At 40.0% G+C, this 288,358-nt stretch overlaps 4 protein-coding genes across 8 annotated transcripts; 2 read left to right on the top strand and 2 right to left on the bottom strand.

The window, feature by feature from the left end:
* Nucleotides 1-88,047: 88,047 nt before the first annotated feature.
* U2af38 (U2 small nuclear riboprotein auxiliary factor 38) lies at nt 88,048-175,428 on the bottom strand. Its single transcript, XM_067153484.2, has 8 exons — nt 175,246-175,428; nt 150,070-150,157; nt 146,200-146,266; nt 146,010-146,092; nt 145,857-145,928; nt 121,533-121,666; nt 96,497-96,595; nt 88,048-88,455 (listed from the first exon to the last, which is right to left on the bottom strand). The coding sequence occupies exons 1-8, from the start codon at nt 175,287-175,289 to the stop codon at nt 88,275-88,277; spliced, it is 768 nt and encodes a 255-aa protein (XP_067009585.1). The 5' UTR covers nt 175,290-175,428; the 3' UTR covers nt 88,048-88,274.
* Nucleotides 175,429-175,716: 288 nt separating this feature from the next.
* LOC136881186 (COMM domain-containing protein 8) lies at nt 175,717-215,149 on the top strand. The gene is made up of 4 exons (XM_067153869.2): nt 175,717-175,895; nt 189,182-189,343; nt 192,029-192,181; nt 211,971-215,149. Exons 1-4 carry the CDS (start codon nt 175,839-175,841, stop codon nt 212,160-212,162), a joined length of 564 nt encoding a protein of 187 aa, XP_067009970.2. The 5' UTR covers nt 175,717-175,838; the 3' UTR covers nt 212,163-215,149.
* A 1,237-nt stretch (nt 215,150-216,386) lies between these two features.
* On the bottom strand, nt 216,387-248,411 carry LOC136880808 (protein YIPF6). The gene is made up of 7 exons (XM_067153344.2): nt 248,293-248,411; nt 247,897-248,016; nt 243,031-243,109; nt 237,566-237,608; nt 233,772-233,897; nt 233,519-233,676; nt 216,387-226,183 (listed from the first exon to the last, which is right to left on the bottom strand). The coding sequence occupies exons 1-7, from the start codon at nt 248,338-248,340 to the stop codon at nt 226,065-226,067; spliced, it is 693 nt and encodes a 230-aa protein (XP_067009445.1). The 5' UTR covers nt 248,341-248,411; the 3' UTR covers nt 216,387-226,064.
* A 298-nt stretch (nt 248,412-248,709) lies between these two features.
* On the top strand, nt 248,710-284,462 carry LOC136881280 (coiled-coil domain-containing protein 134). Of its 5 annotated transcripts, none has more exons than XM_067154063.2 (5): nt 248,710-248,976; nt 263,571-263,692; nt 263,786-263,873; nt 263,953-264,131; nt 283,110-284,462. In XM_067154063.2, exons 1-5 carry the CDS (start codon nt 248,847-248,849, stop codon nt 283,275-283,277), a joined length of 687 nt encoding a protein of 228 aa, XP_067010164.2. In that variant the 5' UTR covers nt 248,710-248,846; the 3' UTR covers nt 283,278-284,462. The 5 variants fall into 5 exon arrangements, with proteins under 5 accessions (XP_067010164.2, XP_067010165.2, XP_067010168.2 ...); XM_067154064.2 differs by having other exon boundaries at nt 248,774-248,976; nt 263,576-263,692; XM_067154067.2 differs by having other exon boundaries at nt 248,844-248,990; nt 263,576-263,692.
* Nucleotides 284,463-288,358: the final 3,896 nt, after the last annotated feature.

The raw sequence follows: 288,358 nt of genomic DNA, 5'->3' as shown, positions 1-288,358 counted from the left end.
GTGGGTAGATTTGTCAGTAGGAGGAATTAGGATAAGAACTGTGTCCGTGTATTCACCATGTGAGGGTGCAGATGAGGATGAAGTTGACAAGTTTTATGAAGCATTGAGTGACATCGTGGTCAGGGTCAACAGCAAGGATAGAATAGTGCTAATGGGCGATTTCAATGCGAGAGTTGGGAATAGAACTGAAGGATACGAAAGGGTGATTGGTAAATGTGGGGAAGATATGGAAGCTAATGGGAATGGGAAGCGTTTGCTGGACTTCTGTGCTAGTATGGGTTTAGCTGTTACGAATACATTCTTCAAGCATAAGGCTATTCACCGCTACACATGGGAGGCTAGGGGTACCAGATCCATAATAGACTATATCTTAACAGACTTTGAATTCAGGAAATGTGTTAGGAATGTACGAGTTTTTCGCGGATTTTTCGATGATACAGACCACTATCTGATCTGTAGTGAACTAAGTATCTCTAGGTCTAGGGTAGAGAAAGTGAAATCTGTCTGCAAACGAATAAGGGTAGAAAGTCTCCAGGACGAGGAAATTAGACAGAAGTACATGGATATGATTAGTGAGAAGTTTCAAACAGTAGACAGTAAGCAGGTTCAGGATATAGAAAGTGAATGGGTGGCATACAGGGATGCTGTAATAGAAACAGCAAGGGAATGCCTAGGAACAACTGCGTGTAAAGATAGGAAAAGGCGAACATCTTGGTGGAATGATGAAGTGAGAGCAGCTTGTAAACGTAAAAAGAAGGCTTATCAGAAATGGCTCCAAACCAGGGCCAAGGCAGACAGGGATTGGTACGTAGATGAAAGAAACAGAGCGAAACAAATAGTTGTTGAATCCAAAAAGAAGTCATGGGAAGATTTTGGTAATAACCTGGAAAGGCAAGGTCAAGCAGCAGGGAAACCTTTCTGGACAGTAATAAAGAATCTTAGGAATGGAGGGAAAAAGGAAATGAACAGTGTTTTGAGTAATTCAGGTGAACTCATAATAGATCCCAGGGAATCACTGGAGAGGTGGAGGGAATATTTTGAACATCTTCTCAATGTAAAAGGAAATCATCATGGTGGTGTGGCGAACAGCCAAGCTCATGGGGAGGAGGAAAAGGATGTTGGTGAAATTATGCTTGAGGAAGTGGAAAGGATAGTAAATAAACTCCATTGTCATAAGGCAGCAGGAATAGATGAAATTAGACCTGAAATGGTGAAGTATAATGGCAAGGCAGGGATGAAATGGCTTCATAGAGTAGTAAAATTAGCGTGGAGTGTTGGTAAGGTACCTTCAGATTGGACAAAAGCAGTAATTGCACCTATCTATAAGCAAGGGAACAGGAAGGATTGCAACAACTATCGAGGTATCTCATTGATTAGTATACCAGGCAAAGTATTCACTGGCATCCTGGAAAGGAGGGTGCGATTAGTCGTTGAGAGGAAGTTGGATGAAAACCAGTGTGGTTTCAGACCACAGAGAGGCTGTCAGGATCAGATTTTCAGTATGCGCCAGGTAATTTAAAAATGCTACGAGAAGAATAGGTAGTTGTGTTTATGTTTCGTAGATCTAGAGAAAGCATATGACAGGGTACCGAGGGAAAAGATTTTCGCCATACTGGGGGACTATGGAATTAAAGGTAGATTATTAGAATCAATCAAAGGCATTTATGTTGACAATTGGGCTTCAGTGAGAATTGATGGTAGAATGAGTTCTTGGTTCAGGGTACTTACAGGAGTTAGACAAGGCTGTAATCTTTCACCTTTGCTGTTCGTAGTTTACATGGATCATCTGCTGAAAGGTATAAAATGGCAGGGAGGGATTCAGTTAGGTGGAAATGTAGTAAGCAGTTTGGCCTATGCTGACGACTTGGTCTTAATGGCAGACTGTGCCGAAAGTCTGCAGTCTAATATCTTGGAACTTGAAAATAGGTGCAATGAGTATGGTATGAAAATTAGCCTCTCGAAGACTAAATTGATGTCAGTAGGTAAGAAATTCAACAGAATTGAATGTCAGATTGGTGATACAATGCTAGAACAGGTCGATAATTTCAAGTATTTAGGTTGTGTGTTCTCCCAGGATGGTAATAAAGTAAGTGAGATTGAATCAAGGTGTAGTAAAGCTAATCCAGTGAGCTCGCAGTTGCGATCAAGCAGTATTCTGTAAGAATGAAGTCAGCTCCCAGACGAAACTATCTTTACATCGGTCTGTTTTCAGACCAACTTTGCTTTACGGGAGCGAAAGCTGGGTGGACTCAGGATATCTTATTCATAAGTTAGAAGTAACAGACATGAAAGTGGCGAGAATGATTGCTGGTACAAACAGGTGGGAACAATGGCAGTAGGGTACTCGGAATTAGGAGATAAAGGCTAATTTAGGAATGAACTCGATGGATGAAGCTGTACGCATAAACCGGCTTCGGTGGTGGGTCATGTGAGGCGAATGGAGGAGGATAGGTTACCTAGGAGAATAATGGACTCTGTTATGGAGGGTAAGAGAAGTAGAGGGAGACCAAGACGACGTTGGTTAGACTCGTTTTCTAACGATTTAAAGATAAGAGGTATAGAACTAAATGAGGCCAAAACACTAGTTGCAAATCGAGGATTGTGGCGACGTTTAGTACCTTCTCAGAGGCTTGCAGACTGAACGCTGAAAGGCATAACAGTCTATAATGATAATGTATGTATGTTACCAAATCCTCGCGAGCGAAGCCGTGGGTAACAGCTAGTAGTAGATACATCTGTAGGGAAATGTCCAAACTTCTTGTATTAGTTGTTGCGACTTTTGGATGGTAGATAGTGTTCTCCAAGGCGCTTCATTTAAATGAACGGGGCGGGAATACCATCCGGTATTAGTATTATTATTATTATTATTATTATTATTATTATTATTATTATTATTATTATTATTATTATTATTATTATCATATATAAAATTCGCTGGGGCCATCAAGGACCACGTTGTCTTGTTGCATTTGACACTGAACTTGGCCTTCTTTAGAGCCCAAATTTCCCTCATTCTTTGTGAGTGGGCCTGCTTACGCTCCTCTGTCCAAGGGGCACCGTGTCTTCTCTTCGGTTGCTCGTCTCGGTTTAGCCCGTTCGTCAATATTTTCTTGCGGAAGAGATCTCTGTTAAGGGCGTCTTCAGCTGAGATATGTAGCATTTGCAGGTCTTCTTTGGTATTTCTAAACCAGGAAATTGTGGTTTTGGGGTTAGAATCAAAAAAGTGAAAGATTTCTTTAGTTAACTTTCTTCCGTCCATTCTTTTCAGATGACCGTAAAATCGTGCCCGTCTTTTTCTGATTGTGTCGGTAATTTTCTCTATTTTGCTGTAGACTTCCTTGTTGGATCTCTTATGATGGATTCCTTTTTTGTACTTTGATCCCAAGATCCCTCTCACAATTTTGCGTTATCTATTCTCCAGTTCTTCAAGGAGTCCTTTGTTGGCATTTAGAGACAGGGTTTCGGCTGCATATAGAACTACTGGCTTCATAACTGTTTCATAGTGACGTATCTTGGTGTTTTGGGAAAGGCATTTTTTGTTGTAGATTGTGCGGGATGTTTGGTAGGCTATTTCCAGTTTGCGTACTCGCTCCTGAAGTGCTTCTTTGTCCAGTCCATTTTTCATGATGATCTCACCCAGGTATTTGAATTTGTCTACTCGGGTTATGTCTCCGTATTTTGTATGGAGTTTTGGTGGAGCCTCTTTGATGTTAGTCATTACTTCTGTTTTATCAAACGATATCTGCAAACCAGTTTGTTCGGCAATTTCCTTTAAAATTTCAACTTGAGCTCTAGCGGTTTCTATGTCGTTTGAGAGAACAGCAATATCATCGGCAAATGCGAAGCAGTTTGTTGCAATCCCCTTGGATTTGGTTCCTATTCTCAATGGACTGTAGTTGGTTTCCTGTAATCTCACCCGCCAGGTTCTGATGATCTTTTCAAGAACACAGTTGAAGAGTATCGGGGATAGCCCATCACCTTGTCGGATTCCTGTTTTGATGTCAAAGGAATGCGAGAGACATCCGTGGAACTTCACCTTGGATTTTGTATCGGTCAGGGTGGCTCTAATTAATGCCAGCAGTTTCAAATCAACTCCAAATTCATTTAAGATGTTTAACAGGACTTCCCGGTCAATGGAGTCGTACGCTTTCATAAAGTCCACAAAGACAGACACATACTGCTTGGACCTTAGTGTACAATATCTGATGATCGTTTTGAGATTTTGGATCTGTTCAGCTGTTGAGCGACCTTTTCTGAACCCTCCTTGGTATTCACCTATTTGATGTTCGACTTGTGCTTCCAAACGCTCCAGGATGGCAAGCGATAGAATTTTGTAAGTCACGGGTAGCAAAGATATTCCTCTGTAGTTGTTGATGTTCTTCATAGTGCCTTTTTTGTGTAGTGGATGGATCAAAGCTATTTGCCAATCTTCGGGTAGGGTCTCCTTGTTCCAAATTTCTTCTATTTGCTTTTGCAAGATATCAAGTGATTCCTCCGGGGCATATTTCCATAGTTCTGCTACTACTGAGTCTTCAATCGGCGCTTTGTTATTTTTGAGACGGGCAATGTGGCGCTTGATTTCATCTCTGTCGGGTGGTCTGGAATCTGGGTACCTGAGTAAGGGTTCCTTGGTCTCAATGGCGCTTTGCGGTTTAGAGCAATTAAGTAAATTCTTGAAGTAATCTGCCAGAATGCTGCAATTTTCTTCATTTGACGTCGCCAGTGTGCCGTCCTTTCGCTCAAAGCATAGAGATGGTGGTTTATAGCCAGTGAGTTTGCGTTTGAAGGCTCTGTAGTACTCTCTGCTTTCATTCTTCCTAAAGTTTTGTTCTATCTTTTCAATGAGAGATTTTTCGTATTTACGTTTCTCAGTTCTGAACACCCTAGCTGCTTGGGCACGTTGGGTTTTGTAGGTTTCCCAATCATTTTCTGATTTCGTAGAGTAATACTGTTTCCATGCATTGAGTCTTCCTTGTAGGACTGATTCGCAGGTACCATTCCACCAGGCATGCTTTTTGCTTCTCTTGATTTCTGCAACGTCTTTGGCGGCCTCAACAAGGAGACTTTTGGCGTTGTTAAAGTCACAGTCATTTGGTCTAGCCTTCTCCTGGAACTCCTCGACCCTTTGCCGAAGTTTATCATTGTCGAAGCGTGTGATCTGTTCGGTTGTCTTCCTTGTGTTTGCGGGAATTGGTTTGAATTTGATAAGAGACATATAATGATCTGAGGCCACATTGATGCCTGTCTTTACCTTCACATTCATAATCTCAGGGCTGTTTCTCCTGGAGATTGCAACGTGATCAATTTGGAACTCTCCGAGAGCTTGGACGGGAGAACCCCAAGTCATTTGCTTTCTGGGTAGATGGCGAAAGTGGGTCGACATGACCTGCAGGTTGTGATTTTCGCAAATGGACACCAGTCTTTTGCCGTTGGGATTGGTTCTTTTGTGAGCAGGGTAATTTCTTATAACTTTCTTGTACTTCTGTTCACGACCTAGTTGGGCATTGTAGTCACCCAAAAGAAGCTTGACGTGGTGTTTGGGGATTTTGTTTAATTTTTCATCTAGTAGGTCCCAGAAATTATCAACTTCGTCTGGACCAGACTTGTTCTTATCGTTTGTAGGAGCATGTGCGTTAACTAGGGCGTAGGTTTTGTTCGCGCATTTAATTGTGAGTATAGACAATCTGTCATTCACAGGTTCGAAATTTGCAACCGATTTAAGGATCTTGGTTCTAACAGCAAACGCGGTTCCAAGCATCACAGCTCCATTGAGGATTCATCTTTGCGCTTTGCTCTTGAAAATTCGGTAGCCTTCGGATTCAAAAATCTCTTCATCTGGGTACCTTGTTTCTTGTAGGACCATTATGGATATCTGATTTTCGTGAAGAGCTTTGGTGAGGGTTTTCAGCTTGCCAGTTTGTGTAAGTGAATTTATGTTGAAAGTTGCTAGAAAGGTTTTAGATTTTGGCCTGAGTTTTTGACTCTTCGGGGTACACCGAGACGCTCCGACTCGTCTCTTGCATGATGTCGAGTCTCCCCCAGAATCCGAATGAGACTCGTGCGCCGTGGCATTCACAACGAGGGATTTATCCGAAGATTTACCCCCTGGGGTATGTTTCTTGAAATGTTGTGCCATCATGCATTTTGACTTGACTTTGCTTTGGACGGGTACCCATCCTTTTACAACTAGGGTTGTTAGCCCTAGAGGTTGCCTCAAGATGTTTTCTGGCTTCTGGTCATTTACCAGTCTTCGCCGTAACCCTGGCAAGGGACCAGTTTTTTTTTCAAGGTGGTATTTTATTTCCCTACTACCCTCTGACTCTGCTGGCGGCAGAGCCAGCGAGCTTCCCCAGTTCCAATGGGACGCGCCCGATGGAGGTAACCAGTATATCCCCACACGGGTATTATTATTATTATTATTATTATTATTATTATTATTATTATTATTATTATTTTATTATTATTATTATTATTATTATTATTATTATTATTATTATTATTATTATTAATCCAAATTCCCCTTCTCTTTATACCATACTTTTCTTTTTTAGTCGATTTACCGTTCACGGTTGGTTTTCCCTCGGATTCAGTGAGGGACCCCACCTCTACCGCTTCACGGGCAGTGTCCTGGAGCGTGAGACTTTGAGGAGAAGTTGTAAACCATAGAAAACCACTTCGAGGATGGCCGAGGTGGGAATGAAACTCCAATCTACTCAGTTGATCTCTCGAGACTCAGTGGACCCGTTCCAGCCCTCGTACCACTTTTCAAATTTCATAGTAGAGCTGGGAATCGAACCCGAGCCTCCAGGGTGGCAGCTAATCACACTAACCACTACATCACAGAGGACTATACCATACTTCATACTTCCCGATAAATTAGGACTATCTTGTACATAACTAACAGGACAAGCTTTCGGATTAAGCGTAGACCCTGTAGCTAACAATCTATTGTTATTGCAGCTGATGTTAGTTCATATAAGAGGATCGAGGACCATTAGCCTCGTGTACTTGTGGATATAAATGACCACATTAATTCAGTGCCTTGAGGTAGATCTGACTGGTAGGAAGCCATGCTCTTGGGCGTTGAGTTCTTAAAGAGAATTTCCTATGGACTGTATGCATTGCATAACACAAAGGAAAAATAAGATATATACATGCATAGGCTGAAGGGAAACTTTATTCGTCCAATCAACCAGACATCACATCAGTTACATCAATTTTTTGTCCTCTTAGTGGGTTAATGTCACGAAGTTATGCTTCAGGTGAAATTATATGAGAGGGAAAGGAATTGTTTTGTTTCCGCTGATTGCCAGTGGCATCAGCTTTTTTTTATTTATTTTCTTTTATCGGAAAACCGTAAACCCAGAATCAATCCCATTGGGGTGAGGGGGTAGACATCTACAAAGACAAGAACTGCGCATGTATGTCCCTTCTCCCTCCTTCTTTCATACTGGGATTTGCTGTGTCAATCGTCATCATTCTTTTAAGATACTCACGTTGTTGCTGTTGTTATTGTTGTTGTTCCGACCATCAGTCCCTAGATTGGTTTGATGCAGCGCTCCATGCCTCCCTACCCTGTGCTAAACTTTTTCATTTTTACATAACTACTATATCCTACATCTACTCTAATCTTCTCGTCATAGTCATACGTTTGTCTATCCTCAAAAATCAACTGAACAAGTCCTGGGTGTCTTAATATGGGTCCTATCATTCTGTCTCTTCTTGCGGTCAAATTTCACGAAATCTTCTCCTGTTACCCATTAGATTCAGTACCTCTTCATTCGTGCTTCGATCTATCCATCCCACCTTCGGTATTCTTTTGTAAAACCACATTTCAAAATTTTCTATTCTCTTCCGTTCTGAACTTGTTAATGTCCATGTATCACTTTCATACAATGCTACAATCCAGACGAAAACCTTCAAATATGTATTTCTAATTCCTGTATCAATGTTCGAAGTGGGCAAATTCCATGAAAGACCTTCCTTGATTGTCCTAGTTAGCATTGTATGTCCTCCATACTAAACTTCTGCCATAAATACGTCGCACCGACACAGATAGGTCTTATGGCGACAATGAGATAGGAAAGGGCTACGAGTGGGAAGGAAGCGGCCGTGGTCTTAATTAAGGTACAGCCCCAGCATTTGCATCGTTTGAAAATGGAAAGTCACGGAAAACTATCTTCAGGACATCCGACAACGTAAGCTTACAACTGCGCGCCCCTAACCGCATGGCCAACTCGCTCGGTTATTAGTTATTCTACTAACCAAGTAACAATATTCATCTACTTCCTTTAAGACTTCATTTCATAATCTAATGTTTCCTTCACCTTTCTGTTTTCCTGCACGGTTTTGAGACCTGGACTGTGAAGGTTAGTGACAAGAACCGAATAGATGCCTTTGAGATATGGTGTTGGCGGAGAATGCTCCGTGTACCATGGACAGAAAGAAGAATAAATGCCTCCATTATAGAAGAACTGAGCATCAGAAAACGTTTATCTTCCCGCGTTAGTGAAGGTTACTTCCAGTTCCTGGGACACACTTTGAGGAGAGAAGGAGACAATTTAGAAACGACCATTCTGCAAGGTAAAATTGAAGGCACCAGGCCAAAAGGCAGAACAACAACTAGATGGTTAGAACAAGCAAAGAAGATCACCGGACTACCTCTTCACAATATCTTAAGAATTGCTGAAGACCGCTCAGGATGGAAAAATCTCGTTAAGGATGCAGTTACTAATGAAGTGTCCAGCACCATGGCTAAATGGTTAGCGTGCTTGCCTTTGGTCACAGGGGTCCCGGGTTCGATTCCCAGCAGGGTCTGGAATTGTAACCATAATTGGTTGATTTCGCTGGCACGGGAAATAGGTGTATGTGCCGTCTTCATAAATCATTTCATCCTCATCACGACACGCAGGTCGCCTACGGGAGTCAAATTGAAAGTCCTGCATCTGGCGAGCCGAACTTGTCCTCGGACACTCCCGGCATTAAAATCCATACGCCATTTCATTTCATTTCACTAGTGACGTGAAGAAATAAGGTCACGGCGCTCAGCAATGAGTAAACCGACTGATGATGATGATTTCCTGCATCACCTGAGTTCGTTGGACTCCCCTCCATTACTACTGTTTTGGATTTATATACACTGACTGACAGGGCAAATGCAACACCAAGAAGGAGTGGTTCGAAAGGGATGAAAGTTGGGGAAAAAACAGAGACGGCACGGACGAATAATTGATGTTTATTTCAAACCGATATGCAGGTTACACAATGCGCACGGCATCGACTCAGTAGGATGTAGGACCACCGCGAGCGGCGATGCACGCAGAAACACGTCGAGGTACAGAGTCAATAAGAGTGCGGATGGTGTCCTGAGGGATGGTTCTCCATTCTCTGTCAACCATTTGCCACAGTTGGTCGTCCGTACGAGGCTGGGGCAGAGTTTGCAAACGGCGTCCAATGAGATCCCGCACGTGTTCGATTGGTGAGAGATCCGGAGAGTACGCTGGCCACGGAAGCATCTGTACACCTCGTAGAGCCTGTTGGGAGATGCGAGCAGTGTGTGGGCGGGCATTATCCTGCTGAAACAGAGCATTGGGCAGCCCCTGAAGGTACGGGAGTGCCACCGGCCGCAGCACATGCTGCACGTAGCGGTGGGCATTTAACGTGCCTTGAATACGCACTAGAGGTGACGTGGAATCATACGCAATAGCACCCCAAACCATGATGCCGCGTTGTCTAGCGGTAGGGCACTCCACAGTTACTGTCGGATTTGACCTTTCTCCACGCCGACGCCACACTCGTCTGCGGTGACTATCACTGACAGGACAGAAGCGTGACTCATCGGAGAACACGACGTTCCGCCATTCCCTCATCCAAGTCGCTCTAGCCCGGCACCATGCCAGGCGTGCACGTCTATGCTGTGGAGTCAATGGTAGTCTTGTGAGCGGACGCCGGGAGTGCAGGCCTCCTTCAACCAATCGACGGGAAATTGTTCTGGTCGATATTGGAACAGCCAGGGTGTCTTGCACATGCTGAAGAATGGCGGTTGACGTGGCGTGCGGGGCTGCCACCGCTTGGCGGCGGATGCGCCGATCCTCGCGTGCTGACGTCACTCGGGCTGCGCCTGGACCCCTCGCACGTGCCACATGTCCCTGCGCCAACCATCTTCGCCACAGGCGCTGCACCGTGGACACATCCCTATGGGTATCGGCTGCGATTTGACGAAGCGACCAACCTGCCCTTCTCAGCCCGATCACCATACCCCTCGTAAAGTCGTCTGTCTGCTGGAAATGCCTCCGTTGACGGTGGCCTGGCATTCTTAGCTATACACGTGTCCTGTGGCACACGACAACACGTTCTGCAATGACTGTCGGCTGAGAAATCACGGTACGAAGTGGGCCATTCGCCAACGCCGTGTCCCATTTATCGTTCGCTACGTGCGCAGCACAGCGGCGCATTTCACATCATGAGCATACCTCAGTGACGTCAGTCTACCCTGCAATTGGCATAAAGTTCTGACCACTCCTTCTTGGTGTTGCATTTGCTCTGTCAGTCAGTGTATTTTCATCTTGTACTCCTTGTCCAACACTGTGTCCATACCTGTTATGTCTAATAATTTTGATGACTGGGGAGACGAAGATTGATGATTTTGTTGCTCCGAGTGCATATGAAGCACAGCTCTTATTGTTAATGTTAAAAGCATTTCTTAGCAGGCAACGTAGGGTTCCCATACTAAGAAAAACGTAAATTTACGCAATTTCCTCAATTGTGCCGAAAGTTGAAGCGCTAAAGGGCCCTGAAATGTTTCAATTATTGTGAATCTTGGATAGCTCTAACAAACTTTTTAAAAAAATTAAAAATCACTCCCGGCCTAAATGTAGTTCCGTAGAAACAGCCTAAAATCGCTTGTTTCTTTACTCGGTTTCTTTTTTTATTCAAATCCCAGCCAAATTAACTTATTTACATAATTCTTTCCGTAATGCGTTCCGTTCAATGCCCTCAGGCGTTTTAAAAAATGTTCACACCGAATGTAGTTATAAGAGCTTAAGTGAAACTCTGCATTGTCTCACATTAGCGCCCAGAGTGGTGCTTAAGTGAAACAATGCATTGACTCCTATTAGCGCTCGTAGTGGTGCTTAAGTGAAACTCTGCATTGACTCACATTAGCGCTCGTAGTGGTAGAAAAAGGCAAACTGTTAATCTAATCACGGCCGACTGGATCCCTCGCTTCGCTCCTAGCTAGAGCTAGCTAGAGCGACGCATCAAGTCGGCCGTGATCTAATCGACCGGATAACGATGATTAAGAAAAGGATTGTAACTTTAGGAATAAATAAGGAATATTTTCTCATACTTTATTACATTTTCATTACATAAAATTCGTAGTGCATATTCCTAGAATGTTTTCAACATCGAACTGTGGACTTTCTTTTGCGTCGCACCAACACAGATAGGTCGTATGCCGACGATGGGATAGGAAAGGGAAGGAAACGACCGTGGCCTTAAGTAAGGTACAGCCCCAGCATCTGCCTGGTGTTGAAATGGGAAACGACGGAAAACCATTTTCAGAGCTGCCGACGGTGGGGCTCGAACCCACTATCTCCCGAATGTAAACTAACAGCTACGTGCCCCAAACGCAGCAACCACTCGCTCAGTTTTTTTTTTCTCATACTAAGACCTCAATCACGACAGTTTTCAGTTTTCATAGCCGAGAAAGGGGGAGAAACCAACACAAATTGAATATTTTTTCACTCCTCCATAAGACTACACGACCCGTATGGAAATGATTTTATTTTTCTAGCGATTTAACGTAGAACTAACAGTAATTGCATGCCGTGAGTGGAACCTCCTTCCCGGAAGTATCAGAGGGTTAAGCGCTATTCGCACTTTCAAAGAAACACTTTGGAGACATTTTATACACCAGTAAGGATCATCTGTAAACTTAATGCTGCTACTTAGAACCATTCTATTGTCATAAATGCCCTGGTAGATTAGTTTAAAATTCTTAACCGGTTTTTTTAATGGTATTCAATTTTATGTACTACATCTTTTTTTTACGTGTAGGATATTAGTTTTAAGAATGTTCCATTTCATTATATATAATGTATTTCAGCTTAATTTAATCGCATCACTTATCATTCTTGCATTATTATTATTATTATTAATCTAATTTGTATTTAATCTAATTAGTGCAAAGTAATGCAATGTAATACAAAGGGCATTAGGAAAGTTTTGCAATACTCAAAAACGGTTGGCTGGACACCCCTGTTAGGGTGAGGGATAAAAAGAGGCGTGAAAACCGGTCTAGAAGACAGCAAGGCGCGACCTTCACACCAGTTGTTACCAAGTAGTGGGATTGAAAGCAATTTAAGATGTCAGTGTGGTCTAAAGATGAATATCGCGCAATTATCCGCTACAATTTTGCTCGTGGATTAACTGTTGAACATTGTCTGGAGGAAATGACTCCTGTGCTGGGGAAAGACTGTCCACATCGGACAACAATTTTCCCCAGGTACAAAGAGTTCCAGAGAGGAAATTTTGGGGTTGAAGACGATCCTCGTTCTGGGTGACCGTCTGAATCAGTGACTGAGGAAAACATTGAAGCTGTGAGGAAAATGTTGCAGGAAGAGAGGCGGTTGACATATCGGAAGGTAGAAGAGACTCTCCACATCCCTGCACCAGCTAGTCATTCATTTCTACACGACCATCTCCATGTTAGAAAAGTTTGCTCCCTTTGGGTGCCCCGTTCACTTTCAGAGGAACAAAGGGCACATCGAGTGAAATGGTGCCGAAAAATGCTAAAACAGTTTGAAAATGGGACTTCGCGTAACGTCAATAGCATCGTTACAGCTGATAAAACTTGGCTTTATTATTACGATGTCCCAACAAATTCCCAGAGTAAGGTGTGGCTGTTTGCAGATGTGGGTACTCCTGTGACTGTGCGAAAGTCAAGGTCAGTGAAGAAAAGGATGATTGCAATATTCTTCACTAAACGGGGCATCCTGACTCGGGTTGTGCTAGAAACACAAAGGACAGTTATTGCGAAGTAAGACTTGTCTGCCTCAGGTCATCCAGGCTCTCAAGCAGCTCCGTCCAAGATCACGGCTCAACACTTGGCTCTTGCATCACGACAATGCTCCAGCATATCGTGCTAATGTAACAATAAATTTTCTTGCCAGATCAGGGTTGACTGTGCTTGACCACCCTCCATGCAGTCCTGATCTTGCCCCATGTGACTTCGCAGTCTTCCCAGAAGTGAAGATGAAGCTGAAAGGGCGGCGTTTTGCATCCGACGAGGAGCTTCTGGCAGCATGGGATCAAGAGTGTGAAAATGTAACCGAAGAAAAATGGCAGATTTGGTTCAGTGACTGGTTTCGATGTATGGAGAATTGTATTGAGTGTGGTGGAAATTATTTTGAAAAAGTCTAAAGCGTTCACTCAAATTGCAAAACTTTCCTAGTGCCCTTTGTATATTTCAGTGCCTGGTTAGATGGAAGTGAACGCCTGAAGGCCTTAATCTTATCAGGTGAAATAAAACATTTCTAAACATTACTGAACTAAACTTAGGTAAGTTTTCGGTGGTCCGCCTCTGTGGTGTAGTGGTTAGTGTGGTTAGCTGCCACCTCCAGAGGCCCGGGTTCGATTTCCGGCTCTGCCACTAAATTTGAAAAGTGGTACGAGGGCTGGAACGGGGTCCACTCAGCCTCGGGAGGTCAACTGAGTAGAGGTGGGTTCGATTCCCATCTCAGCCATCCTGTAAGGGTTTTTCTTGGTTTCCCACTTCTCCTCCAAGCAAATGTCGGGATGGTGCCTAACTTAAGGCCACGGCCGCTTCCTTCCCATCTTCCTTGTCCATCCCTTCCCATCTTCCCATCCCCTCCAGGCCCCTGTTCAGCATAGCAGGTGAGGCCGCCTGGGCGAGGTACTGGCCATCCTCCCAGTTTTATCCCCCGACCCAAAGTCTGAAGCTCCAGGACATTGCCCTTGAGGCGGTAGAGGTAGGATCCCGCACAGAGTCCGAGAGAAAAGCCGACCCTGAAGGATAAACAGATAAAGCAGGAGAAGGAGAGATGTTTTCGGTGATGGTGGAACTGTGAAGGAAGCGGCCATGGCCTTTGTTAAGGTATAGTCCCAGCATTTTCCTGTTGTAGAACGGGAAACCGCGTAAAACCAGCTTCAGCCCGGGATGGTGGGCTTTGAACCTACCACCTACCAAATGCAAAATCTATCTACACGGTCTTAAATCCAAATGTATGGATGAACGGAGATGAATTCTTCAATTTTGTAAGTATATGTATCTATTACGAGGTGTACCCATTCTGAATACCAGTCTCAATAATTTTATTTGATTTACGTTCCACTATTACGATTTTTGGGGACACCGAGGTGCCAGAATTTAGTCCCGCAATAGTTCTTTTACGTGCCAGTAAAACTATTGACACAAGGCTGACGTATTGGAGCACATTCAAATACCGCCGGACTGAGCCAGGATCGAAACTGCCAAGTTGGTATCAGGAGGCCAGCGCCTCAAACCTCTGAGCCACTCAGCCCGGTAATACCAGTTTCATCAATGAACACCACAACATTGTAGCTGAACACCCATTTGGCCTAGGTTCGAATCCTGGTTGTGCAGACGCTTATAATAATGGTATTGGTTTATGTCCCACTAACCACATTGTACGGTTTTCGATGAAACGAATGTTTTTTTGTTTTGTTTTGTTTTTTGTTTTTTTTGCTAGTTGCTTTACGTCGCACCGACACAGAGAGCTCTTATGGCGACGATGGGACAGGGAAAGGCTAGGAGTGGGAAGGAAGCGGCCGTGGCCTTAATTAAGGTACAGCCCCAGCATTTGCCTGGTGTGAAAATGGGAAACTACGGAAAACCATTTTCAGGGCTGCCGATAGTGGGGTTCGAACCTACTATCTCCCGAATACTGGATACTGGCCGCACTTAAGCGACTGCAGCTATCGAGCTCGGTAGGAAAAGAATGTGCCGTAAATTTTGTCACAGAGGAGTTCTTGTACGTGTCGGTATGAATAAATCCGCAGCCTGGAATGAATGAAGCCCCCATCTAGCGGCGAGGATAGAAATTGTGCCGACTGACGAAGCCTGTCACACTCCTTTGGGGCAATCATTAGTAACTCACAAATGAAATGAAATGAAATGAAATGGTATTGGAGAGCGTTGCTGGAATGAAAGACGACAGGGAAAATCGGAGAAGTCGGAGAAAAGCCTGTCCCGCCTCCGCTTTGTCCAGCTCAAATCTCACATGGAGTGATCGGGATTTGAACCATGGGATCCAGTGATGAGAGGCCTGCATACTGCCACCTGAACCACGGAGGCACACGTGCTGGTATAACTATCGAAATGATGTTGGCTATTTGAGCACCTTGAAATACCACTGGACTAAGCTGGGATCGAACCAGACATATTGAGCTCAGCTCTACCGTTTGAGTCACTCGGACAAGTAGTATTAAATGGAGCCTTTTACGTTCACTCTTTTCATAGACTTCCCCTTTTTTACTAAGTTAAAAGATTACGTTAAATTTTCAAGTGATGAGCCTCTTCTTCTTACTTCTATGGTTCTTGTTAAGAGGGGTGAATATTTTGTGCGCTCCCCCTTAAAACAACAATCTCCGCCATCACCGCAACGTTTGAACAATGGCCGAATCTTCGCGTCGGGATGGATATTGATGCCGTTGGATGTGGCTGGGAAGTTCACTGCATTCACGGTCATCTTACCACTGACCACTAGTTGTATATCATCTGAGTCATTCAGCCTGGACTAGTTATGGTCTAAAACTTGATTGATTAATTAATTAATTAACTGGCTACGGTGGTGGAATCAAGTGAGTGAATGGGAGAGAAGAACAAACAGAAGAAGGAAAAAGAAGAAGAAGAACATTAAGTGGGTTCAGGCGTGTGTAGCCGATTGTGGCCGTCGTTTCCAACATGTTTTATAAGTGCACGCCGTCCCCGCGGTCTAGAGGTAGAATGGTTGACTTTCACCCAGACCCCCGACTTCGATTCACGACCAGGTCAGGAATTGTTACCTGGATTTGATGGCTGATCCGCCATCTACTCAGCTTACGCGATTACATTTAAGGAGCTATCACAGGATGAGATAGCGGCCACAGTTTAGAAAGCCAAGAATAACAGCCGAGGTGATTCGTCACATTGACCACGCGTTACCTCGTAATCTGCAGGCCTTCGAACTGAGCAGCGGTCGCTTGGTAGGCCAAGGTCCATTAGTTTAGTTTAGTTTAGTTTAGTTTAGTTTAGTTTAGTTTAGTTTAGTTTAGTTTAGTTTAGTTTAGTTTAGTTTAGTTTAGTTTAGTTTAGTTTAGTTTAGTTTAGTTTTGTTTTGTTTTGTTTTGTTTTGTTTTGTTTTGTTTTGTTTTGTTTTGTTTTGTTTTGTTTTGTTTTGTTTTGTTTTGTTTTGTTTTGTTTTGTTTTGTTTTGTTTTGTTTTGTTTTGTTTTGTTTTGTTTTGTTTTGTTTTGTTTTGTTTTGTTTTGTTTTGTTTTGTTTTGTTTTGTTTTGTTTTGTTTTGTTTTGTTTTGTTTTGTTTTGTTTTGTTTTGTTTTGTTTTGTTTTGTTTTGTTTTGTTTTGTTTTGTTTTGTTTTGTTTTGTTTTGTTTTGTTTTGTTCTGTTCTGTTCTGTTCTGTTCTGTTCTGTTCTGTTCTGTTCTGTTCTGTTCTGTTCTGTTCTTTACGAACACACAGTGGCTATTCGATCATAAACCAGTTTCTGATGTAACAGCCATACGGGTTAACGCGCACTAAGAACAGAGGCCTTGCATGAAACAATAACAACGTCAACCACAACAAACCGCTCGCCTCACAAGGAAGATTCCTTCCCTTCATAAACTCGACCAGTCAAGCAACGTCGGCCCCTGCATATTTCCCGTCGAATCGAGTTTGTCAAGACTACTAAGGAGGATATCAAGATGAAGAGAAGGGAGTAACAAGAGGAAAAGAGATACAATAAGGATCGTGGGGAGATAACAACGTGGGGGAAGGGAAAGCTCTCAAGCGGTCCTGTGCCTCTCAAAGACGAAGGGAACATGCTTAATGAAAAGTCTTCATGTCGGGGTTCTACAACCTACAATACTGAGAGATAAAAGGACAGATGCTACCAGTCGAATTATTAATGCATCTTGTATTGAAAGATTAATGTTGTGTGTTTAACATCTCTTCAATTACCACGGTCTTCAAGAGATGCCCAAGTGTTTAAATATTTCCATGACAAGAAGTTCTTTTCAACTTGTCAGTAGGCCTAATGAAATGCAAACGCCAAAATTGTCTTCATAAATTGAATTATAATTGTATCAGTAGTCCTAAAATGTTTACCTCATACGTCGTATCTATCTAGAATGAGATATACAAAAAATTGGAAGTAGGTTCAGTTCAATCGGGAAAGTGGCGAAACAGACACCAAACCTAAATCATTCAGATGAGCGTTGTTACAAGGGCTAGGATTTCTAGGTACATACATCTTTGTATTTTTTTCATTACCTACAATTAAAATTTGGTCATATCTTTACGAATTAAGATATCTGGAGTGATTTAAACCTTTTTATTTTCCGTATTTGTTCATATATCCAGCTTTAGTACAAATTTATTTATTTATTTATTTATTTATTTTTTATTTATTTATTTATTTATTTATTTATTTATTTATTTATTTATTTATTTATTTATTTATTTATTTATTTATTTATTTATTTATTTATTTGCGATCAACAGTATTCTGTAAGAAGGAAGTCAGCTCCCAGACGAAACTATCTTTACATCGGTCTGTTTTCAGACCAACTTTGCTTTACGGGAGCGAAAGCTGGGTGGACTCAGGATATCTTATTCATAAATTAGAAGTAACAGACATGAAGGTAGCAAGAATGATTGCTGGTACAAACAGGTGGGAACAATGGCAGGAGGGTACTCGGAATGAGGAGATAAAGGCTAATTTAGGAATGAACTCGATGGATGAAGCTGTACGCATAAACCGGCTTCAGTGGTGGGGTCATGTGAGGCGAATGGAGGAGGATAGGTTACCTAGGAGAATAATGGACTCTGCTATGGAGGGTAAGAGAAGTAGAGGTAGACCAAGACGACGATGGTTAGACTCGGTTTCTAACGATTTAAAGATAAGAGGTATAGAACTAAATGAGGCCACAACACTAGTTGCAAATCGAGGATTGTGGCGACATTTAGTAAATTCACAGAGGCTTGCAGACTGAACGCTGAAAGGCATAACAGTCTATAATGATAATGTATTTATTTATTTATTTATTTATTTATTTATTTATTTATTTATTTATTTATTTATTTATTTATTTATTTATTTATTTATTTATTTATTTGCGAAACCAAAACAACAAGACGTTGAATTACAGTTACGCAGTGAAAAATATATTTACAATAGAATATAGCACAATACAAACTTTAAAAAATAAATGAGAGCAACGTGGAAAAATCAACTAATGACAAAAGTAGCGGAAGAAACTTGAAAACTAACAATATAACTGTAGGGAAACAACAATTAACAATATAAATAATGGCAAATGAAAAGTACGAGGAAAATTAAAAGTAAAAAGAAGAGAAGAATTTATAGCCAGGCACAGTAAGATAAATAAAGATATGACACATAAGTAATGGTATAGTACAGTAAAAAAATAAATATTACATTGCAGTGGTGGGTAAAAAGTATAGCCCGCCTGATGGCCATGATCGTTAAGGCGTTGAAGTCTAAACGGTCTGACACCGTGGTTAGCCGGTTCGAGTCCCGTTGGTTGAAAAAATATTCACCATGAGAATGTTCGCCGGCACGGTAGGAGAGGTGGTGGTATACAATTTCAAATCACTAGATTGCGTGCCAAAAGCCTGGATTAAATTCCAAACCTCTCCGCAGTGCTCATATGGAGTGAGGGCATATAAAGCTGTTGATGGTGATTCGTCCGTCGGATGGGGACGTAAAACCTTGAGCCGACCCCTTGGTGGTATTCGACAGGAGTAGGCTATGTGCCGGCACCGAGTTTCACCCGCCCCCTTCCTACTATAATATATCACGTCATTCATTTCATCTCATTAACTCCTCTAATGAGGTTGATTCAGGAAGAGCATCCGGTCATAAAAACCCACCACGACAGATTCATCTCACCTCATACCCGACCCCGTAGAGAAACGGGACAGGGGTTGGGCAAACAAACAAACAAACAAACAAAGAGACAGTGGTGGAAATTAGCATAAAGGCACGTGGTTTTGTGTGTGTGGTGGGGGAAGTTTACTTACTTATTTAGTATTGCACGCATCTCCCCCTCCCCCCCCCCCCCCCGGTACAGTTTGCAATCAAAGATTACAAAATACATAATGCTGAAGGGATACCTCAGCGCAACCTCAAAGCGACGGCGGGTTCCTGCATGTATCAATGCTAACGAAGGGCAGTTTGAACATTTCATTTGGCATGTTGGTACGTTCTGTTCCTTTGTGTATCCCATGTACTATGTAGAGTTGTAGAAGATTAGTTCTGACGTGCAATTAAAGTATTTCCCGACCCATGTCCACCTATATACTGTACATAAAAAGCTAACGTGTATGTTTCACAAAACTCAAGCTCTTAAACCTGAGGGAGTTAAAAGGTGTGGTTTGTACCAAAATCTTCCAAATCGCCTCAATAGTACAGAAAAAGGCTTGCATTTCTTGAAAATTCAACGTAGATATAATTATTGTAAGTAATTCATTTAATTACAAAGTCGCACCAAGATTTGGATCGACCTTCATGGATGGATTGTCGCTAGGCGACAGTGACTTACTCTGTATCATGATGGTCCGGTAAGAAATGCTGTATATAGGAGGGTGGGAACACGCCGCCATGTTTTATGAAGTATACCTTTCTTGCTAGGAGGTTCACGTAACTAGGCAAATCATTGCCTGTTATTTGGAAATAGCAATCCAACATGCCGTGTTCGAGATGTACTTTCATGTAACTACGTAACTCATTGCCGGGAATCTGTTCATTTTCACACCAAATGGAAAAACAAAGAATGCCATACATACACTCGCGTTGCAATGACAATCATTCATCGGTTCGAACCCCACTGTCGGCAGCCCTGAATATGGTTTTCCGTGGTTTCCCATTTTCACACCAGGCAAATGCTGGTGTTGTACCTTAATTAAGGCCACGTCCGCTTCCTTCCAATTCCTAGGCCTTTTCTATCCTATCGTCACCATAAGACCTATCCGTGTCGGTGCGACGTAAAGCCACTAACAAAAAAATCATTCTTCATGCAAATAAATCGCCATTTATGTAAGCAAATAGAAATAGTTTGATCAAATTAATAGACACAGGAATCTAAAAAATAGAACGTATTTACAGTAATTATTTCTTTGTTTTGTAAGTGAAATTACAAGAAAATGTAATAAGAAAAATAACAAAACAACCTAAAATAATTAAGAAATATATTAATAAACAAATTGCATAAAGTAGAAATAATTAAAGTCACATTTTATTTATTGAAGCGTAGCAACACTCAAGAGTATCAACTAATATAACATATGTTTTTCTTCTACATGTCAGGAATGTTTCCTGCGCCTTATTGTTACACTCTGTATAATCAGCCTAGCTATTGTAAAACCGTTCGATGATTTGGAAAAATAGCTATTATCTATACAGGTGAGTCCGGGGTAAATGTGGGAGTCAGCGGTTCAGTTCAACTCCCGTATTGTCTCGCCATGCAGTAGTAGAAATCCGGCAACGGCACGCGCTACTTGCTCCGTACTGGAATTTAAGATAGAGATATCCTATGCGACAGCAATATACAGAGTGATCAGAAACAACGTGAACCGGGTATATGAGCGTTAGAGGGTAGAATATACCGATAAATAATTTGAAAAAAATAATTCGATACCTGGCACCGTTGTCATTTCATCAGCTGTTGAAGTTAGCCAATCAGATCGCTTCGCGGGCGAATTCCAGTGAGCTTTGTGAGGCGGCGTTGTTAAATCTGCACGTGACTGAAGACCGGCTTGAGAGCACCAGTCGCTGAAACGAAACCTTTGCCGCGAGAAGAATTTGAACACGGAGCTCCGAGCTGACAGGACACCGGCTGAAACCCACGGTTTGTCCACGATGCTGACTTCTTGGCATAGCTTTCAAGCTGATCTTAAGCCACGTGCAGATATAGCAGCACCATCTGGCAAAGCCCATTTGAAGCGACCTGACTGGCTAACTTCAGCAGCTGATGAAATGACAACAGCGCGTGATAACGAATCATATTTTTCAAATTATTCATCAGTACGACCAAGCCTCTAACGCTCGTATACTAGGATCAAGTTGTTTCCGACCATCCTGTGCATAAAGATTAACGATTTTATTTACACATAGATGGACTAGCAGTTCCCGCGGTTCCATCCGCAATGAAATGAAGTTGAGGTCTGTTGGTAGCAATAATCAACAGTTCCGATAATATCGAATACCTGATCAATCTCTGCGTCACTTTTTTCTCTCTCCTCGGCCCCTAGAGTAATTAAAGTGCCCAAGGTCGTAGTAAGGGAACATCTACTTGAACCTGCACCTGTAGCAAGTTAAACAGTGTGTAATCTCTTTTAGGCTGGATGCTGAATGTGCAAAAATGCCAGATCAGCATTTATCCAGTTTCACAAAACTAGATTTCCACTGCCGAAAAAGATACATTTTCATTTACGAAACTTTTATCTTTTCTTTCTTTCTTTCTTTCTTTCTTTCTTTCTTTCTTTCTTTCTTTCTTTCTTTCCAGGGTTGGTTTTTCCCTCAGACTCAGCGAGGGATCCCTCCTCTACCGCCTCAAGGGCAGTGTCCTGGAGTACGAGAATTTTGGATCGGGGGATACAACTGCGAAGGAGGACCAGTACCTCATCCATGCCGCCTCGCATGCTGTGCTGAACAGGGGCCTTGTAGAGGGATGGGGGGAATATTGGAAGGGATAGATAAGGAAGAGGGAAGGAAGCGGCCGTGGCCTTAAATTAGGTACCACCCCGGCATTTGCCTCGAGGAGAAGTGGGAAACCATGGAAAATCACTTCGAGGATGGCTGAAGAGGGAATCAAACCCGGGCCTCCAGAGTGGCAGCTAATCACACTAATCACTACACCACAGGAGCTGATAACCTTTATTTTATAATTTAAATATACAGTTTGATAACTCTGCGTTACTCTCTTCTACCCTGACCACACAACTATCGGTAGGACTAAATGGCGCTGAGATGGATACCTAACCTAACCTAAGAATTGAACGTCGGTTTCAACATATCCCACTCTAAGACAAGGAGTTCACCGAGCGAGTTGGCCACGTGGTTAGGGTTGCGTAGCGGTGAGCTTGAATTCCGGAGATGGTGGCTTCAAAGCCCATCATCGGCAACCCGGGTTTCCCATTATCGTAACAGGCAAATACTGGCGCTGTATTTTAATTAAGACCACAGCTGCTATCTTCCCAGTCCTAGCCCATTCTCATTCCTTCCATGTGTTATTGCGACGTTAAACCACTAGTAAACAACAAAGAAAAATCAGGACAAGCACTGGAGAACAGTGTCCTACATTGTCAACTCTAAAGGTAAGCTACTGCATACGTTTTATTTATGGTACTGAATTGTCATGTTACGACGAAAAGATGAGTACTAAATATTGTAGGTATTAAAAAAAAAAAAAAAAAAAAAAAAAAAAAAAAAAAAAAAGATTTGCGGAAAGTCACGGCATTTTGTGTAAAAGCAATCTCTTTCAAGGATTTCAAATGTATATTTCCTTCGGCTTGCTCCGCATTTTCTTGCATGTCCTTCCTCGCCCCTTTTCACCCTTAAAAGCTTGTTCTCATAAAGTCAAAAAGTATATGGTATGACTTGCACCGACAACAATAGGTACTACTGTACCTCAAATATCCAGCTGTACCGCACTGGGGGCCGCATGCTGAAAATGCTCTTTCGACATGTAAAAGCTTAATTTCCTCGCAAACCACTTGAGATACGAAGAAAATGCATTTTAGCTTTTATAGTACACCAGGTGTAGAACCCGGCTCTGCTCGGGCACTTCCTTTGAATGTTTGATTTTAGCATTTGTATTAACTGTTTGAAGTGATTTGTTTGTAGATTTCTTTATTGTTACGTTGACTGATAGTTTACGAACAATTGTGTAAATTTAGAGTTATTGTTAGTCCGCCTCTGTGGTTAGTGTGATTAGCTGCCACCCCGAGAGGCCCGGGTTCGATTCCCGGCTCTGCCACGAAATTTGAAAAGTGGTACGAGGGCTGGAACGGGGTCCACTCAGCCTCGGGAGGTCAAATGAGTAGAGGTGGGTTCGATTCCCACCTCAGCTATCCTGGAGGTGGTTTTCTGTGGTTTCCCACTTTTCCTCCAGGCAAATGCCTTCCAGTAGAATGCCACGGCCGCTTCCTTCCCTCTTCCTTGTCTATCCCTTCCAATCTTCCCATCCCCCAAAAGGCCACTGTTCAGCATAGGAGGTGAGGCCGCCTGGGCGAGGTACTTGTCATTCTCCCCAGTTGTATCCCCGACCCAATGTCTCACGCTCCAGGACACTGCCCTTGAGGCTGTGGAGGTGGGATCCCTCGCTGAGTTCGAGACAAAAACCAACCCTGGAGGGTAAACAGATTAATTAACTAAGTAGAGTTTTTGTTGTGTGTTTAATTTTAAGTTTTAATTTGAGATTATAATTTCGCGGTAAACTATTTCCTTGTGCCAGCCCAGATTGTCAAGAAAGTAGCTAGTCCTTTCAAATAAATAATTAAATTAAATTATAATTGTATGTATTTATGCCTCGCGTAATATATATGATGTACACGATTCCGTCGCTGGGACTGTCACCAATCAGGCTAGGAACACCGAAAACCATGGACTAAGCACAAATATCGGTCATTCTAGACATATTTTTATTCTCCCCTTCTTAACCCCTAAACCGATTGGACTTATACTGCATCCAGTGTGTCACTGTTCATCTCAGCGACCCCGAAAACTATAGATTTGACAATGTTTTCAATTACTTTTATATGCCACACTCTTCCCACTCCCACGCCTAGGAGTGCTAGGGGTGGCATACCCCCACAGTGTTTGTCTCCAGACAGTAAGTCATAGGTGTACCAAGTTTGGTTCAAATTGCTCCAGTGGTTTAGGAAGAAGATGTGGAAAGGCACTTCATAAAACATGGCGGCGTGTTCCCATCCTCATATATACAGCATTTCTTACCGGGCCAGCATGATACGGAGTAAGTCGCCGTCACCTAGCAATACTCTGTCCATCAAGGTCAATCCAAATCCTGGTGTGGCTTCGTAATAACATTAATTACATAAGATTCTTACAAAAGAACTACCTATCCGATTTCGTTCAAATCACTTCCTAAACACTCTAAGGAGTATAAGAAGAAGAAATTGTGAAATTTTTAGTGAAATCGGTCTACTAGTTTTTTTGAGTCCATTCGAGACGCACAAATACTCACTTTATATATTAGACTTAGTTTCAAATTATGTGCGCATGCTCGTACTGTTTTTATGTGAAACCGACAGTTTACCCGTGATTTTGCGGCAAAATAAGTATCTTTTCCGAAATTCTCTTAAGCCCGGTCACAGAAAGGTCCATCAAATCAGTCCTTAATGGCAGATCAGCGGACTGCCAATCAACTTTAATTCCAGAGTGCGTTGCAGAAAACCTAAACCTAATCAACTTTCTCCAATTTCCTGATTGAAGATCCGAGAAGGAAATAAATCTGGCAACAGCACAATTAGTGACCACTGCCGTGTTGATTCGTTAAGGATGGTGTCTATTTTATCCTCTTTGGTGTCTAGCAAAGACATCAAAGTGGCAGTGAATCAGGGAACAGCTGATACTGATCGCGTTTGAGAAAGGTGAAATAAGAGCGGATTTTGAGGCTTTCGTTTGATTTAATTAATTCTCGACAATATGAGTGATATCCTCACTAAGAAAGTGAGAGGGGCAATTTTTTCATTGAATTAAGAGCCCTCTTACTTAATATAGTTGAGGGATACTTGCATATAATTGAAAATTAAAAACTGATGCTGTGCGGGCAAAATTACAAAAGAGTAAACAAACAACCATGCTGCAGATAGGTTGAAGTTTTGTGACGTAGGCTTATTAATTATAAAAAGTCTGGGTTTACATGGATGCCAGAGATAAGTATTTATTTCTAGATTTCAAGATTGAGGTTATATGTCAGAATAATGACTACGGAAAGCAAAATAATACGTCACTCAAATCACAATTTTTACATGAACTTGAATTTATTTATCACTGAAACTTTTAATCAGATGTATTTAATCAAAAAAAAGCACCCTTGAGTTTAAAGACTACAAGCACTGACTGGAGAATCACTGCTTGATCAGCATAAATTTGCTGGTCAAATCTGATGGGATATTGATCGTCGATCAAACACTGATTGCCATTTTTGTAACTCACATAGGATGATTACCAATCAAACCCACACTGATTGCCATTCAAACTCTAGTCAAACTTTGATTGGCTTTTCTGCAACCGGGCATTAGAGTCATAAAGAAAAATATATGAAAATACTGTAGTAAATTTACTCCATTTTGATAGAAATAACCGCTTGGGCACCGTATACATTTTTAAGGATGGCATACCCCTACGTCGACTATATTTTCCTCCGACTTGCTCGATATGTTCTTTCGCTCCATGCTCAATTTAAGAGACAGCGTGAACATTTGTAGCTGATAGCCGGTGGGAATAACCAAGCTATGCATAGAAAAGAAACTTGCATCACAATCGGTTCATTCATTCTCGAGTAACGAATGTGCAGATATAAGGACGGGCACACTATAGACGTTGTATTTGTATCATTTAGAAATGAGCTCTGCCGGTCTGGGTCCTTAGCTGAATGGTCAGCGTAGTGGTCTGCAGTTCAGAGGGCCCCGGTTTCGATTCCCTGCCAGGTCGTGGATTTTAATACCTCTAGCTTTGGGTATGACTTTCTGTGTTCGTCCCACACTCCCTGGCAAAAAAAATGAACCACCCAGAAGGTGAGGAGGAAACCAAATGAAACTTCCCGTGTTGAGAAGGTATTGATATTATTTCAATGATTACAAAATCGAGTGAAATTTACAAAGAACTTAGCAGTACGTTTTATCAGTATGACGCTGTACCCCCTCATGCCTGTATGCATAGACTGATTCTGTTGGGAATGGTGTTATAAAACCGTTGTATCCTCTCCTGAGGCAAGCTGACCCACAACTGTTGTAACTGGTCACTATATCCTGGATACTGGTAGAACGGAGTTTACGTCCGAGCTGGTCACACACATGTTCTATCGGGGACAGAACTGGGGATCTTGCTGGCCACGAGAATACATCAACATCATAGAGACACGTGCCGTGTGTGGACGAGCATTCTCCTGTTGAAAAATTGCGCCACGATACTGTCGCATATGGGGCAACACAAGAGCACACAGGATGTCCGAAACGTACTCTTGTGCCGTAAGAATTCCCTCAATTACTACCAGTCGTGACCTGATGTTACGTCCAATGGCTCCTCACACCGTGACGCCAGAAGTAACACCGCTGTGCCTCTCCGAAACATTGGAAGAATGGGACCTCTCCCCAGGTCACCGCCATACTCGCAGACGAAATCATCCGGAGTATCGCAAAAGCGCAATTCTTCGCTGAAGACAATACGATGCCATTCATCAGCATTCCATACTTCCCGCTCACGGCCCCACTCCAAACGCGGCTGTTTGTGTTGTGGTGTTAAGGGCATTGGGTGGTAATTCCCTAGTCCGGCTGCTACTAGTTTCCGACCAATGATACGTGACGTCACAGAATGTTGCAGGGAGTCCATTAGTTGTTCTCCGATGGCAGGCGTAGATGTGGTTGACCGGAACCTTGACGACGAGTATGCCCGCCCTCACATTCCCATGCAGTCCAACATCAGGCCACTGTCACATCCGAATGCCCCACAAATTTTCATAATGCACGACTCGACAAGCCACCCAAATGGAGACCCAAAATGAGGCCCCTTTCCAGTTCTGTCAGGTGCTGATAATGCTGCCTCATACGAGTTCGCGGCATCTCCGTGTCCTTCACAGTGATCACTCAACGTCTGACGCTGTTCAGGCCCCTTATATACCCTACCAGGCCTGATAACAACACTAATGCACACTGGTGGCCGTTCTACCTCTAACAAAGAATTGCAACTTTAATCATTTACATACCCACCGATGGGATGATATGTTTCCATGTACGAAGTTACATTGACATCCGACCATTTCTTCTGTGTGCTTAAATTTTTGTTTGTTTGTCAGACAGAGTATATATCTTCATTTACATAAACTGTTTCAGACTACAAGCCACCACATAACAGAGAATAGTGATTATTTATTATTATTATTATTATTATTATTATTATTATTATTATTATTATTATTATTATTATTATTATTATTATTATTATTATTATTATTATTATTATTATTAGCCGCATTGCACCACTGTCTTCTAAGATTTTTTCTTTTTTCTTTTATGTTCTTCCAGTATTTCTTCATTCTATCTGATCTTCGTTGCCGTCCTTCTTTTGAAAATACCCTTTTAGTTGTTTCTGTTTTATCAATTTTTGGTAGGAATCTAATTTTAATATTCTTCCATTTCTTTACTTTGTTTGATTTATTCTTTAAATCCTCCAGTGTTATGTCTAATTCTTTTATGTCTTCTTTTATTTCTTTTATCCAGACAGCAGGTTGTTTTTATATCCAAAGATGAATAATCGATAAGATTTGCAGTTTTCCTATAACCCCTAAACTTTGGTGGTGTTGTTAGAGGATCCAACCAGCCTCCGTGTTGAAGACTTAACAGGCAGATATATGTTTGCAGGGGAAGTGATAAAAGCAATGACTTTCTATTTAGCTGGGCGAGGTTCGAGGTTTATGAGGTGAAATTTTCACCTGAAGAATCACTTGATGCCAGGAAGGGCATCTGGTTTCTCCATTGGCCCCCAAAAATTATCGGAATAGACTGAAAAAAGATATGTATGGCTTTAGAGGGAAGTTTACCTGAAAACGGACATTTATAAACGAGAGGAGATCTTCAAGCACGGTTATTCTTTCAACGATTGAGAAGATAAAACTTTGTGGCGAATTGGACTCACTCCCATGTTGAAAAGGGCATTTTCGGTTTATAATCGCGATGGCGTTTACTTTTCGATTCAATCTTGTTCATGCAGAACGGGAATGTTCAACCAAACTAAGAACTGCGAATGCCATGGTACCATGGTCACCACTCGTGCTTGGCTGATCAGCTCTTGGCCTTCGGTCCTTGAGGTACCGGATTCGATTCCCGGTCGGATCGCGCGATTTTAACTCCTTTTCTGTGTCACTGATTGAATAATTTCCCACGTTTGTGACTAATAGGGCACAACATGACAGGTGGACGATATGAACTTCTCGAAATCATCATCGAGAGGAAAAATGAAGAGAAACGATCTGTGGGGAGACGGAGAAATTCCTGGCTTAAAGACCTGCGCCGCTGGTATTGACGAACTTCCATTGGAAACTTTCGAGTCGCTGTTTCGCGAGTTATCATTATCAATTGGATCGCCAACCTTCCTTGCGAGACAGCGTCCTAAGGAGTAAAAGAAGAAGTGACTAATTGCTTCTTTGACTGGAATATATTCTGTCAAGAAGTAGATGCGGTGGTGTAGTGTTTTCGTTCTTGTAACACGTACCTATTAAACCTATATAACTGTTACGTTCAGACTTCAACCCTCCTACTATATAATGGATTCCCCGCGCTTAATGTTGACAAATCTCCTAGTTTACTCGGGTATCACCTTTTTATTTCTGTGATTGTACAGATTGTAGGTAATCCTTCCTTATAGGCGTCTGGTACCGATCATCTTCTGAATATCAAATAGCACGGTCCTATCAACATTATCAAATGCCTTTTCTAGATCTACGAATCCCATTTAGGGCTATGTGGGCTTGACCTTCTTAATTCGATCCCCTACGATCAGACGTATGATTGATTCACATGTCACTACATTTCTTCTGACGCCAAATTGATCTTCTCTCAATTCAGCTTGTACGTGTTAAAAGTTTGCATGAGATGAAATGGTGCGATAGTTTTCATACTTGTCAGCACCTGCTTTCTTGGGATGGCACTTATCCTGCATCATACTCGCACACCTTACACACTGAAGAGAATAACCTCCTAAGGCAGTCGGAAGTTCTGAGGGTATGTCATCAATTTCTGGTACCATATTTCTATTTAGGACACCCAAAGTTCTGGGGGTCAGAATTCGGTCTACCCCATTTTATCAGCCTCAATAGCCGCTTCTTGCTCCAAAACTCTCTCAATAGACCATTGGATTTTAGGCAAACTAATTTGCTTATTAGGAACTGTCGTCTAGCCTGCTCTTCCGTAATGTAATCAGAGTAACACATATTCTAGGGGTTCTGATAGACCGTACCCCTAACGTTTATGCAAAACGCATAGCATATCCGTTGTGCAGGCTAGTCTCTTCAGTAAGTTTGCATTGTAATCTACTATTTGTCTAAAAAATACGAGTTCTGTTTATCACCTATTTCTTTCCTTTGACACATCTGTTGAAGTCCGCTTCTGGGGTGTAGTGATTAGTGTGATTAGCTTCCACCCGCAGAGGCCACGGTTTGATTCTCAGCTCTACCACGAAATTTGAAAAGTGGTACGAGGACTGGAAAGGGGTCCACTCAGCCTCAGCAGGTAAGCTGAGTAGAGGGGCATACATTCCCACCTCAGCCATCCTCGAAGTGGCTTTCCGTGGTTTCCCACTTATCCTCCAGGCAAATGCCGGGATGGTACCTAACTTATGGCACGGCCGATTCATTTCCACTTCCTTGTCCATACCTTCCAGTCTTTCCATACCCCCACCCAAGGCCCTTGTTCAGCATAGGAGGTGCGGACGCCTGGGCGATGTACTGGTCCTCCTGCCCTGTTATATCCCCGACAAAATGTCTCACGCGCAAGGACACTTCCCTTGAGGCGGTAGAGATGGGGATCCCTCGCTGAGTCCGGGAGAAAACTCAACCTTTGTGGGTAAATGGATTAAAAAATAAATAATAAAATAACAATTGTCCGACTCATTGGCTGAATGGTCAGCGTTGGGGCCTTCGGTTCAGAGGGTCCCGGGTTCGATTCCCGGTGGGATCGGGGATTTTAATCGCTTCCGATTAATTCTTCTGGACCGGGGACTGGGTGTGTGTGTTTGTCCCAACACTTTCCTCGTCATATTCAGACAACACACTACACTACCAACCACCGCAGAAACACGCAATAGTGATTACATCCCTCCATATAGGGTTGGCGTCAAGAAGGGCATCCGACCGTAAATCAGGGCCAAATCCACACGTGCGACACAGTTCGCACCCGCGATCCCACAGGTGTGGGAAAAGCGGTAGAAAAATAAGGAGAATGAAATAACAATTGCTGGATATGTTCCAGCCCTCCTCCTGCCTTGTCTGAGTTTCCATCTGAACTCTTAATATCCATACCCTTAGTTTTCCTTTCTCCAAATGTTTCCTTGATTTTCCTACACGCAGCATCTATCTTTCCTACAACTATACATCCTTCAACCTGTAAATTAACCTCTGGAAAACATTTGTGTCAGTATCGTCTTAACGCACGAGAATCAGCGGAATGTATCGAATTCATCTACATTCAGCTACGCTCTCATGTAGGCAATCCAAATTCGATAGATAAATCGATAAACTGGGGAACAAAAAGCGCACTCTTCAAAAAACGACTCTTGTCTGTGCATACAGAGATCATTAGTTATTAGTGACTGCTCAACCGTTTGACTACTTCATCGCTCATGTTCCAGGACATACAGAGAGTATATAATCGCAACAACCAATAATACAACTAAATAAATATGTGCATTCCCAGCCGTGTAACAACACGGAAGTTGGTTTCATGAACGACTGAGTACGGTATTATGAAATGGGCTGGTCAACAAATCAGTCTGTATACCAGAATGTTTGATAGCAGATGATGCATAGATGTAACGAAGTCTTCTTTACCAACCCGGACGTAATCATGTGAGCTTAAAAATATGACGGCACAAAATTATGTATAATAAAACAAACAGGACGGAAAACTTTGTGTTTAAAGAGTTGATATTATACAAACTAAAGAGGTGAAAACAGATTAAAACAACGCTTGAATTTAGGACTATTTTAAGAACATTGGAGCTTAAATCATTTCCGCTTCTTGTATCTTCTTTAACCTTTATACATTCAGACTTCAAACCTCGCATTATTAAGCGGGGTATAATGAATACCCCAGATGGTGGTGGTGGTGGTGGTGGTGGTGGTGGTGGTGGTGGTGGTGGTGGTGGTGGAGATTATTGTTTTAAGAGGAAGTAGAACTGGGCAACCATCCTCTATATAACATTAATCAGTGAGAAAAGATGGAAGGGATCCAAAAACTCGAAAACTGAAGATATCGACCAAAGAAAGACAAGGGCCACGAAGGGGTGAATGAAAAGCTCCTTAGGCCTCGATACCTAATACCATCGGGGTCGAAAAAGAACAAGAGTTGACCAAGGCAGATCAAGAAAAGATGAAAGTGAGGAGCGTGGCACAAGTAAGTGCAAGCAATGCCAGGCCTCAGATCAGGGCCCCGTGGTTGCCAACCCACGCTCCCAAGATAAGAGCCCTTGAGGCCCATTTTAGTCGCCTCCTTCGACAGGCAGGGGATACCATGGGTGTTATTCCACCGCCCACACCCACAGGGGTTATTAGGTACCGCAGGCTTAAGGTTAATAAATCCCCCAGTAGCCATCCCACTGTCAGTGAGGGTTGTAGAATAACACCCTCGGTATCCCCTGCCTATCATCAGAGGCACCCAAAAGAGGTTCAAAGAGCTCTTAATTTGGGAGCGTGGTTGGCGAAAATAGGGCCCTTAGATGCGTCCTGATGTTGCTTCCACTTACTTGTGCCAGGCTCCTCAATTTCATCTACCTTAAACGACCTGCTTTGATCAACTCTTGTTCTTTTCCGGCCCCTCCGCGATTAGAGCATTCGAGACCTAGGGAGTCGTTCATTTTTTCCACTTTTCGTGGCTCTTGTCTTTCTTTGGCCGATACTTTCATTTTTCGAAGTGTCGGATCCCTTCCATTTTTCTCTCTGATTAGTGTTAATAGAGGATGGCTGCCTAGTTGTCTTTCCTTTTAAAAAAATTATCATCAACACCACCACCAATACCACCACCACAGTAGGCAGATGCCACCTGGTCATTAACGTTATTTTTCCAACCACTGTTTTTATTATGAGTTGCTTTACGTCGCGCCGACGCAGACAGGTCTTATGGCTAGAAGTAGATTGGAAGCGGCCGAGGCCTTATTAAGGTACAGTCCCAGCATTTGACTGACGTGAAAATGGGAAACCACAGAAAACCATTTTTAGGGTTGACGACGGTAGGTCTCGAACCCCCGAATCTCCTGAATGCATGCTCACAGCTGCGCGACCCTAACCACACAGCCAACTTGCTCGGTCCACCGGTTAAACATTCAGAGAACGTAAAGACTCCAGTTTCTGTACTTGTGATTGTCTGACGGGAAGCACTTGCAACTGATCTATTACTACCGATTGGTCCAAGGGTTGAGAGTCTGCCTTTTACTGAGAGACCCGGGTTCAATTCTCAGCCTGGTCAGGGATTCTTATCTCAATCTGAGAGCTGATTCGACGTCTACACAGCCTACTTGAGAATGGAGCAGTTACCTGATAGAGAGATAGCGACGCCGGTCTAGAGAGACAAGAATAACGGCCGAAAGGATTCATCGCGCTGACCACGCATCACCTCGTAATATGCAGACATTCAGTCTGAGCAGCCATCGCTTGGTACACCTAGGTCCAACAGAGCTGTAGAGCTTTCAAGGGGTGTGGGTTTCCAAAGAGTTCGGATAACGGTTGTAGAAGGGTAAATAACAGCGCAGAATAAAAGACAAAGTTTTAAAAATAAGAATCGAATGTAACGGATTGCCTAAAATAAGAAAATAATGAGAAATATTGAAAAAAGCCCTAAAAGTTAAAAAATATGACGAAAAAAGACTTAACAAATACGCAATTTTATAACGGGTCTTGGGGGGGATAAGTTATCAATGTCCAGCACAGATCTCACATTGAGTGATCGGGATTTGAACCAACGCACCAGTTTAAAGATGAAACATCATCAAAATCCGCACCCTGTTGAAAACATTCATTGTCCCCAGCATATAGTCGTTCCCCAGCCTGACTTCTCTAATCAACCCGCACATTCACCGGAGCGTTCTCACCTCTGCTGTTCTCATTCGACCCATGCGTTCTTTCTGCAGCTGTACAATTTAAAGAGGATACATTACCACTGATCTTAATATCGTTCTGTAAACTTTGCCCTTAAGTTTAAGCAGTACTCTCCTATCGCATACGACTCCCGCCATACCTCTCCAGCATATCCATCCGGCTTGGATCCTGCAACGACTTCTCCCACTGTTGAACATGAATTCGGGTGAAAATGAAAATCTGTAAACTGTTGACCGGGTCATGAATCGAATGAATGAAGCCCCATCTAGCGGCTAGAATAAGAATTGTGCTGGCTGCCGAAGCCTGTCGCACTCCTATGAGGCAATGATTAATGACTGACAGATGAAATGATACCGGAGCGTGTTGCTGGAATGAAGTATGACAGGGAAATCCGGACTGCCCTGAGGAAAACCTGTCCCGCCTCCGCTTTGTCCAGCACAAATCTCACATGGATTGGCCGGGATTTGAACCACAGAATCCACCGGTGAGAGGCCAGCGCGCTGCCGCCTTAACCACGGAGGCTCGACATGACCTTCCTCAGGTATTAGAATCATTTCTACCTTCGTGATGGAATCTTCGTTTAGTTCCAGGTCCTTGTGGTCATCTGTCGCTATATCACAAAGAATATATTGTTACGAATAAACCTCCGTCCATTTTATTACTCTAATGTATTTTATGACCCAATAAATGCACACACACACAATTCGTATTAACCATGAATGACCACACTCACTGATTGTTGTCTATTTACAAATCTCTCTCTTCTTAACGGCACAGCAAGCGGTCCAGCCCGTTGCTATACCTACGGACGCTTAATCCTTACTTTCACTTCCCCAGGTACAGTCAACTCATACAGCAACTGTTTGTAGACCGCTGGATCTGAACACAGGGCTACAGGCCACCCGCCATGCTATGACTGTTAGTTGGTTCGACTTCACAGACAGCCCAGTAATTTACACAATCACATGCAGTGAACAACAAAACATCTCAATGGTATTCAACAGCAGGACGATACTCACAACAGCGAACATTAAGTCAGGTACATTTACCTTCACACTCGCTACGCCGAGCCTCAGAAATACACGAAAACACAGTACAGTCTTCCGTTCTGTCGTCTCCAGTCCACTCAATCAGTGGTCTCTCCGACACCAAACTAGATGAAGGGAACAATAGAGCAAGGGCCGTGGCATGTCCTCGGGCGGGCTGGGAAGTTCACCGAGCTGGCTTAGTCATCCCCTTTCAGGTAATACCGAAGGGGCTGCGACAATAATAATAATAATAATAATAATAATAATAATAATAATAATAATAATAATAATAATAATAATAATAATAATAATAATAATAAATATACAAATTCATAGAAACTTTACTGTGGCATTGTAGTTACTCCGCTTGGTAAACAAGAGGTATTGAAAAGCTTGGCAACGTGAATGTTAAGCAAAAATAAAGAAGAGTTATCTACAATCTGCGTAAAAACTAACCGCAGCAGTATAATAAGAGGGATTTCAAAGAGAAGTAACCACCCACAAGGAATTGAGGTAGGGTTGAAACTATCTCCCGTTCTTTTTAATGTGTAGTAAAGGAAATTAAAGAAAGATCTGGAAAAGGAATCGCAGTTCAAAGAGAGGAAATTCTAATCCTATGATTCAGTATTATATTCGAATTTGTATACAGTAAGTCTATGCAGATGTTTGTAATGATATGGATATTCTTTTGAAAGCAGAGTAGAGATGAATAAAAACCGTAAATGAAGGGCAATAGCAGAATGATGTCAAATAAGGTAAGAGAAATCATATTAAAATAAAATGCAGTTTTGAATGAAGTACATGTGTCCGGCTTGAATGTATAATAAAATAAAAATTAATATCTTGAGAAGTAATAGAGATAATCATTAGCGTTTGGTTCTACAAGTAGAGAAACTCAAAATGTTTCTTTAGATACCTAATACACCTCGATATGCGCATCATTAGAGGTGCGACAGACACCGAATCTGTATTGCATCCCCCAGCCCGTCGGCATGCTTGGTTGTTGTGGTCCGATATCGAAAGCGATCTGTCAGTTTCCCGAAAGCGTCTGTGCCATTCGTTTGCTGATTGATATGTACGTGGGGAACATCGTCACGTTTGACACTCCAGCCGTAAACGACGTTGTACAAGGTTAACCGTCTGAGCTGCCTAGCCTTCGAAGAAGAGAGGCAGATGCCCAGCTGTATGCTAGAATGCTTACTTAATTAACAATTCACACGTTAAATGCAGTTTTCATATTTAAATGCAGCATTCGAGTAGCTATTGCAAATGCTAAACATGCAATGCAACAAAACACATGGAATACAGTTTCGACGTCTGTCGCGCCATTAATGGGTCGCGTATCGACGTGTATTATATAAGTAAAAAAAAAAAACACACATTTTGAGTTTCTCTACTTGCAGAACCAAACCGCCAATGATTATCTCTATTACTTCTCAAGATATTAATTTTTATTTTACATATTATATATTCAAGCCGGACACCCTTTTTGTACTTGCTATTTGAGATATATAGGCCTACTGTATATTTGTTTTACGTCACTTCGACACAGACAGGTCTTATGGCGACGACGGGAGAGGAAAGGGCTAGAACTGGGAATGAAGCGATCGTGGACTTAATTAAAGTGCAGTGGTGTAGGGGTACCGCGCCTACCTCTTACCCAGAGGCCCCGGGTTCTATTCCCGGCCAGGACAGGGATTTTTACCTGGATCTGAGGGTTGGTTCGAGGTCCACTCAGCCTGTACGATTACAATTGAGGAGCTATCTGACGGTGAGACAGAGGCCCCGGTCTAGAGAGCCAAGAATAACGGCCGAGAGGACTCGCCGTGCTGACCACATGACACCTCATAATCTGCAGGCCTTCGGGCTGAGCAGGGCTCGCTTGTTAGGCCGTAGCCCTTCGGGGCTGTTGCGCCATGGGGTTTTCCCTGCATTTGCCTGGTGTGAAAATGGGAAACTACGGAAAACCATCAACAGCGCTGCCGACAGTGGGGTTCGAACTCACCATCTCCCGAATGCAAGCTTACACCTGCGCGCACCTACCCACACGGCCAACTCGCTCGGTGAACGAACAAGTGACAAATCAGCAACCATCAGAGAGACTTCATTGCATAGGAGTTTTAACATGACTACACGGAGAAGACAAACAATTTAATTTACGGCATATTTTCGGTCCGTGGATTATCTTAATTTCAGAAAAACATTTCAAGTTGTATGTAGATATGCCCATATACAGGGTGGTCGGAAACAACATGATCCAGGTATATGAGCTTTAAAGTGTTTGACATTCTGATAAATATTTAAAAAAAAACATAATACGATTTCTCGCACCATTGTAATTGTATCAGCTGTTGACGTTAGCCAATCAAATCGTTTCGCGCAACGGCGCAACGAATATGATTCGGGCCCGCCTGCATAAAAGTGGTACGAAGGCTGGAACGAGGTCCACTCAGCCACTGAGTAGAGTGGGTTCGATTCCCATCTCAGCCAACCACTAAGGGTTTTTCCGTGGTTTCCCACTTCTCCTCCAGGCAAATGTAGGTATGGTAGCTAACTTAAGGCCACAGCCGCTTCCTTCCTTCTACCGTGTCTATCCATCCCAATCTTCCCATCTCTCTACAAGACCCCTGTTCAGCATGGCAGGTGAGGCAGCCTGGGCAAGGTACTGGTCCTCCTACCCAAAGTCCCACTCTCCAGGACACTACCCTTGAGCCGGTAGAGGAGTGATCCCTAGCTAAGTCCGAGAGAAAAACCAACCTAGGAAGATAAACAGATTAAGAAAGAAAGAAAGTTAAATACACTGACTGACAGAGCAAATGCAACACCAAGAAGGAGTGGTTCGAAAGGGATGAAAGTTGGGGAAAAAACAGAGACGGCACGGACGAATAATTGATGTTTATTTCAAACCGATATGCAGGTTACACAATGCGCACGGCATCGACTCAGTAGGATGTAGGACCACCGCGAGCGGCGATGCACGCAGAAACACGTCGAGGTACAGAGTCAATAAGAAGTGCGGATGGTGTCCTGAGGGATGGTTCTCCATTCTCTGTCAACCATTTGCCACAGTTGGTCGTCCGTACGAGGCTGGGGCAGAGTTTGCAAACGGCGTCCAATGAGAACCCACACGTGTTCGATTGGTGAGAAATCCGGAGAGTACGCTGGCCACGGAAGCATCTGTACACCTCGTAGAGCCTGTTGGGAGATGCGAGCAGTGTGTGGGCGGGCATTATCCTGCTGAAACAGAGCATTGGGCAGCCCCTGAAGGTACGGGAGTGCCACCGGTCGCAGCACATGCTGCACGTAGCGGTGGGCATTTAACGTGCCTTGAATACGCACTAGAGGTGACGTGGAATCATACGCAATAGCGCCCCAAACCATGATGCCGCGTTGTCTAGCGGTAGGGCGCTCCACAGTTACTGCCGGATTTGACCTTTCTCCACGCCGACGCCACACTCCTCCGCGGTGACTATCACTGACAGAACAGAAGCGTGACTCATCGGAGAACACGACGTTCCGCCATTCCCTCATCCAAGTCGCTCTAGCCCGGCACCATGCCAGGCGTGCACGTCTATGCTGTTGAGTCAATGGTAGTCTTCTGAGCGGACGCCGGGAATGCAGGCCTCCTTCAACCAATCGACGGGAAATTGTTCTGGTCGATATGCTGAAGAACATGCTGAAGAATGGCGGTTGACGTGGCGTGCGGGGCTGCCACCGCTTGACGGCGGATGCGCCGATCCTCGCGTGCTGACGTCACTCGGGCTGCGCCTGGACCCCTCGCACGTGCCACATGTCCCTGCGCCAACCATCTTCACCACAGGCGCTGCACCGTGGACACATCCCTATGGGTATCGGCTGCGATTTGACGAAGCGACCAACCTGCCCTTCTCAGCCCGATCACCATACCCCTCGTAAAGTCGTCTGTCTCCTGGAAATGCCTCCGTTGACGGCGGCCTGGCATTCTTAGCTATACACGTGTCCTGTGGCACACGACAACACGTTCTACAATGACTGTCGGCTGAGAAATCACAGTACGAAGTGGGCCATTCGCCAACGCCGTGTCCCATTTATCGTTCGCTACGTGCGTAGCACAGCGGCGCATTTCACATCATGAGCATACCTCAGTGACGTCAGTCTACCCTGCAATTGGCATAAAGTTCTGACCACTCCTTCTTGGTGTTGCATTTGCTCTGTCAGTCAGTGTAATATGCGAAAATTAAAATACAACGTAAATAAATCTATGTTTATAACTTTTGTCTTTAATTTTTTTTTAATTTCACTGTTTTAACATTTGATTCTAAAGAATGCATCGAACTTTCTGGGATGCAAAGGCATTGATGATTTTAACGATATCCATGGATGACACATTCGATGCTGAGTTCACAGAGTCTGTCTTGGGTCATAACACTACGTAGAGAGTAGTCTATATTTACAAGTTTCAGTTTCTGAAATGATCGTTTTGGGGAAGAAACAGCAACAGGAATAATCAGGTCTAAAATTTGGCATTTTGGAATCAATTTTTGCTATTTCTTTAATAATAACTGTACCGGGCGGTACACCTCTACGCGACGCAAGTTCAAATCTTGCGCCAATTGAAACTTCTCTACTGGAGAAACCCGGAACTTTAACAACTGAACTAACTCTACTGGTTATCAGAAGATGTCACTGTGTGTTTTTGATTTGCTTTTGTTTCTCATTGATCAAGAACTGTGGACATTCTCTAACAGATGTCTCTACCAAAAACTATGATAACGAACTCTGGTGTAAAGGAATGAACCTTCTTGGAGAAATGTTGTATTCATAAGTTTGGTCTTTACTAAATTTTGTTCTGTGGTTTGTAGGTTGGCAATATTAATCCTTTCCTTCCGCCTGCTTTGAATTTAGTCAATCAGTAATTTCTGTAATTAATTTTCCTCCGATCATAGCTTTCTTCTTCGAATTTCTATGTGTAACTCCTTGTCAACCAATAAAAATTGAGTGGGTGTGTCTACTCATTCCTGAAAGGTCTCGAATTTTCCGCGAGGGTATAAAAACTGCTGATTTTCTTGTCTCCGGGCCACTTCAGTAACATCTAGCTTAGTGTGTGGATATGTAGCAGGGGGCGGGAAGCGCCTCTTTCTTCGGGCAACAGATCTCCAACAAGGTAATGGCCTTTTAACATCTTTATTTCTTGCTAGCTCAGCAGTTTAACTCTCGGGGAGGGTTCGAAACCTTTAATATGTAAACTATTAAACATATAAACCCTTTTCCTGATAAACTTCAGTTATTTTGAACTTTAATTCGGGGATAGAGAGTGCCTTAACCCTCTCGAGCTCCCGTTCATTTGAAATTGAGCTGACTACGTTTTCATAACCGTTTCTTCTCTTCCTTAATGTATTAAACTTTTCTCATACGAGTCGCCTCCCTAGCTTGGGATTAGCCCCTGTGTATCGGCCTAGCGCCACTTAGGTTTTAAAATGTAGATTTAGGGGTGACGTGAACGCTACTGATCCACGAAATATCACTGTAATATTTGTCACATATGAAAGGTAATCATTGATTTACTCAAATAAAGTCTAAAATCCCAGGTAGATTAAGAAATTATGGAAATATTTAATTTTACAGAATACATACTTTACTGCCTTACAGCTATATACAATTTTTTCTGCGTCGCAGGGCTTCCGTGTTTTGTTTATGTGTAACACAACACTTTCGTGTGTCATGTCTTTGCTCACAGTAATGCTTTGGTGTCGTGTCACTTCAACTGTCAATTGTCTAATAGTGCTGTTCCTTTAATAAAGTAATATATCTATTGGTCCAGGGATCATGCTATTTTCCGGTTGCTTCGGCACGAGATTTAGCTCTTGTAATTTCCTTATTACATGGTGATTTTCGTCGTCAAAAAAAAAAGCGATAACATTCTTAATGTTGTTCACCTCCATTTTGCTTTTTGAACTGTCCGCGCTAGACAAATGCACAAAGATAATAAGAATTCACAGACATGCCACTTCCATTCATCGGTGCCAGCCCTGGACCTCAAGAAACAAACAAAAGACGGCGCGAGCAGCGATATGCAACATGATGGACTCCTCTTTACAGCTCGTAAGTACGTATTCATATTTCTTGCTAGTAACGACGGTATTTCTTAATCTACCTGGGATTTGATACTTTATTTGAGTAAATCAATGATAACCTTTCACATTGTGACAAATATTACAGTGATATTTCGTGGATCAGTAGCGTTCACGTCACCGATTTAGGAGTGCAAATTCACGCCTCCATCCTTTTTGTTTTGGGCCATTTAAATTAACCTAGTTTTTGCACACTAAGGCCCAGTAGATTGGGTACGAGATACCCCTGTTTCTTTATTATGCCTTGATGGCAGTTTGTGTAAAAGTCTGTTATTGTCTTTATAGGCTTGAAAGATCGAGAGCGGGTCAGCTCATTATGGTGTTGTGGTAAAAGTGCCTTAGAGAGGCTTGAGATGTAAAGTTGGAAACTAATGCTCCATGTAATTAAGGGTTTTCTGCCCTTTGGTAATTTGTGGTTATGAGCTGAGAGCTCAGACGTTGGAGCTCGTAGCCCAGAATTTGTAAAATTACATTGTACCTGATATTCCTGTTATTTCACCTTGTGAAAATTGTTAAATTTTGTTGTCTGTTGAAAATATAACCTTAATTTACATTTTAAATTCATCTTTCGGACTTATACTTAGACCCATTCCAGCCCGCACCTTCTTTCACCTCTGCCTTCCACGGATAACTCCGTAACAATAACAATGGCGGAGATATTTGTGACAGAGCGTGCCCCTCGCGTTACGACAGACAGCTTACTGTAGACTCAAGACAATAACAGTAATTTACAATTTACTTTACGTCGCACCGACGCAGATAGGTCTTATAGCAACGAAGGGATAGGAAAGGGTTAGGAATTGGAAGGAAGCCGCCGTGGACTTAATTAAGGTACAGCCCAAGCATTTGCCTGGTGTGAAAATGGGAAACCACGGAAAACCATCTTCAGGGCTGCCGACAGTGGGGCTCGAACCCACTATCTCCCAGATACAAGCTCACAGCTGCGCGGCCCTAACCGCACGGTCAACTCACCCCGTCAAGCAGTAATGTGCAGGCAAATGTAAACATACGGCAATTACTCTAGAATGCACTGTACCGAGCTCGATAGCTGCAGTCGCTTAAGTGCGGCCAGTATCCAGTATTCGGGAGATGTCGGCAGTCCTGAAAATGGTTTTCCGAGGTTTCCCATTTTCAAACCAGGCAAATGCTGGGACTGTACCTTAATTAAGGCCATGGCCGCTTCCTTCCCACTCCAAGCCCTTCCCTGTCCCATCGTCGCCATAAGACCTATCTGTGTCGGTGCGACGTAAAGCAACTAGCCTTATCCTTAGAATGCACTGTAAAAACAAACTTTTTCGACCCATTCTACAAACACATCACGATGTCCTTTACCGCATAGAGTGGCATTCGGTTAAAGTTATTTATTCATTTATTTACATGTTTCTGCCCGCAACTTGAGAATTTTAGCCCGCCGGCCCATTGAGGCCTTGAGTGCTATTGCATGAAGAATTTAGCTAGTGACTGGATTGTTTTGACATTGTGTGGCCGGTTTTCGTAAGGTCATGAATGGTCAGAATGTGACCTGGTGCCTAACGGCGGTGAGGGCAGGTGTGCCTTACGGCGCAAGGGAGGGGGGATTCTTACGGCAGAGTAGGGGGTTGTGAGACTAAGACCTTAGGCTTCTTGTAACGGAGACCTTCGGTTCCATAGTTCCCTAATGAGGGGGTTCTGGATGTTATCGAGTTTGCTTCATAATGCGCTCGGTAATGGGAGCTTCGTTATTGTCTCTATGGAGATCTGGGTTCCGAGTGAACGAAGGCGCCCCTGAGATGAAGCGCAGCGCCCTATTTTCAATGCGCTGCAACCTCGCCAGGTGCGTCTTAGCTGCGCAACCCCAGATAGGACTGGCTTACCGTAGCATCGGACGTATTGTGGTCTTGTACAACAGGAGTCTGTTTTCTCCAGTGAACCCTTTCTCGGCTTTCATGAGCGGGAATAATTTGGAAAGTCGGCGGCCTGCTGTTGCCGCAGTGATATTGACATGTTGACGTTAGGTAAGTCCTCTGTCTAATGTAACCCCTAGGTACCTGGTAGCGTATGACCACCTGATGACCTCTCCAAAGAAGTTCAGGGGGCAGGGTCGCTTCTGGTTCTCTTGGAGAAGAGAGTGGCTGCGCTTTTCTTAAAGTTAATGTTAATTCTCCACTTCTCAAACCAAGGCTGGAGGGAGGAGAGCGCGTCCTGAAGGTTGGAGTGTACTCTAGCTGGCTGCCGTGAGACAGAGGAGATAGCCATATCGTCCGTGTAGAGATAGACTTTCGCGCGCGCCGGTTTAGGCATATCTGTCATGAAGAGATTGAACAGAGTGTGGGACAGTACTCCTCCACGTTGGGGTACTCCGACCGCGAGGGGGCGGGGATCAGAAAGGGCCCCGTTGACTTCGACTTAGAAGGCCCTATCTGACCGATAGCCGGTCAGGAGCTAATGATATAGTGTGGGAACCCAAGGAGGTGAAGTTTATATATCAGCCCCTAGACGCGCGATGTCTAGGAAACAGACTCCTGTGAGACGCCTATGGTTAAAGTTTTTTGGTTATTTCCTCAACCAACCTTAACAATTTCTGGGTCGTGGAATGGCCTTTTCTGAAACCGAACTGCTCGTCGATGATAAGATTATTTTCGTTTATTAATTGATATAGTCTGGAGTGGAGAAGGGACTCGAATAACTGAGAGATTATTGATAGAAGTTTGAGGATCATAATGACCTTGGCATTTTCCCATGAGGAGGGAAAATGTCCCAGTCGCACGATCACATTGAACAGTTTACTGAGACATGCGAGCGCCTTTATGGCGGGGTTTTTGAGGAAGGCCGCCGACACGCCGTCCAAGCCAGGGGTCTTCCTATTCTTAAGTTTCTTAATACCGGTGAGCAGTTCGGAGATATTAAAGAGCTGATGAACAGGGTCAACTGGCTGGTCAAGCTGGGCTTTGTTAGGTGGTTTGCTAAATCAGCACGTGGCTTAAGACCTGCTTGAGAACACAGTAGTATGAGCTATGGGGGTAATGAAACATGGCGTCAGCATTTTTTCTGCTGAGTCACCATCCGAAGTAATTGACTCCAGCCAAGGTCATTCACCCCATGACTTTTAAAAATCCACATGCTTTTGACAGCTGTCATCTTGACAGGTCCTAGGCACATGGGCGCGGAATTTTGAACAAGTAAACGTCGCTAACCTCACTGCTGCCATCTTAACAGCACCTAACCTCACTACTGCCACCTTAACCACGTAAGGGCGCGGAATTTAAAAAAAGTGGGCAAGGCTAACCTCACAGACGGGACAGCTGAGCCGCGCAAGAGTGCAAGGCTAAACTCAGAGAATTGTTATGCTTTATTGAATTCGGGGTAGAGGGTAGAGAGGTGGTCCTCTTTTCCCAGCTCCCCTTACCAAAAATAGGGGATGAGTGAATGAGAAATGCTCTCTCTCTCTCTCTCTCTCTCTCTCTCTCTCTCTCTCTCTCTCTCTCTCTCTCTCTCTCTCCCTCTCCCTAGAGGTCCACCGCCGTAGCGATGAGTCCTCTACAAAAAAAATTCTGTTTGATGCTTATTTCTCAGCATGACTCTCAAGCCAGTCTTACGTCACGTGCAGATTCAACAACATCGCTTCGCAAAGCCCGTTATAATTCGCCCGCGAAGCGATCTGATTGGTTAAGTTTGAAGCTGAAAAAATGACAAGGACGCGAGATATCGAATTAATTTTTTCATATTATTTATAGTATGACTAGCCTTCTAACGCTTATATACCCGGTTCACGTTGTTTCCTTCCACCCCGTAGAATTGCCAAATTATCGTAGTTTCCATTCTAATTATTTCCTCTCGATGCCGGCATTGTTTAGGCCTATAATATGATTATGTTACTGAAACCATTTCAAATGCTCCAAATAATGTGATAAGAGAGGTGTCAGAAACTTTCTCTCCCATTGCTCATTTGTAATTCGATCCGTCTGCTCACGCTTCACGAGGCACTCAGTCGACATAATACATCTCCCCTTTCTAACCGCAACACACCACACGGACAAATTATGATATGCATTACTTCTATGGCCTATCTCACGTTCTCCGTACATTATTATTATTATTATTATTATTATTATTATTATTATTATTATTATTATTATTATTATTATTATTATTATTATTATTATTATTATTATTATTCCACATGTTTGAGGTTGAGGGTGCGAACAGTGTCGCATAGGGTGTGGGTTGGCCCTGATTACATCCCGCCAACCCCAGTGTGGCGGAATGTAATCACTCTTCCGTGTTTCTGTGGTGTTCCAGAATAGCTCCTCAGTTGTAATAACGTAAGCCGAATGCACCTCGAACTAACCCTGAGATCCAGGTAAAAATCCCTCAGCTGGCCGGGAATCGAACCCTGGACCTCCGGGTGGAGGCAGGCACGCTACCCCTCGATCGCGGGGCTGGCACGTATATATATATGTGGCTGCTTTTAGTACTTAATTTTAGTATTTAATCAGATATTGAATGCCACAAATCAGAAAGCGGAGAAAGAAACCTTTCGTGATCTTAATTAAGACTCATCCCCATCATTTGCCAGGTATGAAAATGGAAAATCACTGAAAAACATCTTTAGAGCTGCTGATGGTGGGATTCGAACCCACCATCTCCCGAATGCAAGTTAACAACTTATGACCCGAACTGTGCAGTCAATTCGCTCGGTAACTAAAGGAGCTCATTGGTTTCTTTCTTTCTTTCTTTCTTTCTTTCTTTCTTTCTTTCTTTCTTTCTTTCTCCTTCTTCTTTCGTTCTTTCTTTCTCATATTCTCAAATTTCTTGGAATTCGCATTGCAACGGGATTCGGCCTAGTTTTACAGCTAGATAATCTTCCTGACGTCAACCTTACGCAGAGGGATGAATTTACTATTGTGTGTTTCTGTGGTTTAATCGGGATTGAACCAAGGATCCTCTGAACCGTAGCTAATACGCCGACCATTCAGCCAAAGAACCGAACGAAAGGAGAAGGTAAACAATGAATCTTATTGTTTTTACGTTCTACTAACTACGTTTATGTTTTTCAGAGGCGTCGAGAACACTGGTGTTTAGATTGATGCTTTCGCGGGCCGGACTGATTTGCTCAGACTGTCTTCTGACGCCAGCTTGGCAGGTTCGATCCTGGTTCAGTCCGGTGGTATTTGAAGCTGCTCGGATACGTCAGCCTCGTGTCGGTAGATTTATTGGCATGTAACGAACCGCTGCGGTACTAAATTCCGGCACCTCGACATCCAGCGAATAATGGACACGGTGTTCTTTTTGAGTTTATGGTATGCAGGAAACGTTATGTTTCGCGAAGACCTTCTTCCCCTTTCTCACACGTGAATCACGACTGTGGTGGGGCAAGTAAACCAACAGAGAAACATCAGTGCATCGAAAAGAGGTTTATTCTAGGTATTTCCAGCTATAAGTGACATAAATGTTCAGAATAATGATCTCTTAAATTTTGGGAAAGTATTTTTCTTTAAGCTATGCAAATGTCTAAATCTTGAGACATTTTCCACAACAGCAGTGTTAAGAAAACTATTGTATTTCTTTCTGATGTCGAAGGAAAACACAGAAGGTGTTATTCCGCTACTAAACGGGCGCCGGTTGAAGTTATGGCTACCATAAACAGGCTGTGCCTAAATAAAACGCCCTCCAAGTCATTTGCTGAGTCCCTCCTTGAGAAACACATCTGCCATCTGTGGGCGCAGATCTAAACTAATTCTCGCTGTGCGTTACGAACAACCTCCAAGACAGCGCTGCAGTCATTTAGTTTTTACACCTGCCGCTTGAAGTTCAAGCAGCACTAATCAGGCGAACGGACGACCGCTTTGAATCCACTCAATAAATGCACGCAGAATTGTGTTGTTTATAGTTAAATTTTTAGTGTTTAATTTTATTTTTAATTTTAATATTTAAACTGGCATTAAACAATCACTATATATTTCTAGAAAATAGAACTCAGACAATAATTAAGAGGGGAATTCCTCAAGGCAGTATTATTGGACCTTTATGTTTTCTTATATATATATCAATGATATGTGTAAAGAAGTGGAATCACAAATCAGGCTCTTTGCAGATGATGTTATTCTGTACAGAGTAATAAATAAGTTACAAGATTGTGAGCGGCTGCAGGGTGACCTCGATAGTGTTGTGAGATGGACGGTGGGCAATGGTATGATGATAAACGGGGTTAAAAGTCCGGTTGCGAGTTTCACAAATAGGAAAAGTCCTCTCAGTTACAATTACTGCGTTGATAGGGTGAAAGTTCCTTTTGGGGATCATTGTAAGTACCTAGGTGTTAATATAAGAAAAGACCTTCATTGGGGTAATCACATAAGTATGATTGTTAATAAAGGGTACAGATCACTGCACATGGTTGTGAGGGTATTTAGGGGTTGTAGTAAGGATGTAAAGGAGATGGCATATAAGTCTCTGGTACGACCCCAACCAGAGCATGGTTCCAGTGTATGGGACCCTCACCAGGATTACTTGATTCAAGAACTGGAAAAAATCCAAAGAAAAGCAGCTCGATTTGTTCTGGGTGATTTCCGACAAAAGATTAGCGTTTCAAAAATGTTGCAAAGTCTAGGCTGGGAAGAACTGGGATAAAGGAGACGAGCTGCTCGATTAAGTTGTATGTTCCGAGCTGTCAGTGGAATGATGGCGTGGGAGGACATCAGTAGACGAATAAGTTTGAGTGGTGTCTTTAAAAGTAGGAAAGATCACAATATGAAGATAAAGTTGGAATTCAAGAGGACAAATTGGGGCAAATATTCGTTTATAGGAAGGGAAGTTAGGGATTGGAATAACTTACCAAAAGAAATGTTCAATAATTTTCCAATTCCTTTGCGATCATTTAAGAAAAGGCTAGGAAAACAACAGATAGGGAATCAGCCACCTGGGCGACTGTCCTAAATGCAGATCAGTAGTGATTGATTGATACTTGATTGAATGATTGAATCAGATCAATAAACATGTTCCTCGTATTTAGATAATTCACCCTCATCGTTAACATCGCCTCATTTCATCCTACGAATAGAAATTTCCTCTTGATATCAGGAGCTACGACAATAATCCTATCGCCGTCTAACAAATGCTAATGGAACACATAAATCGACCGTTAAAATAAACATCGTCCACCTCTGAAGTGTAGTGGTTAGTGTGATTAATTAGTGATTAGCTGCCACTCCCGGAGGCGCGGCTCTGATTCCCGGCTCTGCCAAGAAATTTGAAAAGTAGTACGAGAACTGGAGCGGGGTCCATTCAGCTTTGAGAGGTTAAATGAGTAGAGGGGGTTCGATTCCCTTCTCAGCCTTGCTCGAAGTGGTTTTTCCGTGGTTTCGCAGTTCTTATCCAGTTAAATGCCGGGATGTTTGTCCGGGTCCATGGATAAATGGTTAGCATACGGGCCTTTGGTCACAGGGGTCCCGGGTTCGATTCCCGGCAGGGTCGGGAATTTTAACCATAATTGGTTAATTTCGCTGACACGGGGCTGGGTGTACGTGTCGTCTTCATAATCATTTCATCCTTATCACGACGCGCAGGTCGCCTACGGACGTCAGATCAAAAGACCTGCATCTGGCGAGCCGAACTTGTCCTCGGACACTCCCGGCATTAAAAAAGCCATACGCCATTTCATTTTTTTTTTAATCTAACTTACGGCCACGGCCACTTCCTTCCCTATCCCTTTCAACCTTCCCATCCCTCACAAGGTCCCTGTTCAGCATAGCAGGTGAGGCAGCCTGGACGAGGTTCTGGTCCTCCTCTCCAGTTTCACCCCCGACCAAACATCTCACGCTCCAGAACACTGCCCTTGAGGCGGCTGAGGTGGGATCCTTCGCTGAGTCCGAGGGAAAAACCAATCCTAGAGGGTAAACGGATTAATAATAATAATAATTATTATTATTATTATTATTATTATTATTATTATTATTATTATTATTATTATTATTATTATCCCGTGTGGGGATTTACCGGTTACCTCCATCGGGCGCGTCCCATTGGAATTGGGGAAGCTCGCTGGCTCTGCCGCCAGCAGAGTCAGAGGGTAGTAGGGAAATAAAATACCACCGTGAGAAAAAAAAACTGGCCCCTTGCCCGGGTTACGACGAAGACTGGTAAATGACCAGAAGCCAGAAAACATCTTGAGGCAACCTCTAGGGCTAACAACCCTAGTTGTAAAAGGATGGGTACCCGTCCAAAGCAAAGTCAAGTCAAAAAGCATGATGGCACAACATTTCAAGGAACATACCCCAGGGGGTAAATCTTCGGATAAATCCCTCGTCGTGAACGCCACGGCGCACGAGTCTCGTTCGGATTCTGGGGGAGACTCGACATCATGCAAGAGACGAGTCGGAGCGTCTCGGTGTACCCCGAAGAGTCAAAAACTCAGGCCAAAATCTAAAACCTTTCTAGCAACTTTCAACATAAATTCACTTACACAAACTGGCAAGCTGAAAACCCTCACCAAAGCTCTTCACGAAAATCAGATATCCATAATGGCCCTACAGGAAACAAGGTACCCAGATGAAGAGATTTTTTAATTCGAAGGCTACCGATTGTTCAAGAGCAAAGCGCAAAGAAGAATCCTCAATGGAGCTGTGATGCTTGGAACCGCGTTTGCTGTTAGAACCAAGATCCTTAAATCGGTTGCAAATTTCGAACCTGTGAATGACAGACTGTCTATACTCACAATTAAATGCCCGAACAAAACCTACGCCCTAGTCAACGCACATGCTCCTACAAACGATAAGAACAAGTCTGATCCAGACGAAGTTGATAATTTCTGGGACCTACTGGATGAAAAATTAAACAAAATCCCCAAACACCATGTCAAGCTTCTTTTGGGTGACTTCAATGCCCAACTAGGTCGTGAACAGAAGTACAAGAAAGTTATAGGAAATTACCCTGCTCACAAAAGAACCAATCCCAACGGCAAAAGACTGGTGTCCATTTGCGAAAATCACAACCTGCAGGTCATGTCGACCCACTTTCGCCATCTACCCAGAAAGCAAATGACTTGGGGTTCTCCCGTCCAAGCTCTCGGAGAGTTCCAAATTGATCATGTTGCAATCTCCAGGAGAAACAGCCCTGAGATTAGGAATGTCAAGGTAAAGAAAGGCATCAATGTGGCCTCAGATCATTATATGTCTCTTATCAAATTCAAACCAATTCCCGAAAACACAAGGAAGACAACCAAATAGATCACACGCTTCGACAATGATAAACTTCGGAAGGGTCGAGGAGTTCCAGAAGGCTAGACCAAATGACTGTGACTTTAACAACGCCATTGTCTCCTTGTTGAGGCCGCCAAAGACGTTGCAGAAATCAAGAGAAGCAAAAAGCATGCCTGGTGGAATAGTACCTGCGAATCAGTCCTCCAAGAAAGACTCAATGCGTGGAAACAGTACTACTCTACAAAATCAGAAAATGATTGGGAAACCTACAAAACCCAACGTGCCCAAGCAGCTAGGGTGTTCAGAAAAGAGAAACGTAAATACGAAAAATCTCTCATTGAAAATGTTACGGAGTTTTGGTGGATCAGCAGAGGCGAAAGAAGGTGCGGGCTGGAATGGGTCTAACTACAAGTTCGAAAAATGAATTAAAATTTCAACAAAGGTTATATTTTCAAAACTTAACAGTGGTGACATAGAATTTGAAAACTTAACAAGTCAACAACAAGCCAAAATCAGGTACAAAGAAATTACAAGAGTTAGGGGATAATTACACAATCTGGGCTTCGAGCCACACAATGACAATCCTTGAGCTATTAGCCCAACTTTACCAAGCTACAGAATTAAACAAAGGGGCAGGAAACCCCATCATGCCAAGGAGCACTTGCTCCTAACTACAATGTTAAGCCTGCTAGAGGCGCACAGGAATCAAATTTAGGAAAGAGCAGACCTGCTCTCAATAGTTCAAGCCTATCAGGAGGCCATAAGCAGACCTTACACTCAACTGACCTTAACGCAAACTTATAACTCAACAGGGAAAACTTGTACCCAATCTACTGGGCCTTAGTGTGCAAAACTGGGTTAATTTAAATGGCCCAAAACAAAAGGATGGAGGCGATTATTTGCACTCCTACACTAAAGTTTTTGTTTTAAAACCTATGTGGCGCTAGGCCGATAACAGGGGCTAATCCCAAGCTAGGGAGGTGACCCGTATGAAAACAACACATTGAGGAAGAGAAGAAACGGTTACGAAAACGTGGTCACCTTAATTTCAAAATGAAGGGGAGCTCGAGAGGGTAAGGCACTCTGTATCCCCGCTTTACAGTAAAAGATATGTGTAGTTTTTACATAGACAGAAAGGAATTGACCTTATAAAGGGATGGGTTACATATTAAAGGTTTCGAACCCTCCCCGAGAGTTAAACTGCTGAGCTAGCAAGAAATGAATATCTTAAAAGGCCATTACCTTGTTGAAGAGCTGCTGCTTGAAGAAAGAGGCGCTTCCCGCCCCCTGCTACATATCCACACATTGAGTTAGATGTTATACTAGTGGCCCCGAGACAAGAAAAAACAGCAGTTTTATACCCTCGTGGAAAACTCGAGACCTTTCAGGAATGAGTAGACACACCCTCTCGCTTTTATTGGATAGCTTAGAGCAACATATCTATGTCGAAGAAGACATACATGATTGGTTGGAAATAAATTAAAGAAATTTGGGATTGGCTAAATTCAAAACAGGCGGATAGAAAGGATTAATTTTGCCAACCCAAAGATAACAGAACAAAACATATAGTAAAATCAAAACTTATGAATACTAAATTTCTTCAGGAAAGTTCATTCCATTACACCAGAGTGTATTACCATAGTTTTTTGTAGAGACATCTGTTAGAGAATGTCCACACTTCTTGATCCAAGAAAAACAAAAGTAAATCACAAACACTCAGTGACATCTTCTGATAAACCGTTGAACTAGTTCAGTAGTAAAGTTCAGAGCTTCTCCTGTAGAGGAGTTTCAATTGGCGCAAGATTTGAACTTGCGTCGTGGATGTGTACCGCCCGGTACAGACCTCCCCGCCCCCCCCCCCCCAAAAGTCCTTCCCAGGGGTGACGCAGAAGAAAACAAAAAAATTCCAAGGCAAAGTCCAAGTTTTTTGTTGAATAGTAGAAGAATAATTTAGCAGAGAAAAACAATTTTTCAGTAGTCGGATGTTTCTTAATTGGTTTGATATGGATGGGTGTGATTTAGATTAAGTCCAGTTTTAGAATTTCTTGGTAGTTGTAGAATTGCGAAACCAAAAACATTAATTCATGGTAGTAAACTTTTTCTAAGTCCACCAAAGGTTGATTGAAGCAAAATTTATTAATAGCCGAATAGAGTGTCCATGTAGCAGAAGAAGTACATTAGTTGCCGATTACTTTTGACGGCAAGACCTGCCGTCGCTGCCTGTGTCCAGAGGAGGCCACTCGGACCCCTCAAGTACCCTGAGATACCTCTCTCCCGCTACTATGAGAGGGGTAGTCGTTGTGAAGCACGCCGCAGACGCGACAATTGTTTACAGTCCTTGAGCAGTTTGCGGGTGGTGCGCCGCACATCAGCCTTGGCCGGAAGGAGGGCTCCGGCTCGCCGTACAATGGTCGACCTCACTGGAGTGGAGTGGGCCCGCACCCCACCTCAGTGGCGGTACGGCGCCGCATGGCTGCGGGGCGCTGAAACAGTAAGATCTCGGCGGCAGAATTGTGTTGGACTTTTTGTTTTTAGGGTACAGTCTTGGAGTTGAGGCTGAGGGGCCAGCGGCGTGGAAACTTTTATTTATTTTTATTTTAATGCCACTGGTGTGGTTTAGCAGGAGACGGGAGCTTGGTAATGGCCATACGGAGAGGACAGCAGTGTAACCTCAGAGAAGGTTTCACAATGTTTATACAGAGCAGATAACAACAAAAAAAATGTAAAACTATAAGGGGCAGAAGGCCTAGGATGTAGAGAAAAATATAACCTTTTGGGGTTCTTACAAGATGTTAATAATCCAAGGAGCAAGTAATTTACACAGGTTTCACCTGGGAGAGGTGAACACTAAATATTCTCTCGGTGGCTGGATTGCTCACTAACAATGTCACCGGCGTAAGAAAACCTAAAATAATGCACGGCCCATGAAATCTGGGGGCAAGCTTGCCCGCGGGAACAAAGTTCTTGACCGTAACTTGGTCTCCTACTTTTAAATTGGTGGGCCTCCGTCCACGATCATATCTTTCCCTAACCTTTTCATGAGAAATTTTAAGATTGGCCTTAGCCTTCTTCCAAAGATCTCTAATATTATCTGGATCTATTGTCTCAGGTAGAATATCATTAAGAGACCAAAGGTTAGAGAGCGGCGTGTTGGGAACAAATTTGAACATCAAAGAAGCTGGAGTAAATTTATGGGATTCATGAACCGCCGAATTCAAAGCAAAAGCTAACCAATGCAGGGACGTTTCCCACCTAGAATGATCGTCGTGATGATAGGCAATAAGGGCCGACCTCAGATTACGATTGACCCGTTCAGCTAGAGATGGTTGAGGACAGTAAGCAGAAGTAGTCACATGAGAGATGGACAAATCAAAACAGAATTTACGAAAGAGATTGGATGTGAAAGCTTTAGCATTATCAGACACAATATATTGACACGGACCAAAAGAAGCGAAGATGGAATTTAAACAAGAAATGGTGGACTGAGCGGTAGCCAGCTTAGTCGGAAATAACCAAGCCATCTACACACACAAGGATGAACTTGTTGGCATTCCCCTTTGACTGGGGGAAGGGTCCTACGTAGTCGATGTAAAGACGTTCCATGGGGCGCGACGCTTGATGAGAAGACAAAAGCCCTTGCTTAGTGGACATGGCGGGTTTACTAAGCCAACAAGATTTACAAGCTTTTACTAATTCACGGATTTCTCCGTCCATACCCTTCCAAATGAACATTTCTCGGATCTTTTCACGGGTTTTGAAGATGATTAAATGCCCCCCTAGTGGGGTCTCATGGTAATACTTGAAGATCATAGGTACGAGAACAGCTGGAACCACAACTTTCATCTTCTTATCATGCCCCGACGGGCAACATAAAACACCATTCCTCAATACATAAGGGACTATATGTTCCCCCGAAGAAAGGGTTTCCATGAGAGGGGCCAGCGTCGGAACTTCACGTTGATATTCTTCAATATCCCTAAAGAGCATGGGAGCATCAGTTAGAATGGCATTAACCTCAGTAGGTATGGACTCTGGAGGTGTAGAACTATCAACCTGTTCAGGTGTCTCTATATCATTGGCAAACATACGGCTTAGACCACGACATTTTCCGTTCCTCTTATATGCCTGACATCAAATTGGAAGGCAGAAATTCTGATGGACCAGCGGGCTATGCGACCCGTACGACGCGGCCTAGCTAAGACCCAGCTTAAGGCTTGGTTATCAGTCTCCAAGTCGAACTTGACATGTTCCAGATAGAGGCGAAACTTTTCTAGAGCAAACAAGACAGCCAAACCCTTAAGTTCATAGATGGAATACTTGGATTCTTGGGCCGATAATGTCCTAGATGGATAGGCGATGGGTCGCCTCCCTAGTTCAGTCCCTTGAAGAAGGACTGCTGCCACCGCCGACGACGACGCGCCGGTTTGGACGATGAATTTCTTCGAGAAATCAGGCATGGCCAGAACAGGGGCATTACACAAAGCTAATTTGAGATCTTCAAAAGCGGCTTGTTGAGAAGGTCCCCACTCAAATTTGGCGCCTTTCCTAGGAAGTAAGTTCAAGAGCGCCGCTCTATTGGCGAAATTTGGAATAAATTTCCTGAAGAAATTCACCATACCAATGAACCTAGCAATCCCTTTAATGTCCTTGGGAGGTTTGAAATCACGGATGGCCTGTTCTAGAATGATCTACAGCGACACCATCGGGCGACACAATGTGCCCTAGAAATGACATAGAAGGCTTAGCAAAAGCAACTTTGGACAACTTAACTGTTAACCCTGCCTTACGAAGACGATTAAGGACCTCTTTCAGATGACAAGGTGTTCTTCAAAGGTCTCGGAAAATACGACGACATCATCAAGATAATGGTATAGATACTCAAATTTGATGTCGGAGAAGACCCTATCTAGCAGTCTTGTAAGCACAGCTGCTCCCGTGGGGAGCCCGAAAGGCACGCGGTTGTATTCGTACAAGTTCCAATCTGTGGCAAAAGCTGTCAGGTGTTTAGATTCCTCTGCTAACGGTATCTGATTATAAGCCTGATTAAGATCTAAGATGGTAAAGAACTTAGCCTTTCGAAACCATGAAAAACAAGAGTGAAGGTCTGGAAGGGGCACAGATTGTAACACCACCTTCCGATTGAGAGCCCTATAATCAATCACAGGCCTGAAACCACCTTGGGGTTTCGGGACTAGAAAAATAGGCGAAGAATACGCCCACTTAGAGGGTCGAATAATACCATCTTTCAACATCTGATCTATGATTTCCTTCAAAGCTTTCATTTTAGGTGGAGACAGCCTATAAGGCGGAAATCTAACAGGGATCGAATCCGTCACCTCAATCTTGTATTCGATAAGGTCAGTTACGCCAAGATTATCAGAAAAAACTTCTGGAAACGACTGACACAACCTGCGAATACTATCAGCCTGCTCCTCAGGAAGATGTCTAAGGTCTAACAACATCTCATCCTGGGTAGACGAAACCGTTGAACATGACACAGAGATACATTTCAATAAGGGAATTTTACAATAAGGAGCAAATTTGAACGTGCACGACTTGCTCAGAAGGTCGAGCACAAGACCAGTGTGAGACATGAAGTCCGCTCCCAATATAATGGGGCAGGACAAGTGCTTAGCCACCAATAGTTTTATTTTCCAAGTGAATTTTGAAATGCGGATTTTGGCATACAGAAAACCTAAAATTTCTAATGGAGAGGAGTTTGCCGAAACATATTGAACCGAAGACGAACAAAACTCAGGAAGTTTACAAACAGATTTCAATTTGGAATACCATTCAGCCGAAATAATGGAACAAACACTGCCTGAATCTAAAAGAGCAGTTACAGGCTCATTATTCAATTCAATTTTGAGAAATGGTACTGGTGCGGGGGTGTCCGCCGCAATCCTAAGACATTCTTTGGGACATTCAAATGGTAATGTAGAACAGTTCTGACTTTTCCCTGAATTTTTGTCGGATTTAACCTGGGCTGAGCCTTGAAAAGATGACTCTGCCGACTCAGCCGAAGCCACTAGTCACTTATGATTGTTGGTGGAAGTTGCACCCGAAGTTGAGCAGGACGGAATGCTATTCGAATTCGGGCAATTTTTGGCAATATGGGAGAAAGCGCCGCATTTAAAACAGCCTTGAGATGGCCCTGCTCCATTCCTTGTCCCGCTAGATTTAATTAATGGACATTTGTTCCGAAGATGGTCTGCTGAACCACAAGCATAATATTTGCGAGTGGTGAGGGTTCGGCGAGGCGGAGATCGAAAGTTACTTGAAGACGGAGGGGGCTCCCTCGCAACACGTAATGTGTCTGCATACCTAACCCCTTCGGCTGACACAGCCATAGCAAAATTATGACATTACAACTCGGTTATCAAATCTGAAGCAGTATACGCCTCGGAAACCTTCATCATTGGAGGCAAATCACTCATCAAAGACACACAGAAACAGGAGAGGAAAATATTGAGAAAAGTCTTTAGTTTAGTCTCCTCAGAGATAATCTGGATGAAACGGAATTCTTGGGAGCTTTATCAGCATTCTGAAAAGATCACCGACACCAACAGGAAAAGGTGATTAAAATTCTATGGCCACATTCTCAGAATGAACAATGACGGACTCACCAAAAGGAATCTCAACCTTGCTCACTCAGTGAAAAACAAGAACTGGCTTAGTGAAACAGAAAAAGACTTTCAGGAAATTGGCGTCCATCAGGAAACTATTCAAGATCGACTACAGTTCTAAAAAAAAAAGAAAGATCGGTAGATGCAGAGTGGGTCTCGGGCCATAAGTGGCCACGGCTGGTCCGTGGTCCAACAGTTCTGTACTCTGACCGGCCAACCGAGTAGAGGAGGGATGGCCACGGCTCTACCGTGGCTCTACGCCTCTGCGTTCGGGAGACGGGACAGGGCTGGACCACACGGCTGGCCCCAACCGTCGGCTGTCCTGAGAATGGTTTTCCGTGGTTTTCCATTCACCTGCACTAAGCCGAATGCCGGGACAGTTTCTAGCATAGGCTACGGCCGGCAAACCCCTCACCTTCTCCGAGCATCTCCTTCACCGTAAACAATCTCCCAGCCTGAGAGCAGTGGCGTCACCGTCTAAGAGGCCCGCCTCCCCCTTCAGGGGAGGAATGAAAACAGTAGTAGTCGTTCAAAAAAGCACTCAACAACCATCATTTTGCTGAGACATTTACTACCAGGACCAATAAATAATGGATTGAAGAACGGAAAAATATGTTCAGTGCCCAAATGAAGAGGTTTTGGGAGAAGAAGAAATCAACATCAACTAAATAAATTCTGCCACGCTCCACAGATAGGCATAACGCTATAAAATTAATAATAATAAATAAACATCCATACATCATCATTGCAGACTGTTATGTCTTTCAGCGTTCAGTCTGCATGCGTCTGAGAAATAACTGAACGCCTCGACAGTGGCCTCGTTTAGCTCCACGCCTCTTATCTTTAAATCATTAAAAACTCAGTATAACCATCGTCATCTTGCATCTTCCTCTACTCCCCTTACTCTCCATCACCGAATCCATTATTCTCCTAGTTAAATATCCTCCTCCATTTGTATCACATGACCTCACAACCGAAACCGGTTTATGCGTAGGCTACAGCTTCATCCACTAAGTTCATTCCTAACTTATCCTCTACCTCCTCATTCTGAGTATATTCTTGCCATTGTTCCCACCTGCTTGTATCAGCAATCAATCTCGCTATCTCCATGTCCATTACTTCTAACTTATGAATAAGATATCTTGATTCCACCCAGATTTCACTCACGTTCAACAAAGTCGGTCTGAAAATAGACTGATGTAAAGACAGTTCCATCCGAGACCTAACTTCCTTATCACAAAATACTGTTGGGCGCAATTGCAAACTCTGTACATTAGGTTTGATGCACCTTGGTTCAATGTCACTTAATATACTACCATCTTGAGAGAATACACATTCGAAGAACTTGAAATGATCCCTTCCACCCGAACTGATATTCGGTCGTCTTCGGTTTCTTCCCTACTGACATCAAATATTTTAAATGTAAATTTATATTTCATACTCACTGTATTTATTTGAAGTTCGAAGATATTAGACTCCAGGCTTTATAGTACTCGGCACGCAAGGCTTATACATATGCCAAACTGCTTACTACATTTCCACCCAGCTGGATCATTCCCTTCGTGTTATGCCTGTCAGTAAATGATTCACCTAAACTATGAACAACAAATGTGAAAAATTACAGCCTTGTCTAACCCCTGTAACTACATCGTACCAAGAACTCATTCTACCAACAATGCGCATTGCCGCGAAATTTTCAACATAAATTCCCTTCATTGCCAGTAATAACCTCTCCCTACCCCATAATCCCTCATTACGTTACCATCTCTTTCCTCGGTATTTTACCACATTCCTTCTCTAGATCTACAAAACATAAACATAACTTTCTATTCCTCCTGTAGCATTATTCAGTTATTTGGCGCATACTGAAACCACACTCAGTTTCATGGCTAAATGGTTAGCGTGCTGGTCTTTGGTCACAGGGGTCCCGGGTTCGATTCCAAGCAGGGTCGGGAATTTTAACCATAATTGGTTAATTTCTCTGGCATGGGGGCTGGATGTATGTGTCGTCTCCATCATCATTTCATCGTCATCACGACGCGCAGGTCGCCTACGGGGTCAAATCAAAAAGACCTGCATCTGGCGAGCCGAACTTGTCTTCGGACACTCCCGGCACTAAAAGCCATACGTCATTCCATTTTTTCATTCAACTTACTCTTCACTATTGATCACACATTCCTTTCCAAAATGCCTGCGAACACCTTGCCTGGTATGGTGGTGGTGGTGGTGGTGGTGGTGGTGGTGGTGGTGGTGGTGGTGGTTATTGTTTTAAGGGGAAGTACAATTGAGCAACCATCATCTATTAACACTAATCAGACGGAAAGAACGGAAGGGACCCAACGCTTCGAAAAATGATGGTATCGGCCACAGAAAGGCAAGGGCCACGAAGGGCGTGAAAATGAAAGATTCCCTAAGCCTCGAATGGTCTAATACCGTCGGGATCGGAAAAGAACAAGACTTAACTAAAGGAAGTCGGATAGGATAGATGAAAGTGAGGAGCCTGGCACAAGTAAGTGGAAGCAATGCCAGGACTCAGCTGAGGGCCCAGCGGTCTCCAACACACACTCCCAAGTTAAGAGCCCCTGAGGACCTTTATAGTTGCCTCTTAAGACAGGCAGGGAACACCTTAGGAGTTATTATATCGCCCCCACCCAAAGGGGGACCTGGTATACTGGTTAATGAAATACCTCGATAGCTGTTGCAATCCTTCCAGTTCGCTATCTCGTAAAAAAGTGCAATGTCTGCTTTCGTCCAATCAGAAGGTACTGGTATCTTACTAACATTCCATGATAATCCTTCATTCCTGCCTCCCCACTATATTTCACCATTTCAAGTGTAATTTCATCTATCCTTGCTGTTTTCATAACAATGTAATTTATTTACCATCCTTTCCACTTCCTCGAGCGTAATTTCTTTGCCATAATTGTTCTTCCCCATAAGGCTGTTAATTTTTCAACGGGTATTATGCTAGGGAATTCTAATGCTAGCGTGTGTATCCCAGATCATTTGTCTTAGATGTGATGGGCTATCACTCGCTGACGAGTATGATTGTCTTCTTCAAAACTCAGTGTTTGTGGTTTCTTAGATGGCTGTAGATGCCAATCTTGGAGCCACAGATTCTACCGCATTGTTGACATATATTTGGTCTGGTGAGGGATGGTTGTGTAGTGTTCTTTTTCTTCAGAAGTTCCTATTGTTTCCCAGCATTGAGCTCGCCAGTTTCTATTTCCGACGTTGTTACTCAAAGCGCTGAGTTCCTTCCAAGATATTACGGCGCCATACTGGACGATCTCGAACAGTAGCTTCCCAGTTGTCAATTTTAATTTGACATTTCTACATGTAGATCTTCAGTGTGTCTTTCAACCGCTTCTGCGGTCCTCCGTGTCGTCTTTGACCATCGCTTAGCTGGGAATACAGAATTCGTTTTGGTAGACGGAATTTAGGCGTGCGAACAATGTGGCCTGTCCAACGGAGTTGGTGCTTGATGATCATGGCTTCAATACTAAGTTTGTTTCTTCTCGAATACTAATGTTAGTGCGTTGATCTTTCCATTTCACTCTCAGGATCCTTCTCAGGCAACGCTGGTGATGTTTTGTTCAGGCATCGTGCGTGCCTTTTGTAGGTAGTCCATATTTCACACCCATATGTAAGAGATGGTATAACAATAGCATGGTACACATATAGTTTGGTCAACACTTATATGATGATTATCACACACCCTCACCCGAAGGCGCTTAAAAGCAACGCTAGCACATTTGGGGCGGTTTTGGATTTTGGCATCAATATTTGCATTTGCTGAGAGATGGCTACCAAGGTACGGAAAGTGTTCAACGTTCCGCAGAACTTCTCCTTGGACTGTGATTGTAGGACACATAGTAATGGAGTTGGGTGCAGGTTAGTGAAGGATCTGTCTTCTGGATATTAAGGCTTTACACCAATGCCTGTGTATGCTTCATCAAACGCGTTGAAGATTGTTTGCAAATCTGTTTCCGAGTTAGCAAGGACAACATTTGTCTTAGATAGTAGTGTCAGGAATATTGGCATCCAGTGGCGGCCGCTCTCCGTGAGCTAATGAGTTCTGTAGCTGACAATTGATTTAAATTAAACTCAATACCACTTTTCCGTTCGAATTATAGTCATATAAACGAAACGGGGCAAATAATTGTTGATTCTCTACAAAACTATCTGTCATGAGTTGAGTAGGTTTACGTATGTTATAAGAGCTGAAATGATGCAGTCTGATGGAGCCGTGTGGAGAAAATACTTGCTCGCATGCTTGATGAAACTGTGTCGTCATGAATGCAATTGGACATTGTAAGAGTTGAAATGCTCGCCGTTCTTTGGTAGGCGACTGAGTTATGAGGCAAGAGGTGTGAAGTTTATGTGCGTGTTTTAATTTCTCTTACGTTGTGCAAGCTACAACATTGTGAACACAGTGAGAAGTCTATTAACGAGACCTCTTTATGTTAGAACTCTGAAGGAAAAAGTGGAAATAAAACAGTTACGTAGGCCTACTCCAGAGTAAATATGTCTACCCCTTAGTTTCGTTTCATGATGCAGGGTCGGGGATGAAGTGAAATGGCATGTTTTACGACCGAATGCCCTTCGTGCCGCCAACCTCAGCTGAGGAGCTGGCTGAAATGAATGAAACTGGGTAAGGAATCGGCTGTGGCCTATGAATAGAAACTGTCCCGGCATTTACCTGGAAGTGAAAATGGGAAACCACAGAAAACCATTCACAGGGCAGCCGACGGTGGGGTTCAAACCCTCTCATTACCCGACTGCAGAATGCTTGGCTACATAGCTATGAAAATGAAATTGCGTATGGCTCCATAGCTATATCGCGTTAACACGCACAGCCATTGCAGAGTGAGAGTATTAGCCCTGTATAACATCTACAGTGGAACCCTGATATCTTGAATCACCTTGGGAGCTGAATTTTATTTCGAATTATGGAAATTTCGAGATATAGACAATATCGTTTTTGAGCAAGCGTAGCACATAATTGAATAATATGTATCTACGGGCTTAAACTGATTACATTATTTTCAACAGTACTTAAAAATATACAAAATATATATTTATTTTTTTTGCTAGGGGCTTTACGTCGCACCGACACAGATAGGTCTTATGGCGACGATGGAATTGGAAAGGCTTAGGAGTTGGAAGGAAGCGGCCGTGGCCTTAATTAAGGTACAGCCCCAGCATTTGCCTGGTGTGAAAATGGGAAACCACGGAAAACCATTTTCAGGGCTGCCGATAGTGGGACTCGAACCTACTATCTCCCGGATGCAAGCTCACAGCCGCGCGCCTCTACGCGCACGGCCAACTCGCCCGGTAAAATATATTTTACGGCATCACTTTAATTATAACACTTATAATTATTACAGTAAGTTTTTTAGAAGACAGTTCACAGTACATACCGTAGTGAAACAAGAAACATACCTCCGTTTACAACTTTGGTAAAAAAAATCCGTTAGTCTCTTCTGTTTCTTACAGTTAATCCTTCCTCCCTTCACGTTGAAACTTCTCGTCAATACCACGCAGCCGAGATTCGTAAATGGAACTTGTCATCCGCGACTTCATTGGTTACTTTTGTACGTGATCTTAATTAATTCACACCCGAGAAACAGCGAGGCTTCACCGATTTTCCAGCCGGCCCCGTGGTGTAGGGGTAGCGTGCCTGTCTCTCACCCGAAGGCCCCGGGTTCGATTCCCGGCCAGGTCAGCGGGTTCGATTCCCGGCCAGGACAGGGATTTTTACCTGGACCTGAGGGCTGGTTCGAGGTCCACTCAGCCTACGTGATTAGAATTGAGGAGCTATCTGACGGTGAGATAGCGGCCCCGGTCTAGAAAGCCAAGAATGACGACCGAGAGGATTCGTCGTGTTGACCACACGACACCTCGTAATCTGCAGGCCTTCGGGCTGAGTAGCGGTCGCTTGGTAGGCCAAGGCCCTTCAAGGGCTGTAGTGCCATGGGGTTTGGTTTGGGTTCACCGATTTTCCGATCACTAGATGTTTTTCATTTCCCGTCATATTATGTCCCAGCATCACTGTAACCCTTTCTTTATTTGTTAACTGTTCCTTACAAACCACATATACCGTATTGCACAGTTAATGTTGCACAAAATTCGAGTTACAGTTTTTTTTTTTTTTTTTTTTTTTTTTTTTTTTGTTTTTTCAAGGGAGCAGCTTCGAGAAATCAAGAAATTCGTGTAACCGAATTTCGAGTAATAGAGAATCGAATACACGTGAAAAATAGGACGAAAGGGCAGAAAATTTAAATTACTTCAAGATACTGACAATTCGAGTACTGGAGGTTTCAGATATCGAGATTCGCCTGTATATTATCTTCTATTTGCTTGCCTTTTACGTCCTAGATTATTTTAAAAATATAACAGCTCATACCAAGATTTTTTGCACGAGCTGCCACTGTATGAGATATGAACTTAAGAAAGACCCGGCTAGTTGTTTGCAACGAGGGTGGAGAAACCTCATTCAAAGTCAACGTTGAAATTTACAACGGCACCTGTTCCAATCAGCCAGTTATGGAAAGTAGTGGTCAGATATTATAATAATAATATTAATAATAATAATAATAATAATAATAATAATAATAATAATAGAGGGAAATTTGGGCTCTAAAGAAGGCCAAGTTCAGTGTCAAATGCAACAAGACTTAACGTGGTCCTTGATGGCCCCAGCGAATTATATAATAATAATAATAATAATAATAATAATAATAATAATAATAATAATAATAATAATAATAATAAAGTCCGGTGCCTTGGGGTCTACCTGAGACTTGTTCTTGCCCACAACTGTCGCTGCTGTATGATCAATGATACTGACGGTATGCTAAAGGATAGTTTCCTTGCAGTAGTAAGTCGGACCCCCTTTAGTGGCATATCAAGCGCATCAATGCGGAAAAATTGAGCATTGACTTCATTTTAGTTCGTGTTGCGTATTTTAATGTGTTACTTTAACTTCTAAGTTGAATTATATATACTGTATCTGTATTCCAGGCAATGCCTTATTCCTTTGTCACCTATATTTTCTATTATTTTATTAGCAATAAGGCATTGCGAATTAGATCCACTGATTGTTTTAATCTCATAACCATTTTCATCACCATTTTTTTAACTCCAGTCAGTGGCTACATTTTAAAATTTTAATTATCATATCATGTGTCGTCCATCTCGTTTCATTAGGGTCCGATGACCTTCGATGTTAGGCCCCTTTAAACAACAAGCATGATCATCATCGTCATCAATAATAATAATAATAATAATAATAATAATAATAATAATAATAATAATAATAATAATAATAATAATGAGAAACACCAGGAAGTTGGTACTTTGCCCTGCTTGTAGCATTTATACATCCTCGAATGCAATCGATCTCGGCCGCTATCTTTAGCATAAGGAAAGTAATGTTAACTTGAAATAACTGGAAAGTAAACTCAGTGTGATTAGGTGCGCCTCCCGGAGGCCCGGTTCGATACCCGGCCCTGCCACGAAATTTGAAAAGTGGTACGAGGGCTGGAACGGGGTCCGATCAGCTTCGGGGAGCCAACTGAGAAGAGGAAGGTTCGATTCCCACCTCAACCATCCTCGAAGTAGTTCTCCGTGGTTTCCCACTTCTCCTCCAGACAAATATCGGGGATGGTACCTAACTTAAGGCCACGGCCGCTTCCTTCCTTCTTCCTTCGCTATCCCTTCGGATCTTCCCATCCCATCCCATCCCATCCCATGTCCGGCCCCATGGCTAAATGGTTAGCATGCTGGCCTTTGGTCACATTGGTCCTGGGTTCGATTCCCGGCAGGGTCGGGAATTTTAACCATAATTAGTTAATTTCTCTGACATGGGGGCTGGGTGTATGTGTCGCCTTCATCCTCATCACGATGGGCGGGTCGCCTACGGGTGTCAAATCAAAAGACCTGCACCTGGCAAGCCGAACTTGTCTTCGGCCACTCCCGGCACTAAAAGCCATACGCCATTTCATTTTCCCATCACAAGGCCACTGTTCAGCATAGCAGGTGAGATCGCCTGGGCGAGGTATTGATCCTCCTTCCTAGTTGTATCCCCCGACCCAAAATGTCATGCTCCAGGATACTGCACTTGAGGTGGTCCGGGGGAAAGCCAACCCTGGAGGGTAAACAGATTAAAAAAGAAAGTAAACTCAAACAATCAATGTTTTTTCACGTTGCGATTTTCTTCTACCATCTCTATCGAATTTCATTCACTTGTGAAAGAACTGTATTATTTCGATAGTTCTTAGACATAGTTTTCTTGATGCTTCTTAGACACCGTTTTTCTGATAGTTCTTATAAGCTATACAGTATACCATCATTCCAATTTATTAAAACATAATGTTACTGCGTTGACAGTAATAGAATGTCCAGATGATCTAGAATACGACCCCCATCCGTAGATTAGAATACAACGATCATCTTACATTGGAACAAATCGCATGTTCGCACAAAAAAAATTTGCAGCTGTTGGTTGTCCAGTGAGGGTTCAGCTAGCACTTCAGAAGGACATACTGTAAGTGTGGTTCTCATCTGTCCAGCGAATGATAATACAACTTTTAAGGTATAACCGTCGCGGGCATCTACCTTTCAAGACTAGCATTGTAACGGCTGTTCCTTTATATTCAAAAGACAGCTGGTGCTGGAGAACCAGGTGCAACACACGCGGTTTAAATAGCTGCACAATGCATTCAGTAATACTGCGGCCACTGCCCACTACGCTACGTCAAATCGGAGACGACTTGTGAAGAAATCTTTCAACGTGAAGATTTCAAAACAGGATATTCACACACCTGCTGATAGCTTCCGTACGTTTACTGCTATAACAGATGCGTCATATCTTTCACATCGAGGCCGACGAGTCTCTCACGTCAGCCTCGTTTCACATTGCACCCACATTGTATTTTGTACGATATATTTTAGTATTAAACCGGGAGACGCTTCGCTAGACAGGGCGCATGTTTGGAATCATTTTGATTAATAGAAAAATAGCCGTCTCTGTGGATCAGTGGTAGAGTGTCGCCTCCGGATCCCAAGATAGCGGGTTCAAACCCGACAGAAGTATAGTCGGATTTTTTGAAGGGCGGGCAAGAAAAGTCAATTCGACTCTCCACGTCGTACGATGTCGGGATGTAAAAGACCTCTGGTGACACATTTGGTGTTTGCCCGACAAAATTTATTAAAACTCAGCCATAGACGCCCAAGGGAGATTCGGTTATTCTGCCATCTAGTACAGATCGTTGCACTTCCTGGTGTGATGAACTCAACTGCCTATCCATTTCCCGTAGCTGTGCAATTGACCAGATACGCGACCAGTTACCAGTCACCTTCTATAAGACGTTTGCCTCTTATGTATGCTTTTAGTCCATAGTTCCTAGCTTTTATTAATGAAATCGCAAGACTCTCTGTTCCATGACTGTCTCTTTATCCATATCTCTTCTTACCCTAATCCTTTCTCCTTTTAAGTTCTTCCCATTGAGGATAATTTTGTTCGCTTCCAGAGTGGAAATTAACTTAACATTAATAGGTCTTTTCCGTTTGACTCTCCCCAGCCTATAGATTTCATCAATATCTTCTTCTTTACAATTTATCTTTATATGATTATTTATAATATCCAACACTTTACTCGTTAGATCATTCAAGTCCTCCTTTTCGTTCTCCGGAATGCCGTATATGAAAATATTTTTCCTCTTTGCGTCCTGGATAGTCATTTTCTGTTGCCACTTTAATTTATCCATTTCTCCTTCATTTTCGACTTCAATAATTCTATTTCCCTAGAGTTTTCCATCACCTTTTCTGTCATAATTCTTATCTCTTCTTTTATACAGTCTTACATTTCTGTCATATAATTTCTCAACTCGCGAATTAGCTCCCCCGTTTGCTCAATCTGGCAAGCATCTCCGACTATTTCCCTAATCTTTTCTATGTCCTCCCAGCTCAATTATTATTATTATTATTATTATTATTATTATTATTATTATTATTATTATTATTATTATTATTATTATTATTATTATTGTTGTTGTTGTTGTACCGGGCAGTACACCTCTACACCGCACATTTAAATCTTGCGCCAATTAGAACTCCTCTACAGGAGAAACACAGAACTTGGAATTAGATCTACTTAAACGTTTACTCAGAAGATGTCACTACCATAATTTTGTGATTGTAAAGCCTCCAGGACTGTGTGAATTTCAACATGTTTTGGTTACCATTTATCAAGAAGTTTGGACTTTCTACAACAGATGTCACTAAAAAACTATGATCATGCACCCTGGTGCGAAGTGAAAGAACTTTATGAAGACATTTTTTATTCATAAGTTTGTTCTTTACTAAATTATGTTCACCGAGCTCGATAGCTGCAGTCGCTTAAGTGCGGCCAGTATCCAGTATTCGGAAGATAGTAGGTTCGAACCCCACTGTCGGCAGTCCTGAAGATGGTTTTCCGTGGTTTCCCATTTTCACACCAGGCAAATGCTGGGACTGTACCTTAAATAAGGCCACGGCCGCTTCCTTTCAATCCTAGCCATCTCCTATCCCATCGTCGCCGTAAGACCTATCTGTGTCGGTGCAACGTAAAGCAAATTGTAAAAAAAAAAAAAAAATTATGTTCATTCATTTTTGGGTTGGCAATATTGATCTTTTCTTTCCGACAGTTTTGAATTCAGCCAATCCCTAATTTCTATAATTAATTTCTAACCAATCACGGGTTTCTTCTTCGATTTTGTGTGTAACCTTGTATCCACCAATAAAAGTAAGAGGGTGTGGCTTGATTATTCATGAAAGGTCTCGAACTTTCCCCGAGGGTTTATAAACTGCGGATTTTCACGTCTCTTGGCCATCTTGATCAACATCTAACTAAGTGTATGTATGTGAAGTAGGAGGCGGGTGGTGCCTCTTTCATCAGGCAGCAGTTCTTCAGCAAGATAATGACCGTTTAAGATCTTTATTTCTTGCTAGCTCAGCAGTTTAACCCGCGGGAAAGGTCCGAAACTTTTACCATGTAACCTACTTTTCTAAAAATGTAATTTTCTGCCGGCTTATGTAAAAACTTCATAAAATCTGCAACTGTAATTCGGGGATAGAGAGTGATTTACCCTCTCGAGCTCCCCTTCATATTGGTTTGAGGTGACTACGTTTTGTAACTGGTTTTCTTCCTTCCTGTAATGTCTTAAATTATTATACGAGTCACCTCCATAGTTTGGGAATAGCCCCTGTTTCATCGGCCTAGTGCCTTTTAGGTGTTAAGAATGCATATTTAGGAGTGCAAGTACACGCCTCCATTCAACTTGGTGTTTCGGGCCATTTACTTAACCTGTTCTTTTTCTGCTAAAGCCCAGTAGGTTGGGTACGAGATACCCCCGTTTAATTTGTGTAAGTTGTGCCTTGATGGCAAGTAATTGTAAAGTCCGATATTGCCTTGAATAGGCTTGAAAAACTGAGAGCGTGTCAGCTCTTTTTTTAGTGTTGTAGTAATGCCTCTGGGAGGCTTGACATTGGAAAGTGGGAGCAAGTGCTCCATGTTATTAGGGGATTTCTGCCCCTGAACAAATTTGTGCGTTGAGCTAGGAGCTCGAAATTGTAAAACTAGGGGATTGTAGCCCAAGAGAGTTAGAATTCTTGGATCCTTCTAAGTTTCGTTTTTTGATTGCTATGTCTTTATAATTTCCCTAAAGTGAAAAGCTATCAAATTTCTATTGTTTTTCTGGAAAATATAACCTTTGTTAAAATGTTAAATTAACTTTGACTCTGTAGTTAGACCCATTCATCCCGGCACCTTCTTTCACCTCTGCTGTTCCACAGATATCCCGGAACAATTACTATTATTACTATTATTGTGTTCGACTCGTTGGCTGAACGGTCAGCGTACTGGCCTTCGGTTCAGAGGGTCCCGGGTTCGATTCCCGGCCGGGTCGGGGATTTTAACCTTAATTGGTTAATTCCAATGGCACGGGGGCTGGGTGTACGTGCTGTCTTCATCATCATTTCATCCTCATCACGACGCGCAGGTCACCTACGGGTGTCGAATAGAAAGACCTGCACCTGGCGAGCCGAACTTGTCTTCGGACACTCCCGGCACTAAAAGCCATACGCCATTTCATTTCATTTACTATTATTGTTATAGAAAAATAATGTCAGACCGCATGATCGTTAAGGCGCTTAAGTCTATACGGTCTGAAACCGTGGTTAGTCGGTTTGAGATCCGTTGGTCGAAACAAATTTTCACCATCAGAACGTTGGCCGGCAGAGTAAGGGAGGTGATGGTGTGCAATTTCTTATCACTAGATTGCGTGCCAAAAGCCTGGATTCAGTTCCAAACCTCTCCGCAGTGCTCATATGGAATGGGACCATTTGACGCTGTTGATGGTGATTCATCCATCGGATGGAGATATAAGGCCTTTGGTGCTATTTGACAGTAGTAGGTTATGTGCCGGCATCGGCACGGTGCGAATTTTGTTTATTCGTGTGTGATTCACTCCAACCTTGTTACCAATGATAAAGCCATCTAAAGCTGTCCATAGAAGGAAAATTCAATTCTGCAAGGACTTTTTTTCTGCAGATCGTCGTCCTTTCTGAGAAATATGCGAAGTGAAAGTGGCAGCAGATAAAATGTTTACCACTGAGCAGTATGTAGGCCGAAACAAACACGTGGTATCCAGAATGTCAGTGGATCGCGCAGTATCCTAATTATGACAACCAAATGCTTAGTTATTTCGCTTGCAAAAACTGCATTTTAAAAAAAGGACTTACATTTTAATCTCTCAGGTGTTTCTGTATTTATTATTATTATTACATCCAATGAATCCATCAGGGAGAGATTTTAAGTTACACCGATTCAAGAAAAAATGCACGAGAGTCGTCTATGATGATTTGGACACGTACTAAGGGCAGACGCCGACACTATCGCGAAGACGGGTTACATGTTAGAAGTCGCCGGTAGGAGACCAAAAGAGCGATGGGCCGATACCGTCAACAAAGATCTGAAGAGCATCAATCTCCACCCTGACACGGCCTAGGACAGAACTAAATAGAGACAACGAATCCGTGTAGCGGACCCCGACAACGGGAGTGACAAACGCTTAAGGTAAAGAAGATTATTGTGTGATGACTCTTGTTGAAGTAATGTGTACAGTCCACATATTTATTTTGGGTAAACATGTATTTTACTTCATATTTTTGGATCATTTTCTCCCGCATTGTAAGTCATGTTCCGAGCATTTTTAGGTCATTTTATGAGTCACATTTTGGCATTTATTAGCTCATCAAAATCCGGGCCTTGCTCATCACTTTATCTGCCTGGTGACATGTTGAGCACGGGGACAAGCCAATACTCCCTCAGAATCAATCCTTTCCAATCCTCCCTGATCTCGCTTATTAGACATAACAGCATGTCGAAGACGGTGTAGCTTGTGTTGACCACCACCTATGAGGTGGGCACAAAATCATCGCCACTGAACTGAGGACAATTGGAAAAAGGTCACCTGGTCCGATGAATCCAGATTCCTGGTTCATCACGTTGAAGAATGAGCGCGTGTACGCCGATTTCCATCAGACGCTATGGCATACGAGTGCACAGTCAGACGGAGATAGACTGGTGGAGGAGATGTAATGTTCTGGGCAATGTTTACATGGGATACACTGAGGCCCATTATTCCAGGCTTGTGAACCATGTGACCTTGACGTGGTGGGGAGGACTTGCGCGGCCCAAGACTGGTGGAAGAGATGTAATGCTCTGGGCAATGTTTTCATGGGATACACTGAGGCCCATTATTCCAGGCTTGTGAACCATGTGACCTTGACGTGGTGGGGGGACTTGCGCGGCCCAATGAAGCAGATAGCCGAACTGTAGATGCAACCATATTATAGGGGTATCTGTCGAGAGACCAGACTAACCAATGCCCACCTCAATAGTGTGCAGTCTATATGACTACCGGTACTAATTCAGCGGATGATGAAGCAATCTAAAGAATATATAAAGAGATAGAAGATTTAATACGATGTGTAAAAGGAGACGAGAATCTAATTGTGATGGGAAACTGGAATGCAGTAGTAGGCCAGGGAAGGCCGCAGGGAAGTTCTGATTGGGACGCAGGAATAAAAGAGGAAGTCGGCTGGTTGAATTCTGCACTAATCATAATTTCGTCCTTGCAAATACTTGGTTCAAATACCATAACCGACAGCTGTATATGTGGACAAGACATGGAGACACTGGAAGGTATCAAATAAACCATTATAATTAGGCAGAGATTCAGAAACCACGTGCTGAACTGCAAGATCTTCCCAGGAGCTTAAGTGGACTCTGACCACAACCTGGCATTCATGAAATGTCACTTCAAGTTGAAGAAAGGGAAAAATGCAAGCAGATAGGATCTACAGTAGTGTCCAAAAGTTAAGCATAATCACTAAACGAGGCCATACCGTTTGATAGGAATGTCAGACGGATTGCTGAACAAGCGGAAGCTGAATCACACACCATACGTCACACAACTTGTTCAAAAAAATTGTGTCAGAAATGTTCTGATAGCTAAGGTACACATTTGACAACTAACTAACAAAACTTGGCAATGTCTTCCACAAAAAAATATGCTGTTAATAGGGTGTATGGTTACCCCTAACGGCCACACATGCTTCGCAGCGACGTGGCATGCTCTCTATCAGATGGTCCAAGAGCTCTTGTGGCAGTTGATCCAATTGCTCCGAAAGGGCAATGCGATGGTCTTGGAGAGTCCTTGGTGGAGACTGACGGGATGCAATTCGCCTCCCCAATGCATCCCAGGCATGTTCTATAGGATTCAGATCCGCAGACCTCGCTGGCCAGTCCACGCGATGAATGTCGGCCCCAGCCAGAAATTCATCCACCAGATCAACACCGTGCGGTGCAGGATGTGACCGTTCACAACGTCAACTATGGTATGTCATGATATCCAGGAGATGAAATATGCCGTTTTCCGCGTCATTCTACGACAAAAACTGCCCAAGTTAGAATTTTTCCACCCGCTCCAGGACTCGATTTGCAGTATCCAGAGTCGCGCGACCTAGCTCTAGTTGCTGGTAATTAGCAGCAAGGCAGTGCAAGAGCGCTTGTACGTGAAGTTTTCTCACTCCAACCGCGAGCGAGATGAAAAGAGACGCGTTATCACGTGACGGAGAATCTAGGTCACTAGCTGAGCCCAGAAAGTATATCCAACGTGAAAACTAACATTATACCCTGTTTTCATCGCTCATTCACCACTGCCAACTTATCGAATTCAGCTGTTTTTTTTTTCTGTTAATTTTTATAAATCGCAAAATACTCAATGGATAATTAAGTGCAAACATTCATTTTAATCAGGGAATTTTACGCATAATTACGAGACCGAGAAGTGCTCTACTTGACTGACAGAGCGGTAACTACGCTGTAAACAAGGGCGCGTCTTAATGGTTAACAGATGTTGAGACCCAACCGTGCCAGCGAACACAAGGAATCCCCAGCGCTCGTCATCATTCACCGACAGAGACAAAAGGACGCTTTTGAGATTGCTTGAGAATCTACGAAGCTATTTCAAAAACATTCACTCAGTGAAAATGGAAATACAGGAGCTACATTTTGATGCCCTGTTCGTCACTCTACGTTACATATTACCGGAGCGGATTCTGGAAAAGGGTTGCGTTTTTCCCCCCCTCTCTCAGCATCCTGACAGCTCGCCTATATAGGAACGAGCTGAAGAACAGACCCCACCCAGTTCATTCTCAGTGCAACGCCAGTACGGTAGTATTTCGTCGTGGTTTGTGTGTGAGTCGTTTGTGAAGAAATAATCTTGTAATTTGAGCAGTGTAATGCAGTGATTTATTGAAGTCTGTGAATATATGTGGAAATAATCACAATCTGAGTGAGATGTTAGCGTGTACAGTGTGCCGCTAATTAATAAAATAGGAACGGTACGAAACCGCAATAACCGATGTCCGTGTGTAGAAGAGGCCGTACATCGAGCCTCCTATGTGTCTAAGCTAATACGGCTCAGTTAACATATATAGGGACGTACTTAGCGAAGTGTGTGGAGCGAGCGTGCTCGATATAAATGTGAATTACCAAGAAAATCAGTGAACGGCTCATTGTCGACCCAATTGAGGACAGTGCCACGTTAAAGTAATCCGTAGTGCAGTTGAGAGCTCGACTTACGGCTAAGTGCAATAGAACAGGCCTGAACTAGTATCATGAGATACGAGAATGCTAATACATTAGTGGCCTAACCACTGTCGTTTCTAGGGAAACTAGTGAAATTTCTGGGCCTATAATAGCTGCCTACAAGAAGAAAAGATAAATGAGAAGGGATTAATGTCGGGCTTCTGGGACATTACCGACATTGTGTTGGAATGCTCGTGCTAATGAGTATATCCAACCATATATTTAAATTGTGATGTGTAATAAACTAACGCGTTCACATGAGATAATCTTTCCCTCATTTACATAAAGTGTCTACAAGAGCGTCGGAGCGACGGGATATCTAGCTGCATGCCAGAATCTGCCTGTGTACCAGAGTGAACGAGTCATCTAGCTGTTTGCTGACATTTTGCCTGGGTAGCGGAGATCATCTAGAACGTCGAACGAGGTCAAGCCATGGTTTCGTGATTTACCAGGTGGTCACCAGAGAACTTCGTATCGCTGACTACATTATGGGTTTTGAGTAAACTCATGGTGTGCCCTCCTGGAAGGCTGTGAACGTGGTATCCAGAAGGCTGAGTACATTTCCAAGTATTTATATCTTTGAAGGCCGTGTCCCATTGCAAATATGTAGATTTTTCACATAGATGTAACGTACACTGCAAGCATGCCATTTCAGAGGGATAATAATAATTTCATTTTTATTTGGGTCTTTTATAGAATACTTTCATCATGGTTTTGGGACGCCCATATTTTACTTCCATCCTTGTATAAGGGTTCGATAATGCATGACATAAATTTAAGGACCTTAGATCAATTAAATGTGAAGTACTGTCAAGTGAAGAGGGCTTAATATTCTGTAAAAACGACTCCAGTTATCACCTTTCTATAGCAAATATGAGTCGTCAAAGGTATCTCAGTAATTGATTTTTATTTTTATTTTTGGTACTTCACAAGCTCTTAGGAAATCCTCCTTACTAGAAATTAAAACTGCTGGAACAGCGAATGGAGCATGAGATTGGGGTATATATCTCGCCGTATTATTAGCTCATGAATGCGTAAGGTAATTTGGACCCGTGTGGTAGGAGTTCATCATTATATATGCATCGTGGTCGATGTACCGAAAGGAGAAACGAGAGGATTGAACAGGCTGCAGCCATAATATATAGTGTGAAATGAAAATGTGAGGTTCCCTTGGAATCTGTCATTAAGATACGCGAGGTGCATATCGCGATGTGAATATGTTGATTACGGCCGGATATAGGGCCGAGATTTGTGGTGATGCCATTGTGGCCCGAGAGAAAAGAAGTGAGATAGATTATTTGCCGTGAAGCCATTGTCCGAGAAGGCTTAGTGGACCGCTCTTTGGTAGTGTGTCACGGGCAGCTAACAGCTGGAGTTTTATGAGCCCCTTTAAACGGGGGAGTGAAGGCGTTTTCTTCAGTGAAATAGAACAGATACAAGTAGCGAGTTTCTTTCCTTTCGGCACAGAGATTACGTGTGTTAATTTAAATAGAGCCAACGTCGCAGATTCCAAATGAGCATTAAAGGAAGGATCCCTCCAACTTCCTTTCTTAATTACTTATAGCGTGCAGGGAATTCCAGGTTAGATATACTCCGTCTCCGAAGACCCTGGGTTCATTCCAGGAGACAGTGAGAATTTACTGTCGCCAGCAGCAGATGACTTAAGCCATCTATAACTCGTTGTGTGTGAAGTGTATTTGTTCTTGCCCATTTCTTACAGGTAGTGCTATAATGCTCTGTTTATAATGTCTGGGTATTGAAGTCGCTAAGTGCTTGTCCATAGGTAGCAACGTTGTGTAAATACTGTCGTGTTATGTGTATTGATAAAAATCCTAATGAAATGAGCGTGTTTATTATATTGCCTATTCGGCAATGATTAACATAGGGAAGTGTTGTAACACGACTGTCAAAGGCTTGGGAGTGTACACACAAGTACCGTAACCTTCGTATATTTCAGTTCATAATTGTTCGTAGGCCTATATCACAACCTGATATAGTTTGAATATATTAATTCTCGGCAAACAAACAGAATTACAGTAGGGTATGCCTATACTGAATAGATTTGTGTAAAGTGAAATAATTAGAGAGCAAACGCCTCTCTAAGTCTGAGATAGTGTAAATAGTTCGAGAGGGAACGCCTCTTAAGTTTGAATAAATGAACGTATGATGAAGTGTAGAAAAGGTACTACCGAACATTAACGTCAAGATAACCTCCAATATTACATGCATAGAGTTGTATGGCATACCCACGTAAATAACGTGTTTCACTAGTATAGTAAAAAGTGTTATACAAGATTTTGTTTCTCTTCTCATTAGTAATGAAATAGTATTCCTCTCATAATTAACTGTTCCCCCTACTATAGAGACTATTACTAAAGAACTTACCGCCCCATCGGATGGTCTACAGACCAGAAAATGCGATACCGACTCAGCTAGCGAATTATTCTAGTAGGGGAGGGTGAGGCTTCGACAACCGGGCTGAGTTCGAGGCTCACCGATGGTGCTCCATTCTAACGTCGTATTTATGAACAATGGTAACTGGTTCATGTACGGATGCCTTGGAAAGGTACACTATCAGATGGTCCAAGAGCTCTTGTGGCAGTTGATTCAATTCCTCCGAAAGGGCAATGCGATGGTCTTGGAGAGTCCTTGGTGGAGACTGACGGGATGCAATTCGCCTCCCCAATGCATACCAGGCATGTTCTATGGGATTCAGATCCGCAGACCTCGCTGGCCAGTCCACGCGATGAATGTCGGCCCCAGCCAGAAATTCATCCACCATATCAGCACGGTGCGGTGCAGTCTGGCATTAACGTCCATTAAGAGGAAGTCTGGACCAACCGCACCTCTGAAGAATCGAACATGTGGTCTCAGTACCTCATCCCTGTATCTACGAGCGTTAACAGTGTTCCTCGGACCACCCATGAAGATGTACAGGTCCGTACGACCATTCAACATGACGCCACCACCATACAGGTCCCGTTCCACAATGTTCCTGTGGTTGTATCGGCTACCCAGTTCTCTCCAGATTAATGTGCGACGGGAATCATTCTGCAAACTGAAGCGGGATTCATCTGTGAAGATCACATGCCTCCATTCATTCATGGTCCAGTTGCGATGTTGACAGCTCCACAGTAAACGGGCCGTCTCTGTGCTGGAGTGAACGTGACGCACACCGCTGCACGTCGGGCAAACACTCCTGCTGTTCTGAGCCTCCGGTACACAGTTTGCCGGGAAACGGCAACCCCTGAGACGGCTGCAATCTCCGCCGACAATTGTCTTGCAGATGCACTCCGATTTCGTCGGGCAGTTAAGGCCTGATATCGGTCCTGCTGTGGGGTGGTTACCCTTGGTCGACCTGGTACTAGCCTACGATTAACACCTCCTGTGTCTCGAAATCGTCCCCAAAGCCTGGAAATGACACTCTGTGGCACATTCAAGGATACGGCGACTTCGGTCTGTGTATGGCCTGGCCTGCTTCCAGGCGGTTGAGAATTCTACCCTACAAAACGGGGTCCAAATGGCGTCGTCGTGCCATTATGTTGTCGCGTTCACCATGAGGCTACACTCCGCACACTATAACAGAGCAAACACGACTGAGGCAATGTGGGGCGCAGGCACTGGCTGTGTTTACCTTGCGGTTACGCTGCTAGTCAAAGCAGGAAAAACTCCTTTCCTATACAGAGTGAACACGTAAGGTTGGTAGGTGCATATGTCGTGCGATTTGCGGTCTATTTCCTGTTGCCCTGCTTACTCGTAACTTATGCTTAACTTTTGGACACTAGATACATTGAAAGGAAAGAGTGTGAAGGATTGTTTCATGGAAAAAATTGCACGAGGACTAAATGAAAAGGACAACAGCGTGCAGATCTACATGTCTATCAGTACTAGTTCAGTGGATAATGAAGCAATATAAAGAATGTATTAAGAGACTGAAGATTTAATACAATATGTAAAAGGAAACGAGAATCTAATTGTGATGGGAGACTGGAACGCAGTAGTAGGCCAGGAAAGAGAAGGTAAATTCAGACTGGGACGCAGGAATGAAAGAGGAAGTCAACTGGTTGAATTCTGCACCGATCATAATTTAGTCCTTGCAAATACTTGGTTGAAATACCACAAACGACGGCTGTATATGTGGACAGGACCTCGAGACACTGGAAGGAATCAAATAGACTTCAATGTGATTAGCCAGAGATTCAGAAACCATGTGCTGGATTGCAAGATTTTCCCAGGAGCTGACGTGGACTCTGACCACAACATGGTAGTCATGAAATGTCATTTGAAGTTGAAGAAAGAAAAACTGCAAGCATATGGTATCTAGACAAGTTGCAAGGAATAAGTGTGAGAGATTGTTTCAAGGAACAAGCTGCACAAGAACTAAAAGGCTGAAGGAAACATAATAGATGAAGAGTGGACAGTCGTGAAGAATGAGATCAGTAGGAATGCTGAAGAAAAATGAGGAAGAAAGGTAAGATCAAATAAAAATCAGTGGGTAACTCTGGAGATATTACACCTGATTGATGCAAGTTGCTTTACATCGCACCGACACAGATAGGTCTTGTGGCGACGATGGGAGAGGAATGGGCTAGGAGTGAGAAAGAAGTGGCCATGGCCTAAATTAAGGTACAGCCCCAGCATTTGCCTGGTCTGAAAATGGGAAACCATGGAAAATCATCTTCAGGGCTGCCGACAGTGGGGTTCGAACCAACTATCCCCCGAATAACGGATACTGGCCACACTTAAGCGACTGCAGCTATCGAGCTCGGTACCTGATTGATGAACAGTAAATGTACAAGAATGCAAAAAATGAAGAGGGCAAAAAAAGAACACAAGCAATTAAGGGATGAAGTAGAAAGTGTAGGTCCGCTAAGGAAGAATGGCTGAAAGTGAAATGCAAGGATGTTGAAGATTCTAGGAAGGGTAGATGCTGCACACAGCAAAATCAAGGAAACCTTTGGAGAAAGGAAAACTAGGTTTATGAATATTTCATTTGATCTTAAGGACCGAATTAAGAAAGACCTACATACATGGCATTTGTAGATCTACAAAAGGCATTTGATAGTGTTGAATATACTAAGCTATTTGAGATTCTGAAGTAGATCAGGATCAGATACTTAAAAAAAAGAATTACCTACAGTCTGTACAGAAATCAGTCTGCATTGATCGAAGGCTATGAAAAAGAAGCAATAATCCAGAAAGGAGTGAGACATGGCTGCAGTTTTACCTCTCATTTTCAATGTTTACATAGAACAGGCAGTAAATAAAACCAAAGAGGAAAAAGAATCAAAATCTAAGGAGAGAAAATCAAAACTCTGAGACTTGTTGTTGATATTATTTTATCCAAAGATCTGGAGAAATTGCTACCGTGTGCAGACATTTCAATTTGATGCCATCTGGCTGTCTGCTCGTCAATTTCAACGTTCTGTTTTACTGTAGGGTCACTAGATGGCAGACCGAGTAAAGTGAAACTCTCTTGGGCGTCTATGGCTGAGATTTAATTAAGTTTGTCGGGTAAACACCAAATGTATCACCAGAGATCTTTTACATGCCGACATCGTACGACATGGAGTGTCGAATGGACTTTTTTTCCGCCCTTCAAAAATTCGACTACCTCTGCCGGGTTTGAACCCGCTATCTTGGGATCAGTAGGCCGACACTCTGCCACTGATCCACAGAGGCAATTGCTGAATGGTATGGAGTACAAGATGAAAATAACTACATCAAAAACAAAAAATAAAGTGAAGTGCAGTCGAAGAAGTCAGATGATGCAGGGAATATTAGATTAGGAAATGAAGTCATAAAGGAAGTAGTTGAATATTGCTACATGAGTAGTAGAATAACTAATGATGGCAGAAGTTAGGACATAAAATGCAGACTAGCACACCAAGGAAGGCCTTTCTTAAGAAAATAAATTTGTCCACTTCATACATTGTTATAGGACTTAGAAATACTTTTCCAAAACTTTTATCTGGAGCGTGGCATTGTATGGAAGTGAAATATGGATAATAACTAGCTCAGAACCAAAGACAATAGAACTTTTGAAATGTGGTGTTACAGGATGATGCTGAAGGTGACATGGGTAGATCAAATCACGAATGAAGAGATCAAATTGGTGAGAGGAGAACGATTTGGCAAACTTTGACCAAAAGAGGAGATAGAATGATAGGACATATCTAAAGCCATCCAGGACTTGGTTAGTTAGTTTTTGAGGGAAGTGGAGGCAGGGATAGACCAAGTGTTGAATATGACAAACAGCTTAGAGTAGATGTAGTAGTCACAAAGATATGTAGAGGTAAGCACATGATAGGGTGACATGGAGCGCTGCACCAAACCAGTCTATGGACTAATGACCCAAACAACACCACCAGGCCAATGACCATAGATGTTGGGCCCCTCTAAACAACTAGCAACATCAAGCAAGCATCAACAACACTACCAAATCGTAACAGCTATCCTGCATCTAGATGTTATTTTAAAAACCTATTGATGATCTAATTTTAACACGGTTTTTAGATCATCAATAGGTTTTAAAAATATGTTTTATGTGATGTAGATAAACTTATGTGCTTGCCAATATTTCCTAAAATGTATATCAGCTGATGACGCAATAATAGGCGTTGAAACTAGTTCTGATAAAATATATGATGTAATTTCATCTTAACAACATTTTAATGTATTGAATAAGGTGGATACAAATTTTAATAAATTGTAATCTTGGTTCAATACGGACGAATAATGAAATTTATTAACTTATCAGAATGAGTATGTTCTAGTGTGCACTTACCATACTGGTTACTGTGTTTATTGAGCTAAGTGCACTTGGCTGTGGAAGTGAGGTGTGATTTTATGATTACAGTAACAATAATATAGGATCTCAGAAATGGAGAGAGGATACGGTTTGACAAAAAAAATCTACAATAAGAAGTGCTTATCCTGGAATTCGAAATTAAAACATTACTACACTGTGGTCAAAACAGAATGCCTGTATGCCAGTGAATGGCACTCCATGAACTACAAGCTGGAGAAGCTAGAGTTCCTGGAAAGAAGAATCTTCAGAAAAATTATCGGAGCTGTCCAAACTGAAAGTGGATGGAAACTTCGGAGCAACAAAGAAGTTTACCAGAAGTTGGAAAGAATCTCAGAGACCGTGAAGAAAAGGAGGCTGGTGTTTCTCGGACATCTGTACAGAATGAACGCAAGCAGAATTATCAAACAGATATTTGATTACTTCTGGAAAAAAAAAAAAAAAAAAAGACCACTACAGCATGGATTAAGGAAACGAAGAAGGATATAGAAAGGTTAAGGCTCTCAGAAGTCCAACTGTTAGAAAGGAATACGTTTAGGAACGCAGTGAAGAATTTGGAAGGTGTTCAAGCTACAGGAAGAACTAAGAAGACCGGAAGAGCCTGGACAGATGAACAACGGAAGCAAGCCAGAGAACGCATGAAGGAGTATTGGACACAGAGAAACTCCGAACGAAGAGAAAGAAATGAAGTTTTAGCGTGATCCTTAGCGGTCCATTCGCTTGTAAAAAATAAATAAATATATATACATATATAGGAAATTAGCTATTTTAGAGAAAATTTTAATTATATAATTGGTGTGAAATTTGACACTGCACCTAGTTGTCCAAAACCACCTCCACTTACCTGTGCCATCTTTCCTGTTCTCCTTTGGTCAATTTCTGTCCTTTCCCGACCGACAGTATGAAGTTTGAAAGGCCACGGAGTCTTTAATTTCCACTCCATATTGCCTTTCACTTTAAGATAATACCTTAATTCTTCAAGTGATGAATGTAGTCGTCTTTATTTTATGGGTAGTATCTAGTAGTATCTTGCTGCACTTCCACTTAAAATAATCACCACCACTACTACATTTGAGCAATGACCCATCTCTGCATGATACGAAGGTGTATGTTGTTGGATAAGACAGGGATGCTCACTGAATTCATGACCTACCTACGACAGACTAATATTTGATTATTTCACTAAATGTTATAGTTATGAGAATATACTGTCCTTAATGGGATAACCCTGATATAGGAGACGTCTCTTCAATTCATATCATCCAGGTTTGGTTTGCTAAACAGAAACACATTGAATTCTTCAATTGGCCAGTTCAAGATTCAGACTTAAATACTACAGAACATGGGGAGGGCAAGGTAAAGTGGCACATGGGGTCAAACTGGCATCACTCAGCTGCATAATCACTGGCCCATTTCTGGGGACCTCATATCTGATGTCGTATTATGTCTAGGATGATGAGCAAATTCTTCAGGACCTGGTGGCCTCCATGCTTTGATGCGTGATGGAAGCAATGCATGCTAATGAAGGTTGGAGAAGAAACAATGGAGCAGCTAGTATCTGGGTTGTTTAAGACGTGGATTACTGTAGAAGTAACAGGACTTGATGTTCCTTTCACATCTTCATTCCTTTATACAGCATTTATGGTCTAAAAATGTTTAAGAAATAATTGTTTTGAGACAGTGAAGAATTAATCATTGAAGTCTGAAGGTATGGCTCCAGATGCAGTAAATCAATTACCACGCTACCACTATTTGAGCGACAACTCCTGAAGTTAGCAAGCATATATACGAGGATTGGGGCAAAAGTCATGGCAACTATTTTCTCTTGTAGATATGTGAACGGATCACAAACGTATATGTGTTGTGTGGAAGTTCTGCAGGCATAGTGTGTATGCAGAACAACAGATGGCTCTGTGATAGCTCGTAGTAGCGCAGCGAGGACTGTGAAATCAGTCAGTTGGTGAGTGACGTACGAAATAGAAGTAACCCGTGTTGAGCAGCACGCTTACATCAAAATAGCTGTTCTCCGAGGGAGAAATGCGATGGAATGTCACAGTGAATTAGCCCTTGGGAATAATGCCCTACCATACCGTACAGTAGCACGGTGGGTAGGAAAGTTTCAGCAAGGACGTGCGTCAACCAGTGATGAGCAACGTTCGGGACAACCTGTCAGTGTACGAACCGACGTGGCACGTGCCGTCATCAAGCAGCTCCTAGACGAAGACAGACGATGGACGCTACTGGAGTTAGAGAGGGCAAGTAGCATCGAGAAACACACTGTCCACAGGATATTGTGTAATGAGCTGCAACTGCGCAAAATCGCATCACGGTGGGTACCGAATGCACTGACGGAAGTTCGAAGGTGGGTGCGCTATGCAATATGCTCCGACCACCTTGCACGCTGGCAACAGACGGCGATCAATTCTTGTCACGAATAATCACCATCGATGAATTTTGGGCCAGGGCATACGAACCAGAACTGAAATGTCAGTCCGCAGAGTGACGACATGCTGCATCAGCAAGGAGGCAGAAGGTCTGTCAGAATCCTTCCCCAGTCAAATTGATGGTGATCGTCGCATATGACGTCAGGGGTGTCATTGTTTGCCACTTTGTTCCACATGGCAGAACAGTGACCGCACAGTACTACAGGGACTTCCTGGTGCGACAGGTAAGACGTGGCGTTCCGGAGAAACGTCTGGATCTTGTGGACAGTGCAATAATCCTGCACGACAATGCAAAACCACATAAAGCACAGTGTGTAGGGCAGCTACTGCGTCATTGGGGATGGGAAGAATTGGAGCACCCACCGTACTCTCCCGACATTTCGCCCTGTGACTTTGATCTCATTCGAAAGATTAAGGAACCACTACGTGGTAAGCGGTTTGCAACACGAGAGGACATTGCTAGCGCTGTGCGCCATCAGGTGACCCGATTCACACATGGTGCAGCAAATGCTGAGGCAGATAGTATTCAGCGCCTCCCACATTGTTGGCAGTGTGTGGTGTCAGTAAGTAGCAGGGGACTACCTTGAGGGTCTTTAGGCCCAGGTTTGTCATGTCAACTTTATGTGTACTGTGTTGTCATTCTTTTGCCCCGCGACCTACCTACCTATCGTATTTCACCACATAATCATCTCACTTTTCATACCAAAATTTTCGATAATTTGTATGGTGCAACTATTATACAAAGAATTTTTAATACCAATATTTGTATTACTAAAAAATGTATAACTAGACTGTATTTGATACAAGTGTAAGGTGCACATAATATTCATGTTTGTACATAGAAATAATTAAAATAGTCCAAATCAAGCATATAAATAAATAATACAGTAGAACCTCGATAATTCGAAATCGATTACATAAAATCAGTTTCATGGTCCGTATCGCACTTCAATAGATTCACAATTAAGTATTTATTTATTTTCCACCTAGTCGATACAATGATTGCTTAAGGCAATTTTAAAGGTCAAAAGTGGTACATGTTTCGTATATTATCAACATCTTCAGCCACATAACACTGTTTAGATGAAAAATATATAAAATTGACAAAGTAATGCTTTAGAGGAAGTGTCCTTAAAATTAACATAAGATTGACAAGATTAAAATAAATAACTCAAGACAAAATATATAAATTATTTCTACAATAGAAAGCAGTCGTCAAGGAAACACTTGTACAATATTCCATAGAGAAATTGTCCTAATAAATATTCTTTTCTTAATAATTAATGAAAAAAGATCAATTTATAAATTAAAAATTATACAATTTATAAGTAATTATCGAAATGAAGAAATCCTGATGTCACAGTGCGGCTCTTATTATTAATGTAGATGAAAATATAACTAATTCCTAGTTGTCAAATCTTATTAAGCCTGCTTTCCTTTGGAACAGTAACTCCTGTCATTCTTTCACAGTTTTGCGCCGGGTGTAATATTGATGATGCGTTCTTCCTTGCTCTTGCACCTGAGGAGGTGGAGGAGCGGGGGATATAGGTGTGTCAAGAACTTCCTTGCTGTCACCTATAGCTTCAACTGAGGATCAGTACAAGATATTGTACAAGTGTTTCCTTGACGACTGCTTTCTATTGTAGAAATAATTTATATATTTTGTCTTGAGTTATTTATTTATTTTAATCTTGTCAATCTTATGTTAATTTTAAGGACACTTCCTCCAAAGCATTACTTTGTCAATTTTATATATTTTTCATCTAAACAGTGTTATGTGGCTGAAGATGTTGATAATATACGAAACATGTACCACTTTTGACCTTTAAAATTGCCTTAAGCAATCATTGTATCGACTAGGTGGAAAATAAATAAATACTTAATTGTGAATTCGAAATCGGTTAATTCAAAATCCCGCTTAATTCGAAGAAGCTCTCGTTCCCGGAACATGAGATACAGTTTTGCATGTTATTTCAATTGTTTAATTCGAAATACGGATAATTCGTAATTCGAAGTACAATGTCGGCCCCATTACCGAAATTCAGACTTTTAATTCGAAACTGCCTTTACATTTTAAAACAACAGTATGTTACAGAGTAATTTCAACTCTAAATTTATCCGCTCCGCGTTATAGAATGCGCATTCCGGAACGTAGAGGGGTAGCTTTCCGCACTTCCACTTCGGTGGGTCTACAGTGCGCTTCATGATTGCAAGTTGAATGAAATCGGAATTCTTTTGTGCTCAACCTTTTAAGGAACGCCGTAATATCACGTAACATGCAGTGTGCGGGAAAACAGAATCTGCGAACACTGGCGATGCCGACAGTTGACGAAAAAACGTGGCAAATGTAATAGATTCGTAGGCACCAAACAATATTGACATTGCTGGTGAAACTGCATTGCTTTATTTTAATGCGAGCCCAAACGGTCTTATGGTTTTGAAGGAGAAATTGCCAGCCGGGAAATCGTACAGTGTGAGGGATGGGGGTCATGGTAGTGCGTTGCAATGCACATGGAAGCGAGATACTTTATCCCCTCGTCATAGGAAACTTCGATAAGCCACAATGTTTTAAGAGCGTTGGGCACCTTCCATGCCAGTACAAAGCATCTGTAATAAAAATGCAAACAGTAAAGAAATTCAAAAAATAATGAATTTGCACAGGGGAACCGGCATAATTTATCCTCGTCTTTGAATTGTGCGATTTTTTTTCTAACGTTGCTTGAGGTTATGTTTGTCAGCGATTTATCCAAGTGAATTATTTGAACATTGTAAATGCACCTTGTTGGATACATTTCGGAAATAGTTTTTTTCCAAGGCATTTGAAAGGTTTAAAGTGTGAATCGAGATGATTGCATGTATTAATGGGTCTTAGAATACTTTGTGACGTGGCAACTGTTTACATTTCTGAAGTACGAGACAAGTGCCATGACGGGAAATCGTACAAAGATACGGTCACAGGAAAGTTCGATTTTAAGGGCATCGGGTACTTTCTGTGTAAATATAAGGCATCTAAAATGCATAAAGTATAGTAATCCAATTAATAAAGCACTTGCACATGGAAGCGAGCATAGATTTCTCCTCGTCTTTGAATCGTGCTTCTTTTCTTTCTTTCGTTGGGTGAGGTTATGTTTACCAGTGAGATATCCAAGTGCATTATTTGAATACTGTAAATGCACCTTCTTGGATACATTTTGGAAATAGTTCATTTTTCATGGCATTTGAAAGGTATAAACTGTGAATCAAGGTTAAATGCATGCAGTAACGGGCCTTAGAATATTTTGTAATGCGGCAAGGGTTGGTACTTCTGAATTGCGAATTGGCGGTTAATTTGAAATCACTTCGAAGTCCGAATTTTTAGTCCCAACGACTTCGAATTAACGAGTTTTTACTGTACTGGTATACATAAAACGCATAACAAAGTATGGTTCCAGTGCACGAGACCCTCACCAGGATTACTCTATTCGAGAACTGGAGAAAAGTCCAAAGAAAAGCACCAAGATTTGTAGTTTGGCAACGTGGACGTGAGACAATGTAGAATTTACTCACCACTGATACGAGTTCTCATTTGTAGTCCGGCCCCATGGCTAAATGGTTAACGCGTTTGCCTTTGGTCACAGGGGTCCCGGGTTCGATTCCCACCAAGGTCGGGAATTTTAACCACAATTGATTAATTCCGCTGGCGCGGGGCCTGGATGTACATGCCATCTTCATCATCATTTCACCCTCATCACACGCGCAGGTTACCTACAGGTGTCAAATCAAAAGACCTGCATCTGGTGAGCTGAACTTGTCCTCGGACACTCCCGGTACTAAAAGCCGTACACCATTTCCGTTTCATTTCTCATTTGTAATACATAAGACTATAAGTTACAATATCGCTCATCCACAACATCACCGGGATATACCGGCACCGCACACACTTCACACTTGTCTACTAGTACGGCTTTTAAAGCCCTGCAACCAGGGGTACACTGGTATCAGAACATGCACTGCATGCAGGGACCAATGTTAAACAATATAGAAAACTTGTACAGTGAAACCTTGTTTGTGCATTCCTCATTGACATGTTTTCCCGCTTTACACGTTGTAAATTCGAAGTCCTGATTCTCACTAAATTCAATCTACATAAAATTACTGCACTTATCGCATGACGAATTTTCGCTATTGCGCTTAGTACGAACACATTTTTTCCTAGATCTGAAAATATTACTGTATTTGTCATCCCTCCTGAAAGAAACGTAACTTCCAACTAGGGTAAGAGCCATCGCCACAGTTGCGCGATCATGAGAAAAGGCCTTCCTGAACTTCAAACATCATTTTCGGGGAGAAAGCCATTAGCCTCAGGAATGTTCAGTTTTGCTTGCCGGTTAGCAGCAAGATTGCTGAATAGCAGTGAGCCTGTTTGTGTTTGTATTTTGCATTCCATTCATAAGGTAGAAATGTATTTTGTGCTGAGTGGTACATTGAAATGTAGCTAATATTTGTTGCGTGTTACAGTAGGCTATATCTGGATTATAAACATAATTGTATGAAACTGACTAGCGTGGTACGTATTTATCTTCTGATAGCCTAGTTATGAACATGGAAAATGTGAAATTCCTTAATAACTTAATGAAGACTAATTAAAATCTGTCAGAAAGTGTACTGGCACAAATGAGCAGAAATCGCAAATGTTGAAACTCGCACCTTCGAGTTTCGACTCAATCACTCCAGTTGGTCGAAGTTTTGTTTGATTCAAAATGACGGCCAAAGTCATTTCTCGCAGTTGCACATAGTCGAATGTACCTCCAATTCACTGTCTAAGAGTGGCAAAAGAAAATAATGTTTAATAACCCACTGCTCCAAAATAAAAGACTTCTACTAACATTTGTTTTAGAAAGAGAGCGTGATACGCAATAATACTTTGATATTTTTGTTGGCCCCTGTGCTTAATTATGTTTTCATATTTGTTGTCAGGTGTTTTTCACATCTTTCAGTGTACCGGTATTTGTTATTTTATAATCCCCCGCCGAAAAGATTTTCATATTTGTTCTCTCGTGCCTTTCACATCTTTTAATACTTTTTCTCTCATCTTTAGAAATGGTAGATGGGTCTATACTTTTCAAAGTACCCGCGGATACATGACATAAATGCCCTAATGTTGGAAAAAATCATATCTAGTGTTTCCATATCCCTGTTAGTTTCTATTCGTATATTCATTAGTACGTTTTCTCACTTAACACGTTCTTTTTCCTTGTTCCCTGCAGAAACATCTTAATGAGGTTTCACTGTATATTCATAATCAAAAGGATAATCCTCCAATATACAATCTTAATGAACTTTCAGAAAAGCACAACATTTTGTATGATGATGCAATAATAATCAATTCCCAGCTCAATACAAATAGCTTGCTATCAGCATGCCGCAGACGCGATGTTCCCACTAATGTAACGCCCTCCCCCTCATCTTCACTACCTCCAAAGAAACTGTGTCAAAGCGATCACATGCGCGCGCACACACATACACACACAGGTGTAAAAAAAACACTTCAGTGTGTACCTATATGCGTCAAGGTAGGAGGATAAATCAGTGAACAGTTTTAATTTATTTATTCAACATGTTTTACTTAATATCCATTGTTTCCGTTCCTTATTCCTTTCTTTCCTTTCTTCTGCAGATTGTTTTTATAAATTTGTTTGGATTTCAAACAACAAATATCTCAACTGTTCCATACTGAAGAACCAGCAATAGTATTAAATAATGACTTACGTTTAGCCATACCAAAGGAACATTTTAGCTTCAATCCCTTCACCTGTGGTTTTACTGCCTTGATCACCATAAGCATCCATTTTTATCCTCATTTTCAATCCTCTTTTTTAGACACTATCCAGCAAGAAATTTTAAAGATGTTCTTAACTCGTCTGTGTGTTTAATTTTTTACTTAACTGTCCTTGTGTTTCGTTTATTTTGCTTTACAAATAACATAAAAGGAATTAGTTGATTTTTATCCTTCATTAATGTGAAACAATGATTTTATAACATGTTTTTAAACTTATCTGTGTTTTTTATTTCCTATGAAATATCTTTGTAATCTTTTAATTTTATCGTGTTGTTGACGATAGCTGAAGATAGTCAGTACAAGGACCGAACTAATTTGAGATTATATTGACTATTTTTATAACTAGTTGTACAGTACTGAACAAGTGGATGTTTACTTAAACAGAATTTCCTTGTGGAAATTCTTAGTCTTTAAAATTACAAAACTCAACGCCACTGTGCAGCTGAAAAATCTATAATAAAGTTTGCTTAATTATTGACTAATTTTTTTATATAACCTTGGTAAAATAAATATCAAATGGAAACACATGGAAACACAGACAATGAAGTTTAATGTTCATAAGAATAAAAGACAAACATTTGCATTTTGTCATTACGTGACGTGAATTACAAATTACTTTCACGAAACTTCCCAAGTACCTAAGTCACATTTAATTGAAAACACCTAAGACACTATGCTATTTGAGATTTTTGAAATGTTTACAAGGAAACATTGAACATTTACTGTATACATAAAACAGAAGACATTAATTGTCCACTTCAATAACGACCAGAACGGCCCTCCCTATCCTTCTCACTGCGACTTCGGTCGCTACCCTTACTTCTGCGTCTATCCCTATCCCTATCTCTTCCTCTGTCTCGAGGAGTTCGGGATCTTGAGCGTCGGTAACCAGCAATTCTATCTCCATCACGATCTCTGCTTCGACTTCTTGAACGAGTTCTGGAAAAATAATACAGAAAAATTCTATAGATTATGATGTTAAAAACACAAGGCATTAACTTTTTTTAATAGGGGTCGATGACCTTAGATGTAAGGCCCCTTTAAACAACAAGCATTATCATCAACATTTTTTTAAATGGAGGGGATTGTATTACAAAACACAGCATTTTCTTTGTTTTAGATCAAACTACACACATTTAGTCTAAAATATCATCACCACACATGAGAAAGAAGAATAGTGTGCTATACTCTCCAAACATTTACTATGAAGTACTGTCATCAGGAACGAGACGCAATAAAGAGGACTGGCAACCCTCATCAAAGAAAGAGGTAAAACAGGATTTACTCCAGTAATGAAACACAAGCAATATAATCATTAATTAACAGGGCGAATAAAATGCTTCATTATCAGTGGGCGGAAAAGAAAGGTGGTTAAAAATAACAAGAATGCGTTAAAAGCTGAGATTATTTCCATTTTTTATGCATCATAAAATAAATATTGTAAGCTTACGTAGGTCTAATAGCAATAACAATACTAATAATGGTAATAGGTGTACCTACAGTAAGAATTATAGAAAATTCATTTTACTCACTAACAATTCTGCTCAGAATTCAACTCTTTTAGCAAAGAGCATAGAGTATAACCCTGATTTTGCATAAACCCACACTTAACAAAAGAAATTTCAATTCTCGAAAATTATAACTGCAATGCAATTTTATATTTGATTTAACATAATTCACATTAGGGCAAAACATGGATTTAGTATCGAGAAATGTTAAAATTCTCAAATTTTTATTTCTATCCTTTATGGATATGGGACATTAAGAGCCTATGAAAAAAGACGTCATAAGCTTGCTAAGGATGATTCAAGGCAGAAGAGGAATTTAGAATGCGGGCTAAAGTGAGATGTCAGACTCAGATACACAGCTGACCGTGGCCACTGTAGTACAGTAGAAGAGAACCCAGTTGTAATGACAATATAATTATGCCCTTAGAAACTTTCCATATTAATCTGTGTAATATCCTTTGGTTACAATGAGAACCCCTTTACTAATTCATCTATTATTACAGCCAAATTCTGGCGCGTTAGTTTCTTCGTTATCAATATTCACACACACTACTCCAGCATTTATATTGAATGCAATCATTCACCTTCCACATTTATTCCTCGCTACATGCATGAGTGAGCTCTCCCCAACATTCAAAGGTGTTGTTGTCATCCAGTAATAATGCCCGACAACTCTGACTGATGTAAACAAACAATGGGAGAATATGTTTTCGCGAAAAATGCACTGAAAGCATTAGAAATAAAGGTTAAAGTAAAAGTAAAGTAAAAGATTGCTTAATTTCAATATTAGGTACTGACATAAAATAAGAACGTGATTCTTCTCTTTCTCAAGATACAGCAGTGTGCATAACTACAGTAATTTTAGATTTTAGGTTATTTTCGCGTCTTGTTATATTTCAGAAAGGCTGTTCCTATGTAAATTTATAGTGAAAAGGTTATCATTACTCTACAGAGAGCTTGAAATATGTTTTCATAATACGTGCATGGTAAACCTAGGTTAATATTTAAGGTTCTATTAGAATAAAATTTATTGTAACCACCTATTCAATACAATTCACCATTTGTGGTGATTAAATTCTAAGTGATTTGTATACACTACTAGGTTAGGCGACGCTGTTTGAAGTAAGAAAATGGAAACGTTTGCCACAAGCCTCCATTGTGAAGCTACTGCATTTATAAGAATGAAACTGAATATGCGTGTTCAGATTACTGGAATTAGAAAATAACGTGCTAACGAGTTAAGCCCCTGTTTGGTAAACACCCACAATTTATTTTATACAAACCAATTGCTGCTTCATATGGATTTTAATACATTTTTGTGTGAGTATAGTATCTTTTCCGACTTTTATGAAAAAACGTACAAAACCTTACAAGAACAGCCTTAAACTGAAGCAGTTTTGCATTCACCGTCAAAAATCTACTGTCAAAAGGAAGGGTTAACTATGGGCTCACCACTATCAGGAATAATAGCAAACATATTCCTAATTAACATTCAAAAGAATTTCTTAACCAAACAGAAGACTTAGAAGGCGACCAAGTTTTAAGAGGTGTGTAACTAAAAGAAGCTACAGAGCTGGTTACAAATAGAGGATTATGGAAGCACTTAGTTAATTCACAGGGGGCTTGCAGACTGAATGCTAAAAGGCGTAACAGTGTAGAATGAAGATGTACATATGTGATAATGATCCATCAGGTGCGGATCATCAACCATAGTCATCAGCAATTTTTCAGCTGGGTTCTGCAAAAAGCATAGATCTGTTAATCTGATGAAAGTGCAAAGGAACATATTTAAGCTGTACCCAAACATGCATGCATTAATTAGTTATTTATTTAATTACATTAATTATTTTTTTTCAAAGAACAATCTGAGCCAAAGCTAGTTATGGTGCAATACAGGTCTCTTGCTTAAATAGCAGGGGCAGTTTAACATGAGTAATTTTCAGCACACATTGTACAAAGGTAGTATAGTGTGTAGGGTAGATATCTCCGTGTTTTACTGCTGCCACTTTGTAAATAATGTGTAACAGTGCAATTTACGTTAATACAAAGATTTCTGGAAAAGGTGTGTTTTCTACTGAAACCTCTATTTCAGACCCTCATCATAATGTTATAAAAATCAGGTCCCTGTAAAAACGCAAAATAGGGGTACTGTATATATGCTTGTTGAGTCCTCAGCCCGAGATTGAATGGAACCTCCTCTCCAGCGTCAGTGACGATAAGGAATCTAGGAGTCACTGAAGAGGCATACTAGGGTAATGAGCGAGATAGTTTCCCATAGCTTCCCTTACCGAGCTAGAGGATGCTGCTGCCTACGAGACTGACAAACCCACTGAAATGCATACACTAACCGACCCTATGAACAACTCTTTGCCACCATTAATCACCGGGAATGAGTGCATGAGGAATGGCATATCCCAGCATTGCTCATACCAGTCACTTTCATACCATCAATGCCAAGCATGAGATTTAGAAAAATAAAAATTAATAAGCATGAACTAGCACATACCAGGGGACAGTACGCTGCACATTGTATCGCACCCGAGATGGGTCTAAGCATTTAGAAATATAAAAAATGCTTAAATACAATATGCAATAAGGGAAACTGTCCCCATCAAATTGTGAAGCTTAATAATAAAGATTCAAAACAATATAGCACAATGTTCTGAACATCATTAGATAGTATTAAATATAGAAATCATATACTAATTTACCCCCAAATATATTTATCCATACAAAAGTTAACAAACAAAAGCCCACTGCCACATTAGGGCGTAACACCAGTAACTTCATGACAGAAAAGGCCTCAAAAGCTCTACTATGTTAATATTAACAATCTGTGAAATTAAATTATGGTTCCCTTCTGGAAACTTAATTTTTGAACAAAATTACTGTTTAAAAATTTTAGATCAATCCTGAACACACAATATGGCTTCCCGACCGTTTAAATAATGCACATAAGGATGCTAGATACCATAGGAATCGATTTAAGTATCTTGAACTGCAAGATATTGATAATTGTTTGTTTGTCCAACCCTTGCCCCGTTTCTCTACGGGGTCGGGTATGAGGAGAGATGAATCTGTCATGGCGGGTTATGACCGGATGCCCTTCCTGACATCGACCTCATTAGAGGAGTAAGTAAGATGAAATGAATGACATGATATATGAGAGTAGGAAAGGGGAGGGTGAAACCCAGTGCTGACACATGGCCTGCTCCTGTCGAATAACACCAAGGGGTCTGCTCAAGGCTTAACACCCCCCATCCGATGGACAAATCACCAACAGCGTCACATGCCCTCACTCCATATGAGCACTGTGGAGAGATTTTGAATTTAATCCAGGCTTTTGGCAGGCAATCTGATGATTACCCTACCCTACCAGCCACCATTCTGATGGTGAAATTTTTTTCTATCAACGGGACTCGAACCGGCTAACCACAGTCTCAGACCGTTTAGACTTCAAGGCCTTAATGATCATGGTCACCAAGCGGGCTCAAGATATTGTTAATTGATACGTTGATATTAAAATACAGTGAAACCTCATTAGTGCATTCCTAATTAATACGCTTCCTCACTTAACAGGTTGTAAATTCAAAGTCCCCATCCTACCATATTAAATCTATATAAAAATACCTCACTTACCGGGTCATGAATGTTTGCTACTAATGTTCAGTACAATCACATTTTTTATACCCCCAAAAATTTTCTTTGTCATTCCTTGTGTAAGGAACACGATTTCCAACACAGATAAAAGCCCTCACCACAGGAGGCAGGTCAGGTGAAAATCAGCTTCCTAATAAGTAAACCACTGAATCAATTTATCTTTTATACAGAACCAGAATATAAAATAACAAAACTAAACCCCATGACAACAGCCCCGAAGGGCCTTGGTCTACCAAGCGACCGCTGCTCTGCCAGAAGGCCTGGAGATTACAAGGCATCATACAGTCGGCATAACAAGTCCTCTTAGTCGTTATTCTTGGCTTTCTAGACAGGGACTCCTATCACACTACCAGGTAGCTCCTCAAATGTAATCACATAGGCTGAGTGGACCTTGAACCAGCCCTCATATCCAGGTAAAAATCCCTTACCTGGCCGGATATCAAACCCTAGGCCTTCGGGTAAAAGGCAGGCACACTACCTCTAAACCATGCGGTCAGCACCAGAATTTTTAATATGAAAATGAAAACTAGAAGACGTAGAAGGTTTTGTCAATTTCTGCGAGGTAGTAATTCCTGATTTACGTTGTTCCTAAAATTACCAATTCAGTTATTCATTGCGTAATGTAATTTCTAACAAATTATTTAGTTTTCTTAGAAACACAATACATTTCTACATTTCAGCAACATCTGTAAGTGTGTAGAGGAAGTGCGAATGCTGAAACTCGCACCTTCGAGTTTAGACTCATTCCGGTTGAAGTTTTACCACATTCAAAATGGCACCCAAAGTCATAATGACCTTAAAACATGCAAGTTCAAAGTAAAGTTTAAAATAAGCTTAGTCCGTGGAAGATAATAATAGGACCACATGAAAAAGTGCTGCTGAATTTGAAATACACTTGAAGGAGAGGAAAACTGACATGTTCAAGGACTATAAGGCTGGTAAAAAACCAAGACAAGATATACCGTATTTACTCGCATATCAGATCCCTTTTTTTCTCCTTTTTACAGCCAAAAATATAAAAGGGAGGTCCAAACTCAAAATTTTGTGCAGCGAACACATGACTTCTAGGTTATAAAGAGCTATAAATTGTGCGTGTAAACATTCTATACGTACTATTATTTAACAAACTTTGAATGTATTTAAGCTATACCGGCTATTTTCGTCGGAAGGCAGTATTTCTAAACGTAAAAAGCCTATAAATGGTGAACACGACTTTTAGGCCTACAGTACATATAAAAGTCCGTTTTAGATACTCATATCACATCATTTGTTACATCTCATTAATTCCTCTGGTGAGGCTGATGTCAGGAAGGGCATACGGCCGTAAAAACTCGCTACGAAGATTCGTCTCGCTTCATACTCGATCCTGTAGAAGAAAGGGATAAGGGTATCGTGTTATCATATAATTAAATATTGATACAAAGGAATGGCCAGTCATTTGTCTCTGTCAGTTCAGCAGAGCAGCAGGCCTAGCACACAGTAAACATGATCACTGCTTTCATTTGAATTATCGCCTTGCGCCGCCAACTTCCCTGCCTTGCTACCGGCATGTCGGCATTCTAAGTGACGTCATCTTCACTGTTATCTCTCGCCAGTCGCGTCAGCCATGCTTCATTCTCTTTGAACCATGCACTGCAATCAAGATCATACAAGGTCCCGTCTTTTTGAACCTTTTAAAACTAATTTTCTTCCCGAATATAGAGTCTAAATAGTGTAAATCTATTCCCAGATGGTCTCTGATATTCTCAGTTGGTGTATATGTAGCAGAAGCCACTCCTCCTGAATAAAGCCATGCCAAACCATCAGCTGATAACTAGCGTATGTTATGAGTTGTACTTCCGAATGTAATACATAGTATATTACGAGTTGTACTTCTGAATGTAATACATAGTATATTACGAGTTGTACTTCCGAATGCAATACATAGTAACTGGAAACATTCTTTTGATAACTGCGGCTGTTGAAACACAGACCCTTATTTTTAAGCTCATTTCATGCTTGTTCTCTAAATTTATCACAACAGCTGTCCATGAGATAAGACAGACCACACTGTTTAGGTTAAATATTGATACAAAAGAATGGAAAGTCATTTGTCTCCGTCAGTTCAGCAGAGTAGGCCTAGCACACAGTAAACCTGATCACTGCTTTCATTTGAATTATCGTCTTGCGCCGCCAACTTCCCTGCCTTGCTATCGGCGTGTTGGCATTCTAAGTGACATCTTCACTTAGACTTTAGTGCCAAAAGTTCGACGAAAAAAATAAAAATAAATAACAGGAAAATATACCGCATTTATGGATATCTACAGGTGTGGCGGTAATGCGTTTCATTATTATAATATTTAATTTTGTACGTTCGTTGTCTCCGTTTTGATTACGGTAACGCATACCCTCGTACGTTTTTTGTGGCGTCTCCGAAAATCGTTTAAAGTACATGGGGACAGAAAATTATTATTATTTGTTAGGTACGTTGGCGAGTAAAACAATCGTTTTAATTGAATAGCTTTTATCATGTTTTAAACTTACTTCTCTCCAAATATATACCTATACTGGCCCAAGTTACGAGATATTAAACGACCACTTTGTTGAAGATCTCGCCTGCTGTATAAATAGCAACAACCGCGAATATTTCTCAACTAAAGTAAACTAGTTTCCTCATCCCGAGGTGGTACAGCTCTTTTTAGACACACCCGCAGTGGAAGAGTGTTTCATGTACCGCTTTTTTACCACATATCAACCTTCCTGCCATTCGTAAATCTCTGGCAGTACGGTACCGGGAATCGAAGTCAGACCCTCGAAAATAGCAACTAATTGTGCTAACCGTTACGCTGGCAGACATTCTTAACTACAAAACACAGACATATAGCATGACTGATGCATGCTTGCAATCGCGGGTTGGACACGAAGGTAGGCCTATTCATCTAGTTGTGTGACGTCATCAGAGCCGCAGCAGACCTACGCTACAGAGGCGGACATTTCTTAACTGTGAAACACGTATATACAGCATGGATTCAACGCGTTTTCATTGCATAGGTCGTATGGATGAAACTATTCACAAATTTGTGCGATGTCATCAGAGCTGATTTAAGACTTGTACCCGCTTCGAAGCGGAATCGTTATCGTTCTCTGACGAATTACGTTCGGGGGTCTTATAGGCGAGATTTATTTTTTATTTTCTTCGTCTCAAACAACCAGGGGGGGGGGGGGGGGTTAATACACGAGTAAATACAGTAATGTTCACTGCTGGGAAATAAATCACGTAAACCATGACAAGGAAGACTAAAATTGAATATAGAAACAGCAGAAACGGTAGTTTTAAAGATAACCAACAAATGGCACACTAAGCAAAGAAAAGGAACAAAAGCAAGTGACATACAGAAAGAAAGGAATGTGAAAAAGCAAACAATGTCACCATGGCCCCTTCAATGAAGCTGGGAAGCATGAATGAGCTTGTCGGAGGTTGAGAAAAGCTGGATGTAAAAGAGCTGGAATTGATGTGGAGAGAGCCTATCTATTCAAAGGTGGTGAAGTGTGAAGAATGCACTTTTATATTACAAAAGAAAGGAAATAAGGAATTTTCTCCGGAGGATGTAACCTACGTTAAATGTCAGAGAAACGATTCCTATTATAAAATGTATCAATTTTTTGCATCCTCTGTCTCATTTTTAAGACTTTACAAGTTGCTACCTACAGTATTTATATGGTAATTCTATTCAATCATTTCTTAGCAAAAATTGTAATATTTTAGAATATTCAGCTAATTCAAAATTAATTTGTTGGGTCATGGTAATAAATAATTAAAAAAATAAAATTACCTTCTTCCTCTCCTTCGTCGACTATATAAGTAGCGCCTCAGTTCTCGAGAAATTGGTTTCAAGTGCATGAAATTGCAGAATCCACTACGGGTACACTCTCTGAAAGGAAATATTTGCATTCAGTAACTATACAACACATACAATAAAGACAAACCGTTATGAAGCTGACTACATATTCAATCATGACCTTATACTGTCTCTATGCAGGGATATAATAAGATACTTTCATAATGGAATAAATAACACAGTAAATATACAGTATTTTATGTACATTTACAACACTTAACAATGCAAGACATACGGAAATTTAACAATAAATTAAAATACAATATCACAGAATAAATTGGACCACTGTTAAAAATCTGCTAACGGTGCATTAGTTAACACTTTGTTGAAATTTTGATATGGCGTAATGAAAATCACATTTCACAGAATGCTTTAATAAGCTTGTTAACTAACTTAATCCGTATTAAAATAACTTGAAATATTAAATTAAATACAGTAAAACCATGTTAATTTGAAGTTGCTGGGATGCAAAAATCTGACTTCGAATGACGTGATTTTGAATTAACCACCTACTCATAATTCAGAAATGCCAACCCCTGCGGCGTCGCAAAATATTCCAAAACTCATTAACTCTTCATGGACGAAAACATATATCTGGTTGACTTTTCTTATACTCCGGGGGGAAACATATATATATATATATGTTCTGTTCGAAAATCGCAAGTTTATTAGCCGAGGTGGTACCCGAAAATGCTCAGAGATGGCAGGAGCTGTTCCCTCAACTCTTCCAGTGAGGGAAATCCCCGCAGTACCTTGCCGAGTTTGTTCTGTTTGTGGGAGTTACGGAATACATACGTTGCGCGACACACTTTCCTCGTGTGCGTACTTCTTAGCATTTTCATAGTTGTCCGGTAAAATGGCATCGCAAAAACGGATCAGTGATACATAGTGTCAATATTGGATGATACAGTCGAAGAAGTGTCAGATTTTAGTGAATGTGAGACTGAGGACGAAAATTCTTTCTTCAGCTCGCCTGAGTGCAACGACGACACAAGTGACGCTGACACAGCGACAGAGCGGACGACTGAACAGACGTAATAGTGACCCTGGGCCAACAAATATTATTCCCGTTCGTAATATTAATCAAGAACCAATATTACCATTACACTTTGAAACTGCTATGCCCCCTGTAGAATATTTTCATCTATTTTTTTATGACAAAATATTTTATGATATTCTCACCGAAACTAAATTACATGGGAACAAAAGGAAAATACAGGCAACACCAACCAAAAAAAAAAGAGAGCAGAATGAGAAATTGGCATCACCCAACATTGTGTGACAAAGGCATTTATTGATGTCATCAACATGGGGCTTCACCCCTTGCAAGATGTCAAAGACTACTTTTCAATGGCCTGGGTTAACAAAATGCAATTTTTTAGTGTTTTCTCCCGGGATGAGTTTTTACTTGTTTTCTGGAATCTGCACTTTGCTCATGGGGAAGGAAATATTGCCTCTGAAAAAGGGTGAACACATACAGGGTGTTCTAAAGAAAATTAACCACTGTCACATCATAAAGTGGAGTGTGCCTTGTGCTGTTCTTCCAATGAAAAAATGATTTTACAATTTTTATTTTGCCTTCAAACCGCTTCAAATTTGGATTTCCACTCCTAAACAAGGTGTGTGGAATATTTAGGCATATTTTTACGGTTTTAGTAAATTTCCCAAAATTTTGCATGCAAACATTTATTCACAGTTTAAACCTTTCAAATGCCACGGGATAAACTATTTCTAAAATGTATGCAACCAGGTGCGTTTACACTATTCAAATAACATACTTGGATAACTCACTGGCAAACATAACCTGACTCAATGACAAGAAAAAATTCAAAGAGGACGAGAAATCTATACTGGCTCCCCTGTGCAAGTGCTTTATTCATTAGATTACTGTACTGTTTACATTTTAGATGCCTTGTACTGGCACGGAAGTACCCGATGCTCTTAAAATATTGTGGCTTATCAAACTTTCCTATGACGAGAGGAGAAAGTCTCTCGCTTCTGTCTGCATTACAACACAGTATACTGACTACCCCGCCATGGCACTTCTCTCTTAATTCATAAACGCCAGCACTTGCCACGCTGTAACTTGTCTAAGCATCTCAGCTCCACACTTGGGAGACGAATGTTATTTGCTGGGGACACTTGAATATAAATATAAAATATATGTGGCTTGCCCGCTAATCGCCACACAAATAGAATACAATGGAACCTCGATTATCCGTTCCCGGAAACGTTTTCCCGGAACACGTGTTCAAATTATGTGGTCCCGCGAGCATCGTAATTAAATCACGTTTTAAAAATTCTGCATTATCCGTTCCTCGAAGAAACGATTTCCCGGATCAGCCGTCCAGAAATTCCAGTCCCATCAACGCTAAATCCTCGATCAATTGTTTTTTAATAAACTGTATCTCGCGAAAGGACGGCTATGGCATACTTATGGATCTAGGCGTTAACGCCCCGTCATTGCGATAATTAGAGCAAGTACTGTACCGGTACTGGAAAAGTGATCAGCGGTGAACTTGCATAAGGGACCATCTTATCGCATTCGGGTGGTATTGTTTAGAGAATCTCGGAAAATCATACAGCAGTGTGTGGCCACAACAATTGTACGGAGACACAGCAAATTTTGACAGCTCTGCTTGAAGACGGAACGAATTTCGTCAAATGTTTGCACTTATAACACATCCACATTATGTCCAGGGTTAGATGTTTATATTTTTACATTTTTTCGATCGTCCTGCTGAACAGGTTTTCGGCACTTTCCTCAGGGCACTGTAGAGTAACTGGACTTTCAGGCAGGAATCGAAACTGAACCTTCTTAACCATTTGAATAACCTCTCCAATGGCAATTGCCCACTTCTTTCGGTCTACAACTCTTCTCCTCCAGCCTCGAATCGCTAACGCCTCTACATCTCCCGAAATGTTGTCCAACCATCTTGTCCTTGGTCTCTCCCGTCTTCGTTTGTTGGTCCAAGAATCTTCTCTGTTGCTCGGTCCCGTTTAATTTTAATATTATCGTACACGATTATGTTAGCGAGACCCAGAACAGACGTTGCACCTTACATTAAAATAGAAAGCCATGGGAGGTCTTGGGATTGCCTATTACTGTTTAGGTCCTAATGTAAGACTGGGAATTTTACTTTTTCGTATTAAAATTCAAACAAAAAAAAAAATACGCAGTCATTTTACTTGCACACGTTACATTTAAATGGTTTGTATCATTTCCATGTGCCTTTGCTGATGGGACCTAGTGTTTAGAGTGCAGTATGTCTTCTGGTATGGGCTAGAGGAATTTTGTTACTTTCATTGATCTGTCTCAGCTTTATCCTTGGCTTTGACAAAATGAAAGTGACTGAGGTATGAGTGATGCTAGTAATGCCATTCCTTCTGCAGCCAGTCCCTGCTATGAATGGTACGAAAATATTGCTCATAGGGTCGGTTGGTGCATGCATTTCAGTGGGCTTGGCAGACTGATACGTAACAGCAACTTCTGGCTCGGTGAGGAAAGCAACGGGAAACCACCTCACGCATCATTTCCCTAGTACGCCTCTTCAGTGATTCCTAGGCCATCTACGAAAGCTGATGGCGGAGCTGTTGAGGATCCAACCAGCCTTCGGGCTGAGGACTAAACATACATACATACATACATACATACATAATTTCCATTTCGTACTGACATGTGCAGCGAGCGCGCTTTCCAGATGACCTCAAGGTCAGGAATAATCGTAATTTCTGAAGTGTTGATGATATTTTGTTTATCTTTCCAATTTGATTGGATTAGAGACGGGCAGAATTGAATATAATGCACTTGAGAACTTTTGAGAATCGATACTTACATTCATAACCATGTTTTCGAGTTCAACATAACCTTTAAAAGGCCTAATTTACGCGGTACAAGATTTCCAGAAACTGCCTATGAACACTATACCGGAGAACAAATTACAATGAAAGATTAAGAAAAGAAGGGATTTTGCCATCATGTTGGGTGACTTTGTATCTAATGTGCTTTATTTTATTAGATGAGAGAATTAAAAACTACTTGTGGTCGATTGTCGTTTGGCTTGGCGTTATTAGATTTTTCGAAGAGTTTGGCTAATCAAAGTTGCTGAACTGAGAGAAGTTTTCACGGAAAACTGACGAAGATTCACTTGTCAAATTCAATATAAAGCATTGAGATTTTGAACTCGCGTACCGGTAATTAATGCGGTTTCACGGTCTAACATGCCTGCCTCTCATCCAGAGGGCCCAGGTTCGATTCCAACCAGGTCTGGCAGTTTTACCTGGATATAAATCTGGTTCCAGGTCCACTCATCCTACGTGATTATCTTTAATTGAGGAGCTATCTAATGGTGAGATGGCGACCCTGATCTAGAGAGCCAGGAATATCAGCCGAGAGGATTCGTCACAATGACCATGCGTCACCTCGAAATCTGCAGGCCTTCGGGCTGAGCAGCGGTCGCTTGGCAGGCAAAGTCCCATTGGGGCTGTAGTTTGGTTTGGTTTAGGAGTTTTTGTTAGATTATAATTATACGTATTTCAGTTTTGTTATGTTTAGCCATATTGTTGATGGTTTTCATTCATTCTCAGATTATCCGTTTTATTTTCACTGTTCTTCGAAAAACAGAGAATCGAGGTTCCACTGTACCAATTATCATAATCCATGGTTTCCTATTTCTCTAAGTTTTGACTGGGCACTGCTTTAGTTTTTAAAGAGACTGTACCGCAAAATTTATATTGAATGTCAGACAGACACACATAAATCACAGGGGTGGGATATAAAATAATTAACCATTAAGTATCCCTTTGAGAAGAAAAATTAAAACAATATAAAATCAAATTAATTTATTTTAAAAATGAGATGAATCGGAAAAGTTCCTTTAAGCTAGAAGAGAATTTAGAATTTAATGTTACTGTAATTTACTGTTGCTTGCATTATCTAATTTTGGCTCACCAATTGCAGCTTCCATTGAGGTCATCTGAATTCCATGGTTACTCGTTCCCCCTTTCTCCGTTGTAGATTGGCTCCATGGACATCCTCCCTTCGTTCTGCGATTCGGTTTGGGCTATCTGGCCTAACACTCCCTACCTGCCCCGTTTTTAAGATAGACATTAGCCCTATGCTTATGAAAATTGATCACAGTTGATCTTGGGTGGAGAAAATTCAGTTATGAATTTTTCCATTTTATCAGAAATCTCGAACCAACTAAGCTGTTCCCCTGATACAACATAGATTTGTACCGAGTACAACAGACTTGAACTAACATAGTTCTTCGTCCACGAATAATTTGGAATATCTCACAAGTCGTGTACTATTCCGTCTAACCTTGATCCGACAACATCACAGCATCTACGTACACTGTATATCGAAACGAAAACTCAAAGTACCAAAAAATATAAATATACATGAGACTTCCTCTCCCTTGGTAACTGCTCCATACCAATTCTCTTTACAGCGCAGCATCAGATTCGTTGATCCCATATCATATCTTTCCCTCCCTATTTCTTCAAGAGTAACCAGTGGGCGTGTCGATGTTGTCTGGGGTTCGCTTAGCATTGCGCGCAGGTCGCTGTATAATTATGTGCTCACGAGTTAAAACCAACGACTCATCCCAAATTCCCAGCTTCAAGAATAACTTTTCCGTATACACAAATATGAGACGAAATGACACAAACACAGTCTCAACATATTGACCAAAATACAATACAGAATAAATTCCTATCCTTTCATAATTTAAATAATAAATTATGTACTAATACTTCTAATTTGAATCCGATCTCATTCTAATTTACAACTGACTGCCGTTTAACAGTTCTCGATGAATAATTGCCAATAACGGATAATTTGATATCGAGTGATATCACATAATTGGACTACAGGATTACAATTAACATGGCTGGAAAAGTACAAAGTACTCGAAGACCCATTAATGCATTCAATCACCTTGATTCTCAGTTTAAACCTGTCAAATGCCATGGGAAAAATTATTTCCAAAATGTATCCAACAAGGTGTGTTTACACTATTCAAATAATGCACTTGGATAACTCCCTAGCAAACATAACCTGGCGCAATGAAAAAAAATTTCAAAGAGGAGGAGAAATCTATACTGGCTCCCCTGTGCAAGTGCTTTATTCATTGGATTACTGTAGTGTAGGCGTTTCAGATGCCTTGTACTTGAACAGAAAGTACCCGATGAACTTAAAACATCGTGGCTTATCAAACTTTTCTATGACAAGGGGGGAAAGTCTCTCGCTTCTGTCTGCATTACAACATAGTAATAGCGACTATCCTTGTACAATTTCCCACTATGGCACTTCTCTCGTAATTCAGAAATGCCAACCCTTGCCGCATTACGAAGAATTCTTCTAAGACCCGTTAATGCATTTAATCAATTTGATTCTCAGTTTAAAACTTTCAAATGCCATGGAAAACATGTATCCAACCAGGTGCATTTACATTACTCAAATAATGCACTTGGATAAAACCATGGCAAACATAACCTCACGCCACAAAAGGGGAAAAAAAACACGATTCAAAGAAGAGGACAAATTATGCTGGCTCTCCTGTGCTAATGCTTTATCTATTGGATTACTGTACTGTTTACGTTTTTACATGCTTTGTACTTGCACCATAGCTGCCAACTTTTAGAAATCAAAAATAGGAAGATTTTTTTAATTCTTGGATTTCAGCACAGATATTGTGCCACGGTCTAAGTGAAAAAAGGACAAGATAAAAGGCATGCATACCTACAGTTACAATGTGATTTGCTCATTAAATTTAAAATCTTTAACTAAAAAACATTAAAATGGTTACAAGAAAATGTACCTAATCACTCTAATTTATGATACATACATACGAATAATAATAATAATAATAATAATACAGTCGAACCTCGATATCTCAAAACTCTACTCGAATTTTCATTATCTCGAACTAACTTAGTTTTTCCGGCCGTTTGTCCTGTTCTTCACGTGTATTTATTTCTCTATTCTCGAAATTCGGTTATACAAATTCCTCGATTTCTCGAAGCAAACATTTCCTAACTTGAAGCAAAAAATACTATGCAACTCGAATTTTGTGCAACATTAACTGTGCATTACGGCATTTGTGGTTTGTGAGAAACAGTTAACAAGTAAAGAAAGGATTCCAGGGAAGCTGGGAACTAATATGATGCGAACCGAAAAACTCGAACTTCTAGCGATCGGCAAAGCCTCGGCGTTTCTTGGGTATAAATTACCAGTCACATACGAAAGCAAGCCCAGAAGTCGCGGATGACAAGCTCCATTTACGAAACTCGGCTGCGTGATATTGACGATAAGTTTTTACGTGAAGGGAGGAAAGGTTAACCACAACAAACTGAAGAGACTAACGGATTTTTTTTCTAAAGGTGTTAACGGACCTGTGATTCTTGTTTCACTACTGTATGTACTGTATCCTGTCTTCTAAAAAGTTATTATAATAAGTGTTATAATTCAAGTGCTGCCGTAAAATAGAGGTTTTTTGTGTATTTTAAGTACCGTTAAACATAATATATTCAGTAAAAGCCTGTAGATACATATGATTCAATTATTTGCTTTAAATGCTCAAAAAACGGTATTCTCTATATCTCGAAATTTCGATAACTCGAAATAAAATTTATCTCCCGAGGTGATTCGCATAATCGTTTCCTTTATTAGACTGTAAAATGAACGGTAATTTAATTTTATAAGTATCTCTGAACACTTGTAGTTAACGTTTGTTATGTCCTTTAGCCATAACGTGAAAAGAAAATATCAGAAACTGTCACCGACACAACTCCCTGAAATACATTCAACTCATTAAAATTATGAAGTAAGAATAAACAAAAACGCACTGAAATACGCGACACTACCACATACAAAACAGATCGGTATGTCTCATACATTATTAACATACGACTCTGACACAGGGAAAAGCACAGAACCGCTAGAAATAACAAGTGGCCTTCAACTCCAAAGAAATTACGCACAGAAACGATGTTACTAGCGCGGGAACCACACAATAAGAAACTCATTCTTTCGTGCCGATAACCGAGTCGCTAGCGCGCACTAGCTTCTCCTCTTGCTTGTAGGACGATTGCCGTCCCGAATCCCCAGCCGTAAAGCACACATGCTGCTGTAGCAAGAAAGAAACACGATACACGAAGGCGACGGACGATACACTCGCGAAATAAAAACGCCTGAAAATGAGGTGGAGTAAATTACACAACCACATAAGAATTTATCCTAGGGGAAGAGTATGGTAAAAAATAGGAAGAATTAAAAATAAATCGGAAAATCGGAAGACGAGTTAAAAAACGGAAAGTTTCCAGGTAAATCGGAAGGGTTGGCAGGTATGTTGCACAGAAAGTGCCCGACGCCTTAAAACATTGTGACTTTTCACAACTTTCCTATCACGAGGGAAGGAAGTGTCTTGTTTCCGTGTCCATACAGTACAGTGACCCCCACCCTTGCGCAATTTCTTGGCTGGCACTTCTTACCTCTACAACCATAAATCTGTTTGGGCTTGGCATTTAAACAAAAAAAAAAAAAGTTTCACTGGCACTGTCAATATTGTTAGATGCGTACGAATTGATTATATAAATCACGCTTTTTCGCTAACTGTCGGCATCGCCAATGTTCACGGATTCTGCTTCTCCACAGACTGCCTGCTACATGATAATGTGGCGTTCCTTAAAGCGTCAAATATAAATACAGTATTACCCCGCATTTATGTTTTTGCATCTTTTACAATATTTTTCGTTGGTCTCCTGAGATTTCCTATGCTCACAATGTATTAAAATCCCCAAATTTACGTTTGCGACATTTTATGCTTCCCGCCATTTACGCCACGACAAGCTGTTCGAGAGGAAAAATTCGAGGTAAAATGGCGTCGCAACTAACCTACAACGCTTTGAGTAACCATGGCATGATGACCAATGGTCTATAATAACTCTTAGAACTCTCAGTATTGAACTTCCGCTTAACCAATGCAGCACATTCTTTGACATCAGGCGTTTTCCACAACGTCCTAAACCTTATTTTCAAATCCGACAAAGAGTTGAATAAACAAAACCGCAAAGGAGAAGAAGAAGATCAGGTATCTGCTTTGTTGCTAAATACAGTATAAGCCACAAGAAGGAGACGTTATCAAGTGATTCACCATCTTACTAAAAAAAGCCCTTATACAGTTGTTTAACACTTGTATAGCTATACAGTGAATAAACCCTGTATAAGCGTTGTATATTTTTCTTACTAATAAACGTGGTATATGCATTGTATTAATATTATATAGCACGTATACACTCATTCCAAGTCGTAGGAATCTCTTCCTGCAGTTCACCGACGTATTTCGCACGTTCACCGCCTTTATGATCGCTTCCGCTGGTTATCTATGAGCAAAACTTTCCGGAAAGTCACGCATTAGCACAGCATATCGAAAAGGCAGTGGCAACACAAAGTGAGTCAGCTGGCAATTGGTTTATATTGACATCAACATTTCAATCAATCAATCAATCAATCAATCAATCAATCAATCAATCAATCAATCAATAAATTAATCAATACTGATATGCATTTAGGGCAGTTGCCCAGATGGCAGTTTCCCTATCTGTTGTTTTCCTAGCCTTTTCTTAAATGATCGCAAAGAAATTGGAAATTTATAGAACATCTCCCTTGGTAAGTTATTTCCAATCCCTAACTCCCCTACCTACATACGAATATTTGCCCCAATTTGTCCTCTTGAATTCCAGCTTGCTTGTGTAATGAACACCACAAAAGAAATGGAAATGGAAAAGCCTAAGAAAAGGTCAAGAGCTCCTAACTGGGATAGTACGGAAAACGTACGTAATTGTAATTGAATCGGTGAGTTGAAAAGGGTACATATTCCCAAATCCTTACTTTTCAGGAGAAAGGAAAAAATGTTTTGTAGCTAAAAGAAAGGTTTGATCAAAAACGTTTCTGATCAAAAACGTTTCTATCTGTGTATTCAACTACAAAGTATGGAAATCATATTACGCACAGTTTTCAAGTTATACCATTTTTATGTCAATGAATATGTTCTTTTTTAGACTCAAATCTGAGAAAGATCTTTGTAGAGGCAGATAATGTATAATAAACTCGCAATTTCAAAAAGTCTATTAAGCAGTAACACATTATTACACAAAAATACGCCCAACCATCATTTCTTTTATAGTTTTTCATTGTCATTCTGTCTCTTTAAAGTGTTTTACTTTACGAAGATGTCTAGCCTCCATAACCTCTAAATGGTATATGTCTATGTTTAAAATATTGTGAAGATCATCGTTATCGTCCATTCTTTCAATGTGTGTTCAATGTTAGATGGATGTCAAATATTTCACCACGATTATATTACTGCAGACAGTAAATACCATGAAATTAAACTGCTCACTCGTTTCTTTTTCCGCTACTCGCTGCTATACAATGCTTAAGGGTCCTGGTCTATATAAGCAATTCAATGAATAACTATAACAGATGTATACACAGGAGGCTTATACACGATTAGTAACTAATTTCACATAAACGGTGTATAAACCTTGGACAGGGACAATAATTTAAGAGTTCAGACTTCTGCTCGCATGCCGTGGGAATTCCCGAGCGAGCACCAGATGGCTTGTGTCAACACTGGCGAGATAAGACGTATTCACTGCCAGCGCGCAGCTGTTTAGCACTCTGTCCCTCAGTTCGCTAGAAATGATTGGACTTTTAAGGTGTGTTGTGAGGTTATTATCGCAATGGTTAAATACACGATAGAGCAAAGAATATTTTGGTCGAGTGTTATTTGCACAAGACGAAGAAACCAGTTAAAAGGTGCCTTCGAAAATTCCGAAGACAATTTACCGGTGCAACAGTACCATCAAAACATTACGTGCATCAGCTCGTTTACAAGTGGTGTAGTACTGGTTCCGTAAGCAATAAGAAAAAGAAGCGAAGGAGAACAGCTCTCACACGGGAGAGGTTAGATAATATACAGGCAAGACTCCAGGTCAATCCACATAAGTCGCTTTGGAAAGCAGCTCAGGAAAATGGTATTTCACCTTCTTCAGCACCTAATGTAACAAAATGGTTACATTTACAATCTTATCAGACTCAATCAGTCCATAAGATACTGCCTACAGATTTCAGTGCAAGAAAACGGTTTGCAATTGACTAATGAATAGTGTCCACGACGGTATTATGGATACAAACTTTCTTTTTATGAGTGACGAAGCCTGGTTTCATTTGAGTGGATATGTCAATTCACAGAACAGTAGAATCTGGGATACAAAAAACCCGCACATTTTACAGCCAAGATCTCTGCATGATGTGAAGGTGTGAGAGCTGTTCTCCTTCGCTTCTTTTTCTTACTGCTTACGGAACCAGTACTACACCACTTGTAAACGAGCTGATGCACATTTTACAGCCAAGACCTCTGCATGATGTGAAGGTGGGCGAGTGGTGCGCTATCAATGCCCGACGAATTATCGGTCCAATATTTTTTCAGGACACGATTACTTCTGACCGTTACATTCACAACATTCTGGAACCATTTTTTGCTGAACTGACTGAAGAAGAGGAAAGGTACGGCTATTTTCGGGAGGATAGTGCAACGGCCCATACAGCATGTAGCTCTATGCGACGGTTACGGGAAGTGCTCGATGATGATCAGATCATCAGTAAAGGCTTATGGCCCCCTTGTTCACCTGATTTAAGCACATGTGATTTTTATCTATGGGGAAAGGAAATGTTTACAGGAGTAATCCTCGAACTGCAGAAGAATTAAAAATTGAAATTAGAAACATTGTGCGTCTATCGGTGTCCATGAAACATAAAAGTGTGCTTCGAAATCTCATTACAAGATGTGAAGCTTGCATTGCAGCTGAAGGAGATCACTTTCAGAATCGTATGTAAATACTGGTGAGTTCAGTTTAATTTCCTAGTTGATTTATTTGTTTATTCATTTATTTATTTGTCCAGAGCATCTATGTAGCCGGTGAGTTCAGTTTCATTTAGTTTCTATAGGCGTAAACATGCCGCTTCTTTGAGCTGACTATACCCGTTTGTCATTGCGGACACTGCGCTCGCAGTCTCCGCTTCCCAGCGCACCTAATCCTCAGCACTACGCTCTGAACTTTTAAATTAATCACCCTGTATAAAAGTTATACACCGTTTATTAGTAAGATGGTCAGTGTTTGTATTGCCCGAGTTTGTTATTTCAGGGTTACTGTTTTACACTTGCGTTTGTTGTTGGAGTTCTTCAAGTTATTGTCGCTGATCCGTCACATTTATTTTTGTTATTTGTTACGTTTTTTGTTCTTGTTATGCGAGTCAAGCAGTCAAAGTGAATTGCCGCTATCTTCCTTTCTCGGCGTGTGTATTTGTTAATCCTTCTTTGTTATTGTTTTATTGTTTTGCTGCTAATAATGGAAAAAAAGAAGGAAAGAAAAACTTTCACAACGGATGAGAAAGTTTGAATATTAGACAAGGTTGATTCGTACCGCGGAACACGTGTTTGCGAAGTGCAGCTTCCTGTATCCACGCTGAATACAATTGTGAAAACCAGAGGAAGCATTACAACAAGTGCTTCAGAATACGGACCGAACTCCAAGAAAAGGAAGTATGCATCATATTGCAAATACATAAAAATGGAAAAAAAATTTGTAAAAAGTTAGTTTGAAACTTTGAAAATTCAAGAGCCACAGGCATTCCTATTGATGGTGTGCTCTTAAGGGAAAAAGGCGCTTAAAGTGGCCGCCCAAGACAAGATGGCGGCGTGTGCAGAAGTGACGCTGAGTGTTATGCGTAGTATTATTATATTTTTGGTGGTAAAGAGTGCAGTGCAATACTCCAAAAGTGCTACAATCGCTTCAGATAACCCTCCTGGATACCTGGAAAACATAATTCTATTGGAAAAACTATTGGTGAGTGAAAAATGTAGTCTTAACGGTTTGACGTGGTGCAGTGCTGAAAGTCTGGGGATGGCAGCCATAGGTCGGCCTCGGCGAAGGGACGGGAGCGGTGTTGTCAGACTGCCTGTAGATAATCAGCCACTGCTGTGCTTGGCACTTGCCCTAAGTGGGGACATCGAACTAAACCCGGGTCCACAACAGTGCACAATTTGCGGAAATAGTGGTAGGAGGAATCAATTATTTGTCCACTGTAACAATTGCTCGCTAAAAGGCCATAGAACCTGCGCAAAAGTCTCAGTGTCTGAATTCAGAAAAATAAAGAACGGTTCCCGTACATGGTTATGCTGGAAGTGTGAAATGCCGCTGCTTTCAGACTCGTTCTTTACAGTTACCAGTGATACGCCCAGTGACTTAGTGAATAATTCTAAATGTACATATGTAAATAAAAATATATCACTTTTTGCCTTCAATGCGCGCAGTATTATGCGACCTGGACGGTTACAAAATATCCACGCATCGCTTGAAAGCCTTGACCCGACCTTCGTGTGTGTCAATGAGACGTGGTTGTCCAGCAAAATTAATGACTCAGAAGTGTTCCCTGACTCGCTGATATTGTTCCGTAAGGACCGAACCCACCGCTCTGCAGGGGGAGTTCTAATTGCAGCCAAGCCAGAATGTAATCCAACTCGAGTTCATCACCTGGAGACAGCAGCCGAAGCACTGTGGGTGGAAGTGACGTGCAACAAACGCAAATTCCTTATTGGATCAATTTATCACGCCCCTAAGTCGTTGCCGGAAATGAACGATGAACTAATCCTCTCTCTCGAGCGTGTGCAACATGTACAACAAAATTACGATGCCATTTATATTGTCGGTGATTTCAACTTAGAAATTAAGTGGTCCAGAAATGCTGCACCTGTTCCAAATAACCCCCTCGCCAATAAATTCCTTTCCACTTTCTATGATTTATTCCTTCATCAATTAATGTTCGAAGCCACGCGTATTACGCAAACAACACGTTCAACCCTTGATCTTTTCCTAAGTAATATACCACAGTCCGTCCAATCTCTTAATACTATTCCTGGATTCTGTGACCATCAGGCAATCCTCGCAACACTGACCCATATAAAACCATACCCCAAACTCCATACCAGAACAGTTTATAATTTTTCCCGAACAAACTGGAACGATCTATCCACTTTACTATCCAACCGCCTCCCCGTTCTCACCTCAGATTCCAGCAGCAGTACTGACATAAACAAGATATGGAACGACTGGAAGAAAATTTTCTTTCAATGCGTAGAAGAAACCACACCAACAGTAAATATAACCAGCAGACGGAAATCTCCATGGATTACCAAGGAGATAGTGCGAGAAATTCGAAGAAGGGACCGCCTGTACCAGAAATGGAAAAGAAATCCAACCGATTATGAGTGGGAGAAATACAGGCTGGCTAGGAACAAGGCTAAACAATCTATCAGAGATTCCTACGATTCTTACATCCACAGTCTCAACACCAACTCCAAGGAACTCTGGGCTCTTCTCAGAAGTAAAGGTTGCAACAGAGCTCCATCTGTATTTAAACATAACGGTACGGCAGTCTCCACACCACAAGAAATTGCAGACACCTTCAACAGGAAATTTAAAAGTAACTTCTCCGTCCCTACTGAGGAAGAGAACATGCTATATTCAAGGACAACATCTACCCCTCTCTTCCCTCTAACCAACCTGTATTTCTGAACGAATGAAGTAAAGGAGAGCCTTCTGAAAACAAGACCTCATGCCGCGACCGGGCCGGACCGAGTGCCAGCAAGAATTCTCAAGAATTGTGCAGTCGCCTTGGCGCCCTCGCTTTGCGCTCTCTTCAACTATTCCATTAATACCGGGTCTGTACCTTTGGAGTGGAAAGAAGCCAACGTAGTGCCAGTTTTCAAAGATGGAGATAAGGAAAACGTAGATGATTACCGCCCAGTTCCTATAACATCAGGGGTCTGTAAATGTATGGAATGTCTAGTTGCTAAATGTATGTTGGATTTTCTCAAGGAGAGAAACCTGCTGAACTCAAACCAGCACGGCTTCATTCTGGGAAAATCCTGCACAACACTTCTAACAAAAGTCATTGATGACTGGCAGTTCTCTTTGGAGCAGACTGATGTCTCACAAATAGACTGTGTGACTCTGGACTGGAGCAAAGCTTTTGACCAGGTGTCACATCAAAGACTTCTGTTAAAACTTGGCAACTACGGCATTCAGGGTAAACTGCTGTCATGGTTGAGGTCATTTTTGGTGGGTCGAACGCAATGTGTTGTGTACGGAGGAGCCAAATCAGACCAAACCACAATTACTTCTGGAGTAATTCAGGGCAGTGTGATAGGGCCCCTCCTGTACAGGTTTATGCTCTCAACTTACCGGATTGTGTAAATTCGACCATGGCGCATTATGCCGATAACACAGTCATTTACAGAGCCATGAAAAACAGTGATGATATTGTACAATTCCAATCGGATCTGGATAGTATAGCTCTGTGGTGCGAGGTAAATAGATTGTATATAAATATTAAGAAGTGTAAATATATAAGACTAAGCAGAGCTAAACAACCACTCCAGAATCAACCTACTCTATGTGGAATCCAACTGCCGACTTCTAACTCCATCAGACTGCTCGGTATTCACATTACGGACAATCTGAAATGGAATAAACACGTGGAGGAAGTGAGGTGTAAGGCGCTAGGTTTCGTCCGTAGATGTCTCTCGGGAGGAAGAAGTAAAGCCCTACGAACGGCTTATATTTCCCTTGTGCGGCCCATACTATTATATGGCCTTCCTTCCTGGCATCCAACTACAACGGAAAATATGAGGAAACTAGAAGGTATCCAGCGACGAGCAGAACGTTTAATTAACAAACACATCCCCTTAAACACAGCCAGGTCATTGCCACCAGTGAACTCGTTATGTACACAAATAGATGTAGCCTTCCTTAGGAAATCCCTGACAGATAACACACACCTCTTCCCTTTCCACCGTCTGCAGCTCAATTACCGCTCTGTTAAAAGAGGCCAAGGAGTTACTCTTGTCCCTCCCTTCGCTAGAACAACCTCATATTTAAATGGGTTTTACTCAAGGGCTGCTTGTACGTGGAACCTTATACCATCTGAGGTAAAGCTACTTCCTCTTCCTCACTTCCTCCGCGAAGTAAAGAAAATGTATATGTAAATATAAACCTATATGTGATGTATATAACTTGTATAAATTAGAAATGCAAGAAGGATGGCTGCAAGTACAGGTGTATGTGGGCGAATGTGTATGCGTGCGCGTGTGTGAGTGGTTGTGAATGAGTGTGTATACAGGGGTCTGAGTGAGAGTATAAATGGCTGGGTGTTCTTACTCTAATATTTTCAGGATAAATCAAGATAATTATTATTCTAAGGGTACAGTGTTTGTAGTGTAAATATGTATATTTAAAATTGTCTACATAAGTTTGTATGTAAATATTCAGTAGAGTTTATGTACACATGTGGAGATGGAGGCACTTCCGTGTATGTGGGGCTTGCCCTTTCTCCATCTACCACCCCTAAATTGTACATGTACAATTTAAGGAAAATAAATAATAATAATAATAAAGATTCTTGCCATTAAAAATGTCAGCGCTTCCAATGGCTGGATCGACATATGTAGGAAAAGGTATAACCTAACCTATAAAACTGTTTGTGGGGAATCTGTGATGGAACTGTGGAAGAATGGATCGATAGAAGATTGCAGGAGCTGACCAAGGATTACGAACCCAGGAACATTTTTAACCTAGATGAAACTGGACTGTAAGTTGCCCAGTAAGACTTTGGCATTCACAGGAGATAAATGCCATGGTAGGAAACATAGCAAGATGAGGCTCACAGTGATGTTGGGAGCCAATGCTGATGGCTCTGGGAAGCTCCACCCCTATGTGATAGGGAAATCTAAAAAAGACTCGTTGCTTCAAGAATGTGCGATCATTACCTACTGCCTACGATTCCAACCATAAAGCTTGGATGATCTCAGATCTTTTCCGACAGCAGTTAATTGGCCTGAATTAAAAAATGGGTGCGCAAAATAGGAAGATCCTTCTTTTCACCGACCGTTGTTCTGCACATCCCGCGGATGTTAATTTGAGGAATGTGCAGTTAGAATTTCTGCCTGCTAACTGCACAAGCAAGCTAAAACCTATGGATTTAGGGGTTATTCACTCCTTTAAGTCACAGTATAGGAAGAACCTGGTGCAGCAAATTTTATTCCTTATGGATGCTGGAAAGGATCCATCATCATTTAAAGTTTCAATCCTGGATGCGCTTCACTTCGTTGCTAAGTCTTGGATAGCCGTGAAGCAGACTACCATCTCAAATTGTTTCTTAAAAGCAGGATTTTTCAAGAATCGTGCCTAATCTCAGCTGCCAGAAGAAGAAGGCCTGCTACCTGATGTATGGAGAATGTTGCAGTCAGACTGCACTACTGAAGATTTTCTTCAGGTAGATGATTCTGTGATCACTGCAGAGGAAAGAAAGAAGTGTGGAGGAGTTGGTTGCTGAGCAAACAGCAGCCGAGTCTCCCACCAGTGACAGTGGTGAAGCAGAGGAAGACAGTGAAGTGATGCCTACCAGTACTGATGCAAGTGCAGCAGTGGACGTTTTACGCAGGTATCTGTCATCTGCAAAGGGGGGTGAAAATAATTTTCATAACCTTTAGTAGCTTGAAAAACAAATAGAGGTCATAAAAAATAAGAAACGTAAACAGAGATCGATTCTGGACTATTTTGGTAGGAAGCAGTAATTGTGTAGTTTTCCATCTGGAATAAATTTGTGTTAACGTTGTAAATACAGGTACAATAGTAACAAATAAAATGTTTCATTCCGAGAAAATATTGCATCTTAGATAATTCTATAGCCATTCTAAGAAAGTAACTACTGTATATTAAAAGAATATATTAAAATTTTAACCACCTGCCAGTAACCTCCTCCTGGGCAAAGGATGAGCAGAATTACAAAGGCAGTGTAGTCAACAGTTAATACAGTACAGTAATGAACTTACATGGACCTTTATTTGAGGTAAGTACATTAAATCAATTGAGACTGAAATACTCTATAAATTAATAATATGCATTTGTGTAACATTTACCTCCTTTTCCAGAGCATTTTTATATATACCTGTACAAATTGTTTCCCACAATTTACACTCCCCCCCTCCTTTTACACCAGTCCCTTGAGAAGTGTAATTAAGATTTCACACTAACTTAGCAAATATCAAGCACACTGTAGACACACCGGAGTGAAAGTGCGGAAAGCTACCCCTGCACGTTCTGGAAGACTCGTTCTTTCATGACACGGAGAAATGTTGAATTTAAATTACTCTGTAAAATACTACTTTTTTTTTTTCAAACTGTAAAGGCAGTTTTGAATTAAAAGTCTGAATTTCAGTAACAGAACCGACATTGTTCTTCAAATTACGAAGTATCCGTATTTTGAATGAAAAAATTAAAATAAGATGCCTCATTTCCAGGAACGAAAGCTGCTTCGAATTGGGCAAGATTTTGATTTATCGCAGTTCTACTCTAGAAGTATTGTGCAATATGTTGTTCTTGATGTGACGGGAAATTACCAATGCTGTGTAAGATTTTCGTTCCTGCATAAAATGCCAACACAAACTTTCCCCAGCTACAGTTCTACCGTTAAAAGTAAAATTTTCTTACAAGTGGATGTACTTATTTCCCCTAGCGCATCGTTACTGCATTGTCCTACATAGGACGCCTGCAATGTGTATCAACGGTGCACTAGCCACCAGCGTCTTGGAAAGGTGTAGCAACCCAATTCGTGAGCCCACTGCTGCACTGGGGCAAAATGCTACTAATGATTGATGAGGCCCAAAGAGCTTGAATTTGAATTTACACTTTATCATTACTACAAAACAGTAAAAATGAAGACTTCACCTACTCAACAGTAGACCTAGTCAAGACAATCTGTGATTATATGGAACCAACCTAATACAATACAGAGACTTAAGCATTAATTGTACAGCCTTTTCCCAAATGCAAGGAGCCAGCTCCTGTTGAAGTACAAATCTTTTTCCATGCAATTATGGTTTTCAATTAGAAGTCATTTCTACCCGACTGCCATACTGACTTGGTAAGTACTGCTGTAGAATAGGCGAAACAACACTCGTAAAAAGGTAACCCAGACCTGATAATATATTCAAAGAGACTGCTAAGTCACAAGACTTCTGTTTTTTTGAAAAATTATTTATTTTGGCTCCAGTCAGTGGTGTTCAAATGTGATAATCCCAAGTTCCCGGCTTCTAAAGCATTAACAACTCCTCTGTAACTAAATTACATCCCAGCATATGTTTTCCATTTTTCTACTGAAATGATGCTTTAGAAAGTTATTGTACACAAACTTATAAATAATAAAACTTATAAATAATAATTAGAAAGTTATTGTCAGACCATATACAAGACTTGAGTCATTGCAGTTGATAAACCTGTCTGAAGAATACGTAAAGCTTACCCGATAACTTGCATGCCTATGGTGTTGGCACTTCTGAGAAGAAAGAAGTTGCAGTCAAAATGTACAGCATCATCCTAACACGTTGGAAGTGAAGATCTTTTGAAAGCCACATATAGAATGTCACAGATATGGATATTTAAAGATAATAAAATTCATGACCTCAGCCACTGAGTCACACACCTTCTGAAGGGGTGCATTCCAGGCAGTATGCCCACAAATTTCAACATTCTGATTAAGGTGCTATCTGGCAAAGAAAGGTGAATTCTACTGGAAATATTCAGTATAACTCCGATTTTCTGTGACCTCGATTTAGCATAAACCCGCGTTTAAAGGAAGAAATTTCAAGTCCCAAAAATTATTCCATTAAAAGCAATGATATCTTATATCCGATTTAACGTAATTCACAACATGACAAAAGCCGCATTTAGCGTTAAGGACATGTTAAAATGCTCAAATATTTATTTCTATTTGTTTTGGTTATGGGACATTGAGAACCTATGAAAAAGACTTCATAAGCCCGCCGAGGATGATTCAAGGCGGAAGAGGAATTTCGAGCGCGAGCACATAGGGCTAAAGTGAGATGTCGGACTCAGATACACATCTGACCGCGACTACTGTTGTGCAGTAGAAGAGAAGCCCAGTTTTAATGACAATGTTCTTATGCCCTTCGAAAATTCCTATATTAATCTGTGCAATATTCTTTGGTTACAAGGAGAACCCTTTTACTGATTCAACTATTATTACGGGAAAAATTGGGCGTGATAGTTTTTATCTGTTACCAATATTCATACGTTCTACTCCAGTATTTATATTGAATGCGATCGTAATTTTTTCGTATCGATTCCTCGCTACGCATGAGCGAGTTGATCTTGATCGAGCCAGAGCTCTCCTCACAACTCCGACTGGTGCAAACATCGGGAGAACCTGTTTCCGCAATAAGTGCAATGACAGCAGTTAAGTCCTTCGAAATAAAGACTGAAGCTAACGATTGCTTAATTTTAATACTATGTACTGAAATAAAATAAGAGCGTGATACTTCTTCTCAAGATACAGCAGTGTGCATAACTAATTTCAGAGGTTAGGTTATGTACTTTCGCATCTTGTTAAATTTCATAAAGGCTGTTCCCATGTAAATTTATAGTGAAAATGTTATCTTTATTCTATAGGGAGCATGAAATATTTTTTCATAATACATGCACGGTAAACCTAGGTTGGGTGACGCCGTTTGAAGTAAGAAAATGAATGTTTGCCACAAGTCTCTGGAGCGATGCTATTACAATTTTTTAAGAATGAAACTGAATATGCGCGTTCAGACTATTGGAATTAGAAAACACATGCTAATGGGTAAGCCGCTGCTTGGAAATATATCGCGAAAATGTTTAAACAGATTGCTGTTTCATATAGATTTTAATGTGGGGTTTTTTTTTTTTTTTTTTGTGACTTTTGTATCTTTCCCGACTTTTATGGAAGATCTCGTAAAACGTTATAAGGACAACCTTAAACCAAAGCGGTTTTACATTCACCGACAAAAATCGGTCAAAAGGAAGGGTTAGCTATGGGCTCACCATTATCAGGAATAATAGCGAACATATTCCTTAATAACATTTAAAACAATTTCTTAACCGACTAAGATATATAGAGGGAGACAAAGTTTTAAGAGGTGTGCAACGACACTGACTGGCAAAATTAATGGATCACTTGAATTTTCTAGAGAAAAAGCATGTTAAATTGTGAAACATTTGTTTTATTATTTACACTGATCATTTTCATGACAAAATTATGTAAGTAATAAAACGAATGTTTCACAATTTAATATGCCTTTCTTTTTTTTTTATTCAAGTGATCCATACATTTTGCCGGTCAGTGTAAAGGAAGCTACACAGCTGGTTTCAAATAGAGGATTATGGAAGCACTTAAGTTATTTTGCAGAGGCCTAACGATGCCTGCAGACTGAATGCTAAAAGGCATAAGAGTGTACAATGAAGATGCGTTGTAAGAGATAATGAACCATCATATAGCAACCACATTTTACTTGTGTATGTGCCTTCAGCAATTATTCAGTTGGGTTCAGTAAATAGCATAGGTCTGTTATCTGATGATAGTGCAAAGGAACAATATTGTTAGGGCGTAACCAAACAAGCATTTATTTTCAAAGAACAATCTGAGCCAAAGCTAGTTATAGTGCAGTAGCAGTACAGGTCTCTTGCTTAGATAGCAGGGGCAGTTTAACACAGGAGTAATCTTCAGCACAAACCGTACAAAGTTATAACTACAGTATAGTGTGTAGGATAGATATCTCCTCGTTTTATTGCTATCACCATAAATAATGTACAATAGTACAATTTATGTTTTTACAGGCAAAGAAAGATCTCTGAAAAAAGTGTGCTTTCAACTAAAACCTCGATTTAAGGTAAACAGCCATTTAAGGTTAAAAATATCAGATCCCTGTAGAAACGTTAAAGTGGGGTTCCACATTATCTACAATCTGTATAAAATTAGTCTGCAGTGATAAGAGTCGAGGGCTTTGAAAAAGAAGCAGCAATCCAGAAAAGAGTGAAACAAGGTTGCAGTTTGTCCCCCCCCCCACTTTTCAATGTTTAAACAGGCAGTAAAGAATATCAAAGAGGAATTTGGGAAGGGAATCACAAAGGAGATGAAATAAAACCCTGAGATTTGCTGATGATATTATTTTATCTGAGACTGCAGAAGATCTGGAGAACTTGCTGAATGGTATGGACAGTCTTGGGTAAGAAGTACAAGATGGAAATAAGTTAAGTCCAAAACAAAAGTAATGGAGTGCAGTCGGACGAAGTCAGGCGACACAGGAAACATTAAATTAGGAAATGAAGTCTTAAAGGAAGTAGAAGAATATTGTTACTTGGGTAGTAAAATAACTAACGATGGCAGAAGTAAGGAGGAGATAAAATGCAGACTAGCAAAGGCCTTTCTTAAGAAAAGAAATTTGTTCACTTCGAACATTGATATAGGGATTAGAAAGACAGTTTTGAAGACTTTTGTCTGGAGCGTGCCATTGTATGAAGTGAAACATGGACGATAACTAGCTCAGAAAGAAAGAGAATAGAAGCTTTCAAAATGTGGTGTTACGGAAGAATGCTGAAGGTGAGATGGATAGATTGAATCACGAATTAAGAGATACTGAATCGAATTAGTGAGAAGATTGATTTGGTTAAATTTGATGGGAAGAAGAAATAGAATGATAGGACACATTTTAAGACATCCAGAACTTGTGTAGTTTGTTTTTGAGGGAAGTGTAGGTGGTAAGAATGGTAGGGGTAGACCAAGGTTTGAATATGACAAGCAGATTAGAGCAGATGTAAGATGCAGCAGTTATGTAGAAATGAAAAGGTTAGCACAGGATAGGTTCTTATGGAAAGCTGCATCAAACCAGTCTCTGGACTGATGACTCAACAACAACAACAACAACAACAGGGGTTCTATTGTACTATGGCTGAATTAATTACTTTATCACGTGACAATGAGAGCTACCAATTGAGGAGCTAGATGCAATAACAGCGTAAGTCTTACGCTGTTATTGCATGAATACCGTTTTTGGATTTCCCGGTCCCTTCACTACAACCTAGTCCAGGTCTTAGTTCCCTAGGGTGTCGATAGAGGTCAGGAGCTCACTAAAACCAGTACCATGTGCTACGCTGTTATTGCATGAAGCATGCTTCACGAGCGGCACGTTCAGTTGCCGCCAGTTCTTTGGCTGGAGAAGATGTCAGCGAGCGGAAGAAAAGGTTTTGTGGCTGGTGCAGACAAAAGGGTTGATGTTCTTTCACTAATGAAATACTTAAAACCTGAAAATGTTGAGTGGTATGTGAAAGTCATGTCTGTGTGTAATTGATTCCCTAGAGTCTGCTAATGCAGCATGTGAAAGATGAATCATCCTGATTTTGGTCAATGATGTGGTATTTAAGTATTTTAAACAAGTAAGACATACAATGTCTAAATTCTGATTATATACTTTGCGATCTGCTTTTTGTTTCTTTTCGTTTTTTATGTTTAGAGAGTCACTTTGTAAATGAAAATAGGAATAAAAGTTGTTCAGAAAGAGCAATGTTTCTAATTTTATAACATTTCAAATATTTGTTGGGGAAGGTGGGGAATCACCGTAGCCTAATACCATAGTTCGGGAGAACACTATAACAAACCTCTCTCGGCCCTTTACGCAATAAAGAATGAAAAAGGTGAATATTATATAACGAATAAACATTTTTTTTACCTTTCTTATTGGACAATTATTTTAATGAATTTGTTCTTAATTTGAGTAAGTTTAGACATTTTTGAGAACAGGGGTGTGATAAACTGCCACTTTTGTTCCTCTATAGTGGGCGATCGTGCTTTCCTATCTCCCTGATCAATACTGGTGTATGACAAAATATAATATTCCTGCTCTTCATGCAATAACAGCGTACAAAAGGAAATTTTAAATAACTCTGTCTTTCTTATATGCTAACAGATCAACAAAATTCTTTGGGAAATACATTTCCTGGCTGTTTTAAATGTCTTTAAATGAAATTCAGGTTGATTCCTAATATTACTTTTAACTCAGAACATTTACAAACTTCAAGCTTCTGTTTCTCAAAATAACGTAAATCTACTTACGCTGTTATTGCATCCAACTCCTCAATTGTACCCAAGTGAGACAGACAGCAAGTTACAATGCAAAATAAATAAATAAATAAATAAATAAATATAAGTCTCGTTCTTCCACTTCTCCCCACCTGCGGGTTCGCACACGTGTATTTCGCCCCGTTTGACAGCTGGATACTCTTTCAGTGACCAATCTTATGAGGAGGGATGTATTCACTAGGCCTATGGATGTTTCTGTGCTGTTTAGTAGTATCGTAAGTTGTCCGACTATGAAGATGAGAGTGTTGGGACACACACAGTCCCCGAGCCAAAATAATTAATTCGGCCGGGAACCAAATCCGGGACCCTCTGAACCGAGGGCTCAACACCATTCAGCCAAGGAGTTGGACAAATAAATAAAAAAACAAATAATAAATAAACCAGGCGGGTTGGCTGTGCACTCGCATCCGGGAGATAGTGGGTTCGAATCCCACTGTCGGCAGCCCTGAAGATGGTTTTCTGTGGTTTCCGATTTTCACACCAGGCAAATGCTGGGGTTGTACCTTAATTAACTCCAGGGCAGCTTCCTTCCCATTCCTAGGCCGTACCCGTCCCATCGTCGCCATAAGACCTATCTCTGTCAGTGCGACGTAAAGCAAATGGCAAAAAATAATAATAATAATAAATAAATAAATAAATAAATAAACAGAAATTATGAAAATGATAAAATATAAACAAAGAAATTCAAAGCAGTGTACATCTGACTACATTCAAATTTTTTAAAAAACATTTAAATCATATTACAGAAAAAGGAACATTCAACACTTTTGCTGTACACAACAACCTGTTCATAGTGAATTTTTCAAATTTTTACTCTCCACTTATAGAATAACGGCAATAAAATGAGAACATCGTTTGCTTAACTTTCATACAATATAAGCTTACCCCATCTCATATTGTCGACAACAGGCTTCACGAAAATCTGTGACAGGACTCAGTTCAGCATAAATGGGGCGCCCTCCAAACCAGCGGTTGTTCAAATCTGACACTGCTTTCTCAGCATCTTCTTCACGACGAAACTAAAAGAAGCGTTGCAGAGAGATCAAATAAAACATATCATCAATGTCCTACTCCAGTCGCCCGGGTATGGTTAAAATAAAACATAGTGTAATACAATTAATTTCCACATATGTACAATTAAAATGTTCAGGGATGGAGCTGTTTAAATTATTTGTTACAGAGGCATTATTACAATAGAATTCCAACATTAAGTTATTGTGATTATCATATGGCTCCAGCCACTGTGTGCAAAGATTTTGTTTTGATACCATTTAAAGCGCCTGCATGTCAATTTGGACGTTACATTTACTCTACCAGATGGTAGAGCCAAAATTCTGTTGGGTGATCTACGGTCGTTTAATTTATTTTGTTGGGCGAACACTAAATGTGTCACTGGAAATCTTTCTCATGCCAACAATGTGCAACACTGAGGGTTGAATGGACTTTCTCTGCTCTTCAAACCTCCAACTAACACTGCTAGGCTTGAAGCCACTATCTTGGGATCTGGAAGTCAAAACACTAGTACAGATCCACAGACGGAGCTTCTGTTCAATGATAATTTTAAAAAAAACCCATGGCACTACAGCCCTTGAAAAGCCTTGGCCCACCAAGCGACCGCTGCTCAGCGTAAACGTCTGCAGATTACGAGGTGTCATGTGGCCAGCACGACGAATCCTCTCAGCTGTTACTCTTACAATTATGTTTCTAACACATATCCCCAAACAAGTAGTCCAATAGTCTGAGACATGGATTCTTTCAAAGGAATGTAATAATTAGTTGCAGCATTTATTGATATACAATACATACCTAGTTTACTTACATAATTAATATTCTGGTATAGTAGATAGATAGATAGATGAAGCCTTTATTTTCTGTGACAAAGTTAGGGCTCTTGGCCCTTTCTTACACTTAACCACACACATATTATTATTATTATTCCATACAATGACATTAACTTAAAACACTAAGAACTACAAATAACACTAATTTTTAAGACAAAAATATGAATATATACATGCAAAGAAGAATGATAGAAAAAGTAACTGCCTACATAATACAGGTTTGAGGAAAAAGAAAAAAAAAATCAATACACAACAAAAGAAATAAGAATGTAAAAATACTAATAAGCTTAATAAAAATACTAAATGCAAATTTAACTAATTGTATCCTTGCAAGACTAGATCTAAGTTAAATACTGTACTTACTACTAGCTATTTTTAGACTACTTCTACTTCGTAAATACAACGGGGATGTTTTTAATTTAATTTAAACTATTATATTAAACCAATATTTATTTTATTGTGCAATAATCTCATATCATTTTCACACACAATCACTCGTTCCACTCATACAGGTACTGTACCTTGCTGGAAGCACTTTACGAGGAACTGCTGGTAGGAGGTTTTAAATATACTTTTTGATGCAGCATCCTTGATGTCTTTGGGAACAGCATTCCACCATCCCGAAGCGGTGATAGTAAATGATCGATGGTATGTGGTTGTTCGGTGGACAGGTATTTCTAGGAGGGACACTGAGCGAGTATCATGGAGATGTAAAGAACCAAGGTGACGAAAATTGCTGGAGAGATAAGCAGGGATGTCTTCCGAAAGTACCTGGTACATAAGAGTATTTGCATGTAGTTTACGCCTGTCGTCTAGTCGTAACCAAGATAATTGTTTATAGTAGGGAGAAACTCGAGCGTCATACCGTAAATCCATAGCATATCTAAGACAAGCATTTTGAGTGCGTTGTAGTTTCAAGCTTAATTCTTTTGTTATATCCGTAAGAATTACATCACAGTAGTCAAAAATGGGAAATAATAATGACCGAACAAGTTGAATTTTTAGTGATCGAGGGAATACATTTCTGAAACGTTTTAAGGGGTGCAAGCCACAATAAACCTTTTTGCAGATATTCTTAACTTGCGTTGACCAGTTTAGAGTTTCCGTTATAATAACACCAAGGTTAGAAACTGATTCACAATAAGGTATAACAGTACTATTTAAAGTTACGGGAGGAATGCAATTTTGTTTTAAAATGTGAAGATTCTTTGATGTACCGATGATAATGGCTTGCGTTTTATGGGGATTTAATTTAAGGTTGTTTTTAATTGCATAGCTATCTATTTGCTCAAGGTCAGCGTTTACGTTACATATTGCTTGTTGTATATTATTAGTTCTAGTGTGGTAATAAATTTGCAGATCATCAGCATAAAGATGGTACTTGCAGTGCTTAATTGATCTGGTGATATCATTTATATATAAAGTGAATAGGAGAGGGCCTAGGACTGACCCTTGTGGAACACCAATATTTTTTGTTCGCCACGTTGATTTATTATTATTTGCAACCACACACTGCCGGCGGTTTGTGAGGTAAGAATAGAAAAATTCCAGCACTTTCTGGCTAAAGTTTAAGGACTGTAATTTGGAAAGAAGCAACCTAGGATCGACAGTATCAAATGCGCTACTGAAATCTAAAAGAGTAAGTATTGTCACTTGTTTGTTGTCCATTGCATATCTAATGTCATCTGTCACTTTCAGCAGAGCTGTCATGGTACTATGTTTTTTCTTAAAGCCTGATTGGTAAGAGTCGAGTAAAGCATATTTATGTAAGTACGTAAGGATTTGCTCATGTACCAGGCGTTCCAGCACTTTGGACAGGGGTGGTAGGATAGAAACTGGTCGGTAATCTGAAGGAATACTGGGTCCATCCTTTTTTGGGATTGGGATGACGAGGGCATCCTTCCACGCCGTAGGGAAAATTCCTTGGGTTAAACAGTAGTTAATAATGTGTGTTACGATCGGCAGGATGGCACCAATGATATATTTCTAGAAAGACAGAGGTATGCCATCGTGTCCAGCAGCATCTGATCTGAGAGAATACATAACTCGTTTTACGTCATTTATACCAACCTCTTTAAACACAAATGTATCTTGAATTGGCATAAAATGAATATTATTATTATTATTACTATTATTATTATTACTGTTATAAAAATTATTATTATTACTTGTACGGTTATGAAAATTATTATTATTATTATTATTATTATTATTATTTGCTCTTACAGTGGATTCGGCCGACGTGAAGTGTAAATTTAAGTCATCAAGAGATACATTCGGCGCCTGCTTTGATAACGTTCGACCTATACCCATCGTTCGTAATTGTTTCCATATTTCTGTCGAGTTCTTGCATTTCGATACTTGACATATGTGTTTATATTTACTGTTTCTGATTAACTGTTTAACCCTGTTGCGGAGAACGTGGTAATTTTCAAAGTCATTAGCATTACCCGTTCGTTTAAACCTTCTGTACCATGAGTCACGCTTTGCCATTTCTGATTTAATCTCACTAGTCAGCCACGGAGAAGGTGGTCGAGTCACCCGGATCTCTTTCTTGGGAGCAAATCTGTCATACAGTTCTAACACCAGATCAGATAGTTTATTTATTTTTACGTCAATATCATCCATGTGTAAAATATCGTTCCACGGCAGATAATATGCTTCGTGTCGTATTCTTTCCTTGTCCAGATTTTTTATATCCCTGCGTGTTATATATTTAGTTTCATATTTTGGCATCTTTAATGAATAGCAGACATATGTTAGATCATGGGTAGAAATACCTGGCACTGCAAGCTGTCCGTGATTTAAAACTTTCTGAGTATTGTTAGTTATGATCAAGTCAATCAAAGTATGAGTCGTCCGGTTTACTGTATGTAGATGGTTAGTAGCATTTAGATGTAGGATGTTCAGGTCTAAGCTAAAGAACATATTTTGTAAATGTAATGAGTCGTTTGTCGCAGTCAGCAGATTTGTATTAAAATCTCCAAGTATAATTATATTTTCGTACAGTGGAATTAACTTTGCTAAGCAAATTTCAAGGTCGGATATATGTCTTACGTCTGGGGGTTTGTAAACTACTCCGATCAGTACCTTTTGATTGTTAGCCAAAACTTCTATAAACATAAACTCAGGTCGATTGGGAATCGTCTGGTCTGAAGTAGCCACTATTTTACTTATGAGATCATTACGACAGTATATAGCACACCCTCCCCCTATACGTTTTCTTCGGTCTAGACGATGTAAAGTCATGTTATTTAATTCAACCAGGCCTGAGTTAAGTGAGGGTTGTAACCAAGTCTCAGTTACACATATGCAGTGCAAGGTATTACTATCATGAAAGAGGGATTGTATTTCGTCAATGTGAGCCATTAACGATTGCGCGTTAATGACAACACTGTAGGGCTCGCCGATATCTTGAAAGACTTTCCCTGAGAATGTTTCCCGCTGACGCTGCTGAAGGGTAGGGTGAGGGGGGCGACTGGGAAAGGGGTGGGAGCGGGTCACTGACATCAAGGTTACTACAATCGGTAGAAATAGCACTTGTATTGTGACTAGCCATTATCTAGAAAAGACTTCTGCTTACTCACCTTGTTTTCACCACAAGTACTTCCAGGGGCACAATCACATTCACTCACACACATACACGCACATTTACTTAAAACTACAACATTATCCATTAATGCCATCTCAGTAATGAGTTCGTATCAATGCTCACTCGTGTTTTACATTAAACTAACAAGTTGTACCATTGTTGTAATTAACATCTTTCGTCCATTGTCACATAGCACAACAATGCGACCGTCCTGGCTCCAGACACGATTTAGGCCAAAGTGATCTCGTGCACGATTTAAAATGTTTTTCCTGGTACCCGTGAGCGATTCCGTCAGGAGAAGGTGCGTGCCTTTTAGCCGACGTTTAGCCCTCCAAATGCGGTCACGATCCTGGTACCGCAGGAACTTAATAATCAGTGGGCGTTTACCCGTGGCAACCACATCAGCCGTTGTTCGCTTCGGAACACCTAGGCGATGGCAACGGTCAATGTCTGACATATAAAGCTCGATATCCAGTTTTTCTTTAATAGTTGATAATACTTTAGCGTACACGTTTTCACCTGGTGCTTCCGGGACGCCATGCAAAATTAGACAGTTTCGGCGGCTGTATTGTTCCGCTTCGTCCATCCGTTCTCTTTGCTCGTCCAGCTTTTCTTTTATTTTTAAAATATTGTTTTTTATGTCTTTCAGTTCACCAGACACTTTCTCTTGAAACGCACAGAACTCCTCCTCCAGCCGCTGTAGTTTCTCCTCCCGGTTGGCGCTGCTGGTCGCCTCCTTGAGTTGGGCGCGAAAATGCTGCATCGCATCTTCAATTGCCGATACCTTTTGAACTACATCCCGTAGCGTCATGATTTTTGTCAGTATTGGACGGTGATTATTAAAACTATGGAGATTAGGTCGCAAACGGCACTTAGTTGCTGTTTATCTTGCAGATTTACGAGTTAGCCTTGACACACACTTTACACTATGACTGAGCTCTCCGCCATCTTGATTTCTTATAAGGGACTTTGGTGTAAGAAGACAACAAGTAACATTTTTCACACAGTAAAACAACATACTATGTACACCCATTTCCTAGTGCATCTTGCATTACTTGCAAAATGACAGGATTTAAATGGTAGTATTTATGATAATGGTGAGGAAATAGAGCCTCCATGGCTCAGGCAGCAACACGCCGGCCTCTCAACGCTGGGTTCCATGGTTCAAATTCCAGTAACTCCAAGAGCTGGATAAAGCAGAGGCGGGATATTTTTTTCTTCGGGTACTCTGGTTTTCCCTGTCAACTTTCATTAAAGCAACAAACTCAAATATCATTTCATTTGTCAGTCATTAATCATTGCCCCAGGAGCGTGGCAAGCTTCGGCAGCCAGCACAATTCCTATCTTCACCACTAGAAAAGGGCTTCATTCATTCCTTCCTTCCATTCCTCACCTGGTTGAAACTGGAAACAGGCTGTGGATTTTCAATGGTGTGGAAATGAAGAAACTCCTAATCTCAACTACGATCTTCCTAAAATGAGTTCATGGTGGTTATGAACTAATCACAAGCTGTATAACCTGCAGAAATTCCTAATAACCAGGTAAACTGAGTCAGGGATGCCCTGCACTCGGGTGATTTCTGCAAGGTACAAGAGAGACATGATTTCAATCAAATGGTATTTCCATCCATTTTCTCAGCTGCTTATTCTGAATCATTTCCCTTATAGGTGAAGCAGAAAGTGATTAAATGGGTCTTTATATCATTAACCTATTCCACCCCCACACTCGAGTTACTCAGAACTCGACATATTTTCCACCATCCCAACCACCAATTAACTCAGATTTCTAATGTCACATTCTTCCACAACACAGTTTGAACTGATGCTGCAGTTCCGTTACAAGATTTAAATGGTATTACTAATGATATGAGGGGCGTTTGAAAAGTTCGTGCAAAAATAAAAACTACTTACGTGTTTGAGGGGTAAAACTTCTTTATTTTTCGACAGTCTCCTTTTAGGCTTATACACTTCATCCAACGATGTTCTAGTTTGTTGATCCCTTCCGAATAATAGGATTTGTCCAAGTCTGCAAAATATCCATTAGTGTTTGCAATCACCTCCTCGTTTGAATAAAATCTTTGTCCTGCCAGCCATTTCTTCAAATTGGGAGACAAATAGTAGTCCGAGGGAGCCAAGTCTGGAGAATAGGGGGGATGTGAAACGAGTTGGAATCCTATATCCATTAATTTTGCGACCACAACTGCTGAGGTGTGTGCTGGAACATTGTCGTGATCGAAAAGGACTTTCTTGTGGGCCAATCGCGGGAGCATTTTTTTTTTTTTGCAGCTCGGTTTTCAAACAGTCCAATAACGATGAATAATATGCACCTGTAATAGTTTTACCCCTTTCCAGTGTGTTGATGAGGATTATCCCTTGCGAATCCCAAAAGACAGTCGCCATAAACTTTCCGACCGAAAGAATGGTCTTGCCTTTCTTGGTGCAGATTCCCCCTTGGTGACCCATTGTTTAGATTGATGTCTGGTCTCAGGAGTATAGTAATGTATCCATGATTCATCCACAGTGACGAAACGACGCTTTAAGTGCTCCGGATTCTTCTGGAACAGCTGCAAACCATTCTTGCAACACTTCACAAGATTCCGTTTTTGGTCAAGCGTGAGCAATCGTGGCACCCATCTTGCGGATAGCTTTCTCATATCCAAATGTTTATGCAAAATATTATATACCCATTCAGTCGAGATGCCCACAGCACTAGCAATCTCACGCACCTTAACTCTTCTATCATCCATCACCATATCATTGATTTGATCAATGATTTCTGGATTCGTAACCTCCACAGGCCGTCCAGAACGTTCAGCGTCACTTGTGCCCATATGGCCTGTCCGAAAATTTTGCAACCACTTATAAACTGTACTCATCGAAGGTGCAGAGTCACCATAATGTTTATCAAGCTTCTTTTTAGTCTCCTGAGGCATTTTGCCTTTCATAAAGAAATGTTTAATCACCACACGAAATCCTTTTTCGCCCATTTCTTGAAAATCTCTCGACTTCCTTGATTCACATGAATGCCAAGCACAAAGAAATATACCAATATGGCTGAAACTTGGTGTGTGTGTTCATTCAAGAGATGCTACTAACTAAACATGACCTCAATACACGCCAGTGGTGCCATCTCTCGGACTTTGCACGGACTTTTCAAACCACCTTCGTAATGATGAGGAAATAGTTGGTTCATGGTGTGGGTTACTGTAGCCAAGTCCTAGTTCGTGAACCATGGGCAACAGATGAGTGGCCCAGTAAGTGGTCCTGAGAGTTGGGATACCAGCTGCTACGGAATGAGAGTGGACATCTTGGACATATTCTGAGTCATGCCCCTCCTTGTGCTCACGTGGCTAGGACTATACAAACCACCGTGGTCCCTAACCTGTTAGAGGAGAGATCCTCACTTGGACTATGTGTAAGTCGGGTAGCATCCTGCTTCAAGAATTTACCAATAACTGACTATTATATTGGTATTATAAATTTACTCAATCAGGACAAATATTTTAAATTTCCTATGGGAATTAACATCTGTATTATCTGATGGCCAGGCAGGCATCAATTTTTGGAAATGAGACATAGCTCTCATCGTGCATTGGCACTGCTGGTGGCTTCAAGTAGCCTATGCAGTGGCCTCCACGGTATGCACTAGCCTTGCGTCTTGGGTGGTGTGCTAAGTCCCAACTGATGAGCCTAACTTAGCACACGAGGGCGAAATGCAGGCAACCAGGAATGAGTTGGCTGGAAAATTTATAATGTCCAATAACGGACTATTATATTGGTATTATAAGTTTAGCCAAATCGATCTCCTCTCGGCAATTCGATTCAGTATCTCTTCATTTGTGATTCTATCAATCCATCTCACCATCAGCATTCTTCTGTAACACCACATTTTGAAAGCTTCTATTCTCTTTCGTTCTGAGCTAGTTATCTCCATGTTTCACTTCCATACAATGCCACGCTCCACACGAAAGTCAAAAACATCTTTCTAATCCCTATATCAAAGTTTGAAGTGAGCAAATTTATTTTCTTAAGAAAGCTCTTCCTTGCTTGTGCTAATCTGCATTTTATGTCCTCCTTACTTCTGCCATCGTTAGTTACTTCACTACCCAAAAACAATATTCATCTACTTCCTTTAAGACTTCATTTCCTAATTTAATATTTCTTGCATCACCTGCCTTCGTTCGACTGCATTCCATTACTTTTGTTTTGGACTTATTTATTTTCATCTTGTACTCCTTACCCAAGACTTCGTCCATACTATTCAGCAGCTTCTCGAGATCTTCTGCAGTCTCAGATAAAACAACAATATCATCGCAAATCTCAAGGTTTTGATTTCCTCTCCTTGGATTGTGATTCCCTTTCCGAAGTCCTCTTTGATTTCCTTTACTGCCTGTTCTATGTAAACGTTGAAAAGGAGGGGGGACAAGCTGCACCCTTGCCTCACTCCTTTCTGGATTCCTGCTTCTTTTTCAAAGCCCTTGATTCTTATCACTGCAGACTGATTTTTATACAGATTGTAGATAATTCTTCGTTCTAGGTATCTGATCCCAATCACCTTCAGAATCTTAAGTAACTTGGTCCAATCAACCTTATCGAATGCCTTTTCTAGATCTACGAATGCCATGTATGTGGGCTTGTCCTTCTTGATTCAATCCTCTAAGATCAGATGTAAAGACAGGATTGCTTCATGTGTTCCTACATTTCTTCTGAAGCCAAATTGATCTTCTCCCAACTCAGCTTCAACTTATTTTTCCATTCTTCTGTAAGTAATACGTGTTAAAATTTTGCAGGCACGAGATAGTAAACTAATGGTGCGATAGTTTTCACACCTGTCAACACCGGCTTTCTTGGGAATACGTATAACAACATTCTGCCAAAAATCGGATGGGACTTCTCCTGTCTCTTACATCTTATATACTAAATGGAATAACCTTGCCATGCTGGTTTCTTCTAAGGCAGTCAGTAATTCAGAGGGAATGTCATCAATTCCAGGTGCCTTGTTCCTATTTAGGTCGCTCACAGCTCTGTCAAACTCTGACCTCAAAATTGGGTCTCCCATTTCATCAGCATCAACAGCCTCTTCTTGTTCCAGAACCAAATTATCTACATCTTCACCTTGATACAACTGTCGGATATGTTCCTGCCATCTTTCTGCTTTGTCTTCTTTCCCTAGAAGTGGCTTTCCATCTGAGCTCATAATATTCATACACCTAGATTTCCTTTCTCCAAAGATTTCCTTGATTTTCCTGTATGCAGCATCTACCTTTTCTAGGACCATACAACCTTCGACATCCTTGCACTTCTTCAGCCAGTCTTCCTTAGTTTTCTACCCACTTCATTGTTTAATCGCCTGTATTCTTTTCTGCCCTCTTCATTTCTAGCATTCTTGTATTTTCATCGTTTTTCAATCAGGTCTAGTATCTCCTGAGTTATCCACTGATTATTAGGTGATCTTTTCTTCCTTCCTAACATTTCTTCACCAGCCCTGCTGACTTCATTTTTCATGACTATCTACTCTTCCTCTATTGTGTTTCCTTCAGCCTTTTCATTTAGTCCTTTTGCAACATGTTCCTTGAAACAATCCCCCACGCTCTTTTCTTTCAACTTGTCTAGATCCCATCTTTTTGCATTCTTTCCTTTCCTCAATTTCTTCAGCTTCAGATGGCATTTCATGGCTAACAAGTTGTGGTCAGAGTCCATGTCTGCTCCTGGGAAAGTTTTGCAATCCAACACCTGCTTTCTGAATCTCCGCCTAATCACGATGAAGTCCATTTGATACCTTCCAGTGTCCCCAGGTTTCATCCACGTATAAAGCCGTCGTTTGTGGTGTTTGAACCAAGTATTGGCAAGGACCAAATTATGATCAGTGCAGAATTCAACCAGCCGACTTCATCTTTCGTTCCTTTGTCCCAATCCGAATTCTCCTACTGTATTACCTTCTCTTCCTTGGCCTACCACTGCATTCCAGTCTCCCATCACAATTAGATTCTCGTCACCTTTTACATATTGTATTAAATCTTCTATCTCTTCATATATTCTTTCGATTTCCTCATCATCTGCTGAGCTAGTAGGCATATAGACCTGCACTATTGTGGTGAGCATTGGTTTGGTGTCTATCTTGACGACAATAATTCTTTCACTATGCTGGTCGTAGTAGCTTACCCGCTGTCCTATTTTCTTATTCATTATTAAACCAACTCCTGAATTTCCTCTGATTTTGTATTGATAATTCGGTAGTCGCCTGACCAAAAATCCTGTTCTTCTTGTACTTCACTTATACCAACTACATGTAACTTTAGTCTATCCATCTCCCTTTTCAGATTCTCTAATCTACCACAACGATTCAAACTTCTAACATTCCACGCTCCGACTCGCAGAAAGTCAGTATCCATCTTCCTGATGATCACCCCCTCTCGAGTAGTCCCCACCCGGAGATCCGAATGGGGGACTAGTTTACCTCCGAAATATTTTACCCGGGAGGAAGCCATCATCAGTACATCATTCATACAGAGAGAGAGCTGCATGTCCTCGGGAGTTAGTTACGGATGTAGTTTCCCGTTGCTTTCAGCCGTGTAGCAGTATCAACACAGCTAAGCCATGTTGAGTATTATTACAAGGCCATATCAGTCAATCATCTAGAATGCTGCCCTTGCAACATCCGAAAGGCTGCTACCCCCCTTTTGATGAACTATTCCTTAGTCTGATCTCTCAACAGATGCCTATCCGATATGGTTGCACCTGCGGCTCGGCTATCTGCTTCATTGGGACACGCAAGCCTCCCCACTGCGGCAAGGTCACATGGCCAATATAAATGGTCCGTTACTGGACATTATAAATTTTCCAGCTAACTCATTCCTGGTTGCCAGCGTTTCACCCCCATGTGCGAGGCTGGGCTCATCAGTTGGTACATAACACACCTACCAAGACACTGGCTACTGCATGCCGTGGAGGCCACTGTGTAGGCTAATTTTTTTTTTTTTTTTTTTTTTTTGCTAGGGGCTTTACGTTGCACCGACACAGATAGGTCTTATGGCGACGATGGGATAGGAAAGGCCTAGGAGTTGGAAGGAAGCGGCCATGGCCTTAACTAAGGTACATCCCCAGCATTTGCCTGGTGTGAAAATGGGAAACCACGGAAAACCATCTTCAGGGCTGCCGATAGTGGGATTCGAACCTACTATCTCCCGGATGCAAGCTCACAGCCGCCCGCCTCTACGCGCACGGCCAACTCGCGCGTAGGCTAATTGTAGCCACCGGCAGTGCTAATGCACTATGAGAGACTTCATCTCATTACCCAAAAATTGATGCCTGGTTGGCCATCAGATCCCATCCTTTTGGGGATCAACATCTATATCAAGGTCACATGGTTCGCAGGGGAGGCCTCATCACATACTCTGCATATAAATTGAAGAAATAAGGTGACAATATGCAGCCTTGATGTACACATTTCTCAATCTTGACCCATTCAGTTGTTCCATATAGGGTTCTCACCGTAGCTTCCTGATCACAGTAGAGATTTCTCATAAGGCAAATAAGATGATCTGGTACACCCACAGTCCTGAGTACTTGCCACAATTTATTGTGGTCAACACAGTCAAAGGCAATAAAACATAGGTATAGGTCTTTCTGGAATAGTCTTGCTTTCTCCAGAATCCAGCGAATATTAGCGATTTGATCTCTGGTTCCTCTGCCTTTGTGGAAACCGGCTTGTTCTTCAGGTAGTTCTCGATCTACATACTGCTGAAGCCTATTTTGCAGGATCTTGAGCATAACGTTACTAGCATGCGATATAAGTGCGATTGTTCGGTAGTTTGAACATTCTTTAGCACTACCCTTCTTTGGAAATGGGATGAACACTGAGTTTTTCCAATCTTTTGGCCACTACTGGGTTTTCCATACCTGCTAACATATTGAATGTAGCACTTTCACAGCATCATCTCCTGGGATTTTGAACAGTTCTGCTGGGATTCCATCATGACCACTTGCCTTATTGGCAGTGGCGGCTGGTGGTTTAAAAGTTCAGTGGTGCACAATTTTTACCAATGATATAATATGATTGCAGGCTAATTTTCAAATCTGGATACATCAACAATACTTTTTATTGTTAAGAATAAAACAAACATTTTACATTTCTATTTTCAGGAATATTACTACAACGCATTAACATTTTTTTTTTCATTTAAAAACTCTTCCCATATTGAAATGAAACACTTTGAGGTAACCTAATTCCGGTATTGAAAAAATATCCTTTTGTAATGTATCTGGTTTCGAAATTGAACGTCGCGTGGGCCTACCCATTCGTTTCACCTCGGATTTTTCCTCGGCAGTCCGTTGCGGAAACGGCCTAGACATTAAAAACTGCACGGAATTCATGATCTGGGAAAATACCACTAACTGATAAAAACACACATGCTGACACGAATGTTTACACAATGAAATCAATACCGTAAGCTACTTAGCTTGTACGCACGTAACAAAGCTCACGACAATACTGAAAGAAATGGCGGTGTTTATTTTCAAATTTAGAGCCATTAGTTATATATCCAGCCACGGCCGGCTTGATGCGTTGCTCTAGCCAGGACGAATAGCTCTAGCTAGCTCCTTACGGAGCGCAGCGAGGGATCTAATAAAGAGGATGATTACCTCGTTGTACTTCCTCTTAAAACAAAAATCACCACCACCACCACCGAGGGATCTAACCGGCCGGGATCCAGCGAATGAACTTCCATCCGGTGTCGCTAGATGACACTCCTGTTCTATAACAGAATTTCACATTGAGCAGCAACGGTCTCTAACGACTAGTAGTTGGTTACGTAGGAGCACGGCCGATTTGATGCTTCGCTCTAGCTAGCTCCTTAGCACAGCGAGGGATCCAGTCAGGCGTGGTAGGAGGAGCCAGGTTGATAAACCTCCATTTAAGCAATGTATAAGAAGCCACGCCTATCTTTTCCTCTCCCCGCGCACGCCTCTAGCAGCCCAAAAGCACACTTCTAGCAGCCCCGCGCACCCCTCGAACAGCCCAGGTTTCATCCTACCACAGGTTGACTTCCCGCTGCAAACTTTTCGGCTCCTGCAGTGAACATTTTAAGAGTACCGGCTTGTAAAGTACCCCGTAGTCAATATTTGCTCTTTCAAGCTCTTGAAAGGTTTGTCTTGTTGATTGAAAATACAGTAGTTGAGAGATCCAAATTATGAAATCTGACCTAAAATAAACATAAAAGTTTAATGGGGGTAGCGCAAACCTGCAACCTTATGGAGAAACCGCCCCTGCTTATTGGTATGAAAATTAGCCTTTCCAAAACTAAATTGATGTCAGTAGGTAAGAAATCCAAGAGAATTGAATGTCAGATTGGTGATACAAAGCTGGAACATGTAGATAGTATCAAATATTTAGGATGTGTGTTCTCCCAGGATGGTAATATGGTGAGATTGAATCAAGGTGCAGTAAAGTTATGCAGTGAGCTCGTAGTTATGATCAACAGTATTCTGTAAGAAGGAAGTCGGCTCCCGGACGAAACTATCTTTACATCGGTCTGTTTTCAGACCAACTTTGCTTTACGGGAGCGAAAGCCGGCATGATAGTATCGAGAATGATTGCTGGTACTAACAGTTGGGAACAATGGCAGGAGGGTACTTGGAATGAGATAAAGGCTAAGTTAGGAATGAACTTTATGCTGAAGCGGTACGCATAATTTGGCTTCAGTGGTAAGGTCATGTGAGGCGAATAGGTTACCTAGGAGAATAATGGACTCTCTTACGGAGGGTAAGAGAATTAGAGGGAGACCAAGACAATGATGGTTAGACTCAGTTTCTAAACATTTAAAGATAAGACGTGGAGAACTAAATGAAGCCACAGTACTACAGTAGTTGCAAATAGAGGATTGTGGCGACATTTACTAAATTCACAGAGGCTTGCAGACTGAACAGTGAAACGCATAATGGTCTATAAAGATGTATACACTTCTGTTGCTCAACACGAGGCGATATCATCTGATAGTGCCTTGTGATAAAAAATAAGTGTTTCGCCTCCAGAGAGGTCTGGTACAAGTTTTTCGAGTTTACTCCCATGGGCGACCTGCGTGTATTTGCGAATGGGGCCCAGCCTACAATGAAATTAATACTGAAGATGGCAGTAACTACCAGTCCTCGAGCCAGAGGGATGAACTAACAAAGGCTAAAATCCCAAACCTGGCCAGGATTCAAACCTCGGACCCCTTTTCCAAAGGCCAGCATACTAACCATTCAGCCACAGAGCTGGGCCGTGCCCTGTGAAGACAACAGTTGATTTGATTTATCCATTTTCATTACAGTTTGTTATGCATTCAAATGTTCAGTTTGTAAGCCTCTGTGAATTTACTAATGCCTCCACCATCCTCTTGTTTGTAACTAGCTCTGTAGCCTCATTTGGTTCCATAACCCATATCTCTATATCATCAGAAACTGCATCTAACAATAGTCATATTGATCTCCTCCTTCCTCTCCCACCCTCCACGACCAAGTCCAGTATTTTCCTAGGTAACATATCCTCTCCATTTGCCCCATGACCCCACCACCGAAGCCAGTTCATATGTACAGTCAAGTACATTCCTAACTTAACCTTTATCTCCTTGTTCCAAGTACCCTCCTGCCATTCTTTGCACCCGTTTGTGGCAACGATATTTCTCGATACTTCTACCCTATGAATAAGATCCTGAATCTATTTGGCTTTCAGTCCCATAAAGCAAAGTTGAACTGAAAACAGACCGGTGTAAATGTAGTTTCGTCTGAGAGCTTATTTTTGCCGAATACTGTTGGTTGCAACTGCAAGCTCACTGCATTACTTCTGCTGCACTTTGATTCAGTCTCACCATCCTACCATCCTGGGAACACACATCCTTAACACCATACATGAAATGCTCTACCTCTTCCAGATTTGTTCCTCCCTACTGACATCACTTTAGTTTTGGAGAGCCTAATTTTCATCATGTACACATTGCATCTATTTTCACGGCAAGTTGTCAGCAAGAGCCAAATTGCTCACTATCTTTCCACTAACTGGATCCCTCCCAGCCACTTTATACTTTTCAATAGATGATCCATGTAACCTATGAATAGGGACCTGAAAAAAATCGCATTTGCGATAAATGCGAATTATTGAATCTTGTACTTAATCCAAGCCTACGGTAATTCTAATATGGAATAAAATCATTTTTATGCATAAATATAAGCGAGACAAAATGCAAATTGTGACCCAAAATACAAAATTAGTATGAACATGCGATTTTGGTGCAAATTCTGCGAAAATGTGCTATTTTACTGGCGAAAACAACATATTTCGGCAAAATCATCAGAAATACTCAAAATATGATGCATAAATCTTTCGACCGTTCCAATCGATGGAGAAAAGTTGTCGATCGATTGCTGCTTGCTGACTTTAATCGATATTTACAATGGGAATAGCAAGGGGAATAAGAAACAAATGTAAATAGAGTGTCACGGAAATAACGAGATAGACACAGCGATGTTTTCCTGTGGTTGCGTTCACAAAATACTACTCTCCAACTCCGAGTAAACTCAGAGTTCACTCTATCCGTTCACAAAACTAAAGAGTTAACTCAACAAGGTGTTCAGAAAATGCATTCGAGTTAACTTAGAGTATGCTCTTTTTAGCTCTGCTTAAATACTGTAGGTGGGTAGATTTAACTCGACATGTGCAGTAATACATTCATTGGTGGCGGTGAAAAGTATTAAAATGAGAGTATATTGACATGGTAATGAATTCAAATTATTTTATAGTTGACAATGAAGGGCGTTACGTATTGAATAAAGAAGGAGATATTTTCGTTTATAACAGGAAAAACAGGTACCAACTTTAATAATTGGCGGAAATAATATGATTGAATTTTTTAAGAATACCCATGTTATGAATGAACAGCTGATTTATTAACCTCAACTTTCAAAGATTTCCTTGGTAAATGTATAGTACGTAAACAATTTTATTATTTTAGATGACCTTCTGAATGAGACCATTTAATTATATGTTCAGAAATACGACACAGTGCATTTATAACTCTCACGAAACGATCTGTACGAAACAGGTGCTAAGAGCCAATTACAACCAGAAGTTGCTTTCGTGGATCATCCTCGTTCCCCGATTTAGGATTTGGAAGGTTTAGGGCCAATGACTGAGGAGATGTTCGAATGCTGATCCGGGCAATCGGAAATGTTGTTTAAATTCAGTTTCGTCGTAGTTGTTAACATAATGTACATAGCCAGTTGTCCTAAATGGCTTATGGCGAACCAGTGTGAAGAATCAGATTGTTCCTACGAGATAAAAAATAATGGATACTGTTTTAAGGCACAACTTGGTGAGGAAAGTAATAACTCGTATAGCATGCTGCTATGAAGAAACTTACTTGGAAATTAGACATTAAATTCATCGCATGTGAGGTTATGATAAAACAAATAACCTTCCTTTATTGATTAGCCACATTTTGTTATTCTGTATTCACTCCAGGCGTTCACGAAATACTGTTACTCAGAGTTAACCTTACTAGTTACTCCGTGATACTCTACTCTACTCCAACTCTACTCGGAGTCTTTTTTTGTGAACACAGCCCTGTTGTTCAAAATTGAAACTAGTGAAGAGTAGAAAGTCGAGCGATTGTTTAAGTTATGGAGAGCACGACAAAAACTGTGCACGAAAAGGCTCGGCAACATGCAAAGGATGGTTTATACGCCACAGATTCAGCGACAGTGTTTTGCAAGTATTATAATTGCCGAGTTGGGTGTGGAAAGAAAAAAAGATAGCATTGTGAAAAATGTTAAATCTGAAAAACGTGAGTAAGCGACACGATAACGAAAGTTCAATCCCTGCTGCTAGTACGTCTCAAAGAAAGCAATCTTCTCTGCTTACACAGTTAGATATTTGTAAAAGACGAAAAATTTCCAGAGATAACTTCTCGAAAAACACAGTTGAAGTATTTGCCAAAGCAAATATACCTCTGGAAAAGCTGGTAAGCAGAGCTAAGAGCCTGGATTACTGAGTTTTCAAATGAAGAGCTGCCATGTGTGAGAATTCTACATGAAGTATATTTACCGGGTAAGCTTCGATTTCATTGATCAGGTACAGTTTAGGTATTACGACATCGAAACCACGCGCAAAATTGAAGGATACCGAATTTTAATGCGATTTCTATATCGAAATATCTCACCCGTACCCAATTGATCCAGTAATTTTAAATTATTTTCTTATAATTTGTGGTCTTTCTTCCTTTCTATAAGTTGCATCTGACCACCAGAAAAGAACAGCAGAGGCTCTAGTGGGGAAGAACATCAGCATACTTTGTGACGAAACTACAGATAGAATGGGCCATCGTGATTTCATCATCATATTCCAAGTCCCAGCCGGATCGAAAAGAGAGCTGCACGTTGTTTCTGCAAACTATCTTGATGCAGGAAATGCTACAAAATGCTCTCGTGCTGTTTTAGAAGTTCTGCGCAGTTATAGTATACCATATATGATGCAGTTAAAGTGTTTGTTAGTGGCAGTGCCCCATATAGTTGGGGACAAAACATGACGGCCTCAGTTCCTAGAAACGAGCTGGAAGCCAGTAGTCATCACACCCTGCACCCTGCTGAGTTAACGAGTTTTAGGTGATCCTTGTTTGTTTTGGAGATGCTGTCAAACCACTTTCTTCCTCACTCTCTGTAGTATTTACTCTTTCTTCATGTAGAGTGCAGTAGCCGATTTGGCCACACTGGCTGCAGTAGAGGTAGTAAATCCTATAAGTCGCTAATAGATACGAGGCTGCCGCTGGAAAGTAGTGGTGTGAGGTGAGGTCGTCATGATTTGTCCCCAACTATACATGACCCGGTCTTATGAAACATTAAGTGTGGTCATAGGGGATCATTTAATGCATGTATAGTGCTGGGCACATAAGATCAGCTTGGTTGGCAATAGTTAGGTCACAGTGATGATAGATGTAAATCTTGTGGTTGAGATGGTAAAGTCTGCATTTTTTAACACAAGAAAGCTAAAATATAATTATTTACAATTCTTAATATCGAAGTACGGTGCTTCAAATGAAGCAAAATTTTTCCCTGCACCTGTCATAACCCGATGGAATAGCTGGTTTCGGGCTGTCTTCTATTTGAGTGCTTACTTTACTGATGTTGTTACATTTTTCAAGATGTGTGACATGAAAGACATCAATTGTGGTATTAAGTACTTAACTGATCTGAGTGACCGAGAAGTGAATAGGCTTTACTCCCACATGGTTTTTGTCACAGATCATGCTGCTGGATTGGTTGACCTCCTTACTGAACTTGAATGGTCTCGGTATCCTACCTCTCATCTCCTTTACCCCAAACTACATAACTTTGACACCAGTTTTACCTTAATTTGTGGGGGGAATTTTTCTGCGGCAACTGATGATGCTTTGATTAAGCTCACTCCTCTGCAGCACGCTGCATGTAGAGACACATTTGTCAAAGCTGCTCGTTCTTCACAGTGCAAGCTACCCACATTGAAAGCTAAAGACCCCAACCATTAGCATTTTGTGTCAATTTCTCAAGCTTTGTATACAAAAAATAGCATTTTGAATAACACTGATAAATTAGATGAGCTTGAGAAATTGTTTGGAGTAACAGATCTTTCAAGAAATGATATCTGGTATGGTCACTGTTCTCTGAAACATGCAATTCAAACCCAGATGAAAGAAAGTGAAAAATGATGATGTCATGCTTGCATTAACTGCAGTTCAGACAGAGTTCAGCATATTTTCTAAATACTGGCTTGAGTAGTTGCGGACCCCAATGAACAATGCAGATAGCGAGCGCGTGTTGTCTCATTACAACACAGTGGTTACAGACAGACGGTGCAATCTGAAGAAAAGCAATGCCGAAGTACTGACAATGCTTTCGTCTGAACAATGAATTTGTACTGTGTGTGAACCAAGGACAATAATTGCACTTTATAAACTTGGAATCGTTAAAAATAATAATACCATGCGATTATTATAACTTTGTAAATAAATGCTCATTTTGGAAAAATAGATGCTAATTTTGGAAAAAAAGAGATGCTAATTTTGAAACAAATAGATGCTAATTTTTTAAGGTCCCTACCTATAAACAACAAAGGTGAAAGATTACAGTCTTGTCTAACCCCTGAATGTACTCTACCTTGAAGCAAGTACTCATTCTACCACAATTCTCACTACAGCCCATTTGACAGCTTTTAATAATCTAACCCTTAACCCACAATCCGCCAATACCGTTAACATTTTTCCATCGGTACTCTGTCATATGCCTTCTCTACACCCACAAAATAAACATAAGTCTATTCATCTCATAGTATTTTTTTTTTTTTTATTACCTGGTGCATACTGAAAATGTGTGCTGAATTTGAAATTTAAATTGTTAAAAATTATACATGTATTGATTATAGGTAGGCCATCATAAGATTCCACTTGACAGTTTCATGTTGGCACCACTATAAAGTAAATAAGGAATGTCACCTATCAATCACGATGACTACACCTCAAGTTTTTAGATGCTAAAATGTAATTTATTGTGTATCTGTTTATTTTATAGTCAAAGTGATTTGTTTGATCTTGGTTGTAAATAAACTGGAATATGCATTACTTTTGAAGTACAACTTCAACATTGTACAGAACGCCTTACAACTTTTGCTTGGTGGGTGAAGCATAACTTTTTTTTGATGTGTGCAAGAAGAAACTAACACTAATATTATGCCGCTGTATTGTTCCAAAACTAACATTTACATTACAACACAACAATGATAAAATTAAAGTAACTTCAACAAGGCTCGAACTTGCAACCTTTGAATCATTAAGCAAGCGCTTTACCACTGTTCCACGAGAAGCAGTAGATAATGAATGATTCCTTCTTAACACGCTGACAACGGTGTATTGTTTTCAGAGTTTATTCATTAAGCAAAAATTTAAAAAATAGGGATACGCCATAACTCGCTAGCGGGTCTCCCTGTTAAGAAGTAAAGAAATTTCATGGTTGGTCTGTATTGAAAATTTATAAACCATCTTAACACAATGCTGTTCGCTCACGTATCAATACGTGTTTCCAAGCATGGTGCTCTGCAGCCGATCACGTATGAATACGTGTTGGTGCAAGTCTGTCTTCTGATGCAATCTAACGGTTAATGAGGAACTATTTGGAGATTATCGTTGATGTACCTAAATGGTAGAAAATCTCCGCTTCTTTTAGTACTGGTTTTGCCCGTTTTAGTGCATCAGTGGCATTTGTTTTTGCCTTTGAATATCTTCCGTGTATCCATCAATGCTAGTAAACAAAAATGGAGGCGCCGGTAAACAAAAACAGTGGATTGACTTGGTGATATTATACATGAATTATACCCTGATAATTTGTCATATGTTTCCCGTGATTGTAAGGAGAGTGAATATGAATTGTCTAATGATAATTCTAGTGCTAGTGTCATGCATTTATGTGGAAGTGATGCGGTAAATGACACGTTTATTGCACCATGTGAACAATGACCTGTTCCTTCACATTGCAAAGATGGTCTAGATATAAGTACTATTGATAGTATTCTCCCTATTTCTGGCAGTGAGTGGCCTAACAGGATAATATACTGTGTTTGGAGTCTTTCTTGTGGACGCCTGGCGTTAACATTTCGCCGCATGAACCTGAAAATGTACGTTATGATGTCAAGTTGTTAATTTGTAATGATTTGTTGGTGTACATGGTGGAGGAATCAATCATTACCATAATGAACCGAAATACAAGATCTCACCAAAAACATTAAAGTGGACACATATAACTGTGAATGAACCCAAAATTATTAAATTATGATACCCTGCAATAACTCCATGTCTCTGCCAAAACATACCCGGCCACAGGGGCCAGTTACACGTCAGATGGGCCGGACAGCAATGTGTTAAAACAATCAAGTTTTAATTAAGGCCACGGCCGCTTCCTTCCAACTCCTAGGCCATAAGACCTATCTGTGTCGGTGTGACGTAAAGCCCGTAGCAAAAAAAAAAAAAAAAAAAAAAAAAAAAAATCAAGTTTATTAAATTGTTCAATCTATGGTAAAGAGTCGGCGTGGCCTGCCAGCGGGTCTGACAGCCACCAACGTATTGAACACCATAGTTTACAGTGTTTCTATTGTGCATCTACAAGCACATGCATTATGAGTATAACCTGAAGTTGGGAAGCAGAAATGAGTTCCTTGGGGGCTGAGAAAAATTGAATGATGGGATTGCTGAGGAAAAAGCCATTCTATGTGAAGGCTGAGATTGTATGAAGATTCAGAGATAGTCCTCACCCTTTTGTGTTTTATTTCTATTTCTCCCTACCCCTGTGGGGAGGGGGGAAGGAATATATCCACAGTACCTTTTGCCTGTCATAAGAAGCAACTAAAAGGGGAACCCCAGGGGGCTCTCAACCAGGGAACACAGGTTGACAGCAACGGAGTCCTTAAGAGTCCTGACATTGCTTCCATTTACATGTGCCATTCTCTCCAATAAAATTAAATCGCATATGGCTTTTAGTGCCGGGAGTGTCCAAGGACATATTCGGCTCGCCAGGTGCAGGTCTTTTGATTTGACACACGTAGGCGACCTGTGCGTCGTGATGAATATGACATGATGAAGACTACACATACACCCAACCTCCGTGCCAGCGAAATTAATCAATGACGGTTAAAATTCCCGACCCTGCCGAGAATCGAACCTGGGACCCTTGTGACCAAAACAATAATCAAAACCACTTTTTTCTTTCCTTTCCACTACTTTCAATATATAACCCAAACAATAAAAAAAATACAGTGATACACATGGAATTCTGCAATCACACTACTACTTCACCAAGGGGAGGAGCATCCAACTTAGTTTTACAGTGATGGTCTTCTTCAGTCAAAGACATAATACAAATGAATGGCATACTACAAGGTGACACCCCCCCGCCCAGAGCCCCAGGATGTCTAATATGATCATACTGACATAGTACAAAAGGTAGTAACTGGAGGTGTGAACATATATTTATATGCAATTATATGGAACAACAAGAGCTCATTACAGGAAGCTCTTAATCAATTAGTGGAATGGTCTCAAAAGAATGATATTGCATATAAACCAGAATATAACAAAGGTCATGAAGTTCCGGAAAGGAAGGAAACTGTCATCAACGGATATATTTACCTGCGGAAACCAAACAATTGAAATAGTCAAATCTTTCAAATACTTAGGGGTGACTCTACGAGTCACTGGATTCACTTTCACAAGGCGCACTGAAGATATAACGATGGCTGCAATGGAGATTCACAATCTCAAATCCCTTTCACTAAGAACAGCAATGTCATTATTCAAGATGAAATTTGGACCGGTAGCATCACATGCAATTGAGATACATGGACCTTTCATACAGAAATCTGAAAACTTTGGACAGAGTACTCTGCATCTCAAAGTTTTCACCAAATCGACTTGTATACCAGCTAGCATAGAAGACTTGATGACAACTTTGACACCAACCCCAGCTACCAAGAGGTTGCTGGACGAACGACTCCAGAAAACTGCAGAAATAGACCCAGAACTCTCTAACACTCCCGCCATGAACAATGAATAGAAATCAGCCAATTTTACTGACATCAACTCTGTACAAGAGGAGCAATTAACGGCTTTCATCACCATATTTGTAACAAGAAAGGTTTTCACGAGGTATCCAGTGACTGTGTTTGTGAAATCTCTGGCTCACACCGTTCACTATACCACCTGTTCGACTGCACACTAAGAACACTTCCTGTTTCTCATTATGCTAAAGGTGAAACCTTGAAATCATTATGCTAAAGGTGAAACCTTGAAATGACAGTGAATTTCTCTATTTTTAAAATCGTATGTACACATTGTGTTTAATATTAAATATTTCGGTTCAATTCCCGGTCGGGTTGGGGATTTTAACCTTCATTAGTTAAATTCAATGGCTCAGGGGTAGGTTGTTTCTGCTGCCCCCAACATCCCTACAATTCACACACCACACATAACACTATCCTCCACCACAATAACATGCAGTTACCTAGACATGGCAGATGCTGCCCACCCTCATCGGAGGGTCTGCCTTGCAAGGGCTGCATACAGCTAGAAATAGCCACACAAAATTTTAAAAAACCTCACCAGTTGGGGTGCGCTACTAAAAGATCAGCCTTTGCAAAGTGTGTGATGAGACAACGGACATGCGTTACTAGGCGAGTTTATTTCCTACAGTACATATTTTATTTCGCTGTTATGTAGCAAATCTCATTGAAATATTTATTTGTACTGCGTTATTTCCTACAATATATTTTTTGCTGTAATGTAGCAAATTTCACTGAAATAGTCATTTGTATTGCGTTGGCCTTTGAATAACAAGGCGGCTGCTGCCCGACTTGTGAAGGCGACGGGATGACAGCAACTGCAGTTTTGGTTCTTTGTTAGGTGCTACTACTTGCAGCAGCTCCCTAATTGTCTTCACAACACATGGTTAACGCCGTTCCAAGATCCCTTGTATTTCTAAACTATTGTTGGTGCCAAGAATCGAACCCAGCTTGCTTTAACGAGACGGTAGAATTCTAGACTGGAACTGCAGTGGGGGTCTGTTTAATTCTGGATATTCATGAAGCTGTTTCACATTGTGTGAGCAAACAATTGCGGAGATATTAATATTTAAATACAGCCATGTATGAACCTCATTTGCATCAGAATTTAAATGGTAAATCGAAGGTTCAGAGCACATGTTTATATAGTAAGCAAAGGGGTTAATGTACCTTGATGTAGACATTTCCCACAAGGTGGTCTCCCAAGTTGTCACAGACATTCATTTCTTCGATTTCTCCATACTGAAAAACACAAAAAAACAAGGCTTAGATTTACTGATTTTCTGAGCAATAATCAGCAACTTCCAAATACAAACTACGTACCTTGTCCTCGCATTCAACAAATACATCCTCAAAGAAGTTGTCATAATGTTCTTGCATTTCTTCATCAGAGACATTGGCAACCACTAGAATTAAGCAAAGAAGGTTTTATTCGAATAATATCTCATTTCTAATAATTTGAATAAATTATTCCACAATGTGAATATATTGTTCCAAACCAATATATACTCACAGTGAGAGCCATCAGCAGATTTTGCAGAATTCTGGGGGTTCACATAAAGATTCTGAAGAAGAACAGTCTGAAAGAAAGAAAATTTAGTAAATAAGATAAGAAATAATCAGTGAAAACAGAGAACAGAAAATAACGAAACTGGAAGTCCTTCTATGTTTCTAACCTAGCAGAAATTTGCATACGCCACTGTCCATTAGGTGAGCACCTAGCATTACTGCCATTGGCTGACACATAATAGGAAATGATGTCATTCCCCGAAATCAACATTCTCAAATTTCATTACCAACTCGCATAAAATAATAACACAATAAAAGCTGTAAAAATAACACTGTGGAATATGCTGCTGGACGTAGCCAACTAGACGAATGTCTTTGTCATTATCCAGCATACCTCATTAACACATTGTAGACCGAGCCCGAGTGTGTATCGGGGTAGAGTAACAGCTCAGACTGACCGCGCCCGAGGCTAACTCGGGCCCGCATATTTGTTATATTGTCAACACAGCCAGGATGAGAATCGCTCGCAAAGTATACATACTACTTTAAAGAACTTTTATAACAGCTATACCATGCGTTCGTGACCTCTGTTGTTTTCTCGAACTTATAGCAGCTTATTTTTGCTCAAGTTCACTTCTACACTCCATGCTTGCAGTCTTGCTTCCAGCTGCTCAAGAAGCGCGCTTTCAGAGTTTTGTTTACATCGTGCGAAGTGTTTAGACTGCGTTTTGTTTCTGCTATTATGATTGGATCATTGAATGAAGGTGGAATTGTAGAGATTTTAGAAGAGATTTTTAATGACAGTGGTTCAGAAGAAGAGATAGATGATTCGATTTAGACCCTGATTTTGAACTTTGTGTTAGTGATGAAGGTATTTATAACCTATTCTATCATATTCCACCCAGGTGTGATTTTTAACTTTGTAGTTTATTTAGCTAACGTTTCATGATCTTCATATGACTGGATTTACATTTAGAACGAAGTGACGCAAGCGATGATAATTCAAAGGTAGGGACTGATTCACATTTGCCGGGTACTTTTGGTGATTTGGAGGCACTTGCAAAGCCCGTGCAGATAAAGGAAACGTGGAAAATGGGAAAGTAACGAGGAACTGGTGGTATCCAATGTGTTCTGTAGCACTTTGTGTCCCTGAATGCTTCAAACTATTCCGCACTCAAGCTCATTATTTGTAAGACTTTGTTGTCAGACTTTTTTTTGTTGTTGTTGCAAAAGGCATACCGTTGGAAAATGTGTAATGTGAAAAGTATTCAATAGATCTTATTACAATCTTTTGATCTGTAGAATAGACACACTTAATTTTTTGATGATATATACATGTTACAATTGCGATGATGATGATTGTTGTTTTAAGGGGCCTAACATCGAAGGTCACCAGCCCCTAATGGTACGAAACGAAATAACAAAAATTTCAAAGGCATCCACTGACCAAAATAAAAATAAAATATGTCATGAAGAATGAAGGGATGGACAGGAACCAAACAAACAAAACAAAAAAACAGTGGGTCACACTCAAAACAGATCGAAAATAATATTACCGACCAAGGAACCACTTATAAAGCACAATGATGCTTGGTGTCTAAAGTGGGTGCAAAATCCACGTCGAAGGCCCCACAGAATGGTACATGTCGCGAGTAAAATAGAACCACGGTATTTGTCATGTTGGGGTATTAATCAAAAGAAGCGAAGACTCACGGTGTTCCACAAAAGATGGTACTACTCACAAGTATTGCAATACGTACAAGTAACGCAGACCTATGGTGTGTCTCACACAATGGCACAACTCATAGCCAACGCAAACCGAGAAGGTTCCCCACCTACGTGTACTAAACATGGGCGCCGGTATTCCCGTGGTGTTCCTCACATAGTGGGTACTAATCGCAGGCAACGCAGACCCACGGTGCTGCTCATATAGTGGTACAACTCACAGGCTACGCCCAGAACCGCGGTGTTGCTCACATGGGTACGACGCACGGGTGCTGGAATCCACCAGGCCAGGCTTTTTACTGCTACTAATCACAAACCTATTTCGTACCAAATTTAGTGGTACTACTCGCAAGTACAGGCAACCTATGGTGTTCCCCGCGTGATGGTACAATTCAAAATTAGTTTCATGGTTCTAATTCAGTCAGCCCTTGGTCGCCCCTTTTAGTCGCCTCTTACGACAGGCAGGGGATACCGCGGGTGTATTCTACATGTGTGTCCCCCACCCGTAGGGGGTATGTTACAATTGCAACCTACCTACTATTTTCTACAATTTTTTAAAAACCTTCAAAATATGGCGGTCTGTCTGCCCATATGCCACCTTAAGACACGGTCTCCAATGTGTTAATTCAGTTCTTCGTCACTATGGGACACAGAATTCACCCAACTTTTGTTTGCCAAAAGATCGTGGCCATAACCTGGGGTCTTATACCCTCAGCCCCCCTTTGCTTGACCCAAGCACAATATGTGGGCCAATGACGACGACGAATCCTCTCGGTCGTTATTCTTGGCTTTCTAGGCTGGGGCCGTTATCTCACCGTCAGATAGCTCCTCAATTACGCAGGCTGAATGGACCTCGAACCAGCCCTCAAGTCCAGGTAAAAATCCCTGACCTGGCCGGGAACCGAACCCAGGCCCTCCGGGTAAGAGGCAGGCACGCTACCCCTACACCACGGGGCCGGCGAAGGAAATACAATCCAGCATAATTCAATCAATTCAACTTTTAACGATTATCAAATGTAGAATGCGCTACTGTTGCCCCAGGGAATGCTGGAGGCCTATAGGTGGCTTCACAGCCATATCAATTACCAACAGAGCTAATGAATAAACAATAGACAGACGTATTGAATAAACAATAGACAGACGTATTGAAGAAACAATAGACAGTAACTGGACAGGTACTTGGGCGTAACAATGCACTGTTCCGTACTTCCTAACTTGGCAGCCTTGTACAGCGTGCAGTCACGTCAACTGCAACAGACGCAAACAAAGGATGGTTATATTGTGCATAGATGTCTGTGCTGCAGGTGGTGACTATTGGTATTAATGCTGATCACCACATAGTGAAGTTCTGCTCAACACCACCCAAATACATCTTCAGAGAGCATGCCATGGAAACTAGAAGTCCCTAGACGAGGCAGGCAATGCTCCTACTCTATTCAGGATCCCTACTATCGTGTTTGTTACCTGACCTCCCTCGTATCTATTTTTGCTCCAACCGTGAAGGTATTCGGTTTGAGAGGCATTGGGAGCTTTGCACATTCAGACCTATCCACCTTTCTTCTTTGACTAGAGGAGATTATTATCTCATTCCACTTTCCCTCCAATAAAAATTATCACCCCCTAGCAGGTACTTTAAATACACAAACTATCCTGATCATATAACAAGTAATAGGTAAAGTAATATAGTAATATAATGGACACATTTTAGTATCAAATTTGATTTCTGCAATGGAAGACTGAAATAATATACCTTTGGTAGGGCAATATTGGAACAGTTGTTATGAATATTACTCACACTCACTGCTTCCTCAAGGGCTCGTCGGCTCTTATTACAGGACATGTACGGTAACCATGTGGCGCAGCAAAGAGCTTGTCTCAGTTGCTTCTTTTTCATCCTCCAAAACTACTTCACTTTCTTGTCTTCCATATCATTATGCAATAACCCTAATTCTATGATACATCTGACATATTTTCATTCATAAGTTAAATGAGAATGATAATCTCCACATTATTACTATTTGTACTTATTACTAAATTACCAATCCTCAAGTTGCATAAATCATAACATGAACATTTACAATATAAACTTATGTTAAATAGTTATCAACATTCAAGACAGAACTTTTTAGCTGTGAACATATCAACAAACCTGACTGAAAGTTGGCTTGTTGTGAATCCGAGAACATCGATCACCATGGCGACAAGCTCCGATCTTGAAATAAAATGAACAGTTGACTCTGGAAAGAAGACAAATTTTCCAAATCAACATAAAAAATATTGAATAAATCAAAGTATCAAATACAGAGTTTCATCAAAACATTTATATCATCCCACATTAAATAAGACCATATTTCCCAGATTAAAGGAAGAGTACAGGTAATTTTATCAGGAAATTCCAACAATATAATAATCTTAGGAACACAACCCTGCAAGCTGAGATGTGAGTGGCGACCTGTTTCTGAAACTGATGCACTGGACTCTGCAGTAGGATCTATGGAATATTTATTTTCTTCATGAAATGAGTTAAGGCTCTTGGCCCTTCTCTTACACTTATCTAAATAAATGCATTTCAAAAAGGAAAATACGACCTTTTAGGAACTGAATCTATTTTCACAGTCCTCTACAGATGAGTACTTACTGATTTTGGTATATTAACCTGTTGATGAGTGCACCTAAGTCAACAGAGTGGGCATGCCATTCGGTCCCACATGAGGGAGCACGGCATTTGTTGTTTTAAGCTAGTACTAAGTACTTAATTGCTTACTGGAATAATATATCTTATGGCATTTTTTGGAACTTTTCAGTTATTCAAATAGTGCCGCTGTACAAATCGTAGTTCTGTATGGTAGTGCTTTCTGATGGAAATGCATATACTCCCTACAGCGTAAGAGTTTGGTGTGCCGTTAGCCTACAGGTTACAGCAGTTACGATTGCCACCAATGTGGACAAGCTATAAATATTTTTGGTTTTTGTAAATATAACTGAATATTTCTTCTTTTGTAAATTACAAGTATTGCTATGGAGTTTCAGGACACAAGTGATGATATTATAGATGAACTAAACAGAGATATTACTGAAAGTGATATATTAAAAAACTTTTGAAATGACAGTGTTTTCTCAATCCAAAATGTCTTTCCATGTGTCTCAAAGTCTCCGAAAGTTGTGATAAATAAGATTATTGTATCTTCTTTTTAACCCTAGAACACTTACCGGGGTGACGCGCCACCCCACCGTGTTCTTTTATTGTGTTTTGCATGGCTGCGCTTGTGCATGGGTCTCTCCCTTTCTCAGTAGTCTCTAATAAAGGCAAGCTGAGTGACACCATAAATGTTGCGTAGGCATACGCTGAGTGTAACTGAATCGAGACGTGTGGTGGGGTTACAAGCCACCCCGGTAAGCGTTTACGTATGCGATATATTGTTCACTGCATTAGAAGTAATAGCCGTTTTTATAATGGAAATTAGTGTGACGGACACTAACTTTACTGATAAGGTTCTCGCCATTCTTGATGAAAAAAGTGAAGGTGGAAATGACAGTGAATTTCAGGAAAGTGAGACAGGAGATTATGTTGAGGTGGATTCCGATAACCCTACTGAAATTAGCGCGTCAGAGGATTCTGACGGTGGAACTGACATTCCTGGGACAGTTCTGAAGGGGAGGAATGGCCATGTATGGTAGCAAATGATTCGTTTACTGATGAAAATGTGACTTTTGTTCAGTTTACCAGAGGTACATTTAGAATGCAGGACTTACGTGCAAGGAAACTGTGAAACGAGTAGAGCCATTTGTGTCTTTTGTCCCTTGAATTTCAGACTGCTATTTCCCAATATTGTGTTTCAGTATGCTTTGGTATATAGTATTATAGTTACCATAATTAGAGTTTATGGGCATGGTACCTTTTTTAGGGCGCCTAATACTATATGAAGTATTAAGAATTTTGCAGATGTGAATTTTAGTAGATTAAAACGAAGGACACTTTCTAGTGTATTGATTGTATTCATGATTTCTATTTAACTTCACGCATCATATCCTACTGCTCTATAGGTTCTGTGTAAATTACATGCAAGTGCATAGAACAAAATATGTCCATATACCTGAGAAACAGGGAAGAAACTAATGGGGTGACGCATCACCCCAGGTAAGCGTTCGTGAGTAGCAGAAACAGGTAAACATTCTAGGGTTTAAAAAAGTCTTACTCCCCAGAGGTTGTTTACGGTCAAATATGTACTCGGATGCGACCAGCATTATTGCACAGCATATGCCGTGCGCACTCGTCAAAAGGTTAAGATAAGGTGGTAAGAGTGATAATTTTTGGAGTGTTTTATTTATTTTTTATCTTTACAATTTGCTTTACGTCACACTGATACAAATAGGTCTTATGGCGACAGTGGGATAGGAAGGAGCTATGACCAGGAAGGAAGCACCCGTGGCCTTAATTAACCCTTTGCGGACTATGGATCCGAGAAATTTCTGCAGCCCGGACATAAATGTTCTGGAGTATACAAGCAAGTTCATAAAATGTTCCAGTTTTACGTATTATTATTGCTATCTAATATAAAACTGATGTGCACTAAAAAAATACTAATTTCTATACCTTAAACCCTAGATATTTTCTAAAATGGGACCTGTCCAATTAATATAAAATGCAAAAGGTTTAAACTTACACCTATCAACTGCGTCGAGCTACTCATTGTCAAAAAGTAGCGAAAAGTAATAAACAGGCTCTGCATCAAGTGGTAGGTTCATCTTTATAGGTTCAGAATGATTACAGAACGCCGGTTCTTTAGGTTTTCTGTCGTCAGGCTTTACTTCCTTCCAACCGTCAACATCCGTAAACTTCCCACACTTTCATCATTACTGACACTTTTATCACTTGATTGTTCTTATGTCCATTGTATTCCATTCACAAAATTGCTATCGTCACTGCTGGTTTCTTCTCCTAACACTTCATTTATCTGTTCCTCATCCAAAATATTATAAGTTACCGCTTTCTATTCAACCCGGAAGGGCGAGCTGAAACCTACTTTCATGCCATGTGGTCAAACACTGAACATGCTTGTTCTCGTACTTTATTCTCTTTGCAGATTTCCTAGTAGTTTCAAACGCTGTGTGGAGATGGCAGCAGAAACTACTCCTTGGCTCCTTGAATTAATCCTTTGGGGCCACTGCGATAAGTTATCGACAAGCTACCACACAGAATGGAAAAAGTGATATGTCGACTATATATCAACATAAGTCCGTAGATGGTTAAGGTACAGTCCCAGCATTTGTTTGGTGTGAAAATAGGGAAACCATGGAAAATCATCTTCACGGCAGCTGACAGAGGGGTTCAAACCTCCTATCTCCTGAATGAAACCTGCAACGTTATCCAAAGTGTGCATCCACTAGCTCGGTTTGGAGTGTTTTGTTGCAAGGTGGGACCATAATTATGTCCACCCAAGAATTTGCCCTCCCAAGCACAAGAAACACCAAAAATGGGTTATGTAAGGCATAAGAAACATGTGACTGCCCTGAGACTAGATCATAACACACATTCTCTTTCTCTGAACCACTCCAGTCAGCCACTCAACATCAAGGTGAAATAATTGAAATATGATCCACTAGTACATGAACTATTAGAAACAGAGGACTCCTTGAGACCCAATTCGACCACGCTGTGTCTTTCTACTATGATTCTTCGAAATATCCACACTAAGTGATCTTGATGTGTATAGTAGCAAACTGCCACATAATTTAGTATTTTCAGAGTTAGAGTAGGAGGTGCTGCTAGTTACCATAATGGCTAATGGCTTGAAAGGAATTTGCAATATTAACCAGTCACCCTATGCACATGCTGTGAAGGTCAAGAGGAAACTTTGAAATATCCTTGCCTCAAAATTCTAGTATACGTAAACTTTAACACACAAGCCATCTTTTATGAACTGGGCACACTAAGAAGATATGAAAGGCTCAGCAATGTGCGAGCCCACCTTGTCATCTGAGTTGCAGGCCATGTGAGGACAACCAGACATGCCTCGTCATCCAAATTTACCGGCTTAAACAAGATTGGGCTTATTGGATCGCCCTGGTGGATACCATTGGTTCATGTGATGACTGATAAGGTTGATACCCCATCTTCGATTATTATCCTGTTATATGCCAATAGGTTTTTGAAGACTATCACTGGGTTACCACTTCCTATCACTGATTCCAGCTTTTTCACCAATTTTGTTCAGCTGACAAAGTCGAAGGCTTTCTTGTAGTCCACTAAGACAGTGCAGACTTCCTCTCTGGTGCCTTAATGCCTCATGCATGTCATTCAAAAGATTTGCGACTGCTCATAGTTCCTCTTCCCTTCCTGAAAACAAACGGCTCCTCTGGGATTTGATCCCCTGCACTTTATTAATAGAATATCTCCAGCTGTTTGGTACTTGTTAAATAGAATTGTCCAGGTCAGAATAAGTGTTTCCAAGCAGATTTCTTGTATTTGGAGGAGAGCACTGCCCTTTCTGTAAAATGCTTTTCCCACGTTTCCAGATTTGTTTCCCTTTTTGGGATAAGAAGGAATCTTTACGAGCTTCTTGATCTTAGGACTGTACTTGCTCTTTTATGCAATTGGTGTTCTTCAGCTTCAGTGAAATGTTTCATTTCCTTTGGTCGGCGTAATGTTTCACGGCTTCTTCCATCTTCTACTGTCAAACAAATTGAGTGCATTTTTGTTCTTTGTAGCATTTGAAGTCGAACCATGCTTTGGATTTGTGAGATCTCTTCTCAGCATCTGTAAATATTTTGGACGGATAACACTAATTGTGGGCCTATTCATTTCTTTGGTGGGTCCTATCACTTTTCTGAACACAAGTTGCGACTTGAGGTAGACACACGGGAAAGGAAGTGACCAAAGCTGATTTTCCTGCTAAAATAGAAACTAGCAAAGAGCCGATCTTTTCCGGCTGATCAGCTCACACACTGACCCAGCCCGTCAACAGAGCAAATGGAAGTTAAGGGAAGGTTCACAGTCACATACAAGAGTGCATCCTATTGTGCCATATTTTTTTTCTGTTGAGTGAATATATTATTTTATGAAATATTTCCTCTCATGCAGAGGTTTTTAGATTCATTTTTATAAGAGAAATAGATTGACTTGATAAATGTTGATGATAACCCAATTGTAACAATGATTCCTTAGAATTATCGAGGAACCCCGTAAGGCTATGATGACAATCTCGCCTAATGTTGTAACTGGCAGACACACCCATTTCCAAAAATGGCAGCCAAAATGGGAATTGTTCCCTTTGTTTCAATCATCAGACCCCCTATGCCGATTTTCTCTAGCTTGTATTCCTCCCTGTAGTAAGGAATTGTTGGTAGATAAATATTCCTCTTCTCGAGGTTGATATCCGAGGACTGAAACTTACAGCTTTCAAAGTGATGATGTAACCCCTCTTCCTATTCTTGAAGGCAATGATTTCGAGCCTTCTGTGGCTTCCATTGTCCGCTAAGCCATGAACCTCTTCAAATACCTCGAAACCACGGTCTTTCAGTGTTGTCACAATTAACGAGCAGATGTTATGATGACTCGTATTCATTGAAAGTTCACCACAAGAACAAGATCCCAGAACATGCACAAGAATTTCAATCTCCTTGAGGCAACGCCTACAAAGGGAATCGTTCTGAGATTCTTCTGGTATCAATTTAACCGCTGAAATGTTTGATGTCATCTTAATTGCCTCACGGAATTCACTACATGACAAGCCTTGATGGTCTCAAAGCCAGGTTCTCACTTTTCTGGCATCAGTTATTTCTAAGTGACGATGTAGCAAATTGTCAGATGGAGGGACACTGAGGGATTGTAGTGAGTTGTTTCTTCTTTCTGATTTCTTGTAGCATGGATGTATTCATCACTTGAGCTTAGTACTACCTCATAGATGTTAATGTGCTGAAGATGCGCTTCCCAAGTGGTGCAGAAGAGGCCCAACCCCTTCTATTTTTTCTCGTAGATCATTCCATTAGGAATGTCAATAGCTATTTGAAGAATTTCCTTAAGAACACTGTCTTAGTACGTCTGTATCAGTAAGGAACATTTTGGAATTTTCTCTGGCTTGATAATTTGGAATGGGTATATGACAGATGGGCATATAACAGTGTTTATTACTTTGAATTTCTGATCAGCATGTAATACTGGAGAAGAAATCAATTTCTCCATTTTATTTTGTAATTTTTAAGTTCCTGTGTAGGTTGAAAAATTACATACATCATTATAGACCGCTATGCCTGTCAGTCGTTTCAGCGTTCAGTCTGCAAGCCTCTGTGAATTTGCAAAACGTCGCCACAATCCTCTATTTGCAACTAGCGCTGTGGACTCTTAGTTCTACACCTCTTATCTTTAAATCTTTAGAAACCGAGTCTAACCATTGTCGTCTTGGTCTCCCTTTACTTCCCTTACCCTCAATAACAGAGTCCATTATTCTCCTAGGTAACCTATCCTCCTCCACTCACCTCACATGGCCCCACCACCGAAGCTGGTTTATGCGCACAGCTTCATCCATCAAGTTCATTCCTAACTTAGCCTTTATCTCCTCATTCCAAGCACCCTCCGGCCATTGTTCCCAACTGTTTGTACCACCAATCATTCCAGATACTTTCATGCCTGTTACTTCTAACTTATAAGATATCCTGAGTCTACCCAGCTTTCGTTCCTGTAAAGCAAAGTTGGTCTGAAAACAGGCCGATGTAAAGTTGGTTATGTCTGGGAGCTGACTTCTTTCTTACAGAATACCATTGATCGTAAATGCGAGCTCAATGCACTGACATTCAATTCTCTTGGATTTCTTACCTACTGACATCAATTTAGTTTTGGAAGGCCTAATTTTCATACCATACTCATTGCACCTATTTTCAAGTTCCAAGTTATTAGACTACAGGCTTTTGGCCCAATCTGCCATTAAGACCAAGTCGTCAGAATAGGCCAGACTGGTTACTACATTTCCACCTAACTGAATCCCTCCCTGCCACTTTATACCTTTCAGCAGATGATCCATGTAAACTACGAACAATGGTGAAAGATTGCATTCTTACCTAACCCCTGTAAGTACCCTGAACCAAGAACTCATTCTACCATCAATTCTCACTGCAGCCCAATTGTCACCATAAATGCCTTTGATTGATTTTAATAATCTACACTTAATCCCATAGTCCCCCAGTATGGCAAACATCTTTTCCCACGGTACCCTTTCTCTAGATCTACAAAACATAAACATAACTGTCTATTCCTCTCGTAGCATTTTTCAATTACCTGGCGCATACTGAAAATCTGATAATGACAGCCCCTCTGTTGTCTGAAACAACACTGGTTTTCATCCAACTTCATCTCAACCACTGATAGCAACCCCCCTTCCAAGACCCCAGTGAATACTTTACCTGGTATTGTAATCAATGAGATAACACAATAGTTGTTGCAATCCGCCCTGTTCCCTTGGTTATAGATAGGTGCAATTACTGCTTATGTCCAATCTGAAGATACCTTACCAACACTCCATGCTAATCTTATTACTCTATGAAGCCATTTCATCCCTGCCTTCCCACTATACTTCACAATTTCAGGTCTAATTTCATCTCTTCCTGCTGCTTTATGACAGTTTATTTACCACCTTTTCCACTTCCTGAAGCGTAAGTTCACCAACAAGATTTTCCTCATCCCCATAAGCTCTGTTGTTTGCAACACCACCAAGATTTCTTTTATGTTGCGTAGATTTTGAAAATATTCCCTCCACCTGTCCAGTAGAGAAGTAGACTCGTGTCCTCATCCCGAGGTGGTGCAGCTCTTTTCAGGCACACCCCCAATGGAGGAGTGCTACATGTACCAATTTCAACCACATACCAACCCTCCTGTCATTCTAAAATTTCTGGCAGTACCGGGAATGGAACCCCAGTCCCAGAGGACGGCAGCTAACCGTTACATAATGGAGGCGGACACCTGTCTAGTGACTCCCTGGGATCTATGAGTTCACCTGAATTACCCAAAATACTGTCCATTTCCTTTTTCCCTCCCTTCCTAAGATTCTTTATTACTGTGCAGAAAGGTTTTCCTGAAGCCCGACTTGTAGGATTCCAACAAGATATAGCAGATATCTTGGATTCAGGAGGTCAAATGGATTGTACTGCAATTGACCTGTCTAAGACATTTGACAGGGTGGATCATGGGAGACTACTGGCTAAAATGACTGCAATAGGACTTGACAAAAGAGGGACTGAAGGGTGGCAATATTTCTAGAAAATAGATCTCACAGAATTAGAGTAGACGAAGCTTTATCTAACCCCGTAATCCTTAAGAGGGGAATTCCTCAAGGCAGTATTATTGAACCTTTTTCTTACATATATAAATGATATGAGTAAAGAAGTAGAATCAGAGATAAGGCTTTTTACAGATGTTATTCTGTATACATTAATAAATAAGTTATAAGATTGTGAGCAACTGCAAAATGACCTCAATAACGTTGCAAGATGGACAGTACGCAATGGTATGATGATAAACGGGGTTAACAGTCGAGTTGTGAGTTTCAAAAATAGGAAAAGTCTTCTCAGTTCTAATTACTGTGTTGATGGAGTGAAAGTTTCTTATGGGAATGATTGTAAGTATCTAGGTGTTAATAAAAGGAAAGATCTTCATTGGGGTAATCACATACATGGGATTGTAAATAAAGGGTTCAGATCTCTGCACATGGTTGAGGGTGTTTAGGAGTTATAGTAAGGATGTAAATGAGAGGGCATATAAGTCTCTGGTAAGACCCCAACTAGAGTATGGGCTCAGTGTATGGGGCCCACACCAGGATTACTTGTTTCAAGAACTGGAAAAAATCCAAAGAAAAGCAGCTTGATTTGTTCTGGGTGATTTCCGACAAAAGAGTAGCGTTACAAAAATGTTGCAAAGTTTGGGCTGGAAAGATTTGGGAGAAAGGAGACGAGCTGCTCAACTAAGAGTGGGCGAAGCTTTATCTGACCCTGTAATATTAAAGGAGTGCATGTTTCTGCCTCCATACATTTTTGATTAATGGGCCAGTAATTGAGCCTGTTGTTTTCCACAAAGGCCCGGTAGAATGGGTACTCAATGTGCCTGTATTATTTCTTCCATGTAAACTTAAAAGACAACTAATACGGTCTTGTAAATTGTAGGTTGTGCGTAGAGAGGCCTGAAGGCATAAAATTTATTGTAAAACAAATGTAAAAGTTAAAGGTTATAAAGTTTTGGAACGCAGTATCCTAGGTAAAATTCTAGAGCAACGACGCTCTTCCTATTAATATAGTAAATGTGTATGCATACATGGAATGGTGCCTTTGCAAGGCTGTAACTCGTAACATTTGGAGCAATAGGTGCTCTTGAAAATGGTGTATTTTGAATATCCAGTAACAAATTGGGAGGTTTGTCTCCTTAACTTTATTGGGTGAATAGAACCTTAAAGCTTGTGTAACACTGTTAAGTTGAGAGCTTTAAGCTCTGCTCGTAAAGAGACTATTTGCTGATTTTTTGGGTTTTTTACCTTGTATCTAAGCTAACAAGCTAGTTTTTTTACCCGATATCTTGTTCTATCGCCAAGTGAGTTGTTTTGTTAAAATTTAATATCTGAAAAGAAATCAAAAGAAACCTTAACATTTAAAGTTTTAAATTAATCTTTTGACTGTTGTAGACAGACCCATTCATGCCCACACCTTCTTTCACCTCTCTGTTCCACACAAACACAGTAACAAGGGATAGCAGAGCGTTGTTGAATGAGTCTGAATAAAGCCCCCTTTTTTTGACGGCTAAACGTAGAATTCGCTCCGAACTCCAAACATTTTCTTGCTTGCTGGAAATTTCCTAAATTTTCTGAATTTTGTATCTTCCAAAATTTTCTACCAACATGTCTAGTCCTCGCAAAGTTCTCGCTCCCGGGTACTTATGCAAGTAGAAATTGAGTTACGAGCTTCTTATTAGGAAGGTCCAATCTGGAGGCACGGTTCTGGCAGATACTGCCAAACTTAAAGAGTCCTTAGAACTTCTTATTTACATCCCGGTATTTGGGGAAAAGGACAATGATGAGACTCTATCCACTATAACTGATAATACCACCAAGCTAGCGTCTGTAGTTAGGTTTTTCGAAGTGAGTTACCCATCTCCCAACCAACTTAAGAGAGTTCAAGCTAGACTGTTTCATTTCTATAATAGAGCTGGGGACCTATTGTCTCTAAAACTAAAGGATGATCATGCTAAGGAGGCTAGTAATTTGGTCAAACATCTGTCGTATATGTCTAATAGGGTTAGTCAACTCTTGCCGGGGGCCGCTAGTGCTAAAAGCGACCATGTTCCTGTGGTGAATTTATCTACAGAAGAGGATTCTAGTAGATCTATTGAAAGTAGGAAATATGTGGCAACTCAACAACTGACCCATCGGAACAAGTGTCCGACCATCTAAGACAACTTTCAACCTTCTGTTTGAGCAATGCAGTATTTGAATCTCTACAACCTCAAATGCTGTCCCTATTATGTCACCAGGTTTCGGCAGCTTACCCCACGGATTAGCTATGTTGATTAAAGGCATATCCAAGTTTTCCATGAACTCCACAAATGAAGTGATTTCTTTGCAAAGATTCTTAGTAGAATTTCAAGACCATGCACTAGTTTTTCCTCTGTCTCATTCTCAAATCCTTGAAATAATTTACCCCTATTCCGCAGGTGTCTTATCGGACAAGATTGTAAATAGCAAAAGCTGACAGATCTTCAATAGAAGATTTCCATGCCCATCTTCTGGTTTACTTTATACCAGCTAGAGCAATGTCATCTTTAATCCAAAAGTACTACTTAAGAGTACAGAGGTTGGACAAAAACCTTGCCAACTTTATTCAAGATATAAAGTTTTATACCAGGGTATTTGCTCTTCATTTTCCAGAAGATCAAATTGTGCAAACTATTGTAGAAGGAATTTCTCCTCCCTACAGGTCGTACCTATGTTTCGCCTCTCAACCTCAAACCTTCTCGAAACTTGAGGCAACGGCAGTGTCAGCGACTTTAAGGGCAGAAATACGCGAGCGCTCACTGAAATAATGTTGAAACTTACCATAACATTTCTAACAGTATCTATTATAACACAAAAGATAGAAATGCACCAATTTTACCATGTCAAATCAAAGCCCTTCTGATTCTAATGGATTGCAATTTATAGTACTTCTAGTTTCTTGTAAGGATTTTTTTGAATATGAGAAATTTTTCAAGGTCTTATTGAAACATATCGTCATGTTGGTACACACTGCTCCTAAACTGTTCCACCTAGAAATATGAAATTTTGCACTCATGTATGACTGTACTGCGATACTAAAACTCTAGAATTTTTAATGTTGTTTCTAAATTGTGTTTTTTCTAAACCTTTTTCGTCACTAAAAGTTACAATATATAAAATTAAATTTTAATTTATAACTGACGACAAATATTTATCAAATGTTAAAATTCTAGAGTTTCAAGACTTTCATGCATCTATGAATGTGTAGTAATAATTTGGAAGCAGCGGTACCAATTTTAATTTCGTGTGGCTATTTCTAGCCGGGTGCAGCCCTTGTAAGGCAGACCCTCCGATGAGGGTTGGCGGCATCTGCCATGTGTAGGTAACTGCATGTTATTGTGGTGGAGGCTAGTGTTATGTGTGGTGTGTGAGTTGCAGGGATGTTGGGGACAGCACAAACACCCAGCCCCCGGGCCATTGGAATTAACCAATGAAGGTTAAAATCTCCGACCCGGCCGGGAATCGAACCCGGAACCCTCTAAACCAGAGGCCAGTACGCTGACCATTCCAGCCAACGAGTCAGACAGTGGTACCAATAATTCAGTAGTAATGTGTACCAACATTACGACATGTTTCAATAAGACCTTGAAACATTTCTCATATTCAAACAATTCCTTACAAGAAACTAGAAGTCTAAGTACTATAAATTGCAATCCATTAGAATCAGAAGGGCTTTGACTTGACATGGTAAAATTGGTGCATTTCTATCTTTCATGTTATAATAGATATTGTGAGAAATGTCATGGTAAGTTTCAGCATTATTTCAGCGGGCACTCACGTACTCCTGCCTTAAGGGCTGGTTTACACGGGTAGAGTAGCGAGGCGAGTAGAGTGGATAGTAGAGCTACTAGCATCGTGTAAACGACCGGGATAGTAGCAAGTAGAGTAGAGTAGTTGGTAGGCAGTAGAGTAGAGTGGGTTTCCGCTGCGGTAAAGTAACTGTACCACTATCCTTCCCCCTCCACCGGAACCGAGCTCCGAGAGCTGGCGGAGAAGTCCGAGGACGCTCGATTTTTCAGCTGGCGCGTCATTCGACTGCTGTATTTGCATGTGTACAGACGGTGGTACTACGTTGAGCGTTTATTTGGCGGCAAAATGAAGTGGACGGAAGAAGAAACTTGCAAATTTGTGGAGCTCTACAGCGAAAAAGAATGTTTATGGAACATAAACAGCGTTATTTATAGAAAGAATATGAGACGGCGGCGGAAGAGGACTTGATTGCGAAAATGGGTAAAGAGGATTTTGGGTTAATGGAACTGAAACAGAAAATAAAAAAATTACGATGTACGTACAATCAAGAACTTATGAAAATACGAAGATCCAAGAAGTCTGGAGGTGGTGCCGCAGACATCTACACTCGAAAATGCAACATAAAATATAAACGAGTGTCAGCTGGATTTTCACTTAATATGAAGATTTCTCAAGTTTCAATGTTACACAGCGTGTTCATCATGTGTCTCGACATGTTTAAGTTAGGCAATACAATGGTGCAGGACTGTGTACATTAATCATATTAATAACATACATAGGGATCTTCTACATATCACTTGCCACTGCCGTTAAGTTTCAGCAATAACAGTAATTTCCCCAACAAATTGAATAGTTTCCATATGTTGTTTGGAATATCCAAAATAATTATTGTTTACAGTACAGTGTCAGATCTAGAAGCTTAAGCTCTACACCTGGGCCGTACAAGCAACGAACAAAAAAATTAAATAGATCAATAATTGGGATATTTATAGCGAAGAAGCTACTGCAAATTAGGCCTACGCCAGCGTAATTTACAGTGTACTTATGGCCGGTTACGTCTCAAAACTCATGTGCGAAAATTAGTAGCAAATGGTATCAAAACTCACGACTGCAAACTACTAGCTAAATTAATATTCCAATGAGTCTCAAAATTCACGACTCCGGATAGCAGGTGCCTGCGATGACGGCAGGAGGGGTGAGGTGCGCGGTGACTCACTCACCAGGCCTCTCCTGAGGCCACGATACCATTAACATTAAATTTATATCAAAAGGAAAAATACGTTATATTACCTTTAAGACCACAGAAAAATGTTTTGATGATGATAATAATAATAATAATAATAATAATAATAATAATAATAATAATAATGTTGCATCCGGGAGATAGTAGGTTCGAATCCCACTGTCGGCAGCCCTGAAGATGGTTTTCCGTAGTTTCCCATTTTCACACCAGGCAAATGCTGGGGCTGTACCTTAATTAAGGCCACGGCCGCTTCCTTCCAACTCCTAGACCTTTCCTATTCCATCGTCGCCATAAGACCTATCTGTGTCGGTGCGACGTAAAGCCCCTAGCGAATAATAATAATACACCTATGTGTCATTCACCGACCATTATTTTCCCCTGTATGTTGGGGTGGCAGAGTAACATCCACAGTATCCTCTGCCTATCATAAGAAGTGACTAAAAGGGGCCCCAGGGGTACTTACATTTTTTAGAAAAGGCCCTTGTTTTTCTTTGCCCGAAACCTTAATTTTCTCGAAGTATGGCCACCTTCCATTTTTTCCCTCTGATTAGTATTAATAGAGGATGGCTGCCCAGTTGCACTCCCTCTTAAAACAGTAATCACCACCACCACCTTTTCCTTCATTGTTTTCAACACTTATTGATTTTTAATGAACCTTTCCACATTTTCTTGGCTGGGGAAAGAACCACCATCATAAAATATCATCAACATCAGCGCTGTGGAGTCTTTTTTAAAGTCATATAGCAATAGAACGTCAAAGATAGCGATTGGCTACTTCGCTATATTTTAGATAAAATTCTGACACATTTTAATTTATGATTTTATAAATTTGGTGACCCAAGTAGTCAATACTATGAGTATATAACATTGCGTTTCATGTAATCGCATGGGGGCGTGATGTAATATATTCATCTATGCTAAGTAAGGCATCTGGGAGTACATGACTCAGTCATACGTGTGGAGCATGAGTTCATATTATTTTCGGAAAGCGTATCAGAGACCGTTCATCATACTCGCTTACTTTCTGAAGGGAATGGAGATAAGTAATTTAATTTCCCTGCGATGAGATTCATGACCAAATTAATCTCTCATGAAACTAAATGAGTGAATTAACAGTCGTAATATTTAATATCGGTAAAATAAAGTTTCTTATATAAGTAAATGCCGTCTTCTGGCCTCATAATAGAACTAAGCCCCGGTAATTACTACCAACGGAAAATTTATTTTAACTAGCAGCAGGCAATATACCTACTTTAATTTTATGTCGTCCGGCTGCATGGATACATGGTTAGCGTGCTGGCCTGTGGTCCAATGGGTCCAGGGAGTCCCAGGTTCGACTCCTGGCCGGGATTTTCACTTTCATTTGTTAATTCCTATGGCTCGGGAACTGAGTGTTTGTGCCGTCTTCAGCATTGGACTTCATGGATTGCAAAAAAGAGGTGTATTTCTATTTTTCATCTATTCACATAATTCAATCGATTATCCATCCGACACACTTACACCGAAAAAATTATTCATGACGCAACCGATTATTCTACGCGATATAACTGAATGATATTTGAAATTCATTTGATTATTTATTCCATTATTTAAATAACCGGATGGAAGCTATTTGATTTTTAAAAAATATCCGATTATATCATCACTAGTAGGGTGGGCATATATCCATTCAAAGAACTGGTCCTGCTCGTGAGGTTTGAGACTGGCCCAAAAAGAGAAACCTATTCTTGCTAACCCTCTTAGAATTCGTGAATTTTGATACTGGTGAGTTTTGAGACTCGTGGGTTCTGAGACGACACACTGATGGCCAATGGATATTCTTTCTATAACTTTTGAAATGAATTCTGTAAAATTTCATTTGGATAAGATTTAGGTTGGCTGAAATACAAAAAAATGGAAATAGAAACATCACTACAGTCTAATTGGGGAAAGGAGTACCTCACCCCTTCACCGTGGAACAAAAACCTTCGCCATAATTATGATCTATAATTAGACTGGAGCTCGTTCATATAGTTTTATCTTAGAAATCAACACTACAGTATTCACAGACGAAGACTAGTAAAATCCTGAGGGGATGATTACACTGTCGTTACTTTCTGTACAATAATGAATAAAGTCTTAAAAATTCAATCGTTTGTGTTCCTGGGTTAACCCTCTTGGAGCCAAGAGCCGATCTAGTCGGCCGCTCCCCATCAGCTGGAAGAGGCCAGAGCTCCGCCTCCACTCTACTACTGTAAAGTGCCAGGCCGTTTTCAGTGGAAATACATGTATTTTAAAATTCGCGTATATCTACCGCTGTATAGCAAATACCGGCATGAAATTTTCTACATATCGACTACGCAGAATAAGAAACTGGTTTGGAGTGATATAAAGAGTCAAAAACGTTTTATTGTTGATTTATAGTTGTCGAAAACGTTTATTTTTAGGAAGAGAAAAATATTTTCGCACTTTCTCTCTCAATATCTACTTTGAAAAAATAATTAACGATACAAAAGAGTATACGTAATTATGTATAATGTATTTCTAAATACAATTCTATACAATAACTAATTTGAACGAGAAAAATAAAAACGTAAAAAATAAAAATTCAAACATATGTCACTAATAAAAACAAGACGATTTTACTCACCGATAAAATTCGCGTGTATGTATCGATGTTTGGCAAATACTGACAACAAATTTTCTACGTGTGGACAACACAGTATTAAAATAATTCTGAATTATTAAATAAGTAAAAAATAGTAGTTGATATTATAGTTTTTTGTTTTCAGAAAAAGTAGTTTCTCGTTTTCGGTTGTAGTATATATTAGAAAAATAATTTTACAATACAACAGAATTTATGAAATTAAGAAATGTATGGCACTAAAGCCGTGATTTGCTTTGAACTACTAAGCGACCGCTGCTCAGTTCGGTACCTGCACTTTACGAGGTGAATCATGGTCAGTGAGACAGATCCTCTCAGTAATTATTCTTGGTTTTCCAGACCGGGGTCCCCTACCCTCAGATATCTCCTCAATTGCAATCACCTAGGGTCGCTTAGATTGAGTGAACCTCGAACCAACCCTCAGGACCAGGCGAAAATTCTTGACCTGGGCGGGAATCGAACCCAAGACCTCCGGGTGAGAGGCAGGCACGCTACACTTCGCCCGCGGAGTCCGGCATTTAGGTAATGATAGAGGACTATATGTGACTATAAGGTTTAGCAGAGAGTAAGTGAAAAGTAAATAGAAGTGTGATACGGGCGGAGAATCAGACGGTAGGGCATGTTTAGGTCCAAGAACTTTCTTGAAGGAGACAGGAGGTTGAAGAATGTTGTCGGGTTCATTGGGACAAATTTCCACAAAATGTTCTCCAGAGACATCATCATCATATTCGTTATCACTAATTTCATCTACCACCATATTCAGAGCAGCTTTAGTGCTGTTATACATAATTAAACGTCTCTCCTTTAGCTGCGGTGATTCGCGGACGTGTCCGGTATAATTTCGCCGCTACTCTCTGAACTAAATTCCCTATCGCTATCCGATAAATCATCAGCGTTAACTTCACACTGTTCTAAATACTGCATTAATTTATTGTCATCAATACCTGCTGAAAAATTATCACGTGAATAACATGCCATTTTCCTGTCACAAAACCACTCACTGCAAGGAGCAATCTCTTACTGACCGGTTAGCGGTATTTGTAAACACAGGAAACGACTCTTGTGAAAGGTATAACACCCTCTTAGAACTGCCAAAGCAAGGCCAGGCGCACAATGACGTGTAGCCCCTTTACTACAGGTTGTAACAAAAGTATGCACTTCACTATAGGTTGCCTCAAAATTACGTATATCACAGAATTTTAAGCCGGCCGATGTAATCGGCTCTGGCAACTTCCGACTGGATTGTTAACGGCCGACCAGATCGGCTCTGGCAATTTTAAGGGTGGATGCTCGCACTACCGCCTGGCACCAAGAGAGTTAAAATACATGCTTGTACTGCCAGGGAACTGCTCCTTCATTAACAAAATGATTCCTGAGACGATCCCTCATGTTCTTGGCCAACTGTGTCGAGTTTGTCCCCCCATATTTCTCCAAATTGCCAAGTTCTCTTACAATTAATGCCGATGCCCCAAGTGTATCTCTCCTGCTAAGCCAGCCTCTTACCCATTCCCTTTTTTCCTCATTTACTTCTTCTAACGCTTCACTAACCTCTTGCAGTAATATGTTTGTAAATGTCTTTAAACACTTCCTTACGATGTGCTTACGTCTTGACATGGTGCTACTACTGTACTCTACTCTACTGTATGACTCTACTCCCGTATGAACAATACGAGTGTCAACTCTACCAGACAGCGGTAGAGTAGAGTAACGTGGCTACTCTACTAACTACTCTACTCACCTCGCTACTCTACCCGTGTAAACCAGCCCTAAGAGTCGCTAGGGAGCCCCTCCGTCATCTAACAGTTCTCAGCCACCACCTCACCGAACCTTCCCAACACGCAAGTGTTATGCGTGTGGATCTACGGAACATCTTCGAAACAAATGCCCCTTGATAAAATCTAGTGGAACTAGGAACGGAGCAGGTCCATCTCAAGGTTGCTTTAAATGCGGCTCATTTTCTAGTCTTGCCAAGAATTGCACTAATCTTAACAGCACACCATCTTGTTCAACTTCTGGTGCTACCTCCACCAACTCCGATAATAGGAAATTACTAGGGTCATCGGCTGAGTCACCATGTTCACCTTCCTGACGCTCAGCCCCCGTTAAACAAAGTACAAATTCAGTTAAGGGTGAAATTCCTTCTAATTTATCATTTGAAGGCTCTACAGAGTGCCTTAAAATTGCTCCAGAGGCCCATAGATTCGTGCCATTTCTTAAAATTGAAGTAAATAACGAACCTGTTATGGTGCTTTTAGATTCAGGGAGCATTAGCTCCGATATTTCCGAGGATTTGTACCTTAAATTGAAAGCTTGCTGTACATTTCCAGACTATTCTGTAACTTCTATTAAATATGTTTCGGCAAACTCATAATTTACTTGGAAAATTAAGTTCTTTGTGGCTACACAGTTGTCTTGTCCTGTAATATTGGGGGCCGATTTCATGTCTCACTCCGGTCTTGTACTCGATCTTCAGAGCAAGTCTTGCACATTCAAGTTTGCTAATAACTTTAATATCCCCCTTTGGAAATGTAATTCTGCGTCATTTTCATATATCTCGCCTACCCAGATGTCGTAAGATCTTACGCATCTACCTGAGGATCAGGCTGAAAGTATTAAGGTTGTGTCAGTCTTTCCCTGGAGTATTTTCAGAGACCCTTGGCGTCACCAATTTGATTGAATATAAGATCGAGGTAACGGATTTGATTCCTGTACGATTTCCTCCCTATAGGCTATCCCCACCTAAAATATAAGCTCTTAAGGAAATCAATGATCAGATGTTAAGGGATGGTATTATTCGACCTTCAAAGTCGGCGTATTCATCGCCCATTTTTCTTGTGCCGAAACCCCAAAGTGGAAGTAGGAAAGGCGTCAAATTTGAATGGGGGCCGTCACAGCAAGCCGCTTTTGAAGACCTGAAATTAGCTCTTTGTAACGCCCCTGTATTAGCCATGCCCGATTTCTCTAAGAAATTCATAATCCAAACGGCCGCTGTCCTTCTTCAGAAAACGGAACTTGGAAGGCGGCCCATCGCCTATGTTTCTAGGACTTTGTCGGCTCAAGAAGCCAAATTCTATCTATGAACTACAGGGTTTGGCAGTACTGTTTGCCCTGGAAAAGTTCTGCCTTTATCTGGAACATGTCAGATTTGAATTAGAGACTGACAACCAAGCCTTAAGTTGGGTATTAGCTAGGCTAGGCCTAGAGTTGAACTCTTCAACGATCAACTTGGCACTCGAGGTTCCGTCTTTGATTCGGGATACTTCCAGAGTTTTTACAAGATCCACTTGATGATACTACTCTCTCAAAACCTTGTCTGTTCTATATTATATTAATTTACAATATACCGAGCTCGATAGCTGCAGTCGCTTAAGTGCGGCCAGTATCCAGGAGATAGTAGGTTCGAACCCCACTGTCGGCAGCCCTGAAAATGGTTTTCCGTGGTTTCCCATTTTCACACCAGGCAAATGCTGGGACTGTACCTTAATTAAGGCCATGGCCGCTTCCTTCCCACTCCTAGCCCTTCCCTGTCCCATTGTCGCCATAAGACCTATCTGTGTCGGCGCGACGTAAAGCAACTAGCAAAAAAAAAAATTTACAATTTTTAAGTTGCAATTTACGGTCACGCAAAAACCAAGCCATACAATGAACTTACCCATTTTACTTAATGAACTTTTAGGGATATAATAACCTGTGATACTGTATCATATCATTAGATTTTAGCTATATAAGAGATTTTTCTACAAAATCCACACAATGTTAAGTCCAAGTTGAATGCCTCAGAAATTTTAATTAGCACACATTTATGAGGAACTTCTGTCACTTGAATAACAGGCTGTAGCAACTAGCTCATCAGCATATCTATATTGATAACAAATGTTTAAAAACTGAATCAAGATGTCCAAATAGATAAACCAAATTTTACATATACCACAAGAACTGAATAGTAGTTAACACCTGCGCACACACAGCCCAAGCTATACAATGGACTTATCCTTTTTGTTTACTAAACTCTTGTGGATATAATAACCTGCAACACAGAAGCCATACTATGTTTTAGCCATACAAGACATTTATTTAAACTTCACAAGTTACTTGTTTTTGTAACAATAATGACTACAAATGTTATTACTGACCTAAGAAACTCAATTTCATATATACCATTATAACTACAAAGTAGCTAACGACCCATATGGTTCTTACAATGTGAAAAAAAAAATCATTCTACTTTTGTAATTTTAACCGTACAAATATTTTGGTGTACACCTTTCTATATTCGATTTTAATGATAAAAACCCTTGTACATATGTAAAGTAATTCAGTTCAAGCAAGTACATCTAAAAAAATGTATTGTTAATACTGTTAAGAAATGTAATGTCTCTATGTCCAGGGTCGTGGTGGTGGTGGTGGTGATTGTTTTAAAAGGAAGTACAACTAGGCAACCATCCTCTATATAACACTAATCAGAGGGAAAAATGGAAGGGGTCCGACACTCCGAAAAATGAAGATATCGGCCAAAGGAAGACCAGGGCCACGAAGGGCGTGAAAATGAGAGACTCCCTAGCCCTCGCAAACCTAATAGCGTCGGGGTCGGAAAAGAACAAGAGTTGACCAAGAGAGGTCGGATAGGATAGATGAAAGTGAGGAGCCTGGCACAAGTAAGTGGAAGCAATGCCAGGACTCAGCTGCGGGCCCCGTGGTCGCCAACCCACGCTCCATAGTTCAGAGCCCCTGGGGCCCCCTTTAGTCGCCTCTTACGACAGGCAGGGGATACCGTGGGTGTTATTCTACCGCCCCCACCCACAGGGGGATGTCCAGGGTCTTTGTCTTACTTCCTAGGCTAATGCCAAAACCGGTCCCAAATAAAATGAATATGTGATGACTATATAATTATCACTATTCCTTGTACTGAATAGGTGGATCCCAATATCTAACAATTTTGAGTGTAAATCTCGATTTAATACGGAACCTAGAAATGAAATTTTTGACACTTTTCTTGATACCTGAGCTCCCTGCTGCTGAATCGGTAGACCTTGGTTATCTTTGAGATTCGTATTGGCAACCTTTGAAACAAACTATGAATCGCTTACACACCGCCGTGAGACATCTGGCATACACTTTACGTACTAGTACTGTTGTTTACACAGCAAAGCCAAACTATAGAATTCATTCTACGAACAAGATTCGCATAGAGAAATGATATATAATGTTATATTAAGTGTGTGACTGTTAAAAGGTTATTTTGTTCCGGACGAGAATGAAAGGAAACAACTTCCACATGCAAAATGTCGATCCGCGCGAATCAGGTTGGGGCACTATCTGTGTAAACAAGCGCTAGCCAATGAGCGACTGTCCAGCAGACTGTATTCGGGATGCGGGTGTGACACAGTTGTTGAACCCAAACCACACCCCATGGTGCAACAGCCCCGAAGGGACATGGCTTACCAAGCGACCGCTGCTCAGCCCAAAAGCATGCAGTATACGAGGTGTCGTGGCATGACGAATCTCTCTGCCGTTATTCTTGGCTTTCTAGACTGTGGTCGCCATCTCACCATCAGATCGCTTCTCAACTGTAATCATGTAGGCTGAGTGGACCTTGAACCAGCCCTCAGATGCAGGTAAAAATCCCTGACCTGGCCGGGAATCGAACACAGGGCCTCCGAGTAAGAGGCAGGCATGCTACTCCTATACCGCGGGGCCGGCCTGACACAGTTGTTGGCTTAAGATAATAAAATATCAATCAATCATATTACCGATTCAATTCAGATTTCATTTCCATTCAGTTGGCAGTATAACCAGAACCGTCAGAGCTCCCTCCTTACTCCTCAGCCCCGTAAAACTTGGGACCAAGAAAAGGCTTGCGTATAATACATCGCGGCGAGACATCGAGCCACTCAGCCAGACAGTGAAACATCTAAGCATGCACTACTCCACTCAGTTCAGTGCTTATGCTTTAGCAGCGATACAGCCATCGATACCGACCTACTCGGCACGTTTTCACCCAAACACCGCCATCTCGATCCTCCTATACTGCCTGCTCTATGCCAGGCTTTTTGCAACGACGCTGCGACAAAATTTCTCCGCTAGATGGCAGGCATATACGCACAATGTTCCAAACTTATTCTAATGACAACAGCCTACAAAACACTATGCAGTATGGTCATATGTTCAATGAAGCTCGTAAATTACATCAGTAATACTAAATATCGGCAATATTACCTGTATGAATTTGCAGTGGGCCTCTTCATGTCAAAATTTAAAGATTTTCCTGGACGAAGGCTTGCCAATGCAAATCAGTTAATAGAGGCCTTACGAACTTGGTTAGGATAATATCACTAACAGTTTGCTGATGTTCTTTGACCTCACACTGTAACAAAATGTTCTAAAAGGGAAGACGTTGCAGTCCTCGTATTACGCTCGTACGTTTGAAGGACTTCGACAATAGGACACAGCAGCTTAAACAAACTCCTGCAGATACTTCACCAAAGCAACAAAACAAGGTTTTGGTCATCGAACTCCTCCTCTATCCTGATGCATTATCAGTTCCATTTAGCGGTGTCGAAGCTCTAGGCAGCGAGATGTTGCTGACGCTAATGTCACACTCCATGCCCTCCTCGGCAAAAATTCAGAACAGCTTACATTTCCCAGCGCCACGCATCCAGGCACGATTGCACTGTCGTTTGTTTCTCTCTCGTTCACTTCTCGCAAAGGACTTGATCGTGCGGTGGACAGAGCTGCCAAGTCCTAGTGCAGCGGCGCTACTTTTATTTACGAATCTCGTTACAGTAGGTTAGTGACAAGGCCATTGGTCTGGATTGGTTAGACCATTGGTCAGTGACAAAGCCATTGATCTGGATCGAGCAAAGGGGATCTGGGGGAGTAAGCCCCCAGGTTAGAAGCCGCAAAGTGGCCCTAGGCCTCTAGTATCCCTCGTGATACCTCCGTCGGTCTGTATTGGTTAGTGGCAAAGCCATTGGTCTGGATTGGTTAGACCATTGGTCAGTGGCAAAGTCATTGGTCTGGATCAAGCAAAGGGGGTCTGGGGGTGTAAGCCCCCAGGTTAGAAGCCGCGAAGCGGCCCTAGGCCTCTAGTATCCCGCGTGACACCTCCATTGGTCTGTGTATTTATTGTGCAGTTGTGTATTTCTTGTGCGCGGGTTGGTAACGGAATTCACTTACTTCATTGCTAGGAGTGACGTCATAACCCACAGTGCCTCTCCCAATGGAAATGCTGGTACATACTTAGGCGATGGACTATGATAACTATGATAACTTCTATTAGGTTATAAAAGCAAAATTACTTCTGGGAGATGGCGGGTGGGTTCTTAACAGTCGCAGTGAACACATCACTCCTCCACAAGGTATTCCACTTAAGATTTGCAACATATTACATCCTGATAATGCTATAAAAGTAATGTAAGTCTTGCTGAATTTCTACCCCTCTCCTCAAAAACACAAACCAAGTACGAGTACCCGCAAATCAGGATTTGATTTCCTGTTTCTAGTTTGATTGGGATATTATCGTCTGGATATTTGAGGTTGTCCAAAATGTCTAAACATGAACATGTTTGTTTTGTGATTGTCCGTCACAATTCTTATCACAAGGAATCCACTAACATCCACGGCTTTAATCACCCTCTGAAAAAATATCTGCAGCCTGTTTCCAGTCATTCGACCGGGTCTGGAATGAATTTATGAAGCCCCCATCTAGCGGCGAGGATACGAATTGTGCCGGCTGCCGAAGCCTGTTGCGCTCTTCTGGGGCAATGATTAATGAATGACAGATGAAATGAAATGATATTCAAGAGTGTTGCTGGAATGAAAAATGACAGAGAAACCCAGAGTACCCGGAGAAAAACCTGTCCCGCCTCAGCTTTGTCCATCACAAATCTCATATGAAGTGACCAGGATTTGAACCACGGAACCCAGCAGTGAGGCCGGCGCGCTGCCGCCTGAGCCATGGAGGCTCCATCACCTTCTGAAATAAGGTGTAAAGGCGCAGATGCGAGAGTAATCTGAGGATATCCAGTTACTTCCTTTATTAGGTCCTTGCCTATACAAAGCCGACAGCCGCTTTTCTCTTAATTCCCTTCTAGACGGTATTTCATGGAGTCAGGAGTCATATCTTTTCTGGCTCTGGCTGCGAAGCAACTTGCCGAGATTGGCAAGATGGTACACAACAGTTGAATATTTCGGGAAAAGAATCTGAAGTTTCAGTTCTACAAGAAAATATACCTTGCACAAACGGAAAGAAACAAGTACACCTTAAAATCACTTCTGAAATACCGGTATCTATAAGCATAACATGATTAATTCATTTCAATGTTCTATACAAAATAGCCTATCTCTTGTACGAATGGAAGTGACCAGACACGTTTACTCATTGTACGAAAAAACTCAGCTTTTCACACACATTCATGCACCAATAACACAGTGCTACACCCACACCGACAGCAAAGATTGTGCGTCTACTACTGCACTCTTACGGCGACTTCCAAGAAATATTGGTAGTCGCGCCTTCCTGTGTTAAACTAGTGGCAGAGAGCAGGCAGTATAAGGTGGTGGTGGTGGTGGTGATTATTGTTTTAAGAGGAAGTACAACTAGGCAACCATCCTCTATATAACACTAATCAGAGGGAAAAATGGAAGGGGGCCGACACTTCGAAAAATGAAGATATCGGCCAAAGGAAGACAAGGGCCACGAAGGGCATGAAAATGAAAGACTCCCTAGCCCTCGCAAACCTAATAGCGCCGGGGTCGGAAAAGAACAAGAGTTGACCAAGGGAGGTCAGATAGGAAAGATAAAAGTGAGGAGCCTGGCACAAGTAAGTGGAAGCAATGCCAGGACTCAGCTGAGGGCCCCGTGGTCGCCAGCCCACGCTCAAAAGTTCAGAGCCCCTGGAGCCCCCTTTAGTCGCCTCCTACGACAGGCAGGGGATGCCGTGGGTGTTATTCAACCGCCCCCACCCACAGGGGGAGGCAGTATAAGAGGATCGAGACAGCGGTGCACCCAAAGTATGCGAAAGACAACCAGAAAGAATGCCGTACCCACTATCAGGAGAGGGGTGGCAATGCTTAATAAAAAATAGACTGGAGATGCCAGTCATCACCTGAACAATGTATCAGATCAACTGATAGACTGAATGCTTAATATTTAACACAGTAAACTGATTACTCTCCCGTTCAAATTATAAGAAAACTTGACACCCATCTGTGAATGCCGGGATAATGTCTTTTAACACAAACTCATATGTATCAAGTTTATGATAATATTTGGAGCATAAATTTGAACCTTTTAAACCCATGTTTTTACAAGTGATACGCATCCTTGTAATTTCTGATCCATTACAAGATCCAGTGCGGCCATTTTTAATACCGCCATAAATTTATTATAGGCCTACTTACTTGTCTTTTTCTGTGCCGAAAATTGAAGCCAAGTATTCCGCCATTCTTCAGAAATGCACAAGGTGCACTTTACAAACGAACAAAGTAAGTAATCTTCCTAATCGAAAGACACACAATTCCAATCCACTGGCCACCGGGCCGCACAACCCCACGAACGCCAAACTGCGCCGAACGAATTGCGCAAGCATATGAACGAGGAAGACAAAAGGGCAACGAAATGTACAGAGTGTCAAGTAATGGCCAACCATGGAAATGTATTACCGAACGCCAATAGGCCTAATCGGTGTATACCGATTATTCAAATTACACTTATGAAGGAAACTATAGTGCTACGTCATTATCAAATACTTTTCATATAAATTAAATTTATAATTAATTAGAAAACGTTCATTCTTTTCACCTTAAAGTCCTTTCATAGTTACCTTCGCTTTTGTTACTATGGTACCGGTATTGCTATGAGTTCTTGGCGAATGGCAAGGCAGATACTCAGATTGCTAAGCTAAACACGTTTTGTGTTTGTGTCCTGTCAAACGGATCTTTCGGTTTTCCCTGAGAAGGGAATTGAAGATCTGTTGTGTTGATTAATATTGACGATGGAAACAGATTTTCAGAAGAGACTTCAAAGTTTGGAAAGTCAAGTATTGCTCGAGGTAAAAATGTGTTAATACTGTGCAGACAGAATTATTTAATGAAATTGTAATTTGTAATCATCTACGTATATACAGTATGTAAGTTTTTCTATGGCCATTGGCTGCAATAAACGTATTCGAACCTACTAACCCCCCCTCACCGAACGCAAGCTGAAAGCTACGTGAGCCAAACCGCGCACCCAGTCGTTATTGAATTAATTAACAATATTAATGAAGGTAGAATATTTTTGAACTATGAACTAAACTGCCTGTTGCTGTTTCTTGGGACCGAACGAGTTGGCTGTGTGGTTTGAGCTGGTGGATTCGAACCCCACTGTCAACAGCCCTTAAGACTATGGTTCACCATTGCTTCAGATTTCCACACCAGTCCATCTCTGTAGTGTAACGGTTAGCACTATTAGCTGCTATCCGCAGAGGCACAGGTTCAATCCCCAGTACTGCTAAAGATTGAAGAATAACCGGAGAACTCATGTGGTTAACAAGGTAAATGAAGCTCAACTCCGTGGGAGGGTGACTCAAAAGAGCCGCACTACCGGGCGAGTTGGCCGTGCGCGTAGAGGCGTGCGGCTGTGAGCTTGCCAAGAAAATGAAATGTACTCCAGATGGTAAACCGGATGTTAATGTTTGGTTGGAAGGAGAAAAATTGACTCATGTAAATCAGTTCAGTTATTTGGGAAGCATCATCACATCTGATGGGAGGTGTGAAAAGGACGTCCGTTCTCGAATACCCCAGGCTAAAGAAGCTTTCAATAAAAAAAAGAAGCCTGTTGACCTCCAAGGCCATATCCCTACTAGTAAGAAAGCATTTCATTAAGAGCTTCATTTGGAATATTGCGATCTATGGCTCTGAAACCTGGACTCGATTAAAGGCTGATAAGAAAAGAATAGATGCATTCGAAATGTGGTGCTGGCATCGAATGTTACGAATACCCTGGACTCGCAAGCTAACAAATGAAGAAGTTCGCAAGAGAGCTGAAGAAACCATCAGTTTAGAGAAGATGATCGCGAAAAGAAGATGTAGTTGGATAGGTCATTTACTCCGGCATTCATCATGCTGCACCACACTGCTTGAAGGGAAACTGGAACGAAAGACTAGAAGAGGACGACCAAGAGCAGCTGGCTCAGGATAGAGGGTCGTTTGACGAGAACAGTCATGCTACTCACCAACCATCAGGTTGAGGAGAACGAGAGAGAGAGAGAGAGAGTTTACTTACTTTTTACCTGGTAAATGCTGGGGGTGTAATTAAGACTACGGCCGCTTACTTACTAGTGTAAGCCCATCCCGCTGGCAAAAACCTAATCTTGAGTTAGTGCAACATTTAACGACTAGGCCTAGATGAAGCTATTTCTTGATAGATGCAGTATCTTTTGTTTCTGTCTGTAGGCCAAAACAAAAGGTAGTTTCCACTGAAATCCCAGTCTCATTTATGGCTGTGACAGGACAGCAACAATGAACATGTTCTGGTTTCTTTAGTAGGGAATGGGGTGTAATGAACTCAGTGTGCATGGAATAATCAATTTATTGGGGTATGTGTGGACATTGGCAGTTTGGTGTTCTAAGCATCATGGATAAATTTGTAATTTGGATAATACCCTTGTCCACAGTTCTGATACTGAAGTTAATTCAAAAGTTGATTCAAAAATAAGCTATTTCCAGTTGCAAAATCCATCTTCATACTAAATTATTTGGGGTTTGTGATTGCATATTCCCATACTTTTCTTTTTCTCTCTTTCCTCCTGTAGCTTCCTGGTCTCAGTTGATTGCAATTCACAGTGTACTCTTAAGTCATCTATAGGAAAATAGGAAAGTCTCTCTTGGTAGCCCATAGACAAGTCTTGAAGGTGTAAACCTGGCTAGGGCTGCTTTCAAGTAGGTACCAGGCTTTCGTATTTTCAATCTTGGATAGGTCTCTTGTCGTCAATATTAGGCATATGAGGTCCAGTCCATAGGTCAAGATTGATAGGATCTCTGTAATGAATAGAGTCGTTGCTGTTTGTAGGGACAGTCTTCTGAGTTCTTTATTCCTTAAATTGCTCTTACTGCAGCTGTCACTCTTTCCTTTATATGTAGCCTGTACAACCTGTTCGTAGTTTGAAGTGTGATACCTAAAAATCTGAAAGTGCTTACTCTTTGCAGTGAGTTATTCTTGAAGTAAAGGTTATCATCCTCAGTGAGATTTCCCCCTTTCTTAAAAACATTTGTTTAGCCTTTTCTTCGTTTACTAACATGTTAAAGGCAAGCTGGATGTTCTGTATACTGGTAGATACAACAACCATATCGTCAACATATATAGTGAAGTTGACTTCATTGTCAGCTTTATTGTATTCCTGATATCAAGTGTAGCAACATTGAAGAGGAGGAGGCTGATGAGGTCTCCTTGTAGTACCCTGTTTGTCTGCGTCAGGTCCACTGTTGCTGATATGGAGTCGTCAACCGAGTAATTGTTAGATTGTCCTTTACTATCTTGGTCAACCGATGTTCTCTCGTGAGTTGTTCCAGTTTTGATACTAAGTTTTTTCTGTCTATCATACAAGGAGTGATTAAAACAAACTAATTTTTCACTTAAAAAGGAATAAATAGCCTAATTGTCAAATCAAGTTAGAGAGAAAGATGTACAGATTATTCTTGTCCGTTTGTGTATCCATATTTGTCCTCGCCTCCCATTTCTGTTGCGCCCTCTTTCCATACTGATCTGTAGGGCTCGGAAGTTCATGCAATTGCATGTTTTATTTTAGGGGTTAAAAATATATGCTGTATGAGCACAAATTGTGGAATTTTCAGTCATTTGAACATGCTTTTATGGTGCATATAACTGCATATTTTTGTGATTTTGATAAATGCATCATATTTTAATATGTTAGCGCCTAGGCCTATATGGCATATTTTAATCAGTTTAATGGTTTTTACAGTATTTTTAATCAGCTTTTTTCATCTGGTTGATGTGGGCAGTAATGTTCTGCTTGATGACCCAACTTGTCATGTGGTGAGGAGTTATGATGTCACGCAGTGAATCCCCTGTTTCATCATCTACCCTCACGTTTTGTGCTTAGCTGTCGATTGTCTGTCCATTGAGTTGTGTAACGGTATTGTGAACTGGTTGTGACCAAACCGTGTTTCGAGTATAAAGTGTCTGTTAAAAAGTTCTTTAAATGCCGAAGATAAGAGCAACTTCGAATTGTAAGATTAACTAATTGACAGAAGGAGTTTTCAGGTGACTTAATATCCACAGATAATAGGATACTGTTCTGCGGAGCGTGTGAGAAAACTATAGGGAGTGAGAAAAGGTTTCAAATAGTTCAACGCATAAACACAGCAAAACATAAGGAGAATTTAACTAGCAAACTCGCAAATAAAGAGTCTGTACAAAAACAACTATTAGAGTGTTTAGGAAGTAGGATTAGTGAATTTTCTTACGACCTGTGCCAAGCATTTTTAGCTGCTGATATTCCCTTATATAAAATTAATATCCCCCCATTGAAACATTTTTCTTGCCAAATACACTCGACAACATGTGCCTGAAGCAAGTACATTGCGTAAAACTTATGCAGGACATTGTTACAATAACGTATTGTCAAATTTACAAATTGAATTAGCGGATCAGTTTGTGTGGTTGTCTATTGATGAAACCACTGATTCTGAGGGCCGATTTATTGCTAATGTAATTGTGGGTGCCTTAAACAAGGAACAAAAGACGATACCATATCTTCTTAATGTGTGTGAATTGCCGGCCACTAACAATGTAACTGTAACGCAGTGTGTGATGACTCATTGAAATTATTATGGCCGTCTGGAATCAAATAAGACCGGCTACTTTTATTTGTTACCGATGCAGGTACTTACATGGTAAAATCAGGACAAACACTGAAAAGCATTTTTCCTAATTTAATTCATATAACTTGTTTGGCACACTTTCTTAATTGCATTACAGAGATAATTATTATTTATAAGCTTCATATCCGTATTGATTGGTATCACTATATAGAAATAATATGAGTCACCACCTTATCAATACACTATTTTATTTACTACCAAACTGGTAAATAAAATAGTGTATTGATAAGGTGGTGACTCATATTATTTCTATATAGTTACAGAGATAATACGCAATTATTTTCCATTGGTAGATCGATTTGTGGCCTGTTCAAAGAAATATTTTTGTTAAATCTCCTTCAAGAGTCAAGTTGTTTAGATCAACAGCACCCAATATCCCACTTCCTCCTGCGCCAGTGTTAACACGATGGGGAGCATGGCTGGACGCAGCTTTGTATTATGCTCAGCACATAGAAGTATTCAAAGAGGTTGTTAATTCATTGGACTAGAATGAAGCTACACCAATACAAACAGTGCAAAATATTCTGTGAGGCATTGAGTTAAAAGAAAATCTTGTTTTTATAAATGCCCATTTTTCTTTTTTGCCAACCGCCATAACGTCATTGGAAGCTGTAGGATCTCCCTTAAAGGAAATACTTACTGTTTTCGAAAAAACTATATCCAATCTAAATTCTGTTCCTGGTAGTCTAGGACAAAAAGTGAAAGAAAAAATAAATTATGTAACTTCAAAAATCCTGGTTATAAACAGTTGTGCGATATTCGAGACATTCTCGGAGGAAAACCGTCTGTCACACCAAGAGACTTGGCTCTTTCTGTGGAGCAGTTATCATTTAAATATGCCCCAGTAACATCTTGTGATGTGAAAAGAAGTTTTTCATGTTACATCTGATATGGCTTGACAAAAGTGTTTTGCGAGACAACAGACAGCATTTTACAGTTGAAAATTTGTGCAGAGTGATGGTTGTGAACAGCAATTCATCACTCAGCATTGACAGCAGGACAATTTCTACTTCAATCTCCAAGGAATAAATGTAAGTTTATTATTATCAGTACTAACCTGACTTGTCTACTGCCATTTTTTCATTTTAATAGTGCATATTTATTGGCATATTTTCAAGTTTTTAAGAGCATATTTGCATACATATTTTTTAGTTTTTTTAGGGTATGAACTTCCGAGCCTTACTGATCTGCCATTATGTTTGTCCTGTTAGGTGTGTTCCTTTCTTATCCCCCCTCCGCAATTCCTTTCCTATAGTTATATTTGTCCTGTGTTCTTATTCTTATACCACCTGCATTTTTTTTTACCTCGCATTGACACAGTTAGGTCTAATGGCGACAATGGGAGAGTAAACGGCTAGGATAAGGAAGGAAGTGGCCGTTGCCTTAATTAAGGTACAGCCACAGCATTTTCCTCGTGTGAAAATGGGAAACCACGGAAAACCATCTTCAGGGCTGCCAACTGTGGGGTTCGAACCCATTATTTCCCGAATACTGCATATTTTATTACTTTCACCTTTGTAATTCTTCACATTGTAAAAAAAATAATTTTTAAACCAACATTGTTATTTTTAATGTTAATTTTAGTTTAAGTCTCTTCAAGTTTTTTATTTTCATCTTATTATATGTTAATCAAGTGCTAATTTTATTCCGAGGTTAAGACAATGGCTGATGATGCCTTCATACTAGGCAAAACGTACCATTTTTAGTTAATAGATCAATGTAAATCATCCAAGACAATGACTTATTGTATTGATTAGGTGGTCAATTTAATAAATAACTTGCTGTTATTATTCTAATCTAATACTGCATACTGGCCGCAATTAAGCGATTACGGCTATTGAGCTCGGTTATCTGAGCCACTCAGCCTGACTTTTAGGTTTACTTTTCTTCACCTTTTTCCTTTTACATCTTTTTGTTTTGTCCATGCAAATGAGGAAATGTGCCAATTAAGCATAAGCCATATCATAAACTCATTTACTGATACTCTGATACAAATGGTAGAATTACTGCCTGCACTCACCAACCTTAGTAGCATTATTAGGATGTAGAATTTAAGCAAATCTTACTTAGAAATACTTTCAGAGGAGAGATGTGTTCGCTGTGATGTCCTGGAACCCACCATCCCGCACCAAAAACTACATTTACTTTTATAACGAAGGGAAGAGGAGCATTCGCCTTTGTCCATTGCTAAACTACAAACTTACATTCCTCTTGGCCAATGTAAAGTCACATGTCACATCATTCACGTCAGTCATAAACCCCGGCAGAATAAAAACAAAAAAATAGGACATATCAAGGAAACGGTGCTGAATACGGGATAGGAACGATTTTATATCATACTTACCCTTAATGCAGAGGATGGTACAGTGCTGCAGTAGCAATAAGGAATTTGTGCACTCTTTCTGAGAGGAAGGAGTTTTTGAACAGTGATTTGGCAACAAGATATCCCACGAAGTTCTTGAATGTGCAGTTATCGCCCTCGAACACACTGTGTTATGTAAAAGTACTGGATAAAGTTGTAATTCAGCTTTACACCACTAAACTCTATAGAATACACTATAATCTCCCCATGTCAATCTCAATTATGAAGAAAGTATTACCAGTGCAGACCAATGGTCTCTGCACAAGGGAAACTACAGGCCTAACCTGAGGGGGCTTATGCCCCCAGACCGCCTTTGCTTTTCACCAAATCACTAATCTTATCCACCCCTACCCTAACCAATCTAGACCAATGATCTTTTCCAGCACAAACCCACGGACATGTATCTGTTAATTTTTTAATGCAGATCAACCTCCTAAAGTTTGAACTAATTTGGTGACTACTGAGCTATAGCTTCAAAACAGATTAGTGAACCAGATACAAATATTTATCTGCAGATGCTTTAGGAACAGTTCAGGTATTTGATAGCTGACAAGACTTTACACTGTCAAAAATCAATTGATTTTGAGATCAGAGACAGCAATCAGATCAGAGAATGATAGGAAAGGCCTCTAATATCACCCGTATTAAGAAGGCAGTAAGTACTGTGAGAAAGGCTATCCAGCATTCTTGTCAATATTCCTTCATACAGAAACTTAAAGCATTTATCAGAACTAATCCTGTGCAACTTAGTTTGTGAAACATATCTCCTTTATTATTATTATAGTGGTATTCGCACCGCACATACAATTTTCTTTAGGTACAAAATTGAAAAAAATATTTCTTGGACTAGAAATCCCAGCATTTCCAGAGTGGGGGGGGGGAAGAAAATAAATACACACACAAAGAACACCCACAATGGTAGCCCGATATTAAGGATGAACTCTATGGTCAGTTGTAAAAAAACCACCAGGACTCTGAACGATGCAACTCCTCAGAATACCATATTTGTTGTGGACTGTGGAACATCAGAAAGACATCAGAGAGGAAGAAGTCATAGTAAAATAGTCTAAAACTAACAGAGAATCATTCTGAATGGTAAAACTTACATGCCTATATTATTTTAATGACTGGTTTGAAGACAAGAGAAACAGAACAAGTGTTGGGTTAACTGTACTCCTATGAATCATAAGGGTTGAGATTTTTTTGTATGTATTAGTGGAAATTGTGGGATGATGTGAATAAGTGAAACTAACAAATTTCATAGGGTATAAGACATTGGTTAAACCATGCCTTTGATAATGATAGAAGCAGAAAAGGCCCCATGCTGGCTGTGAATAGATGATCATGGCAGTGATCATTTTGTCCACAGAGGCCTGCAGATGGTACAGCCTTCTTCTCTCGCTGTATCTGCACCTTTCAATTAGGAAAAAAAAAAAAAAAAAAAGAAAATCCACAGCGTGTTTCCAGTCATTCGACTGGATTAGGAATGGAATGAATGAAGCCACCATCTAGCGGCGAGGATAGGAATTGTGCCGGCTGCCGAAGCCTGTCGCACTCCTCTGGGGCAATAATTAATTAATGACAAATGAAATGATACTGGAGAGTGTTGCTGGAATGAAATATGACAGGAAAAAACGAGAGTACCAGGAGAGAAACCTGTCGCGCCTCCACTTTGTCCCTCACAAATTTCACATGGAGTAACTGGGATTTGAACCATGGAACCCAGCGGTGAGAGGCCGGCGCGCTGCCGCCTGAGCCACGGAGGCTCACTACTCCACCGGCCACGCATGGATAAACATGAAATATATATACTCGCCCATTTACCTCATCTCCATGGACTCGGTCGGAACAGGCCAGAAACTGCCTAAAACTGAACCCGTGCCTCTTAAAATAACAGGAAGGAGATGATAGAGACATGAACCCCCAGTGAAAGATTGAATGAAATAATAATAATAATAATAATGTTATTTGCTTTACGTCCCACTAACTACTTTTAAGGTCTTCGGAGACGCTGAGGTGCCGAAATTTAGTCCCGCAGGAGTTCTTTAACGTGCCAGTAAATCTACCGACACGGGGCTGTCGTATTTGAGCACCTTCAAATACCACCGGACTGAGCCAGGATCGAACCTGCCAAGTTGGGGTTAGAAGGCCAGCGCCTTAACCGTCTGAGCCACTCAGCCCGGCAGATTGAATGAAATGAAAAGGTTTATTAACATAAATGAAATGCAAATGAATAAAGAACAAAAGAAACAGGGGATGCAGAGAGCAACTTACTTACATAATCAGTCCCAGAGAGTATTATACACAGAGTGATCTTTCCTTCTGACCACACACATCGTTTCAACAAACATCAATACGGTTGCTGTAGTAACATTACGAAGTTTGGTAAATATATTAGCAATCAAACTAAATCTTTCTCGGAACAACGAATTAGTTCGTAACATAAAGCATTCCTTTCTCTGTAATAAAGAGTTGGGCTCGCCTGAAAGAACACATCTCACTCCAAAAAGAAAACCATGCCAAAGGGCCCTACGGTAATGCTAAACTTGATCCACCATCATCAAATCAATAGCCGCGGGCCACAACAGTCGGCTCCATAGAGACTGCATCTCCAAGAGAGCAAAACAAAAGGACAAAACCAGTGGATAACACAAAACAAAAGCAAGGAGGATGAGAGGTTACCATAGTTACTGAGATCAACAGGCACATGTCGAATTCATATCACCCTAACTCAAAGGTGAACATGGAAATGCACAGCATTAGCATCAAACCAAAACAGTATCGACCAAGCTCAACCTGCGGAAGATTTGAAGAAAAATAATCAAGGGTCTCAAATTGAAGCCACATGCATGCGCACCAGTTACACAGACCGGTATCACTTTCCGTTCTCACATATAGGAAAAAAACACACAAAATTACTGAAACGTAAACCAACCTATATATATATATATATATATATATATATAATTCGCTGGGGCCATCAAGGACCACGTTAAGTCTTGTTGCATTTGACACTGAACTTGGCCTTCTTTAGAGCTCAAATTTCCCTCATTCTTTGTGAGTGGGCCTACTTACGCTCCTCTGTCCAAGGGGCACCATGTCTTCTCTTCGGTTGCTCGTCTCGGTTTAGCCCGTTCGTCAATATTTTCTTGCGGAAGAGATCTCTGTTAAGGGCGTCTTCAGCTGAGATATGGAGCATTTGCAGGTCTTCTTTAGTATTTCTAAACCAGGGAATAGTGGTTTTGGGGTTTGAATAAAAAAAGTGAAACATTTCTTTAGTTAACTTTCTTCCGTCCATTCTTTTCAGATGACCATAAAATCGTGCCCGTCTTTTTCTGATTGTGTCGGTAATTTTCTAGACTTCCTTGTTGGATCTCTTTTGATGGATTCCATTTCTGTACTTTGATCCCAAGATTCCTCTCACAATTTTGCGTTCTCTTTTCTCCAGTTCTTCAAAAGGTCCTTTGTTGGCATTTAGAGACAGGGTTTCGGCTGCATATAGAACTACGGGCTTCAGAACTGTTTCATAGTGACGTATCTTGGTGTTTTGGGAAAGGCATTTTTTTGTTGTAGATTGTGCGGCTATTTGGTAGGCTATTTCCGTTTTCTATTTCCATTTTGCGTACTCGCTCCTGAATTGCTTCTTTGTCCAGTCCATTTTTCATGATGATCTCACCCAGGTATTTGAATTTGTCTACTCGGGTGATGTCCCCATATTTTGTATGGAGTTTTGGTGGAGCCTCTTTGATGTTAGTCATTACTTCTGTTTTCTCAAACGATATCTGCAAACCAGTTTGTTCGGCAATTTCCTTTAAAATTTCAACTTGAACTCTAGCGGTTTCTATGTCGTTTAAGAGAACAGCAATATCATCGGCAAATGCTAAGCAGTCTGTTGCGATCCCCTTAGATTTGGTTCCTATTCTCAATGGACTGTAGTTGGTTTCCTGTAATCTCACCCGCCAGGTTCTGATGATCTTTTCAAGAACACAGTTGAAGAGTATCGGGGATAGCCCATCACCTTGTCGGACTCCTGTTTTGATGTCAAAGGAATGCGAGAGACATCCGTGGAACTTCACCTTGGATTTTGTATCGGTCAGGGTGGCTCTAATTAATGCCAGCAGTTTCAAATCAACTCCAAATTCATTTAAGATGTTTAGCAGGACTTCCCGGTCAATGGAGTCGTACGCTTTCTTAAAGTTCACAAAGACAGACACATACTGCTTAGAACTTAGTGTACAATATCTGATGATCGTTTTGAGATTTTGGATCTGTTCAGCTGTTGAGCGACCTTTTCTGAACCCTCCTTAGTATTCACCTATTTGATGTTCGACTTGTGCTTCCAAACGCTCCAGGATGGCAAGTGATAGAATTTTTTAAGTCACGGGTAGCAAAGATATCCCTCTGTAGTTGTTGATGTTCTTCATGCTGTCTTTTTTGTGTAATGGATGGATCAAAGCTATTTTCCAATCTTCGGGTAGGGTCTCCTTGTTCCAAATTTCTTCTATTTGCTTTTGCAAGATATCAAGTGGCATATTTCCATAGTTCTGCTACTACTGAGTCTTCCTCCGGCGCTTTGTTATTTTTGAGACGGGCAATGTGGCGCTTGATTTCATCTCTGTCGGGTGGTCTGAAATCTGGGTACCTGAGTAAGGGTTCCTTGGTCTCAATGGCGCTTTGCGGTTTAGAGCAATTAAGTAAATTCTTGAAGTAATTTGCCAGAATGCTGCAATTTTCTTCATTTGACGTCGCCAGTGTGCCGTCCTTTCGCTCAAAACATAGAGATGGTGGTTTATAGCCAGCGAGTTTGCGTTTGAAGGCTCTGTAGTACTCTCTGCTTTCATTCTTCCTAAAGTTTTGTTCTATCTTTTCAATGAGGGATTTTTCGTATTTACCTTTCTCATTTCTGAACACCCTAGCTGCTTGGGCACGTTGGGTTTTGTAGGTTTTCCAATCATTTTCTGATTTCGTTGAGTAGTACTGTTTCCACGCATTGAGTCTTTCTTGGAGGACTGATTCGCAGGTACCATTCCACCAGGCATGCGTTTTGCTTCTCTTGATTTCTGCAACGTCTTTGGCGGCCTCAACAAGGAGACTCTTGACGTTGTTAAAGTCACAGTCATTTGGTCTAGCCTTCTCCTGGAACTCCTCAACCCTTTGCCGAAGTTTATCATTGTCGAAGCGTGTGATCTGTTTGGTTGTCTTCCTTGTGTTTGCGGGAATTGGTTTGAATTTGATAAGAGACATATAATGATCTGAGGCCACATTGATGCCTTTCTTTACCTTGACATTCATAATCTCAGGGCTGTTTCTCCTGGAGATTGCAACATGATCAATTTGGAACTCTCCGAGAGCTTGGACGGGAGAACGCCAAGTCATTTGCTTTCTGGGTAGATGGCGAAAGTGGGTCGACATGACCTGCAGGTTGTGATTTTCGCAAATGGACACCAGTCTTTTGCCGTTGGGATTGATTCTTTTGTGAGCAGGGTAATTTCCTATAACTTTCTTGTACTTCTGCTCACGACCTAGTTGGGCATTGAAGTCACCCAAAAGAAGCTTGACATGGTGTTTGGGGATTTTGTTTAATTTTTCATCCAGTAGGTCCCAGAAATTATCAACTTCGTCTGGATCAGACTTGTTCTTATCGTTTGTAGGAGCATGTGCGTTAACTAGGGCACAGGTTTTGTTCGCGCATTTAATTGTGAGTATAGACAATCTGTCATTCACAGGTTCGAAATTTGCAACCGATTTAAGGATCTTGGTTCTAACAGCAAACGCGGTTCCATGCATCACAGCTCCATTGAGGATTCCTCTTTGCGCTTTGCTCTTGAAAAATCGGTAGCCTTCGGATTCAAAAATCTCTTCATCTGGGTACCTTGTTTCCTGTAGGGCCATTATGGATATCTGATTTTCGTGAAGAGCTTTGGTGAGGGTTTTCAGCTTGCCAGTTTGTGTAAGTGAATTTATGTTGAAAGTTGCTAGAAAGGTTTTAGATTTTGGCCTGAGTTTTTGACTCTTAGGGGTACACTGAGACGCTCCGACTCGTCTCTTGCATGATGTCGAGTCTCCCCCAGAATCCGAATGAGACTCGTGCGCCGTGGTGTTCACGACGAGGGATTTATCCGAAGATTTACCCTCTGGGGTATGTTTCTTGAAATGTTGTGCCATCATGCTTTTTGATTTGACTTTGCTTTGGACGGGTACCCATCCTTTTACAACTAGGGTTGTTAGCCCTAGAGGTTGCCTCAAGATGTTTTCTGGCTTCTGGTCATTTACCAGTCTTCGTCGTAACCCTGGCAAGGGACCAGTTTTTTTTCACGGTGGTATTTTATTTCCCTACTACCCTCTGACTCTGCTGGCGGTAGAGCCAGCGAGCTTCCCCAATTCCAATGGGATGCGCCCGATGCAGGTAACCGGTAAATCCCCACACGGGATATATATATATATTATCTGAAGAACAGAAAATCAAAACACAAGATCAGAATTACTATGACAGACCTCAAAGTGTAATAAATACCTTCTATTTTGAAGGGCAGGGGGTCCAGTTGGGCGGACAGTAATTCCACACAAAATACCATTTAAATTCGTACATTTTCACGCCGGGGTCCAATGTCTCAATCCTTACCACTCCAGACATTGTTACCTCTCCAAGAGAGAGCAAAAGAATAATCAATCGAGAGAGAGAGAGAGAGAGAGAGAGAGAGAGAAATGCTTTGACAATATTAGATTATCAGGGAGTGCCATCTGTCAAAAGAGAAGTGAATATTACATCACATTAGGGAACATTGTATGGACTAGTTGTCATTGACATCGCCAAAGAATGCGATAATAGAATAGTGCAACACAAGGAGACTCAGTGTGGCACACTACCTTTCAATTAGGCGCCCCCAAATTTACTTGGGGTTAGCATTTCTAGTCCTGAGGTGGTAGACGTTTTCTTTCTACCACCAGTTTTTGGTACTCCTTTGTGTAAAGTGGATTCAATAAATTTTTCATAGGTTATCTTTGACCCTCCTCTTCCTATGCTACAGCATATCTGCTTGTTAAAATATTGGTGTATATATATGATAGTAAGTAATTTTTCTTGTATTTCAGTTGCTTCATGCCTGTGTTGATGCCATTTGTGGAAGGAAGGCACAGAATTTTAATGTCTTCAAATCAAGTGCTAAATTAGAAAAGGAAGACTATGATGCAACATGCTCAAAACTGAAGGAACTTCTTATTCTGGCTGTTGCAAGAAATCTTGAAGATGAACAGGTGAGTTTCTTTTGTCATTATAATAGGGTTGTTACTTCTGACAGTAGTTGAATTTGTGTGTGGCATCTATACTTGTATTAGCGTATCACTTTTCTTGACTGTTCTCTTTTCATTTTATCTGTGACCCGTCATACTCAATTCTTTATCCTTCAGGTGCTATTGGATTTTGAATAATGCCTTTATTTGTATTTCTATTTAACCTCAGTTCTTATTCTTAAAGGTTTCAGAGTGGTTGATGTTGAGCTCTTCAAATCTAAAGAATGGCCAGTAGTCTCCTGGAATCAAATGTAATGTCTCTTGTCCCGAGAAAAATTAAATATCTCCTGGAATTACGCCGCTTCCACTAATCATTTTATTTTTCAATATTTGTTAACCAGAGGTTGCCAGGTTGGGTTCATAACTTATTATTATCAAGTCAGGAGAAAGGAAATAATAATTATTGTTGACACCGTCACGGTCTCATTTAAACATCATGTTGTTATTAACAATTTCAGTTCAGTATTGTGTGTAGGACAGTGGAACTGGAAGTAGGCTAAGTGTATCATCATTGTCATGGTTAGTTCATTAAAAAGCAACCATAGTGTGAAACTAGCTTCATATATCATACGGTTTCAGAGTAACGAATATTTTTGTTTTTGGGTCTTAACCCTCATTTAACCCCTAAGAGGAGTTTTTTACATCTAGGGCTTGACCCCATTTAATCCACCAAGGGGTGAAAGTTTTTCAAACCTAGTCTTATTGAACATCTAAGACACAAAAGAACAACCATTACATGAAGTTTCAACCATGTACAGTAAAGCAGTTTCTGAGGAATGAATATTTTGTGTTTTGAGGTTTAACCCCATTTCTTCCCCTTAGGACCAAACTTTTTCTTAGTGAGCTTCTAACACATAAGGGCAACCATGTTGTGAAATTTGAACTTCCTACATCAGCGGGGGATTCAGAGACATAGTGATCAGCCAGAAAGTTGGCGAATTTTTGCTTTCATAGAAATAGATTGTTTTCACAGGTGTTAAAATATTGAATTAATTAGTCAATCATTAACGTGAAGGAAAATTTTAGCTATAAACCAGAAAATAATGGAATAGCGAGTCAAATGATGAAGAGCCTAAAAGTGAATTGTTTAATAATAATAATGTTACTGTATTTGCTTTAGTCTCACTACCTACTTACGGTTTTCGGAGGTGCCAGAATTTAGTCCCGCAGGAGTTCTTTTACGTGCCAGTAAATCTACCAACATGAGGCTGACGTATTTGAGCACCTTCAAATACCACCGGACTGAGCCAGGATTGAACCTGCCAAGTTGGAGACAGCAGGCCAGCGCCTCAACCCTCTGAGCCACTCAGCCCGGCTGTGAATAGTTTAATAAGAGAGAAATGATAATAATGGTGGAGAATTCCTGGTGTTAATGATAGTGGTATTCTATTACTGATGTAGTTCAGACAGCACAGGCCCAACTTGGAAACTATCCTGATTCAAAAAAATTATAATTCTCGCCGTGATACAGACCATCTTGAGTAGTATTTTTCTCTCCATATTTATTGCAGGTTAGAAGCCTCTGTGCTCAGGCGGAAGTGCGTCAGCACCTCACCGCTGGGTTTTGTGGTTCAAATTCCGGTCACTCCATGTGAGATTTGTGCTGGACAAAGCGGAGGCGGGACAGGTTTTTCTCGGGGTACTCCGGTTTTCCCTGTCATCTTTCATTCCAGCAACACTCTCCAGTATCATTTTATTTGTCAGTCATTAATCATTGCCCCAGAGGAGTGCGACATGCCTCAGCAACTGGCACAATTCCTATCCTCGCCGCAAGATGGGGGCTTCATTCACTCCATCCCTGACCCAGTCAATGACTGGAAGACAGGTTGTAGGTTTTCTTCTCATTTATTGCAGGTAACACTTGGTTTTCTTGTTCCAAATCAACTCTTTGGTAACTCTTTAAAAGTTATCATTGTTTGTTATTTCACAATCGTCTGTCTCCATGGCTAAATGGTTAGCGTGCTGGCCTTTGGTCACAAGGGTCCCGGATTCAATTCCCGGCAGGGTCGGGAATTTCAACCATCATTCATTAATTTCTCTGACACGGGGGCTGGGTGTATGTCCTTGGCGATGAATAAGAAATATTTGTAAATATTTCACGCGTAAAGTTTCTGATAGAGTTAGCGTTGAAAAAAATTAATATCTCAAAAACCGTTTCATGTTCAGAGTTGAAATTTCACATGATTGTGTCTTAGATGTTTAATAGGAATATTTCAAAATATTCCACCCATAAGAGGTTTTAATGGGGGGGGGTTAGTTTCAGAAAATAGAAATATACATTGTTCCAAAACTTTTCGACGTACGAGGTCAGAATTTCACATAGTGGTCGCTTCTCTGTCCTAGATGTTAAATAAGAGAGAGTTTTAAAACATTTCAGTTCTACAGGGTTCAAATGAGGTTTAGATCTGAAAACAAAAATATTCATTCCTCCAAAATCGTTCAGTGCTTGAACTAACCGTCGAATCTCCAAACTTTTAAAACTTCTAAGGGGAACCTTCTGTTTAGAACTGTAGCAAACCATGGGTATATTGCTAGTTATTTTATATAGCTTACATTACAGTGTGTGTTCTTTTGGGTTAATTCATATTATCAAATAGAGAAAGTCAAGATAATTTCATCAGTAGTGATTATTTTCTTATCATTTTTCAGATTTTGCAGCAAGTTCCAGAATTAGATGTTGATCATCAACAGCGCATTCTCGAATGTCTTGAAGTACGAAGAAATGATATTTCACGTGTTCTACGACAGAAATCTGCTGCAATATCAGGCCCTGTCTTGTTGGACTTTGACTGGAAAGTCAAGGTTGGTAGTTATGACTAAACAATTCTGGAAAACTTATCAGTCTTATTAAAAATATGACATGTTTACTCATTTAGCCAGTCCTTTTCTACCATACTGTGTAGGGGTTTGGCAAAAGGCACATCAAGTCTTCCTGTCTTGTGTTCAGGTACAGGCCTGTTTCCGGTCTATTCCCACTCTGATCTGTCATTGTGTTTATCCTATTATGTGCTCCCTTTTGTGTACTTATATTCTATATATCAGGTGCTTGATTTCTCTCTGTCCCTTCCAGACATAAAAAAATTCAGTAGGTCTACATTCATAGGTAATTATATTACTCTGACTGTCATGCCACAGATGGAATAAATGGTAACGTTAGTGCCAGGTAGTGGGTACCATTGCATCATCTGCAAATCTTTGTGCAAGGTTCTTCAAGATTTTTTTCTGTTTCTTCTCATTTCAGATCTTTCTTCAGCAGATAGACATTTTGAATGATACTGTATATTGTGAAGTGTCTTCTTACCTAGGTCATCCCACACTTGTTTGGTGGAATTTAGTTACCTGCAGACTAATCGATCTGCCAAATGTTCTTTACAGCTGTGATTAGGCATAGCACAATCATCCATAAACACAAATACAAGCCAATGGCACCTCTGAACAGATTTACATGGAAATGGTTACTTATAGTAGCACTGTATCACCTGAATTGGACTCTTCCTCCTACTTTACTGGTGATGAAATTACATTAACTATTTCTCGTCTTGTATCTCCTACTATGCTATGTGTTTATTCTTGAATTTCGTCCCTAAATTAGACATTTATGTTTGTCTCTTTTTTTTTTTTTTTTTTTAAGCTGTGAGAATGTAGAAGAAATTTTCCGGGCTTGTAGGCCATGGTTGAATTGGATTTATAGCAAGTTATAAACTTCATGTGCAAGGTCTATATTGATTGATATCTGACTTCCGTGGGGAGGAAATGAATTTTTCCCTTGGAGTCATTTAAAAAGGAAAAATTAATTTCCTCGCCACTGAAGTTGGATTTGTAGCTCCGAACACTTCACCAGAACACCACTCTCTCTGAAGATAAGTGTACTGAGCTGTACCTGTGCTCTTCCCATATATATGCCAGTACCACACTGTTGTTTGCACAGTATGGAGTTGAGCTGTGCCAAAGTGGGTTGCTTGTACTTTCCCCGAGGTGTGGTTTTTTAATACGTTTCACCAATACAGATAGGTTTTATGGTAACAGTGGTATAGGAGAGGTCTAGGAGTGGGAAGGAAGCGACCATGGTCATAATTTAGGTACAGCCTCAGCACTTGCCTAGCGTGAAAACAGGAAGCCACAAAAAACATCATCAGGACTGCAGAGAGTGGGGTTCAAAGCCACCATCTATTGAATGCAAGCTGGCAGCTATGTGAACCAAACTGTGCAGTCACTCACTCGGTTCCTACGATCATCTGGCTTCTTCATATTTGCTATTTTGAGTTAGGGTATCCAGGCTCTGTTTCCCTGTTTATTTCCGTCCTATTGAAATGGTTGGGATGTTAAAAAATTCTTAGGGTTTCCCATTGTGATCCAGTTCTTCTATAGTGTGCCGTCGTTGAGAGTATGTCTGTGAAACCGACCCTCTTGATACAGCTAAAGTCCAGATTGAGCAGAAAACAACATCACGCCATATATATATTTAGAGCATACAGCCACAACTGACCTTCAGCGAGAATGAACCGTTGAAAATGCTGGGTACAGTTTCCAATGAAATGTTGGGGGCTATAAACCAAATTGGACCACCATATAGGCGTGGAAAATTTCTTCTGTATTCATCGAGATGCTGACCAAGAATGCCTGAGCTGTTAGTCTGTGGAATATCATTCTCTGTTTGAGGACTTGGGTAGCACGTTATTGCTCATACTCACTACCACCATAGCAAAAATCTATGAAGCAGGCAAGAACATCAGTGCCATGCGAGAGATGAAGAGCGATATAATCACCAACAGTCAATAAGGAGGGTGAAGAGATTGAGCAATTTTATGAACAGGTCTAAGATATAGCGGTATAATTTAAAGGGGACTGGTATAACTACTGCCATCTATAACTGTTGTATGTGTGCAATTTAAAATGTATCTTTTAACAATGCCCCGTGAACTGCTAGACAGCAATTGGCTGCAATTTGTTAATTGTGGTACATCTAATGTCTTGATTGGACGACATCGAGTAATGTATACGGCTTCTATTCCTTGACTCCGTGAGGTGTGAGTCAATTGTCGACATGCGTTAACCTGTGTTCCTACTCTGTGAACAGGGAGTTGGTTTCGAATCGTCTCCAAGATGGCTATGTTTGCTGCGACACTCCATCTAGCTATTATGGCTAGGGGAAATGATTACCGTCCACCCTAGTTATGGGTCTGAAGTGGCTGTATAGCCTCTTTCTTACGTTGTGCCTGCTGTGTGATGGCTTAATTTGTTTTGGTTCTGTTTACCCTTCAAGTGGGTGATTGGTGCAATGTTATTTGATTTTGTTTAAATACTAACCGTGTGTTATATGCTACTGTTTAATTAACCTTCAGTGGCACGCCCGAGAAATTCTCTTATGGCGCACGCTTGCCCATAACGTCACCGCCCAAGAATTTCTTGTTTAGCTGCAGTGTTCACTTCGTGATCGCCCAATAATTTCTCAGGTACTGTAATCTCTTTGGAAAATGTTTTCCCGCATTCTCAACAGATGGCGGGAGGGTTTCCAGCTGTATTCGTGAAGTCTCTGGCCTAAAATATGCCTTATCTTCTCTACTTGATCTCTGCCCAGCTGACGAGGTAAACAGAAATGGAGTAAAATAATATATTATTATTGGTCCACCTTTTCAATACAAAATGAAAATTACATAGGGACTAGTTTCGACCTAGTAATAGGTCATCATCAGCCTGAAGTAAGTCAAAGATCGAAGAAAACATAAACAATGTAAACACAAGTACAGTCTCTTTAAAGGTACATACCAAGTGGGAAGTTGAGTAGAGATATATGAAAAATAATAACTCATCCAAATTGACGTAAATTTCTTCGATTATACAACAGCTAAGAAGAAGCCAGCATTCAACCTACTATTCTTCTTTATTGCATCATTTAGTGCACAGTGGTCTTTTATAATATACGGCGCACCGAACTTTACATAAATTCCGCTCAGTGCTTCGTCAATTTGGATGAGTTATTATTTTTCATATATCTCTACTCAACTTCCCACTTGGTATGTACCTTTAAAGAGACTGTACTTGTGTTTACATTGTTTATGTTTTCTTCGATCTTTGACTTACTTCAGGCTGATGATGACCTATTACTAGGTCGAAACTAGTCCCTATGTAATTTTCATTTTGTATTGAAAAGGTGGACCAATAATAATATATTATTTTACTCTATTGTAATCACAGTTCAATACGGATCTATCATTATGAAACTTATTTCTTTTAATTAAACAGAAATGGCGAGCGTGAAACGGAAGAGATGTTTGTCTGAAAGCAAAATAAGGAACTAATTCAAAGATTAATCTCTCAGTGACATTCTTATTTCTGATAGTAGTAATAATGGTACTGATTCTTCTGGTGATGACCTTCTTAGTACTTACTTACTTACTTATCCGGCGCTACAGCCCTGTGTGAGCCTTGGCCTCTTCTACGATAGTCGGCCATCTACTTCATCCGGTTTTCTCGTAGAAGTCTTCTGAACAATGCTTTTTTTACAAGGTGAGGCCGTTAACCCCACGCTCAACCCTATCCACTGGCTGGGGACATTGATTTTGGAGCATCCTACTCCTAGACAGGTTGTCTTCACCACGACTAAGGAGTCCCGTCTACCCCGTCTTACGTCCTCAACTAATTAACCCCAGTGAGGATGGGTTGCCTCATCCGCCTTTTCCACCATTCCGAAGGTCTCCTTCTCTGCTGGATCCGCCGTTAAGGTCTTCACCCGTAACCCTGGGCAAGGGTTCCACGTTATACCCCGTGGGACTGGGTCCCCACCTGAACTTAGCCATCCTTTTACACCGGCCTACTGGAGTAGAGGATGCCCACCCCCGCAACGTGGATGCGCCAGGCAGGAGTTACTCAAGTGGAGAATAGGGAAAGTGGCCCTATCTCCCTTGAGTCGGGTTAATGGTTGTGTATGGTACCACAACCAAAGGCTGACCTTCTTAGTATTTCTAGTAAAAGTGAAGAGGATATTACCTCAGAACATAAGGTGATGGTAGGGGAGGTTGAATATACATTCGTGTGCAAAAAGTGTAAGCCTGGGGATAGTGTGCAACCTAATATAATTGCATTTACGGGAATTCCTGGTGTGAGGGTCGGATTATTACCAGAGGTGAGTGCGATTGACTATTTTGAACTGTTTCTAACGGATGAAGTTGTAAAACTGACAGTGACCGAAAAAAATGTGTATGCTAAAAGTGCATTGAGAAACTTGTAAATAAATCTCCGCATGCGAGGGCACAATTTTGGAAAAAAAGAAACTCTTATGAAATTTGACAGTTTATTGTGTTAGTGTTCTTTATGGGAATAATACAAAAGTCTGAAATAAAAATGTATTGCTCACAGGATATTCTCAAAACACCAATATTTTATGAAACCATGTCACAGGCCTACTGTAAAAAAAAGTGTAAATAGACTGTAAAGTAAGTTTTTATTAACCTTGTATAATATATGAACGTGTTCCCTTAATAATTGTTACTCAGTCCTTGCTTCATAAAAGTAAATAATTTCCTCCAAAAAAAACTCACTTTTCTGGCACAGGAGGTCTGCCAGAACCCGCCACTGAAGGGGTTAAACGGGATCTGCAAGGATTATTAATGGACCTCTTTGTCGGTAAGCTTTGAAAATTTATTTTGTGTGAAATATAGCCTATCTACCATGACTGTGTTTATACCAGGAGTTCCCAGAATGTAAACATGTCGGACTGAAATACATTGTTATGCAGCGCAAGGGCGTTGCGTGGATATTTCCTGTGCTATTGTGTGAAAATGCCTCAAATCTAGTCTTCATCGCCTGAAATAATATGTGAAGCAGTTTAAAAGTGTTCCCCTCTAAATTCCAAGGTGATACCTGGTAGGTACTTTCGACGACCTTAAAACTAAAACAGCTGTGGTCTCCGTAATTTAGTGTTCTTTCAGTGTTATACACTTAAAAACTATTCTAGGCTCTGCTAAGGACTAGTAGTGTGTTATCATTGTCAATATTTAAATTTTCTTGATTTATGAATTTCATTTTCCGTATTGACATTTACCAATCTTCATAAAAGGAAAGAAAAATTCCACCTAATCAATACATTTATTTTCTTGTAAACTATTACAATCTTCATAGGTCATCCTCAGCTATATCAGAATCACATTTGCATTTCTATCTTATACCTCTGAAAGACCTTCATGATGCATGTTTCATAATTTTTCAGTGAAAACTTATCTAAAAACTTACAAATTTCTAAGCGTTGTGTTAAAATTAAAAATTAAAATTACAAAACTTTGTCTATTATATACATGCCCTTGGGCTGACAGAATGCATCCTTGGGTTGATTAAGCACATATCTTAAGTATTGCTTATTCTGTTGAATCGAAACCCTTTTATACTTATGTACAATCGTGAATAGACTATCAGTAAAATTTGATAAATAAAGCTTGCGTGATAATTATAATAAAATATCATGTTACATCTTTATACCTTATTGCTGGAGTGATATTATTTTAGGCAAAATATAAATGCGTGTTGACCTCTATAAAATATTTTTACATAAACACACTAATGTACTTTAAAATCTAATCATTGTACTTTAAAGTCTAAAATACTTATTGCTTGGATCTTGCGTTGTTATGTGGTAAAATATTATAACAATTTGTCTTGTATAACATCAGATATTGATAATGTTTGAATATGCCGTGTATGGTTGGCTTTTAAACCTAATGATTAAATGTCAGTTCCTTCTTGCATAAAATTACAAGTTTCATATTATGTTGATTATGTATTGTATAAAACATAAATGTATATAAAATTGAATGCTTATCATTTACTACAGAAGTTTTAAAAAACACTTGAATGTCTAGTAATATATTCAGTGTGTTTAGTGACACTGAAACGTGTTGGCCTTGATTCTTGCGTTATATTTCCATAATTTGCCTTTTCTTATATATGTCGAATGTTGAACTTTATAGGTTCCATTTGTATAACTGTGAAATGGATCAATATAAGCTTGATACGTGTTAAATTATGGAATATATGTATGATTCAGTTCTGGCCTAACTTCTGGAGTTTTCTCCCATCAAATGCCGTAAGACTGTGGTGGTTCCTTTCCCTTTTTTTAAGGCTGGTAAAGTTGCTGGATGTTTGAAATGCAAGTTTCTTGGCCGTTTGACGAGTAATGTACCTCGTACTGATGGCAACCCAAGGATGCATTCTGTCAGCCCAAGGGCATGTATATAATAGACAAAGTTTTGTAATTTTAATTTTTAATTTTAACACAACGCTTAGAAATTTGTAAGTTTTTAGATAAGTTTTCACTGAAAAATTATGAAACATGCATCATGAAGGTCTTTCAGAGGTATAAGATAGAAATGCAAATGTGATTCTGATATAGCTGAGGATGACCTATGAAGGGTCGAAACCGGTCCTAGATTGTAATAGTTTACAAGAAAATAAATGTATTGATTAGGTGGAATTTTTCTTTCCTTTTATGAAGAATATTTAAATTTGACGTTCTCAGATGTGTTCTGCTTAATTTAATTTTCTTGGATTATTATTATTTTTATTAATTGGTTTTCTTGGAACTCTTTTATTTTCTATATTATATTGAAGGTGCTATTATCCTTTTGGAGCTTAATTTGCTTTAACGTTACAGATTTATTCTACGTCGGGTAACCTTAATTCTTGTTATTGTTGTGTTGCTCTATCTTACAACGATTATGTCATTGTTATGTCAAGATGGTGGATATCGATTAGATATGACATAATTTGATTTGGATAACATGACTGTTACGAGTTGATTGTCAAATCACATCAAATCAAAATCTCTTTATTTGCAAATGAGATGTCTACCTCGGTGGCAAATGGTACACTAAAATACATTATTGTCAAGCACTAAATTTTAAATTAACAAGAGAAAAAGAAAATTTTCCTAGAATACAGTATTATACAATTTATGCTAACAATTTTTTTCTATTAAACGCACAGCTCATCCTTAATAAATTAATATTGTTTACAAAATTCTACTTATAATATCTCCCGTACTTACAAACATATTCAACTCATAAACAGTATGTGGAATGACTTCAAATAATACTATACAACTGGTATAAGATTAAAATTTACATTGCATTTATTTACTTATTTATTTTTTTACACATTTTGGAACCTAAGTAGCATAACGACCTGCTGCGTCTTAACCAGACCCCCTTTTGTCACCACTTTTCAGAGTTCCTGAAGGACCTGCACAGCTACTGTAGCGGTCTCAGGGCCCTCGAAGTCCCCACTGTACTTCACCCCTACAGGCACTCCCCTACTTCGGCTGTCCAAACTCCATAGACCAGGGATGGAATTAATTTAATCACACAAATTTTTTATTTACAACAACCTGCACTGGTCGAATGCCCTCTGACATTTCATTTATTTTCTCTGTTGCTGTTTACTCTCTTCTTAAATATCTGTACAGATTTTGGAAAAGGATTAAACACTACCCCTGGTAAACTGTTTCACTCCTTCACGCCCTTCCCAGTGAATGAAAATTTTGCCCCAATCGTTTCTGCTAAAATTCCTTCTAATTTTATACTTGTGGTCAGTTCTGCCGATATAATTATTTTCCAACTGAAGCCTCTCTCGGATTTCTCCCCATGCTTCTTTTCCTGTATAGGCTCTGTATAATCCTATATAATCCTATAAGTCTAGTTTTCTCCCATCTCTTACTTAAAGTTTCCTACCCAAGTTTCTCTAACATTTCTGATACACTACTTTTTCTCCTGAAATCCCGTGTTACAAATCTTGCTGCTTTCCTCTAGGTATTCTTGGTGAGGATCCCAAACACTGTTTGCTGCATATTCCAATAATGGACGAACCATACTTAAGTAACTTTTTTCTTTTAATTCTTTGTTGCATCCTTTAAGTAGCCTCATTATGACATGTAACAATCTGTATGCTTTCCCAACAATGTCATCAACATGACCCTTCCAGTGCATATTACTTTCAAATCTCGTATCTTAAGTATTTGCACTTGCCATCTTTTGGGATAACTACCTCATCCAAAGTATATTCAAATTCAGTTTTAAAGCTCCTGTTTGTAAATGTTGTAACAGTTGATTTGCCTCCATTAACCTTCATATTATTTTCTTTAACCCATTGTTGAATACTCTCAAGGTCCCTTTGTAATTCTGAACAATTCTCATTGTTATTTATTTCCCTATAAACAATTATGTCATCTGCATACAATCTTATTTTTGATGTTATATTGTTCCCTAAATCATTTGCGTATATTAAAAAAAGTAACAGACCGATTATACTACCCTGTGCAATTCCCTTCCAAACTTTCTCTTCCTGTGATATATTATTTCCTACTATGACTTTCTGAACCCTTGAATGTAGAAATGTTCTTATCCAACGTATAACCCTTATGTCCAATCCTATTTCCTCCAATTTCTTTAATATATTTCATGTTCCACTCTATCAAAGGCTTTGGAAATATCTATGGCTATGCAATCTAACTGGTCTCTTGAATCCAACTGATCTGATATGTCCTGCTGAAATCCCACCATTTGTGCCTCACAAGAAAATTTCTTTCTAAATCCATACTGGCTCCTCATGAACCATTTTTATCATCACATATCCCTCTGATGTACTTTGCTATTAAACTATCCAGTATTTTACAAACTATACTGGTCAGGCTGATTGGTCTGTAGTTCTCTGGTTTCTTTTTATCACCCTTTCCTTTATAAATTGGTATTATTATAAATTCCTTCCATTCTTTTGGTATTACAAGATTATTTATGACACAGTCAAAGATAAATTTTAAATAAGGCACTATGTACTACCCCATTGTTTTTAATACCTCCCCAGTAATTTGATCACTTTCTGCTGCTTTTCCTTGCTGAAGCAGTTGGATTTCTCTGAAAATATCTTTATTTGTGAATTAGAAGCTTCTTGTTTCCCTATGTGTCTCTCCCTGTTTATCTTCTGTTACGGTTTCCAACTGCTGACAATCTTCTACTGAATTCCCTGCTAAATAGATTTGCTTTCTCAGCATCTGTTGAATATTGTTCACCCTCTTCTCCCACCATTGTAGGAATTTGGATTCCTTTTCCTTTTTGATTCCTAATATATGAATACAGCTTTTTCCATTTCCCTTTGTGGTCATTACCCTCTTGAAGTATGTCATTCATATAATTCTCTTTTGCTTCCTTTTTCATGCTATTCAATTCCCTCATTAGCTGTTTTCTAGTTTCTCTATTCTTCCTACCCTCTTTGATTTTCCTGTTTACTATTCTACATTTTCTTTTTAATTTTCTTATTTTTCTTGTATAATAAACAGGGTCTGAGGTCATACCCTTCTTAACAGGTACAAATCTCTTCTCTCCTTCCCAAATGATTCCTTTAAATTTAGCCCAAAGTATATCCACATTACTCCCTTCACTTATCCAACAACTGAATTGTGACTTAAGGTAAGTCCCAAATTCATCAACTGTAGTTTTTCTGTATAATTTCTTGTCTTGTGTGACCCTCTTATTAAGCATTTTACAGCCTTATGGTCACCTATTCCTTCAATTACCTCAGTTTTATCAACAATTTCCCGTAGTTTAACCAAGAATACATCTAGCAAGTTATTGAGACAAGTCTGTTCTTGTACAACTTGTGTAAATCCTCCCTCCCAAATTAACTTTTGCCAGTTTCTGTTCATGGGCTTCACTTGCAGCTCCATTCCATTTAGCTTCAGGCAAGTTTAGATCTCCCCCAATTATTACCATATCATTATTATTGTTTTTATGAGTGTAATCTATTATTTTCTCAAATATTTCCATGTCTCTTTCCTCTCTTCCAGGCCTATATGTTCCTATAATTCCCACCTCCTTCATATTATCACAAACTAATTTTATCCCTAATATTTCATCCCTTTCATTGGTAAACCATTCATGTGAACAGTAAGTTTCCTTCATCAGAATACCCCCCTCCTATTTTATCTCATCGGTCTCTACAATAGACTGTATACCCTTCTGGAAATACTTCCCTATAACCAATCCCTTCTCTCAATCACGATTCCACTCCTATCACCACATCAGTCTCATAAGATTCCATCAATGTACCAATTTTAATTGTTTATTTACTACACACTGACAGTTTACGAAGAATAATCTCAGACCCCCTTCCTCCCTAAGACTTGTCTATTGCAATTGGTTAATATTTGACTCATGAGTTGAGAACTTCCCTGAAACCCAGATCCTTGTACATAGATCTTGATTTACGGATCTGGGTTTTCTGACAAGTTTCCCTTATGTGCCAGTTTAGTGGTATGGGTTTTCTTAAGTGCAGATTAGTTTGCAGAACTCTGTTGATAATTGTAGCAATTTGCCTACAGAGAGTTGCTTTTCCATTACCATTCAGATGTAACTCATGCCTAGTGAACATTTGCCTGCCAAGACCTAAAGTAGGTATCTACTACATAGACATTTCTAAAACTCTTACATAATCTCTTGATTTTTATATTTACATCATGTACAGCTTTGTTCACACACGAGTCCTCTAAAAGGTCATACCTGGGTGGCACATTAACTACAATTACTTTTGAGTCAGTTAGTTTGGAAATATTACCTCTGAGGGTCGTAATTAGTTCCTCACCTTCATTTGCAGCAATGTCATTTGTACACTCACAATCACCACATAATTGTCCTTCTCTAACACAGGATCACAACTTGAAAGGACGTCTTCAGTTTTGGCACCTGGTTTTATTAGTCCCAAAAACTCAGTTTCTGGATTCTGCAGTTCATCCGCAATGCCTGCTGCCATAGAGATCGGGCCAGCTAGGAAGACATCTGGGAGCGCGTGCGCACTTTGGACTATATCGTGTAGCGTATCCCCTCCTAACAGAGCTCCTGCTACAAGGAAAGTTTAGTGCACAAGTTTACACTCAGCTGCCGCGCTCTGCTTTCTAATTTCCCATTGAGTAGTAACTATGGTTAGTGGTAGTGTACGTTAGGCCTATCTGTGACACTATGGAAGGCGTTAAAAGTAGCCTGCATCGTAAGGTGCTAAAGAGTCAGACTCGTGCAGCAATCTTGAACGTTATACTCTTTATAGAAAGGGAGGCAATGGAAGAAAAGTTCGTGATAGATTGTAAAAAAGTGCAGGAAAGAGTAGCAGCAGCTGTTGGAGTGTCAGAAAGTTATTTGGTACAGATTAAGAGCGAAAAACGAAAGAATTAGGAAAACCTGTGGATAGTCTGTTTGAAACACCAAACAAAAACAGAATGCACACAAAGAATATTACTGGATTGGACGACTTTGACGAAGGTGCCGTATGTCATATTGTTAGCAAATTTAATTTAGATGAAAAAATGTTTACCTACAGTTTCAAAAATTCGTGCAAAGTTAGGTAAAGACTTAAAGTTCAAAGCATCCATAACTAGTGTCAAGCGAATTCTTCGATCATTAGGATATCATCAGAAAAAATCTAACAAGCGCATTCTAATGGAAAAACATGACATAAAATACAAAAGTCTTGTTTATTTAAAAAATGCCCAGTATCGGGTGGAGGAGAGTTGTACATGCTGGCGGTGAAATGGGTTTCATCGAGAACTGTCTGCTAATCTGGAAGTCTGGCAGCAAGAGTGGCGACTACCACAATGACATGAATAGTGACTTTTTTTTAAGAGTATGAAAGATAACTTCCACCTCGCAGTGTTCTCGTAATTGACTACGCGTCATATCACAAGGAAGTAGATCGTGCTCCAACCTCCAGCTCACGGAAAGTGACGATGATCTCCTGGCTAGTGAATAGGAACATTCCACGCCGTGAGACGATGTACAAACACGAGCTTTATGAACTTATCGAATTGCACAAGGCGGCACACAAAACCTATGTCTTAGATTAACTCATGGAACAGTACGGACACTCGGTAATTCGACTGCCCCCATATCACCCTGAATTAAACAGTAGGCCTATTGAAATAATGTGGGCAAAAGTGAAGAACTGGGTAGCTTCTCACAACGTCACCTTCACTATTGACGACATAGAGAAACTCACTTGACAGAAATTCGCATCAATATCCGCGGAAGACTGGAACATAAGGGATGGGAAACATTTTAAAGACATTATGGAGTCCTTTGCGATCCAGCTGGGGGCCAATGACACGTCATCCGGCGAGGACGACAGAAGTGATGACGGAGGACTCAGTGGAATTGAAGAGATGTAGTGGACATGATAAAACAAGAATGTGCTCATTTTGTGAATAATTATAGTGTCATTATTTTATTACTTATTACTTCTAGTGCCATTTAAGTTATCTTCGTATACATATGTTGTTACTCAGCATATGTAGACCCTTTATGGTGTTTCCTTTTATGAATTATATTTTGTTTCTGTACCTGAGAACAGTTATATAATTATATGTGTCATATCGTTAAGTCACATTTCTTATTTTACAACAAAACATTGGCATTAATGAACCAGGGACAATCGATCATATAGTCTAACACTGCTTTCTCGCCTTAAAGCAAAAGTACTTATTATTATTATTATTATTATTATTATTATTATTATTATTATTATTATTATTATTATTATTACTTCTTTCTTAATCTGCTTACCCTCCAGGGTCGGTTTTTCCCTCAGACTCAGCGAGGGATCCCACCTCTACCGCCTCAAGGGCAGCGTGAGACATTGGGTCAGGGGATACAACTGGGGAGAATACCAGTACCTCGCCCAGGCGGCCTCACCTGCTGTGCTGAACAGGGGCCTTGGTGGGGGATGGGAAGATTGGAAGGGATAGACAAGGAAGAGGGAAGGAAGCAGCCGTGGCCTTAAGTTAGGTACCATCCCGGCATTTGCCTGGAGGAGAAATGGGAGACCCTGGAAAACCACTTCCAGGATGGCTGAGGTGGGAATCGAACCCACCTCTACTCAGTTGACTTCCAGACTGTGTGGACCCCGTTCCAGCCCTCGTACCACTTTTCAAATTTCGTGGCAGAGCCGGGAATCGAACTCGGGCCTCCGGGGGTGGCAGCTAATCACGCTAACCACTACACCACAGAGGCGGACATTTTTATTATTATTATTATTATTATTATTATTATTATTATTATTATTATTATTATGAAAAATGAAATGGCGTATGGCTTTTAGTGCCGGGAGTGTCCGAGGACAACTTCGGCTTGCCAGGTGCAGGTTTTTTTGATTTGACTCCCGTAGGCGACCTGCGTGTCGTGGTGAGTATGAAATGATGATGAAGACGACACATACAACCAGCCCCAGTGCCAGCGAAATTAACCAATTAAGGTTAAAATTCCCGACCCTGCCGGGGAATCGAACCCGGGACCCTCGTGACCAAAGGCCAGCATGCTAACCATTTAGCCATGGAGCCGGACATTATTATTATTATTAGTATTATTTCATTTCACCCTCTTTGGGGTATGTTGAATCAATCTTTCTCTGTGTGTTGTTCTTTTCTTAGTGCCCAGTATTCCTTCATTCTTTCTGATCTTCGTTTCTTCTCATCTTCCGAGATAATAGATGTGGCTTTTAATGTAGATTTGTTTTGGAACGTTATGTTTTCTTCTTTAGTTATTACTTTAGCTGTTCGACTGAATAGTGAATTTTCTGTAATTTTTAATTCTACCAAGTCTTTTTCAGTTTCTTTAAACCAGTTCGGTTTTGTTTTGGGTTACGGAAGAAGTCAAGATTTGTTCGGTTAATCACAGAGTTCATTCCGAGGAGAAGATGACCGTAAAAATTTATCCTCTTTCTTCGCATAGTATCTCAGAGTTTTCAATTTTCTTGTAGCTTATTATTATGATTATTATTATTGAGTTATTTTACATGACGTGACTTAGGTTATGAAGCCTGGTGGTATAGCAAACCATATTCTACACTGTACATTTACAGCGTCGTAAAGTTAATTTTAAATCAAATTATAATTTAAAAATTACGCAAATTGATACACGGAAAGGATTTTGACAGCTAATGTAATAAGAGGTTAAATTATGTTCTAACTCCTTCAATCTATCTGTCATCTGTAACACTTCTAAATGCATTCATTTCGGCTAGGTATGTATGTTATTTTCAGCCGGAAGGGAATTCCACTAACTGAAAATCTGCGGAGTGTTACATGTCGGTTATAACAAATATTTCGAGTCAACTGTACGTCGCCACAACACTGAGCGAGAAGGGGAAGTCAGCGTTCTCGCTCCCACGGCTCTGCTTTCTCACTTGCACACTTCTCCTCACCGGATGTCTTCCTAGCTGGCCCGATCTCTACCCCGCCCTTGACTGTCTACGTAGAGATGAATTTTTGGCGATCTTGACTTTCGGTTGGTTTTCTTCTTCTGTAGGTTACCTCCACTGGATTTTAAATTATTCGGAAAACTTGATGTGTCTTCTTCTGGAACTTGTTGCAATGACCGAAATCTATTTTGACACTGCATAGAGTTTTTTCCCAGTTTTAAGTTGCACATAGTTTCTCCCATATGTTTAACATTAGGCCTAAAATGGCTACGCGTCACTTCCGTCCATGGCGATCTTTCTTCTCCAATGTCTTCTTTATCTTCAAGTTTCTTTATTCTGTCCTTTAAGCTTTCATTTTCAAGTTTTAGAGTACAGAAGTCTTCTTGTAGCACTCCTAAAATCTTAAGTATAGTTTTGTAAGTCTCTCTTTCTTGTTGTTCTGCCTCACTATCAGTTTGTTTACACTCGGGACACAGCCACACACTTTCTTCAATATCAGTCCTATTTACAGTATTTGCACAACGAAAATGGTACCATTCATCACACTTACGACACAGAATCCCATTTTTAACTACTCTTCTGCATTTGCCACATTTTTCACTCCATTTTACACCATTATCCACTACAGATATCACAGACTCACACACAGTAGTCGCCATCATTGTCTTTCGAGTAGCATTGTGGAGCAGACGCTCGTGTGAGGTAGTGCTCAAGTAAGACCTGATGATGACTGGGGTTTATTGCACCTCATTAAATAACATTGGCAATGTGATTTAAGAAATGTGATTGCTACGATGTTTCTACAGTTGAATTCGTCATCATAAGACCTATCTGTGTCAGTGCGACGTAAAGCAACTAGCAAAAAAAAAAAAAACACCATCTACAGTTGAATGTGTGATGGAATTTGGTAAAATTTAATTTTTTTCTAGTTCTTACCTCACCTACTACACTTGTGGTATTTTGAAAAGTTGATTGGGATGTGTACAACACAATACACTGTTAGAAGTGCTAAGTAAGATTGGTCTCAACAGTAGAGACACTTACATCATCACAACTCTGTACTCAAACAAGAAAGTCACCATCCACATATAAGACACTCTGTCTGAAGAGATTGAAATCCAGCAAGGAGTCTGTCAGGGTTATGTCTTACCTCCCCTGCTTTTTATCATCATCTCAGGGGCAGTACTGAACAAAGCACTGGAAACAGCTGCTGCAGAAAGTATGTCCATCAATGGAGAACGTATCAACAACATTCGCTATGCAAATGATGCCATGCTACATCCAGGCGTTACTCAATGCTTGGCACCGAGGGGATTGAGCGTGTTTGACACTAAAAGAACCTGCGTAATCTGAATGAACAGTGGAGCTCAGCCAAGGTATCAAGACAAGAATTGAGTATATGTGAAACACCTTCATTAAAATGAAGAAGCTCCTCAGCAACAATCTAGATCTGAGGCTGCAAGTCTTCAGGGGCTATGCATTTCCCCACACTATTGTACGGAATGAAAGAGTGAACTTTGAACCTGGCCCTGTGCAAGACGCTAGAAGCCTTCGAAATGTAGGTTTAACGGCAGATGTTACGTATATCGTGGACCAAAAGAGTGAGAAATGTTGAGATGATGGAAAGAAGAAAGACTAAACAGGAAGACTGAAGTACTCCCTACCATCAAGAAGGAACTCTAGTATTTCGGACCCATGAAGTGAAAAGATTAGGATTCCGATGGAGGGGAAGATCTTAGGACAACGGAGACCTGGCCGAAGAAAAATCTCGTGGTTGAAGAACCTAAGGTACTGGTTCGAGATGAGCACAATGTTGCTTTACCATGTGGCAGACTCAAAGATTAGAATACCCATGATGGTTGGGAACATTCGATAGAAGACAGGATAGCTATTATACAGGGTGAAGCGAAATTCGCGCACTCGGATCGACTCCTCACATGTCAGCAATAAAAAAATGTCTCACGAAACTTCGTCCTGCGAGTATATCAGGCAGAAAAAGGACGTTGAAGCGTGGCAATCTGGCAACACTGTAACCACATGTCCGGTAAGTACCTCTGTCAGAAAATATTATGCCTGCTGTACAGTTGGTGCAGTGGATAGAGTTTTGGGTTGGCAAGCAGGAGGTCGAGGGTTCGATCCTGGGTTGAGAGGCATTCTTTTATTTGCTAATTTCCATCGGACATTACATACTGTAATGCAGAAAGACACCGTACCTTAAGTCACATGTATCCTACATCTACAACATTTTGTAACGCTGAACACAACAAATACTTTGCTAGGCCTACTGGTAACGTAAGGCCCTAACAAAATGTAATGGACCTGAACGAGGCAAGAATAATAGTTGCTACTAATCTATGAGACCATTGGAGGAGGGTACAAGGAAGACAGGTTTCGCATCTAGTATATGAAATGGTGCGAATAAATTCATGCCCACGACATGGAAAGGGCGTCTTTCAAAGCTGACCAGTGAAAACGATTGTTCGTCCATTTCTAGGATCGTAGTATGTAAGTGCAAATGGTTTCCAGAGGACCCGCTGCAATCGCTGTTGACGATTAAGATGCCAGATACCATACCACCTGGACTACCTTTACGAAATAAAAAACATACGCTTCAACCCAGGATCGACCCCTCGATCTCCTGCATGCTAACCCAAAACTATCCACTGCACCAACTGTACAGCACGAATAATATGTGCTCAAAGAGGTAGTTACCCTACACGTGGTTACAGTGTTGCCAGATTGCCACTATTCAACTTACTTTTTCTGCCGGATATACTCGAAGGACGAACTTTTGTGAGAGACATTTTTTTATTGCTGGCATGTGAGGAGTCACACTGCGACGCCCGAGTGCACGAATTTCGCTTCACCCTGTATACTGTAGGTACACTTAAGAAAGTGGAACGATGCCATGTAGGTATGTAAACGATCAAAGTTTCAGACCCATTGGTTTGTTGCTACAGGTCTATTGATTTGACTCCCGTAGGCGACCTGCGCGTCGTGATGAGAATGAAATGATGATGGAGACGAGAAATACACCCAGTCCCTGTGCCAGCGAAAGTAACCAATGATGGTTTAAATTCCCGACCCTGCCGGGAATCGAACCCCGTACCCCTGTGACCAAAGGCCAGCTCGCTACATATGGAGCCGGACGTTTAGGCAGTAATACACTTAAGAAAATGGAAATTGCAACACCATGAAGGCATTGGTCGTTTGTGTTGATTTTCAAGATATGGAACGATGCCATGTAGGTATGTAAACGATCAAAGTTTCAGACCCATTGGTTTGTTGCTACAGGTCTCCCCACGTGATTGGTCGCGGAGGAATCAACTCCAGTATACGGACTCTGGTGTAGCGTAGTTAACTTACAGTCTGTGCAGTGAAATGTTCCCCATCAAACATGCCTCGATGACAGAGAAGAGCACGCTGTCAACAACTGTCGCCGTTTGAGAGGGCTCAGATGATTGGGCTGTGTGAGGCTGGATTATCGCTAAGGACTGTCGCTGCACATGTTGACCGACAGGCATCTACGGTACGTGTATGGCAGCAGTGGTCAAATGAAGGTACCCACACTCGTAGACCTGGCACAGGCCCAGCGCGACGGACAACTGTGAGAGAGGATCGCCGCATCATTCGGATGGCCCGGATGGAACCCCATGCAACAGCAGCGCAAATTCGAGCAGCTGTGGCACCCTACATTACACAACAAACAGTTGGTAATCGCCTGCGTGCAGCTGGATTACGAGCCTGTGTCCCTGCAGAAGGTGTTCCATTGACCCCACAACAGCGACGTGTAAGGCTGGCCTGGTGTCGAGAAACATCGACGTGGGTCGACGAATGGAATAGAGACGTCTTTAGTGATGAATCGCGCTTCTGTGTTGCCCGCAGTGATCGCCGGAATCGTGTGCGCCGACATACCGGGGAGAGGGGCTGCCCAGATCTTATTGTCGAGAGGCACACAGGGCCAACACCAAGCATTATGGTCTGGGGAGCTATTGGCTTTAATGTGAAATCACAATTAGTGCTTGTTGAGGGCACTATGACTGCTCGACAGTACGTTGATAGGGTACTCAATCCAGTGGTTATCCCTATGATGGCGAACATTGCTAATGGGATGTTTCAGCAGGACAATGCCCGGGTTCACACTGCACGCATCTCCAGAGAAGCTCTCCACGACATCACAACCTTAGAATGGCCCACCAGATCCCCGGACCTCAGTCCTATTGAGCATGTGTGAGACATGATGGGCCACCCACAACTCTGGAACAACTGACCCGTGCAGTGCAGCAAGCATGGGCCACAATTCCTCAGGAAGCGATCCAGGGCCTTATGGACTCCATGCCTCGACAAATTCATCATATTATAATCGATTATAAACTGCATGTTGTGATCGTCAGGTGAGGATGACCCTCAGAGGGTCGAAACCGGTACTGTGAGTGATAGTGTGTAATAAATGTATTGATAAGGTGGAGACTTTTAGACTTTATATTGTGAATAAAATCAATACGGATATGAAACTTATATATTATAATAGAAAAATAGATACTTCAAACATATTGTACATCCAATAATACTACTAAGTTTTAAATTTTATATTGATTGGAAACAATTGTAAAATGATAATGTCTTCCCATATTATATGACATATCTATAATCCAAAAATGTACTTTTAACATATGTTAAGTTTTTTAAACTATATCAATCACTATAGACAGTTTATCAAAACCAAAACAATGTAATGACTATGTAACATTCCTATGTGATGTTTTTAAACTGCATGTTGTGATAGTCAGCTGAGGATGACCCTCAGAGGGTCAAAACCAGTACTGTGAGTGATAGTGTGTAATAAATCTATTGATAAGGTGGAGACTTTTAGACTTTATATTGTAAATTCATCAATGTATTGCAGCTCGTGGTGGGCACATCCTGTATTGACTGTTGTCCAAACTTGCGGTCAGAGGGACATGAAAGTGTAATCATCGAATCACAACTGAACACTCGTCCTGCATGTTCAATTGCAGCAATGTAGCACCACTCCTTCTGGGTGTTGCAATTTCCATTTTCTTCAATGTATTACCTAAGCAGAACATATCCTTATTCTAGCAGATATTACCAAATCCAAAACCTTACTTTAGAAGTACAACAGTTGTTAAACAGAGTTATGCTTGACATATTATATCCAGAGGTCACCGTCATCTCAGCGAATTGTCATGCTAAGGAACTTGAATACTGAGAGCTTCATTCTATAGAAATGGTTTTCATTTTCAGTTAGTGAGTTCTGTCTATGCAATATCATTTTGTGTTAGCGACTTCGGTCTTAATAGTGATACAATGTGACTAGATTTTATTTTTCAGTTAACGTTTCTGTTTTCAGTATGTGATGGGAAGCAGCAAACTGTCGTCGTTGAGAGAACCCCTTCTCTCAGTAGACTTGCATGTCGCAGAGGAGAAAGGCCCAGAGAAGACAGAGAGTACTATTAGTCTAGAACTTAATAAGACTGAGTTGTCTACTCTAATATCTGCTCTTGAAAAAGCTCAAGAGAATATTAAAAATTTGAAGAGCTGAGTTGCGGTGTGATGGCGTATACTTACAGGTCATAAGTAAAATATTGGTGCATGCAGTGTTGATGGAACTTCTAAGCCTTAGTATTTCTTAAGATTGCATTCAAAAACTGTGCATAAAGCATAGTTACTAGTTTTATTTCTCAGTATAAGAAAGAATATTGTCAACCCCTAGAATAGATTATCTATCCTAACAAAAGATCTCGTGTATGCATGCTCAAGAAAGAGCTCATAGAATGATTCAAAGAAAATGGTTCATTGTTAAAAGTGTTAAAACATGTAAAAGAGTTGTCTGGTAAAAAGAAAAATAACTGTCCACTGTATGTGGTAAATTACGTTACTAACTAGACATTTCATATATGTAAGATATTATATCTTGAACATGCAGTGTGCTTCAGATACATATTCTACAGTATGTTGCATTGCCATGCCAGGCAGGTGCATACCCCTTTGTGTGTTGGGTTGCCTGTCCTGGTAGGCACATTCATAAGGAAAGAAAATTCTCAATATGTATGAATATTGTTGCACATTTCATCACGTCAAGCATTGTCCAGAAATCTTGAATACATTTCAGCCATAAGATTCCTGTTAATAATATAGGATACTGATGATATGGTTGCTCCCGAATACATACTCGTCCAACCAGAGGGTATTTCTTAGAAAAGGCATCATTGTGCATGTCATCAAGCATAACATGGTAAAACCAAATCAGCATGAGACACCCTATACCTAAATGTACAACATTTAAGTAACAACATAATTTATGCTCAGGAGTGCGCTACTAACTTGTTCAGTGACCACCTCATAGAAAGCATTGTGATAGGCATGGTCATCCGCTTGGTGGTACCAAGTTGTGTGCCATTTGAACAGGTGCTGAATATGTTCAGCAGTTCTATGCATTTTAACATAATGTATTCCTAACCTATGTGTCACAGTTCTTATACTTGTAAGACATTCTGTGGCAATGGCTTCTCTCACAATATTGACATCTTGCAGATTCCTTGGCCATATCCTCAACGGACAAGTTATCACATCAAGCGCACCATGCTCTACATTTGGGAACATACTGTTGTCTGGTGATTATTGTGCAAGTGCATTTGCTTGTCATTCAGTGTGATGATACTCTTGAAAAATATAAGAAGCATATCCCCAAGTTTGACATTCTTATAACTTGGTCATTTTATTATCATGCATTTGGTAATACTGAATGTTTGCGCGCTAGAGCTATTTTTACCCTGAGCAGCCGGGCAAGTTTGCTATGCAGATTGGGTTACATAGCTGTGAGCTTGCATTCGGGAGATAGTGGGTTCAAACTCCACTGTTGCCAGCCCTGAAGATGGATTTCTGTGATTTTCCATTATCACACCAGGCTGTACCTTAATGAAGGCCATGGTCACTTCCGTCCCATTCCTAACACTGCCCTATCCCATCGTCACCGTAAAACCTGTCTGAGTCAGTGCGGTGTTAAACAAAGAGCAAAGAGATAATAGCCTGAGAAAAGAACAGAGCTCTCATACAACGTTTCAGCAAGTTGAGTTTCTGTTTAGCCTGTATCCCCTGCAACATTTCTGACTTAAGGTCATCATTGCATGCATCACAGTGAAATCTCCTAGGCGGAAAAAGTAGCCCACCCATTCTGCTGTGGAAAACGTACCTGAAGTACCCGGTACATGTACATAAACAAGATTACTAATTCCAGTTTATTTCATTGAAAGAGATAGTGTTTATATAATTGGCTTGTGACTGGGAGTTATAATTCACAAGTGCCAATTCTCAGTGACCAATATGAATGCATGATAGCTGGATTTGGAGAAATGTTGCAACATTTGCATTGGTGCAGAATGATATAAATGCTGCTATACTGGCAGGTCAAGATCATAGCATGGCTCTTTATTAAATGTACCTCAAGAAATACTGTAATAAAACTTAAATCATTGAATGTTCTACTGTTAAATGTTCTGACTAACTAAAAGCATTGTTGCCTTGAATTCATTATCGTATTCAAATGAAAACAGTATGTATTCTACCGAGCGATTTGGCTGTGCAGTTGGGGGCGCGCAGGTGAGAACTTGCATTCGGGAGATAGTGGGTTTGAACCTGTCTGTCCGCATCCCTGAAGATGGTTTTTCGTGGTTTCCCTTAAGGCCATGGCTCCTTTCCATTCCTAGCCCTTTCCTATCCGATCATCGCCATAAGGCCTATCTGCGTTGATGTAATGTAAAAGCAACTTGTAAAAACAAAAATGTATTCTATTCCTGTATTATGATGCTTTATTTAATACAAAAGTATAGCACTTGCAAGTTGAGGGCCATTTTGAAATACTTAGCTAGTCAGTAAGTTGGTGGTAATGTGTATTCAATTGTGATTTAGGAAAGATTATTATAAATGTCATTGCAATTAATAGTTCATATTTTCAGAGAACTGCACACAAAGAGATCATTTTAATACATGCCACAGATTTTGTCTTACTTGAAGCACCACTCGATACGCTAGGGGCCTAGTGCTCATTCTATTATATTCTAAATCCTAACATACATGACACATGAGGTGATGTCACTTTTCTTAAGAAAGTCTAAGCCTTTATTTATTGGGTCAAGCTGATATTTACTGTACCAAAACTTAAAATGAGCCAAGGTGGCTTTAGGGATCCTAGTAATATGGTGAAAAATAATTGTCTTATTTCAGTACTAAATTTGTTCTTTGGTAAAAAATGAAATGACCAATGAACTTTAATTGATATTTCCCTTGATTAGAATGGGGCTGATAATCCTGCCATCCACCCATGCAGAACAAATTTTTGCTCAGGAGAAATATCCCACTGAGCATGTTCTCCTGCATGTGTGAGCTCTAAGATGTCAGATCAGAGACTGTATCTTTCATTCCAAAAGAACACTGTTTATATCCAAATATTAGTTTTATGTTTTCAAACAATATGCATTTTGTATATATGTATCTTTTGTATAAAGACTTTGCAAAATAAAATTTTAAAAATTATCCAGAATTAATCATACACCTCTTTTCATTTTCTCCCTCATATCTCATTGACCTCTCATTCTGTTCATCTTGTTTTCCTTTTCGTGTTCCTATATCTCGATGTATGGATCAGTGGTAGAGTTTTGACCCCTAGTTCTCAAGGTCACTGGTTCAAACCTGGCAGAGGTAGTCTGATATTTGAAGGGCAGAAAGAAGTCCATTCGACACTGTCATACGATGTTGGCATGTAAAAGATCTCTGGTGACAAATTTGGTATTTACCTGACAAAATTAATTAAAACTCATCCATAGATCACCCAAGAGAGATCCAGTTAACTTTGCCATCTGGTTGAGTAAAATGGAACATGAATATTAACATGCAGGTAAACGTAGATAGTGTAAAAATCAAAATGCCTGCACATTGTAGGTGAGGCCATATGATGATTTTTATTATAATTAGTACGTAAGCCTGTATTCAACAGTCAAAATTAAAACACAAAATGTAATTAAAAATCAAAATGAGCATGTTAATGTTTGTATCTTACGAAAAAAGTTATGCTTTCCAAGTTAATACGCGCCAACTGTACAGCAAATAAAGACGACCAACCACACTGCCGATGACCACATGGATCCGGAAGACAAAACAAATACTTATTACATACTCGTCAGATTTAGCAAACCTATGCTGTTCTCCCTCAAGTTGAGTCCATCAGAATTTCTGCATGAACAATATTTTTGTCCAGCTTTGCCTTGGTCAATCTCATTCCGCTACACACACCAACATCGGTATTTGGATTGTGAAGAACAATGGTACAATGCACCCAACTTTTATGTTTAACTTGTGATGTGATAGTTTCATCAGTATTGCTGTGAGGGACAGAATTCTACATGTACATTTAAGTATCATTTGAAACATAATAGAAAGAAACTTGAACATGTTTTTTATAATGAACAGTAAATGAAATCAATAATATGAGCTGTGTTTGTTTCAATAACATTTTCAGTACCATTTGTTTTGATTTAGTGCATACTGTATAATGTTCTATCACGTACTGATGTGTCATTGCTTCACATATTGTAACCTTGATTGATTAATGTTTATCAAGATCCTGTATTTTCAGAGGAAATCTAGGAAGGAAGGAATGAAAGAAAATATTTTATTGTAAATTCTCATTCACTACAATATGTGAAATCAGCATTATTTATTAGAGAAATTCAATAAATATACAAAGAAAACTACTTAAAATCACCTCTCACATCTCAGACATTGGTTTTAATTGGAAATCGAATACAGATTCAAAGGTTTTCAAAGAATCAGTTTGTCAGAACAGGCACCACCTACGTTGTATTCTAGAATAATTTTCACATTAACTTTTTTTTTATGGTGAACATATAAATATTACTTATGTTTGCTATGTAGAGGGGTGAGTGTATAATGAAATGATGATGTTTGTTGTTTAAAGGGGCCTAACAGCTATGTCATTGGCCCCATAATGAACAGAAACCATGCATATTTGAACAGTTAGAACAATCTTACTGTCTAGAATATATCTAGTAGAGATGTGTTTCAAATCATTTTTATTTTTTTCTCTAGCTGTTCAACATCACGCTAATATGTTTAAGGGAAAGGACTAGGAAGGTAGCAACTGTGGCTATAATTAAGGTACAGTACTGGCATTTATGTGGTGGAAAAATGAGAAATGACAGAAAACCATCTTTAGGGAATTCCAAACACTATATGCCATAGGACCTCCACTTATGTAAGGAATCTAAATTACAAGTACAAAACTTCATTTTGAAAGTCCCATTTGCAGTGGTCAATTATTCGAACCATAGCTGCTTTAGGGGAAGCCAGCAACAACGTCACTTGGCTATCATGCCTGTTCACCAATACAAGCACAATTTGAAGACAGAACACAGATTATACAGGAATAGTTTACAGACCATAGGGCATACATTTTTCTTAATTATACATATATCACAAGAAGAGAAAACTTCCAATTTGCAGTAATGAAATCACTACTGACAGTAGCAGCTTGGAAGTTTATACTGTTAGCTAACTGTTATAGTAAAGATAAGAAGAACACCTGCTTATTAACTTCTCACAAAGCAGTGTTAATCTTTATATTTATAGCATTACATATGTTTGTATATAAAATATTATTTATTTTACAAAAGTGCATGTTGAACATCATTTTATTATACTTATTTATTTTCTATTGTCCACTACCGAGGTTTACAATGAACCTGTTCAGTTTTAATCCAGGCTGATCTACAGTTCAATAATTATCCATATATCTTTTTACTGATAGTTTTAGATCATAGGATAAAGGGGTTACATCTCTAAACATTGAAGATTAGCTCCTTTCATTCATGCATTCATTTGGTAAAAACATTCTCCTGGCATCACTTCATAAAGCTGATTGTTGTTCTCATAGTGTATGGACTTGACCTTTTCTGTAGTAACCCCTCAGCCTAGTGGATTTAAATGTCTAGTCGTCTCTGTGCTGCAGAAGGTGCTCTAAGTGGAGTATTTTGTGATGCTCTTCAGAAAACCATACCTTGAGTTGCATGACAATATTTTATGTTAGAAGGAAAAAAGCAGGAATGGTGAGAAATATCAATTTTTAGATTTGAGTGTCATCTGTTAGCATGATCCTTGAACTGCATGATGAAAGGAGTGACAGATACGTGGCAATATGGAAAAGTCTTCAAAATAACCTTGAAAACAAGCTATGTAGTCTTACAAAACCATACTTTAAGTCGCAATGGAAATTTAACACTGGTGACCTAGGGTATGGTTTCTTAAATGAAGTTCTTTCATTGTCTTCATGTACCAGAATATGAAATAACCAGCTTGTGCATCAAGATAATGTATTAAGGGTTATGAACTTCATATTGTTGGTCCGTATTGAACTGAGATAACATATAAATAATGCACAGAGTTTTCCACCTATTCAATACTAAGTTGTATTTACAATATTTACTATACATGGGACTTGTTTCATCCCTACTCGGGGTCATCATCAGCAATATTAAAACATACACAATATTTGACAAAATCCTAAAACATGTTTTCTAGCAGTAAGAATCTTATGAATATATAATTTTACAATATGAAGTGTGGGTGAAATGTTGAAAATGAAATATTACGTGTGATGTAGGTGAGTAATAATTAATACAAGTATATTATACATGCTAAGAAGTCTGGAATAAAAGTACAAATAAGGTGCTCTGTGTTGTTGAAATTTATAGACTCATTGAATTCAGTAGGTCCTGGTGATAACGGTTGTGGACCGAGTGCTATGGCAATAAGAATGAACACAACCGGTCCACAACCGTTATGTCTCTCGTTAACTTTATAGCAAACACGAATACGTGTTTAGCTGCACCGACTTTCAACAGTGTAGTGAAGCGTGCGCGCATGTGCGAGTAAATGAATGGGACTTCGCAACACAGCTGTAAGGAGACAAGCTTGAAGCAGTGACCTACTGAATTCCATGAGTCTATAAATTTTAACAACACAGAGCATCTTATTTGTACTTTTATTCCAGACTTCTTAGCATGTATAATGTACTTAATTACCTACATCACACGTAATATTTCATTTTCATTTGCAACATTTCAACCACACTTCATATTGTAAAATTATATAATCATAAGATTCTTACTGCTAGAAAACATGTTTTAGGATTTCACCAAATATTGTGTGTGTTTTAATATGGCATTTCGGAAAAGGCTAGGAAAGCAACAGATAGGGAATCTGCCACCTGGGCGACTGCCCTAAATGCAGATCAGTATTGACTGATTGATTGATTGATTGATTGATTGACCCCGAGTAGGTTTGAAACTAGTCCCATGTAATGTAAATATTGTAAATACACCTTAGTATTGAATAGATAATATATAGTTACAATTATAGACATTTACCTGGCTGCATATTTTATAACTAGTAATTTTAACTAGTTCTTCTTCATGCTGAGAAGTACCTTGCATAAAATTAAAATAACGATCATGTGGAGAGGTATGTCAAGTTTACATGACAAAATAACAACTTCTTTTCTACCAGTGAATTTTTTTTGTGACTGGACGTTTGGTCTTATGAAAAAGAAGTACCGCGTGAAAGATATTGTCTCGGTCATTTAAAATAGTACTGCTGAGTAAAAACTTAAAAGCTGTCAATATATATGACTGGCAACACGGTTAGAGAAGAGTTCCTTAGATCACATCTTTCACTCAGTTTACTGTGAAAAAGAATATACCCGGGATCATTACGTGTCAACAAAAATTGGACTGTCCAACTTTAACTGTGAAAATTTGCAAGGCAGATAATCTTCCTCAGAACCTACCTAAGAAGTTGCAAGTAAGTGGCATGACTGCAGAAAGGAGTAAATATCCGTTCAACAAGTTCAACAACATTCAAGAGTGCTGCACAGCAGAAACGGGAGATTAGTCGTGTCAACAGCCAGGCAACATTAAGGCCTGGATTAAGTAGCAAGATGGATTATGTTCGCAAAAAGAATAGTCATACATAATTGAGAAAATTCCAGAAAAATGAACATCAATTCAGTTTTGTTATTACAGGAGACAAGATAGCTTAGTAATGTAAATCATTAATTGGATACCGACTGTGTAGTTTCAGAATTATCTTTTAAAATATCCAACATTATTATTAACATTACTACTATTAATATAATTATTGTATCCTTATCTTATATCTTAAGGCAGAACTTCTGTGTATATGAGTTCCACAAGACTAAATCTTCCTTCACTTTTTTTCAAATTTTGAACATGTTTACCTATTTCATTTCCGGAGAATAAATCTCCTAATTATTTATGAAAATTATTTTAATACACAAAGCTGATATTCCTTTATCTAGTGAAACAGTCAGATTTTCTTAAATCCTTAATATATTATCCAGAGTACCATTTTCCAAAATTTTCTTGAAATTTAATAACTTCTGTCTTACAATTTCAAAGTTACATAAAGTGATCAGTTTTTAAGCTAGTGACTTCTGGTTTTCACAAAAATGATCACAAATGTATCTACTATCAAAATATAAAATAAACCAAAAATGTGATTTTCCAACTTAAGGTATTGTTTCCTGGAGAGCGTCACAAATTATCCTAGAATCATGCAGGACTTTGTTTACAGCCGCATAACTCCAATACTACATTATGCATTTCAATAATACTTTCACCTGCAAGTTACAAAAACTCCATTCTTTTACAAAATATGATACACTTTTTTTCTAATACTGTAGTTTAGTTTGGCATAGAACATCTTGAAACAATCCCTCAATAGAAAGACCTGCTTAACAATCTGGACCCCAAAACACTGTTCCTCTTTGAATTCTTTGCTTGCAGCACATGATGCATAATTTTGCCAGCCTAGTATTTGGACAAGTTGGTGGAATTCTCTCAGGGAAATGCCTTTCAATGATGAGGTACATTTCTGTTTGACGAATGGCGCCCAGGTACCTGTCATTCAAATAAACCTCAATATTCCATCAGTAGTGCCTGGACAACATCTGTTCTAAATTTCAAATGATCTATGTATCTATCATAATTATTATCCTTTTTTCTGGTTTCTCTCTTCACCCTTTCATTTATATCCATTATTGATTTTATTCTACATGACTCACTGTTTGTATACAATCTAATAATTTTGTATTTGATTTGGTAAGATTTGTTGAGAGGCAGCCGTGAATTCAAGGAAGAAATTCAAATGTAAAAGTAAAACAATTAAAAAATCTTAATCCTGGTGTACTTCTCTGGCAAATGATCATTGCATTTAGAATAGAAACCTTTATTAACCTCCAGACTAATGTGAGGTACCACTTCATCATCTTTTCCTCTCTCAAAAATAGCTATGAAGAAGATTATTTTTCAGATAGACTCCACTCATGTGATCTTTATAGTTGACAACAGAAACATGCTTCTATTTTTTTCCTGAATATGTTTTGTTTTTCTGTGATGGTTTCTGCCTGCACGGAATGTAGAAATTATCATAACATATCTTTTTCATCACAACACTTTGGGATGGAAACTTGGTTGGTATGCTTGTTTTGTTTTATGCCAATCATATCATTCAAAGTTCCTAAGCAGTCAATATTCAGTGATTTTTACTTCCAATCCCAAACTGGTGAATTATAAAAATTGCCCATCCATAGCATGTATCCTTTGATGACAAGTGGTTCCAAAAGAGAGAAAAAAATAGCTGAAGTTTTTGTTGTGTCTACTGATGAATGTGTCGTTTCGAATACAATGTCTTTCCTTGTGTATATTATAAACAACCCTTTGCATAATTCATAAGATTTTATGCTAAATTTTACAGACTTAAGGGAAACATATTGCCTAAAAGACAACTGCTCCATCGTAACATTAATGACTCATGAACTGCAATATTCTGTTTTGGTAAATACAAAGTCTGGATCTTCTCTTTCAGGCAGGAGATCACCGGATAAATTTTGAACACTTTGGAAGGTCCCTGATAAGCATCACCTGCCTAATTGTTGATTTCTTCAATGTTCTATGGAAGGTACACTGATAAATATATCACTGAACCATCCATCCCCTAGCTTCCTAGTCCCCCTGTAAGTGGACGCAATACAATAACATCCACGGTATTTCCTGCCCGTCGTAAGAGGTGACAAAGGGGCCCCAGGGGTTTTGAATTCGGGAGTGTGGGTTGACAACCACAGGGCCCTTAGCCGAGTCCTGGCATTTCCCCACTTACTTGTGTCAGGCTCCTCGCTTTCATCTATCCTATCCAATCTCCACTGGTCATTTCCGACCCCGACAGTATTAGAGCATTCGAGGCCTAGGCAGTCTTTAATTTTCACGCCCTTCTTGACCCTTGTCTTTCTTTGGCTGATACCAGTACCTTCATTTTTCGAATTGTTGGATCCCTTCCATTTTTTCCCTCTGATTAGTGTTGAGGATGGCTGCCTAGTTGTACTTAATCTTAAAACAATAATCGCCACCACCACCAGTAGCGGACACAGTCATTCTTGGTTGTTACAGTGCAGATTCTTAGATGCTCCTGCCCATCATCTCCTGTTAGTTGTGTAATGCCCGTCTACTAAGATCAGGAAAAGGCCCTACTTTGCCAGCATTTATGCCATCTTTTCAGCTCCAGTATCGCAGCTATCTTCCGCCGCCACCATACAACTAACGGCCAGCCTGTTGACTAAGCCTGTCTCTACGTCACCAGACATCACTATTCTAGAAGAAACTCAGGACTCCATCTTTTTCTAGTGCTTTCTGAACTATCTACTATATAAGACCCACCAAATCTACCTGGTAATCAGTGCACTTATGACTCTGGTGTGGTTTGAAGGGCTGCACCATATGTGTTCCATGCCTGCCTTTATTCCCTTCCCGGCCATCTGGGATTCTACGTGATATTGGGTGAACAAAGACACATACAGGAAAATGAAGGAAAACAAGTGATGGCTGTTCCCGTCATTGTGCTTCCTCCCTGCGAATATATTTATGAAACAGAGAATGTTAAGCAGTTATTTTAATAACTCATAAGAAAAAAAATGCCCCATCCTTTTTCTTTCTCTCATAATATGATACAAATTACATTATAATATTCATTAATCATGAGGAATTATGAGTATCCAAGAGAGGGGTGTGTTCACTCCTTGTAGGTCCATAAGACCAGTACTGTTTTCTTGATGATGTAACATTGGCCTCTGAAACCCAGGTTGATCTGCAATGCCAAACTCAAGAATGGAGTGATCGGCTGGTTCATTATAATAAGATAATCTCAAATCAAAAATCTATCATACTGTCATTCGACCTGTTGCACTGTCCGGTTGCGAATGTTGGCCAACTACGACTGAGACCGAACATCGACAAGGCGTCATGGAGACGAAGATGGTGAGGCGGACAGCTTAATTAAGGTACAGCCCCAGCATTTTCCTGGTGTGAAAATGGGAAACTACGGAAAACCATCTCCAGGGCTTCTGACAATGGGGCTCGAAACCAATATCTCCCTAACATAAGCTGACAGTTTAGTGACTCAAACCTCGCAGTCACTCGCTCGGTTATTGTCAGTTTTATGTTGTATACCGTATTTACGCGAATAATCCCCAGCGCTGAATAATGCCTGCACCCTAATTTTAAGAAGGTTCATTTTGAAAAAAAAAAATTAAATGAACTCCATCGAAAGAGTAACGTAAGCATAAACAAACATTTCGTATCGCTCCACGAGGTACAAACGGTCTTTACACGAATTTGCACATAAATTTTCGGATATAACTGCTTTGCCCAGATGAAAAAAAAATGATCACTGCTATGAAATATATTTGCCATGAAAATGAGCAAGTACTTATGTCTACTTACGTGACAGATATTTCATTAATCTGAACTTGCAATAGGCTCGATTCCCTGTAGATCAGAATATTCGTTGTTCCTTGCATCACTAGAATCCTCTCCTAAAATACGTACAAATTCGTCGCGCTCCACATCTAAAACACTTCTCACACGCCATCTCTTTTTACTCGGATAGTGGATAATTCTTTTCGTGCAATGTAAACACTTGAAACACACACACCACCAAATTCGGATGATAGTTTTGTGATACAGTAAAACCTCGTTAATTTGAAGTCCTTGGGACACATAATTTGGACTTCGAATTATGTGATTTTGAATTAACCGCCAACTTGTACTTCAGAAATGTCAACCCTCGCCGCATCACAAAATATTCTAATACCCATTACTGCATGCAATTAACATTGATTCACAGTTTAAAATGTTCAAATGTCACAAAAATAACTATTTCCAAAATGTACGCAACAAGGTGCATTTACAGTATTCAAATAATGCACTTGGATAATTCACTGGCAAACATAATCTCGTGCAACGAAAGAAAAATAAATCTATGCTGGCTCCCCTGTGCAAGTGCTTTATTCATTGGATTACTGTACTGTATGCATTTTAGATGCCTCGTACTTGCACGGAAAGTATCCGATACCCTTAAACCATCGTGGTTTATCGAATATTCCTATGACGAGGGAAGGAAGTAGGAAGTCTCTCAATTCTGTCTCCGTTGCACCACAGGACAGTGACCCTCCTTATACGATTTCCCGCCATGGCACTTCTTGTAATTCAGAAATGCCAACACTTGCCGCGTAACAAAGCATTCTAAGTCCCATTAATGCATGCAATCGCCTTGATTCACAGTTGGAACCTTTCAATTGCCATGGAAAAATACGGTATTTCTGAAATGTATCCAACAAGGTGCATTTACGTTATTCAAATAATGCACTTTGATAAATCACTGGTAAACATGACCTCACGCAACGAGAGAAAAAACACGATTCAAAGACGAGGACAAATTATGCTGGCTCCCCTGTGCAGGTGTTTTATTTTTTGGTTTACTATACTGTTTACATTTTTAGATGCCTTGTATTTGCGCGGAAAGTGCCCTACGGCCTTAAAAATACCGTGGCTTACTGCACTTTCCTACGAGGGGAGAAAGTCTTTCGCTTCTGTCTGCATTGCAACAGAGTACAGTACCACAAGTTCGCTTGGGCTCGGCATTAAAGAAACAAAACAATGCAGTTCCATCGGCATTGACAATATTGATCGGTGCGCACAAATTTATTATAATTATGAGCCACGCTTTTTCGCCAACTGTTGTCATCGCGAGTGTTCGTGGATTATTCTTCTCCGCACACTGCATGCTACGTGATATTATGGCGTTTCTTAAAACGCTGAATACAAATAATTACGATTTTACTCGAACTCAGCAACTGTAAAATACACTATAGACACACCGAAGTGAGTGAAAGTGCAGAAAGCTACCCCTGCATGTTCCGGAAGACACATTCTATCGTGAGGTGGAGAAATTTGAAATTTAAATTACCATGTAAAACACTATTTTAAATTTAAAGGCAATTTACAATTAAAAGTCTGAATTGTTTTCCATCTACATATGACATATGGGAACAGTTTTCTTGCATCTGCAGTTACACAAAGCACAACTGTACACCCAACATCAAAAACTAGGTGAGCCAGGGGCGTGTTGCCAACCTTGGCGCAAATAAAACCCGCACCCCAATTTTTTGCCTCATTTAAAAAAAAAAAAATATGGGGAGATTATTTGAGTAAATACGGTAATATGACTTCAAACATATACAGTACATAACCAATTTTTAATATATTTAAATTTCAAAATTTAATTACACTGTTAAAGGTTCTGTGTTAAAGGCAGCAGCAAAAGAGTTAATATAAACACCAGCAATAAAATCGAAAAATATAAAAAAGTAGTATATGAATATTTCCTTTCTAAATTACTTACAACTTCTTTCTAAGGCTGGGACAAATGCAGGACAGATTGTCTACAGTGACATCGAAACCAAATATAATAACGTACTTTTATTGAGCTGGACCAAGAATTTCCATAACATTAGAACACATCAGATTCTAAATGAATCTCTCATCAAAGGAATTATTATTTTTAAACTTCTTACTTCAAGTGACAGGTATATTGGGCAAAAACCATATAGTTAGACCCTTTAAAACAAGAAACTTCACTTCACACATGGATGATACATGAATGTTTTTTTATGGACGTAAATTATTTGTCTAAATATTTCACTGCACAACAAAATACTGCTTCGCAAGTAAGTAAACCAGCCAAGAGAGCTACTCACAATGAAGAGCAATTTTTTCGACTTCAACAGCAACTTTCGGCTGCAGGTTCAAATCACAAATTCTCCTTTGCTTTCATTAAACTTGGAATGATATAACTGTCTTTTTCAGTCATGTCCAAGATAAGACTTACAAAGAGTTTGGAGGTGTGCTTTAATTTTGTGCATCTGGAACGCTTCCTCATACAAGAATGGACTGGAGAGTAAAAACACGCTCACAAGACAGCCTAGCAACTGGAATGCAGATAAAATGCTGCTGTATGGTAATCAGGTAGTAGAGTGAGATATAACTAGCCAGGAAATTACAAAGTAAAAGAGGAAGATGGGGTAAACAGCTAGAGCTTTCCTTCCAGGAGGCTGACTGTCTCCTAGGAACACCATAGAAGCTGCAAAACACAATGCAACATTATTAGGAAAATAAAAACAAAAAAGTATCTTCACATCATGAAAATAACTTTAAAAATATAACTTACTTCTTGTGTAAAACCTCTTTGTCTAAAAGGTATATACCATGTATACAAATAAAATAAGAGTTTTGTATGTACTTTGGACAGAATTTTTGAACTTTAGAATGTATATATCGGTCACATCTAGAATAATAAGAAAAGTAATATTTTAATTTTTGTCATGTCCGTCTGTATGTCTGTCTGACTGTATTTATGTACGTATGCAAATCGAAAGAAATAGGCTGAATAGAATGTAATGAAAATCAGTATTTAAGGTCAAGGAAGAAAGCAACACAATCTAGGCTATAAATAATTTAATCCACATTGGGTGAAATAGTAGTTCATGGGAAAGTCTAAAAATTAATTCTCAAATATATCTCTTAATACAGGTCCTGTCAAAAACTTAAGTAAGAATGTTGTAGAAAATGACATTTTGGATCTTACGTGCAGTACAAATCGTTCCTGCGATGAATAATGAAGAAAATATTGAAGATGTTTTTAAGTCCTAGTGTCTTACCACTGCTAATGTTAATAATTATAACAGAGGACCTGTGCTGCTCCACAACATTCGTTATAAATAGTTCAGATAACGTGTCTTAATGTGCAATTGCTCCATGCACTGCCCAGGAAACTTTTGTATGTCTACTTTTAGGATTTGTATTACCTCTTAATTATGTGTCAAGCAAATTTTTTGTAGATTTCTTTATTGTGATGTTGACTGATATTTTACAAACTATTTTGTAGTTTTAGAGTTATTATTGTATGTTTAATTAAAAGTTTTAGTTTTATGTTATTTTGTTCGTGAAGCTTTGTCCGTGTTGTAACCCACATTGTCTGGGAAGTAGCTGATCCCTTCAAATAAATATTAAAAATAAGTGATAACTGTATGTATTTACCCGTCTCCCTATAGATATGATATACATCATTCCAATTGTCATTGAGACTGTCACCAATTAGCCTAGCAAACCCCAAAAACTGGGGATTCAACTCTAATCTTGATCATTTTGGATATTATCTTTTTCACCTCTTCTCAACTCCTATGGCGAAGGTGGCTGAACTTGGACTTCAATGTCATCCGGAGTGTCACTATTCATCTCAGTGGCCCAAAATTTATGGATACAACACTTATATAGGTCGTTTTTGGCTATTTTTATATGTCTCTCCCTCCCCACTCCACCCCCAGGAGTGCTAGGTGTGTCTTACTCCTACAGTATTTATCTCCAGATAGTATTAAGTCATATGTGTACCAAGGTTGTTTGAAATTGCAGGTTTGTCTATATTTGCCATCATATTTTAATCGTTTAGCTTTGCCGATATCTTTATATAAAGATATTGCTCCTTAACTGCGTGCAACCCACTAAGTACAAAATGTATTGCGGGCTAGGGTAAGCCTTCGCCTGCCATTAAATTGGAGTGGTCGTTTAGTGACTTGATTTTAGGACTCCTCAAAGTTGACTGAATTTAGAGACCTATCAATGCCTCATAATTCACCGTCAGGTAATTCCAGAGAGAATAAAACAAAAATTAAGGAAATCAGTCCAGCAGAACGGCCAGATGGACTGGATAAAGCTGTTTTTAGTAAACATTTTAAATATATAGATGTTAATGGCTTAAATCCCAATAACTATTTTTACAGTTTTCGGAGCCAAACGATATGCCAGAATTTAGTCCTGCATGAATTCTTTTACGTGCCAGTAAATTACCGACACGAGAATGACGTATCTGAGCACCTTCAAATACCACCAGATTGAAGCAGGATCGAACCTGCCAAGTTGGTGTCTGAGCCACTCAGCGTGGCACTTCTAATGTTGATTTTACCAAAGAATCCTTTGTAACAAATGCAGAAGGAATAGTTCATTCTGATCTTCCATGCCCCATACATTTTTATCACAGTAGGAAGGTTACACGTCTTGATACATGACGTAATGAACTAGAGCGAATAATAATAATAATAATCGTATGGCCTCAGCTACCGTTTGCAGACATTTCGATTTGACGCCATCTGGCTGTCTGCTCGTCAATTTCGACGTTCCGGTTTACTCTGTCTGCCATCTAGCGGACCTAGAGTAAACCGGATCTCTCTTGGGCGTCTATGGCTGAGATTTAATTAATTTTGTCGGGTAAATACCAAATGTATCACCAGAGATCTTTTACATGCCGACATCGTACGACATGGAGTGTCGAATGGACTTTTTTCCGCCCTTCAAAAATCCGACTACCTCTGCCGGAGCGAATGGAACAGCCCCTCTCTAAATACTGGTGGGGAGGAGCTGAGGAGTTAGATGGCTTTCTTCTTTACCTCCCCATTCCTCGGGACTATTCATAGCAGATAATTATTGGTACTTGATACAATCCTGTACAATACATATTGTGTACCAATTATTTTACAGACTGGAAGCAGCAATTTTGATGGCCCTGCAAAAAGTCACTTACAGGCAACTGAACTGAGGTTACTCAGCCCTTGTTTCCAAAAGACAAGGAAAGACAAAATAAGGAATGAGAATATCTGGCAACAAATTGGATTGGACAGGAATCAGTTGGAAACCTTAGAATTAAGCAGATACAATGGTATGAACATAAGAGAATGATGGCTCCAAACAGCACCTCAAGAACTTACTATGAAAGGATTGTTGGTAAGAGGCCCAGAGGAAACACAAATTTTCGAGGACCTAGCACAACATGATGAAAATTGACAGCAAAACATAGATCAACTGTGGATGGGCAGGACGAAGTGGAAAAGGCTTGTAAACACCCGCACCCAGCTTTCTTGAGCAAAGAACTGATGATGATGAATTGATACACTGGTCCATCACAATATTCGTTATTCGAGCTACTTGATCCATACTACGGAAGCCTTAATAGGAATGGGAGTTCATAGCCATGAATCAGATTATTTTACCAGACGAGTTACAGAGCCTATGTTGGGCTCATCATCCACAAACCAGTTCAAGAAATATTTACTTTCCATTTAATTGTGATTAATATTACTGTTAAAATTATGATTACGACTATCACAGTTTATTATTACTATTTTTAAATTTTTTCTTTTACAACTGCTTTGTGTCACACTGACACAGCTGGGTCTTATGGCAACGATGGGATAGAAAACAGTTAGGAGAGGGAAGGAAATGCCATGGCCTTAATTTAAGGTACAGCCCAAGCATTTGCCGGGTGTGAAAATGGGAAACCATGAAAAACCATCTTCAGGGCTGCCATCAGTGTGGAGTTCGAACCCACTATCTCCCAAATGCAAGCTCACAGCAGCGCAGCCCTAAATGCATGGCCAACTTGCTGAGTATATTATTATTATTATTATTATTATTATTATTATTATTATTATTTATTTAGATCATTTTTTTGCTTTTCTACCAGCTCAATATTTCTCCATTCTCAGAGATAATGCCTACTTTCTTCAACTGAAAACACCCTCCCATTAGACCTTTTATTAATCTTGGTCTGTAGCCTGGTGTGTGTGTCTTTAAGTATCTTAATTTTGTCTGTTTTACTCTTAAGAGCTAATGTTATTTGGAGTACTTTAATATTATCCTCAATTTCTGTAATCCATTTAATTTTGGTCTTACTATTCCATTTTTTTTCAATTATTCTTCTGCTAAAGAATTTGCTTTGTTCATGTTATTTATTTTATTATATCAAGCTGGTTCTTCATTAAGATTATAAGTTATAATTTGTCCTAAATACAGTAATTAAATTTATGAACAATTTTAATTTCTTATTACCGGTCGAGTTAGCCATGCGGATAGGGGCGCGCAGCTGTAAGCTCGCATCCAGGAGATAGTGGGTTCGAACCCCACTGTCAGCAGCCCTGAAGATTGTTTTCCATGGTTTCCCATTTTCACACCAGGCATATGCTGGGGCTGTACCTTAATTAAGGCCACGGCTGCTTCCTTCCCATTCCTAGGCCTTTCCTGTGTCATCGTCGTCAGAAGACCTATCTGTGTCTGTGCAACGTAAAGCAAATAGCAAAGAAAAAATCTTATCCAGCAATTGTTATTTTATTTACCAGTGGTGGATCAGAAAACATTATCTCAGTTTTTCAAAGGACCTATTTTTCATTCTTATTATTACCATCAAATTCATAATACAGTTACCTTAGAATTAAATAAATAAATAAACACACACATGGCTGATCAGTCAACGACAAGTTGATAGCTAGTTGATAATACTGTATTTTTTCATACCACTACCATAGTTGCACTTTCTGGGTGAAATCAGAAGTGCTTTGAGTGTAATGAGAATCCTCTGCTTTGACACTGCTTCCAAAAGGCAATCTTGTAGTTTTATGTGAGTGTTACATCAAGAATATAGCCTCGGGGCCTCTACATTTAGATGGAATCCAAAGCAGAGGAACATTCTTTTCATTTTAAAAATCCCATGTACAGTACTGTACGTCGGTCAGAAAACTCTGTATTCTTTCACACTGTATGAATTACTTTCTGAAGATAATTATGACACACTGTACTAATAACATTTTCTCTAAATATGAGTTCTTTAATATGAACATTCATGAACTGAACTCTTACATGCAATCCATGCTGGAATTCATGTCATGGAAACAGCAGATAAACAACTAATAAATGGATGAAAAGCCATGTTGTAAGTTTCACCGAGAGGAAAAGTCCCTTCAATTTTAATTAGTGTGTTCACTGAGTGAATGTACCTCATGGGGACTGCTATAAATATCTAGGTGTTAATATTACGAGAGATCTTCATTGGGGTACTGCATATAAAAATAATATTTTATGTGTAGGCGCCCTAACAAATGAAGGGACCGATTATCTCCTGGTATAAGGAGATCCCCTATACCAAGTGCCAACAGTCTCTTTGAGAGTGGATGAGCGGGTATGGGTAAGGGCACTCTACTGTCCTGGGGACAAGAAATTGTTCCCAAAGGTGGAGGAACCAGTTTGGTCAACGGCATTAGGATGCAGAAGGCAATGGGAAACCAGTGCATTAAAGATCCTGAGAGATATTCCAATAAATTCACATGGCATGGCTGCAAAGTCAAGATCAGAGCTGGCCGTGTGGATTGTCTACCTCTATTTGGAGATGACATCTTAAGAAGGAGAAATGCATTAATAAGGTTGTAATAATAAATAATAATAATAATAATAATAATAATAATAATAATAATAATAATAATAATTGTAATAATAAATTATTATTATTTAATATTATTATTTTAAAACAAGGTTGTAAATAAGTGTTACAGATCTCTTCATATGGTTGTAGAAAATATGTATAGAAGAGGGCATATAGGTCACTGGTAAGATGCCAGTAGGGTCTGGTTTCAGTGTATGTGACACTCATCAGGATTACTTGATTTGAGAACTCTAAAAAGACCCAAAGGAAAGCAGCATGATTTGTTCCATGCGATTTCAAACTAGTAGTGTTACAATCTTTACACTCATCTTTGTACTAGGAAGCTTTGGAAGTAAGGAGATGAGCTGCTCAACAAAGCAGAGATGGCATGGAATGACATTAGCAGAAGAATAACCTTGAGTGGAGTTTTTAAAAGAAGGAAAGAAGATAAAGTTGGAATTCAAGAGAACTAATTGGGACAAGTATTCATTCATAGAAGTAGGAATTGGAATAATTTACCAAGGGAGATGTTTGATAAATTTCCACCTTCTTTAAAATTATTTAAGAAAAGACTAGGTAAACAACTGATAGAGAATCTGCCACCTGGGCGACAGCCCTAAATGCAGACCTGTTGTAAAAGTAAATGTAATGAGAGGATGTGTGGAAGAGATGACTGAGCAAGTTAAGAATAACAAAATTCTCATTATTTGACAAATTGCTGTTCTCATCTTCTGTTTTTGTTGTTTTGGTAGCATCAGTCCAGGATAGAAATCAGTTATTTGTTTCCTCCAATTTTTTTTGTTTAAATGCCAATAAGGGATGATACCAGGGAATGAGACTCATAATAATAGTTATACTTAAACTACATTGCCATTAATGACCAGACACCCATAGGTGGCGCTGCTATGGTATCAGTAGGGTGTAGGTCTGCCCTTCGCCCTATCACAGCCTCTACTCTTCTAGGAAAACTTTCCACTAAGCAGATATCTGCAGGTATTTTCTTCTGTCCTGCAACGTGGTGAAAACTTTTGTAGCTGTTCTGGGGCTCTGTAAATAATCTCATAGATGCCCAGCTGGATTCAGATCATGGCTTTGAGCTGGCCATTCAATTTCATTCACTCTCATATCAGCAAACCACTCAGTTGTCGCCTTTACTTTACGAAAGGGTTCATATCATCTTGTAAATGAACAGGGACAGTTCCAAATTACTGTCACAGAATGGGTAGCACAGAATTGTCCAATCGGCAAAATAAAACCAGTGGACCAAGACGAAACTACACAAATAGTCTCACACTATCATGACTCTTCCACCAAATTTCACAGTATTCCATTAAGAAATGCTCACCTGACATTCACAAGGTCCTTACACATCCATCAGACTACCACAACAAGTAAAGTAATTCATTACTCCACATAACACTCTTCCATTGTTCTGGAATCCACAGGTGACATTGTTTTGCACCTCTGTAATATGCGGTGAGCATTCAGTTTAGTGATCCTTGGTTTTTTTTTTTTTTTGCTAGGGGTTTTACGTCGCACCGACACAGATAGGTCTTATGGCGACGATGGGATAGGAAAGGCCTAGGAGTTGGAAGGAAGCAGCCGTGGCCTTAATTAAGGTACAGCCCCAGCATTTGCCTAGTGTGAAAATGGGAAACCACGGAAAACCATTTTCAGGGCTGCCGATAGTGGGATTCGAACCTACTATCTCCCGGATGCAAGCTCACAGCCGCGCGCCTCTACGCGCACGGCCAACTCGCCCGGTGATCCTTGGTTTATGCACCACAAAATCGTGCAGGGAATTCAAGTGCAAACGCCTCCTGATGAATGGCACAAGTACTGCCATCACTTCCAGATGCCAATCAAAAGTCTGTTGGCACGGTTTCCAACGAAGCTTGTCAGAATGACTTTGTCACATGCACAGGCACTGATGGTCCCGGAACGACCTGCTGTCAACTGGAGATCTCGTCGCACATCCATTTCAAGCACTGCAGCAAGTAAATATGTTTACCAAGTGCTCACAGCCTTATACAGGCTCACAACTTGCTTGAGTGATGTATGGGATGTCTATTTTCCTTTCAAAGGGTCCAATCATTAATGGCAATGTAGTGTAGTGTACCATTACATCAAATAATTGTTTCTGCACTCTACTTTAAATTAAACAAGTCCACTTACCAAAAGTTGCCCAGCCAAAACCAAGCATTGTTACCACAAATCGTAATATAAATAAGTAGTGGTTCTGATCCACGAACAGAATAATTCTGCAGATGATGAGTGCTATTGTGGTAGGTAGAAGACAGTACCCCAGTACACACACACTTTGGAAGAAAGATCTGAGAGAGAAGAATAAAGATATCCAATCAGGGTCTTAAATATTACACTTTAAAAATTTCATACATACAGAGAGAAGATATTCATTATTACTTACATATTTCCACCAAGTAATTTTGAATTTAATGTGACTACCATGGAACCTATCCACACAATGACGAATACCTCTGCAACTTCTGGACCACCATCATTTTTATTCGATTCTGATGAACCTCTTAGCACCCTGTAATTAAATAACGTTTGTATATATAATTTGTCATGAAGGAAACTGGAGTAGAAAAACTGAACAACAAAAATGAGAAGAATAGACTAAGATGGTTGGATATGAAAAAAAAGAATGGAGGAGGGAAGGATACCAAAACAGAAGGTGGAGGCTAAGTTTGAGGGAAAAAGAGTAAGACGAGAGCGAGGTGGATAGATTTGATCCAGACCAGTATAAGAAGTAACCTGGGATGGAACAGAACTACAGAAGAAGAATGATGGAAGGAGAGAGGACAGTGGAGATGTACTATAAATGTCCCAAACTGTCAGGAAATTATGCTGATACATACTGTATTAACCCCATTGTAAGCCGACCTTTTTTAAATTTTTCCTCGGTTCAATAAATGCCTCAGGTTACAATCAGTATCGTTAACAAGGCCAGTAAAGTAGACGATAGGAAAAAGTCCCAAAAAGTAACACCAGAAACAGCCACAAATAAGTTTTTGTCATCACACAGACTCAGGCCCAGTTTCATCGACAGTTATAAAATACATGTACATACTAAAAAGTATATAAAGAACGACAATACAGGCTTTATAATGAAATTTATTTTATACAATAAAGAGTTGTTAGTTAATAACTTATTAAAATTAAGATATTCTTGAATTTCTTCAAACTTTTCCTGTGAAATATTATCCACACTTATAACACGTTAACTCTCGCAAGAGCTACAAACAATGGGAATCTAGAAGGCAGTGGCAGAACCAAGCGGCTTTTGAGAGTGCTCCAATGCAACTTTGTTTGAATACAGTTGTAAAACATTGTGCTTGTAGTCAACATTCACAGGTTGTCTCAACATCTGAATATTGGCAATCCCCATCGAAGAACAGGAAACTGTCCTTTATAGAGCTCCATCATCCTTTCCACACTGTTCTGTGTCTGATGTAGGTTATATTTTAATGGTTTAGAGGTCTTATTTCATGATAAAAATGTGGGTTTCAAAGATAACTTCTTAAAAGGTATTACCTATCAGGCCCAGACCCTTTGAAACTTGGCCCCACCTCAAACTGTGCTCTGATATAGATTTATTTAGATTTATTTATCAACAGGTTATTTTCCCAATTAAAGATGATTCAATAAAACATAATATTCAACAAATACCTACACCTTAAGTAAATAACACTAATTTCCTAAAATAATAACCAAGTTCAAACTAAATCTAGAGACCTTTTTATATGCATATTTACAAAACCTTAAAATAAATAAATAAAACTAAATTTCCTTAAATAATTGAGATTATTAAACTACATGTAGTAACTTTTACATATTTACATACTGTACCAGGAACTGTTCCAGCCCTATACATTGTTTTATAATTGCCAGAATATATGGAAAAGGGACGGCAATAATATGTGTTCGTATGCCCGACATCTTGTATGAGCAATGAACCTGCGGGTGACGTCATTGCCACATGTTGTGCGCCTTTCCCTCGAATGTACTGGAAGGAAAATGTCTAACTTTTTAGCCGATAAAGTTACGAAAATGATACATACATCATCGTGTAGCTCATGTTCTGAACGTAAACATATGTCAATTTCAATAAAATCCATCATGGCATTCAAGAGATATAGGCGAGAAAGGAATCACACTTCCCCCAGTGACATAGCAAGCAGCCTTAGGTCGTACAGAATATAAGCAGCAGACCAGACCGTAGCAATTCAGTTCGCATTCTACAAAACTGGCTCGCATGTCATGCTGCACACGAAGAGTCGAACTTAGTATTCATACTGCCGGACATCGTAATACTTAGATAATTTCGACGGCAAGTTGACACTTAGTTTCTGTGAATACCAGTGAGTAACTTATACATTGTTGGACTTGCAATTCGTCAGACATTCAAACTTAGGAAATTAACGTGTGTGTATAACATCAAAGTCATAAGTAACTACATCCCTGATTAAGAGGTTAGGATCATTAATCACTTGAACATTAATAGAAAAAGTATGCCTTCTGGCTGCAGCATATTCAAGTTCTATTGCCTTCAGGTAATTGGATTCTTGCAAGTGTACTATCTATTACACCTAAAACACCAGCAAAACAGCATTTCTCATAGAAGTCATGGATAACCTGTTGATGGTCTTCTACTGAAAGAAATACTAAGTAATATCATGGATGCTATCACTGCAGAAACTCTATTGACTGAAGCGTTTGAAATTCTAGCATTGTCTCCAACAAAGAATATGTGTAGGTCTCCAAACACTACATAAAAAATTGTTGTAAAATGTATTTACAAAGTTTTTGATCTTGAATGCGCTTGATGGCAGAGAAGATGATGATGCTCTGTACAAAGACAGTTTCAAAGAAATAAGTGACAATGAATTTGATTCATCTGATGGCAATGACTGACTAAACAATTAAATATCAGAAAATGTGTTCCTTATGTTCTAAGTGTCGACTCAGTTTAAAAGCTTTCCAGTCTGCCGAACACACAATTTCAATATATATATGACACTATAATATACCTGTAAAAAAGAAAAAGAAAGAAGAATAACATTATTAAACAAGGAATAATAATGTATATTTATTCTTTGTTTAATTATGTACCAGTACCTTTCATATATCTTTCGTGCCAGGGCTTAAAAGAGTGTAAGTCATGTTATGTTGGGTCCTCATAGTACAATTCACTGATTTATTTTTGAACAATGAACAGTATAAAACTATTATAAAATAATTAAATTAAATAATGAAAATAAATATATTTCTGAAATAAGTTTATGTTCTATTTATTTCAAAACCTCAACAATGAATGCTCTGTTAAAAAAAAATGCAAACCTCTGTCCTGAAATCTGGCTAGTTTTGACATACTCTTAAGCCCTGGCTTGAAAAATAATATTATCCTGGTCTCCACAAAATCACATTTTAAACAAATCATTTAATCTTCTCTCATCTTCACTTGGCACCCACAATTTTTCTCCAAAAGGCCCCATAGTGATATTCAACCACTCACCAAACCTCAAAAACATTCTCCCACACTATGAACAACACCAACCCTCACCCCGTTCTGGCTCTTTCCACTGTAAACACAACCGCTGCAAGACACCACCACCACCACCACCACCACCACCACCACCACCAAGTCTTACCGCATACAAGGTTGTCATAATAGCACTTCATCCAACATCATCTACCAGCTTTCTACTTTAGCTTAAGAACAAACACCAAATGAATATACAGCCAAAACAGAACATGCAAGACCCACAATATGGATCTTCCTGTCCCCGTTCACACCCAGCACCATCAAATAACATCTGACGAATCGTTTCATTGTAAAGTCCTTAAACATGTACCCACATTTTCCCACATTCTTGCCCTTAAAGATTCCAATGTTAGACATCAACTGGTGCTAAAGTCTAGGGAAACACCCAGCCTTAACATTAGACACTGCTTCTTTTTTCCATTCTCCTGTCTTGCCTATCTACCCACTCCCTTTATCCTATAACAGCATCCACAAATCAACAATGACCACTACAAAGACTGCAACCAAAAATGTTGGACCCATGTCTTTCTCTTCTGTGTACTCTGTCCACATACTTACATGGTGAGTGCCTGCTCTCCACCAGTTTTCTATATGTGTATGTACAGTTTTCAGCTTATATTACGTTACAAATAAAATCTAGTACTAATACTTACATTGCCATAAATGTGCACAGCACCAATGGTCCCCATAAATCCCCTGAAACATTTGAATTAACAATAAATGTACAAGAATAACATAATTACATTCAAACACCATACTAACTACTGGTCATTAAACACTGGTAAGAAACTTCTATGATACAGCCACATTACACTTCTTATACATCCTTCCCCAGGTCTACAGTTTCCTGTTGTGTTTTACTGGGAGAATTTCAGTAAGTCTTATTGGAAAACAGAAATTTTAAATCAACATTAATCAAAAGTTGAAGTCTGATTTAAAGATCTTAATATAAATGATTAAATAGTGATGGTCAGAGAGACTGAAAATTCAAAACTAGATTATGGTATTTGCATGCCACAACTCAAACAATGATACAGAATTAAGTGGCTACAATCAAAATCTAAATGAATAGCACAATAGAATTTATAACTGTTCTGTTAGAAAAACAAAGTTTTGATAACACTTAATGCTGAAAGCATACAACATTGAAATAATAGTTATGTATGGATGGTCCATGCAATGTCATAAAAACATTTATAATTCAGTATCAACAATTACCAACTGTTAGAAATGTAACCAATATCCTTAATTCACATAAATTCCAAACAAGAATACATTACATTCAACCAATTTAAACCTCTAATAATAATTTTTGATAACCATTAAGTAATTCCATATCAAGAGAATGTATGCAATATATAGTCGGCAGCGGCAGATACTTGTATTCGAGTAGGTCTATTCGTATTTTCCTTGCGATTCTTCCAATACGGGAATTCAGGAATGCAGATGCCTCTGACGGCTAAGGAGACCAATCCTGGCATGAAACATACGACCACACTGGTTGCACCATATAGAGGGTGGATGTCATGGTTGAGACTGGTGCCGTTTACACCTCTGTCGCTTTTCTGTTTCCTGTCTGTGATGCTCATACTCAAATTGTGCAGTAGCAGCTGCAGTAGTTGTGTGCCAGCAAGAGCAGTCTTCTGAAGTGATAAACAAAGTACTTGGATCAATGTCAGTACTCCTGGATGTCTTCTTAATGCGATTTTTATAGCGCTTCAGAGGGGACAATGGGGTCTCCTGCCTGTGCTGATTTCACTATACAGAATTTTTCGACGAAGCCTGTCATCTTTCATGTGCTGGACATGTCCAATCCATCCGAGTTGGTGACCAATGATGGTGGCCTCTATACTGTTCATCTTTGCCCTCTCTAGAACTGTTGATATATATCTCAGTTTCTGTTGATGAAAGTGTTCTAGTTTCTTTATGTCAAGGCGATGTAGAGTCCACGTTTCACATCCACAGAGCAGGGTGGAGATGACAACTGCTCGATATACCATCAATTTTGTACATATTCTTAGATCTTTATTCAGGAAGACCTATGTGTAAGACATTCAAAAGCTATATGGGCAGCACATATTCTACTCTCCACGTCCTTCTCCGTTGAGCAGTTACTAAATCTACGTGTTCTAAGATTCATACTGGAGACAGAAATACAGTACTGAAATCTTAAACGGCAAGTTCAGGAATGTAGATGGTTAGGCCAAATCATTCATGTGCCCTAATGAAACAGTTAAATGACATTTGCAGCTCATCAGGTGTATGAGCTGGAGAAGCGTTCTCATCCACATACTGTGGTTCAGTTACATGGGTGAGACTATTAATTCTTTCTGATCGGAGTCTGGCCAGTTTGAATAGCCCTCTATCAAGCCTAAAATTAAGTTCCGCACCTGTATTGTTCTCAGATGATGTCTTGTAGAGCATGGCTGCCAGGTACAGGGCAAAGCGTGTTGGTGCAAGTATGCAGATGCTATATCTTCTCAATTCTTCTACATGGCATTGAAACATGGACTCTTAGCACAGCTACAGAGGAGAGGATTAAAGCTTTTGAAATGCGGATGTATAGGCAGCTAGTGAGGATCTCATGGACAGACCACATCACGAATGAGGCAAGTTCTTCAGGTAATTAGTGTAACCTCAATTGATGATGCTTGTTAAAAAGAAGCAACTTTAATATCTTCCGCACATTGTCGGGGACAAGCAAAAATATCGGCTTCTACAAGTCATAACACAAAGAAAACTAGAAGGTAGAAGAGGACTCGGTAGAAGAAAAATATCCTGGTTGGTGATCTTGAGAGAATGATAAAGGGTCATCATCCTCACGAATTAACACAAAGAGGATGAACAGACAAGGAGATATTAGTAACATTAACAATTTAGCATCTTAACAAATTTTCATAAACTTGTTGCAAATAATCTTTTAAATGTACGCTATTTCTTCTCTTAAACATACACACAAAACTCAACAGCATTGCAGGCCTGCTGTTGAGAGACAGTCTCATGGGCAAACAGCTTTCTCACCCACTAACAAATAGCAATTAGCGATAAGCTTGGAATGCAATGTCAGCAGAATACAAGGACGTGTAGTAGCCTGCTAAAAGGACTGGAGTGTCGACAGGTGAGCAGTGCGTGCCTGAGGCCACGGTGCAACTGCAAGCGAGCCCGAATAAAATAACCCTGAATAATTTGAATTCTGCTAAACTCTTCAAAATTGAGCTCATCAAACCAAAGATAGCCACAATGACAGCCAAGAAAAAGGGTGGATGGATATCTCACTCGTACAAGACTGGATATGAACGGTTTGGTGAAATTGAGCGGGGTCTCTCCTTTGATGCCCAGCCCTCCTCATGTTTGACAGATATTGTCGCTGAAAACTGATTTGGCAGTGATTTCTGGTGGACTGACATTGCTATTTCAACCCTTGTACATTTTAATAAATAAACCATTCGCGCACAATGTGCAGAAACTATCAGTGCTGGACAGCGGAAAGCGTAAACAAACTTACTCCAACAGGCAAGATTTTGAAACCACCCGTGGAACTCCTTAGTGAGCGAATATTGCGCACTTGGGACACAATTTATTCTGAAAAGAGCTTCAAGAAAATCTTGAATACGTTACATAGGAGAGAGGACAACTTCTTTTGGAGAAATGTGAGCAGTGATAGCAGCAGCAATTCTTCTTGTGGTGCTGGTAGCGATGTCAAAAACTGTAGCCTATAAAGGGTAAGACTTTTTTTTCCCCCCTTTTTTGTCAGTACATCATTATTACGTACTTATATAATCGGTACTGTGGTTAATTCATATTTATTTTTATTCAGGTCGTATTACCAACCTATAATGACAAGAATATTTTCCAGTGTCCGTACTTCAAACCAGGTGTCCTAACTTGACTGATGTTCAGAAGAAAAGAAGTGCTATAATTTATGCCAAATAACTGCAAATGAACTGAACCAATTTTGTGCATAGTCTATCTGATGCATCTTTTAAATATAAACAAACTATAAATAACATATTTGTATATCTGAATTCCTTGAATAATTTACACACCCAAATATTTTGCCTGTTTTTTTGTTGAAAAGTGTGTTAATTATGTGATAAAATATGGTAATTTATTCAGCCTGCAAGAAAAGCAACTGGCATAACTGAAATGTGATGGGACATTAAGAGTCAAAATCGAAACAGTCTTGTGATGGAAAAGCACCAGGGTCAGGTGACCTGACAGCAGATGTATGGAAAATTGAGAACTTCATGACAAATGAATGCTGCAATTGTACCCACAAACTGGTCGTCCAGTACCGCAGTACAATATTTAAAAATTAAGAGTGTTCCTCCTATTCAATACAAAGATATTTATTAATGTGAAAGAATCACATATCGTTCAAATGAGGTACTAGTTTCGGCACCAGATATGTGCCATCATCAGCCACAAAGTCAAATCGGGCAAACACAATAAAACCTTAAAACAACTTTATACACACTATAACATCTGCATGGATGAATATGAAATATAACTTTAAAACAACTTTAAAAACACACTATAACATTTGCACAGAAGAATATAAAATAAAATATGGTAGATGAAGTTGCATTATAAATATTACAGTACCGCAGTACCAATTTTCAAGGGCAGCAAGGGTACCCTGCTGAATGTGTCAACTACTGGCCAATACAGCTCCTCTCAACACCATGAAAATCTTTGAGTGTATCCTTGATGACAGATTGCAAAGAAAAGTCCAGCTTTCAGCTAAGCAATATGGACTTGTGAAGGGGTGCAGCAGAGTGCGCCCACTGACAGAGAAACATCATAAGAAAAGGAAACCACCATATCCGGCATTCTTTGACCTTGAAAAAGCATCTGATTGAGAATTATATTACTGATTTGGTATGATCATTATGATCATCAAGTTTCTGAAGTATACATCAACGAGAAAAAAATGCTTTACACCAACACCAGCAGCCAAGTGCAGTGCCCTGCAGGACTCTTGACAGCTCACTTTCATGAAGGATCTCTCTGATGTTTTTTACTATTGTGATGGACACCATAACACAAGTTATTAAGAAAGTCATCCTGTTATGTCCTTAACACAACAATTTACATTGAAATACAGGGTAAACAACTCAAGATGTCCAACAAATTCAAATATCTAGAAAGCATGATATCAGTAACAGGCTTCATTGAAGAGGAACTTACCAGCAGGATTCAAGCTGGAGGAACATTCTATAGAGTTGTCCGAGACCTAATATGGAACCCAAAAGTACCATTGAAATGTAAGGGAGCAATTTATCTGACTTATTACATGCCAATTTTGACATATGGGAGGGAGACCTGGACCATGAGGGAAAAGGATGAAGCAAGGATTCAGGCAGCTGAAATGAGATTTGTCCAAGCGATGGTTGGCAAAACAAGACGAGATAAAATTCGTACTGAGAACATCAGGGACATGGCTCAGGTTGGCAGAATGCAGGATAACGTAACTCTGCGTAGACTCAAATGGTATGGTCACGTGCGAAGGATGGATCCTGATCGCATACCCAGAAAAATGTATGATTTGCAGTTGGGCAAGAAGGCGGCAAAGAATGCGATATACAGACATGGTGAAAAACGACATTCAGCAACGAGGAGGGGACTGGGACAACATTGAAGAAGAAGACAGAAGTTGGTGGAGGGGCTTCATTCGCCGACCCATCGTATAGATGGAACGACATGGAATATGTATGTACAACAATCACCCTCACCAAGCTATATCACTGTGGTGAATTAGGAATGAAATACAGGCCAAACATTAGGTGGGGAAATTTCTATGTAGAAGATATATTTATGCTATATGTACACTTACTTTTTAATGTAACTGTTTTATCAAAGAAATGAAAAGGCTCAAATGTGTTAATCCTAACTTATCTACTCTTATTGTACAAGACATGCATGCACAGCTCAGAAAGGGGCATAAAATGGAAGTTGTCAATGTACTATAATGATCTCCAGCTCGGGAGGAAGGCCAATAACTTTAGAGTTAAGGTTCTAAAACAATAAGCATCATTATCCTCAATTCACAAAGTCCTTTACATCAATAAATTATGAGGGACGAATAATAAACATCTATGAATAAAAATTTACTTACATTCTTTAAGCAAGCTCTTCTTTTCTTTGGGGTAAAGGACATGGAAGAATTTAACACCTACAGCTTTGACATCTCTTAGCTAAAACAAATAACATAAGTTAATTTACTCAGGTATAAAAACCATTTTTTTTAAAAACAGTATATGCTATTCAGCTTTCCCTCGACTGAGGTTGCTCTGTAGATAAAGCATTCCAGACATATGTTACAGTGTATCTTATTATCAGAAGATAAATGGAACCATACGTTAATCAAATAAAGAACAAAAGGTAAAACAACAAGCAATTATTTGATAAATTCAGAAAGATGAATTGAAAGGTCAAACAATTTTCCAGTCACAAATACAAAGAAAGATAACTAGGTTAATTAAGGTTTCACATTCTAAAATGGACAGAAAGGTGTCGTTTCTTTTTTAATATACATTATAGGCAATATATAAAAGGATTTGGTCCAATATACACTACAGTGTTATACTACCACAGTACTATAAACATATAAAATAAGATAACCTATTATCACATATTATCACTAACGAGGGAACACATGTGTTTCACTTGGATTCGGTTGAAATTTGGTAGGAATATTCGTGGGAGGCAGTAGAATGCTAAGGTGAAAACTGCATGTCCCCAGCGCAAGTTTAAACGCCGAAATATTATTGTACGATGTGGACTAATGTGCACTCTTAAGCAAGTTACATTATTTATACTGTCAAACAGGAAGGCGGAGCTGGATAAAGGGAAATGCTGATGATGACAATGATGACGACGACAATAATTACCTTTAATACCTTGCTTATTCTCAAAAAAAAAATAAGGTAGGCCAAACTTTCAGGACAAATTCCTCACACACATAGAAGAAGAAAACCTTTTATGTGGACATGGGTCTGGAAAGGTTTTATTTCCATGTTAGAACTTCTTTTTTACAACTCTACATAGTACATGCACCTCAATCCTGTACATTAGTTCCTTCATATGGCCCCAGAAATAAAAATACAAGGGATTTAAATCAGGGCTTCGGGCCGGTCACCAAACTGAACCATTTCAACCAATTCACTGGCCTGAAAAAGTCATGTCTTAAGTTCTAAGTCTAATGTGAGGGGGCGCACCATTGTGAAAAGACCACACATTTCTTCGTATGTGCAGAGGAATGTCATCCAGAGTCTCTGGCAACTTTTCAGTTAGGAACAGCAAATGATGTTGGCCAGTCAAACACTACCAGTGCTTTTTGATGAAACAGAAAATGTTATTAGGGGGGCCTAAATATGAGACGTGTAAACAAGGCCCCGCAAGGCAACAAAATGCCCGCACTTAGCTGGTGCCTGGATAGAACATACCACTAATGAGTTTTGCCACATGTCTGTCTTTGAGGCAATTGCTTTCCCTTCATAGCCAAACAGAACATAAAGCTCCTCACTATACAGAGGGCTAAGGAATGAAATGAAAGAAAATAAAGCTCATCGCTGTGCTGATGAATAAATGGCGAAAGAAAATTGTACGATGTGGACTAATGTGCATTCTTAAGTAAGTTGCTCATTTACAAGAGGTGCACAAAGTGACCAACCCCAGCCGCTTGCTTTCGGTCGACGAAACCATTTTTTTCGTAGATAGTGCGGTTAATTTAAAAGAGGCAACATCTCACTCATTTCTCAAGCTCAGTAATTCAAGTGGAATTGTCATCCCAACAATAACACTTCTCACATATATATTTCCTTTTAAAAAGGAGAGCTGCTTGTTATCCCAGCATTGTTGTTCTGGTAGCACACGCCAATGATCAGACTCTACAAACACTGCACGGCGTTGGAAAGAAGGGCGACTTGGAAAAATCAGCCGTGTTGACAAGGAGTATCCAGCTTTCTGACTTCTCATAAACATCGACTGAAGTTTTGTGATTTAATTTCTCCTACACTAATAAAGATAGGAGTAACATTTTTGAAGATGTATGCTTAGAATACCATCTTCTACCACCAGTTTTACAGACTTCATGTACTTCAATTACACCCTGTAGATATATCATACCCGGCCAGTGACTCGAACCAGCGATCCCTTTACACAAATTTTATATTTTAAAGTAATGTTTTTGTGTTTGGCACACACCAAGACAAAGAGGGACGTGCAAAGCTAGAACTGATGAAATTTTCCACCCATGAGTGAGTGAATTAGCCTGAGTTTGCAACAGAAGGTCAGAAGGTGCCCAAAGTCGAACAAAAACCACGCAACCTCGTCACAAGGGCGGTTACTGTAAGGAACTAACATCCCGAGCCGATATTTTGCAAGATTGCCAGCCCAGTTTTTTATGCAACAATTCAATTAACTCATAGATCTGGACATTAATTAACCAAAGGTCATATAGTGCATCAGTATAACTTTCAGAAAAAAAAAATTACCAGGAGACATGTACTAGATGTTATTGATTTATTCAAATTATGCAGTAGGAGCAACTTGCACCACAAAGGAAACCCCACTCCAACATCTGCTGACCAGATGTCTAAGCCAGGAGTTCCCCTGCTTGACTGGAGTGAGCAAAGGACACGAGGCTGAATACGAGAAACTGGACAATCAATTCTACTTATGCATACAATAAAAAATTATTGGAATATGCTAACCATCTGTAGAGCATACTGCCTCACCGATATTTCCGTTATTAATGAAGCGACTTGTTACCACCAAGTCATGGAGGTACACTTTCAGCCATCGTGGACCTTTCTTGATATAAGCTAGGCTAACACCCACCTTCTAGTTCAATCTTCCGAGAGACAGAGTGCGACCTAAACATCTTTTGATGTCAGACATTTCTTTGCGAACATTATAAACTTTCAAGTTATTCTTCCAAAAGCCGCGGTGCTATCTGGTGCAAAACATTTTCCTCGTGAACATTATAAACTTTGTTAATCATTTAACAATTCCAAAGTTATCTGCATGTAATGCGGTGCATCATTGTGTGAACTGTAAACTTTGGAACACATACACGAGCATAACTAAAATACACAAAGCCGTGAGGGTTAAAAAAAAATTTTTTTAAATTTTTTTTTTACAATTTGCTTTATGTCACACCGACATAGATAGGTTTCATGGTGACGATGGGATAGAAATGGGAAGGAAGCCGCCATGACCTTAAAGTACAGCCCCAGCATTTGCCTGGTGTGAAAATCGGAAACCACGGAAAACCATCTTCAGGGCTGCTGACAGTGGAGTTTGAACGGATAAAGATTCACCAATTAGTAACTCCCAATAGAGAACAGAAAAATTGTACCGGAACAGTGCACATATTTCTCAAGTGTTCAGTACCGACAATATCCCGTAACTGTGACTGTGTGTAGCAGGGAATCCGGATTCACTGTGCCAAGATGAAGACATCAGGATTTATGGATTAGCTATCTGCAGGACTCAAGATGATGGATATTCAACACTAAGATCCTGAAGATTATGCCACGGAGGTTCAAACCGTCACCAGGAGGAATGAGTACACCCTTAACTAATACGGATTCTATGCACGAGCACTTTATTAATAATTAATCATTATTCTTGTAGATATTGTACATGATGTTAGAAGTAAGAATGCGCAGAGCGCAGCTTATATTTCGCCCATACTTCTGCCGCCCAGAAGGGTTTTTCTTGGCACTCTGCAAAGCTATAAAACTCACTCTCAGGGGATGTCAAGAACTTGCCTCTTCCAAAATTTCAGTTGCAAATAAGAAAAATGTCACTTAAAGGAACTGCTGCATGTATATGCAAGTGTGTGGGGAAATGAGAGAATGGGAGACTGGTGGAGTGAAATGAAGTATGGGAGAGAATGAGTGAGGCTGGTAGGGTGAAAGGAAGTATGCAAACATAGGAATGAGTAAATGAATGGGTGATTTATCTCTTGATAGAGAGAATGAATGAGCAGTGAGAAATTGTGTGTACATGGGGATCACCCTTTAAACTAGACCTTCCATATTTCTGTATAGAATTGTGGTAAATAAAATAACAATATTAATATTTTCCACTAACACTTTTGTGCCACCATCAGTTTTTGCTGTTTCCATATAGGCCTAACCACAAACCTTTAGTGGTGCTATTTGAAGATCCAACCAGCCTTTGGGCTGATGACCCACCACTAACAGAGCAAATAATTTTAAGCTACTCAGAAGCATCAACATATTTCACACTTTTTGTGCTACTCTACTTTCAGGTAACCATACTAGTTTATTTAGTAAGGAGCCTGTCCTTTTAGAGAGAGAGAGAGAGAGAGAGAGAGAGAGAGAGAGACAGACAGACAAGACAGTCATATTCATACTTTCACTCCAACTGTGAATCATATGCTTTTCTCTATTTACCTAAACTACCAATAATGCTGACCTGTCAAAGACAGCAAATATGGCAAAAAACACTGATGGAAAAATATATATAATTAGAGCACCTAGAAACACTATGTTGATTTTGATCCAACAATGGCAAATGCGACCTGGGTGATAGTATATGTACTGATAACAGTTTGCAAGCCTATATGAGTGTATATGTAAACATCAACATTGGTCGAGCTGGGTAGTCATAGGTCGGGATGCCAGTACCACCCACACCCCCTTTGAGAGTTTTACCCCAAAATTCAACGTTACCTTTGACCGAAGAATATGAAGGGATTGTAATGGATGTAGAGATTGAAAGTTCAGCAAAAAATAGTGTTATAGAGAGTTGTTTAAAGTCAGTCTTAACTGACAACAATAAACTAGGCCTAGAAAGATACTGAATAAGTAACCTAGCCTTTAAATTTGCTTATAAATAATTTCCGATATTGAGAAACTCTATTTTATACGGAAAGGGAAATAGGGTTCACTACTCCAAGGGGAAATGCATTTTCAAGTTACAATCAAGAAGCTAATATAATACTTACCACAGTATCTCTTATTGGCTCATCGAGGGTGTTAAATTCCGGCTTGCCTTGTTGTTGATTTCTCTGTTGATTGGGAACTATCATTTCCCCCTCCACCGAGCTCCCAAAATCGTCGAACATCTAAAACATTTCCAAAGAGATATTTTCGTAGTGGTCGATAGTTGGAAATACCCAAGGTTTTCGTTCTACGTTTCATTTTAACATAACCTACAAATCGGGAATATCTGACAGTACATCTCTGCCAAGGCTACAAGCATAGAATTGAAGTAAAAGTATTCGTAACTTAACAGACACCAAATTAAGTATGCTTGAGCAAATAATTAACTACAGTATTTCTGAAACTAAAACCAAATGGTGTGCATGTCAACTAACACACTGAGAAATCAAAATACGTACGTCGACTTTCGTGTCCCCTCCTCCCATCGCCATGGTTGTTGATGACATGACATCCGCACCGCAGCTCAGCCAGGTGGCCAGGTCAGGTCCCCTCCGTTTATTTGTCAAGTGGTCCAAAGAGTGAGATATGCTTAATCCTTAGAATTATCTTTGATTTTGAATATCTTTGCCTTGCCATTTCAAATGTAGCCAATGCTACAACTACAACTAAACTTTAATCATGTACAGAAATGTGCATTCTACCTAGTTGAAATTCTGTTATTCCCCTCAACTAATAAATTTTTGGTCTTCAAACATTAGAAGAAGATATTTTCTTGATACATCCTTCATAAAAATTTGTAAAACATGATACATTTCAAACCCGTTCTATTGGTACTGAGTAACCACAAAAGTATGGCAGAAACCGGCAGCGTTTATTTGCAATGAATCGTACACATCCCTCTTTCGGGTGTAGTTATCGGAGCATTGTCAGCGTAATTGTGTAAAGATTTAATTTGCCTGGCGTTTCTTGAGACCAAGAAGTGTACATTTGCTATTATAAGTCATAAAGGCGCATGATGCTTGGTGTTATTATCGCTGTTTATTGCATCAGTACTACCGCTGCTCAAAATGCTGGAGAAAAGGCTAGTGCAGAACATGCGACTTACGACGAAGAACGTGTATCCGCACATGCAGAGCAGATGTGTATCCTTTGAAATGTTTCCTGACATATAATTTTACTTTTAAAGAATTCATCGATTAATTGGTCCTATATTGCCTGGCCCTTTTCGTCGCAGTTTCTTCGCAATAGAAGGGGCATTTAAAACTTTTATTCATTCATTCATCAAGTTTCGGCTAGCTATGGACCACGTCATTCCAACTTTCTCATTCCTCGGGCTGTAACTTTTACAGAGTAATCCCTGTTCCTTTCTCTCCTCAGTCCAATTATTATTATTATTATTATTATTATTATTATTATTATTATTATTATTATTATTATTATTATTATTGTTGTGTGTATGTTGGTTATTCAGCCCGAAGGCTGGTTTGATCCTCCACAACTCTGCCAATGGCTGTCTTAAATAGCCTAGGCGTCAATGAAGAGGCGTACTAGGGAAATGAGGAGGGAGGGAGTTTTCCATTGCTTTCCTGACTGAGCCAGAAGTTGCTATTACATATCAGTCTGCCAAGCCCACTGAAGTGCATGCACCAACCGACCCAATGAGCGATATTTTCACACCATTCATAACAGGGACTGGTTGCTTAAGGAGTGGTATTACTAGCATCACTCATACCTCTGTCACTTTCATTATTATTATTATTATTATTACCCCGAGTGGTTAAGGGCACGCAGCTGTGAGCTTGCATTCGGGAGATAGTGGGTTCAAACCCCACTGTCGGCAGCCCTGAAGATGGTTTTCCGTGGTTTCCCATGTTCACACCAGGCAAATAACTCGTGTCCTCATCCTAAGGTGGTGCAGCTCTTTTTAGGCACACCCCCAATGGAGGTATGCTGCATGTACCATTTCAACCACATACCAGCCCTCCTGCTGGTCTTAAATTTCTGGCAGTACTGGGAATCGCACCCGGACCTCCGAGGACCAGGCAAATGCTGGAGCTGTACCTTAATTAACACCACGACTGCTTCCTTCCCACTCCTACTCTTTTCATATCCCATTGTCTCCAGAAAACCGATCTGTGTCGGTGCGATGTAGAGCAACTTGTAAGAAAAATTATATACCGTAATATATTGAACCATTCTGTTCATGGACCAATAGTATAGATTTTAGCATTAGATATTGGGATTACCTGAGACCACCCATGAAGTCATTGTCTTATAGTTTATTTCATAAAAGATTCCAGAAGAAGCGTTCTCGTGTGAAGAGAGCTAGAGCGTCATTATGAAAATCTCCAGAACCTCATTAAAGGGAGTTATGTCCCAAGCCAAGCCTCTTAATGAAGATTGGGGACACTTCCCGGATCCCGGCAAAACTAACCTTCGGAGGGAAGAAAGAATTAAATTAATATCTTTGGTTACGAAAGAGATGCATTGGATCTGATACAAGAATTGCAACTTGCATAATTTATGCTTAATTTTGATATGCATTAGGGCTGCAATCATAAATGCATTCGTTAAGTAGGGTACTTGACGTGCTTTGTGTGGGAAAACTTCGAGTCGCGGGCGCGCGTATCCTGCACGCGATCAAGCGGCGTGGCTACGCCAACCTGATTATAAATGCAAGGCCGCCTGGCACATCAGCCTCATTCTCTGACCGTAAGGCTGCTTGAACGAAGTCGTCATGCTGCAAGTTGGTACCGAGAACAACGTTTTATCTTTGAGCTGCACATACAACTAATACTACTGAATCTGCGAGGAAGTAAGTAATCAACTTGCATATTCAGCTAAATTCTTGATATTACCTGTATCGATATGCTATGGTGAGATGAGGTACTGCCTATAATAGACTGATGAACTAGTAGCTTCATATTTCTGTGAGGTCAAGTTGTAACTGACGTAATGCTAGAATAAATGTAGGCTCAGGGTAGTTCTTATAGCACTACATGTTGTCCGAGTGAAAGGATGGAATAACAGTGTTACTAAGAGTGGTGAAGAAACTATAGTGTACCAGGTTTAAAATTCAGAACAAGACTTGGTCAATGTAACGTGTGAGGCACAATATTGGTGGAAACAGGCATTGAGTCTGGACAGTCTGTAATAAGGAAATTTGTTTTCAGTTACCCCTGCATCAAGCCAGAACGAGCTTCTACATCATCATTGCGAGGAAGCCACAACGGGAGCTGAAGCTGGCACGACATCGGGAATCGATCCAGGAACGTTGGGCGTACCTGATCAGCGCGACATCGAAGGGGACATCTTCCAACCATCTAAGGAGCTGTACGAAGGAGTCACGCAAGATAGAATGTCTCCAATTGTTCACCAGTATTTGCTGCAAGCGTCGCAGTTTGTCATGATGTGGTAAATTCAGTGGTCCACAGGAAGGGCTGCTCCGTCATGTCATCAATCATATAAGGTCAGAGCTTTCCAATTCTGTTTCAAGCATGTCATTTAAATTTAGATAGGAATAGGGGGGCCGTCAGCCAACAGGTTAGTTTATGGTAGGAAAATTCTTGGTGATAAAGAGCTAGGCCTCAAGCTCGAACCCCGTACATTAGGGTAGATGATAGTTGTAGATTCCTTGTTGGTGTGTTTATATTTCATTTCGATAGTATTATATTAGAGTACGTGTTATCTTCATGGGTTAGGTCGAACTCCCTTGGTCATGGTAGGTTAGTCGAACAGGCAGGCACTGTTTATTGTGTCGCGTTTAGGCATTTGTCTCTGCAGACGTAGGCTGTATAGTTGAGACCAGGATTTACCCCGTAATTCACCTAGCTTTACTGACAGGGCGAGCGAGTCCGAATGTTTGAGAGATGTGGGCATTATGCATGTAGCTGACTGTATGAATTGATATGAGAGAGCCCCAGCACAGTTTGAGAGTGTATTGGATGCATTTGAGATGCCTTATTATGGCCATGTGATTATAGCTTACTGTATTGTGCCTTTGTATTATCAAGGTTGAGCCCATGGGAGGCGGAAATAAGATTTGTTATATTGCTGGTGATATTGAGATGAGGGCGGATAGCCCGTGTGTATTTAAAAGAGTGCTTTTAGCAGCCAGATTATGTGAGGTACTTTGAAAGGCGAAGTTTCGTAGCACGCAGTCAGTCAGCTGGGCTCATAAATTATGTGGACTGCCGCTTGTCGAGTGCTTGGCTGGTGAGGGTTATTGTGCCTGACGTCACAGTCTTGAAAACTTGGTTATATGGCTGTCTGCAACTTGTCGAGTGTGTAAGGGGTAGAAGACGACCTTGATGTTTTGAACGCAGGGAGAGATTTTTGTTCTGTTTGTTCTACTTTAATTTTAACACTGGCCCGTTTGATATTGACCCCTTGGACATGTTGGTTGTGTTCCTTTTATATAGTTTGTATATGAATATTCAACGCCTTGCTTTTCATGGGACCAGGGTTCGAGACCGGGTCAGGGCACTGTACATTATGTGTTTATATTTGTTTGCACTGGGGTTCGATGGTAAGAGGCATAGTAAAGTTTATGGTAATTACTGTTAGATGTGTATTTCAGCAGATATCTATTTTCTATTGATTCCATTACTCTCACAATTGTAACATGCTTGTTACAGCAGAGCTGTTTCGTGAAGGCAGTGAACTGGTTGTCATCGGCTCAACATTATCTTTACCCCAATCATATTTGAAAGCTCTTATATTTGTAAATAGTATATTTTTATGTAATAAATCCCTGATTGTAAACTTTGAATGCAGCGATGTTTTCTGTTAGATTTTTTTTTTTTCATTTATTTTAGCTGATTCTTACCTGATTAGACACATATCCTAGTGTTTTATCTTAATATTGCCCTTTGTTCTCCCTTGTCATCCCTGAGAAGTGCGCGATTGTGCGGCCGAGCGTGGATATGTGTTCACGTAAGACTATGTGCACAAGCTCACATTTGTGGGAGTTCTTTCACTACTGTACTCTGGGTTCGAGACCGGCATTCGCCTGGCCGGAACCATAAGGTCCTGTAGGGCACAATATATATTATTATTATTATTATTATTATTCACTTTTAAGTTTGGGACTCTCATCCATAAAGATGAGTGTTCTCCCTAGGACCTTTTTATTGGGCGTACCGCCCTGCCGTTTTTACAGACTGCCTGGCTAACGTAACATAGATATGTGCTAGTTACCGGTATATAATATTAATACATATTTGAGTCGTAGGGTGCTCCAAATTAAAACATAAATACTGTATTTTAATGATAACATTATAAACAGCATAATTGTATCAATTACATTGGAGTTTAAAGGTTTAATTTAACTATCTTGTAGTGTCGTGTGCGAGCAGTGTATGGACTTGCGTGGAATTGCATACGAGCACTCGATTCCACACGACATTACAAGACCGCATGGCACTCCACAGCAACCGAGTGAAAAAGTCCCAGAGATACATGGTTATGAACGAGCAATAGAACACTTCTTCTGCAAGTGTCATATCCGGTCCCCCAAACGTTGGTGAGAAAGCACCTCTTTCTTTAGCTAACTTGAAGAGTTGTTCGGTGTTGCTTGATGCAAGTCTAGTCTTTGATATGATTAATATATTATTGTTAATGCCCTGAGGGGAAAAACAGCAGATAATATCATATTTAGAGCCTCCATGGCTCAGGCGGCAGCGCACCGACCTCTCGCTGCTGGGTTCCGTGGTCAAATCCCGGTCATTCCATGTGCTATTTGTGCTAGACAAAGCGGAGGCGGGCAGGTTTTTCTCCGGGTACTCCGGCTTTCCCTGTCATATTTCATTCCAGCAACACTCTCGAATATCATTTCATTTCATCTTTCATTCATCATTGCCCCAGAGGAGTGCGACAGGCTTCGGCAGCTGGCACAATTCCTATCCCCACCGCTAGATAGGGGCTTCATTCATTCCATTCCTGAGCCGGTCGAATGACTGGAAACAGGCTGTGGATTTTCATTTCATTTCATTTTGTAAGTATTATTCCCCACTCGGTTACTCATTTCTGCCACCTGGCTGACTAAAATTTCTGGGGAGATCACTGTTCATTTACTTGGAATTATTTCAAAGGCAGTGTTTGTAAATCCCTGAGGGTGGGGGTGGTAGAATACATCTACAGTGTCACCTGCCTATCGTATAGAGTAGTAAATAATTTACAGGATTATGAGCGATTGCAGGACGCCCTTGACAATGCTGTGAGGTGGACAGCAGACTGAGCAACATTTTCCAAAATATGGGCTAAAGGAACACTGGTATTAGCTGAGTAATTCAGTATAGCATCGCTTCCATAATCCATTACCTCGATAACTGTCATTACCAACTATGGCACAATATAAACTCCTAAACCAGTGGTGCTAAATTTGCTTCGCTCAACATATATGCTAAAAATAAATTATTGTAAACAGGATGAAAAGTCCTCTCAGTTTGAATTACTGTGTTGATGGGGGTGAAAGTACCTCATGGGGATCACTGTAAGTAGGCCTACCTGTATACAGTGACCTTTACTGAGGGCTACCAAGGCTATCTGTGAAGCCCAAATCTCAATTGAGAATGATGGAAGTGTAAAGCACATTGTAATGTAAGCACCTGAAACAGTGTTCTATTTACAAAACTTGAAAGCAGTGAGGAAAAACGTCGCACATATTTCTGAGAGCAAGGCATCGGAGACTGATATTGCAGCCCAGACTCTTGCCCCTCTCCCCTCGATTCGCCACACGTGGCTTGCTGCTGGATATCGGATAGGAGTGGGGACCGGCGGAGGATAGGTGTTCTAGGCTTCGGTCCATCAGATCGCCACTGCTAACTATTAACCATGCGTTACTCATCATATATACTTCCTCACCTCATACATGAGGTTTGTTGGCTTAATAAAATCAGCAGCAAAAACCTATATTCCTAGAGGATTCCGTAAAGACTGTATACCGGGATGGAGTGAAGAGTCCAGCAGACTGAGTAAGGAATTCGAAGAAAATAGCAGTCACGAGAAAGCAACAGATTTACTACAATCACTTGATCTTGCTAGAAAAGAGAAGTGGGTGAAGACTGTAAAAGACATGAATTTCACCCATTCCAGCAGAAAAGCATGGTCACTTATTCGAAAATTAGATTCCACATCCATACCACCAAAGCAACATTCCCCAATCAAGGTAGAAGCAATAGCAAATCACCTCGTTTCCACCTCTAAAACAACAAGGAATAAACTGACCACGAAATGGGTTAAAACTGAGCTTAAACGGGCAAAACGAGAAACACAACCGAACGCAACCTATTCACAACCTTTCACATCACAAGAGGTCGATGAGGGATTAAAATCACTCCGAAATGGCAAAGCTGCAGGACTAGATGGAATCTACCCAGAACTACTAAAAAACTGTGGTCCAGCTACAAGAAGATGGCTTGCTGCATTCTTCAGCTCCATACTTCAGTCAGGAAGACTTCCCCCAATCTTCAAGAAGTCAAAAATTATTGCCCTTCTGAAACCAGGAAAGGATCCAACTCTCCCACAAAGCTATCGACCTATAGCTCTACTCTGCGTCACCTACAAGTTATTAGAAAGACTGATACTAAACCGAATAGCACCTGCCATCGAAGCATTCCTTCCAGTTGAACAAGCAGGATTTCGACCCAGCCGTGACTGCAGTGACCAAGTACTGTCCTTGACCACATATCTGGAGGTTGGTTTTGAGAAGAAATTGAAAAGCGTCTCTGTCTTCTTAGATCTTACAGCTGCATATGACACAGTCTGGAGGGAAGGTCTTATGCTTAAACTGATTAAAGCTGTTCCTTGCGTAAAAATTACTACACTAATTGACAGAATGTTAAGCAACCGACTATTTCAAGTTCATTCAGAACACAACAGAAGCAAATTCCACAAAGTCAACAATGGTCTGCCTCAAGGGTTGGTTCTATCTCCTACTCTCTTCAACTTATACATACACGACCTGCCTGAAACAGTGTCCCGAAAGTTCGTATATGCGGATGATATTTGCCTTACAATTCAACGACCCAACTTCGCAGAAGCTGAAATAGTTCTTAACCGAGACCTTGAACTGTTGGATGACTACTTTCAAAGATGGTACCTTCATCCCAATCCACAGAAAACAGTGACATCTACATTCCATCTGAACAACGCAGAAGCAAACCACCATCCAAGGGTATTCTTCAAGGGCCATGAACTACAATATTGTGCCAATCCCAGTTACTTAGGAGTAACATTGGACAGGTCTCTTACGTACAAAAATCATCTGCAGAAAACCGCCAACAAACTAAAAAGTCGTAATAACATTCTCCAACGATTGGCTGGAACTTACTGGGGAGCGGATGGAAACACATTAAGGACAACATCTCTGGCCTTAGTCTATTCTGCAGCAGAATACTGCTCTGGTGTTTGGCTTAACAGTGCTCACACACAGCTAGTAGATTCACAACTTCGTCAAACCATGCGAATCATAACTGGTACACTTCGTGCTACACCGACCCAGTGGTTACCGGTTCTCAGCAATATACTACCTCCACATATCAGGAGACAGACGGCCCTTTTTCAGCTATGGACCAGAATGCTAAAGAATGAACGTCTACCTGTTCATGAGGATATCAGACAGAAATGCACACGCCTGAAGTCTCGCCAGCCTGCTTGGAAGACAACCGTGAAGATAACATCTAGTGAATTCAACCCCACCTCTAAATGGTTAACAGAGTGGTCTTTATCCCCAGCTCGGGCAATAGTGGATATTAATAACCCATCCACAAAGCTGGCAGGCTTTGATCTGCCACGTTGCACCTGGAGTAGACTAAACCGCATGAGATGTGGAGTAGGTAGAACAGCATCCACTTTACACACCTGGGGCTGGTCAGTTTCTCCATACTGTGATTGTGGGGAGGTTCGACAAACAATGAAACATGTAGTGCAGGAATGTCCACTCCGTGCTTTCACTGGCACCATGGAAGACCTCAACACAGCAACACCCGAAGCAGTGAAGTGGGTGGCGGGTTTGGACATTCACATTTAGTGACATGTACATCACTCGCACTCAGTGTGTATATATGAACTGTCAGAGTTGATAGGTGGATAGCAATGTAAATATATTGTGTTTTCTTCTTGTACTTTCAAACTTTGTAAATTGCTTTCTTTGACTGTATAGATATGATAATTTGTATTTACTTTGTACTCATCTTTCACTGGTTGTGTAAATAGTTTATGGGTTGTCATTATTCATCATACGCCAAATAATAATAAATAACCTCATACTTCTGACTTAATGATATAGATAAGAGAGTGCGGGTATTCCTCACTCCCGTCGACTTTTATTTCCTTGTAGGAAGAGACTGCAGGGCTGCTGTTAGAGGAGCAATATAGTTTTATTTTTATTGGTAGATCTGCTAAAATGAAATGCCATCTTTCAGGTTTAGTGGTTTTTTTTTTGTTTTTTTTTGTTGGAATCGAACCCATGATCATGTGTCGGACACCACCACTGATCACCGAAAGAAGCTAATTAACCAGTGAACAATGGGAACGACCGCTATAAAATAATAATAATAATAATAATAATAATAATAATAATAATAATAATAATAATAATAATGGGGCATGGCATCTATATAGGCTTGGTGTTCACGTAATGGGGATAAAATGAATGGCGAAGACATCATAAACACCCAGTCCTCAAGTGAGGGGAATTAACAGTATGAGGGGGTTGATTCTGGAAACTGAACCGGGGCCATCGGACCAAAGGCAAACATTGTATCCATTTAGCCACAAAGCCAGACTTTCATTTGCTAAACCTTAGGCTATCATCTCCACTGATCAGGGTTTGAGCATTGGCAGTAGCAGAGGCCGGGGCAGTAGTCTGTAAAGCAGTCTTGACAACACAGCAGGCTTCTCCGTTGGCTGCAGCTCAAAACGCTGAATGCTTGACATTCACTAAACCAACCATCGAAAAGAGGTAACCCAAGTCTAGTGGTAACCCATGTCTTAATCCCAGCATATGCCACTGGTGTTATATAATATAAGTAAAGATGTTCATTGGAGTAATCAGTCAGTCAATCAATACTGATCTGCATTTAGGGCAGTCGCCTAGGTGGCAGATTCCCTATCTGTTGTTTTCCTAGCCTTTTCTTAAATGATTGCAAAGAAATAAAAAATTTATTGAACATCTCCCTTGGTAAGTTATTCCAATCCCTAACTCTCCTTCCTATAAATGAATATTTGCCCCAATTTGTCCTCTTGTATTCCAACTTTATCTTCATATTAGCTGCCCCTGTGGATCAGCGGTAGAGTGTCGGCCTCCGGATCCCAAGATAGCGGGTTCAAACCCGGCAGAGGTAGTCGGATTTTTGAAGGGCGGAAAAAAGTCCATTCGACACTCCATGTCGTACGATGTCGGCATGTAAAAGATCTCTGGTGACACATTTGGTGTTTACCCGACAAAATTCATTAAATCTCAGCCATAGACGCCCAAGACAGTTTCGGTTTACTCGGTCTGCCATCTAGTGGGGGCCTAGAGTAAAACGGAACGTCGAAATTGATGAGCAGACAGCCAGATGGCGTCAAATTGAAATGTCTGCACACGGTAGCTGAGGCCATACGATTATTATTATTATTATTATTATTATTATTATTATTATTATTATTATTATTATTATTATTATTATTATTATTATCTTCATATTGGGATCTTTCCTGCTTTTAAAGACGTTACTCAAACTTATTCGTCTACTAATGTCATTCCACAGCTCTGACAGCTGACAGCTCTGAACATACCACTCAGTCAAGCAGCTCATCTCCTTTCTCCCAGTTCTTCCCAGCCCAAACTTTGCAACATTTTTGTAACGCTACTCTTTTGTCAGAAATCACCCAGAACAAATAGAGCTGCTTTTCTTTGGATTTTTTCCAGTTCTTGAATCAAGTAATCCTGGTGAGGGTCACATACACTGGAACCATACTCTAGTTGGGGTCTTACCAGAGACTTATAAGCCCTCTCCTTTACATCCTTGCTACAACCCCTAAACACCCTCATAACCATGTGCAAAGATCTGTATCCTTTATTTACAATCCCATTTATGTGATTACCCCAATAACATCATGATCCCCAAAAGGAACTTTCACCCCATCAACGCAGTAATAAAAACTCACAGGACTATTCCTATTTGTGAAACTCACAACTTGACTTTTAACCCCGTTTATCATCATACCATTGCCTACTATCCATCTCACAACATTATCGAGGTCATTTTGGAGTTGCTCACAATCTTTTAACTTATTAATTACTCTATAGAGAATAACATCATCTGCAAAATGCCTTACCTCTGATTCCACTCCTTTACTCAAATCATTTATATATATAAGAAAACATAAAGGTCTAATAATACTGCCTTGAGGAATTCTCCTCTTAATTATTACAAGGTCAGATAAAGTTTCGCCTACTCTAATTCTCCGAGATCTATTTTCTAGAAATATAGCAACCCATTCAGTCATTCTTTTGTCTAGTCCAATTGCACTCATTTTTGCCAGTAGTGTCTCATGATCCACCCTATCAAATGCTTTATACAGATCAATCGCGATACAGTCCATTTGACCTGCAGAATCCAAAATATCTGTTATATCTTGCTGGAATCCTACAAGTTGAGCTTCACTGCGATAACTGAATTGCCTTCTATCGAACCAGTTATTAATTTTGCAAACATGTCTAATGTAATCAGAAAGAATGCCTTCCCAAAGCTTACATATAACGCATGTCACAAACTTACTGGTCTGTAATTTTCAGCTTTATGTCTATCACCCCTTCCTTTATACACAGGGGCTACTATAGCAACTCTCCATTCATTTGGTATAGCTCCTTCAACCAAACAATAATCAAATAAGTACTTCAGATATGGTACTGTATCCCAACCCATTGTCTTTAGTATATCCCCAGAAATCTTATCAATGCCAGCCGCTTTTCTAGTTTTCAACGTTTGTATCTTATTGTAAATATCATTGTTATCATACGTAAATTTTAATACTTCTTTAGCATTAGTCACCTTCTCTATCTGGACATTATCCTTGTAACAAACAATCTTTACGTACTGCTGACTGAATACTTCTGCCTTTTGAAGATCCTCACACTGCCCTTGTTCATTAATTATTCCTGGAATGTCCCTCTCGGAACCTGTTTCTGCCTTAAAGTACCTATACATACCCTTCCATTTTTCGCTAAAATTTGTATGACTGCCAGTTATGCTTGCCATCATGTTATCCTTAGCTGCCTTCTTTGCTAGATTCAATTTCCTAGTAAGTTCCTTCAATTTCTTCTTACTTCCACAGCCATTTCTAACTCTATTTCTTTCCAATTTGCACCTCCTTCTTAGTCTCTTTATTTCTCTGTTATAGTAAGGTGGGTCTTTATCATTCCTTACCACCTTTAAAGGTACAAACCCATTTTCACATTCCTCAACAATTTCTTTAAACCCATCCCAGAGTCTGTTTACATTCTTATTTACCGTTATCCACCGATCATAATTACTTTTTTAAAACTGCCTCATGCCTGCTTTATCAGCCATGTGGTACTGCCTAATAGCCCTACTTTTAAAACCTTCCTTTCTATCACATTTATTTTTTACTACAACAAAAACAGCTTCGTGATCACTAATACCATCTATTACATTCGTTTCTCTATAGAGCTCATCTGGTTTTATCAGAACCATGTCCAGGATATTTTTCCCTCTTGTAGGTTCCATCACTTTCTGAATCAGCTGTCCTTCCCATATTAGCTTATTTGCCATTCGTTGGATATGCTTTCTGTTGTTTATATTTCCTTCCCAAATGACATTTGGTAAATTCAGATCTCCCGCTACAATCACATTCCTTTCCATGTCGTTTCCTACATAGCTGATTATCTTATCAAATAATTCTGAATCCATGTCAGCGCTACCCTTTCCTGGTCTGTACACTCCAAAGACATCAAGTTGCCTATTATCTTATCTATTGATGAGGTTGGAAATAAAGATTACAGATCTCTTCATATGGTTATGAGGATATTTAGGGGTTGTAGTAAGGATGTGAAGGAAAGGGCATGTAAGTCTCTTGCAAGACCCCACTTAGAGTATGGTTACAGTGTATAGGACCCACACCAGGATTACTTGATACAAGAACTGGAAAAGATCTAAAGGAAAGCTGCACAATTTGGTTTGGGTGATTACCAGCAAAAGAGTACCTAGTGTTACAAAAATGTTGCAAACTTTGGGATAGAAGCTTAATATATGAGGTAAATTTTGAAGGTTTTGTATATGAGTTGTGTAGGGACTTGAGAAAAAACAATGTATGTATGTTAAGTCATCAGCCCGAAGGCTGGTTGGATCCTCAACAGTTCCACCATGAGCTGCCATAGATGGCCTAGGCATCACTGTAGAGGCGTACTAGGGAAATGAGGAGTAAGGTAGTTTCCCGTTGCTTTCCTCACCGAGCAAGAAGTTGCTATTACATATCAGTCTGCCAAGCCCACTGAAATGCATGCACCAACCGACCCTATGAGCAACAGTTTCACACCATTCATAGCAGGGACTGGCTGCAGAAGGAATGGCATTACTAGCATTGCTCATACCTCAGTCACTTTCATATTGTCAAAGCCAAGGATAAGACAGAGACAGATTTATGAAAGTAACAAAATTGCTCTAGCCCATACCAGAAGACTCAGTGCAGTGTAAACACTAGGTCCTGCCGACAAAGGCATGAAAAAAAAAAAACAATATGCAGGATAATGTATTATAGGGGTTTCACTGTACCGTGCTTAAAGGATAAAAAGTACATAGCACTGCAGCTTGATTGGTTTTAACAATTGCCTGAGTGCTGGAGGAACTATGGGTCAAATTGCTGAGGAACACAGATTTTAATATTACAAGAAAATTTGTAGATACTGGTACCATAATTATGAAAAGCTCTTGAAAATAATTGCATTGAAAATGTGCAGTAGTTCTTGCACAGGCTTGAAGGTTAATATGACACGATTAAGTCTCTTTTTCTGCTTTACAAGTTGTTTGCGTTTACGCAAAAATATTGTGTTTATTATTATTATTATTATTATTATTATTATTATTATTATTATTATTATTATTATTAAATGTCTTAACTGCTTTCTACTCCCTATCTGTGGACTGATTTAAATGTCACAGTTCCTTTCCATTTTGACACTCTATCTTGTTGAAGTTTCATTCTCATTTAACGTAGTATTATATTTTTTATATTTGCATTGCATCCATGCTTCAGCTCGTTTTTTACCACTAACCACCTCTTTGTCTTGGGATCGTCAGTTCTTAAACTTTCAGTTATTTGAATTCTATTAGTTAGCTGTTTTGTGCACTCTGCATTCATCATCAAGCCAGTCTTGCCTCACGCACATTGTCCGAAGTACACACTATGTAGGCAACAAGCGGGGCTTGCTTTTCTCGTCATGGCAACGCTTGCCTTTCTCATCTTGGCAGCGCTTAGCAGCTGTATTGCTAAGGTTGACGTCTTTCTCGCCGCTGCAGGTGGTTTCAAACCACTCAACAGTGGCTAATTGACCTGTTCGTCTCTCCGAATTACCACCTGGAGCGGATGATTTTTATCCATCTTTTATTCATCTACGAGATCTTTTGGTACTCAACATGAGTTCTCACCATTCGCTCTGCCAGCATTGCTCAAGACCTTCTATATTTTAACTTTTAACAGCACTGTGCTGTTTCCTCAAAGAAGAGATACACAGTCAGAATTATGTAATTAAATGTTATAACTTCAACCAAATCTGCAACTTTCAGAAACCTTTTCCAATCTAGTGGCATTTCAGGATTCTTTTTCTTAACATTTATCAGTTCAAGATTCCTTTTTTCGTGATAGTGTTCTGAAAGATTTCTGTCAAGGACACCGTAACTAAAATCTTGGACTTGCAATTTTACTCGCTTTCTTTCAGTGTCAGTTTTCTTATGTATTTATATTCAATTCAAAATGTTAACTTTTCTAGTAATAAACTATTTTTGTACAATCAAGCTTTTAATTCTCTTTAATTATTGTTAAATTTCAGACTATTTATTGTTGGAATAGAGTATTTTAAACTATTGGATTTCTTCCATTTATATTCACTCCTACGTCTATGTTTAACCCACCTACCAAACCATTAATCCATCACTTGGTATGCCTTTACCGTTGTCGCACCAGTCCAATCTTCTGAAAATAGGTAGTCCCATCCTAGGACTTTAAATTTCCCCATGAATGAAAGATAAATTGACTATGGCTGCCCTGTGATTTGTCGGGAGTTCTGGATGTTTCATCAGATTCTAAGAAGTCACATGGGCAAAGCTATTGATGTTTTTCATGAACATTGTTCATATACCATACACTAATAATCCTGCTGCCATACTTTCACAGTTTGTGTGTCACATTTTATATTTCTTTCCCATCTCTCCTGGATTTGCCCAGCACAAATCTCACATGGAGTGACCGGGATTTGAACCACGGAACCCTGCGGTGAGAGGCAGATGTGCTGCCCCCTGAGCCACGGAGGCTCTCTCATGTGAATACTGTTCAAAATCATTGACTGTGAATATCAATATGATTGAAAAATAATGAACTGTTTTTGATTTACTAATACAGCTTGTACTAGAACATCATTGTTTCTATCTATGTTTAATTCACTTCTTTATATTGTGAAAAACTGTGAAATGACCACTTTCCAACATTCTTGGAAATTTCTTTAACATAAAAGTCAAGAGATTGTATATTAAACGGAGAGCAGAGCAACTGGATGGTGTGAAAAGACTACTGGTCTTGGGAAGCTATGAGAAGCAGTATCAAATGGTGGATGTCATTGTGGACAATCTTTTCAGTGTAAGCTTTGGTTTATGTCTGTATATTACCGTAGCCTATTAATTGTGCTCATTTGTTGGAAATTGAATATATAATTAAATTGTGCAATTTTAGGTTCTTCAGAGCAGTAGGGTAGTTTTGGAAAGTTCGGGCTATGTTCCTGGAATTAGTAGTTTTCCAACTGATGAGAAGGTTCGTGATGGTCAGTATTGTTTCAGACATCAACTTAAATTAAATCATTTATATTCAGTCTTGTATTTTGTACTTTTTAATACTTTCAGCCTTGGCAAACATTCTGGAGAATACTGCCTTATTTGGGGATATACTGCTACATCTTCCAGATATATCTCACCGTGTATTGAGTTCCAAACATGAATGGCAGGTGATACTGCAGTGGAGTTTAGGTTTTACCAACCAATCTCAACTCATAGACAAGCAGACAAGAGTGCTTGTAGGCCTGGTAAGAGAAGTCTAATAATTTGAAAGGGGATTTAGTCATGTTCTATAATAAAAGTGAGAAACTGCACTATCTGTTCAGAATATCTGTACTTACAGCAGTTATCCTATATTTACTCCAAACAAATACCAGATTTATCCACGCAATAGACACCTTTATTTTTTCCAACTTTTATTACAAAAATTTAGGGTTTATCTTTTATATGAGGAAAAATCTGTAACAAAAATATTAAAACATATTAAAACGGTTACAATCTTGAATGTGAAATAATCAACAACATCATTTTTATATAACAAACCAGTAACCACTACAAATGACGTATTGATGATCTCTCTACAAACAAGTTTACGATCACTTGATAACTAGTGCACTGATACGTAGATATCATACAGCGTACCATAACTTAAAATTGAAAATGAAGTGCAGCAGTAATAATCTGTCTGACCACATTACCCAGCCATGGTAATGGAATAGACCATGCAGCAGTGACTCAACGCCGAATCATAGTCTATCAGCTTCATTTCCGTATTGATTGGTACTCTGATATAAAGAAAGTCTAAAATCTCCACCTTATCAATACATTAGTTTATTTACTCTAAATTAGTAAATTGGTCAATACCGGTTTCAATCCCTCGGGGATCATCTTCAGTTGACACACAAAAAAAGAATTTATAAAAACATCACATATGAAAGGTTACATTTGGTGACTATTTCAATTAAGTGTTGAAATTTATGTCATTAAAGTACTAGTAGGTACATCTTAGTTTTTTAAAGTGCTATTGTATGAGGTATATTGGCTCACTGTGTCTAAGCTTTTTGTACATATAATGGGTTCTACACTTATTCACATCTGGTATTGATGATATTACATTCAATATGATTGATTCATATGATTAAAATTTTAACAAATATCTTACTAAAATGGTAAAAAATATACATCATTTGTTTAAAAATTACATTGGTGATAATGAGTCTATTATAGAGTCTTAAAAGTATTTTGTTGTAGAGGTATATCACAGCTTATTGGTTATTGTGATGTCAATAAGACGTAATTTCACTTTGTATTAATATTTGGGGTATTCCACTTTTTTAAAAAAGTCCATTGGAGTAAACATAGGAAAAGCTTAATTAAAGGGTTAATTAAAAATATATCCTTCATTACTAAAAATACTAGTATGTGATACCTTATTAAAATGGATCCTTCATTTCTAAAGTATTGATATGTGATACCTCATGTGTTTGTTTTATCATGTATAAAATGGGGTTTACATTTCTAAACAGTAGTACTGTAGGTTGTTACCATCTATAATACATATGTAATATTACGATCTGACATAGCAGCCAACTGAAAATGTTTAAAGTATAATCTAATAGAATGGGACCAATTCCTTCTTTTTACTGTTTGTTTTTCACTTTCAACTGGTGGAGTGCATAACATACGCGTGTTGTGTTAGATCTATATTATTGTTGAATTTGTTGCAATTTGTAAACTGCTGCTTTTGGTGAAGTATCTTAGTCTATGGATGTCATTAGGAAATTGTTAGTGTGTCGTTGCTGGTTGAACGGTGACTGTTGCAAAATGAAGCTCGTTCGAGGTGCCGTGCGTCTTGATGGAATTTAAATTTGCACTTTATGGTAATGGCATGAAGGCTTCTGTGTGTTGTAGATTAATTATCTGCAAACAGAAATAGTAGGTGTGTAAGTTGGTGTATAATAAAGGTGTAGAAGGTAAGTTGTATGTTGTGTTACTTACGTTGAATGTTGAGACTATGCTTTGCATGGCTGCCTGTCGAGATCTGTTGCGTGTTATTCTGGGACTGTAGTTAGTGGCGGCGGAGGGGAGGTTTGGAGGGATGGGTGGAGCGTTTGTGACGGAAGCAGGGTTGGAGGAGGGGAGATCTTTGAGCAGTTCATTTGTATGTGTAGGTTGTTGTTTGTTGATTCTTTTTAAATAATGATCTTTTAGGAGGGGAATGACTGTGTTGAAAAGAACATTATTTTTGTCAGTGTTTTCATTTATGATGAAGTTTGGGTTTGTGTATTGGTCTAGGTTTATGTAGAATTCTTCTAGTATACTGAGCAAGGGGCTTTTTGGGTTGGTGTTGAGAATTTGCATTTCATTATTGATACTTGTAAATTTATGTTCTTGATCGTTAATGTGTTGTCCCATTGCTGAAAAGTGTCTATGCTTGACAGCATTTACGTGTTCAGTGTATCGTATTGAAAAACTTCTCCCGGTAAGTCCTACATAGCTGGCTCTGCAGTCATTCCATTTAAGGCGTAGACAATGGTTGTATTTATTTATGTTGTTGACTGATTTGGAGTTATATAGTATGTTGGTATTTTTACGTGTGGTTTTGTAGGCTATTTTTAAGCCTTGTTTTTTAAAGATGTTCGTTATAGAGTGTATATGGTTGTTGTTGTAGGTAAAAATTGCGTAATCTTTTTTGTCTTTGATGGTTCTAGTTAATTTAGTTTTTGATTGGTTTTTTATTTTGCTGATGATCTGGTGTATCATTTCTCTTTTATATCCGTTCTGTTTGGCTATTTCGTGAATTAGGTTCAATTCTTTGTTTAGATCTTTTTTCGTGAGTGGAATGTTGTATGCTCTGTATATCATGCTATAGTATGCGGCTTTCTTGTGAGTATGTGGGTGGGTGGAATCTATTTTTATTGTGTTCGATGTGTAGGTAGGTTTCCTGTAGATGCTGTTTGTTAAATGGTTGTTGTGTCTGGTTATGGATATATCTAAGTAGTTTATAGTGTTGTTTTCAGTTTCCATTGTGAATTTTATGTGAGGATCTATTTCATTTAGTTGTTCTAGGATTATATTTTCATTGGTATGCCTGTTGTCTATTATAATGAATACATCGTCAACAAATCTACACCAAAAAAAGAATGTTATTCAATTTTTGGATTTCTTGATGTTCGAGGTGGTCTATATATATTTCAGTTATTATACCTGATATTGGTGATCCCATGGGTAATCCTTTTTGGTGGTATATGGTATCATGGAATTTAAAGTAATTGTTGTTGATGGCAAAGTGTAATAGTTTTATAAATTCATCTATTTCTAACTTGCTCAGTTTGCTATGGTTATTGAGATTGGATTCGATGATTGTTATGGCTTTTTGTGTAGGTATGTTGGGATACATGTTTGTTATGTCATATGTAGCTATTTCAAAATCAAAAAAATCAAAATCAAAATCTCCTTATTTGCAAATGAGGTGTTTACCTCAGTGGCAAATGGTACACTAAAATACATTCTTCTTCTTCTTCTTCCGAATTTGGCCAACTGTGGACCGCATAGAACTTAAGGCTTGTTGGCCTTTCTTCTCTTCTCTTCCCAGAACATTTTCATTCTCTCGCTTCATATTTTTTTCTCCTCCTCAGAGATTATCCGGTTGGGCTTCTTTTTAGGTGGTTTGTCCTCAAAAAATTTGATTTTGTTGATTATGTTTCTAAATTATTTCCTTTTATTGATCACCTCCAGTGTAATTCCTACTTCTTCTACATCTCTTTTGACCTCTTCTACCCACTTAGTGGTGGCCTTCAATCCTACAATGTACTTAAAGATCTTTTTGGTCAGTCTGCTTTCATCCATTCTTACTAGATGTCCGTAGAAGTTCAACCTTCGCTTCCTCATTGTGTCTGAGATCTTTTCCGTATGTTTGTAAAGATCCTTCTTTTTCCTTTTTTTCCAGGTTCCATCAGTAGTTTTCTGGGGTTCCAGAATCTTCCTTAGGATCTTCCTTTCTTTCTTTTCCAGTTCTTGTAGCTCCCCTTTTTTATTCAAAATAAGACACTCTGCCTCCTCTGCGAACCGTGTGACCTTGCCGCGGTGGGGAGGCTTGCGTATCCCAATGATGCAGATAGCCGAGCCGCAGGTGCAACCATATCGGATGGGTATCTGTTGAGAGACCAGACTAACGAATGGTTCATCGAAAGGGGGGTAGCAGCCTTTCGGTAGTTGCAAGGGCGGCAGTCTAGATGATTGACTGATACGGCCTTGTAATAATACTCAACATGGCTTAGCTGTGTTGATACTGCTACACGGCTGAAAGCAACGGGAAACTACAGCCGTAACTACCTCCCGAGGACATGCAGCTCTCTCTGTATGAATGATGTACTGATGATGGCTTCCTCCCGGGTAAAATATTCCGGAGGTAAACTAGTCCCCCATTCGGATCTCCGGGTGGGGACTACACGAGAGGGGCCGATCATCAGGAAGATGGATACTGACATTCTGCGAGTCAGAGCGTGGAATGTTAGAAGTTTGAATCGTTGTGGTAGGTTAGAGAATCTGAAAAGGGAGATGGATAGGCTAAAGTTAGATGTAGTTGGTATAAGTGAAGTACGTTGGCAGGAAGATCAGGATTTTTGGTCAGGCGACTATCGAATAATCAACACGAAATCAAACAGGGGAAATGCAGGAGTTGGTTTAATAATGAATAAGAAAATAGGGCAGCGGGTAACCTACTACGACCAGCATAGTGAAAGAATTATTGTCGTCAAGATAGACACCAAACCAACGCCCACCACAATAGTGCAGGTCTATATGCCTACTAGTTCAGCGGATGATGAAGAAATTGAAAGAATATATGAGGAGATAGAAGATTTAATACAGTATGTAAAAGGTGATGAGAATCTAATTGTGATGGGAGACTGGAATGCAGTGGTAGGCCAAGGAAGAGAAGGTAGTACAGTAGGAGAATTTGGATTGGGACAAAGGAACGAAAGAGGAAGTCGGCTGGTTGAATTCTGCACTGATCATAACTTAGTCCTTGCCAATACTTGGTTCAAACACCACAAACGACGGTTGTATACGTGGACGAGACCTGGAGACACTGGAAGGTATCAAATAGACTTCATTATGATTAGGCAGAGATTCAGAAACCAGATGTTGGATTGCAAAACTTTCCCAGGAGCAGACGTGGACTCTGACCACAACTTGTTGGTCATGAAATGCCATCTGAAGTTGAAGAAATTGAAGAAAGGAAAGAATGCAAAAAGATGGGATCTAGACAAGTTGAAAGAAAAGAGTGTGAGGGATTGTTTCAAGGAACATGTTGCACAAGGACTAAGTGAAAAGGCTGAAGGAAACACTATAGAGGAAGAGTGGAGAGTCATGAAAAATGAAGTCAGTAGGGCTGCTGAAGAAATGTTAGGAAGGAAGAAAAGATCAACTAAGAATCAGTGGATAACTCAGGAGATACTAGATCTGATTGATGAACGACGAAAATACAAGAATGCTAGAAATGAAGAGGACAGAAAAGAATACAGGCGAGTAAAGAATCAAGTGGATAGAAAGTGCAAGGCAGCTAAGGAAGAATGGCTGAAGGAGAAGTGCAAGGATGTCGAAGGCTGTATGGTCCTGGGAAAGGTAGATGCTGCATACAGGAAAATCAAGGAAACCTTTGGAGAAAGGAAATCTAGGTACATGAATATTAAGAGCTCAGATGGAAAGCCACTTCTAGGGAAAGAAGACAAAGCAGAAAGATGGCAGGAGCATATCCAACAGTTGTATCAAGGTAAAGACGTAGGTAATTTGGTTCTGGAACATGAAGAGGCTGTTGATCCTGATGAAATGGGAGACCCAATTTTGAGGTCAGAGTTTGACAGAGCTGTGAGTGACCTAAATAGGAATAAGGCACCTGGAATTGATGATATTCCCTCTGAATTACTGACTGCCTCAGGAGAAACCAGCATGGCAAGGTTATTTCATTTAGTGTGCAAGATGTATGAGACAGGAGAAGTCCCATCCGATTTTCGGCAGAATGTTGTTATACCTATTCCCAAGAAAGCCGGTGCTGACAGGTGTGAAAACTACCGCACCATTAGTTTAGTATCTCATGCCTGCAAAATTTTAACACGTATTATTTACAGAAGAATGGAAAAACGAGTTGAAGCTGAGTTGGGAGAAGATCAATTTGGCTTCAGAAGAAATGTAGGAACACGTGAAGCAATCCTGACTTTACGTCTGATCTTAGAGGATCGAATCAAGAAGGACAAGCCCACGTACATGGCATTCGTAGATCTAGAAAAGGTATTCGATAATGTTGATTGGACCAAGCTTTTTATGATTCTGAAGATGATAGGGATCAGATACCGAGAACGAAGAATTATCTACAATCTGTATAAAAATCAGTCAGCAGTGATAAGAATCGAGGGCTTTGAAAAAGAAGCAGCAATCCAGAAAGGAGTGAGGCAAGGCTGCAGTTTGTCCCCTCTCCTTTTCAATGTTTACATAGAACAGGCAGTAAGGGAAATCAAAGAGAAATTTGGAAAGGGAATCACAGTCCAAGGAGAGGAAATCAAAACCTTGAGATTTGCCGATGATATTGTTATTTTATCTGAGACTGCAGAAGATCTCGAGAAGTTGCTGAATGGTATGGACGAAGTCTTGGGTAAGAAGTACAAGATGAAAATAAATAAGTCCAAAACAAAAGTAATGGAGTGCAGTCGAACGAAGGCAGGTGATGTAGGAAATATTATATTAGGAAACGAAGTCTTAAAGGAAGTAGATGAATATTGTTACTTGGGTAGTAAAATAACTAACGATGGCAGAAGTAAGGAGGACATAAAATGCAGACTAGCACAAGCAAGGAAGAGCTTTCTTAAGAAAATAAATTTGTTCACTTCAAACATTGATATCGGAATTAGAAAGATGTTTTTGAAGACTTTCGTGTGGAGCGTGGCATTGTATGGAAGTGAAACATGGACGATAACTAGCTCAGAAAGAAAGAGAATAGAAGCTTTTGAAATGTGGTGTTACAGAAGAATGCTGAAGGTGAGATGGATAGATCGAATCACGAATGAAGAGATACTGAATCGAATTGGTGAGAGGAGATCGATTTGGCTAAATTTGACGAGAAGAAGAGATAGAATGATAGGACACATCTTAAGACACCCAGGACTTGTTCAGTTAGTTTTTGAAGGAAGTGTAGGTGGTAAGAACGGTAGGGGTAGACCAAGGTATGAATATGACAAGCAGATGAGAGCAGATGTAGGATGCAATAGTTACGTAGAAATGAAAAGGTTAGCACAGGATAGGGTGGCATGGAGAGCTGCATCAAACCAGTCTATGGACTGATGACTCAAACAACAAGAAGACACTCTGAGGCATACAATCCTTCTGGTTTGATTACTGAATGATAGTGTCGGATTTTGGCCATGTAGGATATTGCCCGTTTGTTGTACATACTCTGGGTTAGTTTGTAGGCCAATTCTAATTTTCTGATTCTTCCTTTGATAGCCTCTTTGTCTAGCCCATTGGGTTGGATCCATTCTCCTAGGGATCTGAACTTCTCTGCCCTTTTAATCTTCCCATACTTTATCTCCATGTACTTCTCATTTCGATGCCTATACTCCATATACTCCGTCTTTCCGTAAGAAACTTTAAGACCTGCTTTTCCGGCGATTTTGTGCAGTTTCTCTATCATCTTTATAGCGTCTTCTCGATTTTTAGCTGAGACGGCGAGGTCATCGGCAAAAGCTAGACATTTAATTTCCAAGTTCTGGCCTTCTCTTCCAAGGTGTATTCCTCTTATCCCTTCCAATTTCAGAGCTTCTTCCCAAGTTTTCATTATTTTCTCCAAAACTAGGTTGAAGAGGATCGGGGACAGTCCATCTCCTTGTCTGACCCCTGTCTTGATTTCGAACGGGTCAGATATATCTCCGAGGAACTTGACTTTCGAGATGGTATCCGTCAGGGTTTGTTTAATGAGTTCTATAGTTTTCTTGTCAATTCCAAACTCTTCGAGGACTTTAAATAAGTTTTGTCTGTCTATTGAGTCATATGCTTTTGTGAAATCGATAAAGATGACTACGGTGTTCTGACTCCTTATTGCTCTTGTTCGCAGTATACTTTGAGGTTGAAAATTTGTTCTGCGCACGACCTTCCTTTTCGGAAACCAGCTTGGTATTCTCCAATGAGGTGGTCAGTCTGTTCCTGAACTCTGTTTAGTAGAACTTTAGAGAATATCTTATAAGCAATTGACAGTAAAGAGATCCCTCTGTAGTTGTTCGGGTCTGTTCGGTTACCTTTCTTGTGAAGCGGATGTGTAAGTGCACATTTCCAGTCTGCAGGGATCTTCCCAGTTTTCCATATATCTTCTATACAGCGATGAATTGCTTCCGCTGTGATTTCTCCTCCAATCTCCCACATTTCTGCCACTACGCCATCTTCACCTGGCGCTTTGTTATCCTTAAGCTCTTTGATTACCTGTTTGATTTCGTCTAGATTTGGAGGTTTAGAATCTGGGTTCTCATGGATTGGTTGCTGGGTCTCTAGTCTGGCCAGAGGTTCTTCACAGTTTAGCAGCTCACTAAAATACATTATTGTCAAGCACTAAATATTAAATTAACAAGAGAATAAAATTTTCCTATAATACAATATTATATAATTTACGCTAACAATATTTTCTATTAAACACACAGCTCATCCTTAATAAATTTACATTGTTTACAAAATTCTACTTATAATATCTCCTGTACTACTTACAAATATAGTCATCTGATATACAGTATGTGGAATTACTTCAAATGATACTGTACAACTGGTATAAGATTAAAATTTACATTGCATTTATTTACTTTTTCTTTTCTTTACCCATTCTGGAACCTAAGTAGCATAACGACCTGCTGCGTCTTAACCAGAGCCCCTTTTACCACCACTTTTCAGAGTTCCTGACTGGCCTTCACAGCTACCGTAGCGGTCCCAGGGCCCTCGAAGTCCCCACTGTACTTCACCCCTACAGGCAGTCCCCTACTTTGGCTGTCCAAACTCCTTAGACCAGGGGATGGAATTAATTTATTCACACACATTCTTTATGTACATTAACCTGCACTGGTGGAATGCCCTCTAACATTTCATTTATTTTCTCTGTTGCTGTTTATACTCTTTTTGAATATCTGTACAGATTTTGGAAAAGGATCAAACACTACCCCTGGTAAACTGTTCCACTCCTTCACACCCTTCCCAATGAATGAAAATTTACCCCAATCGCTTCTGCTAAAATTCCTTCTAATTTTATATTTGTGGTCAGTCCTGCTGATATAATTATTTTCCAACTGAAGCCTCTCACGGATATCTCCCCATGCTGCTTCTCCTGTATAGGCTCTATATAAACCTATAAGTTTAGTTTTCTCCCTTCTCTTACTTAAAGTTTCCCACCCTAGTTTCCTTAACATTTCTGATACACTACTCTTTCTCCTGAAATCCCCTGTTACAAATCTTGCTGCTTTCCTCTGCACACTATCTATTTCTTTTATTAGGTATTCTTGGTGAGGATCCCAAACACTGTTTGCATATTCCAATAATGGACGAACCATACTTAAGTAACTTTTCTCTTTTAATTCTTTGTTGCATCCTTTAAGTAGCCTCATTATGACATGTAACGATCTGTATGCTTTCCCAACAATGTCATCCACATGACCCTTCCAGTGCAATTTACTTTCAAATCTTACACCTAAGTATTTGCACTTGCCATCTTTTGGGATAACTACCCCATCCAAAGTATATTCAAATTCAGTTTTAAAACTCCTGTTTGTAAATGTAACAGTTGATTTGCCTCCATTAACCTTCATGTTATTCTCTTCAACCCATTGTTGGATACTCTCAAGGTCCCTTTGTAATTCTGAACAATCTGCAATGGTATTTATTTCCCTATAAACAATTATGTCATCTGCATACAATCTTATTTTTGATGTTATATTGTTCCCTAAATCATTTACGTATATTAAGAAAAGTAACGGACCGATTATACTACCCTCTGCAATTCCCTTCCAAACTTTCTCTTCCTGCGATACGTTAATTCCTACTTTGACTTTCTGAACCCTTGAATTTAGAAATGTTTTTACCTAACATGTAACCCTTACGTCCAATCCTATTCCCTCCAATTTCTTTAATAATATTCCATGTTCCACTCTATCAAAGGCTTTGGAAAGATCTATGGCTATGCAATCTAACTGGCCTCCTGAATCCAATTGATCTGATATGTCCTGCTGAAATCCCACCAGTTGTGCCTCACAAGAAAATTTCTTTCTAAATCCATACTGGCTCCTCATGAACCAATTTTTATCATCACATATCCCTCTGATGTACTTTGATATTAAACTCTCCAGTATTTTACAAACTATACTGGTCAGGCTGATTGGTCTGTAGTTCTCTGGTTTCCTTTTATCACCCTTTCCTTTATAAATTGGTATTATTATAGATTCCTTCCATTCCTTTGGTATTACACTATTATTTATGACATAGTCAAAGAGAAATCTTTAATAAGGCACTATATACCACCCCATTATCTTTATCACCTCCCCAGTAATTTGATCACTTCCTGCTGCTTTTCCTTGCTGAAGCAGTTGGATTTCTCTGAAAATATCTTCATTTGTGAACAAGAAGCTTCTTGTTTCCCTCTGTGTCTCTTCCTCTGTAACTTCTGTTTCGGTTTCCAACTCCTGACAATCATCTACTGAATCTCTAAATTCCCTACTAAAGAGGTTTGCTTTCTCAGTATCTGTTAAATAGTGTTCACCCCCTTCTCCCACCATTGTAGGAATTTGGATTCCTTTTCCTTTTTCATTCCTCATATATGAATACAGCTTTTTCCATTTCCCTTTGTGGTCATTACGCTCTTGAAGAATGCCATTCATATAATTCTCTTTTGCTTCCTTTTTCACTCTATTCAGTTCCCTCATTAGCTGTTTTCTACTTTCTCTACTCTCCCTACCTTCTTTGATTTTCCTGTTTACTATTCTACATTTTCTTTTTAATTTTCTTATTTCCCTTGAGGTCATTTTACCCTTCTTAACAGGTACAAATCTCTTCTCTCCTTCCCAAACGATTCCTTTGAATTTAGCCCAAAGTGTATCCACATTACTCCCTTCACTTATCCAACAACTGAATTGTGATTTAAGGTAAGTCCCAAATTCATCAACTTTAGTTTTTCTGTACAATTTCTTGTCCTGTGTGACCCTCTTATTAAGCCTTTTTGGTACCAGTCCTACATCCATTATTACAGCCTTATGGTCACCTATTCCTTCAATTACCTCAGTTTTATCAACAATTTCACATGGTTTAACCAAGAATACATCTAGTAAGTTATTGAGACGAGTCGGTTCTTGTACTACTTGTGTAAATCCTCCCTCCCAAATTAACTTATTTGCCAGTTTCTGTTCATGGGCTTCACTTGCAGCTCCATTCCATTCAACCTCAGGCAAGTTTAGATCTCCCCCAATTATTACCACATCATTATTATTGTTTTTATGAGTATAATCTATTATTTTCTCAAATATTTCCATGTCTCTTTCCTCTCTTCCAGGCCTGTATGTTCCTATAATTCCTACCTCCTTCATATTATCACAAATTAATTTTATCCCTAATATTTCATCCCTTTCATCGGTAAACCATTCATGTGAACAATGTTTCCTTCACCAGAATAATAGTAATTAATAGTAACCAGAATAATTTATGGTAATGTTCTATTTTTATATTTTTGGTGATGTTACAAAATTCTATTGAGTTTTTTATGGTTTTCTTTGCCTGGAAAACATAATGTTTTTTGAGAAATTTTTGAATGAATTGTGATAGTTTATAGGTGGGGCTTGGTCTATAGTTTATTATGGGTCTCATAGGTATGTTGTCTTTATGGATTTTAGGGTATGCTTTGGCAGTAGGTACTCCTGGGTTCATTGTGATCAATTTTGTGGTTTCTTGTTCATTTAAAAGGAAGTTAGTGTTTTTTAGTAAAGTTTTTAAATTCTTTTGAATGCTATTAGTAGGATCTTTGGCCTTGATTTGGAAAGTTTCATCTTGGAAGCAAGTTTTTGTTTTTGTTATATATTCATCTTTATTTATGATAACTGTTGTGTTTCCTTTGTCTGCTTTAGTTACTATTAAGTTGTTTTGTTTGATTTTGTTTTTAAGTTCTTTGATTTGTTTGTGGTTTATGGTGTCTTGTTGGTTGATTTTTTGATTGATTTTGTTAATATATTGTGATAGTGTTTTTTGGATTTCATATCTGATTTCATTTTGCTTTTCTTGAGGTATTTTGTTTATGGCATTTTCAGTTTCGGTGATGATAGTAGTACTGTTTTCAAATACTGAGTCATTTTTCCAATTGTGGTTGGGTCCCTTGCTCAGTATAGTAGATTCTACTTCATTAAGCTCTATATTAGTTAGATTTTTGACTGGTGGGTGAAATGCATGTTGGTTGTTTTCAGTAAGTGTAGTCAGATGTTGTCTATTGTATATGTAATTGCATGTATGGTGAGCTTGTGATTGTTTTAATGCATTGAGTTTTTTATTTAGGGTGTTTCGTTTCTGTATAGCTATATTGGCTATTTTTTCATTGGTTATTTGTTGGAAGTTGCTCCAATATGTGTGTGGTAGGTCGCATGAGGCTTTCAGGTGTGTTTCATACATTTGTATATTGAGGTGTTGTTTCTTTCTGTGCATGAATTTGATCTCCTCTTTGAGCCATATTCGGTTTGTCTTTTTCTGTATGTTCCGGGTTTGGTTGGTGTTCCTATGTTTGTTGTTGTATTTCCTGAGAAATTTTGGAGTTAAATCATTTTGTAGACATTGTTTTAAGAATGTGATATTTTTTATAACATTAGTAATTTTAATTTTTAGATATTGGTATCTATATGCTGTTCTTTTTGCCTGGTTGGCTGTTCTATCATAGTCTATCAGCTTCATTTCCGTATTGATTGGTACTCTGATATAAAGAAAGTCTAAAATCTCCACCTTATCAATACATTAGTTTATTTTCTCTAAATTAGTAAATTGGTCAATACAGGTTTCAATCCCTCGGGGATCATCTTCAGTTGACACACAAAAAAAGAATTTATAAAAACATCACATATGAAAGGTTACATTTGGTGACTATTTCAATTAAATCAAGTGTTGAAATTTATGTCATTAAAGTACTAGTAGGTACATCTTAGTTTTTTAAAGTGCTATTGTATGAGGTATATTGGCTCACTGTGTCTAAGCTTTTTGTACATATAATGGGTTCTACACTTATTCACATCTGGTATTGATGATATTACATTCAATATGATTGATTCATATGATTAAAATATGAACAAATATCTTACTAAAATGGTAAAAAATATACATCAGTCTTAAAAGTATTTTGTTGTAGAGGTATATCACAGCTTATTGGTTATTGTGATGTCAATAAGATGTAATTTCACTTTGTATTAATATTTGGGGTATTCCACTTTTTTAAAAAAGTCCATTGGAGTAAACATAGGAAAAGCTTAATTAAAGGGTTAATTAAAAATATATCCTTCATTACCAAAAATACTAGTATGTGATACCTTATTAAAATGGATCCTTCATTTCTAAAGTATTGATATGTGATACCTCATGTGTTTGTTTTATCATGTATAAAATGGGGTTTACATTTCTAAACAGTAGTACTGTAGGTTGTTACCATCTATAATACATATGTAATATTACGATCTGACATAGCAGCCAACTGAAAATGTTTAAAGTATAATTTAATGGAATGGGACCAATTCCTTCTTTTTACTGTTTGTTTTTCACTTTCAACTGGTGGAGTGCATAACATATGCGTGTTGTGTTAGATCTATATTATTGTTGAATTTGTTGCGATTTGTAAACTGCTGCTTTTGGTGAAGTATCTTAGTCTATGGATGTCATTAGGAAATTGTTAGTGTGTCGTTGCTGGTTGAATGGTGACTGTTGCAAAATGAAGCTCGTTCAAGGTGCCGTGCGTCTTGATGGAATTTAAATTTGTACTTTACGGTAGTGGCATGAAGGCTTATGTGTGTTGTAGATTAATTATCTGCAAGCAGAAACAGTAGGTGTGTAAGTTGGTGTATAATAAAGGTGTTGAAGGTAAGATATATGTTATGTTACTTACGTTGAATGTTGAGACTGTATGCTTTGCGTGGCTGCCTGTCGAGATCTGTTGCGTGTTATCCTGGGACTGTAGTTAGTGGTAGCGGAGGGGAGGTTTGGAGGGATGGGTGGAGCGTTTGTGACGGAAGCGGGGTTGGAGGAGGGGAGATCTTTGAGCAGTTCATTTGTATGTGTAGGTTGTTGTTTGTTGATTCTTTTTAAATAATGATCTTTTAGGAGGGGAATAACTGTGTTGAAAAGAACATTATTTTTGTCAGTGTTTTCATTTAAGTTGAAGTTTGGGTTTGTGTATTGGTCCGCCACCTCTAACTACAGTCCCAGGATAACACGCAACAGATCTCGACAGGCAGCCACGCAAAGCATACACTCTCAACATTCAGCGTAAGTAACACAACATATAACTTACCTTCTACACCTTTATTATACACCAACTTACACACCTACTATTTCTGTTTGCAGATAATTAATCTACAACACACAGAAGCCTTCATGCCATTACCATAAAGTGTATATTTAAATTCCATCAAGACGCACGGCACCTCGAACGAGCTTCATTTTGCAACAGTCACCATTCAACCAGCAACGACACACTAACAATTTCCTAATGACATCCATAGACTAAGATACTTCACCAAAAGCAGCAGTTTACAAATTGCAACAAATTCAACAATAATATAGATCTAACACAACACGCATATGTTATGCACTCCACCAGTTGAAAGTGAAAAACAAACAGTAAAAAGAAGGAATTGGTCCCATTCCATAAGATTATACTTTAAACATTTTCAGTTGGCTGCTATGTCAGATCGTAATATTACATATGTATTATAGATGGTAACAACCTACAGTACTACTGTTTAGAAATGTAAACCCCATTTTATACATGATAAAACAAACACATGAGGTATCACATATCAATACTTTGGAAATGAAGGATCCATTTTAATAAGGTATCACATACTAGTATTTTTAGTAATGAAGGATATATTTTTAACTAACCCTTTAATTAAGCTTTTCCTATGTTTACTCCAATGGACTTTTTAAAAAACGTGGAATACCCCAAATATTAATACAAAGTGAAATTACGTCTTATTGACATCACAATAACCAATAAGCTGCGATATACCTCTACAACAAAATACTTTTAAGATTCTATAATGGACTCATTATCACCAATGTGTATGAGTGAAAAATCTTATTCCACATTTTGTAATACAAGTGTAGTATGATCAAAAAGACTCTAACAACAAGTACTTTTTGAACAAATGATGTATATTTTTTACCATTTTAGTAAGATATTTGTTAATATTTTAATCATATGAATCAATCATATTGAATGTAATATTATCAATACCAGATGTGAATAAGCGTAGAACCCATTATATGTACAAAAAGCTTAGACACAGTGAGCCAATATACCTCATACAATAGCACTTTAAAAAACTAAGATGTACCTACTAGTTCTTTAATGACATAAATTTCAACACTTGATTTAATTGAAATAGTCACCAAATGTAACCTTTCATAAGTGATGTTTTTATAAATTCTTTTTTTGTGTGTCAACTGAAGATGATCCCCGAGGGATTGAAACCGGTATTGACCAATTTACTAATTTAGAGTAAATAAACTAATGTATTGATAAGGTGGAGATTTTAGACTTTCTTTATATCAACGCCGAATATCGGGCAGCAGTCGGAACCTGGCGCCACTGGGAGGGCCAATGCCTTCGAGCGGAAGAGGCCCCTGGGAAGGGTCCCTCCGTGGATTAAATCCCACTGGATTCCATATTATAGAAGGGGAGCAGCTTCAACAGAACTCGCATGAAGCTGAAGAAGATCTTGTTCACTGAAAGGGCTCAGGATCAAACAATGATGCACAGAGCTGGTACACCGGTAAAGGTGTCACAATGTGGTGTGGAAGGCAACGGAAAATCACCGTATTAACTTTCACTTGTATAATCATCATTGATGAGAACACTACACATACGGCCCTCAGTCCCTGGCAGGCCTTAGATGGTCAGAGGGTGCTAAGAATCTCCCCGCCAGCTATCAGAATTGTAACATGGGAAGTCTGAAGTGTGTACGAAGCAGGCAAGATCATCATTGCCACTGAAGGGACTGGAGGTAAAGATCCTTAGTGTAAGCTAAATGAGATGTCTGAGATGTGGACAGTGCTTGTCCAGTGACAACACGGTGTACTGCGTGGGGAACGAGTCGGACAACCAGCAAGAAGTCACTGTGATTGTTTCATGCCAGGTGAGCTGCATCATGAACGCCAGGGAACTCACTGGTGCAGTCGAGTGCTGGACGAGGAACAGGGGAAAAGAAAAAGTGTTAGCTTCTCCTTGGCTAGATAAACAGTAACCTTTATTATGATAAAAATCTTCCGGGTTATTATGCCGTGGTCCACTCCTCTCGCTTCTTCCAGACGTTTCGACTACTGCTGCGGTAGTCATCTTCTGTGGCGTCGTGTAGATACGCTCTCCTGTATCCTGCTGGCGACTGTGAAAGTTGTTTGGGAAGCAGCTGTATTTATATGTAAGTGTGCGGCCTCCAATTGGTTCGCGCCGTGCAATCCGACATCTGATTGACTATCTGAAAGCATCACCTCCGATTGGGTCGCGCCGAGCAGCCTGGCGTTTGGTTGAGTCTTTGAGCACACGACCTCTGATTGGCTTGCGCCATGCAGTATGTCACCAGGTGGAATATATGAGGGCATGAATTCTGACTGGGTTGTGCCGAGCAATGGATCCTCTGGTTGGTTGACTGTAGTGTCCCTGATCTTTATTATTCTTTCTTTGATATGCTAGATGTCGGTGATCCCTTACAGGTCATTTGCCATGGTAAATCTGACTCCATTCTTCACCTCTTTGTTGTTACTTTGCCAGTTTAAGGTATACTGTCCTTTACCTTTTTACTTGGTCTTACCCAGCCTGAATGGTTGCACATCCTTGGTAGAAAGTTATTGTCAAGTGGGTTAAAGAATCCTTTTATCATTATCATTTTATTATAATTCACAATGGCAATGGTTTTGCGGAAGGTAGTTTACTGTCAAACCATCATACTTTTCCATGCTCATTGCTCAATAGGTAGAATGTCATATGTAAAATCAGAAGGTTACGCCTTTGGACTCCACTAGTGACTGGTTGGCCACTTTTATTCCGTACTTAACATCTCTTCAGCATGTACTATACATACTCAGCACACCAAGCTCGATAGCTGCAGTCGCTTAAGTGCGGCCAGCATCCAATATTCAGGAGATAGTGGGTTTGAATCCCATTGTCGGCAGTCCTGAAGATGGTTTTCAGTGGTATTAGACCTATGTGTGTCGCTGCGACGTAAAAGAAAGTTATTTTTTTAAGAAAGCCTAATAAGCTGAAATTTTCTTGAGTACAATGTAGTTGTAAAACTAGAAACGCTAGTAACTAATAAGAGGCAAGATAGTAAAATCCAATCAGAAGAAATGAAATTTTTAAGAACATCAGTTAAAAAGACAAGAAGAGATAGAAAATACTGTATTAAAATCAGAGAAGAGCTAAATATAGAACCATCAGTACAGAACATACAGAAAGCAAGACTCAGATGGTTCGGACATGTAAAAAGATTAGAATAATAACAGTAAGTTATTTATTAAATTGACCACCTAATCAATACAATAAATCATTGTCTTGGATGATTTACATTGATCTATTAACTAAAAATGGTACATGTTTCACCTAGTATGAAGGCATCATCAACCATAGTCTTAACCTCAGAATAAAAATAAGCACTTGAAATAACATATAATAAGATGAAATTGATTTAAAAAGTCTTGAAGAGACTTACACTAAAATTAACATTCAAAATAACAATGTTGTTTGGTTTTTTTTTTACAATGTGAAGGATTACAAAGGTGAAAGTATTAAAATTATTGACATAAAAGTTGCTATTACAAGTAAAGTGGACAAAGCAACAGACTGTGATGAACAAGTAGTAAGATTACTTAAAATTAAGTTGACTGATTGGCGGTTACAATTAGACGCTGACGAGAATGACGATCAGTCATATTTATTCAAAAAGTAATATTGAGGAAATAATGTTGAAGGTTGGTCAGGAGATCACTATATTCCATTTTTAGTTAATAGATCAATGTAAATCATCCAAGACAATGACTTATTGTATTGATTAGGTGGTCAATTTAATAAATAACTTACTGTTATTATTCTAATCAAATATCATCAATACGGATCAAAATGATATTTATGACATGTAATACATGTAAAAAGAATCGGAAAGGAACGGGTAAAAGAAGGGAATTGAAAAGAGAAGTTAAGGGAAAGAGACCAGTTGGAAGACCGAGAATAAGATGGATGGATCAGATTTGGAAGGACATTAGAGAAGCTGGATTGGATGGGGCGGAAGTGATGGAACAGGAAAATTGGAAGGACAGAAAGTAGTGGAGGAGGCTTGTTAACCACACCCGGGCGACTGGAATGGGACGATGATGATGATGATGATGGTGGTGGTGGTGGTGGTGGTGGTGGTGGTGGTGGTGGTGGTGGTGGTGGTGGTGGTGATGATGATGATGATGATGTAGTTGTAAAATCTAAACTTTCACGTTAATATTTCTTGTTGCTCAAAATAATTTCTTTCTGTTTCTGAACACCTAATTGTGCACTAGACCACCATTTCTATTGATATGGTTAGTTTTAGTGAGCACAAGTATGTAGTTCTTTAAACATTGCACAGTAAGAGTAGATATGGACAAATATGGATGTAAACACACTTGGATCACACCCCTATTCGTTATTTTCTGTCTCTCTTGATGGTAGCCTTTGAGATAACAGATGAGAGGTAGACTGCATTGAGAGTGGAAAAAAAATTGCTTGTTTTTATTTTACTTAACATTTTATTGTTAGTAATTGGAATGGTACAGCATGATCTTATTTATCCATCGTTATATTATTACTGGCTAAACATACAAATTGGAGGAAATGAATTGCAAAATGATCTGTAGTAATATTTACTATTCCATATCTTTTAGGTTTTTTTTAAGGTCTTCAAAGTGTCTTATTTTCTCCCTTGTAATATTTGTTATTTTTGTTTAAGGTCAGCATGGAATTAAATTTGACGGAGCGACATCCTAACTACGTGAACCCATATAAAAGGCAAATAAACAATCTGAACAGAGTGAAAGAGGAAGTTAAAACAGTGAACAGCAGTAAAAAGAAGAAAGAAATTAAAAAAGGCCCTAGAATGTCAAGAGTTGAACTTTAGACTTATTATCTAGAAATACAGTATTTTTATGTAAACTGGTTGTGAATCCCCAGAGGAAATATTCCTGTGGGATTGTAAGATGGAACCACTCATTGTAGATGTTCACCGTCCTGGAGATTCTCCTTGGAGTAAGAGCTATGCTTCATAGTGAAATGGCAAACTGTTGTTTTAGGACATAAGATGTGATAATTTTCAGGTGCTGTGTCTTGTGGTAAGGTTTAACTGGCAATATATTGCATTGACTACTGCAGCAAATGATTTGTCTCATAAAATTTAATGAGTAAATATGATTTTGCTATATCTCTTGGTAAGCCAAATAACTGCCTCAAGAGGCTGGTAACAGAACAGCTGAGAGGTCCCACTCATCACTTTCTTGAAAGAATTAAGAGTTCTTTCAGTTCCCATCCAGTGAAGATCAATTTTCACTCTGTCATATATATATTCTCTGAGAACACTCATTCTTTGTTTTCTTACTGCTTGGAACATGAGAGGAACAACAACATGGACTAAAAGCGAAGTAAATTATACACATACTTCCGCTGAAAATACTAGAGATGCAGAAATTTTCTTCTGTAACAACAGATTATAAAGCTTTGCATTGAGTCACATTTCCTTCCTTCTGTTCTGGCTCCAGTTGAGAATATAATTCCACACACCTCCTCTTTCTTTCACAGGATTAAGATCAGTAATATACATAATAAGGTGATCGAATAACATGTATTTGCACACCTAGAATAGTATTTGTGGTGAAATGTTTATTAACATGAAGATTACAAATTTATAAAACACTTTTTTTTTTTTTGTAACTCTTCAATTGACAGTAAATTGGATTAGTTTTGTCCCAAATAGAATCCTTTGAAAAATAGATGAGCTAAATACTGTATATGTGATTCATGTAAAACGTCTTACGCCTAGGTGGTATTTTGCTGAAATGTTTATGATGTTAATTGGTGTGTGCCCTTTGGGATTTCTGGCTGAATATCCTTCCTGATGCCTTGTAATTTTTCAGGTAAAAATTTAACACTAGCAAGGAAACTGTTCGGATTGGACCAGACAAATTTCAATGAAACTTGGGTAATGATCAATTAACAGATGGATCGTAAATTTAATGGTACAGCAGAATCCTGCTAACTCGACTCCCAATAACTCCACATTCCATATAACTCGACAACTTGACAAACACTTTTTTTTTCGTTCTTTCTTTCAATCGCTAAATGACTTTTGCTGGTCTATTAATAGCTAGACTGTAATACTGTAATCTTTAACATTGCCTAAACAGTGTAAACAGTATAGGTACATTTTAATTACAGTACTGTTTTATCTTAACTACAGTACTATGCAAATGTATACGTCTGAACATTTGCATCTTTTCGTGTTCTCTTCAGATATTTATTACAGTACAGTATTCAGTTCCTAACCCTTTCCCTTTGTGACACTAATTCTTAGAACTGTCTAACAAAATTGGTGACAGGTTTTGTTCTTTTCATGGAATTAGCAATCTACTCTATTTCCCCTTTCAGAATTTGCTCTTGAAAGGTACATAGCCCCTGTCAATCAGCACTCACATTCCTTTCTATTCTTATTAGCTATTAGCAGGCTTGACCGAAGACTGTTCCCTATTGTAAGCTAAACATTGTCGGTATACACTGACTTACAATGCTAAAAAGAGAAAGATGTTCCACCTTTTCAATACAATAACACTGTTGCACGAATCAATGTAGCAACTATTAGTTCAATACGGATCAGTGATGAAGTTTTTAACTTTTAAAAAATACACTGACTTAGCAAATGTCATGGGATAGTCACCTAATCGCGTGTGGGGCCTCCTCTGGCCCTGCGAACTGCAGTGAGACGCCATGGAGAAAGTGAGTCGACAAGTCCCTGATAGTCCTCTGGACGCAGCTGATACCACCACATCGTTTGCAGAGCGGCCGCCAGTGTTGGTCTGTTTGTGGGTGCAGGATCCAGAGCACGGAGCCTGCGTTCCAGGACATCCCAGATACGCTCGATAGGGTTCATATCGGGGCTCCTGGGTGGCCATGGCAGTCGTTGGACCTCCGCTGCATGTTCCTGGAACCATTCCCGGGTGACGTGGGAGCGATGTGGCAGCACGTTATTATCTTGAAACACCGCAGAACCGTCTGGGCGCTGGAAGGCCAAAAATGGGTGGAGATGGTCTCCGAGCAGCTCAACATATCGCGTACCATTCAAAGTCTCTTCCAGAACAACTAGGGGCCCCATTCCATACCAGGAAAATGTACCCCAGACCATAACAGAGATACCAGCGCCCTGGACCACACCTTTGAGGCAGGCGGGATCCATCGCTTCATGTCGTCTCCTCTATACACGGTGCCTCCCATTGGCATGGTGCAGTTGAAATCGTGATTCGTCCGACCCTATCACTTTACACCATTGTTCCAGTGTCCATCCCTGGTGACTGGCGACAAATGCGTGTCATTGTGCCCGATGACGTTGGGTTAACAGTGGCACCTGTGTGCGGCGCCGGCTCCCTTACCCCATAGAACCCATGTTCCTACGGATTGTCCACTGGGTGACGTGTCTAGCACGGCCTGTGTTGAATTGAGCCGTGATTTGTTGCACTGTTGCCCATCTGTCACTATTGACAACCCGTCTCAGATGTCGCCGGTCACGGTCATCGAGGGTGGCTGGACGGCCGGTTGTTCGTCTGTTGTAGACAGTGACGCCCGCATTCAGCCATTCACGATACGCCCTGGACACGGTTGATCGTGTGAAGCCGAATTCCCGCACCACTTCCAAATTCGTACTTCCCATCCGTCAGGCACTGACCACTATACCCCATTCAAACGGTGTCAGCTCACGATGACGTTCCATGTTACATCTGTCGCATGCACAGCCACTGCTCACAAGGTCTCCTATACAACTTCCGCTGGCACAGGGGGCGTGTGGTGCGCAGACAACACACCTGCGCATTAGTGCTCCGCTATCCCATGACATTTGCTCAGTCAGTGTAGTTACTCAGTTTACATTCAGGCTTATAAGAATTGTGTTGTGTTGTCTGTGCAGTTGAAAATGTTGAACAAGAGGAAAAGAAATTAACTTTACACTGGAAATGAAATTGGATGCCTTGCAGAGACTGGACAAAAGTGAAAGTGTTAATAAAATTGCCATGGATTTTGGTGTTGGGCAAATTACTACAGGGTGTTTACAAATGAATATCGGAGTTTTAACGCCTTATAATACTGAATACGTTAAACTTACAGTTACATTATATGTCAAATGAAAGAGCAACTCAAACAGTTTTGTTTGTTGGCACCAGTGCGCATGTACGTGCAATGGTTTCGCCGCAATCCGCTAGACAGCGGTAGTAGTACGTCGTTATGCCAGTGAGGTGGTGCACCATCTTGATGGAAAATGAAGTTCTCTGGCTCATTTTCTTCCAACTGAGGGAAGAGCCATTGCTCTAGTGTATCGAGGTAAGAAGTACCAGTTACAGTACGTTCACCATAAAAGAAAGGCCCATAAACCTTTCGCCGGGATACGGCACAAAAAACATTCACTTTAGGGGAATCTCGTTGCATTTGTACCAACTCGTGAGGATTTTCTGAGTCCCAGATGCGCACATTATGAGTGTTTACATGACCACTAAGGTGAAAGACCGATTCATCACTGAAAACAACACGATTCATAAACTCATAATCATGTAACAACATGTCGTTTGCGAAGTTGGCACGTAATCTGTGGTCTGCCGGCTCTAGAGCCTGTAATAACTGTTAACGGTAAGGACGTAGCTGTAAACGTTTTCTTACAACTTTCCAAACGGTCGACGCAGGAAGTTGTAATTCATAACTAGCCTTCCGGACTGATTTCTTTGGGCTACAAGTAAACGACTCTCTCACTCGCTCAACAGTCTTTTCACTTAATCTTGGTCGTCCCTTGCTCTTCCCTTTACAAAGGCATTCGGTGTCTTCAAACTTATGATACCATCTGCGAATGTTATTATCACTTGGAGGATCACAACCGAACTTAATGCGGAACGCACGTTGCACAGTAACTACAGATTCTGTCTGTGCAAACTGCAAAACACAAAAAGCTTCCTGTTCACTAGTCGCCATCTTTACTACTACCGCTGTCTAGTGGATTGCGGCGAAACCATTGCACGTACATGCGCACTGGTGCCAACAAACAAAACTGTTTGAGTTGCTCTTTCATTTGACTTATAATGTATAACTGTAAGTTTAACGTATTCAGTATTATAAGGCGTTAAAACTCCGATATTCATTTGTAAACACCCTGTATAATAGGGTGGGAAAACAAGAGGTCCGAAATAGAATCTTGATGTGTGAAAAGGGCATGTACTGACAGCTTAAATGAAAGGTGGTGAATATGAGAAAGTGAGTGAGACACTTTACTTGTGGTTTAGGTTGCAATGAGAATAAGGAACACCCATTCCAGAACCTATTTCATAAGAGAAAGCCCTCAAATTTTATTAGGAATTTCAAGAAGGGGAGCCTGGATTTATTACTATTGTTGGCTGGCCCAGCAGGTGGAAGAAGCGCTACGGCACCAGACAGTTAAATGTTTGTCATGGAAAACTATCTGCTGACTTGAAAAATGTTAAAAAATTAAAGGATAATTTCCTCCGACTAATTGAAAAGGAGGGTCTATCCGATGATGAAATTTACAACTCTGATAAGCCTAGCTGAATTTTCAAGTGCTGCCTTTGAAAATGCTTGAATCCATGAAAAGAAAAATCAGCCCCAGGCTGTAAAAGAAGCAAGGAGATAGTTACAATCTTGGCATGCAGCAGTTCAACAGGCAGCCATAAGCTCAAACTAGCACTCCTTGGCCAATTGAAAAATCGTTGGGTGTTTAGTAACTTTAAATAGTTCACTAATGAATGGGACTGACACCTTCTATGATATGCCTCTTTGGTACAGGAATCAGTCAGACGCATAGCTAAATGGTGCCATTTATAAAGAGTAGTGTTTGTTCCTTCGGTAGAAAAGTTTTTAAAATGGAAAAAACCTGCCAAGGAAAGCACTTCTCATTCTCAACAATGCCTTGTCCCACCCCGATGAGAAACAGTTACAAGATGAAGA

Source organism: Anabrus simplex, chromosome 9 (assembly GCF_040414725.1).
Source record: "Anabrus simplex isolate iqAnaSimp1 chromosome 9, ASM4041472v1, whole genome shotgun sequence".
NCBI classification, from domain to species: Eukaryota; Metazoa; Arthropoda; class Insecta; order Orthoptera; family Tettigoniidae; genus Anabrus; species Anabrus simplex.
The sequence above is the reverse complement of the archived record's forward strand: the minus strand, read 5'-3'. Positions and strand labels throughout refer to the sequence as shown.

Coding starts and splice junctions, on each gene's coding strand:
- U2af38 (XM_067153484.2), bottom strand. CDS start 175,289: ATGGCGGAATACTTGGCTTCAATTTTCGGCACAGAAAAAGACAA. Junction 121,667..145,856: donor TGGGAAATGTCTACATCAAG/GTACATTAACCC, acceptor CGCTTCTTTTAG/TTTCGTCGTGAAGAAGATGC. Junction 88,456..96,496: donor CGACGAAGGAGAGGAAGAAG/GTAATTTTATTT, acceptor TTATTTTTCCAG/AACTCGTTCAAGAAGTCGAA.
- LOC136881186 (XM_067153869.2), top strand. CDS start 175,839: ATGGAAACAGATTTTCAGAAGAGACTTCAAAGTTTGGAAAGTCAAGTA. Junction 189,344..192,028: donor GAAATCTTGAAGATGAACAG/GTGAGTTTCTTT, acceptor ATCATTTTTCAG/ATTTTGCAGCAAGTTCCAGA. Junction 192,182..211,970: donor ACTTTGACTGGAAAGTCAAG/GTTGGTAGTTAT, acceptor TTCTGTTTTCAG/TATGTGATGGGAAGCAGCAA.
- LOC136880808 (XM_067153344.2), bottom strand. CDS start 248,340: ATGTCATCAACAACCATGGCGATGGGAGGAGGGGACACGAAAGTCGAC. Junction 248,017..248,292: donor GAGGGGACACGAAAGTCGAC/GTACGTATTTTG, acceptor GAAATGTTTTAG/ATGTTCGACGATTTTGGGAG. Junction 243,110..247,896: donor AGCCAATAAGAGATACTGTG/GTAAGTATTATA, acceptor TATTTGTTTTAG/CTAAGAGATGTCAAAGCTGT.
- LOC136881280 (XM_067154063.2), top strand. CDS start 248,847: ATGATGCTTGGTGTTATTATCGCTGTTTATTGCATCAGTACTACCGCT. Junction 248,977..263,570: donor CGCACATGCAGAGCAGATGT/GTATCCTTTGAA, acceptor TTAACATAAAAG/TCAAGAGATTGTATATTAAA. Junction 264,132..283,109: donor CAAGAGTGCTTGTAGGCCTG/GTAAGAGAAGTC, acceptor TTTTTGTTTAAG/GTCAGCATGGAATTAAATTT.